The sequence below is a fragment of the Dromaius novaehollandiae genome, chromosome 14, assembly GCF_036370855.1.
Source record: "Dromaius novaehollandiae isolate bDroNov1 chromosome 14, bDroNov1.hap1, whole genome shotgun sequence".
In the NCBI taxonomy this organism is placed as follows: Eukaryota; Metazoa; Chordata; class Aves; order Casuariiformes; family Dromaiidae; genus Dromaius; species Dromaius novaehollandiae.
The window spans coordinates 4063299-4276241 of NC_088111.1; the positions used below are offsets into that span (position 1 = coordinate 4063299).

The window sequence follows — 212943 nt, forward strand, 5'->3', positions numbered from 1 at the left end:
CTTGGCAGCAACCAGAGCTAAGTCAGATCCATGTAACTGCTCCCTGCAGCCTGCCTGAGATGGTACCCTGCAGCGCATCACGCGTATTCATGCCCAAGTCCCCAGCAACCCCCGTTTTAAACCCAGTCAGCACAGGGATTTCTTTGCAACCACAGGAGTTGCAATAGGTTGCTGGGAGAGAGGGATGCCAAGGGAGGAAGGTTAAGCAGACATTGCGCTCCGAGGGAAAAGCAGGATCCAATTCAGCACTGCAGTTCCTGAAACAGTCTCATTAGATCCTGACTGAAGTGTGTGCAAGCAGTTTTGGCAAGGAGAAACAAAAGACCTGAGAGGAGTGAAAGAAAGGATAAACGAACAAAAGACAGGAAGCCTGCACAGGTTTTCAGTCCCTTAAGTTCACTATTTTAATTTTGTCTCTATTTTAGTGTCCAAGCACTTTTCATCATGAGGCACCTCTGGGAAAGGTAGGAAATGGGGGTGGGAGATTTACTACTACCGGTTTTCTCAATAGATCCCATTAAATAAAAAGAATGGAAGCAAGAAGAAATTCCCAAGGCGAGAAAAAATCCATCAGTAATTGACGGGCCCCTGGGGGGCTGCAGCGGAGATGTTGAGCTGAATTCAATTACAGTCCTGGTCAGAATCAGGCAGGAAGATGTGGCTTCTTTCACTGTGTCAATTAAAGAAGTGACTGGGAACGATAGACTTCTCTGCACAGCCTCTGACCCATGAGTCAAAATGTGCTTTCATCCGGTCCTGCCTGATGGCTCTGTGGCTCCCACTGGGAACATATGGGCTCGTGGATGGCGCAGGGACGCCAGAAGGCATTTTGCAGACTGGGTACTCTGTAAAACCAAGCCTTGTGCCCTCTACAGAAATTGCTGTGCTCCACAGGAAGGTGGCATCATTAACAGTAATTAATTTGCAGCCACAGTCCTTCTCCTTTGTGCTACCTGAGCACAGCCGAGCGCACTGCCTAGCTGCATTACTGATCACAGTGCAGCACAGTGCCTGCAGATTACTTGTGGGATTTGGGTACATAATTTCAGTCCCTGTTGAGCATTTCCCATAGGGAACTAGGAGATAGCTGGCCACATTCCCCTACAGCTATGTGGAAAGAGAAAGGGTGGAGAAGAAATTTTCATGTGGTATCTGGGGACTAAAAACGTAGCATCAAATCACACACACACACACACACACACACACACACACACACACACACACACACCCCTTCCTGGCTGATGGAAGCAGGTACAGCTCCGTTCACATCGGCTGGGCACTGCCCTGCTTGTGTCAGGAACTGAAACCTGCAAGGTCCAAGAGCAAAAAGCAGGTGACAGGGAATATCACATCCTTTACCCTTCTCTGTCCTCCACCTTAGGCTAGGTTTGGGCATCCCCGGTTTTCAGCCTTACATTATTTCCCTCGCAAGACCATTACACAGCTTAAGAGCTCCCAGACATGCAAAGCTACCCTGGCTAATCCACTTACCTTCTCTCCTCCTGCCCCTATAGTTCACCTACAGCACTAGGCAAAGAGGCATTGATAGAATACAGTAAACTAGCAGCAGTGTGCAGCGCAAACAACGCAAAACCAAAGCACATGGATGTGCCCACAAATGGGCAGAGAGGATCTGGTAGGTGATGGTTTAAATGCAAAAGAGTGTCAGGAGAGAGAGACGGGAGAAACCAGGGAACGGGGAGAATAGCAGCGAGGAAATTCCATGCTCAGCGTGGCAAGGCTCTGAGAGCAGGGCCAGGAGAAGAGACGGGGTCAGAGATGTCTGTGCTGAGCACTGACAAAGCAGCGTAGAGGTGTGAGCATGGCCATGTCGCCTGCTTCTGATTCCTGCTGCGTTCAGTGAGTCCCTTCTTTGTAGGGAACCAGAACACATCAAAGGAACCTCCACTCAGTCGCCACTTTCTCCTCCTACCTGGAACGACCTGCAAGTCCTCCCACTTTCAGCAAACAGCTCTGATCAAAAGCAGTAACAATACTATGTTCCATTTTACAGTTTAAAAGTATCTCTTTCTTCAGATTCCCCTTCAAGGACTGAAATAAACCTTTCTTCTACTAGCTCCTACTACTTTACTCCTCCTTTGAAAGCATTTCTGTTATTGAGCAGGCTCCCTTGCTGCACATACAGCTTATCTCTTCCCATGCTGGATCCATCATACCTGACCAGGTCACAGGACGCTAGGGGCTCTTTCAAAGCCTTCCAGTCACCCTTACACAGTCCCTCCAACAAAAATAGGGGAACTGAGCTAGACAGGTCTGATCCCTTCTGGCAGCACGGCCCAGAGCGCAGGACTTCCAGCAGTAAGAATGATATAGGCTGACCCCGAGCTCTCCGTGGACTAACTGAAACCAGGAGCACCTTAAAGGCAGCAAGAACAAAGAGGCCCTAAACATACATACACGTATATACGGCTCTTGAGTGCTCCTTGCTGGATGGTGCTAAGGTGGCATTGTCAGCACCCAGGGGAGGGGAGCTAATAGATGCTCAAGAGCTGGGATAAGTGATGGAATTATTGATCGCTAGTTGATGGATAATTGCTAATTGGTGGAAGAGGCTGAGCAGGGTGGTCCTTTGTTGGAAGAACTTCTCTGAGGCCTTGGAAGGAAGAAAGAAGCCAGGAACAAAGGATCTGTGCAGTGTCAGGCAGGGCCTGGAATGGGAGGAATTCCTATTTCTCATGTTCTTGGCTTATTTACAGAGATTCCCAAAACTCCTGTAAATGAACGGATGAGCAGGATGAGCAGTGCTTCATTCCTGGCCCCAGAGCACAGACCCAGCAACCAAGGCAGAGGTTCATTACAGTCAGCAAAACCCAGCAGGGTGTGGGAAAAGGAGCTTTTCTGCTGCGGCTCCAAACATTACCCCCAGTCCTACCTTCACAGTGACCCAAGCCAGACCCTCAGCTTGGGGAAGGCTGAGGCTGCAGGGAACACGACTCGAGCTCTGTGAATTCCTCCGACTCGTGTTGCCACTAAAATGGAAAGGGCAGGCTGTAGCCATAACACAGAGCTCTAGGAAAGAGGGGAGGGAAAATGCCATGCCCCTTTCTGCCTGGAAGCTTTTAGGCTCATGTCTGAATCGCTTCTCCTTCCAGTAGAGCATCTCCACATTTCCAGCATCTTTCCCCTGCTTTTCCTGCCTTATTCAGCTTCCTTGGCACTCTGGGGATATCAAGGCAGCTTGGACACAAATGGGAAGAAAAGCCCCATTTGAGACATTAGGAAACACTCTCCAGCCCCGGTTAACAGGCTTGTTCCTGAGGAGATGCTCTTGAGCTGAGCATACACCACGTGTTTGGGGGAATTGTCCAGAGGAATGAAAGGAGGGAGGAGAAAGAAAGAGGTATGTGCTCTACCCACTTGTCCTGACTAAACCCCGGGGGCTCTGTTTGCTTGGCCTCTCCATTAAAGTGAAATGAGCTTTTCAGCTCCGAGTCCGGGGGGGGGCACGGAGAGGGCTGGGATAAGTGAGGCCATTACCTCCTGCCTGAGACATTTCAGTTCTTTGGTCTTACAGGAATACCTTGTTCTTGGGCTCCTTCTTCTGCAAGTTTCTCTCTCTAGGAGCAATTCAATAAGGCCACAAAAATGGTTGCCAAAACCTAGACGTCCCGAGAGATTATGGAGAGCAGCAAACTTTCGATGAGCCCAGGCTGAAGCTGAGCAGGGCCCCGGGACCAGCAGAGAGAGGAAGGCAGCCTCACCAGCTCCTTCACTCGACCCTTCCCTCCGACGACCAGGAGCGACGGGGCAGAGAGCACAAACTCCCGCAAAGCCGCTCCGCCAGCCTGGGAACTAGAACGGCAGCGGCAGAAGCAGCAATTTCCCCTGTCAGGAGCAAGCGAGGGAGTGGGGAGCACTTAGCAGAGAGGTGTAAACGGAAATTTTATTTTACAAGGGCCCAGTCAGTCCTGCTTGTACCAAGTGACAGACCTGACAGGAGCATTTAACGACAAAACACAAACAGTGTCTGGCAGGTACAAAACAACAGCAGGGACTCAGCGATCCCTGCCCCACCAGGTATTTGGATGCTGAGAGACAGCTCCCAGGTAACACGTGGGGCTTTTTATTTGAAAACTGCTCCTTTTATTATTATCTTTCCTCCCACTGCAAAAGGCAAAGAGAAGAGAGACAGGGAGAGGGAGAGTTGTTTGACAAGCTGAAAACTTTTATGGGGAAAAAAATGAATAAGTGAGAAAAAAATGAATAAGTGGGGAAAAAAAGGGAATTAGAAGTACAAGTCACTTTGTAAGGAAAGAAAAACAAAGTCAAAAGGCTCAGGGCTGAGTCAGTGTGTTGCAGGGTTCGTGAGGGAGACTGTGTCTTTTGGAAATCAGTAATCCAAAGGGCTCTCTGTGTGTGCATAAAGTTATTGACTGACTGCATTATATCCACTTATCCCCCATTAAGCAGCAGGCTTCAGTGTGATCCCAAACAGCAAGGAATTAGAGTAACTCTATCCTGCATTGGTAGAAAGGTTTCCATCTCCGAGGAATCCAAAGTGCTTCAGCAGCCCTCCGGGGAATGCAGGACTGACATGCACACGCTCCTGGGGGGAGGCTGGCAGCGGGACAGTGCTGTGTACAGTGCTGATGGGGGAGGCGGGGGACCGGGGGGAAACCCACGTATTTATGTAAAAAGCTATACGATCTCTATTATGCAAGCAGAGCAGAAAAGGTTTGGCTTCCAAGGGCAGAGAATATAATCTGCCTATCTCAGAACAAGGAGCAATTCCCCTCCTGCTAAGCTTCCCCCAGCTCAAACAAATCACCTCTTCTCTTTCCTCTGCTTTCTTCTGCTGGCTGTTTCCCCACGTCCAAGAACCAGACAGCCGTTCTGCTCCGGAAGGGATAAGGGGCTACAGGTCCCGGTACAGTTACAGAACTTTTTCAATGGTAGAACTGACTTAGAAAGTTTTTGTTCCTTTCTGCCCCCACTTCAGTTTTCCACCCCCTCAGCTGTACTGATGCAACTGCTTATGGATCTGTGGGGAAATGAGACCACAGAAATGATCTGTTTTTTTTTTTTTTAAATCCTTCTTTGTTTTTTTAAGACACATTCACTTGCATCACTTCAGCAGTATAGGTTCATTGCAGCCCCCAGTCTTGGAGCAACACAAAGTTTGGTGAAAAGGTGGGAATAAGCACCCAGGGAGGAGAAGGAAAGGAAAGGGGGCCTCAGGATTCCCCCTCTGGCTCCCTGCTGACCTGAGGTGCTCTGCTACGGAGCCAGCCCTTCATGCATTACCCTGGTGACCTCGGCAGTCTCTGCCAAGCCAGCTCCATCCAGATGTCCCTGCAGCTGGCACAGGGGGACACTTACGCTCTCTTGTTTTAAAGATGCTTTGCTTTGTGTCCCTGGCTTCACTGCCACGCTCCAGCTGAATTCCAGTACTGCAAAGCCGCTTTGTAACAGCTGCCACTGAAACTGCTGTTTCTCATGGAGCTAAAAAATAACTGGGCAGCTCTACAGGAAGAGCAGGCTGCAGCTTTCTCCAGGGGAAACTGAGTCAGCTGAAGGTGTAGGGTTTTCAAGTTACCCCAAACCTCTAGGGCAGAACTGGGAAAAGAATTTGAAGGACCAGATGAAATCAATTAATTTAACTCCTGCTGTGACAGGAGCTCTGGAGGTCCCACAATATGCACACACTGTGCCTTAACTGCCTTTTCCCACAACATCCCAGGGATGCTTTGCTTCTGCTGCAACATACAGCAGTGATCCTTGACTACATTGCATCTGTCCTGCGCCCCTCCCCAATTCCTCCAGATGGGAGCTGGGGATGATAATGTTTGTTGACTTGAAAAGAGCTGGTGTCCCAACACCAACTAGTGAAACAAGGAACCGTCCTTGTCCCGAACTTCCCGAACCATCCAGGAACTTCCTTGGACACCCTTATGCACCCTCCATGCAGCAGATCTAAGAAGCACCTTCTTTATGGGCTTGACACAGAGTTTGACAAAACAAGCTGTGACAGGGGTGATCTTATTTATAGGAGGAACTCCTAATGCCTCTCATTCAAATGTCATGTTGGGGACAAAATAAAAAATGAAACAGAAATGACCCTTGAGTTTCTAACTCCAATAATGGAAATTTCAGCTGATGACCTGGACAGGATGGGCAGCCTTTGGCCAGTTTCCTCAAGGTCACCCTGAAGTTCACATCACAGTCCAACTTCCCTGCTTTGAATCTCCTTCCCTTCCCAGCTTGGCACTCCTGAAGCATTTCAAGTCTGGAACCCCTTTTTGGAGCACCTCAGAACTTCAACCCAGACTCAGCTCAGTCCGTTACGAGAGATTCGTGAGGTGATGAAGGACGGGTGCTACTGTCCCAGTGTTACCACTCAGAAGTTGCAGAAACGCTCTGCTAAAGGAACAGCCAACTAACCAGCTTTATTCCTCTGGCTGCCAGTTCCCCCATTCTCACCACAGACAGAGACCTGCAAAGGAGTCTTTTCTTTTTCCTGTGGGTTTTTCTAGCATCTCAAGGGATGGCTGGCCACTCATTCTAGAAGGTCTCACTTGGACACCACTGCTAGCTGTTTCAAAGACCCACCATCAACTCCTGCCTTGCAGGGCAGTAGCCAGGAACCACCACATGTGCCTTGTTGTGTGCTGAGCCGTGCCAGGAGACAGAACGTGTGCAAGGCATGCTGAGCTCCAGGCGGCTAGGATGAGTCAGAGCCAGTCGCCTTTTTCCCTGCGGTGCAATTGTACCAGGCCCTGACAGCATCAGCTGGCTTTTATCACCGCTCCACATCAGAGCTGTCAGTCCTGAAGACAATGGAAGGTGTGTGGAGGGGGAGGAATCGAGCATCTCTGAGCTCTGTTGGCTTTCCAGAATGATGCCAAAGTGGCGAGCAGAGTTTTTGATGAGCAGCCTGCTGCCGCAAGAGGATTAGCGAGGACGTCAGTGACTGTGGCAGCACTGAAATTAAAAAGCGATGCTTCTTGAGCTTCCTCCGCTACTGCTTTGCAGGGAAGAGCTTGATTGATGGCGATGAGAGCACTGGAGGGCACGTGGCCACTGGAAGCTTCACCCATGCTCACAGCCCCCACGCATGGAGAGCACCTGTCTTTAGGTCTACTGGTACCAGTGGGGTCTGCGAAGGGCTGGCACCACTCAGGATTCACACCACCTCCTCAGTGCAAACGCGTCGTCCCCTGAGCGTAACTTGGGGTGAGAGAGGCTCTTCTCAAACTCACATTTTGCTCTGACAGTGACAAAGAGAAGGAAAACAGACTTGATAAGTAAGGCCCAGAGGCATTTAGAGAATAAACAGAATCCCTCAAGTGAATGAAAAGATCAACTTTTGCCAGTTGAGCTCTGCCGAGGAGAGGGGAGGTGTCTGTGCTCGCTTCAGGCGTACCACGGAGTCTCCTGTCCGCCGGGCTGCCTGAGAAGATCACCCACATGGATTCTCCAACCGCCACTTCTGCGCCTTGTCCCGTGCTTCTCCCTCACGCTTGGTGGTAGCTTCCTGCGAACGCCCACAGAGCGATTCGTTCGCTTCCTTCACATCCCTCCCCGACTAGATGCTTATGGAAATGCTCTAGGCAGCTGGTGGGCAATGCCCAGGGTCTGTTTGCCAGTCAGCTCTGCCTTGTCTCATTGCTTCTCAGCAGACTTGCACCCGCCTGTTGTCTCTCCATTGCACTCAAGCAGTGACGTCCCTCCAGGGCAGAGATCACCTTTCTATTCTGTTGGTAAAGCACGTAATACAGGCACTCTGATGCATCCTAGATACTATGGTTATCCCCCATCACAGGAGGTAGGGAGCGTTATGTTGATTATTTTCCAGAGAGAGAAGTTAGGTTCAAGGCAGAATAAGTGATTTGACAAAGGTCTCAGGAAATCTGTGGATACTGTCAGAACAGGATCCATTTCTCCAGAATCTCAAGCCAACACCTGAAGCACAAGTCCATCCTTCCCCTCCATAAAGGAATTAAGACAAGTCTGTTTCCTTAAAGTGCATGGTGTTGAAGCATTATGTGAAATAAATTGGCTTGGTCTGTGCAGGGCTAGGCACAATGGATTTCTAAATTAAACCCTTCTAAATGGAAATGCTAAGACAGATGTGCGAAAAGATACCTACAGGCTGGAAAGCTTAATCAGAAATGAAAGTTGCTGAATGGGCGGCATAGAGTGATTTTTAGCAAGAATTGCACGGTGTTGCTCAACACCAGCAACAAAATGGTTGTTTCCTTAATGATTCCTTGCAAGCTGCACTGGCCACGTTCCAGAGGGATCCATGCACTACGTCACTGTCAGGATGTTCCTGTAGGCTGCTGCAGCGGCAGAAGCGGTCTGCTGTCCTAGGGCCCTGCACGGTCTCAGCCCATGACTTTCCAACCAGCCCCCATAGGTAAATGGTCTGTGACGGCTGAGTGGCATTTCACCTCAACAGTGCTTCTCTGGAAGTGACACACGGAGGAAAGAATATATTCAGCATCCGGACAAAAGCTACAAAATAAGCAGAAAGGGAGGAAGTTTAAAAATTAATCAGAGCTCAAAGTGCTGTGAAGTTTCTCCTCTTCCCTCCCTGTATGGACACGCAGCTATCACCAAAGATTAAAACTGATCGGCTGATCAGGTCAGGGCAGAGAAGATGTGGTAATAAAGCAGTTTTCCTGAAATCAGCACAGGCTAAGAAAAACCCTAATGCCCAGCATCTAGGGAAATGAACAGGTACAACATATTCATCATCTGCTGTGCTGGGACCAGGCTAGCTGAATGCAAACTCTCAGTACAGGACAGTCAGAATACAGACTTTGACTCCCTTTGATAAGGCTGTGTAAAGCCAAATCCCACCAGCTTTCAGAGCACGGTGTTAGACTCCCCTAGAAGGCCCCCCTAGCCCTTTCTAACTCATTCCTGTTCCCTTGCTATGAAAAGTTTGGTTGTCTTCTCCTTTTTCTGGCTGAATCTTTCCACAGCAGTTAGCTGCCATGGTGATAGAAGTTACAGAAATTAGTAAGAAGAAGAGTCATAATTAACAATTGACTGACAGTCCCATCTGACCTGAGACAGTAGCTGAAAGCTGCCTCCCACTTCAATCTGCTTGCCACAAAACAGCCAGGAACATACAGATTGGCAGCCAAGGTGGTTTGGCTATCTGGCTAAATTCTTCTAGTGGCTGTCCTCAGTTGATGTCACGCTCAGAGCATCAGTGAGGATGTGTCACCATTGCCCTCTTCTGGATCCACAACCAAGTCTGCTCCAAAGTTTGGGAGATGTCACCGTCTAGGGAGGGCAACACACAGTGACTCCAAGGGGACTGTTTCATAGGTCACCACTGGTACCTCAAGTAGGTGCTTTGCAGTTCTAATTCAAAGGGCTTCAAGTTCTTTCCTTTTCTCCTCCCAGCATGGTGACCACAGTGCAGTGCAAATTTACAGCAGATGGTGGATTCAGATGGATGGTAAATGCAGAAAAGCTTTACCACTAAATAGGAGGCTAATTCAAATAAATATGAGGCTGGTGGTTCAAAACCTCCTGGGAACAGGGTGGGTTCAGGTTCAAATGAAAGGAGCTGTGCGGTTAAGCTGGGGAACTCCTTGCCACAGGATGTTGCAAAGGCTAAAAACATATATGAACTTAGGAGGAGACTGCAAAAGTTTGTGGAAAAGAAATCCACTGAAGGTTACTAAATACACAGAACTTTTAAGCATTTATGTCAGTCATATTTCCAAACGAAATACATTTTTATGAAAGAAGATTCTTATAGTCCTTCCTAAGCACCGTCTTTTGGGCTATGTATAAGACAGGATACTAAATCAGATGGCCCTTTGCTGACCCAGTACAAGCACACTTCTGTTTTTATGAATATGGAAAGCACACAGATCTAACCAGGGGTCAGGTCCTCAGCTTCTGTCTCAAGGTTTTATTCAGCTTGAGTCAGGCAGAGACTTAATAATTGCTCAGCAACACACTTGGGGCCTGGCCCACCATGAAACTCTCGAGATCCAGTGCTTCTGTAATGTGCAAAATTATGCAAAAACTGCACTGTTTTAATGGAGGAGAAAATTAGCTAGACTCAGTGAAGTGCATTACTTATGGACTGAACAAGCCAAGTTTTCACACTCATCTGGAAAGTAGTTCTCCACTTTGTCTGTCTATTGAAGTACAAGCAATGGGGTAACATGAAACACCAAACCTGACTGACACCAGAAATTCAGGGGCTGCTGTGAGCATCAAAGGGCTGAAAGTGAGGAGGCAGAATCAGGGAACGGAGCCCCAGGAAACTGGTGAGGCGTCTCAGCAGCTTGACCCAGCTCCATAACTGACTACAGAGTCAAGAGCAGGTTGACGGCAGCTGTTAATCCATTCTAGCACAACCTAGCCTTCCTGCCAGCTTTGCCTGTTGTTCCTGACTGTTTGAATAATATATCTCCCAACCAGGAGGAAAATGGGAGCGTGCATCCCCCCTGGCATAGAGGAAAGGAAAGAGGGGTCGAATGGTGAGCCCCTGACAGTGAGGGAGAGGTAGAGAGAATGAAGGGTGAGAGAGGCAGGGGATGCATGAGTCCCTAGCACATGGAAGGAGAATGGGGGATGCTGCATGAATGGGGATCTGTGGGCATATGGTGAGAGGACCCATATATCCCTATGCCAACAATATAGAAGGAGAGGGCGGCACACAGACCACTTGGTTCAAGGGATGGATCAGAAAATGGTAGGGTGTCCCTGATATAGATGTGGTAGGCAGCGACTATCCAGAAAAGTGAAAATGGAAAGCAAAGTACCCCTAGGCCAATGCACTCAGCCCCAATACAAAGCCCTAAGTCTGCACAGTGGGCCAGAAGGGGCCAAACCCACAGCCAGAATATGTTAACATCATCTCTAGTGGGTCTCTACCAAATGAAGACCCCACTGTTGTACTGCAGAGCTCTAGAGAGGAATATGTGAGATGAAGCTGTTCTGCGTCTTGTTCCAGAGTGATGGGATACAGTACAAGTTGAACGTAACATACATAAATTACCTTCTTCAGGGTCTGCATGACAGAGTGCCTGACAGATAGATTGGAGACAGTGAGTCAGGATTCCTGGGCCCTGTTTAGGCCTTGGCACACGCAAATTCACACTGGGTGAAAGACATGCTCTGTTCCAGTTCCCTGCTCTCCAGCAAGTGTAACAGTCGTTGCCTGCCCTAGCAAAATAGCATTCTCCATTCATATTTGGGGAGCTTCCTGGAGAGCAGAAACCGTGCAAGTGCAGAGCATGAGCATCTCTTCAGCATGCTGCAAGAACATCCCAGCAACATTTAACCTCCCTTCAAATCCGGTGGCAGGTCACAGCGATTGGCGGGTCTCGCATGTGTGTGACTGTGAGTCACCGAGTATTACTGATCTTCATATTAATCTATTGTTGTAAATGACTTGGAGCTGCCTACAGACAATCCTTCAGAATATGGAACAATGGAGAACCTGCACATCTGAAGAAAGCCTCCTCTGCATGGCAACTTATTGCCATCGTAACCAGCATAAACAAGAGCAATTAAGACAATTTCAGAGCATCACCTCCTCCCTCTGGGGTCTTAATGAGAGCACGCTCAGAAGGGGGCTGAAGCAGAAGCGGGCAAGGGCTGGGAGTTAACTTGTGTGGGAAAAGAAGGGTAGGAGAGTTTAAGATTCAGAGGATTGCTTCCCCTCCACCCCATAGCATAATGCAAAGGGCAAGGGCGGGGAGAGATTCAAGCAGCTCTGTGGTAGATAGAGAAGCAGAGCATTTCTGCTGCCTCACCCTTACACCAAGTGTCAGGACCCTGCATTGCAAGGCAGAGGATTTTGCTGACATACTTAGGTAGCTAGAAGTAGCTAGAATACATGACTGCCATGGGTACCACTTCAGGAATATAACAGCATTTCGAGCCATAGCTCCTGGTGAAAAACACGATCAGACTGGATCGATGGCCCTTTAGTAGCAAGGTGTTATGGAAGAAGCTCTTCTAAAGTCGATGATTATTTATTCCAGAAAATAAGGACAAGCCTCAGCATGGTGCTGTTTGAGCAGCGTATGGGCTCTTTGCCCATGCTCCCTAAAGCTTTGCTATATGCTAGTGATCTACAAGCATTCAGATGACTGGAGTTCCTCCAGTCAGCTACTGAAAAGCTGCTTGTGGGTGGCTGTGTGGGGAGGAAAGAGGGGAGGTTGGGAAGCTTTCCTAAGAGGAAACTGCCAGGAGATGAGAGTGTACGTATTAGAGGGACTGACCTGTATAAATGCTCCAGAGAAGGAGAGGAGATGGCTCGTATCAGCTTGGCGATGACAGCTCTTCTTTTGGCAACCTGGCCCCTTGCAGCAGAGAGGAAACGGATGGAGCTATAGAGCAGAGCTCTTCTTAAGGTTTTCATATGATCTAATATTGCAAGAACAGTATGATTTTCAATTAAGTCTTCTCAGAATTAAGGCAGAAGTCAGAAACTAGGCTCCTGCATTGTCAAAGTGTATAAATAGCCTTGATGGAAGCATAACAGGAGCTCAGTTAGGTTTAACCCAGTACAGCAAATGATATATCACGGACTTATATTTTTTGAGGCCAGACAGGATCATTGGATCATCCATCTGGTCTGACAGCCTGTAAATAAAATAGCCAGAGGATTTCATCCAGCTATTCTTGCAACAAGCTCAATAACTTGTGTTTGACAAACATATGTGGAATGACAGCCACCCATGTCTTAGGTGGATCGCAAAACTCACCCCAGGGCCAAAATGGTTTCTTCCATTCTCTGCAGAGACAATCTTTTCCTTTTAACTTGAAATTTGCTGTCTCAGACTTGATTGTCCGCTTTAAAAAAAAAAGTGGCACATTAACTTGCAGAGAGAAGAGAGGAGCTAAATCTGAGACCTCTTATCTGAATCTTCTTGAGCGCTGAATAATTGGAATTGCTATCTGAACCATAAATGCTGTTTGGCTCATATGTTGCTAACCTCTTGTAGTCTACTCCTTTCTGCTTTTCTAGCACAGCAGAACTCTGGTTCTACGATCTCAGAGATACCTGAAATCTTACGATCTTCAGTGCAGAGAGATCCTGCAGAAACTTATCAGTCACCAGCAGATTAGTGCTTTGCAAAATGAGAAACACCCTTTCTGGGGTTAGGAGCTGTTCAGAAGCAAAGCTTCTGGCAGCCAAACCATGTGGACCAACTTTCCCTTAGCTAAGGCTTTTGGCAACCATAGTTCAAATCCTCTCAGCCAAAGGACTTCCTATCATCATATGGGTCTTTAGGAAGGATGTGTGAAATAGTCACATTGTTGTTAATAGCAAGTCAGGAGGTTGGGGCTATCTGCTGTGATTCTCCGTGTCTTGTGCCGGTTTTGTGTGTATCAGAGCAGATCAGTGTGCACAGCTGGGGTTCACCAGCAAAAGTATATTGAGTGCACAAAGGGGAATAACCATTAGTGGTTGCTGATGTTCAAGACAGGACAGCTTTCCCCAAGGATATCTTCTTTAAGTACTGCCTGGAGGGGAACTAGTGAGTACTCAGCAATTTTGAATATCAGGTTACATATTTAGGAACCTCATTTTAAATGCCTTCTAAAAAACAGCAAACAAGTCAGAGAACAGGCCAGAGAATAGAGAAAATGAGATGTGAACAGCTGAATCTGTTCTCTGCCTCACCAAGGAAGATGGAGCAAATCACCGTGACTCAAGTACTCCTTTGTAAAATGAGGCCAGAACAAGAGCAGGTACAGAACTTTCTGTAGCGCCTTGGTCTGTACCCACTGATGTGTGTGTCTTGGTGGGCTGGGTTGCACAGGAATTTTCAGTACAGAAAAAAGGCCTGTAGAGAGACATCAGTGTTAGTTAACCAGTGCTTTATAATGTTCTGATATCCGGAAGGGCAGAGCAGTATTGTTATTGTTAGGATGATGGTCACTGTCTCTGTCATTAAGAGGCAAGAAAAAATAAGAGGTGGTTATAATTATCATTTTGGACACCATTCTAATGGCATTATTCTCAATATGGGGTCGGGATTATAATGCAATAGCAAAGTAAATGTCATCTTACAATTCCTTTATTCGCTGCAGCACAAGTGTGAGCCATAAGATCCCTGCTATCTTCTTCCCTGACATCCAGCTGTGCATTTCCGAATATGGCAAGCTCCCTCTTTCTGAAGCCCATTGTGACATTAACAAAGGCAGCCAAGCTGTATTGTTAACATCCAAATGATGGAAGGGGATGTAGAACCCCCCCCTCCCCCCCCCCAGCATCTCTGGAGGTGAAAACAGTCAGTTTGCACCATTCCAGAGAGGAAGAGAAAAAATTACCAGACACAGATTTGTCACCGCCACTGTCTCCTGCTCTGAGCTGAAGTACTGTTGCCCGTTCTTTTGCTCGCTGCTCCATGCAAGGAAGAGAACCTGCCTCTGGAATCTGCTAACCTTTTCCTGCACTGAAAATCAAATGAACACACTCGGTTTGGGAAAGGCTTGTGCAGGGTTTCATTAAAAGCCATTGTTGACGTGACAAACCTTGTTGCTGACTTGGAGCCAAATCTTGAGGTCTCTGCCTGAAGGATCAGAAGGATTTGACCCCAGGACTGTTATTAGCCTTGACATCATCAGCTCCTGACATGGGATAGTTTTCCAGTGAACTTGCTTGAGAATGTTTAGAAATGTCAAGTGGCTGAGCCACGAGGACACAAGAACGAGAAGGTGTCAAATTCACCCAATTGAATGGGAGAATTTCAGTCCTCCCCTTTGCTCTCGTTGGCGATAGCAGTGCTGCTGACAACGTATGTCAGGGTTACACTGCGTTATCAGACCTACTCTCAGCCCAGGCATCCTTTGTCAGCACAGTCCAAGTGTGAGATCCCTGCTAAGTGAGAGCAACGGGCTCCCTACTTAGCCTCAGAGACCTGCGAGAGCACTTTTTCAGCACTATTTGCAGTGTGGTGGATGAAGCTTGTACCAAACCTGTTTAAGCAAGGGATGGACCCTGCGTCAGTTGGACAGGAGCCTGCAAATTCTCGTTGTGGTGTGATGGCACTTTGCCAAAAGACATCTGGTGTCACGTCACACTAACTGACAGCTTCCCTTTCGAGGGTGCGGAAAGAGAAGGCAGAGGAAACTAAAGAAGGCAAATAGCTATGTGCATCAATATACCGCTCCGATGTACAGCCATCGCCTCACATTTATTCTTACTTGACTGAGGTAAGAGTGTTTGAACTCCAGCTGATGGAAGACTGTGTGTTCAGGTTAAAACCTTCTACCAAAGTCTCCACATTTTGACCAGCTACTGCATTGTCTCTAGTGCCCAGTACTTGGGGAACACCTCAGCTCACCAGAGTTCAAGCCAATCTCCTCAACAACCTTTTCCATTCTCCACTGTCTTTGCTGTTTTCAAGATGCCATCTTTCCTTGGGTACATTCACAACCTGAGTTAAGCAGTAAATCTTTTTACTCCTATGCTTATGGACTCAAAATGCCATTCTAGCTGTTGACATCAGTCATGGTCTAACAAGATCTACAGTTCATGCCTCCAAAAAACTTACACCATGAGGATGCCATTATCTAGTGACACTCCTGTTGTTTCATGCAGCTAAAAATCAGTTCCACTAACAACAATGATAAGGGGTCAGAATAGTTCTGTATTGATCATATACCCACCTATCCATCTCACCATCTCGCCACAATATCCACAATCCTTGAGAGCTGAGCTTGCTAATGTGCTGCAAGAACTCCTTCAAAATGCTTTAAGATCCGTAAATTAATCATGGGGGATTCACCCTCCTTTTCATCAGGGAAAACAAAAGCTTGAAATGCAAGGGGAGGGCCAAAATCTACTGAGCCGATTGGCTGGAGGGTGCCTTCTCCCCCGCACGTCCCAGTTGGTAACATTTCCAAGTATTTTTGAGCAAGCTGAAAACAACCGTGTTGGAGGGGAAGAGAGGGCCTGCTAATACCCTATCGGTTTCACATTCTTAGGAGAGTTCCCAGCCCACCGATCTGCTGTCCTATATCAGGCAATAAGCCTTCAGCTGGAAACTTTACCCTGGCTCTACCTATTGTCCAATGTTTTCCTTCCTGCCAGATGATTGGAATCGCACCAGTTGTTAATTTTACACCTGCTGTTTGTGAATATCCCTGAGCGACCTTTCCAACAACAGCTAGCGGAGGGTATTTCTCGGTGGAGAGACGCACACACATGCACGCGGGAGCAGATAGAAAGGGAACAGGAAGGGGCCTCCCGATGAATGATGAGGGATTAAAATAGCTCTTGCTGGGGCCATTGTGGGATATTGGGCAGCAGGAATGATGAAGCGGATGTTTAAAACAGATTGAAGTGTTGATCTCAGCACAGAGGGCAAAACAGTGTTATCAGATCCTTTCCTCTTTCCAGCTCCCTCCTTGTGCCCAGCTCATTAAGGGATTTCACCCCTGGAGCTTCAAGGTTTAAAGGAACAGATGTACAAAAGAACGCATCTCCCTGAGATGCTGAACCAAGGTCTGGAAAGTCAGAAAACTTTTTCACTTGGGAATTAGAAAGAAACATCTGCCCCAAAGCCCCATTCATCTCTTCCTTACCCTGCTGTAACTGGTCTTAATGTCACCTCTGGAAGGCATTAGTCACCCAGAAGAGGGATGTATCAGCACAGCATGAACAGGAAAAGCCATTGGCCTCACAGTCCTGAATTCTAGTTGGTCTGAGGAAGTCACAGTGCTCAGATATCACTGTGACTAGCTTTAATACTAAGATTAAATTAAACAGATCTAGCCCACAGTAGAAGTGCTGCATTAAATGCACTCTGGTTACTAAAAATGATTTATGGGGCCAGGGATGGATCAGCAGAGAAACTGGCCATGGACCATAGCCATGTCATCTCAAGATTTCCTACAGCAAACAGATTCGAGCCTGGCCAGCATTCGGCTGTAGGAAGTGGAGTTAGCATATGCAGGAGCAAGAGATGGCACATTTCCCTTTGAGGGAATATTGCATGAATGTCTCAACACAGTGGTAGATTTCTGCTGAGTGGTAACAGATGCTTGGGGACAGGCAAGCCTGACCCTCATGGAGGAGAAATCGCTGATGTGAGTATCAACACGATTCTGTGTGCATGTTGCTCAGTCACAGGCCTCCATCCCTTCTGGTACAGCAGCGATCAGTGTGCCAAACAATCCCTCTCCTAGGAATCTCAGCTCACCTTTTTTTCCAGAGAACGACTCTGGCTCAAGAATAGACACTGTTCAGAGACTGTGCAAATCTTGCTGTTCACACAGTTCCGCTGCCCTCTAACCTGGCTGAGCACAACTCAAATCGAACAAGCCTTCTCAGGTCTGAACCCCAGGTGCAAAGCAAGCTGTAAGGGCCTGGGGCAGCAGCCCTCAACTCATGTCACTTGTTACAGTAACAGGATCCGGGGGTCTTGCATTGTTTTACATGCAACCTTGCAAGTGAAGCTTTAACTGCCTCTCTGTTAATTATCAGCTCCGTTGTAACTTCAGCAAAAGGGGAATTCTGGAACTTGGCCACTTGTCGACCTGAAGAACAACATTTTGACAACTTCAATTCCCAAGGTAGTTTTAACCCCAGAAATCACTGTTCACGTCTTCTCCTAACCAAGTGTGGAAGACAGAACTGTTTGCTCAGAAAGCTTGTCCACAAGTACCAGGTGAGCGATCTCAACAGAGGCTTGTAACACGCAGCTCCTCAGAAGAAAGGACGTCTCTAAACATTGTGCCACGGAGTTCTCGCAATTTCTACTCTTGCCACTTTCATGCCGGCAAGCCATTACTTGCTCTCAGCCAGAAACTCACTCAAGTGTGCAGGCAGCTGCAAACAGGACGATGCAGCACAGGCAGCACTGGAAGGAGTCTCTCTGTCGAGCTCCTCCAAACCTGAGTTACAAACCAGAGGAACAATAGTTATCCGAGAAAAATAGTATCTCAGCTAAGTGAAACCCATCTTTGAAGACCAGGGATGACAGATGAGCTTCTCTTTGCAGCCTCACAAACATGCAAACAGCCATCTGCATCTCTGCATTTGGTTCTGTCCTTGGCCAACTCAGTTTAGAAAAGGTTTTGTTTTTCTTGGGCTGTTTTTGTTTACAGCCGCTTGACCGAGGCAGAGAGTTCACCAGCAGCTGAACGCAACCCAGGCTCTCCCAAGCGTAAGTTCTCCAGTGAAACATCTGGTTACAAGGCAGGGTCAAATAGGCCTGAAATGGATAAGGGCCACAGAACTGCAGCCAGCTGGGAAAAGAACAGGCTTTTCTGGGTACATTTGAGCATTAGGCTGGGAAAAGGAAAAAGAAAAAAGAGAGAGAGAAAGAAATAGATATTGCAAAAAAGCCTGAGATCAGCAGGTTGGTTTTTTTATTGGTTAAAAGTCAAGACCACCCTAGTTGCCATATGAACTGCTGAGTCTTATTCAGCAGGAATTCTAGTTGTTCCAGATAGACAAAAGGTCTCTTCGAGTCCCTCATTTATACATATTTACTAGTGTGTATGAATTTCTCTATTTCACACCGTCCTGGAATTGCCTCAGATATGTATCTCAAGTAGGAGACCTTCTTCCCACTCTGTCCCTCTCTATAATTTTCTTCTCATTATTGCATTAGAGCTGGAAGGATAAAGAAAGACCTGAACTCCAACACACTGCAAACCTTGATCTTTTTCTTTTGATCAGAAATTCCTTAGGAGTGGGCCATCGTTTGTACAGCACCTAGTACCACTGGTGCCCAAGTCAACATCTGGTTGCAGTACTGACACAAATAATAACAACATTGTTCATGAATTGGTGGAGACCTGCTGAGAGCCAAAGAAATCATTCAGGAAGCCTAAAGAATGGATCCTTCCACACAGCCCAGGGAATGTTAATAGGCAATCTAAAATTTAGCATGTCCTTGTTTTTAAATAAGCCTCATTCCTCTGAGCAACCATGAGGAAAACCCCATGTGAACCTAATGACTAACCAAGCACACCTACTAAGAGACAGAGATCTTACCAAGGAGACACAGTGGGAACTGTTTGGTGAACGGGGATTGATTAATGGAGCAACAAAAATTAGCAGAAAATTCTAAATTCACATTATAATGTTTCTACTGCACAAGCTGACCAGCCCTAATAATACTGATTCCTAGTACACGACTTTCAGAGAGAAACAAGTGAAGAACAATTGCCTGAGCATGGAATCGAGCACTGTCTCTGAGCTCTGATACTTCTTTCTTCAGTGACCTTGACTAAATCTCTCAGCCTTTTTGTGCTTGAGCATCCTTCTCTAAAAGGATAAGGACAACAGCAGACACTCACCCACTTCATGGGGTAATGAATGATTCAGACAGCTCTCATCGACTTCTTCAAGTCCTATACACAATATCCGATGCGTCATGCAGCAGCTCACATCAGCCAGAAAGCTACTGTCTCTTAATGGGATGGAGTTCCAAGGGTGATAGACAGGGCAAAGGCTGTGGAAGGGCCTGGCCTCTGAAACCTTCTTCTCTGGCAGATCTGTCCAAGCTGGGACTCGTTTGCAGCAGGATCCACTTACTTGTGACAGGAGGCAAGGAGGGAGGTGGGAAGGCTTGCGCTGAGTGTGAGACTGCCATTGTGCCAGATCCCGCTGGAATCCAGATGTCGGGGCAGAAGCACATTTTGAGACACAGCACATCAGCTGCTGCCTTCAGGCACCAGAAATAAAGGACTCCAAATCCAAATTTGGAAGCCAACCAAAATACCAAAAGATTGTCGTGCTTCTCCTGTGCATAATCTAATGCCTAATTTGCATGCACTGCTTGTGTATCCTAATCCCAGCTTTCCAGGGGACGCTGTCCCATTCCGGATCCCATCAGCAGATGGACTACGTCTGCACAAATGAAAGCCACAGTTCCCCCCCTGCTCAGATTTCTTCCACCAAACTGTTGGATGCAGCTGTTACCCAGGCTTCTGCCTTATGCAGTCTTTGGTCTGGATGCACAAATTTTCTTTCACAAGCTTGTTCCCACTTCAGTTGCCCTTCAGGCTGCCTGGACATGAGCAAGCTCTGACCTGGAGTCACTGTGCTCCAACAAATACAATAAGCACTGCGGAGCACATAGTACTGGCTCACTTTTGTCTGTCTTGGAGCACGGGTACTGTACAAAACTCCACACATCTGGATTGGGACTTTACTCAGACATTACGTTTGGGAGTGCAAAGGCAGGCTCTTGTTCACTTAAATGCAGACTCCACTTTCAAGTACATCTTTGCAATCCTACTAAAAGCCAGCCATGTGAATTTGCAACTTTCTGCACCCCTCACCCTACAGGTAGGATTCAAAGAAAAGATTAGCTCTGACCTTCTGGTACCTTCAAATAGAATTGGAGGGGTAAAATGGAAACTGATCCCATGCTTTTTCCAGAAAGTCCTGGGGACAATCCCAGACACATATATTCCATCCCCTAAATAACAAGCAACTACAAGAACACACAGAGAATCACACGTTCATTCCTGAATTAGCTTCCCCCCAAACTGAGCCAGTGGTATTAAGAAAAGGTATATTTGCATGCCCTCAGGTTTAGATTTGCTAGGGCAAACCAAAGAGTTTAAAGATGGGTAAACCCAATTCAGAGCACCAAGTGTGCGCATTTTGGAATCCCTTGTAGAAACTGGGCTTGAAAAGCAACATAGTAAAATTCTGATTCATCCTCACCTCTTTCCTTTTCTTCTGTCTTTTCTCTCCCAACAGGGAGAGTCCCTCTAGCAAATCTCATCCTGTATCTTTCAGTTGTGAAAAAATAACCTTCCAGCTGCCCAAACCTATGCATCCGTGCATTAAGAGTGGGGTTTTGTCATAACATAAAGGGTCAGATTGTTTCCCTTTCCTTCTATTTACTTACTTTCTGATATAAGCATTCATGTCACACTCAACCTTTCCTGGGCAAGAGGACTTCTCTGCTTGTTAAAGTTGTACCAAAGCAACCAGCAAAGTTTGGCGAGGTTCTCCTCCCTGCTGCCAGGAGGGAGTGAACTGCACTGACTGAGAAACTCTCTGGGACTTGGGCATTTTTTTCCCTCTTCCTTTAAAGCATAAAAGTTTTGGCTACATTAGTAAAACTGATCATTTTCTCTCGCACTCCTTAACTTTATTTCTGTTACTTCTAGACTGCTTGAAACATCCTTTCCTATGCAACATTTACTGCACCAGCCTCCGAAGCCAAGCCTGCTGCCTCCCCGCGCCCAAGCAACACAGACGATCTTGTGCACGCGGATCCAGTATCGTCTCGGCAGCAGCAGTGAACCCATCCATGCCCCATTCTCTGCTCCCTCTGGTCCCAGGACGCGGCATCTGCCAGCACTGCATCTCCGCTGGGACAAGTCCCTGCCCCGCTCCCTGTGGCTCTCATTTAGGAGGCACCACCAACTGCTGCTGAGAACGGGGAGGTGCTGTGGGTGCACCTCCATCACCTGCCCACGCCAATGGTTTAAGGGTGCTGACTGAAAGCATCCGTTGTGGCTGGGCAGCTGTCCGAGCAAGTTAGTTGAATGCAAGCTCAGCTGCATTTCCATGGGTAGGATCACACTCCTGGATCGCAGTGCAGCCAGCCCTTATATTGCACTGGGCAAAATCCACAGCCGGGGAAACAGGCCTCACAAGCTTGTACCCTCTCTGGTTATTCACAGCAGGGATAAGTAAGGCTTCATCTATAATCACCTAAAAACATCACATGATTCATGCTCTCGCAGTACAACAGCTGAGCACGCTGCAGGATACACAGCAACATACACTGGTGATGCACCATTACACACTATCCCACTGCAAGCCCTGTTGAAATGCTGCCATCAAATTATTTCAGCTGATCAAAGTAGGAAAAAAAATAGAATATTAAAGCTCCAGATATCAAATTAATAAGAATAAAAGCATGTAGGTGAGAATTAAGAAGGCATTAACATTCTGACGGCATCTGCTGCCTAAATTAAACTACAGGAAAAAAAAAAAAAAAGATGAGTTCAGCTGACGCTCAGGATCAGGACAAATAGTTCTCAAATGGAAATTACAGTTTTGAAAATTACGCACCAAAAAAGGATCCAAATTAGGACATTTCTGATTTGTGAAGTTCTTTCTCCAGGTGGGGATCTCAGGCTTGGCTGGAGGGCTGGCAACATGATTTGGCAAGATGCTACTGTTGCTCAGTTACTACATCCCCCAGCAGGACCAAACTGGCCCACTGCCACATCTCCAGTCCCTGTGGGGCTCCATCCCCTTTTGGAGTGGGACCATGGGGATTTGGTGTGCGAAGTGTGTTTCATTCATGAAGACACCAACATGGAAAAGGAGGAGGAATTAGGCCTGGATTTTCAAAGAAGCTCAATGTTAAATTACGTGGATAACTGCATCCGTAATTTACATGAGCAGTTACTGTGACAACTAATACTGAACGTCATAAGTAGCCAGTTGAGCATGTAATGACCTGAGTTATATGCACCATCATGTCTCTTTGGCACACCAAATTAGGTGTGCATACACATTTTGCATGCCCCAATGGACTCCTACCTCAGCAAAGAGCCTTAATTTCACAGCACAAGCCTGATCTCAGCAGCCCAGCACAGCACAGACAGTTTATGCAATGCAAAAAGCTGGCACGAGCTCCGTGGCCCAGGTCGGAATGGATCCTCAGACAGCTAATTAATTTTTACTGCTCCTTTGTGAACTGTAAATTACCCTTCATTTCCTAGATTTCTGTCCCATTTTTTCCCTGCCTTTCTCTAGCAAAGCAGTAAAAAGGGAAAAGTGCCAATAATGGGCTCTGGTTGTGATAAAAGCAGCCACGATTCACTCGCACTTTGAACAATGCTCTGCTTATGACCAGAATACAAAGGCGAATGGGTTTCAAGAAACTGTCTGGAGATAATGACTTTTCCTGGAGATGGGAGGATCTGAGGAATACTTAAGAAAAAAAGGGGGCGGGGGCGAAGGTGTCTGTTTCTGCAGGACAAACACAACCAACTTCCTCTCTTGCATGGGCCTAAAAACAAGATAAATAATCTTCATTTAGAGACCAAGTTCATCAGTATTGTCTACACAAGCGCAAAGGGTAACTGCTTATAACACCGAACCACTAACGGCCTCCCGTTCTCCCTCAAGCAGGAAAGAAGAGCTGCTCTCCCAGGAAGAGTGACCTTCAGACCACACACACACTGCACAGTCTTTAGAGACCAGCCGCTGAGCAAATGGTGCCGGAACAAGGATGGGCAGCTTTTTTCACTACTGCTGTGACCCTGTTCAAAGACTAAAGCTGCTGACTTTCCTGTTGTATCCAGATAGCAACACCCTGCCAAGGGAAGATCTAACAGTACATACAAATCCACCGAGACATGGTTCCAGTGCATTTTCTTTGCTGACGCCACTGTCACCCAAACTTGTTACCTTTAGTCACACATCTATCAGAGGCAGAAGCAGCTCTAGGGTAAAAAATCATAACACACCTGAGATGAACTTTGCACAGGCTCTGCTAAAATTCAGCACAGCTTCTGTGTGGTGAGAATCACTTCACCCTCGTGTCAGGACACCAGTATTTGCACTAAATCTGCTGATAACAAAAAGGTTTCACTGGAATTTTCAGGTGGTTGCATCTACGAAATGCCCTTTGAAAGGCCATGGCTACAATGACATGAGGAAGATCTCTGGGTCCATGATGTTGGGATGCTGCAGGAATGAGAACATGGCATTGCTGGGGTGCCTTTATGGGGCCTTCAGCATATTAGATACCTCTGTTGCAAAACACCACATTCCTCAGCTCTGACGGAGCCTCTTTTATCTCAGCTGCAGATTCCTAAGTCAAAATCGCTGCCAGATGACTGTGCACAGTGAGTTAATGGCCACAAAACCAGAGTGTCTCTTGCCTCAAGTCATTTACCCAGCATCAATGACGTTATCATGTTCAGCCCATATTTACTACAGCTACAAACTGATTCAGAGAAACCTGGAGTACAGGATTAATCATTACTCTTGGGACGTTGAAAATGGATACCAGAACGGACTTCCAAATTAGGTATCTAAAAGTCCTGCATCTCCCAGGAGAGCCCCCTTACATCTCCGTACTCGTTCTAATGGAATCTATAGTATGTGAGCACGGCTTTGCCTCCCACAAGCCCTCCCTGCATAATTAGCCCCAGCTCAGATTGCTACTTTCTGTAATGGCTGGAGAACCGCTTTCTTCAGGCTACTGAGATGTAAAGAGGAAATGTTTCTTGCAAAATGCAAGTCAACCACAGCCAGTGGGTCTGGACCATGGTGGAGGGATACAGAAATGGCTTCTTCTTCTTTTTTTTTTTTTGCCTCAGAAATAGCACTCACTAAAAATAGCAGTTCCTCAGGAACAAGACTGCCTGAAAATAGCTGTTTCTCAGGAGCAGGGCTGGCTGCTTCTGAAAGAAGTAGCTATTAATGTATAATTGTCCCTGAGGCTGGTTTCTGAGAAAATGCTGTACATACAGAGGGCTGTAATGAGATATGTTCACAGGCAAGAAAACATAGGCACCCCTCTCGTCACAGGTCCTGTAAACTCCAGTAGTTCACAAGTGCAGTTGGTTCACTGATCTTAGGCACAATTAGATCCACAACAGCATTGGGAGGCATTTTCCCCCATGCTGGTTTAAGCAGTGCTAGGATTCTTTTATTATCTAGACCAGTAAATAGCAAAGCTGGGGAATGCTGCTGCCATCAGCTCTAACTAAACCTACATTGGTTCTTCTCCCAGGACTGGGAAAGCCTTACAAAGCTAAAGCAGGCTTTGAAACTTCAGCACTCTCCTTCCACAGCAGGTCCAGGAACTTTGTTGAATTGCAGGCTGTGCAATCCACCTCCAATTTCCTGCTCTACTCAGCACTTAAGCTGTTCTCATGTAGATGGTACGATGCAATAAAGCTTCTGAAGAATGGTCTTATATTTCTACCACCACGGTGTTGCCTTACAATGAGGAAACAGCAATCGCTTGTGAGATTGGTTGACTAGCTGGTCATTCCCTAGAATTTCTCACTCACCCCTTTTTTCTTGTCACAGGTTCAACAGTCTTTTCTTGTGTCTTCTTTTTTCTTTCCCAGCACAGCCACCCAATATCTGTACAGAGGCCATTCTCCTCCTCTTCTTCTCTAGAGGAAAACTCCAGCTGACCAAAAGTAATTGAGATTAGGACAAGTCCAGAGGAGGAGAATCTTGCAAAGCAGCAGCTTTAAAGAAACAGTAGCGCAGATGAAGTGCAATGCACTATGACTCTGATTGCAGCCATCATTTCAATCCAACAACACCAGGGCCAGAAACCATAGCACCCTCTGTTGAGAGCATCATTGGATCCCAAAGGCTAGGTAGGACTGGGCTGTGTCATTACTGGATGGAAATCTACAGACTGCCTCTTCCAGGCTGTGATATTAGTCTTTCCTTGTGTAGTATCTTCCCTCTCTATTCACTGGTGATCTGATGCTTTAGCCTGGTTGTAACAATAGAAGCAGCCGTCTGGAGGAAGAATAGGGCTGAAGTTCTGGCCACTGAGTAGCCCAAAGCAGTTTTTAGCTCAAGAAATTACTCTCTTTGTCCAAATTCCGAAACAAGAAATGGCACTCTGCTTGCAATTATTGCAGGCTGCAGTTTTCATTATGGAAAGTGCCTTTCCTTCTGTGGGTAGGTTTACATTGCAGCGTGCAGCAAAAACAGACACTCCCAGACTTGATTTTAGCCTAGTTTCCTTTGGAGGGAATACCAGTGAAGATGTAGCCAGGCTGATTTCACATACCCAGGGCTGTGGGAAATGTGTAAAACACAAATTCTATGCTGCCGAAACACTGATGCCCGACACGGCCGGGCAAAACTAGAGCAGGTGTACGTACAACTGCCACACATCCCTGACATCCGACCTCACAGTTAACGGATCTTTCCGTTCCTTATTGCTAATATGCTAATGTTGCTAATAACGGTGATGGTATATAATAAAAATAATACATAATGCTAAACTACATACATTAAGGGGAAGACATACAATATGCTTCTGTATATACATAGTCCTTGCCTGTTTATTTTGTTAGAGTTTTTAAATATGTCTTGGGACCCTCAAATCAAATAGCACACAAAAGACGGAGTGCTTGACATCATTTCTGTTTGATACCAGCAGGGTGTGGACCTTTTGCAGCTCAGATCGGTTTGATTAAAAAAGCATTTTGTTGCAGCCATCACGCAGTGCTCATTAAAAAGTACTCTACATCTGAATAGCATTTATCATCCAAGAATCTCACCATGTTTTACAAAATGTAATTAATTAAACTTTACAGCTCCCCTCGGAGAGGGATATGGAAAATAGAGTTGCCTTAATCCATCACTGAAATGCAGCAAACAATGAGTTAGAGGAAAGCAGCTGTTCAACAGCATGCAGCAGCTCTAGGACAAGAAGAGAAGCTCTCCAGGCAAAATTACCCCGGGAATGTAATACACACTCTGTGTTTGCCTGAATCGTATAGTTACTTTCACTATGGGTTAAATCCCAACTCTTGCAGAAAACTGTGCGATTTCTCTTTCCCCCAGGTTGATATCCGAGACACCTGGCAGCACAGCATGCCTTGTCTCCACGAGCAGTATACTACTCAATCCCTGGCGCTGCTAAAGACCAGGGGCAGCCGCAGCCCTGACCGGAACCGAGGGAGGCAGAAGATATAAAGCCACACGGCCACGAACTGCATCGCACAGTACTGGAATGCTGTGCAAGCTAGTGCTTAAAGGGGAGGGAGGGTAAAGTCCCCTTAATCCCTCGCCTACTTCCCTCTCCCCTCCCCACCAGCAAATCCACACCTGTTAAAGGTCACCCTGAGATGAAATACACTGGAGTGTTTCCTGCTCCAGCTCAGCTCCTCTGTCCCAGTGGCCGCGGTCCTGACTGGTTCATGCTGCAGAGCAGGAGAGGGAAGGGGGGTGCCCATGTGACCTGCCTGAATGTCAAAGTCGCACGGCTGAAATCCCACCCGACTCTTAGCTGATCTTTAGAGAGGAATCTCTTTCTCACCCTGGCTTTAAGCTCCTTTCTTGCTGAGCGTATAGGATGACACAGCCACTGGGCAAACCTGATTAAACAGATCTGCTATGCCACTTTCATTACCTTGCAAAAAGCTAGAATTTGATCTAGTGTGAGTTGGGGGGAGGGAGGGGGGCGAAGCATCCCTGACTCATGAGTGAAGTACCACAATGAAAACCCAGAGATACGTGTGGGGAGGGAGTGATGCAAAGAAACATGTGTGCATCCACGCTGCACCAAAGAGAAGCACTAAGAAAAGGGAGAACAGATGGAGGAGGAGGTATCTTACCAACTCACTCACCAACTAATTGAACACAACTGTGAATCCTGTAATGGTGATTGCATCTATTGATTGGAGAAAGATGCATGGTCTAATGCTCTGGGTGTGCAAGTGCTGAACTGGAAGGCTTGGGCTATACATGTAACAAGAGACAATTTGCTGCTGGGAGGTGAGTTGTGGCTCTCCCACTGCAACCCTATAAATCTCTTGATTTCTTAGTGTCTTCTAAGAGGACATTTACATCATTCACCAGTGAAAGAATAAGAATGAGCTCTAAATGAAACGCTAATGCTTCTTGTCTCCTAAACACTTATTTCAATTTGATGTCTTCCCACTATTGCAGGTTAAGTGGCTGCAGCCATCAGGAAGAAAGAGTAACTCTGGGATAAAAGCACTTCCTGAAGCACAATGGAGAGATGCACTGGGTTAAACTGGAAATCATCTGTGTTCTGAGAGCTGCAGAAAGCAACAGCAATGGGCATCTCCACAGGGTGGTAGAAGCGGTAACAACCCAGACTCACTGGTGCAACAGATCTTCTACCGAGATGCACGCTAGCAGAGTGAGAATAGCCACTGACTACTTCACCTGGGAAGGCCAGTTAGACAACATCCATGCAAGGCCATGCAAATGCTGAGTATTTTCATCAGATGTAAAGGTGGGAAGGGAGGAAAAAGAAGAAAGGTACAAGGATTGTGCTGGAGGAACTGACAGTGGATTCAAACATAGTAATAAACAAGGCAATTTTTTTAAGTCTCTGCTGCGCTATTTGGTTGGCCCCTAAATCCTCCCCGCAGAACATGAGGCCCACCTGTACAACCCTCCTGCTGAAGCACTCGCATTTAGCCAAACAGGCACATTGGTAAGATGGGAGTCATGGCACAAACCTTCCCTTGTGCTCATGAGTACAGATCTGCTTGTACACATGGAAGGTATGTTCTGCCCTGCCTCTCTGGATTGATGCCACCATGGTTTTCCCAGCAGTTACATGTCTTTCCTCTTCTTAGCAGGAATAAACTGGTTTTTACTGGCTCCTGGTTTTATTTTCATGTTTGTCGATGGGAAGCAGGCAGTCCCAGATACAGCTGTTGCTGCAGCAGATTTATCTTAGTGAAAATTCCTGCTTGGGTTTTGCAAATGTTTTAATTAACGTAAATTATTTTACTACATTTTACTACTGAGAGCATATAATTATCTCCCCACAGGTATATATTTAGCTAACCAGAAGGCTGATCACAGACCTACAAAATAAGGTACTTTTGCAACTGGCACTAGATACAAGCAGAGACCAGCAGCATGGGACCAAAGGCAAGAGGCTGAATTCCCCCTCCACTGTCCTGAACATCACTGCCCAAATTTTCCCATTTGAAATGATTATTACAACATTAATTTACACATCTTATCAGAGGAGTACAAAGATGCACGAATACTTCAGTGTTGTGAAGGAGAAAAGAACCACGTAGATGCTAAACTATTAATTACTGGTAAGCAATCTCCTTTGTAAAGTGTTTTGAGGTTGACTAAGGAAAATGGCTCTGTAATAACACAGAGCAAGCAATCCTATTACAGTCATAGGTTAATTCTCTCAACTGATTTTGCTGGGTCAATCCCTACATATTATTATCTATGTGAGGGAATTCACCATCTTCCTGAGGAAGTCTGACCATGGAAGAGATTCCAAACTCCACACCCCTTTCTGATCATATTCAACTCAGGACCTCTGGTTTCCACTGCAAACACATTTTTAGATGAGTAAGTTTGAGACCTATGCTGAGCAGCTGTACTGCTCTCACCACCTCAAACTGTTCACACAATTAAAAATAATAGATAGGATCAAGCTACCTGGGACTGCCCTACCTTTTCTCCAAATTACTGGATGATAAAACACGCATCTCTACACTGAGCTTCTGGAAGTGCTTGTATCCCAGGGTCACTCTCCTTGATCACTGCAACCTCTTAACCTGTGACAGAGGGAAGACATCAGATTGAAATAAGTGCTTAGGAGCCCAGAAGCTCCCCATGCCAAAACACGTTTCAGAATCTTATCGGTCCACTTGTATAGGTTCGATCCTTTATTAAAAGCACCGGCTGCTTCACCATCAGCTTCAGTGGGCACAGGATCGGATAAGTAAATCCTCATCTCTTGAACTTCTTGAAGGCCACTCTCTGCCACTTTACACACCCATGAATACTGTGTCTACTTTTTACTACAGCGTCACTGAGCACCAGTCCCAGGTGAGACCCTAAGTGTCCAAGGTGTGGCACATTGAATAAAAAAATGGTCTCAGCCTCTAAGATCTTACAGCCTGGGGGACGTTGTATTTGACTCTCTGCTTCTCCTTTTAAACAACCTCAGTGAAAAGCATTACTTAACTCTTCAGCTGCGTCTGAGTCTTTAGACTGGAAGCTACAATATTATGTGCTATGGTTCTTATTGGAATGAGGAAACGTCTTTCGTGTTTATTGACGTCTTTTGCAAAATACTCTGGGTATTTGAATGACGTACTCCCTATTATTTCCATGCCATTACTTATAAACTTCATAGCATTTTCTAGAGGGGTCCTCAGCAAGATGAAGACCTCAGGGCAACACTCCATTAGGCTTTTACTTTTATAGGTTGGGTTAAACCTTCTTCATACTGGTAGATATAACTATTTTCCTTTATTTAGGATAGCTGAAGGAGACATTAAGTCTGTATTTCCACCCAAAATGCAAGATTGCTCAAGTATCCAAAAGCTCTGAGGGGATGGTCTCAGTAGGGTATTAAGCAGAAAGAAGGTTGTGTGGATGGACAATACAGTTCAGGTGGAGGGGGAGAGAGAAAGGGAGCATATTTGAACAGGCAGGGAACGGAAGCTTCAAACAGCCTGAATAATCATTGATATAAAACCTGGACTGAATACAAGGAATAGAGGGATTTGGGGTCACACTGCTGCCTGGAACAGGTCGGGAGCTGTGAGCAAGTAAACTGGCTCTCAACTGCGTGATTTCTTCTCTGTTCAGGAAAAGAGGGCTGTGTGCATTCTTGTAAGTAAACAGAAATACATCAGAAATACCTTTCTTCATCACTCCTCCTCCAATCTGGATCAACCAACAAGACCTTGAATTTTGGCCAACAGCGGGGGTCAAAGAGAGGAAATGTGTGCTAGAGAACCTCCCACACATCTGTACCAGTTAACTCTTCCTGCTTGGTTGAGGATTAAGATGGCATAAGGACAACAGTAGTAGTCCCCTCTTACTCCGTACCAGCATGGGTCCACACCAAGGTCTAAGTCACTGCTGTCTGTAACTGCATTGGAGATGTATCCTTTTTACGAACTTCCACTCCTACTCGAACAACTCAGACTTCCCCAAACCCTGCTCTAAGCAGTTGGAGCAACTCTATGTGCTTTTCCACTCTGCAGGAAACTCCTTAAAATGAGGGACCTGCCACTGCCTTTTTTCCTGTAGGTAAATTAACCTGCCTTTCATGAACAATCCTGTTTAAAACAACAGGTTGCCTTGCAACCTAGGAAGCATGCTTTTATGCAAGTTTGAAGCATGCTTCTATGCACATACAGTAAAAAGGCCACAGAACAGTTCATCAGGGTACACTTCTGTAATAAAAAGACAGTTACTGGTAAAATGTGATAATAAAATAAAGAATAATTTAATAAAGGGAGTTTTAACTCATTTTAGAGGGAATAGACTCAGAACCATTTCTTTAAGTGAGCAGGCACACTGTATTTTCCTAATCCTAGTTTCTGCTAATAAGTAACAGGTAGTAATTTATTCCTTCTGCTTCTATCTTTATGTTAAGACAGAGCACCGTTCAATATAAATACATTGATTTCAGGAAAACAGAGGCTGAAGATACAAGCCAGGCATCTAGATCAGCCTCTGAGTAAGATGCATTACAGAGCAGCATAGTCTCTTGAGATGACAGAGGTCCCAGGCCTCAAGTCACTTAATACCAGGTAACACAAACCCTTTGTGGCAAGAATCCTGTAGTGGCAAGAGGAAAGCATGTGGAACAGGATTCGGTGATCTAAGAGAAGTAGAAACTACAGAGATGCAGTTCAGTGTTTATGTAGGAGCCCTGTGGGCCCCCTTCAGTGTCCTTAATTTAGTCTTCATCATCTGTGATCTGTTCTAACAGTCCTCTGAGGGATGGAGATTTAATATTGAGGAAATCTGGGGTCCTGGCTGACCTGTCAGAAGCAGTGGTGGATGGCTGCTCCCTGTTTACTGCTGTATCATTTTGCTTTTCAGATTCAGCACAATAAACAACAACATAACCTGACACTATTTTATGAACCTGAATGATACCATTTAAAACCTCTAGAGGTCAGGCTAATTTAGAGCATCTTTCCAGCGGGAACATTTTGCTAAGTGCGAGTGACATCTGCTGGAATCCTCTCCCCCTCAAACCACCCTCCCTCCCATCACGGCCAGCTCTGCAGGTGTTCATCTGCCCAGGGTGCCTCTCCTAGGTGCTGATCTGCATTAAAGCCCCTAGAAAGAGACGTGGGCAACACAAAATAAATCCAGGTGCCCCTTCCCTGTTGCAGGAGGCAGGAGTAGTCCGCATCCACACATCCTCGTACATTACCTCTTTTCCACTGCTGTGGTTAGGCAACTGTACTTCCAGGAGATACGGAGGCCTGGCTTCTCCTTCTGTCGGTGACATCCTTTGAGAGGAGCTTTGGTAAAACGTGGCACATCCCCACGTGGAAAAATCCTGCCTGGGCACTGAAATGGGACCACACAATACATTACTGCCCTACCACTTAACTCCCATGAAAAACGTCATCAGTGTCCTCCTCTAGCCTTCAAGCCACCTAAGAAGGCTGTAGGAGAGGGCAGTTTGTCCTGGTCCCCCCAAGGGGAGATCCAAAAGTCCCTAACTTCCTACATTACAATATATCTTAACATATTTAAATACCTGTTATAGTATATAACATTACTAATATACATTTACATACGAGTCGCAATGTTTTCAGGCTAAGCACACAGGAAAAGGTTCATTTTTGGGGACACCAGCAACCATCATCCAACATCAGCAACCCCCAGAACAATACTGAACGGAAGATGTAGACGCGTGAATTTTACCCTGCTGCCTTGCCCGCCTGCCCCGGGACCTTAGAGCACACCAGGCCCATGGCTTTGGGCGGTATCAGGCCTGTGTGCCCGGAGAAGGGGCAGAGCCCCCGAAGGGGCCTCCTCGAGCAGGACAGGGAGGGGAAACCCTGCAGGTGCGGAGACCCGAGCCCCAGTGGCACCCAGAGCCCCCCACTCAGGCCGCCACAGCGGCCAGACGGCAACCCACAGCCTGTGGCAGCCAAGGCAGTGCGTGCAGCCCTCGCAGGGGACAGAGCCCCGCCATGGGGAGGTGGGAAGGGGGCAGGGGGACAGCAAGGCCCGACCCCTCCCCAGCAGGCTCAGCCAGCAGGGGGACAGCAGGCGGGCCGACCCGCCCAATATGGCGCCGCGCCTGCCCCACGCCCGGCATCCGCGTGCCCGCCTGACCTTCCTCCCGTGAGCCTCGGCGGCGCGCTCCTTCCCGGCTTCCCCCGCGGCGGCGGCTAGCAGCAGCGGCAAGATGGCGCAGCCGCCGGGTGAGTGCGGCGGGCCGCCAAGGTGACCGCCGGGCCGCGCCGCGCCGCTCCCGCTGACCGCGCTCTGTCTCTCTCTGTGCCGCAGTTCCCCTCAAGGACACCAAGCTGATGGACGTGAAGCTGGGCCAGCTGACCTCCTGGCTGGCGATGAGGGACTTCACCCCCGGCGGCATCGCGGGGGCCGTGCGCAGAGGTGAGGGGCCCTGAGGGGCCGGGGCCGCTCCGCAGGGCGGCTGGGCTCGGCTCGCCCCCGCTGAGGCACGGTGGGCCCTGCTCGGGCACCGGGGTCCCTCTCACGGGGGTGGGCCGCCCCGCACGCCCTCCGCCTCACTTGTGCTGTCAAAGGCCTTCGGGGTGCAAGTCTGTGCTGCTGGACTGCCCCTCGGCCGTGAGCATCGCTTGTTATTGCTGCTTGTTTGCTCTGGCAGGCAGGATCCTGCAAGTACAAGGAGGGCTTAAGGGCAGTATTTGCCTCCCCAAAACACTGCCTCACGTAGCATCTTGTTCTCCCGTCTGTAAATTTGTTTGTCACATGGGCTTTATGCACCAGAGGTTTGTTTTCAGTATCCCTGCTTGTACAAAGAGGAAAGAAGTATCCTAGAAGTATTGTTAGGATGACCTTATTCCTGACTGACTTCTGCTGAACTTATCTGCTGAAAATCTTGAACTTTCCCAAGATCACAAGTAAATATAAAATGTAATCAATCCCTGAAGGTGATGAAAAAGGAAATACGACTTCTAGAAATCGCTTAGCAAAAGTTTTGACCAGTGCCCTTTGCTGTAGGTACAGATATAGCATTCAGGTAGACATACACACAAAACATCAAATGAAAATGCATGTATAATGTATATATTCTAGCATTAAAGAATTAGATAATGCCAAAGCAGCTTGAATGCATGAAAGTTATAGTAATACTGAGATTTGAGAGATAAATAGCTTTTGTTTGTTCTTAAGCTTACAGCTGATACTAACTTCAGAGTTCACCTTGCTTAACTAACTCGTGGGTTGCCTTCTGTCAAACTTGTTTCTTAAACTAATGAAATATCTGAAGGTCTCGGAGGCAGCTTCCTGATGTTCTGTGAAATGGGGATGCATTAAGTAGCAGTGCGCTTCTTTCTGACACAGAAAATTGTGCAGATCACCTGGCTGCTATGAAATAACTTTTCTCCTACACAGGTTATGACAGGTATTACAATAAATACATCAATGTGAGGAAAGGGGGCCTCGGTGGTATCACTATGGTGCTTGCTGGTTATGTTATCGTCAGCTACATCTGGAGCTATGACCACTTGAGTAAGTAAAAGCAGTATGGCTGACTGTGTATGGCTTGAATGTATATGAATGCTTGGAAGATTGCTTTGGGCAATAAAAACAATGAATCTGCTACTGCTTTTAGGAACAAGATGAAAGACTATGCTAATAATTGCCACTTGGATCTGAGACTCTGCCTACGGGCAGGTTAACTTTTTTTTTTTAGCTGTAGAGAACTTGAATATTTTTAGTAAGTTAAGAGATGGCCAGTATTTTCTTGGCGATGAAAAAAACATAAACTTTGCCTTTCTAACCTGGCAGGACTCAGAAACTGTGTGCTCAAATTTCTTACAAAGTGCTTCCTTTCCTGTAACTCAAGCATTTCTTTTTCTCTGTGACTTCAGCAAAATTAACTTGCTTTACTTTGAATGATACAGAGCATGACCGTCACAGGAAGTATCACTGAAACACGAATTTCAGAAAGTGAAGGTGCAGTTCTTGAACAGATTTGGCTGCTGGAACAGGTGTCCTGATGAAGACATCAGAACTATTCATATGAAAACCTGTACTGCTGTTATGACCAATAATAAAGTGTATGCACTTTACAATTTCTGAGCTGAGACTCCGGTAACTTTACTTGGTACTGTGTGGGTGAGTTTGTCTTCCCTGAATTTCCCCCCTCAAGGATAAGTTCAGAGATGGTTGGAAAAATTTTCACTACTTAGCTTGTGTTATAAACTGCAGAAGCTACTAAAATCCATTCATCTTTAACTATTTGATAAGAAGCAGTCCAATGCTGTCTTTACTTTTAATGTCCTAAATGTTACAGGTTGGACAACTGGCTGAGGGGATGCAATATTTTGATTTGAATGAAGAATACCTGAGCTTTAAGAGACTCAGTGGTGTGGTTATGTGCTTCTGATTCTCAGTCAGGTTGCCACCTGGAGACTGCATCTGTTTGGGCAGTTTTCCATCACAGAGCACTGCTTGAAGTGAGATCCCTGTTTGGCTTCAAGGAGGTATGCTACTCCCTCCTTCTGCCATTGGAACTAAAATGTTTCTTAGCATTATAGCCCATTTCTGTCAAAACTACAGCTGCTTCCATTACTGAGAGAAGCTGGAAAATTATGAGTGGGGATGTAAGTGTAAGCTTAAAAGGTCTTTAATATAGCAAGGGTGCATGAAATGAAAGGAAAATTTTGCTTACTGACTTAAATGTGGTGGTGGTAAGTTTAATAGATGTTACATGCACAGATGCCATTTAAAGGAGCATCTGTGGATTTGGCCTGTTACACCTGTGGATTTTAATAGATATTACATGCACAGATGCCATTTAAAGGAGCATCTGTGGATTTGGCCTGTTACACCTGTGGATTTTAATAGATATTACATGCACAGATGCTATTTAAAGGAGCATCTGTGGATTTGGCCTATTACAGCTTCAGCTGTAACAGGAAAGTTTTCAGTTTCAGAAAATATCCATTTAGGTAATGAAGATCTTATATTTCCCTGAACTACAGGGGGAAGGTGGCCAGACACTAAAGTGTGTTCTAGTTCCCTTTCTAGGTTCCTAGTTATATCCAGGCAATATATTTAATAGACCTTTAGGGGCACAACATGTGTGTTGAGAGTGTCTCATGGTCTCTTTTCCCACAGTCAGACTTGAAACTTCTATTTAACTGACTCTGAATATCCAGAGTGAAATAAGTGCAGTCATTCAAACCAACATAGGCTCTTCTCTTAATCTAGCCATGTGTTACCTTGTTCTTAAAAAAAGAAAAAAAACCAAAAAACAAATTTCACAGCCAACTTTTTGCAATAGTACATTTCAATAAAAACAAAGTATAAAGGCAGTCAGCAAATGAGAGATGGGTTAGAATCAATAAGGCTCACATTGTAGGTGCAATTTTTTTTAATTCACATTTTATCATTGGCCCTTTTGAATAGTCTTCTCAAAAAATTAATGGGTTTTGGCTTGCAGGAGTACACTCTCAGAAGGATGCTCCACCACTTTTAAAAGCAGCATTCCATAAGAATATACAGCTCCACTTCTTGGTATTCTCTAGGCTATAGAAATACCTGGTCAGTGCGAGCTGAATGACTGAGGGGAGACTGAAACAACTATCTTTTATTCCTACGCTTCAAACCATGTTCATTTCCCTACCTGCTTTTTCCAAATGGAAAAAGAGCATAAATAAGTTTTCCTACGGTCATTGCTCCTCATACTTTGGCTAACCATAGAGCCAATTTATTCTCCCCACTCCATCCTGATTGGTTCTCAGGCAGAAGATTAATTTCTAACCTTCAGTATAGTAAGAAGCACAGAAACTAAGCAATTGGACGAGAGGCTTACATCCCGGTGTATGTGAGGCGTTAAGTTAGCTACCAGGACAAGCTCACTGACTGCAACAGACTGGACCTAGGAACATGAGCTTGCTTTTTCAGAGCTACAGGACAGCCATATCACTGCTTCCTCACTGAAGGGAAGGCATTTCAAGTATTAGTTCTCCCAATCAGTCTTCCTGCTTCCACAGGGAGGGCTGAAAGGCTGCAGGTTCCCCAAAGAGCAGTGGTAGAAGGAAAACACTTTAAAGAAACACTGGAGTAAGACGTATTTACGTAGAATGCTGCAATGGTGAGGGGTTTGCATATCTATCCGCTTTTCAATCTGCCTTTCAGCAGGGCTCAATGAAAGTAGGCGGAGGCCAAAATCTATTTTAAAAAGGTTAAAACATAAAAAAGTTGTGGACAAATACAAAAATGTTGCTTAGCAGCAGCCAGCCTCTGACCAGTTCTTTCAGTAATGGCATTAAAAAAAACAACCTGATCAATAGTTCAAGAAATAGTACTAGGCGGAAACCTTTTCTCAGTGTTAATAGCTCCCTTGCACTCTCCTCTCTGCTCTTTCACTGTCCACTGAGAAAGGCCAGATGTCCTTTGGTGCATCTGTTGGCATAATGACCTTTTTCACCACACTAGAAAAGAGAAAGAGAGAAAGAGAGGTTATTACACAGCTAATAGCTTTCTCCTATAGCTGCTTTTAATAATGTAACCAGCAACTGTTCTAATTAGGAAGCTTTTCCATTTATGGAAGATGCAGTGTTCAGCAGGTGAAGTGAAACGTTGTCACAAGGGACATGACTTAGGCTATTTCCACTAGTTGGAACAAAAGCAGCTTCCGTGCTGGCATCAGCGTGATGCCACGTTACTATAACGTACTACCAAGGACAGAGCTCTCAGTACGTTACTACAAATAGAAAAGGGCTGCAACACACAACTCGAGACCCCAAGGAGAATTTCTACGTTTGAGGCTTCCAAGGCTACCTCATCTGAAATACACTGCAGCAGAGATGTATACAGGGCACTTTTCTGATCAGCTATCCTGGACTGGACATAGAAAAGTGCATCTGAACAAGAGATTCATGACTTTGCACCTTAGGGCTATTCAAACACAGCAAGAAATGTTGACATCTGATATTACTGCTTTCTCCAGATATGTAATTTACTTGCTTCCTTAAATCCTAGCTGTATAGTGCTCATTTACTGGACAGGAAGCAGAATAATGTAGCCTTGGGCAAAGATGAGACTTCTGAAAGCTCCAGTTGCAAAAAATAAAGAGATCCAGATACGCTGTGCTGCCTTATTTGCTGTAACATTTGGCTAGCTCCAATTATAGGAGTTTCTGCCCCGAGGAGGCCACTATCACCAAATGACTTCATTGGAGTGGGTTTACATTGCTGACATTCAGTAAAACTTCACTTTAGAACTGAATAAGCAGCTATTGAAGTTTTTCCGTGAAATTGATTCAGCTAATTAATATCCCAGTAGCTTTTAAACCACAGATTAACCAGCGAAACCCAAACAAGCACCTCAGGCACAAAGTTGGCACATACTATGATGTAGCTGTCAAAGCTGATGGGAAAGGGTTGGGTTTTCTTGAAAAATAAACAAGAGATGGAAACTCGACTGTGTCAAAGTTCTGCCTGTGCTCCCCACTGAGCAACCAAAGTGAACAGCTCGCTCCTTGGTTCGACAAGGGGCGTTATAGCTGAAATACTGACAGCCTTTGTATATTTGATTTCCATTACTTGCATGGACCTTCCACACTAACAGGGGAGAAGAAAATCTTTCCACAATCACGAAGTGTAATTAAATGAACTCACGAGCACAAAACTGATTTTAACTCTTACTTTGAAATGCAGTTTGACCATCTCCTTTAACTGACACTGTGGTAGGGCTTCCTGTTATTAGCAGACGAGCACAGTCCGTGATACAGCAGCCATAAGTGGGCCACAGCAAGCCCATGAGCTGGCGAACCAGAGACCCAGAGGCATCAAACCTCACTACTAATTCCCACAGCTCTATCCACTTGCCAAAATGCAGCATCTAATGAGCAGAGCACACATTTCATGAACGTGTTTCCACTGCGAAAAAACCCATGGCAGGACCGACACCACACATCACAATAGCCTGTGCCTTCACTTGTGAAGGGCAACCAGCAGCAGAACCGCAGCACAGTGTAGTCCGGGTGATGTGCACCTGATGTACACTCTGTACTTCTCAAATGAAACCCTCTCTGCTTCCCCTTCCCATCCCATCCCCATGAATTACCTTGTAACAGGTGACCTGCTCCAGCGGCCGGGGGCCTCTGTTCCCAGTGTTGTTGTTTTGCGACTGCATGACTCCAATGACTTGGGGTGTCCTCTGTTGGTTAGGAGAAAAGTTTTGACTTGTTAAGTGCATCATGGATGAAGACCTTTGTGGCGGTTATTGTGCTAAGAAGGGAAAAGAACACCCCACATATCGAATGATCAATTTTCCTCCAAATTTACGCGTGGGTGATCTGCCAGCTGGAGCACCAGAGAGAAGAAATCAAACATTGAGGCATACAAAGCCCAGCAGTCCTGCTTTTCACTGAAGAGCAGATTTAGAGAGTTGGTTTAGGCTGCTAAAATATCATTGCCATCACAGAGATGACATGCAGATTACAAAAACTGGCAGATAGCTGCACAACCACATACAATGTGCTTCTGTGTACGTGGGAGTGTTCTGTGACTAGATCTTTATGTAAGTTGGAGTAACCGTAGGACTTTTGCTCCTCACTATATTGTCACTCGGGGGTGCTTGCTGCCTAATTCTTGCATATTGCCCCCCTTCCAGGCAGCCCAAGGAAAGAACCACCACTGCAGGCCTCTGAGCTGGAGGAAGGTAGCAATGATTGAGGAAAAAGTTAACCAAGGTGCTGTAAGGGGAGAAACAGAACAAAGCAAAACACCATGGTCCCAGGATGAAGGCAGCAGCAACCTGTTGTGATCAGATGCTGAACGCTACAGGGCTGGGAGAAGGGGAGAGAAGGGACAGTGCTTTGAGGTTTACTGGAATTTTCCTCAAAGTTCTTTATGAGGAAAGAATATCATGCCCTGATACAAAATAAGTAAGCTTTTCTCTCATTTAATGGGTGTTTCTTCAAGGCTTTCCAGCAAGTCAGATCCAAGAGCCCAGGTGTCCTGTTTTGAGCATTAGACAACACACCTTTTAAAGCGCTGCGGGCAGTGCTTTGAGGGTGGGTATGTAGGAGAGGGAAGGGAATTGTGTACCTTTTGCTGTGCTTGCGTTGGCTGAGGCAGTGGTGGTTGCTCTGTGGTTCCCATAGGCAGTTCAAACCGAGGGCTGGTTTAGACAGACAGACAAGAAAATTGATTCTTGAACCATATGCCAACATTTTACCATCAGCTCAGCCAAGTAACTCCAGATAACAAAGCAAACATTCAGCTAATTAAATTTCACTCATAAGAAACAGACCTCCCTTCCCACTTCTCTTTGCATTCTGCTGCTCAGCATTACATAAACTAAAATGATAGTCCAGTAGGTTGCATCTCCCTCTAGCTGTGAAGTCTTCTGGATTATAAACCCACGTAACCCTACTGCACAGATGGTATCTGATCACCACCCCAGAGTCTGTTTGGTAACTCTCTGAGGAGCCCCTGCCCCATGTCCTCAAACTGGAAATATATTGTGCAACAAAGTAAACATCTGCCAACTTTCCAGAAGCACTAGGCAGCATTGGACCACCCTGATTTGCTATACAGAAAGTTATAGAGGAAACACAAGATTACAGGACAAGCCTGGAAACATACTCACTGCATGAATTTACAGGTAGGCCCCTCTGGACAGAATCCTACTAGGTAATTCACACAAATGACTCTTCGAGTGTGTCGGTGCCTGCAGAGGGGACCTGCAACACAAAGCTCAATAGTTCACATTTCATATATGTGTATCCCAGCACTCGCTAGCAGCAGGCACACAGGCAGGTCATGCAAAGGAAGAATACCATCACCCTACCCTTGCTTTATAGCCACAGAAGCAGCAACTGTGTGACATACATACCATGTTTACAGAAGCCTCTGTCATACCAGGGACAGTCTTTGATCTTAGACTCCGGGTCAATGTGCAAGAATGGACATTCTTTGTTACTGCATTCCCCTGTACCAAAGGCAAACACACTTCTCAGCAAATGGTGCAGGCACGAGATCAAATCACGCCCAAAACATTACCTGGATCATGTAGCTCCCACAAAGCTGCTACCAACATTTATAAGTTCAGGCACAGAAACCTTACTGCCTGCCTTGACCTAGATGATAAACACCACGCACTCACCCCAGGTGAGTAAAATTCTACCAGACTGGATTATTTATGTGTGCTTTTAAAACAATGCGGAAACTGAATTTGAAAGAGCAGTCATGATAACAAAAACCAAACATTTAGTGCACCAAAAGTGTGGAGAAACTACAAATTGCACACTAACCTCAATCCAAGGAAACCTACAAGACTGTAAGTTTCTGACAGCAAGTTGCCTCATTATGTCCAGATCTCCAGAGCTGGAAAGCAAGTGCATAAAAGTTTTGCACCCCCATACCCTCTGCTGCTCATCAACTCCCCAAAATAAAAGTCATGCAAAGACCACCTGCTTGGCCTACTCATCTCATACCCAAAACAGAACATTAGGTACAAAACCCAGTAAAGACTCGAACTTCCCCCCTCTTCCCCCAAGGGACAAGCTCTTGAGAGAGAAGACATCTACAACACATGAAGAATTTAGGGGGACAAAATAAGGTGAAGGGCTAAGCAGATCTGATAAATTACAATCTAACAGTATCAGCAGACACAGAAGAGCTGCAATGTTCTGAAGACGGATGAGACAGGGTGAGAAGGATGTACCAGGATCCTCTGCACCATCGGATTCCCACACTAGCAAGGAACGTCAAGCAGGAGCTACAATGCCTCTTACCAAATTTGGAGTAGAAGTAACACTCAGGCATCTTGGTCATGTCATACTCGTGCAGAAATTCGCACTGGTCTCCCTTTTTGCACAGTCCGCGTAGCCAGTGTTTACAAACAACTGTCTTTTCCCCACTGATGTGTCGGAAGGGGCACATGCCTCCTGCAGAGCAATGGGGTAAGGAGAAGGCAAAAAGAACATTTAAAATCTGCAGCACAAGAAGCTATGCATAGGGCAGTAGCAACACTGGATTCCCCTCTGCAAGAGCAGTTTTCAGAAGATTTCACTTTTTTTTTTTTTTTTTTAAAGAATTTATCCTTTAGTGGCAATGGTAGAACAGGGAGTTCTGGATAAGAGTCTTCTTTTACTCTCTAATGAGTGGAGCAATGCAGTCTCCAGCTCTTAATCCTGGCAGCCATAACCCACAGCTACTAACACAGGAATGTCCATGTCCAGAGCAAGCTCTGCTTGCAATCAGTTCAAACCTGTCTTTGCAAGTAGCCTTGCTTTTTCACCCCACACTTCTAAAAAACAACATTATTTCACAATTGTTGCAGCTAATTTAGTCTCAGTTATCCCATCTTTACAATATGGCATGAGCATTCTATACAGTGATCTGCTAGCAAATCTGGTTTCCCTTTTCCGCCCACCTGTAAGAGCATAACTGTATCGGGAATATTACTTGCCTTTTCCACAGGCCGCTTTTAAAAAAAATTCACAGACAGCAGCACCTGATTCTGTGGAGAGAACAGCCAAAGAAACATAATTAATTTTTCTGAGAATTTGGGGTAATTTTTTAAACATTTCCTTCCCCACAAAGACAACCTGGTTCTCAACATCAGAAGGGCTGTATTTTGGTTTGGGGGATCTACTTTCCAGTGCAAGTTCCTTGTTCTAGTCTGACCCTCAGAAATATCTGTAATCTTTTTGGTAAAACGCACACCAAGGGAATTTGCAGAAGCTTGATAGTGCCTATTTGGCCTTTTGGAGATTTAGGTTTTGTTGACCGGGCTTTCCCTGGGTGTCATTCAGTCAATCACATTGGTGAAACCTGCATTTACAGCCAGGGGAACTGAGGTCTTGTATTCTTTCGACCAGAAAAGACTGAGACAACCATTATATTATCCCTTGCTAATCCTGACCTACGCAGATCACAGTATTTAAGGGTGTTGAAATGCTAATTTAATAGTCTAGGCATAAAATTTTAGTAAGCTATGAGTCTCTCCAGACTACTTGTGTCACATTACTACACCACAGGAGAAAGTTTAGAGCCCAGGCCACAGACACACTTCAAGATGAGATCTCCCTGGTCCTTAAAATGCCTCATCCATGAGAAGGGAACAAAGAAACAGAAGTGCTGTGGAGGAAAGTCAGGTTTATTCATTTATTCAGGGTAACGCCTCAACCTTCACTTTCTAGCCAGGTTTAGCATTAACTATGGCTTCCACCAAGGAAGGAACAAAAAACCTCTGGGCTGAGACAAAAGCCTCCCAGGGGAGAGCAGAAGTTGGTTTGAGTTAATAAGAGCCGGGAAAGCAGCCAGGGCCCCCGGGAGCCCCTGCCCGGGGCTTCGAGTAAAGGCGGGCAGCCCCGGCCAGGCCCACCCCCAGGGCAGCCCGCACCGCGGGGCAGGGCAGGGCTGGAAGGGGACACCCGCAGGCCCGGGGCCCGCGCCGGGAGCGGCGGCCGCACGCACTGTCCATGCCGGGGAAGGGCAGCGGCTGCGCGCCCAGCTGCTGCTCCACAGCCAGCTCCAGGTCGAACTTGATGTGGTCCACGCTGGCGATGAGCTCCTGCATGATGGCGGGGGCGAGGGGCGGCAGCGGCGGGGACGGGCGGAGGGGCACGGCAGGCGCCCGGCGCGGCGTGTGGCGAACGGCGGCCACGGAATGCCGGAAGTCACCTCTGACCCCGCCTCCCGGCAGGCCGCGCGCTCGCCTCCGCCAATGGCGACGCGCCGCCACGCCCCTTCCGCCCGCGCAGGCGCCCTCCCGCGCGCCGCGAGCGGGGCGGCGGTCGCCTAGCGACGGCGGCGGGAGGGCCCGCCCCCTCCCTCCGGCGGTGACCGGCCGCCATGAGGCTGCTGCGGCTGGTGGCCCGCGGGCTGCTCTGGGCCCCCCGCGCCGCGCCGCGGGCAGCGCCCGGCCTGCTGCGGCCCCCGGGCCCGGGGCGGCCGCTGCCGCGGGGCCTGAGGCCGCTCGGCTCCTCTGCGGCGCTGCGCGGGGGGGACCCGGCGCAGCTCGGTGCCGGCGGCTCCGCTGACGCCGTCCACGATGCGGACGATGAGGACGCGGACGTGGATTTTGGGACGCTGTCTAGTAAATTTTCTTCCAGGAAGTATTATCACAAAACCACGCCACGCTTCCAGGATTTAAGGCTTCAAGAAGAGGGGGAGGAGGAGGAGGAGGCAGGAAGGAAACCTCGGCGAGGGCCCAAGAACACGCCGTACTGGTACTTCTTAAAATGCAAGGCCCTCATTAGAGAGGACAAGGTTTGTGCCCAGCTCCTTGGTTGCTTCTCAATAGCATTTGCTGATAGAGGCAGCACAGTTTTGTAGACTCGCCGGGTCAGGAGCTCAGAGATGCACTCTGATTCCGTTTGCAAAACCCGGATTATGGCGCTGGGCTTTCCTGTGCCCGTTTCCCCTCTGAAAATAAGAGTCGAGTTAACCGATCAGTTCTGAGGGTGAGCAGTTAGTTTCTCTACAATTTCACCCACTCCCCATCTCATTCTCCGTTCTGCTATCCCCTGGGGCAGTCCTGGGTTTGATATTTCTGTGCTGCGACTTCTCGCTCCAAACCCCTGCAGCGCTGTCCCGCATGTATTGTCCTGTGTGCTCACTCGGTTTCTTTACAGAAGAGAAGTAAAATAAGGAATGTGAGGAACGCTGTGTCCTGTAGGACTTCTGTCACAGTCTGTCTACAGTCAAGTATATTAACACCCATTATAACTGATCCTGTTGCTGCTTCATCATAGATTTCTCTCTTTCCTGCAGCTAGCAGAGGCTCTGGAGCTGTTTGAGGTGCAGATGCTGAAGGAAGAGCGCGTCCAGCCAGAAGAAAGCAACTACACAGTTCTAATGGGTGGCTGTGGCAGGGTTGGCTACGTGAAAAAGGCGTTCAAGCTCTACAATGATGTAGGTTAACCTTCCCTCCTCATTGAAACCTTCTGTAGGTTTTTAGCTAAAAGTGGTTTTAAGCATTTGCTCATGAGTCTCTGTCTCCAAAATGGTCAATTTTTACATTTTGTTAGCCTGAAAATCTTAAAAACCAAACTATGAAACTGTAGAACTCTTTTCCTAAAAAGCTAGTTCCATTTCTTTTTCGTCTTCCTTTAGATGAAAAAACGAGGCTTAATCCCCACTGATGCCACTTACACGGCCCTGTTCAATGCCTGCGCTGAATCACCATGGAAAGACTCAGGCCTGCAGAGTGCTCTCAAGTTACGGCAGCAACTAAAGAGCAAAAATCAAGAGCTGAACCTGATAACTTATCACGCGCTGCTGAAAGTCTGTGCCCTGTGTTCAGATCTCAGGATGTGCTTTGATGTACTGAAGGTAAATATGTGACTTTTCTGGTATTAAGTGTAGTCTACTCTATTTAAAACTCCTGGAAGTTGCCATATTGCATAGATTTCTGTGTTTCATTTTAAGCACAGATCATTTTAGACCAAGTAGTCATATTTTTGTGTTGATTTTTGTTTTTATACAACAAAATAGTGTTGGTACATATCAAACAGTTTAAGAAGATAAAAAGAGGCAGCTTGACCTCTCTAAACAGAGCTTGGCTTTAAAAGTCTATTCTGATCTGCCAACGATTTATTGAATAGAGTTTTTGTGGGGTTCACATCTACTGTGTCTGTCTGCTTCCCTTCTTTTGAGAACACATATACTGATAGCTAGCTACTTTTATGGCTCTTAAAGCAGGTCTTCTCGAAAAGGTCAGTCTGGGAGCATCCAGAATTGCTATTCCTGCCCCCAAATTTCCTGTAGTTCCCATAAGGGCGAAGCTAGGATCTATGCAGGTACTGTCAGGACTTATTTTTCTCCTGCAGCTATCATTCTACTCACAGTACCTGGAGTCCACCCTGTGCTTTGCTGCTCTGTCCCCAGAAGGCAGTAGCAGTACTTTGTGCTTCACAGCCAGCTGTGGCAGACTGTATGGGTAAGTGGGAAGTTTAATGCTCTCTCTCCTCTTTTAGGAAATTGTGCACAAGGGTCACGTTGTCACAGCCGAGACCTTCAGCTTCCTTCTTATGGGCTGCATAAAGGACAGTGAAAACGGCTTCCGCTATGCCTTGCAGGTCTGTCTTCATGTACTCCGGGGGAGGGAAAAACATGACATTGCTTTTGTATTGCAACTTGTCACTTGAACCTGCAGAAAGCAGCAGGACACTCAGAGCTGATGAAAACAGGAGGAACTCAGCTCCTCCCAAGACAAGTTCTGTAAACTAGACTTCTGTCAGGATATCTCATAGTGCAAACATTTGTAAACTGTCCTGGGTGATCTCGTAGGACTGTACTAGCTCTAGATGGCTATTCAAAGACTAATGACATCTCATCTCCTTGTGCTGTAAACTTATTCCCTTTCTGCAGGTGGATATGATTAACAGTGGGCACTGTAGATATGCTTACACCCAGCTAGAAATGCTCCTGTTATTTAATATCACGTGTATCTTATGTTCATCTCCCTCTCTTCAGGTTTGGAAACAAATGACTAGACTTGGAATAAAGGCTGATAGCCACATTTACAACTTGATGCTCCGTGCTGCAAGAGACTGTGGAATAGGTGATCCAGTTTTGGCTTCTCAAGTACTGCTAGGACCCACTGAAGAGAAGTCACCTCAGCTAAGGCTTGCACCCGGGAGGCAGAAACAAAAGGCGAGAAGTCAGAGGAAGAAGGGAACGGAGAGTGCAGCTGCTGTCCAGCTGGACGTGGAAGCCATGGAAAGGCAACTGTTTCAGGAGAACTCTGTGCAGCCTGAACAACCGATCAAGCAACAAAAGAAAGATGTGAATTGGGCTGAAACAGAACCAATGCTGGCTGGTCTTGCCAGTGCTAACATCGCTCACAGTGGGACTGGAGCATTGATGAGGACAGACCAAGCTGAGATAGAGCAGGAACAAGCAAGCCTAAGCCAGAAGCTGCATTTCTGCAACCTGCCCAACTTACTGGATTCCGAGATGCCTGATGCGGCCGTGGTTTCCTTGGGGACAGTAGCCACCCCATCTGATAGACTGGCTTTGATTGGGGATGTGGAGGGCTTCTTGAATAAAATGAAAGAGGACAATGCAGAACCCAACATTAAAACTTTTACGTTACTGGCTGAGCTGGTGAAACCCCAAAGTCCATCAGAATCCTCTCTGTTGGCAGTCCTTGATGAGCATAAAGTGAAAGTAGATGTGACCTTCTTTAACACTTTAATAAGAAAGAAAAGTAAACAGGGAGACCTTGAAGGAGCAAAGGTGAGGAAAAACCCCAAATTGGTCCTATTGCCACCTCCTTGTCTCGGGCCTCCAGTGTTACCTGCATTTTACTATGAGACCCATTTCTCTATCCACAAGAAAAACTGGGAATCTTACTGTTTTCCACAAACCAGTCCTCAGGTTACTTTCTGAGTATTTATGGATTCTGTTTTGGCACTTCCAGCTCTGTCTGGAAAGTTACAGTGAGACTTTTTGGAAACTGATGTCAGCGCTTGCCTCTTGCAGGGCCTGCTGCCAGCTCTAGCGAAGAGGGGAATATCGCCTAACCTCCAGACATTTTGTAACTTGGCAATCGCTTGCCACCGAGAGAAGGATGGACTGCAGTTACTCTCAGATTTGAAGGTAAAAGACCTGCTTAGGTTCAAACTGCAGGAAGGCAAAGCAAGTGAAGTGTTAAGCTTGTAAAAAGACCTGCTGAGCTTTCTGTGGTCAGTGCTTTATGTTCTCAATACCAAGAACATGCAACTCTAGAGTAAAGCTCAGCCAGTCTGTCCCATGCCTGCACTGGAACAGTTGAGGGGCTGTGGGAAGGGGAGTACTGACGCTGCAGAAGCTGTTACATGGATCCCAAGAGCGGGAGCTGTGCTCCTTGTGTAAGAGGCATCTGTATGCGTCCTTCACTCTAGCAGTCCTGCACTAGCCAGCAAACAAGCTTAACTGGAGCGTTTTTGTGGTTTTCAGAGGTCTGGAGTGACTCCCAACAAATATATCTACAGCACCCTTATCGCTGCTGCCGTGAGGCGGCTGGACTACAGCTACCTCACCGAGATCCTGCGAGACATGAGGAACAACCAAGTACCCCCCAATGAAGTTATCATAAGCCAGCTGGAGTTCGCAGCACAGTACCCGCCTAATTTTGACAGGGTAGGTAGCCATGACTGGTCACAGTATGAAGGCATCAGTGTTTATCAAAACTGAACAGTGTAGCTGATAGACACAAAGCACGTACTGCTGACTAGCAAGGGGAGGCATACCAAAGGACACCTAAGACTACAAAGGAGCTTTTTTTCCTTGGGGTTTGTGTGATCTGGCTGACAGTTACTTGATAGCTCCTTCTTTAGTAGAAGTCTATAGCTATTGCACATTTAAATAAGCTCTCTTCTAATAAAAACTTGTGGTGTTGTGTTTCTATTTGCAGTATAAGTCAAAGAACACATACCTGGAAAAAATTGATGGCTTCCGTGGCTACTACTATCGGTGGTTAAAAGTAATGGCAGGAGAGCAGACTCCCCACCCCTGGCAAAAATACAGAACAGCTAAACGTTCAGAAAATGAAAATAAGGAAGAGGACGTGCAGGTGCAGGACCAGCAAGGACAGAAGTTGCAGTGAGCAGGATACTGTGTATGATAGCTGAAGTCCTGCATCTTCCATGCGCTGGAAGAACTTGGACTTTCTCCTTACACAGCCTTCTAGTAAAGCAGCTTTGTATTTCCATGAATCTGAGTTCTTGTCATAACTAGTAAATAAAGTACTTCTCCTTTGTGGTAAGGAGAAGCAGGTACATTTTCGGTGAATTTCCTTGAACTGCAGAGGATTAGATAGGCTGTAGTTTTAACAAACCCTGTGCTAAACAAGCAAACTGAGGCTTAACTGGGCTCTCAACAGTGGCTTAGCTCACTGCTAGTTTTATCTCTTCCTCCTGTTTTACATGCAGCTGGGCGTTTAAGAAGTGACCTCTAAGTCTATAGAGATTGCTGGCATTCTTACACTGATCCATACTAATTCCAGGTTGAAAACCTTTGCAGAGAGTTCTAGTGAAATTTAGCTTTCTTCTACTGCGCAGCATTGGTAGGGAGGTTGGGTCAGACTGGAGTTTTGAGAACTCTTCCCTCTCTTTTCCATACACCCTTTTAACTTCAGTTACTTGGGGGTGGGGGAAAGGAATAAGAGTTGGGTTTTAAAATATATATATATATTTTTAGAACACTTTGCAAGAAACAGAGCCACCAAACAAAAAAAGAAAAATCAGCCTTGGTGATAATGCAACAGGAAAACAGGGGCATAGAAATGTTTTGCCAGCACCATGCTCTCAGGAAGGCAGAGTTTATTTTAAAATCAAAGACCTACACAGAAAGCTACTCCAAAACAATAGCCATTGTATACATATGTATATGATCCAGGTGAATACGAAAGATCCAATCACATAGAAGGTAGTTCTAACTGCACGAATAGTCCACAGTGTAGGACGATACCTCTCAAAGCTGAAAAAGGAGTCCTGTGTCCTTCACCCGGAACAGCCTCTGCATCCGCAGTGAGTGCATTCAATGATTCTCCCCTGGAAGAGAAACATGACAGAGATGTTTAAGACAAGCTGTGGTGAGTGCACGGTCCAGCAGGCTTCAGCCTTGAAGCAGAGAGGCTGCTGCCTCCTGAATGCATAGGTGCAGGCAGGGTTTTCTATAGTTTTGTTCTCTGTTGTTTTCCGTAAACACTTTAAATGACTGCATACCAAACTTGATAATAGCCGTAAAAGCAACTAGATATTAACTGTACTAGCAAAACATAGAATGTATTAGAACTAGAAGTTTCCTGAAAGCATTGCCTCCTCTGCTGTCTCTGACCAGGGTAAGTTAGAATTGCAAAGGTCCAGACAGAAGTACAGGAGAAAAATGAAAACTCACCACTTCCAACTTGCTTTTTGGGACCCTACAGATGCAGTTGGTTCCAAAGTTGGTATCTCGCGTCTGGATACACCGCAGACAGCAAAGGTTCTCATAACCCTGTTTCTTCCACTTTGCAATCAGGTTTTTGTCAGCATATCCTTCCTTGATGCAATATTCGTAGAGCTCTGCAGAAGAGCAGGCAGCATCACAGACAGCTCCCAGTAATCGATACAAGGATGTACTGGATGTACCAACTAGCAGTTAAAGCTAGTCAGATGCCAGCCTCCTCTCCATCTTCCCTCCCCAGAAACTTAATCCTTCCCATCAACACCACGGTGCAGGTGTGTCCGCAGGCAGACATCTTACTCTGCTGTAGTTTCCCGACCCAGGATAAAGTACTTCTGTTTCTCACCTCTGCTGATAGCTTTTCTTTTATAGAAGAGATCAAAAATGTAACGTGTTTTCTGGTGATGAATTCTGAAGATAGGCCAAAGGGATTCCACTTTCCTCTTCCCTTCATGAGGCTCAGTCTCCGCTGGGAGGGAACACAAACGTCAGAGTTCAGCTAACTTTCCCAGACCATCTGGCTGCAAACTGATTTCTTTAGTCACTTTACAACAAACTGTTCCAAGAAAACCCGTAACTTTAAAACATTACAGAGATACAGAAATAGGAAAAGATACAAATTGAAGGAACCTGACCCAATACAGATCCTTTAGGAAACAGAGACAGAAATAGAAAGGCAGGGGTGATGACATGCCCCATGCTGGCATGGAAAATGACTCCATGGCTGCCCACGCTCATCAGACCAGAGCGACAGCTCAGACCAGAACTACAAGTCCCTCCGCGCACACCCGCGAGCTCCAGCCGGGGCTCAGAGCAGAGTGCCCTAAAATGGCGGGATGTCAAATCTCAGCTTGGAGCACTGCTCTGTCTCAAGCTTACACAACCAGAGAAGAGTGATCAGTTCTGACCCAAATCCCATCTTCCCGTATACCCTCTACACCAGAAGCGAGAATCTACTGTCACTACAGAACTCAAACACTCTACATGTGCAGCGTCATTGCTGGGCAGAGGTATGAAAAGGCCCATTTACACTTGCAGGGTGCAGCTGTGCTTCCTGAAGCAGTTAGGGATTAGCTGGTTTCAGGGACCCATCCCTGAGAACATCCAGCCTTGCCGCTTACCTTCTCTCATCTTCTGATCCAGCTCATCCAGCGTCGGCTCAATCAGTTCCCAGCCATCCGGGGGAGGCTTCCTGCTTCTCTTCACTTTGGGCATTGCCTCTCAAATGAGGAGGTTGAAAGATGAGGCAATGGGAGACGGGGTTTACCAGCACTCAAACGTGTGGGTGCCTCAAAGTCCTGAGTGCCACTAGAAGAAAACAAGGAAAAAGAGTTGTTAGAGGTATTTCTCCTAGCACTTTTGTGCCCCCTTTCCATTTTCTGTTTCAATGATAAAAATGATCTCCAACAAGCCTATGAAAGAGGCAAAAACTACCCCCCTGCGGCCCCCGGGAGCAGCACACCCTGCGGCGACTACTGCGGCAGCCCCACCACATTAGAGCACTTTTCCCCTCATCAAGTAAACAGGCAGCGGTTCCCCCTTCCCCGCTACATCGCCCCAAAACAGCCATTTCTCCCAGCCAAGTTGCTTCAGCTGAAACCAGGAAGGAAGGAAAGACGCCCGGCCCGGCCCCCCCACTGTCCCCCCGCGGCCCTCGGGACTCCGCCGAGCGGCCCGGGCGCGATGGCGGCGAAGAGGATGAGCCCGGCCGCGCACGGAGCCCCCAGCGGGGAGCGGGAGCGGCGCGAGACCCCGCTACGGCCTCGGAGGCGCCTCACCGGTGGGAGAAGCAGCCGCCGCTTCCGCCTCGCTGTCGCGCCTCTCTGACGTCACCCCGCGGGGCCTTCCCCACACCGGCCGCCCTCCCGCCAGGCGCCGCGTACCATCCCGCTGAGGCGGCCGCCGCGATGCCTGAAGAAAACCCTCCCCGTTGCTCCCCCTCCACCCCGGCGGGGACAGGGCCGGGAGCGCCGCCCGCCGGGAGTGGAAGCAGCCCCGTTCCCTCCGGCCGCGACTGGCCCTGGCGGGGCGGCGCGGCGCGCGGGGCAGGCGGCGCCGAGGGCAGCCCCGCCGCGGGGGCCTCCCGGGCGGGGGTGACTGGGCGGTGCGAAGGGCCGCGCGCCGCGTGCGGGGGTGGGGCGGCTTCCGCTTCCGGGTCAGCACTCGGGGCCGGGCGGGGGGCCTCGCTGCAGCTGCCGGAGCCGCCATCGCCGCCGCGATGCCGAAAGGAGGTGAGGGCCGGGCCGCGGCGGCGGGGAGAGGGCCAAGGGGGGTGCGGGTCCTGCGCGCCCCCCAGTAGGCGGGACGGGCCCCGGGGGGAGGCCTCTCCCCCGGCTGCGAAGGGGGAGGGCGGGTCTCCCCCCGCACCGGCCGAGGGGGGGTCTCGTCCCCCTCCAAACCCGGCCGTGGAGGGGGGCGGGAGAAGGGGCTTGTTCCCCCCCCCCCCCAAGCTATAGAGGGGTTTGGGGGCGGGTTGCTCCACACACCCCCCAGTCGTGGAGGGGCTCGGGGATGGGGGGGGTCTCGTACCCCCTTCCCCCCCAGCCGGCCGCGGCGGGGCTGAGGAGGAGGCCTCATTTCCCCCCACCCCGCACACACTCGACTACGGAGGGGCTGGGGTTGGGGGCTCATCCCACTTACCTCCCGCACACACTCGCCGTGGGGGGGTTGGGGGGGGGATCTTTGCCCCACCCACACCCCTGCCGCAGTGAAGAGCTGCCAGATTCTGTTCACTTTTTCTGGAGTTGGGGGTCCCTTTTGGAGCCCCCCCCATCAAGTGCCCAGGGGGAGCAGCAGCCCCCGGGGGTGTCCGGGCCGCCCGTGGGAGCTGGAGGGGCCTCGTGTGCTTTCCTCGAGGCTGGAAGCTGCAGCCGGGTCCCCGGGGCAGGGCTTGGGCCTGCGCGGGTCCCAGGGAGGGGAGTTCACGGCCATACTGGGCAGAGGCTGAGGGTCCCGGCCGAGGCCTGTGCCAGCAGCGTGTGCTGGCTGCGGGCTCTCCTGCCCTGGCAAGCTAGTGGTGGGGGCCATTGGGGCGGGATACAGGGAGCGGGAGCTGTGTGGAGAGGGTCTGGCCATAAAGGGCAATGTGGGGGCTGCGAGGATGCTTTTTGGTTTGGGGGGGTCCAAATGCAGCTGGGTTTTTCATGGCTCCAGCAGCTCCGCATCCGACTATTAGGGAGCGGGTACCAACTTGCTTGCGTGATTAAGGAGCAGTAATGAGAGAATGACAGACCGTCAGGTCTGAGCTGGATCCACCCAGAACCTTCTCCAGATGCACCATCTGCATAATTGGCTCTTGTGTGAGCGTTTATGAAATCCTAGTCATATACATTAATGTAAACCAGTCCTCGTTATTCATGTTCTCTGTAGTTTTCTGCAGTTTATTTCATTAGCATTTCCCAAGCTTTAACATTATAGTTTGTTTCCCTGTTTAATATTATAGTCCGTTTCCCAGTTTGTTCTATGCCCATTCATTAATGTTGGTAAAGAGATCTGAAGCTTTCCTTTTTTTTCCTTTTTCTTTTGTGTGGGAAGGCAAATAACTATGATGGGTTATAGCTTTGGTTAACGTATTTAGATGCCTTATAACTCAGGTTTTCCTGCTCTGTATTTCACTGTGAGATTTAAAATGTTTCTTTCAAACCTTTTACTTCTGGGGAAAAGAGGAGTCTTTACCCCCCTCCTCCCGCTCCAGTGAACAGCAGTTTTTATACTGTTAGCAGAAGAGATTCTTTTGCTCTTATTGCCTAATATAAAATGGGGGTTTTAACTAGCTAGTAATCAATTTTGTTACATTATTATTTCTGATTATATGCTTTTTTTTTCCTGAATAGTCTCAAAAAGAACAAGTGATTCCCTCAATATTTTTCCATTCTTTTTGATTTAAATTCCTTAACTATGTTGCTGGAAACTGAAGACAAATGTATCTGAAAGCACATCTACCTTAGGCACCCCATGTCTTTACCGCATTTGAAATCTACAGATGTTTAAGAGCTCTGCAAAGGAGGATAAGAATCATTATCCTTATTTTACAGATGGGGAAACTGAGGCACAGAGTGAAGGGTCTTGCCTGACGTGATGCAGTAGGTCAGTGGTAGATTAGGACCGATGCCACCTTGTCTGACCTGCAGCGTCAGCTCCCTGTCAAGAGCAGAGGTCCCTTCCCTGCGCCGTGCCGAGCTCCCCGCAGGACAGCACACGGTAGCTGGGTCCCTTCTGGCTGCCGAGCTGGTGGCACTGCTGGTTCAGTCACAGAGGTCTTGCTTCTTCTCATCTGTAGGCAGGCCTGATTGTAACGAGGATAGCTCCAAGATTGATTCCCTCTTCATTTTGTTGCTTTTCAAGCACTTTTCCCTTGAATTGTTTTTCCCCAGTGCAGGGGTATTTGCTGTAATAAGCTAGGCTCAGCAAAAGCCTTAAAATGTATCTGCTAGGCAAGAGAGTTGCCTGGCATCGGCTAATCTTGTAGCACAGCACTGCTTTAGTTTATTTAGGTTTCCTTGGTGCTACGTACTGTGTCAAAGATATTACTGTTCCTTCTGGAGTGATGTCATTTGCCAGGCAGCGAGGTGATGTCTCTCGCACTAGAGTGCTTCCCTGGCAAATCTGCTCTTAGAGTCTGTTGGTATTGCCGTGTGAGATGGTTGGGAACATGCAAACAGAAAAAGCAACACAAATGTTGGGGTGTGACAAAGGTCTAGGGTGTGCTTATGCTTTGAGTGGCAATGAGCTTCCAAACTGAATTTAGAGAGAAGAATCTGGTCTCTGCACTTCTGCGTTTCGTGACAAGGAAGCATCTCGGGGGTCTCCGTAAAGCCCGTGGGCAGGAGGGACCCAGCAGGCCCTGGAAAGGTGCCTCTGCGCAGCGACCTGCTGCGGTAACGTGCTGCTCTTTTCTGTGCTGACCTGATAGTGTTTGTGTGTTGGTTGCTAGCTCCTTTAGTAGCAGCTGAGGAATCTCTGTCCACAGACTGGGCTGACTCTCTTTCTTTTCAAGCTTTTCATTCTCTCTGCTCACACCCCAAAGTGTCTTGAGGACTCTGCTTTAAAACTGCCTTCCTGAAGGATTCGGGAAAAGAGAATATAAAAGGCCTGGAAAGAGGAAAGAGATCCTTTAGAGCTACTGGGTCTTTTGGAGAGTTCCCAGTGTCCTGCCATACCTTTCTGTCCTTTTCCCCACCATAGCAGGGTTTTTGAGAGAATTTGTTCCGTGGTCTCTAAAAAGCTCAGCTTTAATCAAGCCACGGCAAATTAGACTTGTCTCTGCTGAACCAGGAGAGCTGATTAGAAAACACTGAATTTCTAAAGCTCACAGACCACAAAGGGTGTCTGCACTGATGCTCCCCGTCTCTCCAAGTCCAACAAATGCAGCCAGGCGTGTCTGTGACTTGGTGGTACAGTCGTGGTGGATCTCTCCTATGCATCCTGCTAAGTCCTGAGGAAGGAGGGAGAATCTCCTCAGTCCTGTTCTCCTGTATGGCCCCCTCTACCGTCAGGTTTCTGTTGTCCTTGCTGGTGAAACAGGGAGAGTGAGAGAGCACAAGGATTTCCTGCTGCTCCCAGTGGACTTCCAAAGCCTACTGCAGCAGCAGAGAGCTCCCTTGCCTGAGCTGTTTGGTTTTTGCCAGTGTTGTGCACAAGTTGTACCTTGAGCTGTCTAGCTCAAGGCTCTTTATATAGCTTGCTTTGCCAGCGGTTCTTTGAGCTGTAAGAAGGTAAATGGAGCAGTCAGTTGGAGGAAGTGATAATGGCTCCAGCAAATTCGTATTAATAACAGAATTTTGATCTTGGATCCGATCTTAGCCAGGCAATCCAGCCAGCCAGTCGGACCTCTTCCTGGTTTCTAGAGCTTGTTTTTATTTTTCCTTATAAAGCAGTAAAATGTGGAGGCTCCCTTTAATAGTTCTCCAGCTCATTATAATTCCCAATGCTTTTGTCCAACTAGCTTCCTATTTTCCTTTGGCACAGCCTTAGATTAGGGGAGGGGTTAAGGAAGCCAGCTTCTCGGAGACAGTTGGTTGTAACCACTGCTGCCACAGGAACATGTTGTGATTCCTACTGTGTAGGAAATGCAGAGAGCAGCTGTGGGATTGAGAATTGCCTGCCAGCCCGGGAAGTGAATCAGGGAGGCCACAAGCGTAGGCCTGGAGGGACAAGGGAGGGTAGCATCACCGGGAGCTGAGCGCGCGCTTGGAAGCTTGTTGCCTGATAAACGGTGCGACAGCTCTGCCGTGGTTCGGGGATAGAGGTACCCTCTGGGCAGCGCCTCTGTGGCTCGCTCCCAGTAGGACAAACCTGCGTTTGCTGATGTGGTTTGGAAAACTCCGTACATCTGATAGGTTGCACTCTTCTGGCATCTCCAAAACAGCCCAAGTGGAAAGAAGGAATTGATTCCCTGGATATATTTCTATGGATTAGTAATGCTAGTTCTCTGTGTAACTTATCCAAAGTTCTTGGAACATTTTGCTGAGGCTGGTAGATTGATGTTTCTCTTTTCTTTGGTTTTATCAGAAGAGATATTTTGACTTGTGCTGTGAGCACCCAAAGTCCAGACAGAGTTCTAGGGAAGGAGCCAGGTTTTTCTGAACTTTATCACTAAACCAGATATTTTTTTTTGTACAGGTAGAAAAGGAGGCCACAAAGGCCGAGCAAGACAGTACACAAGCCCTGAAGAGATCGATGCACAGCTCCAAGCAGAAAAACAAAAGGCAAGGGTATGTGTTTGCCTCGGTTATGTGTTTATTGTTATAAACCCTGACTTGTACAGCTTGCTTAATTTGCAGTTCAAGAGAAATGGCAGCTTAATCAAGTGTTACAGACCATTCTGTCAGTGATCACAATATGAATTTTGAATACCTGTGTCCAGGGAGACTGCAAGGTGTGATCCAGTCCAGCTGCTCACGCAGAAGTGGGGCCAAGTAGATCATCTTGTTAGCAATTGGAAGTTTAAGCGATAATGAACATGATTCCACAGCAGCTCTAGACAACTTTTTCCCCCCACAGTTCATCATTCTAATCGCCAGTGTAAGCTAATTTTCTATCCCTGCTTCACAGTTTGGCTGTGGAGAAAAAGGGGTCACATCTTCACATCTACGTGTGTACTGAAGTCCTTATATTTGCTCTCTTCCTGTTCTAGTCTTAACAGACAAAACTCCTTTGACTTATTCCTGTACGCCTAATTCTCTTGTTTACGTAGGACTTGTAGGGAGAGATAATAGAATTTTCTGGCAAGAGTCCTTTGTGTGTGTGTTTCTGTGCCCCGACAGGCTTGTGCCCCTGCCGTCTACAACTACCTTACTGTTATTATCAAAGGCATGGCTGCTTTTTGCAGTTCTTGCTCTCTCATATTCCCAGATTATCACAGCTCTTACATGCTCACTGCTATTTATCTGTGACTTTCTGAAAGTGCTGCCTAAGCCTGAATACAGTGTTCCAGCTGAAACCTCACAGCATTGACTACAGCAGGATAATTATACCCCATATAGGAAATACTGATGAATACCTCCCAGAATAAGATTACTCTTTCATGCAGTTACAAGCCATGTTGTTGACTCCTTTTTTTTATGTTTTGACCAGCTGTAACCCAAGACGATTGTGCGGTTTGCTGCTTAGCCAGATATTCCAACTTTATGTCGGATTTCTCCTTCCAAAGTGTAACTTCTTGGTTTGTGTTCTGATTCCATCTTGTTGGTTTCATGCCACCTTTCCAGTTTCTGAAACCACTTACGGTTCTGATCCTGTTTTCCAAAATGATTCCAACTCCTGCCAGTGCGATGTCATTCACAAATTTTGAGTGTTCTTTGCTTCCAAGCTGTTAATGAAAATACCAGCTGGAAATGGACCTGAACAAGTCTCTGCAGGACGCCACTTGAAATGCCCAGCTTGCTTCACCTAAATCCAGAGAACTGTTCTTTGAGAAGGATTTCTTTTTTTCTTTTGTCATCACCCATATCACATAGTGATGGCTGCATCTAACCTTATTTAATCAAGGAAAACGTAAAAAAGCCTTAATCAAATTATTCTTCCTACTGCCCCAGTTCATCCACTTTGCCAGTTGCTCTGGTGAGGGATATTTGGTCATGGCAAAACAAGCTGTTCACACCCATGTTGGTTCTTCTAATCTTATCTTCTAATGACTTACAAATTAATTTCTAGGCTCTGTCTGGTAAAAGCTGTGCTAGAAAGGCTGTAATTTCTTGGATAAAGTATTCTGGGTGATGGTTGGCAATTTGCTTTTCTCTAGGTTTTTTTATCTAGATCTAGGACTGGATCCAGCTCTTTATAACATCTGTGTAGTTTGCACCAACGTTTCTGAGATACTGTGCACTGGAAACCTGGGCCAGAATGTCTCCTGGAGATCTTTCATTTGGAGAAAGTAAAGTGACAATTTTGTCTTTTACGATAATTTTCCTGGCCTGTTACATAGAGAGAACAGCAGAGTTGTTTAGAGGAGATCTGCAGGGGCGGGTGGGCTGAGAATGAGATCTTGTTCTTTAATGGCCAGGTACCCTTGGTTTTGTAAGGGACATCAGGAACACTGAGGCTCTGAACTGTATCTCTTCCCTCCAAATTAAGAGTCACTGAAAGAGTTGGAGTTTTTATTGACACACATTTTCTCCAACTTCTTGTGATTTTGTAGGAAGAAGAGGAGCAAGAGGAAGGGGGTGAAGGAGCAACAGGGGACCCCAAAAAAGAGAAGAAATCTTTAGATTCAGATGAGAGTGATGAAGATGATGAGGATTATCAGGTACCACAACTTTGTGCATTCGCGTCAACTTGGGATGGGAGAGAGATGCAAACGCTTGATACAGAGCTCTCTCTGAGAGCTTCCAACAGTAAAGTTTTTATGGACGAGCTATTTTTTTAGAAGCCAGAAGAAGCTTGCTTGATTGCATGTTATCCTCAGAGTATCTCTCTGGTAATTTATGCATTTCTGTAAGTGAAATGCAAAGACAAGAAAACTTCTGAAAAGAATGAAAATGCCTGGTAATATAAATCTTGATTCATAAGTGGTTTTGCTGTCTGGTAATGAAGACATCTTGAATTCCACTTTTGGGGTGCAATGCAATGTGTTTGATGAGTTCCCTCTGATACAACAGTTTTGGGTGTTAGAGAGCTTATTAACCTTCCGCTTGTTTTTGAACCTTAGCAAAAGCGCAAAGGAGTGGAAGGGTTGATAGACATAGAGAATCCCAATCGTGTAATTCAGACAACCAAAAAAGTAACTCAGCTGGACCTGGATGGACCTAAGGAACTCTCACGGCGAGAGCGGTGAGTCTTTCCTGCTGCCATGGGGGGAGCTGGCATGTTCCTGGAATTTCATCATCACTGGTTGCAGCAGCTTAGCCTGGGGACATGTTTCCCTGCTGTGTACATGCTGGTGTTTCAGGGAAGCCCTTTATGTGCAGTCCCCTCTAAAGCTGATACTAAGCAGCAGAATAATTGTCAGGACCCACTTTGTTTCAAAATATTCTTCCCTACAAACCTAATAAAAGCTGGCTGTCCTCTGGGATTAGCTGTGGTCATCCTGGAGTTAGGCAGTTTGGCTGGAGTTGGGAGAGTAATGTTTGCTGAGAGGCAGTTGTAGACCATTCCTTTTCTGAAGTTTTATGCCAGACACAGAATATTACTAAAAAACATTACGCAAAGGTCACATTGGGATCCTCTTTAATCTTGCTGCCGAAGGTGCCCTGGTGATAGGTAGCAATTTTGCAGATTCCTGGAGTCCTGGTGAAGCTTTATCTGAGCAGATGAATAAGATGAGAAGCAAAGTGTAATCTTCTAGTTTCATTAATCAATGGAGAGTTTAAGAGTGAAAGATTTAAGCTTGCTTATTTAGTATAGATTGCTTCAGCAGAAGTACAGCTGTGAGGATAAGGCTGGGGAAAGCATGTCCTGGTGCTGTGTAATCTGGGACTAAATTGTCTGACCTCATTGTGTATCAGCATTCTTATTTACCAGAACAGAGACAAAAATAGTCCCTCTCATCATCCCCATCCAAACCCTGCAATAGATATAACCTGTGCGTAGAAACTGGTGACAGGGATCCCAGTCTTTGTAGGCAATCCATCTCTGTACTCAACTTCCTTCCCACTCAGAAAGTCTCCCTTAGTCTGTTTGTACCTGCTTGCTCACTTGGATACCATGATGACTGGGGTGTTTCACTCAAACAGAGAAGAAATAGAGAAGCAGAAGGCAAAAGAGAGATACATGAAAATGCACCTAGCTGGTAAAACAGAACAAGCGAAGGCAGATCTCGCCCGACTAGCCATCATTCGGAAGCAAAGGGAAGAAGCTGCCAGAAAGAAAGAAGAGGAAAGAAAAGGTAGGACACTAATTAATCACATCCTCTTACTTCTCTTTTGCAATGGCTGTACTGCCATGAGGCACGATTTCTGATACGGTATGTAGTAATCTCTTGCCTCTTGGGACTGTGTGGTGTTGCTGCGTGTCATTACAAGTCCTCTCTCCAAAACTAGGTTCAGCTGTTTCATTCTTGCAAAGGTATTGCTTTGTAAAGCTCTAGGACATCTGAACAGGGAGAAGCCAAATAAAGAAGAGAATTGCTTTTGATAGTCATACTGTTCTCATCCTTGCAGGCAGTGCTAGCTCTGGTTTGGGGGTTTAGTCAGTTCCTTGTGCTTGGCTGGGTGTGGTTAATCCCGTTTGCATGCTGGGGACCCAAACTGCACAGGGAATTTTCCTGTGCTTCTCTGCTTCCTGGGCTTCCTCTTAGTTCAGCTCTGGTAGGTGTGAACCAGAATGAGTAAGTGTTCTCACTGGCTTCCACAGACAAATTTGGGCAGCAGCATCAGGATAATTTGTGGCAGCCTGAAAGGAGGCCCAGGACAGAAGGGATCTTGGTGTGGTGACTGCTCCTTTCAGCCCTGGAGGAGTTCTACCAGGGATTGGCTGGGGAGGGTCAGATTTTTTCCCTGTTACCTCACTGTACGTGGCCAACAGGATTTCAGTCTCGGGGCTGTCAGGCCAACACCAGTCCCTGATGTGCACCGTGAAATGATGACACCTCTTTCTTTTCCTCCTCCAGCAAAAGACGAAGCGGCTATGGCAGGTAAAAGACTGCAGTCACTATCCCTTAACAAGTAAGCACAGGACATGCAAGAGGAGGAAACACCAGGGAACTGTGCCTGGTGCCTGCCAGGAACTCTGTTGTGTTGCATACCATAGATGCCACATAGGATGTACTGCGGCATCGAAGTCACCTTCACCTCCAAGAGACACTGACGATGTGTTTGTCTTCATCCTGGCACAGATTTTCCATTTTGGGGTTAGGGGCAGCTGCTATCTTCGGTGCAGAACTGTGCTGAACAGCAATTCTCTGTAACAGTTTGGAAACCTGAATGTTTTTGCTGTTTTTAGGATAAGAACTCATAGACAGGGAGCAGGGCGGGAGGGAGCCGTGCGGGAGGGGAGATGCTTCAAATATTAGATTGCAAGAAACTAGATTGTGGGGTCATTGTGGGGTGGGGCTTGGGGTGGGGAACTTTGACTTGCTAGTGAAAGCCCAAAGGGCAATATATCTGAGGAAACCTTTTGGGCAAATGGCCCGTAAAGTTGAGCTGCAGAGTGTTGCAGTATAATCTGGGAGCCTGACTTCATGGACATCTGGAGTGCTGTTCCTTCCCGCTTTCATCCCTCTTTTCTTGCAGCCAATCTTCCCCTTTCCCTCCTCTTCATTTTTTCTTCTCCTGATTAGGGATAGTGCCAGTTTTTAACCACATCATCCTTTGTTTAAAGGAAAAAAAGAACCATTAATTGTACCAGACCCAGATGGAAGAAAAAAAAATACTCGATAAGGTTAAAAAAAACAAAACTTGTATATTTGGCTGATTAAAATGTAAATTATCGTAACTGCTTTGTCCTTGTCTCCTGCCTGTGTTAAATGAACGTGAGTGTAAAGGCTGCTGCTGAGACTTAAGATGCAGCTGCAGTCTTGTGTTGTGGTGACTTCTGTCTGCTGCTTTGCTGGTTCTTCTGTGCTGCTTGTGGTGGTGGATTTGGCTCGAGGTTTGGAGCTCCATCAGCAGATGCAGCCTGAAGGCAAGAAGCTTTTCCTGCTCATCTCTGATGGAAGTCTTTAACAATCTGGTTACCACAGTCGCAGGCATTTATCTTCAGGCTGCTTTCTAACCTCTTCACTGTGTCAGAAGGCCTGGCACCGAACTGTCACCTGACAGTCACCCTCTTTCACAGGGAAGGGCTGCTGGAGCCGGAGGCACCCTAATCCGGTAAGCGGTGCAGGGAGCCCTGCTGCTTCTGTGCTGGGGGCACCAGCACCTTCCATCAGTTATTTTAGGCTGTAGAAGTGAGCAGCATGAAGGGAGCTGAGAAGGGAGCTCTCTAGGAGTCACTAGCAGAGGTTTCAATCACAAAGGTGCTTTGTGGAGATGCAGGGTGACAATGCTGTGATTTACTCTGTGTAAACGTGCCATTTGCACCTGGCTTTGAGGACTCAGGGTGTGGTGGGGGACGTGCTGCTGGGGAACATCACTGTGGGATGTCTGCTCAAACCCCAGCGGGACCCTTGTCTTGGTGCAGGTGCCTGGGTCACCTCTGCATGTGGTGAAGACACAACCCCCCCCGGGCTGTTCCCCCAGCTTGGGCTGTAGTTGCACTAAAGCAGTGATTTGGGGCAGGATATGTTTTCAGGGAGCTCTGCGAGATGGAGATGAACGATACCAGCAGAGATGCCCTTGCTGTTGGGTGCAAGAGGGAGGAACAGATATGGTGAGGACAGAGGATTGGTTATAAACATTTGGAGAGAGCCTCGTAGCGAAGAGGAGGCAGATGGAGCAAGGTGGTGGGAGGTAATGGGTTAGTGCCTGGGACTGAGCAGGGCAGGAGTCACAAATGAAGAGAGAGATGATGCAGGTGGGAAAGTGGGATGGGTCACATGTAGAAATGGGTGCAAAAAGAAAATCTATTCCCGTCAAACCAGTCCCCTGCTCGTGTCTGGACCAGAACTTGAATGTCACCATCCCTCTGCTGCCAGCGAGAACTCCTCTCCTAAGGCCAGTGGTGGAAGTGACTCATCTAGGTACGGTCTGGTCTGCTTTGAGGGATGCCGGCAGGAACAGCATAACCTGAGCTGCCATGGGGAGCTCTGATCCCAGGAGGAGTAACCAGGTTGCACAGGACAGATTCTTTTTTTTTTTTTTCTTTTTGGTGGTAAATGCAGGATTTCCCTTGCAGAAACACTTGGTTTAACGCAGGGCCACATTCTCGCTGGCTGGACAAGGCCAGCGGTGTGTTATGTGCCCGGACGCTCCCAGCCAGGTCCTGATTCTTCTGTCTAAGGCTCTCTTACCTACCACTTCACTGCTCTTTTATGTCCTGTGTGTAATGTGTGACCCTGCCTGTTTATCACATGCAATTAAAACCTGCTGTGAAACAGAAGCATTTATCCACTTTCTTAGCTTCTTCCAAGGCCGTGATGTGCTTACGCACTTGCTCACATTAAGTTATTCAGAAAAGAAAAAAATACTGCATTTACATGGGGAAAAATCCCTATTTTATTTTTGATTTCTTTAAGCAACGTATGACCAGCATCAGGTGGGATGGTAACAAAAATAGTTAAAAAATATTTTTTTGCCTTTGTGTTGGCATTGCCTCTGGTGCCAGGTGCTGCCCCTGGACGCCCTGCGCTGACTGCAGCAGGGGCGGCACGCTGGCGGGTGGCAAAGCCGGCTTCGAGCAGCGCAGGGTCTCGCAGGAGAAAGCAAGCAGGATCGGCCTGGGAGAGGGAGGCTGGCAGTGCTGGGACGCCCTTCCCGAGCTGCCTCCTTCACTTGATCTTGAGATCCTTCAGCGCGGACTCCAGGCTCTGGGGGAAGAGGAGGGGTGGGTCTGGAGCAGCTTTTTGCTCTCCGAGGCGAGTGGAGCAAAGGCGGTGGTGGTTGCGGGAGAGCTAGAAGGGCTGGGTGGGATGGAGGAAGCCCTGCCCTGGGGCGGCTGGCGCTGGCACCGGAGCCACCCTGTCCCTCGGAGAGGAGAGCCCAACCTCTGCTTGCTTTGGCTCATTTTTCAAGCCACGTGGGCAAGGCTGGAGCCAGGAGAGGGTGCTCCATCCCTGCGCAAGCGTTTGCCCTCGGCCTGGCTGGCTCCAGACCCGGCTCTGACAGCCCCGGGGTGTCTCCAGCACCCGCCGCCGGGTTATCCGAGATCCCAGCTGGGACAGACCGGCTCCAAAGCTGGGCTGGGCTGCAGGGGAAGGATGGCTCTGACGGGGAGCGCTCCCCGAGCCGGCTGCACGCAGCAGCCACACAACTGCACTTAGAGCTCCGAGGCTCCGACACTGGGCGCTCTCCGGATCCGTGCGGGCCGGGACCCAGCCGGGACCACCTTACCTTGACATCCCAGATGCTCATGCCGCCGTCCATCCCTGTGGTGCAGAACTGCGAGCACTTGGCCTTCCCCCCCGCCAGCACCGAGATCTGGCTGCGGGGCGCAAAGAGGTGGAGGGGAGTCAGCGCCGGCCCGTCCCCCGCCCCGGGGGGCTGCCCCATCCGCACTGCGTCCGCGGGCGGGATCGGGGCCGGATCCCTCCATCCGCCACCCACCCGTCCGGGGGTGCCCGAGGGCTGTCCCAGGGAGCAAGAGGCTGCTCCGGGGCCGGCGTCCCCCAAAAGCCCCCGGGGCACCCGGCGCCCACCTGATGCTGTTCTTGTGCAGCGTGTCCGGAGCGGCATTGGCCGTGTCCGAGCTGGCTTTCTTGTCCAGGTTCTGGAAGCGCTCGCGGGCGGTGAGGCCGCGCTGGGAGCTCTGCTTGGGGACGTCCAGCTTCCCCCCGAAGACCAGCGCGCCCTGGCTCTCCTCGTAGGTGAAGAGCATCGGGTAGCAGTCGTGGCCCTGCGGGAACGGGCAGCCCGGCTCAGCGCCCGCTGCCGGGTGCAGCTCGTCCCCCCCCGCCGCCGCGTCCCCCGCCCGCACTCACCGCGGCCACCAGGCTGTTTTCGGTGATGAAGGTGACGGCCAGGAGGGGAAGGGTCTCCGTGCACAGGGAGGCGACGCTGCGAGGGATGCCAAGCGGTGAGTCGTCAGCCTCGCCGCGCTGAGACCGGCTCAGCTCGTGACACGGATGGGAGCAGCCAGCCCTCGTGCAAGGGCAGGGGCAGCGCGGCCCAGGAGAGGACTCGCCTCTCCCCCCCCACCAAGCCCGGACGGCCCCGTCCCCGGCCGGCTTGGGGGTCGGACCCCAGCACCCGCCCCGGCTGCGCGCCCGCGCCCGGCCCTGCTTACGCCATCCTCCTGTTGGCGTCGGCGAGGCAGACGGTGCTGTCGTGGCTCACCCAGGCCACGCGGGCGCCGCTGGCCGAGAAGCAGATGCTGTGCACCCAGCCGCAGCTGCTGCTCGACTCGAACATCAGCTCCCCGAAGGGCATCTTGGAGCCCCACGGCGTGGGGCTGGGCCGCTCCTCCACCTCCTTGATGTAAGCCGAGAAGATCCTGGCGGGGGAGAGCCCAGCCGTGTGCCGCGGCCGCCGGAGCCGGGCCGCCCCGCTTTCCCCGCGGCCCCGCTTTCCCCGCGGCCCCGCTCGCCCCGGCCCTCACCGGCACTTGAAGTCGCAGGAGCCGGCGGCCAGCAGCACGTTGTTGGGGTGCCAGTCGAGGCTGAGCACCGTCGAGCGGATCGGCTTCTTGATGTGCTTGCAGACCCACCTGCGGCACGGCGGCGTCAGCGGGGAGCGGGGTCCCCAGCGCCCACGGAGCCCCCAGGGCGCAGGGATGATGTGCCGCAGCCCCAGCAGCCCAGGGATGTGACACAGCCCTCCATCTCCCCTCCATCTCCTCATGTCTCCTCTCCATCTCCCCCTCCATCTTCCCCAACTCCTCATGTCTCCCCTCCATCTTCACCTCCATCTCCCGCCACCTCCCCACCTCCTCCTCTGCCTTCCCTTCCATCTCCCCCGCCTTCTCATCCACCTCTTCCTCCATGTCCCCCATCTCCTCATCCATCTCCTCTCCCTCCCCTCCATCTCCCAACTCTTCCCTCATGTCTCACCTCCATCTCCTCTCCATCTCATCTCCCTTCTGTCTCCTCCTCCATCTCCCCATCCACCTCCTCTCTCTCCTTCCCATGTCTCCCCCCGCGTCCCCTCCTCCACCCCTCCTCTCGGCCTCCCCTTCCCGGCCGCGGGGGCCGTGGCAGCCCCTCACCAGTCGTTCTCCTGCTCAAAGTAGCAGATGGAGATGAGGCGGGAGCCGCTGCCCACGGCGAACTTGTTCTCCTTGGGGGACCACTTGACGCAGCGGGCGGCCCGGTTGATGCGCAGGATGACCAGGGTGGGCTTCCAGACGTTGCCCTTCAGCGTCCAGACGTAGGCGTTGCGGTCGGTCCCGCACGTCACCAGCCGGTTGCTCTCGGGGGCCCAGTCGATGCCTGCAGGGACGAGCGGGATGCTGGGGCCGGAGGGTGGTTGCTCACCCATCGCACCCCGGGGGGGGGGGGCTTGAATGGGGGACCGGGGCCGCGAGGGTGGGAACCGCCTGCTCCCTCTGGCCGCTGCAAAACCCTGGCTCCGGCCACCGCCAGGGCCACGTCCCCACCACCGCGTCCTTCGCCGGGGCTCACCGGTCACCTGCCCGTTGTGCTCCTTCAGCTCGTGGGCTTTGCTCCACTTGGCGCCGTCCCTGCGGTAGATGTGCACCTCGTGGTTGTTGGGGCACAGGGCGATCTCTGCGGGGGGGGGAGCAGCGGGGCTCAGCGCCAGCGCCCGCCCGCCCAGCCCGCCCGGCGCCGGCCCCCGGAGAAAGCCCTCCTTGTTCTCGCCCCGCTCCTCCGCGCTGCCGCCGGGAAATGCCAGCGGCGGTGAATCACCCGGCGCGGTGCTTCCGCCCGTCCCTGTCCCCATCCCGGGCTGCATCCCTGCAAGCGCGGCGGGGGGATGCGGCCCCCCCGGGCCGTACTCACGGGTCCGGTCCTTGTTCCAGGCGTGGCAGCTGATGGGCTCCAGCAGGAAGCTGTGGTAGGCCATGGCTGCGCCGCTGCGGACGGGACCAGAGCGGCCGTCAGCACACGCTGCCCTGGGTTGCGCCGCGTGGGACCCCCCCAGCCAGCCCCATCCTGGCAGCCCACCTCGTCCTCACCAGTGCACCCAGTTAGCCCAGTTCGCCAGCCTGAGCGGGGCTGCCGCCTCCCTCTCGCCCAGCGCTCAGCCCCCGGGGAGCAAAACCCGGCCGCGCCGTGGCTGAGCCCCAGCTGGGATCAGTCCCACGTCACGGCCCGCTCCATCCCGCTTTCCCCGGAGCGGCTTTCCCGGGGGATGCCCGGGCTCCGAGGTGGCCCAGCTCAGGGTGAAGCCGGAGGAGCCGCTTCCCGCGGTGCCGCCACTCGGGCGCGGGAATCGCCGCTTGGCCATTCCCACCCGGCCCCGGGCGCAGATCCCTGCGGATAGGGCTTGGCAGGAGCCGGCAGCATCCAGCGAGGCGGAGGAAGCCGGAGGCGCCTGGATAAGGGGACGCGGGACGGCCCCCGGGGGCTCTCCGAGCGTGGCCCTGCCGGCCGCGGTGCACGGTGAGGGGCGACAGCTCCCGGAGAGCCCCGCGCTCTTCCCGGCAGCGGGTTCCTCCCGGTAGCCACCGGCCCGAGGAGAAACACTGCAAACCCTCGGCAAGGAGCCGGCCGAGCCCACGCCGGGGCTCGCACCCCGGAGCCCCTCGGCTCCCGCAGCATCCTGGCCCGAGCACGCTGCCGCGGCGCATCCCGGCTTGGCGTGGCACGACACACGGGGGGACCCGGGCCACCGGCACCGCCTTCCCCGGCGCCTCTGCCGCCAGCGAGGGGCCGCGGCGGTGACTAATCCCTTCCGCTAGCTGAGCTCAGCGCTGCCGCCGCTGCCAGCACACGGCTGTCCCGGAGCCACCACCGCAGCCGGCCCCGGCCGTGCCGCTTCGCACCGGCCCCTCTCCATCACCCCCGGCCCGGGGAGCGGGCGGGAGCAGGCGCCCCGGAGCGAGGTGCGGACGTGCGGCCGGGCATTAGTCACGCAGCTTGGCGCCGGGGTGTTTTGGGAGCCGACAGGATGTTGCCCGTTTTCTTTGGCAGCTCCAAACGTTGCAGGGAAAGGGAAAAAGCCTCCCCGAGCGGCTTGCTGCCCCCCCGGGCTGGCGAAAGGAAAACCGCGGAGCTCCGTCGCCTGCATTTTGCATGCACAAAAACCCGACGGGCAGCACAAATCCTGCGCTGGAGCAGTAGCGGCTGAAACCGCTCCAGGGAGGAGGGACGGGAGGCGAAGCGGGGGGCCGGGTGTCTAGTTCATAGCGAAACGCTCTGCAAGGAAACCACTTTTTTTTTCTTTTTTGGATGCTTTGGATGCTTAAAGGCCTGGAAAGCTGCCTGGGTCCCTTCCTCCTCGGAGGGGCTTATTTTGCCCCCTGGGGAGAGCACGCCTCGTCCAAACGCCTGCGGCGAAGGGTTGCTGAGCGCTCAGCCCGGGAGCGGGCACATCCTCCCAGCGCGGCGGAAACGTCGCTCAGTAGGACGCACGGGGGGGGGGGGGGGGGTTCAGCCAAGTAACGCTCCCTCCCTGCGACAGTTTGCATTGCATTTCCATGGCTTCTGGTTTCATAATGTCATTAATTCCCTGCCAAAGCCCATAGGAAGGATAGACTCTGTGCTGTGGGAAGGAGCAGGAAAGCGGTTCTCGGAGCAAGGCGGTGCAGCCCCTTTCTGCACGGGACCGGGCCGAGGCTGCACGCCGCCCTCCCGCTCGCGGCGGGGAAAAGGGCGTTTTACAGCCCGGGCTGGCCGAGCAGGGCTGGACGCGGCCCCGCTCTCTCTCCCCCAGCTGCCTCAAGGCCCCGAGCAATTCGGAAACTTCCTTGGAGGCGATAATAAAACCTTGGCACCAGCCGAGCGCTTTGCGCCTCCTCCTAATCTCGCGGAGGAAGCTGCTCGCGGGGGGAGCCGCGCTTTCGGGGCGGCTGCAGCGTGCTGGCTCAGCGCAGCCCCGCTGAGTGGGACGGGGACCCGCCACCCGGCCCCAGCCCTCCCGGGCCCCTTTTGCCGCCCGGTCCCGTCCTGTCCCGGTTATCCCAGCACCGAAGCCCTGGTGCTGGGTGGCCCTGGGGGATCCCGGCACGCACCGAGGTGCCACTTGGCCTCCCGCTGCAGCAGCCCCGGGGCCGTGCAGGAGATGCTCGTCCTGCATCCGCGCCCCAGGGGTGCAGGGAGGCACCGACCCTCCTCTTCCTCGCATGGGGCCGATGCCGGGGCAGGGGGAGGCCAGCCTGGCTGGGAGGGCCGTCCGCCCGTGGATCGGATCGGATCCCACCAAGGATCCCTCCCTCCCAGGGAGGCAACCCAAACCCGCTGGCAGAGCTGGGGAGAAACGTCCCGAGCAGGCGACAACGCGGAGCCCCCGGGTACCGCCTGGATCAGCGAGGGGAGCCGCCCCGAGGCAGCCCCATCCCGCAGCCCCCGGCGGGGGGGTTCGCCCCCCTGCTCCAACAAAGTTTGGTTTTTCTTTTTGTTTTTTTTATAGTGAGTTTTCCGCCGGGGAGGTGACCCGTCGCGGGGCCCCAGCGGGACGGCGGCAGCGGCACCCCCGGGCCGCGGCCCCCCGGCACTCACCTGGCAGCGCGGGGCTGGTTCGCGGACTCTGGGCAGTCGACACGAACGGCAGCCCGGGCGGCGGCGGCGGCGAGGAGGCAGCAGCGGCGAGCTGGCCCTCGGAGGCAGCCCGACTTCCCTTTTCCTCTCCGAGAAATGCAACCACTTCCTTACGTGGGCGTTGGGGGAGCGCAGAGCCGCGCCGGCGGCCGCCCTGCCCCTGCCTGGCTCGCCGACGGCCTCGGCGCAGCGGACGAGCCCCCCTCCGCTCCGGCGTGCCCCCCGCGCCGGGCCCGCCGAGGCCCGCGTGTCCCCCCGGCGCTGGCGGAGCTCCGAGCCCACCCGAGGCGGGATGCGCATCGGCATCGGCACCGGGGAACCTCGCGACTCGGCAGGACCCGGCGCCCTGGGCCGGCTCCCCTGCTCCGTCCGCATCCCCTGCTCCGTCCGCATCCCCCTACCCCACCCGCGTGATGCCCTCCGCTGTTTTTTTAACTCCTGCTTCAGAGCAACCTGCTTTTTATCCCTTTCCTCGCCCCTAACTCCCAGGAGCTCAATGCCTTGCTAGCCTTAAGCGCTGGGAAGGAGAGGGGAGGATGGGGGACATCCAGGCACACGGGATGCCCTCGCCCCTCGGGAGCCACCCTCCGAGACCATCCCATCGCCCAAGCGCGGCAGCAGCGCCCGAGCTCAGTGTCAGGCTCTTGCACTAGGTCAGGCCCTGCTGGGGTTTCCCAGCTGCAGGGACCTCCTATTTCTTAAGCTCCAGAATTAATTCCCAGGTTACGAGTTCAGCTGTGGAGAAAGGCTCTGAGGTGCGGCACCGAGCAGGTGGCTCATCTTTCCTTTGCCCCTGAAGCCCACGAGCCAGCTTTCCTTCCACACGCGTTGCCGTGAGCCCATGCAGCACTGATGGGACCGGCTCGCCCAGGCCAGGCTGCCCCGGCACCCCAGGGCTGCCGATGGCCCCAGGCAGTTGTAGGTCTTTGCAGCTCTGGCCAGGTAAAGTAGGTAATGTCCATCTCAGGAGTGGCGAAAAGCCCCAATCTCTGGCACCAGCTTGCCCAGAACAGCGTCTGGCCTCTCTGCGAGCATCCCTGCTACCCAAACACAGCACAAGCGACGTGGCTCCCGCAACCGCTCAGACACAGCTGGGACTGAAGTTTTCCCCTCTGCCTGCTCCCCTTCTTTCCTCCTCTTTTGGCTGCTGGCTGCTCTGCCTCTGCTCCCGACCGGGACGGTTCGGCTTTCCCTGCGTCCCACCGCTGCCTGCTGTAACATCACTGCAAAGCTCTGGCCAGAGACCAGCAAGTGACGCCCGTGCGGGACGAGAGGCCGCAGCCCTGACGACCATTCATCTGCCTGTCGTCTCACGTTAGATCTTGGCACCGCTTCCAGGCAGGGATGCAAATGAACAACAGGTCAGTTTAACTTCTGCGGGGGGAATCCCTGTGTCTTATTAAGTAAAGGGAGCGAAGAATATCACCCCCCAGCACTGCCTGCAAAGCGGTTTCTTATCTGCTATTGCATTTCCTCATTGCTTCTGGTCTTGAGGCTGCTCCTGCTGCGGCTCTTCTCCGAACGTGTGCTAGCGAGCACAGCGTGCAGCACCGCAAAAGATGCACCGTCCGAGAGCAGCGAGGCTCCCTCCAAAGCAGGATGATGCCCGACAGCCCACAGGAGAACAAGCCAGTGCTGCTGAGGACAGGGAGGGAGTATCCACCCTGCTCCATCTCTTGCTAGATCTGACTTAAGTTTTGGCTAAACCATTTCACCTCTTTTGCGTCAGTTCCCTTAAGTGCAGAGATCCTCCTGCACCCATTGCAGCATGTCCTGTAAAGCTCAAGGCCTTTAGGAAAGGCAGTAGAGGAGCTACCCCACTGCACGGACACTGGAGACATGAGAATGACTTTTTGCTGCGGTATTTTTCGGAGCTGGGGAGAGGAGACAAAAAAAAGTAGCAGCAGTTCTGCAGCTTCTTTTCATGGGGAGTTTTTTTAGGCAGCTCCTGTGAACAGTCTCTGGCATCCCTGCTTGTGCAGAGCCCCATTTCTTGCCCCTAACAGTCTGTTAACTGGCACGTAACGTACAGCATATGCAGCCAGCAGCCATCCTGTAATTAAGACAGCAACCATGAGCTTTATTGTGAATATTACTTTCAAGGGCACCATTAACCCAACCACACACAACCAGCACATGTTAGCAAGCTTAGTGGTGCAGCTAGCTAAAATCTGCTAGTGAGTCCTCACCCACGCTGGGCAGAAAAAACGCCCTCTGACAGCATTAAAGATGGGGGAGGAGATCAAGGAAATGGTACAGGCAAAACAAAGCACCTACCTTCAAAATGGCTTACAAAAACTGGAGGAAAGATGGCAGCAGAAAGACCTTCCAGATCAGAGAAACGGCCTGCGAATCCAGAAACCTGCCATCTCTGCCAGGTGGTGCACGAGGAGCCGAGCACTTCCCCATCCGCTTCATGTTGGGCAGTTTTAAATTGAATCATGCTTCGAGTGATGATTGTTTATGTTCCCCTTGCTCAGTTCTTCTCCAGTGTAAATATCCCCCATTTGTTTCTGATCTCAAACTTCTAGCATAAACATTTCTCTCTGAGGTAGTAAGCCGGGGCAGTGCTATCAAATGTCAGTTTGTTGGCTTTTTGGAGCAAAAAGGTTCATTTTACCTTCTCTAGATCTTTAACACAGAAAAAGGGAAAAACTTAAAGACTCATTTTCTCCACTCTCTCATTAGATGAATTTTTCCATGCTTCTGTATTATTTGGGCCATAAATTTTAGAACACAGCTTTTTTAATAGATTTTTTGGAAATAAAGCACCATGCTTTCAAAGCAACTTCAGAAACAAAATCATTACTCTCTGTGAGACATAAGCATCTAATAGTATGCCTGCATAGACGGACAAAGACAAATCCAAGCTCTTCTGTCCATCCTCCAAGCTGGCTGACAGAGTCACTTTGAGCCAGAAGACATTTAACTATATTAGCGTTGCATTGCATCCTAGCTAATAAACCCATCCTCATCACAGAAGTTACCATACACAGCAGATCACGAGACTAGAAGATGAGTAAGAGGTTAAACAGTCATTTTATGTTTAGAAGGGAGGGGAAATTGCAAAACCACGCTTGACTGCCAGGGGAAGAAAGGTGGGAGACAAAATAAAACCAGAAGGAACTGAAAAACAGTCAATTCTCTGCATGCAACAAACATTTCACCTGAAAATGATCCTTCTCCGTGATGGACACAGTTCACTCACAGAAATACGACAGAAACTGTCCGCTCTGTGGGCTTGCCTTCCACCCTCCCTTTTCAATCATCCAGAGCTGAGACACAAGCAATGTATGAAGAAACATTCTGGTTCCAGAGGAAGTGGTAAATTTAGTCACCGCTTTTTTTTAAGACACTTCTGCATTTTCAGAAATGAAATGAAAAGGTCTCAAGCTTTGTGAAGCAATAGCCTGAACCAGATAATCCTCTCCAGAGCACAGCCTGGATCAAGCCTCAAGGCAGCAATACACAGTTATCTTAATGGGACCATCTGAATAAAATAAGTTATGTGTAAGTGCCTCAGTGAGTTACCAAGGCTCAGAAGTAAACTTCAAAAGATACAGTCACTTGGGGACAAAGGATCTGTACAGAGGCTATTGTGTGCTGTTCATACCAGTAAATGTACTTAATTTCTTCCCAGTCCTTATAAACAGCAAGTTTTATATGCAGAGTACTCAGTTCTAATATGACATGCAGGCCTGTGTGGCCGCATGGGCTTAAGATGTGATTTGTTTCTAATTTATCCTCCTAAGATTTGGCTCAGCAGATTTTTGCCTCACTTTCTGCACGCACTCTTCCATTCTGTATCCTAGGCACTGCACATCGAGAAGTCTTTGTACAAATCATAAAAGGTAATTACAAATAATTCTGGTCATTTGCCTTCAGAGAACTATGACCCACCAAACTGAATGAAAAAGACATTTGGGTTAATTTGCTATTATTACTAGATTACTGGATTCAATGCCAGGCAGATAGAATTAGGAGTCAGTAGGACAAAAATCATGCATCATCCAAAATTACCACATTCTCCAAGGGAGTAATTCCCCTAAAGAACTCTAGCTGGTTCATCTTCATTTGTGAACTGTTAAGAAACTTCCAGTTAAGATGAACTCTTCCCCTTTTGAGGCCAGAAAAATCACTTCAGGGTTTTTCACCCTCTTTACCTGATTTTCTTTCCATAATATTCCTTTTTCAATCAGTTAATGAGAACCGAAACACAAAAGAATCAGTTTTTCTTTTTTTATTATTATTATTATTATTATTTCTAGCAGACAATTTACATAAAATTCCCCTTTTAAGTTAGTGATTCATAACTTCCTGCAATAAACTACTTAAGGAGCAGCTTTGGTAAAGAATGGAATGAAACAACCAACCAAAAAAAAAAAAAAAAAGAACAATCACAGCTGATTTTGAAACCAACACAATTCACCAAATTTAGATTCAAAAGAAAATCTGCCAAGCTGTATTTTCTCAGTGTTTCCAAATATTCCGCCTTCCTTCTCCCTTTTCGAGTCTGTGCAGATGTGGGAGCTGCATTCTGTCAAGCAGTTTGTCCTGCTAGATCACGGAAATCCATCTTTACATGATTCGTAGACCTTGAATAGAGGACTCTAAGGTCTTGAAAGAGAGAAAATCTTAATCACAAACTGCTACAGTATCCTATGTTAAACAATTCTCTGTAAAGGCTGACACTAAAAGAGGTGCAAAACAAAGAGGGTGGTTGAGATTAGAGGTGTATCCAAGGGCCAGAGACCACTATGATTATTCCTTCTAAACTCCTGCATATATAGGCCAATGACTTCCCTCCCTTTCCCCCAGAAACTGCACTAAAGCAATTTATAATCTCAGTTTCTTACTTAGCCTCTGTCCCTGCTTAGCTTTCAGGCATTACTAGAATACAGACAAATTCTTTTCCTAAAAGCCTGTATACAGCTGTAAGCAAAAGCTTGGGCAGGTGAGCAGAGACCTCTGTTGGACAGTCCCAACAAAGCAAGCCCTTGGCTGCTTGCCTGAATCCCATTTAGGATTTTCAATATAGTGCTTACTGTATTTCCTAATTGTTTTAGGTAAATTCTTACTATTTCAATAAATTCATAGAGTACATGACCCTGTCCTTCAGGAAGACAGTGAGTCCAAAGGGACAGCAACAAGAAGAGACAGCAGGTCTTGCTGCACCAATGATCATTCTAGCCTGACGGTGACTAAAGTAGAGGTCGGAAGAGGAAAGAATTAGCAGGATTCCTACAAGAACATAAGTGATCCAATTAAAAAATTAAGTCTGGATTATGACCATCTGCTAAGCAAAGTATATCTGCATTTATGCTAAATCTTAGATCTGTCTTCCTTATGGAGTTTGTTAATGGCCTTGAATATCCCAGTCCACATTTCCTAGTGCTAATACACCTTGCATTAGGGCTGAGCCCCAGCAGCTGATGCAAGAGATTAACAGAAACACCACCACATACAGTTCACGTAAACATGGCAGTAAAAGCATACCTTGAAATCCCAGATGGTCATTGCTCCATCAATGCCAGTGGTGCAGAATTTACGACAATCTCGTTTGTCTATCTCATAAATAGACACTTGGCTGAAAACAGAGAGTGATAGCTATGAGACAGACACCCATTCCAGAGAGCCAGAAAGCAGGGAAATTTGGGTAGAATTCAACTCCCACTCTCCCAAAGACAGACATAAGTATAGCATATCTTATGCTTTATTTTTTTGGTACAATGCTTCAGAACAGTAAGCAAAGAAAAGGATGCCGAAAGCTCTTTTAGCACGTGGTGGTTGTAGTCTAAACATTTCCTTGGATAAAAGCAGATTACTCCAGAAATGCTAACATCTTCTGGGCTCATGCACTTCTTTCAAATGCATTGATTCGATTAATCTGAGTCACTCCTTTTGATATATATATAGATATATAGATGAAAATAACATCTGAAATGGGAAGCTGGTACATGTTCTTGTTTCAGGTGAAGTCTGATGACTGGATTTTGTCATGTTATCAATCTCTTATGAACTATCTATATGTTTGATAAGATAGGCCGTGTGCAAGTTACTGACCACATTAAACACAAGCAGAGATTGCATGCACGCAATGTTAATGATTAATTTTACTAGCTTCCATGCAAAGCCCAGAAATTGATAGCTGCCATGGCAAACTCAAGCTCCTTCCCCTCATTTTGACTGCTGAGACACTCACGTTATACTGTTTTGGTGCAGTGTCTCCAACGTAGTGTTACGATCTTCTGTAGTGGCTCTTTTATCCATGTTTCGGAAGCGTTCCATGGCGGAAATATTGCGCTGGATGCTCTGTTTTGGAATGTCTAGTTTGGAAATGAAGGTCAGCAAGCCACGGTCATCACAGTTAAAGAGCATCGGGCAGCAATCATGACCCTGCAACCGGACATCATGAAAGTATGTCAAGAAACATAACCACCTAATTACGAGGAGAGTTTCTTTCTAATACCTTTAATTGCAGAAATGCAAAGGCTGACACTACTGAAGAGGTTTCTACTACTAACTTCGCAATGTATGCTCTTTCGCCCTCTCCAAAATACTGTAACACTCTACAAGGAGAAAATAAAAGACACTTACAGCTGCCACCATGCTGTTCTCAGAGACAAATGACACACTCAGGAGTGGGAGGAACTCTGTTTTCAGCTGCGAAACCCTGAACACAAGAACATTTGTTAAAGGACTTCATTGAAACCTCTCATCTTTGGCTCCAACAGAACATAAAAGAGACTGTTCCCAGACATGGATTATTGGAAAAGAAGTCAGTGTAGCTCAGCTGTTGTCCTGAAGTGACACCAGAAGGTTGTAATTTGGAATAAAGGAAGTTTTAACCTAATGACAGTGTCCTGAAAGTTCTATATCAAACATGAAATTTTCCAGGTGAAATGCTGAAATCATCTAGCATTCTGTGTGCAAACAATAGCAAAAGTTTAAAAAGAATATTGAAACAGAAAGGGCTCAAATTCATGAAGCTATTCATTTCATTTCTAATATAAAAACACTTGAAGTTTTAGCACTTAATGTCATCTCCTTGGGAGGAAAAAACCTGCATGTTAAATAAGTTAACTTTTGTGATTTTATAATAAATAAGAATTAATTAAAAGGCTAAAATTTTTCTAGGATTTCTAGATCATTTTATGCTTAATGATATCCCTGGCCAGCTATTTATACAACTTTTGCCATCAGAGCCATAATTCAAAATTAAGCACAGCAATGTCTGCATGAACAGCAGGAGATCTCTGCTGTTAAAATGTATGTGGAATCTCTTCCTTCTTGGTTAGAAAGTCATGGAGACTGAAAAGTTATTAGGATCAAGATGAAGAGCAGAAGGATGAATGGTTAATGAAATGCTTTGTTGAATTTGAAGGGGTAGGTTAAAACCTTGCAACAACAGTGTCTTAAGGCCAAAGGACAGAATTGAGATTTCATGAAATGAACAACTTATTTTCCAGATCCCTGGCAGGGACAGAGTCTTGATAGTTATGGAGCGGACATGTTTCTCCAAGTCTCTTGGATCCATTTACTGGCTCCCTGGCCACCAGAGCACAATACATTTTTTACTTTCAAAGCAAATGACTACTTTCATAGAACACGTTCTTGTAAGAAATTTTTATTATATAATCTAAAATTCTCAAACAGCTAATAACTAACAAAAAGAGCATACTCACATCATATTTTTTGAGGCATCAGCAACTGACACTGTACTATCATGACTGACCCAGGCTAGGCGGTTACCGCTGGCAGAAAAACTGACACTATGCACCCATCCGCCGCTTCCAGCACCCCCAAATTCTGACATCAGCTGCCCAAAAGGCATTTTGGAGCCCCATGGTGTACTGGCTGGTTTTTCATCGACTTCCTTAATGTAAGCAGAAAAAACCCTGCAAATAAAAGATTTCAGCATGAACACAGACAGAAAAAATTCCTGGGAGTTGCACATTTCACATTGGAAGCAACTAGATACATCCTAATTCTACCAAAATAAACCACTACAGTATTTTTGAACAGCAAGCCACTACTGGCTGGGAAGCTTTGGTATACAGGGAGAAAGCAATAGTACAAAGGGTGTAATGAATATGGGTTTCTCATAAATGTCATATTCTGTTTCTCTCTCCTTTCTTCCAGAAGGTGGCATAAAAACATGTATTGTACTTGCATTTTCCATTGCACTAAGACCTCTCTTTCATCCTTCCACAGCGCTAATGACTCTCAGAGTCAATTCTTCAGTTAGAGAAAAACCAAGACTTATGATATATAATTAGCAGCTAATACGAACACCTACAAAATTACTCATGTTTTAAGAACATTCACCTTTTAGTAGGTTTTCAAGAAAGAAAATTGATGTTCAAATGCCAAAGAGGCTCTATGCCACCTTATTCTGGCTCATTACTGAAAGAATGCCTCAAAAATCTGAAATACCACAATGTTTTTACAGCTTTTTTTCCCAGCACTACAATTTTCGAGGTATGTTTAAATAGAAAGCCTCCCCCTTTCATCAAATTCTTTCTGCATGATTCAGACATGCCACAATATGGTGTTCTTGACTGTTACCATGGAAGTTACTGGGACGTCACAAACATAGGATAAGAGTCCATTGAACAGGAGAAGCAAGTGAGCGACACCATACTACTACCAGAAAAAAGATTTCAGTATAAAAGAAAAGCAGTGATCGGACATTCATGATTACAGTAAAACACAAAGAATTATTTTATAGTGAGTTTAAGGAAATATTACTCCCCCTGCTTTTTCTAAATCCTTTACGTGTGCCGCACGCTCTTCAAAAAGATACCTATATTGTTTATTCCAATAAAGCTGACCATTTGGAACAAGAAAGGTTCTATTGCAGCTATATTAGGTACAGATTTTCAGAGAATTAAGTATGAATTTATAGTCGGCCATATCAGTTTAATTATAATCTAATGATAATCCTTCAACAAACTTAATCATCTGAAATGAAGGTTCTCTTAACGTGTGGAAATAGGATGAGACATTTAAAGCAACAGCCTTTGACACAAAGCAGAAGAAATCAGTTCCTAAGTAGTGAGAGACCTAGAAGATAACTGTTGGTGTATATACATATATAAAAAAAGTATTTTCACTTACTAAAGCCTCCCTCTATTTTAAAACCAAAACCATCTCAGCACGAAGGTCCCAGCCTTCAAAGAACATTGGAAAATGACTTTTATCCCCACAGCAACATTGTCCCAGCAAGAATATAAAATTCACACCAATGTGGTGCTCTTAGATATACACATACATACATAGATATATTTTTTTTTCTAAAGACAAATGTAAGAGCAGCTCATCAAGGCCAGCCACCAGAAAACTCTGCTGAATACCTATCCACTTGGAGTCTCTTCTGCCCTCCATTCCTTTCCCAAAATGTCTCCCACTTAGTTGCTTATTAGTTGGCAGTGGCTTTGGCTGATCCATTTCATAATTTTCTTCAGAACCATCTATCAGAACAGATGCATACTTCAGGCCCAGATATCTTTATTGTCTTTAATATGCAACTGAACATTCCCTAGACCTGGAATTCTAGAGCTCTTTGTTCCTCTTTAGCAAAGAGAAGATTCTTTCACAGGTTTGGGGAAGCAATATAATCATAAAAACAGTACCCATCTCCCTTAATTTTCCTTTCTTCCTTTAATGTTTCTGTATGGAGATTTCTATGCTAAAAGAGGCAAGATTAGTAAATGATTCATCCTAAAGTATAGTTTTAAACAAGAGCAGGAAATTTCCCAAATGTTTTACCAAAATCCATTTTTTAACACACCGTTTTCAGAGAAATGAGATGCAGGTCAGAATGAGTTTTCTGATGGGAAACACAAGACAAAGCAAGTCTTCTAGAAAACATCTGGAGGAAATTGATTCAACCACATCTTGACTTTCTTAAAACAAACAAACAAACAAACAGAAACCTCAAAAACACAAAAAGAAAATGATTCAAATCCGACTTCTCAATCAAAAGAAGAAAAAAGAGATAATCAGGGATCCAATGCACACAACAAGCAATGGAAAAACTCTAAGACAAAAGAGCTGAAAATCTGAAGTAACAGATACATATGCCAGCTGACCTAAGGCCAGAGTCCTGAGATGCTTTATGAAAAAAATTCCACATGTGAAAAGCAGTTGCTTCTGGAAGATGAATGAGTACTTTTTACACCACAGTTTTGGGATAGGAAGTGAATATGTAGTTTATCTAATTAGAAATGGAGATAAGGCACAGAATGGAGACAACTCTCCTCTTCTTGTCCAGTTTTAGTTTTACATCTCTTCTTAGATATAAAGGTATCAAAGGATCAAGACTTTAAATGCATGTGTTTCATTCTGAAATAAGGAATAAAATAGTTGGTCCCACCTTCCCCTCCCACTTCTGCTTAGTCATTTTTAGTACACATTTTGAAGCTTAAAATTGCCCTATTACATAAGGGAAAATTCTGCTTTAAAAAAGCATCTTTCATTATTATTCAAGGTACAAGTGATTAAGTAAAATATGAATAAAAGTCAACCACTCTGCAGACAGCTCCTCATGCAGACCTCATTGCAGTGACCCCAACTGCTCAACACAGAGCAACTCGCAGGACCTATCCTTTATGCTGTAATTTCATAATCAGCTTGACAGAATACCTGTCCGTCTCACAGGCCAATCTGCTTATGCCAGCCTTTTTCTTGGTGTTCTTAAAAAAAGGAAAAAAAACAACACAGCACAATATTTTGTTGTGCTGAGTTTCAGGTGGATCAATTCCCTGACCTTGCTTATCAAATAGCTGCAGGAATGTTAAGACTAGCACAGGCGAAGGGGAGAAAACAAGTGGCTCAGCGAAGGAAGAAGGTGAGATATCTTCTGGAAGTGTCGCGTTATTCTGACTTCGGAACTATGGCATTATGATTTTGCTTTTTAAATTCAAACTAACTAGCAGTGTGCTTTTCTACAAGATAGCACTTATTAGTTTAATTTTGGCCTAAGCAGATCTGAGCACTTAGCACATGTATAATAGTACTCAGTGCATTCTTAGTAAAGAAACCTATGATTTTATTAAATTCACATGGATTCCTCAGCAGAGAAATGTTAGTAGTCCAAAGTCTGCATGTAGTGGCACCAAAGGCAAAGTCTCTTAAGCTGGGTATTTTATTTTAGTAACAGCATTAGTATGTGATGAGCTGTCTTCTATTCTGATGGTACATGCATGATTAATACACTTGTGCTACTGACTAATTTGAACCACTAACCCAAATTTATTTACAGATGCTTTATTTTCTCTCACCTGCACTTGAAGTCACAGGATCCAGCAGCCAGCAAAACATTGTTGGGGTGCCAGTCCAGGCTAAGGACAGTAGAACGAATGGGCTTTTTAATGTGCTTGCTCACCCACCTAAATAAAAGAGAAATAAAATGTATATAAAAACATTTCACCAGAGTCCCTCAAACCATGAAATGTGTCCTAGAAAGAAAAATCACCCCTAGTCAATGACCAAACACGTCAGTTTTGCCAGAAAACTCACATTATGCCCAACTCTTTCATATACTTAAGGCTGTTTAAAGTAATTTGGAAAGACTGCAGATTCCCATCTATAGTCTAAAATTTTAAATGCTATAAACAAACTCATGGTAAATATATATCTGTACCTCTTCATTTGAATCCTATCCCCCTTCCAGCCAATTTTTATAATATATCAGACTGAACTCCTTAACATGAATTTGGCCTGGTTCCTTACATCCTACAAACAGGAGCTCATCTTTGACCATGATATGGAGCAAAGAAGCACTGCTTTCTTAGACCACTGAGTACATTTCCTCTCCAGCTCCCTCCACTGAATTTCACAGTGATCTCTGTTACTCACCGACTATTCTAGCCTTTACATTGATTATGCAATCTTCAACATATGGGGGTTTGATTCTTCTGCAGACAAGTGAGGCGGGGAAAACGTTAACAACAATATTAGAAAGCAAAAAGTTCAGGACAATCTTTAGAATGAATTTTACAGATGGTTTCATTGTTTGCCATCTTCACATGGAAGACTACATACAGAATGGTGGGCAGAGAAACCTGTGTTTTTATGCATGTTTATGAAACCCCAAATGATTGATACTTAACATATTGATTTAATTAACAGATGACATGGTAAAAGCATCTCCAATGACAATTCCATTAAAATCAAAAGTACTAAGTTTAGATTCTAAAGAGAAAAAATGTTAATGGTAGAAATATTTCTAATAGTCCTGCCTGAAATCTATAAACTGTGAGGAGAATGTATGACAGAATATGGAGCAGGTGGATAACAAGCTTCAACATCTGCTAAATGGACCACCCTGAAGATAAGTGACAGACTTGAATTCTTTAAGGACAAGAAATGGTGCAAAATAATTGATATGGAAGAAAGACTGGAGTCACAGTTTCTTCATTCAACTGGGGGAAAGGAAACATTCGTCTTTTTTCAGCTATACACTTGTGGCAGAGAAATTAATGCTCTGCAGAATTTCAGCACTTTTAGAAGAGCAAAGTGTGTTTATGGTAGCCAACTAGAACACATCCATGCTGCCATGTACAACCTGAAAACAGACCGAGTCCAAGGCCCTTTAGGTGCTACACCAGAGTACAGAACTAAAACAATGAATCTTTTCCCAAGGATGAAGGAAGTCCATGATAGAATTGATGAGCCCTCTCAATTTCCTGAAGACTTCAGGAAGTAGTAAAATAGTAAACTAGGTACCACCACTAAACCTCAGGCTTTTGCTTTTCCAAGCAAACCTTAAAGATATAAATGGAAATCAAATTTAAACAGCTCACCAATCATTTTCAGATTCAAAGTAGCACACAGATATAAGTCGAGCTCCACTTCCTACAGCAAATTTATTCTCCAAGGGAGACCATTTCACAAAGGTGGCTGCACGATTAATTCTCAGGATCACGAGGGTTGGCTTCCACACGCCGTCTTTCTGACTCCAGACATAGGCATTACGGTCCGCACCACAAGTTACAATGCGATCGCTTTTGGGAGCCCAGTCAATACCTGCAATTTAAACCTTATATTAACAATCTTTTCCCTTCATACTGTTTGCCCTACAATCAGCCAAAATTACAGACAATCTTCACAGCCTTCTACCACAGAGATAGTTAACGCTACATTAGTATTCCCTTTGGTCACTTATTCTCCAGGCTCTATTTTAAGTTGTCATGGATATTAGTTTCTCTCTCTAGCTTTTATCAAAATTACAGATCCCAAATTTCCAGATTCCACACAGGATTTGTCTGCGAAGAAAGACAGCTCTGAAAGTTGACCAACAGGTGGAGCTCTGCAGACTGGCTAAGATCCCTCTGCCAGCACTCTCCTTCCAGTCACCGACTTCTGCTAGAGGCCCCTCTTTCAGTAGCTAAAACCCAGCAATTCTAGAATTAGGCACAAATCTCTAACATAGTTGTTTATTTGCGGCCAGACCACAGTCATGGTCTAAAAGTTTAGATAATACTGTTTTTTCTGGTTAGAATTTATCAGTCTTTTTGTACTGATAGAACCCTTGCATGTATTCCATGACTGTTAAGGCTATGCCACACACACACAAAAAAAGTTTACCAAGCAAAAACAACAAATGTAAAGGATCACTGTAAGACACTCTTTGATAAACCTGTCATCACTTCTTTCCTCTCCTATGCAATGAAAATATTTTCAACTGGAAAGGTTCATGGGAGTGTTATTTTTTATCTTTTCTTTAACATCCTCCTTTGCAGTGTGCAATCCTTAATTCTCCTGCCCCAAATTATATTTCAACTGTTTGCCATAACTGTATTCCCTTAAGCACATAAGTGTAAAAAAGGACAAAATACACAGAAAGAATTTGTACCAATTTGTATCATACTGTTCGTGTACAGTCTACTTCAAAATGGGTTTATGCTTAAAAAGTCCAATTTTCAGGAACTTGGTAGTCTGAAAACATAGTTACGCGAGTCATTCTAGCACTGCTTTGGAAAGAGGGCATCCTGCCTCTTTTGACCTCTCTTTCCCATCGCCTCCCTTGCACCAGCAGCAGTGCTGCTCTGACCTCATGGTGAACCAGTTCAGCTTTTCAACTTAGCAGAAAACTAACCCAGCAAAAAGAGTGAATAATGTTCTGCAGTTAGTGAATTGAAGCAGCTTGCCACAGGTCTCAGAATCGAGGCACGGGAAGGCAGGACAAAGGACCTTATCCCTTGTGACTGGAAGCTAGAGGGGCAGCAGCAGAATCACTCCTGTTGGAGGCAGTTAGTGGTTTGATCAGTCTGTCTCTGGAGTCTAATCACAGCCTAAGTCTTCTTTTGAAGATGAACAAAAGCATTTAGTATTCCAAAGGTATATGCTACACAGGGAAGCAGAGATGTGTCTTTTCCCAAGCCATGAATATTTGGCTTCTCTCTAACGCCAACAGGTACAAGAAAAGTGTAGAGATAAGCCTTTGGGGAATGGCATGTCATTCGTAAATTCAATCCAAGTGACTCTTTACAAAAGAGCACAAACAGTTGCACTCACTGACAGTAAGAACCAGATAAATTGCATAAAGTTCCTGCAAACTCCCATTGGGCAGATGCTTCTGCCCGTTAGTGAGTTGAAAACAGAAAAAAGGATATTGCTGGTTTGGGAAAGTGCTTATATTAATTACTTCCATTTCTTTAGAGAATAAAGCCCTTATAAAAATATCACCAAGAAAAAAATAACAACTTAAAAGACTACCACAGGACAATTCCACTTTAAATACAATACGTTGTAACTCATCCTCGTAGCTCTTATATTTTCATTCTGGATCTATAGATATTCTGGGTCTGCAGTAAAATATACTCATTTGCTGTAAGTCAATGACTGACCATTTCAAGACTCACGTAAGTGGAATTTTACCCTAGAATTACGCTTTCCTTGAAAAACAAATTTCCAGCCACTAGGGTTGGAAAAAGTGTTAAAACATGAAGTATAACCAACACAGTCTCCTCCTGAACCTGAAGAAGACTGGAAGAGTAGATGTATCAGAACTGAAGAGCAATATTTGTTTAGACAGTGTATTAATGTCAAAGCTTAAAGATTACTATTTAAATATGGAAGCGGTTTATACACTCACTATTCTAAAAAGTCTACTAAAAGTGCCATCATTGCGCTATCAAGCCGCTAAACATCACGACCTCTAACACCTCCTTACTGACTTCTATGATGTATAATCTCAGCAGCAGTACAGATTTCTGAAAATACAAACCTAAAGAACAGCATAAAACTGCAGGTCAAATTAGCAACAAAGGATACTATATTAGATGTGAATTAAAAAGTTCAATTTAAAAAGGAGGTTAACTTTCTGTACGATTTCTATTTTGCCACAAAATTAAAACACATATATAGAAGTTGTTACCTCTTCAATAGAATTTTAGTACAGATTTTTTGCTTACTTCCTTTTCACTTAGCAAAGTCAAGTCAGTTCTTAAGGCTTTCCTCATGCATCTGTGTTTGAAAGGTAACCCCTATTCTTTCTGCTCGCTGAGGACGCTACACAAGTATTCTTCTGTGTCAGCACAGAGGAAGGGAGGGACTGCTTGTCTCAGCAGCTGTGGCAACTTTAAACACTTACTGACTATAGCGAAGAGGAAAGAGACGCACCGATACAAAGTTGGTGAAATTAAGTGCTTATACAGTCCTTAAAAGAAGTTATTTTCGCTATCAGAAACCAATACAACAGTTGTACACTTGATGAGGTATTAATACTAGCATTTGAATTAGAGCAGCATGTATCACCAGCAGAGCTTGTGGCACAATTGGATTCCTTGAGAAGACTGAAAATTGATTCTTATTATGTTATTACGGATGAAAAATAAATAAAAGATGATCAAAGAAAGGCTCAAAGATTCTTTTTTTTTTCTTCCTAACATTTGTTGCACAGTCCAGGAAAATGCTGCAAAGCTCTCCATAAACGAGAATGCCAACCTATTAGAAAGTCTATTTACTCGACACTTGCAGATTTCCTGTTCAGATACTCAGGCTGGGGAAAGAAGGGGGCTGACAGGGTTAAAGAATGTCCTTAGCCGTGTCTGGCACAATACATTCTTCCTTTACCTGTAATGTGTCCGTTGTGTTCCTTTAACTCATGGGCTTTTACCCACTGGTTCCCACTCTTCTTATAGATGTGGACTTCATGATTATTAGGGCTAATAGCAATCTCTGGAGGGAGACAACAAACAATAGTAAGAAGGCTTTCTAATACCAAATGCTTTATTGGGAAAGACTTTCCAAAATATAACCTCTATTCTCAAATTTCCAAGCATTACATGCGTTTTGTAAACCAGAGCACAACATCCCAGGATAATGTCAAATAATTACTGCCATAACATGGTTATGAGTACAGTCAGCAGAAGGACAATATATTTTGAATATAAAATCCAAGCTTTAGCAGAGAACTAGGCTATTTAAAAAAAGAGTTGGCTTTCGGGCAGGGAAGAAAGAAAAAAAAAAGGTAAAAAGAGTAAGAGCAGGAAAAACCTTCTGGAACACTAGTAAGACTACATTCACTCATGGGCCAGAGTTCCAGTAACGGATTTAGAAAGCTGCAGATTTAGACGATCTTGGATTATAAATGGAATACTTAGCATGCAGCACTATATACTTGACCACACCTTCTTTAAACATGATCCAGAACATTACGAGATCATGGACTGATAGCAAATAGCAAACAAAACAACAAACGAAGAAAGAAATTAAAACTAATCCATTACTTACGAGTACGATCTCTGTTCCATGCATGGCAGGTGATTGGCTCTAGTAAAAACTGATGTAGAGACATTCCGAATTAAGAGTTATTCCTATGTTTTAAAAATTGAAAAAGCTGAAAGATGTAAAAGTGAAAACAAAACACTTTAAAATCAGATGTATTAAAAAAAAAAATCAGTCTTCAACATTTGCCAAGGTTGTTTGAGTCCAGTATTACACCTTATATACAGAAGATGACAACTCACTCAGTAACTACATAAAAGTGCTAAAAAGCTGCCTTTGCCATATGCCCTGCTAACTTTAGTAGGCAGATTAATTTTAACTGTTCTGCTTATTATAGCTAATTGCAATTACCCTAAAAGCTACTATTGCTTCTTACTATATCCTCAGAGGTGAGAGTCAGGCTCTTGTCAAGTCTAACAAACCTAATAATATACTGTGAAATTAGAATACTTAAAAAAAAATCCACCTAGGTGCATATCTCAGTGAATTGACTCAAATCCCTGACATGTATTAAGGCTCACAGGCAGCACTACAATAAAATCTTTCTTTTTTTAATATGTTAGGAGAGTAAATTGACATGTCCAGAACATTAATACACAACTATAATCTGCTGACATATTATTTGATAAAACCATTTACATGTATCCTAGGGAAAAATTACTAAAATTAGTAATTAATTAATTATTAATTTCTTCAAATTAATATAGGCACTTAACTGCTCTATAGTTATGTTTTCTTCCCCAAGAGATTCAAACACTAAGAGAACAAGCTAAATTAGTCTAGTTTGTAAATTTTTTAATTTGTTAAAAAAAAAAAGCTAGATACCCATTTTTTTTCTTTAACTTATAACCACATCAAAAGAGACAGCCCTGAACATCTGCAACTGGAGATGCACTGGCCAGCAATTACAAAGCAGTTTAAAATCTCATATCATATTCTACGTCCCATATGAATCAATGGCAGCATAAATGGATGGAAGATAATATCATAACAGCTCAAGGTCACCTGTAATAATTAAAATGTGAACAGTTCAATACATATAACTTAGATTTGCCAATTCCTTCCTCTTTCCATATATTCCACTAAACTTCATAGCAATTTATTCTTGGCTGATGGATCAAAGTCTTTTTACCTCTACATATACATCTAAAAAGAAAAATCTCTGTGATGTCATTCCAAGACATCCACACCCATTATAGCCCGAAATTACAACATACCCAAGTATGGCCATGTTAGCAGAGGGTGGAGACTTCAGGGCAAGGTAGGAATTTGGAGGCAAACAGGAAATGAATGGCAATCCAATAGAAACTCGGGAGTGAATGAAAGATGAGTAAGTTCTTACTGAGTTTAGCAATTACTATCACACCACTACTATAACAAATAAACTGAAAGTGCTGAATCCTGAAGTAGAGATGATACAGCACCTCACCAATGCAAATAGGTGGAAAGACATTCTTCTTTTTTTCTGAAGAAGTCAAGCATTGCTGTTTTAAACTTAAAGAAATATGACTTACAATTGCATTGGAAGTATACTTCAATTACAACTTTCAGCTATATGAGCTTTAAGTCCAGTTCATAATTTTAACTGACATGAATTTCACAGTTCTTCTAACAAGCATATTCTGCAGACCAAACTAAGCTATTAAATATATGCGGTACTAAGCAAAATAATTAATTATTTTTAATTACTGTGAGAATGTTGACATAATCTGAGTTACCTTTGACCTTGGACAGCCATGATTTGAGATTCCATGTGTTAATGTAAGCAAAACATGTCTGCAAATTGCTTTTTCCACGATCTTGCTTTAGTACTTGCCAACATGCAGTAGCAGCACATTTCCATATACAGCAAAAGTTGAAGAGCTGTTCTACCAACAAGGAATGCTCAGCCTTTTCTACTCTTTCCGAAATAAAAACGTAAAAACATCCAATCCCCCCCTCCCCAAGGAACACAGCTATTTCAAAACACTTTCTAATACAGCCCTGGTATTTACTACACAGATAGTCACTATGTATAAATGATACAGTCCCATCCTAATAATATCTAGTACACGGTTTTTTACTTACTAACCTACTGGCAGTTCCAAAAACTTGTATCTAGACAAGAGATATGATCCATCCTTGCTCACTGACAGTTTCTCAAGCACAGTAACCTGTATCAAGCAACAGTTTCCTGTTTTGGTTTGGTAACAAACTCATAAAAAACAATAATGAGATGATAACCTCAAAAAGCACTACTATTTCTCTTGTCTGATCTTGCAGTATTATTTTCTTCAGGAAGATAAATCTTAATGAACTCTTCCAGCCATATTTATTCCTTATCAATACGCAGACAAAAATTAAACTTGCACTTCACTACAGAAAATACAACTGGCTCTGAGTCTTGATATAACTCCTATGAAGTAAAATCCTCAGTGCCCTACTGCAGCCAGTCTCAGAATCTCACATAGGAAAAAGGTACTCTTAACCTAACTTTGTTAGTGAGGTACTTAGTGTAGCTATTCCTAATCTTTTTTCCAAATACAGACTAACTGTCCTTGAGTTTTAGTGCAAAAATATGGAAATCTTGTATGCTCGTACAGCACAAGCTTCTCGGGCATGTAGGCTGAAAGGATCGCGGTTGCGAAGGACAGGACTCAGCTGCTGTCATTCCTCAATGGGGTAAAAAATATGTGGTCTAAGGCTATCCCTGGCCAAGCAACCAGCCAGGATCCGGATTTGGAATCTGGGACGGCACGTGCGTGCGCCTGAGAGGGAGAGATAACTTTTCAATCCTTGCCTATTTCCAGCTGCCTTTACATCATGTCCAAACATCTGGAAGAGAAGCGCCCGCAATGAAGGGCTGCCTCCCGCGGCTGTCATCCCCCTCCAAATCGCGCCGCGCCGCCCTCCCGCGGGGGCCTCCTCGGGGGCGAGCCTCCCGGCACGGGCGCCGCGGGGCCGGCCGGCTCGGCACACCGCAGGTGCGCGGCCGAGCCGCGGCGGGGGACGCGCGCGGGGAGCCGGGCGCTCCCCGGTGGCCCGGCGGCTGCCTGCGCGGCCCCATCCGCGGCCCGGGCCGCGCCGTCCCCTCAGGGCAGCGCACGGGGCCGCCGCCCCGGCGCCACAACCCCCCCTCAAAGCGGGGGGGGGGGGGTGTGAGCGCGCCCCTCCCCCCCGGGCAGGCCCGCGCTGAGGTGAATCCCCCCCGCTCCGCCATCCCCGCGGCACCGGCAGGCCCCCGTCCCCCTCCGCGGTGGCAGGCCGCCGCGGACAGCCGCCCCCGGCGCGGGGCTCACCTGAGGCGGCGGGAGCGGAGCGGGACTCGCGGACTCTGGTCAGTCAACGCGACTCCGCTCCGAGCGGCGGGAGAGGGAGCGGCCGGCGGCGGAGGCCGACGTGGGGGGGGAGGGGGGGGCCCGGCACTGACAAGGGAGCCAGGAAACGCGCTCTGCGCCTGCGCGTCGCCCGCCGGCCGCCCCGCGGGCTGCGCCTGCGCCGCCGCCGCGCTGCAGGGGCGGGGGGAGCCGGGGCGAGCCGGGAGGCCGCTCTGCGCCTGCGCGAAGCGGGGGCCTCGCCCCGCCGGGCGCGCGCGGCACACAAAGGCGGCCGTTGGGGAGGGGGAGGAGGGCGCATGCGCCGCGGGGAGCGCGCAGGCGCGGGGCGGCGGTGGGGCAGCGTGGGCGTTTGAGGGCCCGGGGAAAAAGTGTTAAATCCCCCTCGGAGAGGGCCGTTCTGTCTCTTCTGGGGCGTTTTGGCCTTGTGAGGTGGAGGAGGCCGCGTTCCCCTCCGCTGGAGGGGGCGAGAGCCCCGGCGTCTCCCGGCCTGGGGCGCTCGGGGCCGTGTGGAGACGCCGAGGCCGCTGCGGTTTGCGTGGGCAGCGCGGCCTGCTGCGGCCCGGGCTGCCTGGAGCCCCGTGGGCAGCGCGGCGGGCTGCGTGGGCCTGTCAGGGTGTGGGCAGAGCCCTGTAGCTGAGGGGAGGAGGCAGGGGGAGAAAGCCAGGATCGTTTTTTTGTCTTCAGATGAGGTTGAGATATGGAAAAGTAGAGAGCTGCTACTTCCCTGCATTTCTGCCTCTCGGAGACCAAAGAACTGGGGCGGGGGAACCCTTCAGTGCAGGGGTTAATAGCCCATTCCTGGCTTGTTCAGAAGATCTAGGACCTTCCCTCCTGTCTGGCTGGAATATAGAAAGAAATGTGTTGCAGTTCTTTGCCCTACTCCTAATTCCCTGGAGGAGCTGCCTGCCATTTGGGGTCTGATGATTTGGTTTCTGTAAGACTTGACTTACAAACCTCATTGTCTGTGAGGTGTGGAATATGGAGAGAGGAATGACTCTGAGATATACTGAGGGGCAAGTACGGTACTAAGTTTAATTTCTAGTCCTAGGAAAATTAAAGAGTTTATAAGCATCTAGAAGGAAATGAGAAGGTGAATGCTAGCTAGCATGGCTCTGTCAAGAATGAATTGAGCCAATCTAATTTCCTTTTCTGGCAGTGTAACAGGGCTTGCAGATAAGGGAAAAGCGGTACATGTCATATCTTGATTTTTTTTTAATTATTTTTTTTCAGTAGGGCTTGTGACACTGGCTTGCAGGGTAGTCTAATAATAAACTGTGAAGCTGGTCTAGATGGTATCGTTCTAAGGGAGTTGCAAAACTCGTTGAGAAAAATATACTTGATGTCCCGTCTACAGGGAACTGCTGGGCCTGTTGCTCACCAGTGATGAAATGGAGAGTGTAATTGCTGCATTTGAACATGAGATCAAGTCTAAGGGCAGCATAAACACAAGGTCATAGAACTAGAATTCAGAATAGCAGCTCTATGAAAAAATAGGATGCAGTTCAATAACAGGTGCACAGTTGTACACCAGCATGATCGGCTTCAGAATTACAGGACAGGAGCAACTGGGCAGCTGGCTGTCCTGCAAGAAAGGATGGAGCGGCTGTACTGGTTCATAACCTGAATAGGTATCAATAGTGTTTTGCTGTTGCAGAAAAGGCAAAGACTTATGATTTTCTTAATCCATACGGCCCTGCTATGGTAAAGCATACAAAGAAATTCTTCAGCTCTACTGAGCTATATAAAATCTTTGCTAGAAGAGTATGTCCAGTCCTGGTCTCCACACAAGAAAATAATGGATCATTTGGAAAAAAAGGTGAAAAATATGAGTCTTTAAACCTGTGACTTTTACTGAGGCTGTTGAAACAAGACTGGGGAAAAATGCGGTAAGTCTCCAAATACATAAAAGGCTGCTGCCATGAGGAAAGGAACAATTTGTTCTCTTTTGTCCACTGGGGGTAGAGCAAGAAGTCATAAGCTAAAATAACAGCAAGGGAGATCTGGGTTACGGTGAAAGAGTTTTTCAACAATTTGAGCTAGCTAAGTGCTATGGGGAACTGACTTGGTGAGGTGTGGGCTCTTAGCAGAGGTTTTTGAGAACAGATTTGAAAAACAGTTGTCAGGAATGGCATAAATGCAATATACGATCTTGCTTTTGGGTAGGAGGCTAGATTAGATGGTCTTGTGAACCGGTGTCACTATGGTTCTGTAACTCTGAGATATGTAATTATTGCGACTCTTACTGGCTTAACAACAAAACTAGATCAGATGCACAGATTAACGCTATGCAACTAGGCCAAGTAAAATTACATAACAGGAATGAAATTATGTTTAAGTATGGTTTTAGGTTTACAAAATGATTTTCACCAGATGAGGTGAAGGTATCTAAATGAGGAACTCTGCAGGAGCTCAGGGCTTTTAAACAGTAAATGTTACGGTCTTTTCTCCAGCAAAGGTTTTCAGAGAGTTTTCCACCTTTGTTCTTGCTGTATTGCTGATGCGATTGTGCTGTGCTAATCCAGAAAGGATGCCAATGTTTTTGTTACTAAGGCCTCACAAGCTAGATTGAACTGAGCTCAGTAAAAGTAGTTTAGGTACAGTCTGACAGTGAGATATTTATGGAGAAAGAAATTGAACTGGGACATCCTTAGCAGTTGGCATTTTTTTTAAATAGGAAATGCATGTAGTTGAGTAACAGCTAGTCAAAATGAGGTCTTTGGATTCAAAGCAGGCTATTGTAGGTAAAAACAGGTGTTTGCAAATGAAAATATTTGCCTTGAGAGGTGTTCTAGATGTTTATTGTTAGCTCCAGTATAATATACAGAAAATACAGCACTCCCAACCACAGAGAGAATCATTACATGCCTCATGTTTAAAAGGGATAGGCAACAAATGTCTTTCTTTCCTAAGTGCGTTTCCTGACAGCTTCTCTTGAATAGCTATCTAGATTATAATAGTTCATCAGAACCTGTTTTCATCTATAATCTTGAAATATAAAGAGCATTGCCTTAAGGTCAGATAAAATCACTACTGATTTAAGTAATTGCAGATTTGGGGTTTCTAAGCAGGGCAAGTCAATTTATGTCATTGTCCTGCTTTTTGGCTACTTAATACAGAGTCCTGTTAGGCAAGTCCTGTTTTAACTTTGTGGAATGTGTGAAATAGCCATAATACAGAATGCGAAAGAAGGAAGAATGCTTCCATGTTTGCATTTTGACCAAAATTTTACTGTACAGTCTCTTTTGCGTAGTGGCTTTCTAGGTAGCGAAAAGCTTGATACTGACTGCTTTTACCCCCTGCCAGATAAGATCTGCAGTGAAGTAGGTAAGAGCCTGCTTTCTCAGGCCAGGAGGCCCCGAGGCTCAGGCTACGAATGATCACCTTTGGAGCAAAGTCTGAAGAGTGTGACATTTGGCAGCATCTGTCCTGCTGGTACCCTGCTTTTCAAAGGTTGTGTGCCTAAATGCATTTGTTCCAGTTGTCCAAGCAGGGCTTGGTGAACAACAGCAGGGTGATAGTGGGGTTTGGAAGACAGCAATTTTACTCTAGCTCCTACAGAAAATGATCTCCACTGGAAAAGTGGAGAAAATGGCAGCAGTACTTATCACCATTTTAGACTGTGACAGCAAAATTGTGCCTTGATAATGTTAACCCTGGCTGGCTCAAGGCACTGAACGGGGAAGAGGGAATGGGAAGGAGACTTCTTATGCGGTAGCATTACAAGTGAGCACTCTGACACAGTAAAAGGGGTAGCGTCACAAAGCAGCAACTTCAAGTTTTTCTATACAGTAAGGTTATTAAGAATAAGTATTAGAAATAATTCTTCTCATTGATAGTCTTTTCCCTGACATGAAAAATGCAGAATCCATGTTGGCACACATCCTATTCAAGTAATACTAGATGTGCCTTCTATCATTGCAAGTATACTCAAGAAGTATATTTGCAGGCTTTCAGGTCTGACACACAGGTAGCTGTCCTCTGTGCAGATTGTTGCAGGATTTTTGTCTTTCTTCCAGTCTCTTTCCCATGTAGATGTCTTCTTGATATCCTAGACTGTTGTTTCCATCACTACCTTAGTGATTTTTTTAATAGGCAGCTCTTGGTAAGATGTGTGGTACTATGGGGGGGGGGGGGGGTTAGGGGGGCACTGAAGCTGTACTACAGTAGCATCTTATTTAACTTTCAAAACTGTGCTAGAAAGAAGACAGAATTACTCTAATGTCCAGACAAATACCCATCAAAATGTTTCAAACCTCTCTTTTTTGAAGGAATCACTTTTATAAGCAGTGATGTGCAGCCCCTTCTTTTTCCACCAGCGGAGGAAGAAGAGGGAACAGGAACTGGGTACTTCTTGCTTTGTGTAGGTTGAGTCCCTGTCTTCCCTGCTAGAATGCTGGGATGCATGGAAGTGTCCTGGAGTACTGTGCCAGGGTTCCCCAGATGGGCTCTTCCTGAGAGAAATCCTTGCAGTGCAATTTTGGGGCCCTTGAGAAAAGATCGACTCCTTAATCAGTCTCCCTTCTGGAAGAAGGAGGAAGCATCCTGTCCCTTTCTTTTCTCCTTTCTGTTCTACCAGTACTGAAAACACATCTGTGCTGACCACAGCCATTCAGAACTGATCTCCCTGCATAAGCACACTTAGGGAATATGTTACATTTTATAGGGAACTACATGAGTCACCTAGTACTGTACTGAGAACACACCTATGATTTCCTCATCTCTGTCTCACACCCTTTTCTGCTCTGATAATTCAAGGCAGGTGAATTCAAGCCTGTGAGCTCCAGCTTACAGACAGTGGCACCTATTCCTCAGCAGCTGACATGGAGGAGGGGGGTTTAGACACTTGAATGACCTCTGCAGAGGTGAACCTTGTGCTTGCTGAGACATGATGCCTCGTGAGCAGTTTTCGAGCTGATTCAGCCATCCCAGCCCTCTCCTCTGCATCATCCGGTTCATGCATCATCTTCCTGTACTTGGCCAGGCTTTGGGTAGGCTGCTCTTCCTGTACAGAAAAGATTTGATTTTAAAAAGAGAAGTCTTTGCACTTAAAAAAGTTGTGGAACGTGTCTGACCTGTGCTCCTTCAACATAATGACGGCAAGGTAAAGAGTAAAGTCATGACCCTGGAGAACAATGGATAATAGAAAACTTTTTATGTGCGCATATGTGAATACACAATTTTTAGAGACGGTCTGAGGACAGGAAATAGCTGCAAAGAAGGGAGAGGGGAAGAATCCTCTGTAGAGAATGATGTACATTTTTAGGTGACTATCTCAATATGTGCATGGATGTCTTCAGTTGTTTAAACACATTGCTCTGGCTATGCCTAGCGATGCTACAAGTATAAACTGCATGTGTACTTCCTGCAGTATGTGTTCTGGAGAGACAAAGTGCCTAAGTGCTGCCTGTATACAAGGTGCGACTGTGTGATTAAATGGTGAGTTAGAGCAGGAGATACATACAGCCTCTTCCTTCTGCCTCTTGCAAATTTTCAGTTTGTTCTGCAGCTTCTCCACCAGTTGCTTCATGCACTGGTGGTTGGTTTTGTGGTTCTGTTTTGCCTGGAAGACCAGCTCTTTTAGGTATCACTCATTCTTGAGCAGACTTTTCAGTCTCCACGTGGTGTTTCTATGCAGAGCCTAGCCCTGTTTCCAGTTCTTTAATTGGAAAAGGACCAGTAGGATAAATGATTGCAGAAGCATTTTTAAGTGTGGATTTGGAAATATGAAGATCAGAAGAAGAAATAGGGAGGTGGTGTCTATCCCAGGAATTTGAATATATTCTAGAGCTTTGTTGTAGCGGGTTCAAAAATAAACAGCAGGTCGTGCTATTGAAGGCGGTACACCTTGCAAGTTCTTCTTCATGGCTGTAGACGAGTTGTGAATAGCTGTGGCTTGCTACTGCTGTACTCTAGCTCCATAGAGATTCTGATTGGTTAATTTGTGCGTGGTGCAAAGAAGTGCTGAACTTCTCTTGCGCTCCAGTGGGCTGAGAGTGTCCAACATATATCTTCTCTGCCTAGACTCGTTTTCCTTAAATTAGTGCACGCCCTCTGGGACACACTGATTGTTAAATGAAAGTGTTCCTTTTCAGATATTTGTGCTGAATGGAAGCTCAAGGGCAGGAAAGTTTCATAGCTGCTCTGTTGAAATGATCTTTTTAATGCACTTGGACACATTTGTTACCCTGGTCTCAAGTTTCATGATGGTGATTTTCCTCCTTTCAGGACTAACTACTCAGCCTCTTCCATCTTTACTTTCAGGTCTTGTGTGATTTCATAATTCTTCTTGATCCTTTCCAGGTGTATGCTGTGATCCAGCTCCTGACACAGTTCTGCCATGTGAGAAGCCTAGGAGGAGGGTAAGAAGCAGACTGTCAGCACAGCTGTTTATGCAGAGCATTGGAAGCTAGGGTATGTAGACCTGATATCTGTATGTTGGCTTCTGAAAAATTTTGCTGGATCTGTAATTTTCTGTATGTCACAGGCTGCCTTTCTAAAGAAAACAACCACTATCCATTGAAATCAATGGAAATAATCCTAGCTGACTTCAACAGACTTTGGGTTAGAACATAAACTGGGTGGTGGTGTGCTTGCTTTATACTACTGGACTGGTCTAAGGTGTTACGCCCATTTATTATTAGATCAGTAGTTTTGGTTCTAATGACACTTTCTGCTTAGAGACGCTTCAGGCTTTGTCATTTCTACCCTTTGATAGGAAGAAGGTAGATTAGAGTGTGTTGTAGATGGAAGGTGAAGATACGGTCTGAACGTGTAGTAGCTGAAAGCACAAAGGAGGCATAAGGCTCAGCCTCACTTCGTGAAGAAATGCTGTGCATTAAATCCGCAGCTAGCTATGATATTTCTGAAGTGCCAGTTGTCAGCATAGTGCCAATGGAGCAATCTGCTCAGTGCTGGCAACTTTTCTCCCCTCTGTGCCAATTATGAATGCCATTGACTAGCTAGAGAGGGAAGCCGGCCTACTCTTTGTTGGAGGCCTGTTAGGTGTGATGAGTGGAGTTGTGTAATAAGTGAAAGAAGGGATAAAGAGAGAAGAAATGGAGGTATTCCTTAGGGTGCCATCTGTGATGTAGATTACTAGGGAGGCAGAAAGGAAGTGGATTTCTTCTTTTGCAGATTAATTTTGCCAGACTGGTGCAATCAGTGAGCTAACATGCATTCTGCTTTTCAGGTTCATAAAAAGCAAGTGCTAACATATATTAACAGTGCACTTTCAAATCAGCACTAGAGAGAAATAATGGAATATATACCTTAAGGTTTCCAGCTATGAACATAAAGGGCAGAAGGGTGGAGAGGTGACTTATATCAGCCACAGCTTTCTTTGTACTCTGATCAGCTACTTGGTACTTGCTGATGATTTCCTCATGCTCGTTAGTAATGCATTGAGGGTTAGACTCCAGCTTTCGTTTAATAACTGCCAGACTTTGATTCTAGAGGGCAAAAAGAAGTCTTAGAGACCCAGCATGTCCTATCTGCTCAGCTCTGGGGCTTCCATTTGGTCAGCAAAAGGATGATTTGTTCATCACAGCTTTCTCCAGAGGTTACTTTTCTCTGTAAAGCAGTGTGCTGTTAAACCAGGCGGGATTCATCCACTCTGTATCTTCATTAGCTTACACTGGGACCTATGTATTTGCTTTCATGTGCTTTCCATTTCATGTGCTTTTCATTTCTTTTCATGTATTGCTGAAATGCTAATGCGTCTTTGAGGCAGAAATAGGTCCCATTGTTTATGAGGTCCTTGAGTCTGAGTCTGTTTCGCTGGTTTTCTGTGTATATGGATTTGAATTTATATATCAATATTATTCACAGTTATGCTGCAGTAGCAACAGCTGGCCTCAGACTTGATTGAAACTGTATCTGATTGCAATCTCAACAAACAAACATAGTCCCTGTTCTAGAGTTTACAATATGTATGTGTCTTTTTATCTCATGGAAAACATGAGCCCCACAGCTCATTTAGTGCTTACCGATATGAATCGTTGGAGGACTTTCGTTGTTGCTGTTGTTAGAGGACTTTTTTGTTGTTGCTGTAAAAATAAAAAAACCCTTACTCTAAAGAAGAACTACAATGGCTTTAATAAAAAACCTACTTTCTAGCAATCCCGGGTACTCTTCAGGAAAACAGTGTCAAGTGTATGTGGCATTGTGCTACAGAATGCTGTACAAGTTCTGTGCCATATAGGTTTTGTAAAACAAATAAGTTTAAAGACAAAATCTGGTATGGAGGTAGCAGTTCACCTGCCAAAAACGTATCCTTTCATCATCAGTCAGTTGTGAGTAAATATATTGGTTGCATTTTTTATTCATCTGAATAAAACCTACATTTATAACTCAATTTTTATAACTGATGTCCCATAATCACAGCTGAGAAATGCTTCCCATATTATCAGTCCTTTCCAGAAGTCTGTGTTTTATGCTTTTCTCATTGCAAACCTCAGCACATGTAGTCTATCCTTTATGGAAAAGAACTGCAGAATGTAATGGTGAATGTTAAACTGCCTTCTTAAATATAACCACGAAATGAAATGACAGGTACATTATTTCATACGGAAGGATGCTTAAAATTTCACTAAAATGATCTCATTCTCAGCTGCATTCTATGGAAGAAATCCCAGCACCATGGAAACAACTAGCAAAACTATAGCTTCAATGGAGGCAGAATTTTACACTGCTCCTTTTAAAGTGTTTTTTTCAGAGGTGCTCAGCACTGTCTTAACTCTTCTCCCACTGAACTTGCTGAAAGTCTTGTCATAGGCTTCTCTAGGAGCAGTGCTGGGCCTACCATCAATATGGTATTTCTGAAGACAGAGCTTTCTGTTCCATAGAGTTGTCCTGAGGACTGCTGCTGTATTTATCCATTGTTGACTAAATCCTGCACTACTTACGCAGAGTGAAGAATTGATATTAGGCTACATACACTCTTGACAAGGCAGCTGTTGCATAAATAGCTCTGCTTTGTCTGTACCTGGTCTTTGAGGTCATTATTCTTCTCTGTGACTTCTACCAGCTCTTGATTCAGTAGTTTGCAAAAGTGCTCGCTGCCCTCCAGGCCAGTGTGCGCTCCTTCCAGTTCTGTCTGCAGCAGGCTGAAGCGGGGTTCCTGCAGGTGGTTGTGCTCCCGCAGCTCCTTGTGCTGGTGAGCAGCCTCATCCGTTTGTACCTGAAGGTCTTGAAAGAAAGATCAACATAAATAATGAATTGAGAGGAAGCTGAAAGATGTAGGATGTCTCTGCAAAGCTTTCTCTAAGGGGATGTCAGATTTAAAAAAACAAAAGAAACAACCCAAAAACAGTGCTTGATCCTAGGATCACGTATACCTGTTTTACATCACTGTAACTATAGTGACTTTAAGAGAATTATTCTTGAATGAAACTGGTGCAACCAAGGTTTGAGTGTGTCTGTATATAGAGAGAGAGGCACAGACAGTAAGTCTCTCTGTCTCTCCCCCCGCCCCTTTCAGTTACTAAAATTAGATTCTTGGTAGTAGTTGTCTCTTTGTTGGAACACAGTGATATTAGACTTTTAGTTATTTACTTATACAATTTTATTTTTGATTTGAAGAGGTGAAGGAAGCTGGTTAGTTTTAGTTCTTGGTTAGTTTCTAGTGCATTTCATCACTGCACCATTCAGTCAGCAAGTGTAGCAGGAAAATTTCTCTTAAAAGCAAACTTCTGTTAATTTAACTGCATGTGTGTAGTTCTTTGGATATTTAGTTTGGCAAAAGCTGATAGTAGTGCTTGTCTGTAAGGTTTGTTAGAACTACTGCAAATTTAAATTGGTGTAAGTGGGAGAACTAGGGCTTTTGAACAAATTCAGAGTTTGTATTCAAGGTGTCTCTCCAAGCAAGAGTATACAGTCTAGTGCTTTGTTGCTTAAGCTGTACAATAGAACTCATATGCTTTTCCATTTAGGGACCTGCTTCCACTCTTTCCAGTTTAACTTGATCTGCTGTTACAGTTTTTTTCAGTGTCTTAACAAGCTCACTGTTGTTCCTGTTGGCCTGATCCATTTAGATTTTCATTTTGTTCAGCTCAGTTTCCATCCTCTTGAGCCTGAGAGCTTCAGCATGCCCCTTCGCTTCAGTCTCCAGACTCACCTGCAGAGACTCAATTGCACACTGGTGATTCTTTCTGCAGAGTCCAGTGAAGCATATGTTGCAGCATTCTGTTATGCTGAGTCTGATCCAGCCTTTATATCAAATTGTTGCCTACCAAATAATAAAAACACAGTAACTTTGAAACCTGCTTAAAAATGGGGTATCAAGACTTTGCACTATGCTGTTCTTGAACACCTTTATTTAGCACGTAGGCTGGAGGGAGCTCTCAGGAGGTAGTCTTAAAAATCCTACTGTCTGAAGTCTTGATCATCTCTTGCTAAACCCGTCCCACTAAATGTGTGACCAGACTGCACTTAATTTTCAATAATGGAGACTCCATGAGCCCCATACAATCTGTTCCAAGGAGTAACACTCCTTATGATTAGAAAACTTTCCTAATATCTAACTTGAACTTCCTTGCTTTGGTCTTAGCCTATGACTTCATGTCATACCATCAGTGTACCTGGTTGCTTCAAATTCTTCTTCCTTCTCATGGATTCTTCTGTCAATATCAGTTTTAACCTGAGCCAGTTCTGAGTGTGAATCAGTTTGCTTTCCTCAACCTGCAAGGGAATGTACAGCAGGTGGAGGAAAAAATGCCCTCTGTGGGGTTATAGGTAAAGAATCCATGTGCCAGCATGTGGGCAGCAGGCCTGTGTGCAGCTGTCACATCTGTAACATTGGCACCTCCAGGGAAGACTCTGCTTCCTCCAGTGCCGCCTGCAGTTCATCCTTCTCAAGCTCCAGTTTCTTCTTTATCTTCTGCAGCTCGCATACTCTTCTCTCCCTCTCCCAGCTAGTCGATTAGATCCTTAATTTCCCCTAGGAAAGAAAAAATACATTTCATGTGATAGGTTTATTCCAGGACTGTGAACTTTACTAAGTTCACCAGACAGATTCTTTGAACGGAAATGGCATAAAATGGTTCCAGTCACTATGCATCAACTGCCCTTTGCATTCATTGCTAAATATTACCCTGGATTTTTGAATGAGCCCTACTAGCTGCATGTGTTCATGGAGGTGGAAGAATGAAGCCTGTTAACCCAAGAAAAATACTTTCCAGACCTTATCCAGTCTTCCCTCTGCCCCCTTTGAAATGGTCGCTTTTTCAAAATGAAAGCAGGATGCCACATCATCTTGGTATAATAGAATGAGGCTCTTTGCCAGCTGATGTAGTCCGGAGCAAAGGGTTGGGGAAATAGCCCAGAAAACACTGGGTCTGTGCCAGGCAGTCCATCGCTGTTTTCTGTGGGCTCCAAAGGCAGAAGATTGTAGCATCTTCTCAATATTTACAGTGTCATCTTCCAGCCTCCTGTAAGGGATCAGTTTCTGTGTTTTACAGAATGAAAGAGAACTGTCAAAAAGTCAGCAGGTGGTCTCCCCCTATAGCCAGTGGGGGATGAGGTGATGGTAAGAGGGAGACCCTGAACAGAGATTTAATTGACTTGCTCTGAACTGACTCACGGAGATGCCTGAATCTTCCCACTGAGGATAAAGGGAACCTCACCTTCACAGGGTAAAGCTGTCTGTTGTAAAGGGTCCCTTAGGTGAGTTACTCAGGATTGGAGAGAGGGCTGGTAGCCAGAGTTAGGACTGGAACTTGTGTCTTACTTAATGTTGTCTAATGCTGTAACTAGTCATTATTCCCTTTTGCAGAGCTCTAGTGATGGTATGTGGCCCACCCTGGAGTGACAGCCTTCTAGTAAAGCAGTGACTATAGCCAGGCTGCTATTGCGGTCTTGCTTTGAGGGTTCAGAAAGATCCTTCCCCCTGAGCATTCTCCCTAGAGTCAGTTCCCTGGAAGCAGTGTGCTGATGTTAATTACAGTCTTGAGTAATCCACTGGGTTGTGCGTGTGTGTGGGTGCAGATTCTATCCTAATAGCAGAATTTAGCCTGTGACTTTTTAAGCCCATCAAATGTATGTTCACAGAGAATAAAAGCACTGCTGAGAATAAGAAAAGTAGAGTTCATGGTGGAAAACACAAGAGGTTGTTTGGTAGAAATCAAGGGGCTTACAATTTACAGAAGTTTTTTGTATCAAACCAGTGCTTACCCTGAAGGGTCTTCCTCTCTTTCTCAACAGATTCCAGGTGCTCCAAGGCTTCTTCATAGGCAGTCTTAAGCTTGAAATTTTCAGTTATATACGTGAGGCATTCCTTCTGGGAACTATCCACTTCCACCTGCAGCTCTCCCCATTTTTGTTGCTATTCTGCCAGCATCTGATCAAAGGCTCTCGGCTTCTTGTCCGGGGCAGCACAAACACCGTTGGCCTGGAAAGATAAAGCCAAGCATTCACTGGATGCAAGTTTTCTTTACACTTCACTTCTCTGTGTGTCCTGCCAACTACTCACAGTTAAATTGGCAGCCACTCTAATGACTGGCAGAGTTTCTCTTGGTCATTCTGAGTGGATGATTAAAATGTTTACGAGGCTTTCTTTCCTCACCATTAGGAATTTAATAAGATCACCCAGTTCCCATCAGTGTGATAGTCTCCCTTCCTCCTGCAGTTATAATGATGCTGCTGTGGAACAAATGTTTTCCTCTTCAGACATTCCTTGTGCAGATGTGCAGTTAGTAATTGTCTGGGTTGATTAGTGCGACTTTCTATTTCAAAGACTACTCAGTTACAAACAAGATGTTATTCAAGACTATTTTAGACTGTGTTTAACTGTTTGTCTGTTTGTCAACTGTTTGTTGAAAGATATGTTTTTCTTTCCTAGGAGCTTTTAATCACAAATATTCTATGTATCCTTATGATTTGCACATGTGTTCAGATACCATGGCGACAAGTACACCATAGGAACCATAGAATAAAGAACAGCTTCATTAAGGCGAGTGATAGCAAAACAGATTTTCAGCCCAGTAATGCAATGCTATATGTGGGATTGTCGGCTCTTGAGACCTGTTCTAAAGCCCACTGCAGTTATTGGCAGATACCCAAGGACTTCAGTGGATTTGGAGCAGCCTTTGTGCTTATTTTAAGTAACATTTTGATTTAAATGTCCCACAGTTGCACTACTTCTCATGCTTTTACACCAATGCTAGCAAGAGTAGAAATGCTAATTTAATGAAGGAGCGTCCGTTGCTAGTGTTTTAACTACATGTTGTTTAGAACTGCTTCAAGTGTGGTGGTTAATAAACAGTGGCCAACCCACTGGTACTGCAACACTGAAAAGTTCAAAGCAGGATATCATTATCCTTAAAAAGAAGATGAATACCTTGCCTTGCAATAAAGAAGGGCTTTTGCTTCAACTGTACTCTCGTTTCTGGAAGTCAGCTAATGAGTTTACGAGAAGTGTGCTGTGTGCTCCTAGGAATTATCTGTGGCTCTCATCTGTGTTTTCTCTTGGTATGATGAATCTTAGCCCTGTTTCTAATGGTGATGCAGATTACTGTGGTGTTTGGCAGAGAGATCTTAAAATATTAAGAAACGGGACGAATCCAAAGCCAACCTGAGTTAACAGGAAGATTCCCAGGGCTTCCAGAACCAGGTCGTAGATCTTGCTGGTTTGTTCAGGCTTGTGCTGGAAGCACTGTTTAATGACTGGATGTCTTACCTTTTCCAGGTCAAGAGTGAGGTCCCCCACTTCTGTCTGAAGCTTCTACTTAGTTTTCTCTGTGCTGGCTACCCAGGCTCGGGCCGATTCGGCTGTCTCCTCTGCTTCTTGGAGCCTTGCAGCCAACTTTCTCCTGAGGGAAGGAGGACAGAAATGTCCTGGGAAGTGAGCCGCTCATGGAATGAGGGGGCAGTAGGAGCCAGCAGCTCTCACCTTCTCAGGCACCATCACTGTTTTCACCAGTGATCCTGGAAGCAATTTCAGAAAAGGGGCTATAAAACCATTGCTAGTATGTAGGTGGCTCTTCCCCTCCACTGGTGGGTATGGCATACTGCAGCTAAGCCCTTTGTTGCTGGATTGTTACCTGGTGTTAGACTCTCTTCCACCTTGCATTTGGGTATCTCAGGGACTAGGATAGTGTCTAACAGCAAAGTAGCCTCCCTTCTGAATATCCTTGGGATTCAGTGCAAAGTCCCGCAGAGATACAGCAGACTTATTCCATTTGTCTCAGCTTGTTCCAGATGCACAGTGAAATCCTCCAGATGTCTTAACTTTTGTTGTTAATGTGTGAAAGGATTCTTAAGTTAGCTGTATTAGACTGCTACCAAGATTGGCTCAACTTCTAGCATGTAGTACCAGATTGTAAGGACTTTAACCTGATTTAGTGCTTGCTTTATTCCAAGGAAATTCTAGTGGCTTTTCTAGGGCTGCTGGAGGAGTAAAATTTTCCTTAGGGTAAAGGAGCTCTATCCAAATCCAGGCATTTATCAGAAAGGGTCAGTATTTGTCTGTTGTCAGTGTACAAGTGTTAGGTCTCAGTAGGCCCTATTTATTATTGCAGGTATCATTTTCTTCTTCTTGGCTGGAGCACTTGTACTTCCCCTCTGTCTTCCAAATTGAGTCCTAACAGATCACATCTATAAGCTGTGACTCAGCAGCCAAACTAAATAACAAGACTGCCGGAAGTCCCATCCCTGCATCCTTGGAAGTTGAATGCTCACTTGGTTCCTTCCAGCTCTTCAGTTCTTTGAATGGTATCAGTCTTGTATTTAGTCCCCCACACTGTGACTTCAGTATTGAGTTTAAAGACCAGGTGCTGCAGTTTTACTCCCCTGCTCTTCTTCAAGCTGCTCTTTCATGAGGTCCAAGTCATGCTTTGTGTTGGCTGGGCTCACTACAGCAGCACTACGGGACTAGAAATAGCCGTTACTATACACTCATCCTGTTGGAAGTATGAATACACTGACTTAACCCCCCCGAGCTGAAGTGCTCCACTTGAGCAGCTCAGTTCTGGACCAGCTAGAAACATCCCAGGCTTCAAAATATCTTCCTGGTCAGGAGCCAAGTTTCTGCTCTCAGTACCTGGCTGTTATTGTAGTGCAGTGAATTGAATTGAACGTGTACAACTGAAAACAGAATTTGGCTTGTCATCATCACTGTTTTCTCTGAAATAACATTTTGAAAGAGTTATGACCATAAACCCATTTGGTGATTGTTCTGAACAGAGAGCGAATTCTTGCCAGACTTCAGATGGACAGATACAGCACCAGAATTGTTCTTTGGAGATATGGAAAATGTTTCCAAGACAGACATGTCAGACAGAAACCTAAAATACTGATAAGTTTGGAGCCAAAGTTACTTAATCAGTGTAAAGAAATGTGAATAAACTGTAGTATGATCCACTGAACAGACATTAGACTGAGACTCAGGTATGTGTTCTGCTCTTATCTCTGCTGCTGACTCATGGGACACTATCTTACTTTCATATCCATCCGTACAAGGCTAATAACCCCTTCCCCTTCCCCCCCCCCCGCCCCCGAGATCAGCTGGTAAAAAGCCCAGAAATTAATTGGATGACTGCAGTTTTCCTTCGTGAGAGCTAACATAGTAAAAGATTTGTTACTCTAAAGCGAGCAGTGTGTAAAGCAGCTGGTAGTGCATCTCCCCTGATAGCAGCAACTTCTGTAGGTAGTCGGTTGTCCCCAGTACCTTTGACTCTTCATCCAGCTGCCTCTCAAAGTCATCCACTTCAGACGTGAGAGAAGTCTTTGTGTGGACGGTCTGGTTAAGCCTGCTCTGAGCTTCCTTGTGCTCCCAGCTCAGCTTGCTGTTTCCAGCTGTGGGAAAAGTGCAGGAGAGGAACTAATTCAACCTTACTGGAGAGAAAGAGAAGCAAAGGCTAGAAGGATTCAGCAGATTTGCTAAGGAGATGGGGCAGGGCTGCCAAAGCTAGATGAAAGGTAGGGGAAGAAGAGGATCAAAGGGATGTAGCATTGCACAAAGCTGTCAACAGATGGAAAGGAATTTACCTTGGAGCTGAGTCCTAATGGCATTAATTTCTGCTTGGCTCTTCTCTATCTCAGCCAGCCTGGCTTTGGCTTCAGACAAGTTATCTGCCAGCCTGCAAACATGAGCATCTGAGTTCAGCTGTAAGAGGGAAGTCAGTCATATGATGCTGAGTAAGGCTTGAAGGGCCAAAATATCATCCCTCCCTTGCAAACTCAGTTTACTCCCATTGGTTGTAATTATAATGGGATGACTGTAATAGGCTAAGGGAGTGCAAATTGTCATGATCTTTTGTGAGTGGGATGCTCTCTCCATCAGCTGGGGCTGCAGTGTTCAGCACCAGCCTGCAAATGACTGCTTTCTGATATCAGCTCGTAATACAGAGGGTTGAATTATGCCTTGCATTGATGGCTGCACCCATGGCTGCATTGGTGGCTAGTTGAGGGAGTCCCTGGTGGCCTCCTCTTGGATTTTTGGGGAACTCCATGCTTGCGCTAGGGTCATCAATCTCTGCTTTGGTGACCTGTTTGTCCTTCCCCACTTTGGCCTTCACTCTCTGTAGATTCTCCATGTGCTTTGCCATTTATGCCATAGTGTCTGTGTGCTTCTTGTGGAGGGTAAAGGCTGTGGCCTCACCCTGTAGGGCTGCCTCTAGCTCACAGTGCAGCTTTAGCAGCTCAGCTTGCCGGTTGCGATTCTGTTTAATCTGAGAAGGGGCCAAATATGTGCTGTCAGCTGGGATCTGGCAGCCCTAGAGTCTTAGTAAGGCCCTCAGGGGGATGTTTTATATGAAAGGCTTCTGGAAGCCTTTTATTTAGCTTTAATAGTCTCTTTATTTGGGACAAACACCATCTTTGGTATTAATCCATTAGAGGGTCAATAGCTGGTGTCTTCCAGAAAGATTAACCTTCTGTAGGCCTCCCTGCTAAAGCTCAGAGTTGTTCTTTGGACTGCAGGCCATATATTTCCCTCATAAAACAATAGAAAATACACCTAATGCTTCTCCTTCCTCTTTTCACTATGTGCTTCTGAATTGGCAAATTTCTAGTGAATATCTGGTCATCTTTCACTTCAAGTCTAGAGGAATGACAAAGATCACAGTGCATTTCCCCTTCCAGGGTCTGCTGTGTGAGGGGAAGGTTGGGTTAGGTGTGCAGAGACTAGAGGAGATACTGGAAAAGCATCTTTAGAGAGTCCCAGTTACATTTCTTTCTCTGAGGAAAGAAACAAGATGTTGAGATGCTAATGCCTGGCAAGTTGTCTGACCTGGGTAGTTGTTGCGCCACTGGCATCTTCCAGGTGATCAGCGAGATCCTCAAGGTCATGGGACAGATAATTTTCTTTTTTTCTCCACCTAGTGGGAAAGAGGGAAAGCAATCCTTACTCCATGTCAACCTGCCTATGAATAGACTTAGAAGGATAACCATTTTGGAAACAGTTGTAGAAAGAATGAGGCATAATGTGAAGCAAGAGAGGGAGCAGGAATTTCCAAATGCTGTGCGTGGTATTAACCAGCATGGCTGCTTTTTGTGTCACTGGACAAGTTCCTCTACCTCACTTTTCCGATCTGTGCAAGGGGTCTAACAGCATTGACCTATCTCCTAACATGTTTGAGAATTAATTAGCTAGCATTTCTAAAGAGAATTGAAATGGAAATGTTGAGTATTGATGCTGTCAATTGATGCTGTCAATTTGTATTAGTCATTAGAATGCATACAGAGTATTCTATTAAGATATAATCTTTCTGGGACTAAACTATCTTCAGGCTTTTCCGTTGTTACTGGATCTGATTATACATTTAACAGTCACATCCTGGCAATTTACCTAATGCTTATTAGAGTAGATCCATCCATCACTACAGAGCTGTAAAAAGCAGATGGAGTGACTTGATAACAGAAGCACAAGACAGAGGAATGCCCATTTTCTCCAAAGTGCCATACTCTTGGCCTTTAGAGGACTGCCCTATCAGTAACGGGCCTCTTCAGAGGTTTCCCTAAAAGGAGTAGCTTGTGCCATTTACAACAGTGAGTTCATGTAGGCTAAAACTAGAGTTTAAGATTGTTGCCTGTCATCACTCCTTCCTGAGGAATTTTGTTTTTTAATTAGTAGCTTACTGGCTTTTAGGAGATGTTTTCAGAGGTGTAGTCACCCCTCTGAGTTATTTACTTCTTGGAAAGATACAGTTACTTTTGCTCTCACAGCATGCTTAGCTTCCTGCTCTTCTTCCAGCTCTTCAGTATGGACCTGCAGGGCACACGCAAGCACAGCACTGTATGTGAGATTTGAGAGAAGTTTTTTCAAACACAAAGACAAATCCAAAATTTCTTCATTTCCTTCTTTGTAGTTCTGTCAGCTCTACTAGATTTTTTTTCTCTGGGAGAGATCTACAGCTGGGAGTATTAAGTCAATAAACCTGGAAAGACCTGACCAGGTTTCTGAGTAGACAAATGGTGTCATCTGCAGCATGGTTAGCTTCACGTATCATGTCAGAATTTGGTCTTCAGGAATGTAGCCAGGCTGATTTGGTTACTTGAGGGAAATAGAAGCTTGCTCATAGCAATGACTGCAATCTAGGTTTGCGGGTCATTTTTTTCGTTGAAATACTGAGATTTTAGTTAAATATTTGGGCACTGAAATATGTTGGATGAAAGAAATATTTGAATTAAGAATGGCACTGCTGTGCTTCCTGTGAACTGTAGTAATGTTTTTGGTTTTATTCACCATCTGCCCTTGCATGGCAAGAGGAAGAGTGCCTTGCAGGAGCCTTTGGCAGTAACGTGAATGGAAAGATCTATCACCCATCTTTTCTGGCAGCCTCCCAGCAAAACCGGAGGTCCTTGCAGCAGATCACCTTTCCCCTGGCCATGCCAGTATGACAGGGCATGGGCCGTGAGCGAAGACAATTTCACAGACTTCAAAGAAAGTGGAGTTTAGAGTGAGTAGTTAGCACAAAAGACAGAAGCTGGGGCTCAGAGCTGCCTGAACCATTGATTCACTGAAAGCTAAAAAGACAAATGTTTCCAAACCAAGAGGTTTCAGAAGCTTGTAGAGAAGAAGTCAGGAGCTGCTGGGGGAAAAAAAAATCAACATCTACCTGGGGAAAATAGACAAACTGTCTCAGCTGAATCTGTTTCTTAAGGGTTTAAAGGTTAATAGGCTCCAGACTCGATTTTAACAGGACAGAAAGGTCCATATTGGTGTTTTAGGCTAACTCAGTCTTCTCAAAAAGAAGGCTGCACAAGCAGGCTGCTGTGGGGTAAGAAAAGGTATGATGTTAAAGTACATGAGCTAAGTTTCATAATCATTTCTACCTGGTAGTGAACAGGTTAACCTTTGCTGAAAGTGGGGTGAACAGCCTTGCATTTACAGCCAGCTCAGAGCTTATCTACAGGCAATTATCACAAAGCAGCAGTGAATCCACAGTCTGGCTCACCCTGCTATAACTCACTGAAATGGCTATCCCAAAAGAAAAAAGAGTTGAGATGTGTGCTAGTCACCAGGCTATGAGTGTGGATGTGTGGATGATTTCCCCTGTGCATATTGTTATATCTATGGTGGGAGGCCCAGGAGACAGGATATAAAGGAAGCGCATTAGAGACAGAGTAATCAAAGCTCACCTTTCAGTTTTCTCTGTAATGTGGAGTTCAGAGATTGTTCATCTTCCGTCTTGGAACTGATAGAATTGATTTCCATATCTCTCCTGAATGGCAAGTTGCAAGAAGCTCTTTATGGACCTTGTGGGAGGACTATCACATGCTAGACAATACTTCTCATAAGGATTTTCCAGACTAGAACTTTGAAAAAACAGAGTCAATATTGTCTAGGAGCAGAAATGGGCTCTAGGAAGGCAGTGTCCAGGTCTCTGTCTCCTTAGTGGAACAGGCAGGGCAGTTGAGTCCGTTTTTTCCTTTGTCAAAACTGTCCCCTACCCCGTCATTAACTTGTTTGCAAGTAAAGGCACAAGTACCACAGGAAGTCAGGAGACTTCTCTTTGCACCTCTGAGAGGACTACCACCAGCACTTGTGTCCACACTTAAGCTTCCCAGCAGCCTTGCTCTGAAGCATGAAGGTCTTGTGCTTCCCATGGGACATTGTGTTAGGATTTGCATCAGCAAAACTTGCAGGTATTTATTAATGATTATATGCATTGTCTTAACTACTTAGCTCTTTAACTAGCAAAATTGGTGGTTTGGATAATAGGTAGTTGTAAATTTGTGTTCTCAGAGTTAATTTCTAAGGGGAGGTTTGTCAGAGAAATGCTGGCAGACCCATCACTAGAATAGTCAATAGTGATACTAAAATAAAGTTCTAATTTGTGATAATATTTTGCATTTCTAAAACAGTTTCTATCTGAGGATCATAAGGCCTTACATAAATATGAATCATTTAAGCCTCACAACTTCCCAGTGATTACACACAGTTGATATGTGGGTGAGTGTGGAAGATGAATTACAAATATCAGACAATGAGTCAGAGAAAGACTTAGAAACAGCATCCTGGATTTCTGATTCTGCTCCTTGCCTGAAGGACTGAACTGCACTTCTGCTTGTCATTAGGTTAATAGTGAAGAGATCAGGGTATGACTGTGGATTTTCCTAGTGACTTTATGATAAGTGTAACTAATGCTGTCGGAGGTATGATGTAGCACAACTGCACTCAGTAGGATCCTGCACCCTGTTTCTGTTTCGTTTAACACTTCTTTACAATCTCTTCCAAGTGCAGTTTGGCTCATTCCATCTCATCGTTTTCAGTTGCCATTTTGATGTGGCCCTCTGCTTTACAATGAGCCTCCTCTGCCTTGCCATGGATCATCTTTTCCTGTTTCGATTGTTCTCCAGCTAGCTGAAAAAAGGGGAATCAGTGTGAAAAAGAACTTCGTAACTCACATATAGGTGGTGTATATCAGAAGGGTCTGAGATGTCAAAAACACAGCCCTCACAGGGTGATCTACATAATATTCTGTAACAGCTGAACCTCACCTCATGTACTTGAGTGGTAAGTTTGCTGTTGTTCCTGGTCAAGTGATTCCTCAGCTTGCAGATCATCTAGTGTTTTCTAGGAAGGGAGACACCAAGATTAGTTTCTCATCCAACTCTGTGCATTAGCTACCACTGCTCTGACAGTGAACAGAAAATCCAAAAGTAGATTTATCTAAAGTGCTTCCTGCAAGCAGTGTGAGATTTGCTTATGAGCACTACTTCTTACAGAAGAATCTCACTCACCCTCAGCAATTCACATAGCTGTTTTGGGCAGTGGCACGAATTGGCAATGCTTCCCTCTGCTGCCAGGAGTTAATACCTAGAAAAACACAGTTCCCTTCCGGTCTGTGCAGCAACTGTGGTCTCTCGGTATCTAAGCAAACAGATGATGTTTTTCCTTTTCCTAGAGTGGGAGAATGAGAATGGGGAAGAATAATGAGAAATGGAGCAATTATTTCTATCTGATGAAGTTCCTCCAAAGTTCTTCCTTTTGGAGTTTAGTGATCCAGTCATCCTGAGCAGAAACATCTGTAGTCAGAGTTCAAACTCTGTGGTCTAATGCCTACAGATGGGAAGGGGAACGTCATGCAGATTTCATGAATCTCGCAAGCCGTTAGCAGCATCAGGATAAAATGTCACTGGAAACTTGTATTTCTTTAGAAAGAATCTGAGCTTTAGTTAATAACTTCTGAGACATACGAAGCATCTGTGGTTTAACATCCTGTGGATGTTAACACTGACTTTGGAAGAAGCAGCAGCCACATGGCTGCTGTGGTACAGATTTAAAACTTCTCCAGTTGCATTAAATAAAAATGAGTTTAGGTGCAGAAGAGGGAGAATTATTTTCCAAAGCTAGATGGAAAGGAGTTACATGGCAACGGATGGGGACACTTTATAAGTAGAGCTATTACTAGCATTGCCATGTAAAAGTGGGTATAATTAATAATAATTATATTTATAATATTATATTATTATTAATTAATAATATATAATATATAATAAAATATATATAATTAAAATAATATTATAATAATTATAATTAATAATAAAGGAGATGCAGATGTGTCTATGTAGAGGGATCCCTAGAAAATACTGTGAAATTACTATTACTAAGGGGTAGAAGGGTGAAGTGTAAAATCCATCCCAGGTTATATGAGATACTGAAAGACAATATCAAACACTGGGGAGATCAGCTGACTGAATCAGAGCCTCCCAAAGTGTGCCCAGGCTGGAGAAGCTGTAATAGTTGTCAGGGCTTGTTTCCCTGGAGAATAAGGAAGAAAAAAAAAAAATCTGTCATGGTCTGTACTGGCTTCTCCTTCTTGCTTTTAGCCAAGGCTGTCTCCAGCCCTTCCAGGTCATGTTTCAAATCATTGCGCTCATCTTCCAGCATCTGTCTTTTGGCACACAGGCTGGCAGCTGTCCCCTCCTCCTCTTCTGGACATGCCTTCATATCCAAGATCTAGCTCTCTAGGTTCTTCTTCAGTTTCATTGTTTGGGTCAGGAGCTTCCTAGCATCCAGCAAGTTTTCTTGTTCCTAACAAAGGGATGGAAATTCAGTGTTCATCCTGTGATAGACTGCTGTAACTCCTGCCTATTATGGCCTCTTATAACTTCCATTTACAAGAAATGCAAGATTTTGCCTGTTCTACAGAGACATTGAAGATTTCTTTAATTCTCCTGAAGTTACAGTTGGTCTATATATCCATGACTCAGGACATAGCTTCTTAAAGTTAGGCATCAGAAAAAAAAAAAGTTTGTGTATACACAGATCCCTAAATAAGAGTTCACATTTTAAAAAGCTGACATCCTGATTTGCTGTAGACTGTGCTGAGCATCGGTGGTTGAGCCACTTGCGACATCAGCTCCTTTGCTTTAGCTGTGAGGCTTCCCTGTCTCCTTTGTGTTCCAGGGGCTTTGCTTTATAAAGTCTGGTTGTCTGTGAAGCTCATGCATCATCCCCATATGCTCTTTATTTGTTCCATATTCTGTAAATGAGGCTCTTATGAATCATTTGAGAAAGCTGATGCCCTGCCTGAAGGGAAGACTAAGCATTTAAACATCTCCTATTGATAATTCAGCTTGCGGTTGGATGGTGAGGTCATTTTTCTCCTGACTGAGGGAGGCTGTCTTCTCCTTCAGTTCTTTGACATGTTCTGTGAGCTCTTGAATTTCTGACATGGTGCTTCTCAGCTCCTCTTCCTTCAGTTTCATCTCCTCCCTCTGTCAGGCCACATTCAGTAGAGGCTTCACCTGAAAGGTAAGGAATTCAAACAGTGGTGTTCCCAAAATGAGTCTTTTCTATGATGATATCCCCCAAAGCCCTGAGGTGGTCTCTTGATTATCAGGTCCCTGTATTTTTCTCATATTAGTAAGTGGCCTGGTGTTTCCTGCGATGCCTGTTTAGTGCAGGGGGTTTCATATTTATAGTGTGAGAGCTCCTCAAAAAGGTTGTTACGGTGCACAGTAGCAGTTCTGAGTCCCTGCAGAGAAATCAGGAGTGCATTCCAGATTCGGAACTAGTATAAATACAGAATGAGTCATACGATGGTCTAGATATATACTAGTCCAACTGGGACTAGAACCCTTTGAAAGCTCTTTAATTCTAAAGATATGGAAAATCATTTGGTTTGCACAGGAGTTGGGAAGCTGTATCCGCAGGTCAGGTAAAAAGGCCAATTTTGTTTCACCTACAAGTGGAAAATTGGCTTTAACATTGATTTTGGTCACATAAGCTTGAGTATCTTGGTCACCACTTTCTTTCCTCTCTCACCAATAAAACCAACTGAATTGTCCATCTTGGGATTAAGTGAAGAGAGTCTGAGCTGGAACTGCTGCTTAATGCTGACATAGTGGTCCTGCTTAAGAGAAGTGAACCAAGAACTTTGTTTTGGTGTTAATGAATAGTGAAACATTGTAGTCCCATGTTCAGAACCTCATCACTTCTCTCTTTGATCTTTTTGGAGGTGGCAAGTCCAGGTCTTGAATTTCCAGCAGTCTGTCTTTCCGCTCCCTGGAGGTAGCAGGCTTAGATTCAGAATTCAAGGCTTTCTCCATTTACTAACTTTTTCAGCATTGATTTGGAAAGAAATCATTCAGGTCCCTTGCCCTATTAGTAATTAACAAGAAAGTCACTGGCTTTCATGTTTTCTTTACTTAAGTCAACACAACCATTCTTTTTTTCCCTGGCTCTTATCTTCCCTACCCAGACATCTCAAGGTTTCCAGTGCCTGTAATTGCCACTGCTTAATTCTGCAGAACCTTGGGACAGTATCAAAGTATTTTCTTCAACTTAGCCTCAATACCAGCCCTGGAAACAGAGCTGCAGAAACTTGCGGATATTCCTCTGAATTGACATCAGGCCTAACCTGTAATGAACAGAACATGTGTGGCCTAGAAACAGCTTTCAGTTTCCAGGCAGTGTATCTAGAGGAACTCAAAATGTTAACCCTCAATGATATGCAGCAGGATTTTGGAATCAGTATCTAGGGTAGGCCCGGATGCCTCAGGATTCTTTGGCATGCAAGATTGAGTCATAGCAGTTTGCTGATGCAGGAAAAAGAATGGCATAATTGAATTTGTTTACAAAAATGCTACTGTTGATGTAGAAAATGAAGTTTTAATGCATGAGCCGCAACAAATGTTGTTCATCAGCTAGAAACTAATTGAAAGAGCAGTTCTTGCCTCCTTTCTTTCCTCTCTTTCATCCTGCAGCCAGGGATGCCTTAGAAGCAGTGACAGAAACAGCGCGCAGGCCAAAACCAAAATTTCGTGACTCATAAACATATGTATCATACAGTTGAGTTCCAGGGGTGTCATTACATCACCATGTGAGTTAGGGTTTCTGGACAGGGATAAGGCTCACTACAGATCTATTAAGATTCTCCAGCTGTTGGCCTTTGAAGTGGACACGCAGGGCATAACAGAGCTACCCAGCCCTCTAGCTGCGATGTGGTTCCACTGCATGGATCCCTGCAGAAAAGATAGGAAAGCTTTAGTGCTTTGTTGTGTGCTGGAGCAGAGAACTTGAAGTCTGAGTTTCATTTCATGGTGCTTGCTGGTAAATGAAAGACATCAGTGTTGGTTTCTAATGCTGCCTTGGATTCACAGAATAGTTCCTGGTTTGTTCCCCAAGGATGCCTTCTTTCCAGCATCTTTTTGTACTCAGTCCTCATCAGGAAACCATGAGCACGGCACTGCAGTATGGTCATGATCTCTGCCAGATGGCCATCTCTCATGTGTATGAGTTTGGCCAGGATCCCAACATGGAAAAACACAGATTCAGCAATAAAAAATAATAGTAATTTTGTTGTTGTTGGCCCTATAAAGTAAGATCAGGGCCTGTATCTGGCCCACTTTAACCTCCATCCATGAGTTGAAATTTAAGGATGGACTAGGCTGGAGGAATGATGAGTATTGTGTATTTGTTATAAAAGTTAGGAAATGCAGATTTTAGATTTCTGCAAAGAGCAAAATACTTCCCTCTTTTGTGTGGCTGTTACAGTGGATACTTTCATTATGACAAAAACACATGTAAAATTTATGATATATGCTGCTGATATTAGACAGCTGCAACAGTCTCTATTTTCCTTTCCAGTCTTAAATTGGATAAATGATCAGTTAGTAGGATTTTTGCCTGACTAAGGGATAGTAAAGAGCAAGTGAGATTTATCACATAGCTTAAGGTGCACATCGTTTGCATTATATTAACTGTACTGTCTGATTAAAAGTCAGTATGGGAAGCATCTGTAAGAGAACATTATATGCATGAGGAAGTGGGTTGCTGTAGAAACTCTAACTCTGCAGCTATATCTACACCAAAGGCATACTGAGTCATAACTGCCATCAGTTTTATTTAGCTCGATTTGGTAGGAGTAAACACTACTGTGTGTATCCAATTTTGTACTCATTCTCCCCAGGTCAATAAAGCCAAGTAGCAACTCTCATGCCTTCTTATTGTCCACAAACCCTTGAGGGATTAGGCTGGGATTCAGGATCTGGTATCTAAAATGAGAAAGACAGGTCTAATGATATAAGAGCTTCAGTTAGCAGCAGTGCAGAAAGGCTAATCGCTGCTTAACATCTTCTCTGGTCCAGTTTCCTAGCCCCACGGACATGGCACTGGAATACTGGTGGTAAGGAAGCTTGTGGACGTTTCTACCCATCTTGGCAAAATGAACATTCTTGGAAGGTCATGCGGAAGTGTTAGACGTGGACATTCATATCCATTCCCCATCTGATTTGTCACAGGCAAGATCACTGCAGAGGATGTATATGCCTGTCCTCTGAAAGTGGAAGACATGTATGAAAGGAGAATTCACCTCTGCTTAGATTCAGGGTATTGAAGGTCTGTTAGGAAAACCCTTCCTGCAGGTGCGGATGCCTTCCAGTGCTCTGTTACAGGCCAATTAGAGTAAGATGAGGTGAGCATCCACCACCCCTAAAAACAGCTAAAGAGCACAAGTCATCCCTGTAACCCAGGCTGCTCTTGCTTGCACAATGCTGGGAATGGATACGCTGGTGATAGACCAAGGCCTTGCACTCTGAAAACAGGCATGAGTGCTGGGGAGAAAATACCTTTCCTTTTCCTATTGCATGTGGGAAAACCTGATCTTTGTCTCTGCAACTGCGAGTACCTAAAGTCACTGTTAGGTTCATGCGGACAACGGTTGTTCAGTAATAGTTGTGGAATTCCAACAATGTGAGTAACCACCTATTCACAGCAGTCCGTTTGCTGTTGACTGCTTTCCATTTCTTGCGCTTACAGTTTATTATATATCACAGGTGAAAACTTAGGTGGCTCTTCCCCTTTGCAACTCACTGTTCTCATGGTTGATCCAGCAAGAATAGGTTGCAGCAGACAATGCAGCCTAGTAAATAATGATGCAAATATGTCTAGTCAAAGGTCCTGTATTTCCTAATTCTTTTTGCTTCTATCAAGGAATGAAAGGTTTATTAGACAGCCTGTCTCTAGCCCTAGCTTTTGGATACATCTCAGACTGGCATTCCCTTGAAAGGCTGCAGCGTAGTCTGTGAAGTGATGACCCAGGTCCTTTTCATTTCTGAATAAAGATTTGCTGTTCAGCCAGCCACAGCTTGTGCTGAAGGCTGTGTGTGCTGTGCGAAAGCTATGTGGCTTTGCCTGAGCATTGCTCTGCAATGCTACAGATGCACCAGGCTGCTTGAATTCTTTTGGAACAATGCAGTGGGATGAAGTGCAGGGATGTGCTGTGCAAGATGGTCATCATCTTGTTCAGCTGTTCCTCGAACAAGGCAAGGAGAAATGGGGGGGGGAATCAAAAAAAACAAAAACCAAACAGGAGCTACCAAGGCTGGAGAGAGAAAGCCTCCTATATTGTGAATTCATTTGCATTTCACAGCTAACAAAAATTAAAAACCATAAGAAGTTAGGAAGTGAGCCTGGTTCTACTCAGCCCAGATGAACAAGCTTTCAAGCGTGGAAGTAACCATGGGCATTGTCTGAACCCTGGATATTCATCTGTAAAAGGCAACTGGAACAATTTCACGTAAATGATGTTTTGTGATTCTAGCTTATTGTGTTATATAACTATTTTCCTTCAGGTGTTACCATCATACAAAGAGTTATCAATGAAAAGGCTGGCTCTCCACCATTAAGACTAGAGGAATAACTCCATGAACTGATAACAACAATTGGCTGGTATTTGCTGGGTGGACCAGCTCCTAAAGACAGAAGCATGTTACAGAGGACAGCTAGCACACACTAACTTCATCTAAATTTATGTAAAGTCCTGTATGGCTGTCAGCAGTCGAGCGGGTGAAACGGCAGCACGGTGCGTAGTAGAAGCAAACAAGGATGTCTGAAAAGACTGGATTTAACTTGACCATAGCTGTATCAGCTGGAGTTTGGCTTTGAATCCCGTAAGAACAGTAACACAGGACTTTCCCCATAGTATATCTCCCCATCTCATTTGTGACTTTCAATCCAAAACATTCACAGGCTTCTTTAGATGTTTATGTCCTGCTTCTAGCACTTTTGTGACAGCTAGTAGAAGTACAGTGTCACCAGCCTCAAAGTTATACCATATCCTGTGAGTGCTGGGCTGCATCTCTGTAGACCGGGATATAGTTCCCTGCTCTGGCATATCGTCCATCTGTGACCCTGGGCAAGTCTCTTTGAGGGGTTTCAGCTGCCTAAGCATAGTGACATTTTAGATGCCTTCATGTACCACCAGCCACTGCTCCAGAGGGACACAGATCTCCTCCAAGTCCTGTGTCATATCTTTTTGCCCTTTGTGGATGCATGGGCATTTAAAATTACACTACTGACACTAGATGCCAAAGTTTCTGTAGCTGAATGCCACCCTTCTCGCTTTCAGTTCTGCGCTGATAAAATCAGGGTAACAGCATTACCCAACGTTGGACAGGGCTGAAGATAAATGAGGGAGATTGGGAGCTGCTGCTGGAATACAAAAGCATTGGTGGTGGTTTAAATATAGAGGGATGGATGATTGCTTACCCCGTAGAAGCTGGAGATGGTTGTGAAAGAAGACCCTCTTTTCTGCTTCTTGCTGCCACCAGCTAAAATCAATATTATTGCACAGAATACGAGAGAGATGCTCTTGAAGAGGAGTCAGACTAAAGTAGTATACTGTAGCTCACAATACAAATCCATCTTAACTAAAGTTAGTGGTTCAGTGATCTCTGGATAAACTACTAACCCAATAAAAACACACATTATTTAATCTGCATTCTGCCCCTGTTTAGAGGTTGTTCTTTTATCATTTTCTAGTCTAAATAAATCTTCAAAGCAGAAATGAACCTAGTTCTTAGAAGAGAAGCTGCATTTGTAACAATATGTTGGCTTATACATTTGTTTGCAACCTGGCTCAGTCTCGTCTCTGTGGCACTGGTGCCGTGTCCCAGTTTAGCATAGGATGAGGTGAAGTGGCACGTGCAGGAAGTAGAAATAAGATCTGACCCATTCTGTTTGATAGCTTGAAATCTTAACAACAATTTCCCGGACTGTTTCCCGTTCACCTTTTAACTACAGAGCCCTGGGCTGGGCTCATGACAGTCCTAATAGGCAGCAAGTTTTTCTGGTTGATAGAAACCTGACATTTGCCTGGGCAGCAGAAGGCCACTGACTGCCAGGAGGGGATTATATAGCTTGTCATTAAGCCATCACTGCACTCATGCTTTCATCTGTGCAAGCATGTTTCTGCAGCAGTGCTTGGTAATGCCTTCACAGAGCAAAGTGAACACTGTGTAACGTCTGCCTCTCTTAGTGCTGGAGGGGCACAGTTTTCAAGGACAGAGCTAGATTGTCTTTCAGTGTGGAAGGGAAATATGCAAAGGCAGACATGGTGTGTTACCTGGGTGAAGCGAGTGTTGCAATGACAGGCTTAATCCTTTCCACGAAAGAATGATGGGGAAGCACTGGGGGACTAGAACCGATGGCATTTGCTTGCTGACATATTGCACTGACAGTGCTGATTGTACCATATAATGTTCACCCTACCTGCAGCTGCCTTCTCTTTAAAGAAGACACAGAGCAGGGGTGTGCTGGATTTCTGGAACAGGACCACCACTGTTTCATTAAGGGGATCCCTGTTCTTCTCCAGCCACCCTATGATATCGTTCCCCTCCCGGAAAGGGGCAGGGGAGAAAATACATGATTGCTCTACGTACAGTGAGAGAATAGCCCAGTAGCATGGCATGAGAAAGCAGCTTTCTCATTGTTAAACAGTGATCCCTGGGTAGAGAGAAGGAGAGATCCTTTGTGGGTATAAGGAAAGGATGCAAGTTAATGCTGACATGGGAACAGCATTAATGTACTCACTGAAATCTTGGGACTCATGCGGGGCCCTTACTGTGGAAAGTATGTGTGCCCTGAATAAAGGATGGCAAAGGAAAGGATGTTGCAAAGAGATTATATATTTATCTTTTAGGCTCTTAGTCTGATATAACTGACAGAGGCGACAATGTGGCCTATAGACTGGAATGACCAAGCAAAATCAGAATATAGCTTGGCACAGTCAAATGTCACTTTTAGGAACCTGCTTGGTATCAAAGAAAGGAAATAGTTGCAAAGTATAAAAAAGATAGAGCAAAGGGCCTATGATTCATGCTCCGATCATGTTTTGTCAGTGCATCTGTGCAGTGGAGTATATGAATAACTGGTGGAGTTTGATGATATACTTAAATACTCTTTCTGCTGCTAAGCATTAGCATGGCTGCTTGACAGCACAGCAGAGAGGCAAGTCACATACACCAGGAAAGACTAGACAGGCTGCAGCAAACTGCAGGACTCTGGCTCTTCCAGCAACATGTAAGCAATAGAAGCAAAAATGAATTTAATCCTTTGGCTGATGTGCCTTTTGGGTGGCTTTCCTATGGTGTTGTGTTCCTAGAAACAAGTCCTGGCTTGAGTTTTTTGGGGTTTTGTTCCTTTTCAGAATATCTATAAGGATTATATTTTTAATCAAGGCTAGTGGCAACATGTTGAAGAGTCATGAAGCTGCTTGGCTATTCTTTGAATATTAAAATGCCCAACTGTTGTGTCACTGGTCAGACATCTGCACAATCAGCACTTTCAATTAATTGTTACTGGAAAGGATTTCTGAGATGCACATTTCTGTGCAGCAGGGCCAAACTTTGGCTGCAGTACTTCCTTAAGGCAACAGAGCCACATTAATTTGAACCAGCAAAATACTTTTCCCTATGCTGCTGTACGTTAAAACCTTTGGAAGTTTTACATGATCCATGTGCGCAGAGAGCTTGGCCTCTGCATCTTGGCCTCATATCTGACCTCGGTAAGTGCACATTCAAGCTTACTCAGGGATATGGGCATCGTGTTGGAAACAGCATTGGTCTGTACGTAATGTGCTGGTGTAATGCATCAGCTTGAAGTGAGTTTCTGCCCTTTTGCCACTTTGGGGCTTGAGGAAGTTAGGTGATTTGCCCATGTGGTTGTCACAGAGGGCAGACTGGGGAACACACACTGCTCTTCCAGGGCAGAGAAAATGCCCATGGACTAATGGAAGGGGAAAAAATGTCCCAAGGTGGAAGGAGAGCACAAGAATACATTACAGTCTTGGCAAAGAGCTGAGACTGTCTCCAATTTTCCTGAGCTACCCTTGCCACTGATACTGGAATTATTATCTGGTCACCCATCTGCATGGAGCTGGGTATTGAGGAGTCTTTTATTCTGTACTCCTCTTCTCCAGGATGAGGGAAGTTACCTTTTCCAGGAGCTCAATGCAACCTGTAGATCTAGGCCAAAGTCAAAGAACTACCGTTCAGTGCTGTCTCTCTTACATTCCTCCTGCTCTAGCATGAACATGTGCTTGAAGAACTGCTGCAGTTCTCACTGGTGAAGTTCATACACATCTGCTCAAAGCTGTTGAACTGCAGAGAAGAGCAGGCTGGTTGTATAAGGCATCTGCTGACCTGCCTTTGAGATATGTCCCTCAGCTCTACACAGAAAAACTCAGCTGCTGATAAGAAGCAATTTAAGAACTTTTAGCGATCCTCATGTAAATTAGAGTAGTTTTACTAAATAGCTCCCATCACTTCAGCAGTTACGGTAGATGACCTCTGTGGTGTAAACGAGATCAGAATTCAATCTGTGGTGAATATGTTCATCTTTCTGTGACAGTACGTGTTGTAGTTTGGTGACTGGTCCCAGTGAACAATAAAGGAATATGCTGGTCAAATCTCTAGTCCTGGCACTACAGTGTTGAAAGAGGGAAAGGCCGTAAAGAAATGATTTTGTAGGAAGGAGGGGCCTACTGCAGAGAGGTTTCTCTGTGTACTTCAAAGTTCTCAAAGCCAGCGATGTCCAGCACACCAATAAAGAACTGCCTTTGAATTTTGGTGTCCAAAGTCTTGTTGATTCTCACCACCAGCCACTTGTAAATCTTATCATAAATGGCTTTGCCCAGGGCACCAATGGAGTTGTTACACTGGTCCATATTCTGGCCTCTCTGCACAAGCTCATTGCCTACTTTCACCTGGGGCCTGGTGATGCCCTTTTGGAGCTCTCTGGAGTTAAGACCCAAGAAGTGAGCAACTTTGTCAACCACTATTGCAGGGAAGAAAAGCACCATATTAGTCTGAGTGGAAGCAAGAACATAGCTTGTTGCTCCCTTCCTCTTACTGCATACTCAGGAATGTGGTTGCAGGCTCTGCTTTCTGGGATGAACAAGCTCTTCATCCCTGCTGGGAGCCCACTGGGAAGGACAGAAAGGAAGCGGGTCTCAGCACACTTCACACAAGTATCATCCAGCAGAGCTTACTGGAGCACAGGTGATAATATACATCTCAAACAAGGTGTTGCAGTGATTGCTCTGGGTCTAGGCCCCCATATGCTCCAGGAGGTAAATGTGCCTGTCTGCTCCACCATAGCTCCAAAAACACCTGCAAAGCAGGGCTGTTCAGCAAAGAAGGATCAAGTCCTTAGCTGCAGCTCAACCATCTGGCTAGGCCTGCTGCCCTGTGGCAGCTGTGAATGCCAGCTCTGGTTCTTGATAGCACATCTGTTCATTTAAAAATATTCAGTGTGTTGTTTAAGGTCATTTTAGATCCCCTGGAAACACGATCTGGTTTTAGCAGCTTTTCCAGTATTAACAAACTGGCTGAGGTCTCAACATGCTGCCTTTGTGCTGGTTTACTTTCACCAAGTTAGAGTTCACCTACCCCTCCAAGGTGTCTGTCTGCCTGCTGCTCTCTTGGCTTTTGCTTAACCTGCATGTTGCCAAAATGCATGATACCCCCAGTCAGCTTGTAAATGATGATCTTCTCTTCTGGACTGAAGCCTAAGGCATCAAAGGCCACCTGGCAGAAGGGATGCAGACCCACACAAGAGAATTCCTAATCTACACTATAAACTGGAAGCCAGCCCATAATGCTGAACACTTAAAATAATTTTCCAACTCATTGAAACCTGACCAGTCAGGTCCCTTCAGACTAACATGGCACAGAGCAGCTTAAAGTTGCTGTAAACCAGTACTCTGCTGTGCTTTCATGTAGTGATTTATACTAGCTAAGGACCTTGTGCTTTGACAGCAATTGTTCTAAATGTCTTTGTGATATCATGGGAAAAGTGCAACATATCATCTATGATCATCAGCTCATTCCACTCTTCACCCGCCTTTCTAAAATCTGCAGGATATGAGCAACAAAGATCCCCTTATAGCAATTGTCCCCTGTCTCAGATACAGAGGAAGTCTGGCACTGCTGGCAACATCATGCTTTGCTCTACCTGTTTGCCCGGGGAAGGGAGAGCACATGACTCAGAGCTTGCTGGAGAATTTTGCAGACAATGAGTTACTCCTGAGCCATGAGTACCCACTGACCCACAGACCCACTGTCTTCATGGCTTGAATATCATAGGTGCTTTGTACAAAAGGCTTGTTTGCAATGTGCAAATCCTGGAAGCTGTAAAATACCATCAGCTGCTAGAAAGGGCACTGTAAGTTCAGCAGCTGGAAGCCGTTTGATCTCTGTAGCTCAAGTCCTGCTTATATTAATAGTTTCAGGAGCCAGCAGATACTCCCAATAAGCTCTTTTCAGTAACAGATACTCTTCAAAATGATATTAAAAAGGAAAATGTGTGTCAAAAACAGACAAAAGGTCAGTCTTGCCCTTATACAAGCTGCTGCTTGAGATTACATATGTATGTGAGATGAGCAGGTTTTAACCCGTGGTCTCTGCCACAGCTTTCAGATCTGTCAGTTTTAAGGCTTCAAACAACCACGTTTGAAGTCCTGTAAACCCCAGGCCATTGAATGTTAACCAGAAACTCCTACATCAAGTTCATTTTCTCTGGAGCGGGCCTTTTACGTTCAGGTTCCAACTCGCAGAGAATGGAACAAATCCTTAGGTTATCCCTAGCTGTTCTTCCAGGAAGTCATTTATCCTCAGGGTGAAGAAGCTGAACTTTATTTCCGGGGAAACTTGGGCTAGGGACAGCATCCTGTTTGCCATATTTTCAGTTTCACTGATGTTTCTCCAGACTTAGATCAGTGAGAAGCAGCTCTTCCCCATCATCCATGTTGTCTACTGTATCCACACCTTGACACACGCACTGGTAGTGATTAGGATTGGGCAAAAGAAGCAAAGTTTCTGCAACGAGAAACAGAGCAAGAGGTGGTTACAGTGATTGCCATCAGTACAATCAAGAAGTAACATGAGCTTTGTGACTGGAGACTGCGAGTTCTTTTAGGTTTCAATTTCTGAGCATCTCATTTGAGTAGATCACTTAAGGAAAAGTCTTTTGCAAGATGAGTTTCTCAGGCTACCAAGGAGATTTTGACATAGCAGCCCTGTCAAAGTAAGTGGGATTGAACACCCAAACCTTTTCAACAATATTGAAAAACTTGTCCTGGATGTCTTTCCTGTGCTGAGGAGATGTAAGCAATTGACAGGTAGCAACTCAACACTTCAGTTTGAAAATGATTATTCTTACCTTAATGGCAGCCCTGCCAGATCAGGTGAGACCTCACCATACATTGATCAAGATAAAGGAAGACAGCTTTCTTCTCTCACTCTGGGCTGCCTAGGGAAAAATCCCTTGCTATCCTTCTTCTTGGATAATTAGTAACCCCCACCCCCACTTCAGAGAACCTTCTTTAATCCCTAGTCAAGCATGGTTCTATCAAGTAGATTTCTTACTCTGGAAGCAGAGGACGTAGCAGGGAAGCGTGATTTAAAGGGAGACCATGCCAGTGCATTGTCTGTAAGACTGACCTGTGAAACATCTGCTTATATTGTCCTTTTATTTTTTTCCTAAGAAGAGCTCTGGAAAAGATTTTTTGTATACTTTAATCTCTCTGTCCATGCCTTCTGTCAGGCACTAACAGCAATTTGACTTCTGGTCTCCACAAAGACCATCCTCCTCCGGACCTCACTGTACCGATTCATTCAGCTGTACCAAATCACCAGACTTACCTAACAGTCCTAGCTAGCCATTTTCCACCTTGCCTCCCAGCTGAAGTCTTCTGTCCAGATAGATCTGATGGTGAAAGGGATCAAGTGAGTTCTTCAGACAAAGCTGAGTTGGCTCAAACCACCTTTACTTTCGGAGCACTGACACAATCCCTTCTGCCGGCAGAGCTCCAGGGTGAGTGCAGAAGTTCCTTGAACCAATGCTGCTGCTTGCAGAGTAAAGGTCTGCCCATGGCCTGCTCTCCAGGCCAGACTGGAAGAAGCTGTAACTTGCCAATAAACAACTTGAACCCTTGACCCTTCTTGTCCGGAGAGGCAAATTCAACATGTGGTCTCTGGGTATGATGCAGATTTGGGACAAGTAGAAAGGAGGAGGGATACAGACAATCCCACATTAAAGAATAACCAGTCCATATGTTTCCTCTCTCCTTTTTCTGCATGATAAAGGGCTTTACTCAGAAAACATGATGGGGTCTTTTTACCCTGAGAGCTGGGATTTGTGGTTCTCAATTTAGTCTTGGATGCACGTGTGCAAACAAAGAACAATGCACCTTCCCTGGAAAGCTATTTTTAGGGTCTTGATTGCAAGACAATTATACTGTTGTTCTGATGAACGTGAGTAATGGTTGCAGTATAATTGTAGAATGAAAAATATAGCTTTTGGGGGAGGCATTGTGCCTTTATGTGTTCACACAGAGACTCATAGGCAGCTAAAGAAAGAAGAAATAAATTTGTCATCATCTAAAGCATGTAACTTCACCACAGAAGTAGGGCCAGATTCTGGTGTCATTTACAGCCATGCAGATCCCACAAATTAACAGAATGAATTTCAGATTTGCACATGTCTGACCTAATCAGAACAGGGTCCATTCAACACAAGAGAAAGTCCAAAGCAAAATGAACATAAGGTATTATTTGGTTACTTGCAGCTCAGCCAGCTTGCTTGTGCTACCAAAGTGAATTTGGATAAATTTGCCCAAAATGAGAAAATAAAAGATAGTCTGTTAATCAAGATTGCAATATCTGTAGGAAAACAGAAAGGAGCTGAGAGGTTGTAAGCGTTCATCAGGGACAGACAGCAGTGCCTGTAGGGGCAAATTTGCAAGTCAGTGAGAGGAAATTTAATCTTTTCAAAGATCAGATCTATAAAAAACCTCTTTCTTCTTGGATTCTGTATTAGAGCTTAAAGAAATCCTCCTTTCTTTACAGCATATGGCAGAAGTATGTAGTGCACAGAAATAGAGGAATGAGACCTCAGCGGAAAACCCTAATGTTTTCTATTTTCACTGTCAATCTCAAATTTCAGCAATTAAAAAATAATCTGCAGAAAAATGAAAGCATTTTGAATCTTTGCAGAACCAACAATTGAAAAGGCTTTGGTTTGAGGTTGATCAAAACTTTATTTTTTTCTCTTGATGTGTAAAAACATGATATCACAACAAAATCCACAGAAATCTTATTTCTAGGAGATGGGAACCAATAATGCTTCATGTGAAATGTTAGAAAATACAAACTGACTGTAATTCTTGAGTGAGCATTTGAAAATATATTTTTTAATTTATTCTGAAAGGGAACGCCTTTGTGTGACCTAGCAGTGACCTAGCAGTGTAATCCAGGGAAGGTCTGGTACTTAAAAAGTGGGAGGAATTGTTGTTCCTCGTAGTTTTAGCATTACCAAATGTCTCCAGAACAGGATTAGCTGAGATAATTTGATCTTCCAGGGATCCTACAGAAGAAAGAAAAAAAGGATAAAAATCATCAGGATGCTAAACAGAAGATTTTAGACTGTGAGCACAACTACTCCTCACCCATCCAAAATAACCCAGTAAATACATTTTCTGCCCACCAGCTCCCACAGGAAGTTGAATTACTGTTGCAAGCAGCTCCGCAGGCTGTGCTCCTCTGTTCATCCTGAATCCCTTACCTTCTCATCCACAGCCTGTTTGCCAGTGCTGCTCATATTGGCAAAGTACTGAATGACCTTTTTTGTGTTCTCAGTCTTGCCGGCACCAGGTTCCCCAATAGGCAAAGTGAACATGGAAGACAAACAGTGTTAGTGTAAAAAAGAAATGGGCAGATTGTACAGCAATAAAGGGGAAGACTCAGGAGAGAAGTAATACCATTTCTGTGCTCTGTGTCAGACAGGCAGGAATGGTTGGAAGGGGGTCTGACATGCTCTAGACCTGCCACTAGACACCTTTCCCACCCCAGACCTAATTCTGCTGCCCCTCCATAGGTTTGTGAGTACGGAAAAAAAGAAAAAATCAAGACTCACAAGGTTACTTATGTAATCAGCATAGACTAGTTCTCACGGTCTGTGGGAAAAACAAAACTAAAAAGGCTCTTCAGAACCCCTTGGCTAAGAGGAGCCAACCCTTCTGTGCAGCCTGAAGTCATCTCCTTCCAAATGCCCCCTACATCTTCCTTGGCTTCTCAGTCCATGTGGGAAAACTCAATGCTATGAATCTTGGTCAGTGGCAAGATCATCTTCAAGACTTGCCCCTTCCTTTTCAGATTCAGCCTCACTGGAGACTCTCCTCTGAGGTCCAGCCTTGTGCATTTGGGGCAGGGCATGCAGATTTTGAGTCTGGTTAATCTCCCCAATTCCTAGAAGCACCACCAAATGTCAAGCATGAGGCAGCTTTCAGTGCTTAGTAGTTCACTCTTTCTGAAGAGGATTTTGGGGAGGTGCCAGGATTCAGAGATCCACAGGAGAACGGCTTCAGCCAGGGGAACATTGGGATCCGAAGGGACAAAGCTAGGGAAAAAGAGTGAGGTTTGTTGCTTGCAGGAAGAATAAGATTATTGCAAGGATAGAGGGCAGCATAAGACAGGCTAGGGACATGAGTAGTGTAAGGACAGCCTGCAGGGGAGAAGTTGTGGAGGAGGAAACAGGCACAGAGATACAAGCTGGGACATGACAATCCAGAGCCCCGATGGTGAGGAAGCTGGAAGGAGAAATAGGAAGCCACTGAAAGAATCCAACAAGGCTAGAATAACAGGATTTTTGCTGCAAGGCCAAATGTAGCTGCTGTTTATGTCTCTGAATTCTGAGTTATCTTACTGACCCCCCACAGCAGAGTAAAGCAGGAGAGGAGAGGAGAGTTTGCTCTTATGAGTCACCTGTAAGTATGTCATGGTAGGTGTTGTCAGAGATGGAGAACGGGTGAGGGGGCAGGCTCAGCCCGCTTCTTGCCTTTGTACATCTGAGCTCCCCTGGTCCCGTAGATTGGCAGCCCCTTGTAGGGGTTGATTGTCAGGCAGAACAAACCAGAGTAGGTCTGTCAGGAGACAAAGGGAAAAGAGACCCCAGATCCGAGGGAAACCGCTCTGCTCAGCCTTGGAAGCTGCAGTGCCCCTGCACGCTGAAGCAGCTGTTAGCACAAAGGGCTGCTTTCCTGTTTGCTACTAAAGAACGTACTCTTTTGTTACCAGGAGAAAAGAGACCAGATCTCCCTCCCTGATTATTGATGCTTATGTCTCTTATTATTTGGACAACATGCCCATCACAATGTTTTACCCAGATAAAACACTTTTCACTATGTTTTATTTTTGCAGGTGGCAGGAAATAAGCTGCAGGGAAATCCCACCTGGCTGAGGATCCCTCAGGCTGCTCTACAGCACTGTTCTCTCAAGGATCTCCATGCTTTCTGCAAATACCATGATTATTCCTCCCACTGATATTTATTTTGGTTTCCAGACCACCTGCGAGCCCCCAGAGCTCTGTGTGAGGGTAAATTCACAGCAGCCGCAGATCAGTATCACCCTCTGTTTTATGAATGGAGAAAAAAAAATGCAGGGAGTTCATTTGAAGACAAGGCAGAGCGAAACAGAGCACTCAGATGTTCAGGTGCTTTGCCATTTGCTTTAAACAAATGAGAGACAGGCAAAGAAAAGAGGCTTGGACGTGAGCTGTCACTGAAAGATTTAAGTCATACTTGTGCTCCCCACAATTTACAGCAGCAGTTCAATAGGAGCCTGCAACAGAAGAATCAAGCGCTGTCAAGTCAGGGACAGAAGGAAAGTCAACATCCCAAACCTGGGTAGTTATTAATAGTGGCCAGCAAGTGAGAGATGAACTGGGGAGAAATAGCAAGGGAGAATGTTCCCCCTTTCCCTTCAGGCTTCCGCCTTGTCCAGGGCTGGGCCATGAGGAGCCTGCATATGATTGAGGGAGGGGGCTTCTCTCCTGCCTTTTTTTCCTGAAAACTTGTTAGGGAAACTGTTCAATAACAAAACTGTAAGACCCTAATTCCAGTGAGGGTAGTTCTTAGATGGGAGGTGGTAGTGGGATTTCTGGAGTGCTGAGGGTGTTGGTGGTTTTCTGTGGTTCCCAGAGGAGTCCATGGAGCAGCTATAAGTAAGAGTGACCACAGAGCTTCTCCATCACTCCCTGGGGTCACAGCAGCCTTCGCAGAGGTGCCTTTTGTGCAGCACGGGCACAAAACCCTCTTAGCCTGAAAGGCTACAGTGATGCACAAAATAGCACAAATACAGGCACAGCTGCAAAAGGGGTTCAGAAGAACCTGAGAGGGAGGACCTGGTTCATCAGCTCCATTCGTCAGCCATCAAGAACCACGAGAGTCTTCCAAGAGTCCATGGCATACCCACTTCACATGCCCTTGAGTGTTTTGCACCCCTGTCACAACCTGAGACTATTAGGAGACCAAAAACTGTGGCAAAGCCATTCCACAGGAGGGAGCAGGGGAGTTCAAGGACATGACTCATGTCCCAAGGCTCTGCATTTCTGGGGGCCTGTTCCATGTTGGGAGCAGACTATATCCCACACTTCAGGCAGTCTTCCTTTCCCTGCCCACACATCAGAACTATCTTTAATGTTGTCAAGGCAACAGTCAGACTGCTGATGGTGAATAGTCTTTGTCAGTGTCCGGCAAACCAAAGATGTGCCTCCTGGGGACCTAGGATACCTGCTCAGCTCGTTGTTCTGTGCAGAGGCAAAGCTGCTGTCATCGTTACTATTATTCTAGCTACTTAGATTAAAGGGAACACAGGCTGTGCTGCAGCTTTGTTTCACTGTGCAGACACACTGCCCAGGCTAAGGGCTTCCCTCTATTCCACCACTGCGGCCTCAGTGACGACAGCCCCAAGCAGTGCTCCGCGCCAGCCTTGTGAGTCACGCTGTCTGCACAGGCGTTGGAGGAGTCAGTCTGGGATAAGCAGGAGAAGCCCCTGGAGTGAGCAGGTGACTCTGCCAGCATGGTCTGTTTTTAGAGGGTACTGCTTGGACTGAAGTCAGAACAGCTTGGCTATTGGAGAGGATCCTGGTGTTGGCCCCCCTGGTGATTTCATTTTCCCCCCATCCACCTGAAGATCTTGGTGGTCTAAAGACATGTGCCTGGAAGGACTCCAAGGCAGCAGTGCTGCACCTTTGGACAGTGGTTTCAGGGCTAAACAAGGTCCTGGTGTAACACTATCAGTTGTAATCTGCTACTCCAGGATGAGTTTCACCCATAAATCAGGAAGGAGAAAGGTTCCTCCATGCATCTCCCCTCCTGATCAGGCAAAAACAAAGAACTATAATAGCTCAGCAATCATTTCCCCTTTCAATCTATACTGTTAAAACTGGCCTTGCTGGTTTTCGATACTTGGATTTGCAACATGGGATGTGATGCTGCTGCTCCTTTCCACAGAAAGCTCAGGACTTCACTGTGTCTGTCACCTCCCTGAAATACATGGACTAGCATGGTCTCTAAAGTGGATCAATAAAATGTTAAACCAAACACCCACAGATGATAGATGCATGTGACTAAAAATAGTTCATGCTTGCATCCAACAGATTTTATTGGATGCAGGCCTCAAACTCTTCTGCAAACTTAAATTCATTATGGCTCACCATCCCTTTACAGCTGGGTAAACTGAGGCACAGCACAATTACAACTTAAATCTTGAGTGGTGTCCACTGGTTGTGGGTGCTCCTCCAGTCTTTGGCAGATGAATTACCTACAAAAAGCCTATTTTGTTCAGGCCTTTCAGTCTGAGGTTAGTAGGAGTGACTGTTGCTTAGCTTCCCTGAAGGCAGCCCTGAATTGTCTTGTTTAGGTCCCTAGAGGTTTTAAAAGCTTAGGTGTAAATGTTGTCCCAGAAGGCAAGAAAGTGTTAAGGCCATCCCAACAGTAGGGGGTGAGTTAAAATTCTGCAATGTCATTGCCCAAAGATCACATGGAATTTAACAAATACATAGTTAAAATACCTGCTGGCAGAGTACTTTTCTCTCTCTGGCTCTGCTTTCAATTTCTGCCCTATAGAGGTGTATGATCCTTCTCGCTCTCTACCCCCCACCTCTTCCCAGCAGTCAAACACAGCAAGTACCTACCAGAGACGATACTGGAAGACGTGTTTACAGGGGCTGGCCAGGCTCTTATAGCTGTGGAAAGGGCCTGAGCCAGCACTTAACCTTTTAAAAAAGATGACACATTTCTGATCCATAAGTTCAGCTGGGAGCCTGACTGACCAAAGCTTTGGTCCCTCAGGAGAGATCAGTTAGTGCTTTGTTTCTTGGGGATTTCTCCTGCTCTTTCCTTATAGGATGTTTTATGAGCTTCGCTGCTGGAGTATAGGGACGAGAGGCTGAAATAGAAAGATTGTCTGTTGAAGGTTTCTTTCAGAGTCCCATCTTTGGCCATGACCTTCTGGCCAGGTGGACTGACAGATTTCATCAGTGAGAAGAGCTGATCTTTGGCAGACAGATGTCACACTGAACCCTTGGCCAAACCATGCACATTGGTGACCTGAGTGGCTTTTGATGGAGCTAAAGTTTCATTTTAAAATCATTTCTATGCACCATATTTATGATGAAAATCTTCTGGGTGTTTGTTCTGAGTAGACAGGATGAAGGCCGTTGTCTAGTCACAGTCTTAAGTGTTCAGTTGCTCAGTTGACAACTAATGACAACTACTTCTGTATCAGCTTTAGGTATTTCTCTGTAATGTTTGCCTCTACCAGAGCATCTGGAATGTGGTTACTCTGCAAGCATTGCCGTCATGAGCATGTTGGGTGAATATGTTTGGGATAGAGTTTCCAAGCAGGAAGATTCATAGAAACAGCCCCTTTGAGGTGAAAATTAGAGCATTCATGTTACACCCACCTTGAATTTGTAACTGACTATTCACCCTGAAAACCTTATTCTAAGAACGCAGCATGTCCCGTCAGGAGCAGAATAATACCACAAAAACCATGGCCAGCTTGAATTTTGAATATTGAGGCTTGTGATTAACTTCTCAGGAATGCATCCAGAACAAGTCGTATTTGCTGGCCTTTTTTAGGTAATTATTTCAAACCATGAATGCATGAGTGAAGATCATAAACAGTCCTGAGACAGACATCTTACAGAAGGACATAAAATGCATCATATGAATAATGGATTCTGACCTGTTCACCCAAGTATAATATACATAAATGTCCATTTTGCCCACTCAGGAGATATGGGCTGCAAAGGGAGCAATCAGATCTCTCCATGGAGTGATCCAGGTCAAAATGGCAAACCTTAAATAGATACCAGCTTACTCAGCCCAGCAACAGATCAGCAACAGCTAGAACTCAAGCAAATTGCTTCTTAAGTAACTAGGATGCCTCTCATGATTTTAATAAAAAGTCATTGCAGTTTCCATAGCACAGGCTATGATGTATCCTGTATCATCCCTGACCACACTGTTCTCTAGTCTTGTCCAGCACGTCAGCACACTGCATAAATCCCACTGTGACAGTCTGTGTTGGGCTGTGGCTGGTTCATCCAGCCACATCCCATTAGAGCGATTATATTATCTGGTAAAGATGTTTTTGAAGATCTGCTTAGAAAATGAAGGAGACATATTCTGACATGGTATTTCTGGGTGGCGCGGCACTTCACGGTTAGCTCTGCAGAGTGCTGTTAGAAAGCAGCATCCTGAAAGGCCTGAGCAGTGGATCACGGGGAGGGAGTTGTCCGCTGAGCAGGGTGTCTGCCTTCGATGTGGGCTCCATTTCTTGCTGTGACATAGGTTTCCTCGTCGTCTTAAAGTGAGAATAAAAGTCCAAGCTTCCTGCCTGAAGGGTGGGGAATGGTTTTCAGATGAGGGGCAAATTTGTGTGCGTAATACAGGCCATGTGGAAGAAAGGTTCTGGTCTCTTTCTCCTAGGGCTGCCAGGATTGCCAGGCTGAACACAGTGGCCTAGGTGTCCATAACAGCATTCCCAGTCATAAAGAAGGAGGTTATAAATGTACAGAGGGCAGGGAGAGGAAGAGGCGGTAGAAAAGGGCTTTTAACTGCTCGCTTTACAGCCTCAGCCTTTGCACTGCTGTGACAGCCTTGAAATAACAAGGAACTCCCTTTCAGATGCTGTCTTTCAGGGTTGCATTTAAGTAACAGCAGCAAACTGATCTCTGGTCATTAGGGGAGGAATGGTATCTGGATCTGCTGAAGGATCACCGGGTTATATAAAGATCAGTCCAGGAGACTAAGATGTTTGTGCATTTATTAGTCATTTAAAAAATAATGCTGGTTCTTTGATGAAAGCTGTATCCTCATTCTCAGCTGTTGTCTGTTGCCTGCTTGGGGAGTATCAGTGTAGAGCTGGAGAGGTATTGCCTACTTGGAGAGAATCCTGTGAGGGCTGGAGGGGTATTGGCTGCACAGAGACACATCCAGTTGCTAACCAAACAAGGACAGATTGCTCCTCATGAGGCACAGAGGGTCTGATGGGGAAGATGCCAAGTACTTTCAAATCCCACTAGGTGTTCAGTGAGTCATTGGTTCTGCAGAAGATGGTCTGTGCGGTTGCATGATCAAAAACTCTACAGGGAAGTGCACACATGAGAAAGCAAAGTTAAAGTCCTTTCTGTTGTTGTCTAACTTCTCAGTGCTCGGCTTTCCAAATATAGGACTTTTTAATGTGACAAATTATGTGAACAAAACAAACAACCAGTGTCTTTTTTTGGGGAGGGGGGGATAAAAAGGGGAAAGAAAATCTCCAGCATGTGGCATCAAGATGACCCCACACAGACTGTTGAGAAGATTGGGAGTTTTTAATCCACAGCACAGGCTTTGGACACTTGAACTCATGGAGCAACATATAGCACTAATGAGTTACTCTGCCCTAGGTGGACCAGCTGTACAGAGGACTAAGCCAACTTTTCCACCAGGATTTAACTGTGTCTGCCAACTGCAAAGGAGTATTAACATTCAGAAAACAGGTCTCTCCATGGATCTGGCAGAGATGGTGCACTAATGGTTAGCAAACCTTCTGTCTGTTCCCTCCTGTCTGTCTTACCTTAGTTCTCCAAATGTATCTGACACAGAGGTCAGGGACAGACAAAACCCTCAGACCCAAGCGTAAACCTGAGCAGATCTATCAGCTAGTCCCTTCCCTAGCCCCAACCTTTGGCCGCAGGACTCTATCTAGTTCTAGCCAAGGGCTACCAATGACCAAATTCTTAACCAGAGACCATCAGGAGCCACAACCTTGTCTTGGACAAGGACCCTCTCCCAGCCCCAGGTAGTGGGACGATGCCAGCCACAACAAGAGCACTTGGATTCCACTAGGATGGAATTACAAAAGGGCCCCAAATTCCAGCTCTAGCCTAGGACTGCCACCTGGGTAAGTCCCTTCCAGCGCAGGCTTGGAGCTTCTTTCTGTCCTATCTTTAACTGGCCCGCTATCTATAGCCCTAGATAGGGACACCAATAAAACCACAACCATAAACCTGGCCAGGACCTGTGAGTCAATCCCAACCTCACAGAGTTGAGGTTGAGTAGCACAGAGGGCTACTTGGCCTGAGTTTTGAAGATGGTGGATCCAGACTGTGAACCCAACTCACCTCAGCTGATTTTGGATCATGGCTGCTGCCATTTGGCACCGTGTGCTGCCTTGGATTACAAAGGGCTGTACATGGGCAGTCAGCAGCTTCATTGGTAGGACTGCAGAGCCTTCCCCATATACATTTGGAAGATCACCTGCTTGAGTACTCCATGCATGCTGCGGATCGCCCCTGTTCAATTAAGTCTGCCCGTAACATTCAGGAGCAGAAAAGACAAGGCAGTGGGGGATGAGGAAGCTCTGAGATTCCTCCTCCCCTTGTTTCCCTTTTTCCTAGGGAGTTGTGAACCGCTGTCTGGGAAAATGGGATAAAGGAGGAGGAACACACAGACTACCTGCCTGCTCAGAGGGAATTTGAGTATATATTTTTATGTATCTAATCCCCTAATGCAAGTTGCCCCAGTTAAAGCAAATCTGCTTGGAGGATCACACCAGCTGCAGTCCGTGTGAGCGTTCTTCCAGCAAGCAGCAAGATGGTGTTGCCTGGGGACTGCACTGGTGCAGAGAGCAGCTCCAGTCAGCTTGTCCGGGGAAGCTGTTTGCACCGTTCACATGAGGGATCCCTCCCAAACCTAGAGAGACATCAGTGTGGTGAAGTGGCAGAAAACATACAGCACAGTGAGATGTAATTACTGGGGGGCCCTGGAAGTTCATTACCAACCAGTGTGTATATATGTGTTACTGTGTCCAGTTCTGGGCTCCCCAGTAAGAGAGAGACATGGCACTACTGGAGGGAGTCCAGCGTAGGGCTACGAAGATGATCAGGGGACTGGAGCATCTCTCTCATGAGCAAAGGCTGAGAGAGCTGGGGCTGTTAAGCCTGGAGAAGAGAAGACTGAGGGGGATCTTATCAATGCATACAAATATCTGAAGGGAGGATGTCAAGAGGATGGGGCCAGACTCTTCTCAGTGGTGCCCAGCAACAGGACCAGAGGCAACGGGCACAAACTGAAACGTGGGAAGTTCCATCTGAATATGAGGAAAAACTTCTTTCCTGTGCGGGTGACAGAGCACTGGAGCAGGTTGCCCAGAGAGGTGGTGGAGCAGATGATCTCCAGAGGTCCCTTCCAACCTCAGCCATTCTGTGATCCTGTGTGATGTGGAACAGTTGAAACAGAGACTAGTATCACCCCTGGGCTTAGCAAAAATCATCTTCAACTCCTAGGATCAGGTAAAATATGCATATTGAATGTCTTCTTATCATCTCCTAAGTACAACTTTCAAACCAAGGCCCCTAAATACACATTTTAAACAAAGACACTAATTTCTGTTGAAGTGCTGTCCTCAGCAATGATAATCAGAGACGTCTGAGGAAGGTGAGTAGCCAGACGTCTGAGGAAGGTGAGTAGCCGGCACCCAGCATGCCTGGCAGTCCTCAGTAATACGTCCCTGGGGCAGTTTCCTCTTCCCCCTGCCCAGTCCTTGCTGGGGTGGCAGCAGGCACTGTCCCAGCCTGCAATGTGAAGCAGGTCAGACTTTCACTGTAACCGTCCATCACCCTTGCCAGATTGCTGGCAAATCAGTGCAATTGCCCCGCAGGCAGGTCAGCACAACAGCCACCTCCGGGAGCTTCACCCCGCTGCCAGCGCCCATCCCATGGCAGCAGTAACTCTGCTGGGCCCCACCAGCCTGCCGCCGTTCAGTGCCCAAATCCCTGGGCACGGCATCCGCCTGCTCCTCGGAGGAGAAAGCCGCCCCTGGAATTGCACCGTGCAGTCAGGAGAAGAGAAAATTTCATCTCTCGGTCTAAGTTGCACACAGACGCCCTGACAGCAAAGTGGCGTCCGGGGGCTCAAACCCCTGTGATTTATGTGAGTTTCCTGATCTTTTCCTGGGGTTTCTCTTCCCTACGTGATTTACAGCAGGCTCCATGCCTTTAGAGAATGCCTTAGCCTTTCTCCTGCCGGGCACCGTGGAGGACAGTGATGCGTGATTTATAGAAAATCAGGTGTTTTTTCAGTAGCTCCAAGGACGCGCCATCCCGCTGTTGTGTCTCACCCCCAAATTCACCTTAGCTCTGTCTGCTTCATTTCCTCCAGTTACAGACTCGGGGACTAAAGCAATTTTCATTGCTGGGCCTCATTAGGGAAAAAAACGTCTTTAAGATTTTTGGATGTAGGTGATTATAATTTCTGCAGCTGAATAAATCAGTGTCCCATAACCGACAGAGGATAATGGATTTAATAAATAGCTATGATTAAGTCTGATGTTATTTTTAAATAATTTCAAAAACCGTTACTCTAATCCCTCCGTGGCTGGCAGAAAGGATGCTGCTTAGAAGTTAAAATTAGTTCCTTAATGTTCAGTCTGGTGTGGAGTTACAGGCCCTCCAGGGCCGTGCTCGTTCTCCGAGGCATCCACTTACGCTCGCTGGCTAATGGGCATTAACAGCTGCTTTTGCCAAGTGTTGAAGGACCCCCACAACTCACGCTCAAGCGCTGCCGCTGTTCTCGTTTCTGGGGCTCAATTAGCTTGTCAGGAGCTCCCATGGCCTCCAGCGTGCCCAACTGATGGGATAATCAGTCGGTGTTACGCTCCACAGTTTTATCCACTTTACAAGCAAGAGGCTCCAAAATGGCTTTCACGAGCTGTCTCTCTTCCAGCACAGCAATTCCCTTGTCTTTAATACCCGGGCGATCCACAGCTCTGCCATGCCTCTTTATCAATAAATATAGATCTCTTTTGTATAATATCAATGTGACTTCCTAACACTTACATTTCTGAGTGAATGATCCCATTCTTAGCAGGAAAAAGACACTTAAGAACACTTTGCCTTGAACAAAACCACACAAAGAGACGAGTCTTCTGGTCCATGTAACTTCATACAAGTATTAGATGTGAATTGTGTATTTTCTCAACCATACGAAAAATCCTAGCGAACTTGAGCTAGGATTGCAGGAATGGAGATGTCCCAAAGTGCAGTGAGTAACCACGAGAGCTGGTATTGATCAAACCCATTTTAACCTGCCACATACCCAGGTGTTTGGGAGAAAATTAAGACTGTCAAGATAGGATTCCCGTTTCTTGGTGACATCCCATCACAGAGCCCTGCTATATTCCTGTAATAAAAACTGGCTGCAGGGGAAAGGCGCTGGGCTGGGGTGCGGTTTGCCCTGACCTGCTGTATCCGCAGGCAATGCAGGGTGTGATCCTGCTCTCCCACCACCCTCCGTGACACCTCAGCTCTAGCAGTGCGAGGCCACAGGATAAGCTGTTTTGACTGAAATGGTGGAAAATCATGCTTCTTTCTTTTCTTGTGATGGGTTGGGTTCCCTTTGAAAGCTGTCTGAACTGACACATCCCACAGCTCGCCGGCTGCAGCCAAGAGCGCGTGTGTGTGTAGGGGGGAGTGCACCTCTGGAGGGAGAGGAAAGCAGGATCACTTCGGGGGCAGCTACACTGAATTAGGGGTAACAGCAAGCTCGAGCCTTGGAAGATCCAGCTGCAGTGCTTAGCTTTGCCACTGGCTCAGCAATAAGACAGCGATAACAATAAATCCCTTCTCCCACCTTCCGCATGTCCTGATTAGATGGACTGCAACGGACAGGGGCTGTCTCTTATTGCTTGTTTGGTGCCTGACACGATGAGCTCTGATCTGGACTCAGATCCGTGGCTGCTGCAGTAACAACGGGATTGAAATGAACCTAGTGGCGGGCGGTGGGGGGGTCACCAGCTGCGTGACGCCTGCATCCCCGGGAGGAATCGGCACAAGCTGCGAGGTTAGCACTGCCTCCCTCCGGGATTGAGTACCACGGAGGATACATCCCAAAGGAAAAAGGAGGAAGCTGGATTTCCAGGCTCTGTCTTTGCCACACTTAGGAATTGCCCTGGGCAGGTGGGACATGGCGTGGGAATATCTTGAGAGGCACGTGGATTTGCCAGGCCCAGTCGAGAAGCAGCCTAGGTGTATTCGCACGGTGGCCCACGACCACCAATCGTCCCCTGGTGTGAACGGGGCTCTGCGGTGGGCAGAGCGGGGCTGGGTCAGGCAGCCCACAAGGATATTTCTGCATCAGGCACCCTCGTGCTTCAGTCCCAGGCTTAACGTAGTGAGGAAACGAGCCTGTTTGCGCTCAACAGCGTATTGACGGTCCCAGCAGTGATTCGCATGGGAAAGGGGAGTGGGATCAAGCATCTTGTTTCACCTCGGTTTGCACCAGCCTGAAGCACAACTGCAGCTGCCCCAGCAACAACCTGCTCTGAGCATCTGGTTGCTCCGCGACACAGACCGCTGGCGCGTCTCTTGGCTCGGGTCCCTGCCAGCCTCACCGTACCAGGGAAACCATGGCACTCGGCGATTTCCTCTGCGCTGGGGCATCTGCGTCAGGCTCCCCCCACGCACAGCTGGGCACAGGGCTTCTAAAGGCTCTGCTGTGAAGCGCTCGTGTAGCACCAGTGCAGCAGGGCTGGACTCAGTCTTGGTCGACATTCCTTGGTATTGCTGTAACTAACAAGTAAAATTAATTAGTTGATGTTAGCTTAATGGACTACATTAGAGTTGAGTGAGAAAATATGCTGTTTGAGAGCAGACGTTCACAGAATTGGCAAGAATCCCTACCTTTGCTTTCTCCCTGCCAGGTGAGGTTTCCTTTTGCAGAAGGACTGCTCCGAATAGCTGCTGTAGCTGTACAACCTCGTGCGATGGAGCCAGGGCCATGCCTGCATCATCTAACCCCGCTGCCGAGAAACGGCACGTTGACACCTTTCCTGACCAGTCCCTTTCCCTGCACACAGTGGCAGTAAGCTTATTAAAGAGACATGACAAAACAGAGGAGGGAAAAACAGCGCTTTTATCTCAAGGCTTAAAACTGATGTTTTCAAATCTGCCACCAGTCACAGTCTAACTAATCCACAGTGTCATGGTGGGAGCGCTTGACCAAGGGTTACACGGCGAGAAAGAGCAGCAACAAAAAACCCCTCTAAACTGGAGCTGCAGCTTTTCGTACCTGTCAAGATGTGGATTTTCAGCCTGAGCACACAAGGCTGAGCTCAGGGGACACTGTCATGTAGATTTAGGGTTTTATCTCCTTTCCTCTCCATTAGCTGTGATACCCTCTTCCTATGCTGAAAACTGAAACATTTTTTCCTCCAGCGCTTGTCCCCTTTCCCATTCGGCAAATATCGATCTGCCCGTGTCCTCAGCACGGGTTGAGATCAGGTTGCTCATCCTGCGCCTGCTCGTGGGTCGAGCGCTCGGCAGTGCCGCTTCTCCTGCCATCGGTGATGGAAGCAGCGTACGGGAGGGGGGTGTTAATCAATTTGCACGTGTTTTCTCTCCGTGTTCTCTCTCTCCGTGTGCTGGCGGTGACAGAGCCCTGAACACGATGGGTCTGATCGCACCTGGCGGGTGGAGGGGAAATAGAAAAGGGCAGAAAGAGAAAGAGCAGCCCAGGATAACAATAAACTTCTCGCGGCCTTGTTACAGGTTCGTACCCTGCAGCACCGTGAGCGAGGAAGCGCTCAAGGCAAAAGGACGACGGCTCTGCCCCCGCCGCGCAGCCTGCTCGGCACTGCCCTGCGCGAGAGGCTGCCCTCGCTCATCTCGCAGGGCGGTTTTAAGCCAATTTAATTAAACTGCTTGGAAAGGTTGCAGGGGCCCATCTACTTCAGCTTGAACCAGGCCTGTTTTGATTTAGCTTTGGCTGATTAGGAATTAACTGAAACAAGCCACTCAGAAAACAAAATTAGAGGGTGCCCAATAACTTTTGCACCAGATTAAGTTGAATTAAAAAGCAATTGAAATGTAATTCTGTTTCAAGCAGCCAAGAGACAAGAGAATGCAACCAGTGGCACCTGAAACTTAAAAATACAGTGTTTAGGAATAGCACGACTAGCTTTTTAATGTTCACAAACAACAGATATACCTGAAGATCTTCTCTCAAACCCCCCTCTCCCCAAATCACCTTCCACACAAAGCTTTGTACAATTTGTTTCAATTACCTTGAAAGGGAGAATTGGCATGACCCTGCTGGGCTTTGAATCTATGATTTAAAGCAGCCTGGGTACTGTACAGTATATTTTCACAATTATTTCCATGCTGGAAATAGCAGCACAGTGAAATAGTTGTTCCCTGTAACTCATATAATTTATTTTAAAATAGCTCTCACGATGCACAGTTAGCAGGATGTAAAGACCCACATCGTGCGCCCAGGGAAGTTAGGTGCGAAGGGTGCAAACCTCGGTCTGCCGACCCCAGCGCTCGCATCCGACTCCCAGGAACCACCTCATCTCCCCTCCCCACGGCGAGCCCCGGACACCCCCTCCGAATTCCCGCGCCTCCTGTCCCCCCCCCCCCAGAAAAAGTGGTAAGTAATGCAGATTAGGTTTTAATTATATATTTTAATAGCTGCTTTCCCTGCCCATTTAGCAAATACTGCTCCTCCTGGGGGGGCTGGCTGCAAAAAGGGCCAAAGGAGGCAAATGTAGACGTAGGGAAGAAGCATGGGGTGGGTGAGAGCAGGGCAGCTCAGGAGGGAGAGCACTGCTGCTCCTTGTTAGGGAGCATCCAGGTGCTGCCATGAAAAGCTGGTAATTGAGGGAGAGGCTGGCCTGGGAGCGGCCAATCGGGGGGAGCTGGTGGCTCTGGGGGGGAGATAAAAGAGCCAGATGGGGACTGATGGGCATGGAGAGGGGGTTGAGGTGAGTGGCTTCTTCCTGGGGGTTAGGGGTGGGCTGTGGTTGTTGGCCCCTGCTGTGAGGAGAGGGTTGTGGGGCTGTTCCTCAAGCACAGCTGGTAGCTCGGGTCTGTGCTGGGTCTCCTGCTTGTCCAGCACTTGTATGGCCTGGTAGGTTGCGGTGCCTCTCTGCTAAGATGGGTTGGAAGAAGCTACCTGAAAAGAGGCATTTCAGGGTGTTATGGTGATCTGTTGCAATTTCTCCTGTTGGTGGAAAAGCCATTAAAGAGGAAGGGAAGCTTAAGCGTTCCTTGTGGCTTTAGTGTAGCAACATAAGATAACAGACCTGAGTCAAGGGGTAGCTTGTCCTGGCTTTGCTGTGAGTCAGTGAAGTGACCTTGGTGCCTGGCTGCTGTGTTGGGGTAAGTAGCTAATGCTACTGGTATCCCTGCTTGGGTCCTTGTGCAGCTGTACCAGGAGATGGAGGGAGGGAGGGTGGAGAAAAGGCCTAGCTTTAGGAAGGTGAAATAAGGAGAGCTCTGGGAGGCTGAGCTGGAATGCAGGTGCATGCAGTAACCCTGGGGAGCAGGTAATGATGCATCACCTGTGTGTGATCAGATGCTGAGTATGTTTAGGGGTAGCCTTGTTTTAGGAGGCACGTGGTGGTGGTATCTCCTGGCTGATCTGAGAACACCACCACTTCTGTTGGGTGATAAGTTTGATATCCCCACACACAAGCTGTTTGAAGGCCAGTGTTGGTCTCACTTGTGTGTGTGCATGTGGCCCCCTGACCCTTTCCTGCTAGGATGGGTTTACAAGTTTCTTGTCTGATCATCCTTAATAGTAACTGGGTTTGTGATGGCTGAGGATTGATTGCTCTGCTGAACTCCAGCACTCCATGCTACTGTATTTGGCTCCATAAACTTTCCAACTGGGGGGACTCTCTGGGGGAAGTCGTAGCTTCTGTATAGGAAGCTAAGCTGGGATGGATGAGAAGGTAAAACTAGTATGCAGTTATGGTGTATCCTTAAATCAGACTTTAAGCTGTTACTTTCAAAGGCAGAAGGCCTTGCTGTCCCTGCTGGACTTAGACTCTGTCTAAACAGACTTAAAAACATCATGATACAGAACTGCAGGAAAGTGGTGTTACTGTAACCATGAGAAGTGATATGTTCTGGTTCCTCAAATGGGCCTGCTTGTGTAGTTATAGTGATAATCATGATTTTAATAGCCTAGTGTTAGTGATAGCTTGTGCTTGTGTGTAGTGTCAAATTTGGTAGCTCAGGTTGCAGTGCATGAAGAGCTTAACTCTGTTTGGGGCTTTTAGCTTTCCTCCTTGCTGCTGGAGAGTAAGGTGTAGGTTGTGGGGGGAGGGAGGCAGTTCTGAAGGTTTGCAGGCCCTGTAGATCAAGGTGGATGTTGCTGGTATGGTTGTGACCCAACACTACTGTCCTGACCCCCAAAAGCAGGTGGAGGCTTTCAGCTGGCAACTTGATCAAATCTGTCAAGATGCCAGTTGTGACTGAGCAAGGTGAGCGGATGAGGAAGTTCAAGAACAGAGGCAAGGATGCAGCTGTAAGTATGGACTTCTCGTCAATCCGTGCACAGCCTCTGTACAAAGGCAGCAGTGACTGAGGGCTCTTCCTTTCTTGGTGGGAGCTGACACTAAGGTTTCTGAACGGCAATATGGCATTCTTCCCCAAACCTAGCTGTACAGGATAGCAAAGGTGGGAGAGGGGACAGAACCCTTCTGCCAGAAGAGATATTTGGACTTAATTTTCTAGATGTGGTATGGTGCAGGGTGGAGTTTGCATAGTCTGTCTGGGCTGGGGAGGGAGTAGTGGCGCAGGCAGGTGGGAGATGAGTGGCAAGCAGCAGCTCAAAACTGAGCCTGTGAATATGCTGGGGGACAGGAAGAGAAGGTCCTGCCACAACCTGCAAGGGTGCTGAATGGCAATTAATACTGCAGGAAGGGGGCTGGTACTGGATATCAGACTCTGGGATCTATCAGCTTGCTGTCTCAGCAAGTACAGAAGTTAAGGGTTTACCTTTCAGGTTCAGCAGTTCAACTCTTTAACAGAGCCACTGGTTGCAAGTTCATCTGGCACCCAGTATCCTTGGGAGGCAGTTAAGTGAGACAGCCCTGCTCTGTTCTGTCTCCTGCATAACCCTCCAGGCCATAGCGAAGAAGTACCTGGGAGCAGATGCTGGCTCTGTGCCCCTCATGAAGGGGATTTGGGCAGAGCATTAGGGAGCTGAGCATGGAGCAGGAGATGAGCTGCCCAGTGAAGCTGGGTGGTGCAGGTGCTCAAAACAGGTGGTGCCCCTCTCCTCTCCTAGGCACTGAGGAGGCAGAGAGTGGAGGTGAATATAGAGCTTCGAAAGGCCAAGAAGGATGAACAAATCCTGAAACGCAGAAGTATTTCCATCACTTCCATGGAGGAGAGCCTTTCTCCAGGGCAGGAGAAGAAGAATGCAGTAAGTGCTGGGGGTTCTGCACCTGGACAGGACTAGGCAGCTGTGCACAGCCTGTATAGTTTCTCATCTAGTATTTCTTCAACATTTGGTCCACTTATCAAGTCTTGCTCAAATGACTTGGGTTAAGTAGCTGGTGCCATTCCTGATCAATGTGCCCAGTGCTGGGGACTGCATTTCAGACTGCCTGTCCCTCTTTCTGGGCTATTCTGCATGGAAACTATCTCATGTGGCTTCCCTTGATGACAGGTAGAACTGGACCTCCAGCCACTTGGGAGCTGGCAAACCTCCAGTCTGGCTCCATGTGCAGGGAGGGGTAATTAGCATGCTAGTAGGCTTATTACAGTGTGGTGGAGACTTTCTTTCCATGCTTGATTATAAGGATTAGTTGCTTCTAAGGCTTTTGTGGGTTCTCTTCCTCTGCCTCATCTCAAAAGTCTTGCATAAAGAATAGACATTGCTTAAAGCAGTGACTGACTAGGGTCTAGACAGCTGATTGACTGCAGAGATTAAACTGGAGGGAGTCTTGGCTCTCCTTCTGACTCTGAATCATTCTCCATGACACAGATTATTCAGCTGTCCTTGGAGGAAATAGTTGAAGCTGTGAATGGGAGCAATACTGAGCTACAGCTGCAGGCTACACAGGCAACCAGGTATGCTGCCAAACTGCTCTGCTGTGCACTTGGAGAGATGTGGCTGATACAGTGCTGACTGTGGTGGGCCCTGTAGAAGAAAATGCCTTCTGCCTATTTGAAGAGCTATTTGAAGAGCTATCTGAAGACATGGCGAACTGCACATGGAGAGAGTCCTGGGCTGGTAACCCAAACTGCCCTGAGGAACCTTAGCAGAGGCCCGAACCCCTGCAGCCTGCCCTGTGTGGTCTTGCTCAGGTCTGGCTTCAGCTGCGGTCCTGGGCAATGCCCATGGGAAGCAGGAACTGGTGAAGTGTGAGGCTAAATGTGACCAAGGGGTTGGCTGTAGCCCCTGGTTTTACCACCCTGACTGCTGTGTGGACAGGGCAGAGACTGCTAGCTTCAGCTGATAGATGAGATGTTGAGAGAGGAATGGAAATGCTGGAGGCTTGATCAGAACAAGGGCTAGAGAGCCCAGCTCTATAAAGGGACACAACTGGGCAGGGATGTCCCCAGCTGGGTGGGAGCAGGAGGGACTGAAGGCTAGTGCCCTCAGCCCAGGCTGCAGCAGTGATCTCCCTCTCCTGAGGGCTCAGGAGAGGCTGCTATTGCTGTTGTTGCTTCCTGAGTAAATCCAGTGCTTCCTTGGCTGTCTCTTGCTGCTGGAGCAGGGATTTGTGTGTGCAGGGGATCAGTGCTGTTTCTAAAGGCTGTGAAGACATCTGCTCTTGGCAGTTGGAGCCATAGCCTCTTGCCCTAGAGAACAGATCAAAAGTGCCTGCTGTAGCGGATGTTAGCTGAGGGTTGGCCAATGCAAACCCTTCCTAAAGGGGGCAAGTCACGACTAGCTTGCTAATCCACCATACAGAACAGAGCTGGCTTTCTGCCTGTTCAAAGTCTGCATGTGCCTGGCAGCATACCAAACTTACACCAGCACAAGATATCCAGTGGCAGCACTAGAGCAGCTCTAAGCCACTGATTTACACCTCTGCACTACCCTCTGCCAGCACAAGCATTTGTGGCTGTGGAACAAACCAGGCTGGGAAGCAGATCTGGCTGAAAGCATTTCTTTTTCTGGCTTGCTTTGACTAGATCAATGCCCTGATCCCATCTATCTGGCAGGCACACATGCTTCTGTGCCCGTGTGAGGCAGGAAATAGCAGAGAGCAGCAGCAGGGAGCTGGTGATTCTGGAACTTCAGCTGTAGCAGGAAAAGCAGTTGTGAAACTGCCATTTTAAATGGGACCTCTGATCTGGGCAAGGCTGGCCAGTACCCCTGAACTGAGAAACAGCAGAAGCAGGCTGTAGCAGAGAATAAGTTGCATGTAACTTGCTTATTCAGTCTTATGAAAATAACTCCTGCAAGAGAAGGTGTATAGAATAATGTTCTCTTGGTTCCAAAAAGACGTGTTTAAGTAGTGCACTCTAACAGACAGCCTGCTGTTTCCTCAGCATCTTAGATTTTTTTCTTCTGCAGAGGATTTGCTGATATAAGATCTTGATCTAAGATCTCTTGTAGCTGCTGCTTTCCTTGCAGCCTAGGACCTTATGCCTAGCTGCAGGATTATGGTCTATTCTGTGCCACTGAATGGGCTGTGTGTCTGTTCCAGGAGAATGCTGTCCAGACAGAGGGACCCACCTCTCAATCAGATCATTGAATCCGGGATTATCCCCAGACTGGTTGAGTTCCTAACCCGTGCTGACAATGCTCCTCTGCAGTTCGAAGCGGCCTGGGCGCTGACTAACATAGCATCTGGCACCTCAGACCACACCAGAGCAGTGGTGGAAGCAGGTGCTATCCCAGCCTTTGTGTCCCTCCTGTCCTCCCCGCACATGCATATCAGCGAGCAGTCTGTGTGGGCACTGGGCAATATAGCAGGTAGGCAGGGGTCTCTGGGCCTGGGCTTGTGGGCATGGAAAGGGTTATTGCCTAGCCCATTGCTGGGGGGGGGCTAAATATTGATACTCCTCAAGATAAGAGGATGGGGAGAACCACCAGACTTGTCTCCAAGCTGCTGCCACTCTTGAAACCCTTCAGTCCATTCATGTGGCCTGGCAGCCTTTGAGACCCTGTGCTGGCCCTGCAAGAGGATCTTGGCCAAAGTCAAAAGCAAGACACCATCCTGCTGGGATGATCTGAGCCACTGTTGTCATTAGCTGTTCAGTGGTTCTTCTGGATGCTCTGAGCCCTTTGCAGGGAAAACAGCATTGGTCATGTCTGTTTTGGTTATTCTGACACTGGCACAAACTGGCCATGAAGTCTCTACCCAGTAAATTTTTCCCACTTGATAGTGCTTTAAATAGTGTGGCTGGTAAGTGAGCCTCAGTCCCCCAGTGCTGGCCTGTGGCTGCAGGTGTTGTTTCTGTTTGATGTTGACTGTCTTGTGACTTGGGTAGATGCAATAATGACCCTCTTCCCTCTATACAGGTGATGGTCCTCTGTACAGAGATGCCCTTATCACTTGCAATGTGATTCCTCCCTTGCTGGCTCTGGTGTCACCTGTAACTCCAGTAAATAACCTCTATTTTCTTAACACTTATTAATCACTTGGGTAATGGATGAATGGGGATGGCCTATCATCTGACTGTTACAAGTAGCAAGCTGTTTGTACAGGGGAATGAGACCCTGTCCTAAACTGCTTTAGAGGACTGTCTCTTTGAAGTAAACCCAAAGCATGGGGATACCAGACAGGCAAGCTAGTCTTCAGATCAGTGTGATGACTTCTAGCCTTAGCTTTCCCATGCAGGTTACTCCTAACTTAAAGTGGTCGAACATAAAACTGGTGCAACAAACTTCCATATGGAAGGGCTGAACTTGCTCTCCAAGCTTCCTACTGCTGCTCTTTGGGTAGCTTATAAACAGCTTGCTTTGTGTCCTATCTCTGACCTTCTGCAATGGTGTCAGCTCACACTTTTCTGTCTCTGGGGGAGCTGGACATCTTCAGAGAAGCATAAGATGGATGGAGATTAACAGTAGTGCTGATGTTACAGGTGTCCCATCTGTGGGTGTGGTGGAAGCTGTATGCTTTCTGTAGGCATAACTAGGGCCTTTCAGGGTAGTGTTAGTAAATACCTTCTAGGCCTTCTATGAGTTTATATTGAAGATGCTAACTCGTGGCTGCTCTGTTTCTGGCCTGACTCACCCTTGTCTCTTAGGGACCCCTGTGAAAAATGACAAACATCAACTTGAGCATACAGCCTGGTAGCTGCAATGCTTTGAAACTAGCTGCCACTGTTGTCTCAGAGCATCTGTGGCTCCTTCTTACTAGGATAAACTGTCTGAATGATGCTCTTAATCAAATCCCTGAGGAACCCTGTTCTAGAACAATTATCTAATAATTAATAATGCTAATACTAAACTAACATTCTTGATCTTGTCCAAGGAGTAGTCTGTCATTTGTCCCAAGGGCCTGCCAATTAAGCTGTTTGGCACCTTTGCTCATAGTAGTTTGTCATGCCACCAGACCTGAAGTTTCTGGAATTTAATATTGGGGGCAGGTAGGGAATTGTCTTAGTCAACCTGTTTCATCTCTTCTCCAAATAAGTCAACTGTCTCAGCCCTTTATTACAGAAGGCTTCTCCTGGCTACTTGAGCATAAGTATACTGGCTACTTGATAATGTCTGAGTTGTAGGGACCAGAAGCAAGGCGCTACCTCTTCAGCACTCATTGGGCCAGTGAGTTTGTGAGCTGTGGAAGATCTTATGAGACTCCCTTGTATTTCAGGTTGGGTTCCTGAGGAACATCACATGGACACTGTCAAATCTCTGTAGGAACAAGAATCCCTACCCTCCCCTGGATGCAGTGAAAAAGATGCTGCCAGTCCTCATCTGCCTCATGCAACATGAAGACAAGGACGTAATTTCTGACTCCTGCTGGGCTGTGTCCTATCTGACCGATGGGTCCAACGATCGCATCCAAATTGTGGTTGACACAGGGATTCTCCCGAGGCTGGTGGAACTTATGGCCAACCCAGAGTTGATTGTTATGGTAGGAAATGCAATTGGCAGTGTCTAGAATCTGGTCCCTTCATGTAGGAAACGCCTACTTCCTAGAGCAGCAAGTATATCTGAGGAAGGAAAAGGCATGTCTCCTTGCTGTCTGTGGCTAGTATGGTCTGCTGTCTTGACCAGTAAGTGAACTAGAACTGCAGTTCAAGTTAATATTCTGTTCCAGCTTGCTGTGGCTGGCAGACTGGGTAGAGAAGGTAAAGCTGCTTAGAGTAAAATGGGAGGACAGTAGGTCAGTAAATGCAACAGTAATCATCCACTAGGCTTTCCTTATTTGAAGGATCAAGCACTTGGGGATCTTGTTAGACTTTCTGGAGGTTATCCCCTGAGCTAAGGACTCTCATCTGCTCTGATCTGTCTAGACTCCAGCCCTCCGTGCCATTGGGAACATAGTCACAGGGACTGATGAACAGACCCAGGCAGCTATTGATGCTGGTGTCTTGGCTGTCCTGCCCTATCTCTTGCGCCATGCAAAGCCAACTATACAGAAGGAAGCAGCGTGGACTCTCAGCAACATTGCGGCAGGGTCTTGCCAGCAAATCCAGCAACTCATTACTTGTGGATTATTGCCACCTCTGGTAGAGCTGCTAGATAAGGTAAGGGGTGGGGTGGGGTATTGTACATACAATTGCAGAAGCCATGTTAAGATTCAACCCATGATGCTTCATTTGTGAGGCACTCTGAGGTGGCTTTTGGGAACATGGTGTCCCAAATAGTTGCCAAAAGGCCTGGAACAGCCTGAACACTTAGACTTGCTAGTATGAAAGCATGGCTCTGAGCTGCTCTTAACAATTGTCAGGTGCCTACCTAGCACCCAAAGCATTTGGAAAAGTGGGCCAGTCCAAGCTGAATACAAAGGAAAACAGCTAGTCCTCATCTGACATCTCATACTCATGGTGCTCCCAAGCTTTAGCATCCCTCTCACCGTTGCTCTTTCAGGGAGACTTCAAAGCTCAGAAGGAGGCTGTGTGGGCTGTGGCTAACCTGACAACGGGAGGCACTGTGGAGCAGGTGGTGGAACTTGTCCAGTCTGGGGTGCTCAAACCTCTGCTCGACCTACTCTCTGCCAAAGACAGCAAAACTATCCTGGTCATCCTAGATACCATTGCAAATCTCTTCCTGGTAAGATCTTGCTTCCAGCAGTTCTTGTAGTACATCTTGCATCTCATCCCCAAAGGAGCAGAGTGAGTGTTCAGCTCACACCACGTGGCTGGAACAGCTCCTTCTAGAACACTACTGATCTTGCAAGAGTAACAGTTTGACTTAGTGTTGTCTGACTTGTTCTTGCTCCCTCTTTGGAGCTTAATGTTGCCAAACTCCTAGGACAGCCTAATGTGTTCCTTCCATTAACCTACTATGACTTTAGTCTATCTCTAGAAAGTACAAACATGATGTGCTAATCCCCAAGCTGTACAGAAGGGAAGGTCTTGCAGAAATCCAGCTGTAGAGAAATCAGGTGGTCCCAGATCTGTACATAACTGCTGAGCTCCCTGGCAGTTAAGTCTACTCACCTGAGAGCTTGTTTTCTCTAGTGCTATGGCACCTGTGAAATGGCTTTTTGCAAATGAAATACTTGGTGGCAGGTCACCTGCTGCTGCTTCTCAGTGTGTGGATGTAACTGAGGAGATTTTAGCTGGCTTGTTTAGGTAGCAGTCAAGCCACAACATGGTAGTCCTAGCAGAGACAGTATGTCATCTGTACAGTAGTGGTAGATCCTTGATCTCTGCTATAACCCAAAATGTGTAAGGACAGTAAAAGCAGGGACTCTAGTTGCTTGCCTCTGTTAGGTCAGGGCTTACAGTAACGACTCAGATCAGTTGCAGACTTGGCTATCTTTGCCCCTTGATTGCCTAATGTCACAGGCAGCTGAGAAGCTGGGAGAGACAGAAAGGCTGTGTCTTCTAGTAGAAGAGCTTGATGGTCTGGAGAAAATTGAAGCCTTGCAAGCCCATGACAACAACATGGTCTACCGAGCTGCACTGAGTATCATAGAGAAATACTTTGCTGGTGAGGTATGTGACTCTTGCTCTCCTTAGCTGGAAAACAGGAATTATCGCACACTGGAATGTAGCAGAGATCTTAAGGATGCTGAAATAGGTCCTTGGTAATAGACCTCTGTATCAACAGAGTAGGTTCTTGCAGCTCATTCCAGATGCTTTTAAAGGTCTGTAAAAGCCCTCATTTGAGTTGTCAGCTGACTAGTTGCACAACAGAAATGGATGCATTGATAGCATCTTGCTGCTGGAATTTAAACTGGCATCAGCTGGATTTGCTGGAACTGCTGATATGAATATCAAATAGAGAAGCCTCCTCCTTTGGAGCTGAGCTGCTTGTCACTATGAATGGAAGCCTCCTACTCAGCTGGTAATCCAAAAGCAACCTGAGCACAGTTACTTGACCCTTCCCATGTTAATGAACTCTTGGAAAAAGTATATGGCATCAGCTGCCTGTTGGAAGCAAATCCTGTAGCTGTCATGTAGATGTCATGCTTGGACCTAGCCTCCCAGATGGGGAAACACCAGGGGAGAAGTTTAGTGGCTCTGTCAGATCTGAGTGAGACTTGGATTTGAACTGCAGCAGCAGGGAGAAAATGTCCATGTTGGTTCTCTGGCTAGAACCAGGGTCTGTGGGATGCCCCTGCTAGAGAGGGTGTGGAGAACTGCTGAGCAGACAGGTATCCACCTAAAGGGCTGGGTGCTCAGAGGAATATCTCTTCAAAGCAGTCTTTGCTTGTTGCTGTTACAAGCTGACTACTGAATTTGGGTGAATTCTGCTGTCCAGCTACAGCTTTCCCTATCCACAGGCACAGATGCCAGAGGTATTGCCTACTTGCCTCTGAGCTGCAGGGGCAACATGCTTTGTAAAGAGCAGGAGTACTTGATCTAGTTAGTCCCCAGGGGCCCTGTTAGAGTGAAGAGCTGATCTGTTCTGCTGCGCTAACAAGCTAGTTCTTTAAACAAGGATAAAACAGTAAGCTGCTGCTGGGTGGGGGGAAGCTTAGGCTCATAAAACTGCAGAACCTTTAACTGATGGTCACCTAACCTTCTCCTAGGAGAATCCAGACTTGCAGCCTGGGACTGACCAAGATGGGCAACTCTATGACTTTTCAGTGAAGAAGCAAGACTTCAACTTCTGAAGACGAAGCACTACACAGTCCTGAGCTGCTGGGTGGAGGTGGCTGGTAGGAGCTTGGGTCTCCAGGCCAAGAGGAGCAAAGATGCTGAGTCTTTTTACTTTTGAAATCTATCAATAAATAACACTATTGCGTTTGTACTTCTTGCTTTTGATTTTTTTCAAACAAGCTGGTGTTCTAAATACTAGAGATTTTTTTTTTTCCCATGATGCCTGAAGCCCTGCAGAAGTATATCATGTGTATGTCTTCTGGGTGAAGAGCATGGGCAGGAACTTTCTGCTAACTGCCTGGTTTGGATTAAGTGGCTAAAGAGCAGGCTGTTACCATCAAATTAAGCTATCTTGGAGCTTGTGCTGAAGCTCTATGCTTGGAGGGTCTGAAATATAGCTTTGAAAAAGCTATCCAAGAGCTGCTTCAGTCTTCTGCTTGAGGTAAAAACACCTCTCCTGAGGTGAAAACACCTAGCATGAGGAAGAAATAAGCCAGGAGAACCTGGATCACTGTCCATGTAGTGGTTCCTGCTTATAGCTGGGCCTTGATGGAGGAGCTGCTGAGTGAAACAGAGGCCTCATGGCAGCAGGGATATGTCAGAGGCTGCTATGGGAAGGGGAGCTAATTTGCCTCCCACTTCAGCTTCACAGATGCTGTCCACTAATTTGGAGTCCATTGATCTGACTCTGCCTAAAGCTGTCCATTAAGACCTGAAATTCAGGTCTTAATTAAGCATTGCTACCTCTTGCTGAGAGAAGCCTTCTGTCTGACCCCCCACCCCTGAAACTGCAGTCTCATGACTGTGGGCTGAGCAGTGGGTGAGGGGAGCCTGAAGAGCTTCCATGTGGCTCCAGAGTCCAGCCTAGGGCTGGAGCCAAACTGCAGGTTGTGAGTCTGCACCAAGCTCTGCTGCCTCCAGCCCTGCAGCTAGGGCTAGAGGGGACTTGAGTGAGCTCTGCTAACATGGACATGCAGCACAGTGCTTGTGCAGCAGTGTGAAACAGGCTACAGGACCTGGCTGCTCAAGTACTGCTTGTTCCTCGTAGCTGCTGCTGGGTTGTGGAGGGCAAAGCTTCAAGCACTGGGGCTTGTCCCCTGCCAGGGCTTTGCTCCATGCTGAACAGCATTGCTCTGCCCTGTGTTTAGGGGCAACGTGATGCTTGGGGGAGGATTTGGGGTGGTGGTTTGAAACCCACTACAGCAGAGAGAGACATTCCTTAGTGCCTTCAGCTTCCCCTGCGTGGTTCAGGGCTCTGCTTCCTTGGATGCAGAGTGGGAGGTGATGTGACATGACCTAATGTGAAAAGGAAAAACCTTTCTTTAGCCTGAATTTGTTCTTTGTGGGTGTTAAGTTGTTCTTCTCCGGTCCCCCTAGGAAAAAGGGAGTTGCACAGTGAAGCCTGGTTGTGCTCCCTGCCCTGTAGAGAGGCATGCAGCCCTGACCATGTGTGCCAGCGCTGGTACCACCTATTTAATATTTAAATGCTGGAGCTGCTGAATTGCAAAGTGATTCCTGGTTTTTTATTTCTTGGATCCAAAACCATATACTTAAAACTGTGATAAAGCAATGTCTGAACATGTAACCAGAACAATTGCCTGTGAAAATCCTTTGTGCCGATGGGTTAATGCAAAGGGCTTGGGCTCAGCGGCGTGCACCTTCTTGCAGCGTGTTGCTGACGAGGCTGATGCCGCATCTGGAAATGCTCGTATTTCACCAGGTAGAAAGAATCTGAGGCAGGTGCTTCCTCAGTGTAAATGGAGATGTCGACCGGAGCTGGGCTCCGCATGGCTGCTCTGACTTTGGACCACGCTCCAGCGCGGGGCTTTGCCCTGCGTTTCAGATCGTCCGTGCTGGGCCTGGTGCCTGGGTGGGGAAAGGGAAGGTGAAGCAGGAGGACTTTCTCCTAAGGGTGCTCGGGCAGCAGGGCTGCCATTCGCTGACACTCTGCTGACTTGAAGCAAGCTAAAAAGAGAAAGGGCAGAGCCATCCGTCTCTTTTTCTGGCTTACCCGTGTGTGCCACTGAAAGTCGGAGGTGGACAGCATTGTGCAGAGCCCCAAAAGCAACACTGCTTGTTTTCACCATCCAGCGCTTAAGCTGCAATCAAACGCTGCCCCCAGAGCCCAGAGTACGATGGAGAGAAAAACATGACCCGTCCTTAAGAGCGTGGGTGCGTGCACACGTCCTCCACGGCCGCCGGCCTCGCCGAGGGCTGCGGCACCAGCAGCGGATGAGGCGTGCGGGGAGGCAGCGGGGCGTCCACTGATGCTGCTGCACAAATGCGGCTTTGGAGAAGGGGACGGTGCCTGTCCGAGCACAGGTGCCTGCTCGGTTGTGCATGCCTGCTCGGTTGTGCGTGCCCGCTCGGTTGTGCGTGCCCGCTCGGTTGTGCGTGCCGGGCTCGGGGACTCGGGGTTAGCTGGGGAGCTGTTTCGTGGTGGCTCAGCTAACGAGGGAAAGTAGTAGTTTTTCTAATTAAAGCACCCCGTGTCTTAGCCCCGGAGGAGTATGGTGGTGGCTGTCGGTCCCGGCTCTCTGCAGCTCTGCAGAGGCAGTGCTGGTGCCCGCGGTGGCTTGTTTGCTCTGAATTAGGACTTTATTAAATAAAGGGCAATGTAAAGGGGGCCGGGGTTCCTCTGAAGTACCTTTATTCCTAATTATTCGTTTCCTGCTGCCACAGGAACACCCACAACCTCCACAGGACCATGTAAATTAGTTACCGGGCTCTGACGTTGTAAGACTCGATTGCGGGGGGTTTCTGCGGCTGTCCCAGGGGATGCAGCCCGGGGACAGAGGATGGGAGGGGATGGGACCGAGCCCTGCTTAACGCAGCTGGGCATGGGGAAAGGCTGGGGAGGTGGATTTTAGGGAAGAAGGTGAACGGCGGAAAGCCCTGCTTTGGCTTCTAGGTTTTTGCAGTTGCTGCTCAGCCGTGGGCTGTCGGAGGCATTTACGGAGCGGGGTTTCTTCCTCCTCTTCGCCTCGGAGGAATCGCTAGTGAGAGCGATTCCCAGCTGCCCTGCCGCTGAGCTCAGCTAAGACACCGCAGACTCTGAGCAAACAGACTGCAGCAGTCACAGCTCAGTCCCCTCCGAGCGACAATCTGGAGCCGAAAACAAACAGCAGGGAAAGTCTGCCACGGGGAGCCGAGAGGCTGGAGACCAGCTCGGCCGGCTGCAAACCGAGCGGCGGGGTGCCATGGGGGTAGGCAGAAACGGCTTCGCCGCGCTCCTCCACCCTGAGCACGCTGGAAAAGCGCGAGCCGCCGGGCCTCGGCCCGTTCGCAGATGCTTTTGCAGCGCTGGACGCGCAGCAGGGTCACCGGGGAGGACCCAAGGGCCCGACACCACCTATTCAGCAGCGCCGGGAAAGGGCGGGCAGAGCCAAGAAATAAAAGCTGTGGTTTAAAATTGGAGATGGTCTCTGCTCAGCACAACAGCGGCACCTTCGAAATCCAGAGTTAATGTGTTTGCAGGTCGGGATAATGAACTCAGCCACGGCCCCTCCACTCCCTTTCTGCTTCCAAAATCTCCCTGCCTCCGCCCTTGCTTCTGTTTTTTGCCGAAAAGCGGGGACGACGAGCGAAGGGGCCTCGCCAGCCCTGCCACTTTCATCTGGCAGCAGCAAGCAACAGTCTCAGCGCCAACAGAGGCAGGAGCGAGGCAGAGCCCAGCACACATCGTCCCCGCTCCCGCTTCCAGTTCAATAAATCAGCCGGATCGGGGAACTAGGTCATTGCTCTGCCTGCAGGAAAGAGAGCTAACATTTGCTATACAGTAGTATTTACCACTTCGGTCTGGCCATGCATAGTCGCGCCGAGCCCGGCACCTGCTCCACGCAGTAGCACGTGTCGGAGCAAACAGGACGACCTGGGCCTCGCCGGCTCGGTGTAGGACAGGGCTGGCCGCAGGTTTGGTGCAGGGAGCTGCGGGATGCTCTGTCTGCGGGAGCAGTCAGGGATCCTTTCAGGATTTTTCTTTCGGCAGTGATTTAATTTTCGGCTGGCAGCAGAGGCGAGCGGGTTTGCTCTGTGTACACGCGTCCTGCAGTGCAAACAGAAGTTGGTTTATCATATTATTATTATTGTTATTATTCTTTTTTTGTCAGTTTGTAAATCGAGAGGCTGCGACTGGGCCACGCACAAACGGGAGCGGGAGGTGGCAGGGCAGAGCCGCGAGCACCAGCCCCGGGGTTGGCGGCCAGCGGGGAGCCGTGAGAAGCGCTGTGCTCCGGGGCTTGGGGGGCTGCTCCGCGGGCAGCGCTGCCGGATGCCCCCCATGTGCCGGCCGTGCCAGGCGCCTCGGGGCCACTTCGGCTGGGGACCGCGGGAGCCGGGTGGCCCTGGGGCGCTGAGCCGGTGTGGCCCCCCCGGACCCGCACGCGTTCACGGCAGCCTCCTTGAATCCTGGCATGTGCCACCCCCACAAGGCCCCGGCACCCTGCCAGGCTGCCCCGTCCCCCCGCTCACCCGAGTCCACCCACAGTTTCCTCCCATTCCCCCCCCGAGCCCCCCCCCATTCACCCCATGCACCTCCCGGGCCACCCCCATGCACCCTCCATGTCACCATGTCACCCCTATGCCATCCCCATGTCACCTCCATGCACCCCCATGTCACCCTCCATGCACCCCCGTGTCACCATGTCACCTCCATGCCATCCCCATGGCCCCCCCATCCCATCCCCATGCCATCCTCCATGTCACCCCATCCACCCCAAGGCCACCCTCTATGCACCATGTCACCTCCATGCACCCCCATGTCCCCCCCCCATGCCATCCTCTGTATCACTCCCATGCCACCCTCCATGTCACTCTCCATGTCACCCCCATGCTATCCCATGTCACTCCCATGCCACCCTCCATGTCACCCCCATCCACTATGTCACTCCATGCCACCCTCCATGCCACCCCCATGCTGTCCCATGTCACTCCCATCCACTAGGTCACCCCATGCCACCCTCCATGCCACCCCCATGCTGTCCTCACGTCACCCTCATGTTACCTCCATGCACTTCCATGCGCCCCCATGCCACCCTCCATGCACCTCCATGTCACCTCATGCCTTCCCCATGCCATCCTCTGTGTCACCCCCATGCCACCCTCCGTGTCACCCCCACGCCACCCTCCATGTCACCATGTCACCCCCATGCACCCCCACATCACCCCCACACCCCCTATGCCACCCTCCATGCCACCCTCCATGTCACTCCCATGTCACCATGTCACTCCCCGTGTCACCCCCCAGCCCCCCCGCCCTCCCCGCGTCACCACTGCCCCCCCCGCCGCCCCCTCCACGCTCCCCTCCGCCCTGTCACCCCCAGCCACCCTCCATTGTTACCCCCCTGCCGCCCCCCCCGCGACCCCGCCGCCAGGAGCCGCTGCCGCCCCCCGCCCCCCGCGCGGCCGCCGCCGGCCCGCGACCTCCCCGCCGCGGCGCCCTCACCAGCATGGCGGCGGCGGCGCGCTGCGTGCTGACGTGCGCCGCCCCCTCCCGCGGGCGGCGGGGCGGGGGCGGTGCCAGCGCGCTCTCCGCGGCCGGGCCGGGCCGGGCGGCGGGGCTGAGGCGGGCGGCGGGTCCGGCCGGCGGCGCAGCAGCAGCAGCAGCGGCGGCGGCGGCGGCGGCAGCAGCAGCGGCAGCGCGGCGCAGCGAGGGGAGGCCGGCGGCGGGCCCGCATGGGGGTGCCCGGGGCCGGCGGCTGAGCCCCGCGCCGCGATGTCGAACCCCGGCACCCGCCGGAACGGCTCCAGCATCAAGATCCGCCTCACAGGTAACGGCGCGCCGCCGCCGCCGCGCGGCCTCCCCCCCCCCCCCCCCAACCCCGCGGCGCCGCCGCCGCCGCCTCGCGCGCCCCGGCCTGGCCGCGCTGCCGCCGCCCCCTCCCGCCGCGGCCTGGCGGCGGGGCCGGGCGCCGCGAGGGGGCGAGGCCGGGCGGGCGCGCTGCTCCCGCCGCTACCGGCGCTAACTTTCCCCGGGCCGCCGGGGCCGCCTCCCCGCACACGCACATCACCCCCATATACAACATACATTTTATATATATACATATATATATATATATCTTGTTGTTGTTGTTGCCGCCGGCGGGGCGTCAGGTGCGCAGCCCGGAGCACGCAGCGGCGGCGGGAGGCTCCCGGCGAGGGCGGCGCGGCCCGGCCCGGCCGCCGCCTCCTGCCCCGGCGGTGCGGGGTGCTCGGTCCCGCCGCGGGGCCCTTCCGCTTCCCCCCGCGCCGCCGAGCCCTCCGCGGAGCAAACGCGCTTTAACCGCTGCCAGGGCCGCGCTCCGCTTTTCCTCCTTTTTTTTTTTTTTCTCCTTTTCTCCCTCTTTTCATTCACAAAATCGCTCGTTCAACTCCTGAAGTTGCTCCCTGCGCAGGAGGCGACGGGGCAGAGAAGCAGCGGTGAGTCCGGCCTTCGCTCCCCAGGTCTGCGCGAGGGCACGAGCCGGCTCACCCTGCGCCCGCCAAGCTCCGGATTAAACCTTCTGGAAGGCTGACGGCGAGGCCGCTTCCTTGCCGGGAAAAGGCGCCGTTTCCCAGGACTGCTGCGTGCGGTATCGATAAATACGGCCCGGTCTGGGCTCCCCAGGGCAACAGGTGCGGACGGGAAAATCCCGTAGGAAGATCCCGTAGGAACCGCGGCGCCACGCTGGGTCGTTAACGCCGGTCTGCGCGGCGCAAGGTTGCCAAATACTGATAAAATGGCACTCGTTAAGTTGCGGTTACGAGGTTAGCTTGCTTCTGGCGTAAAACACAATCAGTCAGAAATAACTCGGAAAATCCTGCTTTTCTTTTAATCAGTTGGTGCTGCGCTACTTTTGCTTTAGGAGACTGAAGTTTGTGGAGAGAACGTAAACCTGACCGTCTTTCTTTTGGGTGTGAAAAGGTTAAAAAGGTGTTTAGGGTGGATGCTCGAGCTGATATGACAGTTTCGTGCTGCTGTATGTTAAATGTCAAAACAGTCATTAATATAACTTATTTTTATGCACCTCAATAAATAAAAATGTTGCAAGATCGGTAACTTGTGCTGTGCCTGTAGCCCTCCTTCTGAACACGAGGGTATTCTTTAAATAACACACAAAAGCTGTTGGGTTTGATTTTTTTTAAAGAATGACTGCATCAAAATGCTCTTTTACTTTTAGCTTGCGCTGTTCCTCTCTCTTACTTGAGAACATCTTGGATGTTTTTTGGAATATAGTGAAGGTTTAGTTTGTTGAATAACTGGGTGGCTTTTTTTGCTCATATCTCCCCCCCCCCCCCAACTATATTGAAGAAATCTCCAGCTTGCTCAATCATATCTTCTGTTTTTATAAGCATGCAACCTGGGTGGCGCGCCAAAAATTGCTGTATTTAATCAGAAAATAAATTGCTTTGGGAGAGGTTTAGCTCTGGAATCGCGAGGAAGTGGTGTGCTCCTGGCTTCCCTGCACACCAGCTTCTCAGCTTACCTGTTTGAATAGCTGTAGCTAGCGTGGCTTTTGTTTTGTGATCTGTTTTGGTATTGGGAGATTTGAGCTGAATTAAATCAAGGCACAGCACATCTGTTGTGGTTTACTACCTGCATTGTGTTTCCTGCAATTATAAGCCATTTCTGTTTTCCAGTGCTGCAAATAGCTGTGTGAATGCCACTTGGGTTGACGACGCTTGTGAGGGTCACTTTGTAAACAAGAAGTGAACGGTGATAGCATCTTTCATGCTTTTTTAAAGACAAACTTTTTTCTTGTATGTTAGGAAGGTGTTTGTATTAGCACCACACTGGGATTGTTTTATGTGAATATGTATAAAAGTTCTGGCTCCTCCGACGTTTATCAGAAGTGATCTTCCAGCTTATGCAGGATGGTGTCAGTCCTATCCCGACACAAATCATAATGAAGGAAAATAGCAAATAATGCATCCTGTTTAAAAATGAGAAAACCCAGCAACAGCAAGTAAATTGGATGACGTGTTAAAATGACTTTATCTTCTACGGACCTCAAACCTGGTAGTCTCTCTTCATATCTGAGTTTCCCCAAAAGCCTGTGCAAAGTTTCTTGTATTTCCGTTGGAGCTTTCACCATGCTAGAGATGTGGGAGCCAAAGATATTTATGGCCTTGTGTCTTGGAGCAATTCTAGACAGCGTAAAGTAAAATTTAGTGTTAAGTCTGTGGTCTCTTTGTGTCTGTACTATCACCAGGGTAGCGTAACAGTGACTGGCTTGTCAAAAAAGGGATGGAAATAATAAAAAGATACTTCTGCAGTGCTTGAAAAGTCCACTGAGGATGTTCTGGGTTGGGGAGGAACGCAATCCAAAGACCAAGGGACCTTTGCAGAGTGTTTCCTCCCTCCTCCTTTTTGCTTTTTCTTTTCCTTTTAACTGATGCGCTTTTGTCTAAAACCTTTTGTTTGCTGCTGCAGTCCCTGTCCCCTGGGGAAGTTCCAAAGGGTTTATCAACTCCACGGCTTGCATCCTTCTTGCTCATGCTGTTATATCACCCAGAAGTACGTGTGAAAACTGCAGTCTCATTGTGCTGGATACCAGAGATGCTCCTGTTCCAGGTAGATCGCAGATTAGCTGGCAGATTGAGTTGGAAAGATAATGAAGAGGTGGACAAAACATGCAATGCTTTTTAGTTTTTTTTACCAAAAAGGCTGCAGAGTTGTATTCTGACTTTATCAGTGCTGTTTTTTTTTTTCCTGCGCTGTCTTAGCTGAGGTATTAAAAGTTGTCTGGCTTCTAAATTCTGGGGAATTTAGAAGAGATCTGGAAGGAAAAGGCGCTAGTTTTAACTTTATGGATTGCTTCATGGATGGAGCGGGAGGGGAGGAGGATTTCATGTATAAGGGTCAGAATGCATGGTGGCTATTTTGAGGGCTGGTCGCAAAGCCAGTTTCTTTAACAGAAAAGCAGCAGTTGGTATAAATGGGTATAATAGGAGACTACAAATAACTGTCTCTAAGTGTCTGACTTAGCTGCAACTCGGAGTGCTGGAGAGTCTGAAAATGTGTTCCTCATTAGCAGGCCAGGTCTGAGAAGCTGCTGGGCTGCTGTTTGCCATTGTTTCAGTTGCATCAGTGCGGCTTTCCGTGGGGCTTCCTTGTAAACTGGGTCACTGAAAAAATGCGTGCTTAAAAGAAATGTTTCCAAAAGTAAGTGTCTTGATTTTTTTTTCTTTTTTTTTTTCTTTTAACCCCTAGCAATGAAATCGTTCAGTTCGCAGCCCAGCTCTTGTAGAGTCAGGGCTTAGCTGTCTGAAGCTGGGCCTGTGGATGCCTCCTCCGAGTTTGGGACGGCGGAGGCGGAGAGGTTCGAGGGGAGACCTCGCCAGGGTCAGGACAGCGGGCGGAGGCAGTGGTTGCAAGGACACCATTTTTACAGAGTAGGTGTCACAGTAGAGGTTGTGGTAGGAGGACCTAAGTGAGAGTCATCACAGTCGTGATGGGAAGGAAAATTCGGTGTTAGTAGCATTATGGAGGAACGAGCAAGCCGATATGGAATTTGGCAGTTTATATGAAATAGGTGGAAGAGCTGGAGGGGATTTCTGCAGGAAAGGCTATGGCGCTGGGTAGTGCCACAGAAAGGGAAAGTGGAAGCGGGGGTACGGATAAGCGTCCTAAATGCTGCTCTCGCTTTATTGCAGTTAGCACAGCTTAGGGAAGTCTCATCTGCAAAGCGTGAATGGTTTGTGTCTTTTAAATGAGCGGTGCTCAGTCATTTTGCAGCTGTTCATTCACAGAATTTAAGGAAACATTAAAGAATACGGTGACTTCAAGTACAGAGTACAATACTACATCACTTCAAAAGCAATACACTTAGGGTTGTTAAAAGGGCAAATTTTACAAATGTGTCACATGTTAGTCTGTTTTGCTTTCCTTTCATGACTAATGTAGTATCGATCGATGCAGCAAAGTTAACTGGCTGATCAATAGCAACGCTAATATTGGTGACCTAGACAGTTTTATGTCCTATTTTCAGACACAGTGAGCGTCTGTGTGGGGATCTCTATAGCAGAAGTAAAAATACTTCATAGACTGTCTGTAGTTTTATGTTCTTACATTAGAAAGACCGCTGGTTGCAGACCGGCATCGCTCTGATGCTAGTGCTGATACAGGAGAAGGATGAAGGGTGGCATGCGCTAGCATGGGGAATTTAAAATTGGGCTGGTTTTGTATAGCGGAGGGGATGGTGGGAAACAGCAGCTTAGCAGCTTCAACTTTTGCGTGGTAAGTTGGGAGTATGTTGAAATCTATGTCTAGCTATTTTCGCGTTGGAAGAATTTTCTTTATTTCCCGTCCTCTGGGAGCGAGCTGCTGGCGCTTTTGTGGTCGGCGCTCTGGCCTGGCCCTCGACTCGAAGCTTCGCCGCAGGTTTCCTGTGCGGAGTTGAGCAAGTCGCCTCGGCTCCCTGTGCCTCTCTTGCCCGTTGGTGTTACGAAGCACTTGCGATTTTGTGAAGGTAAATTCGTGGCTGTTCAGAGGCCCTTTGATAGGGATGGCGAGAGGCTTGGGGCATATAACTAGGGCGACTTAAAAAACAAAATGAAAGTCTTGCTTTCATGGGAGAAGCTAGAGTGCAACCTTTCGAGCCGGCCAGCTGGCATCTTTTTGCTGCCAGAGTGGGAATCCAAAGAGCAGCCTTTTCCTCTGGGCAGGCTGGTGGGGAGCGAGCCTCCTTTCTTGCTTCTCCCAGCAAGGCAAAACCATGCCAGCACCATTGTCCTGGTGGAAGTAAATTCACTCTCCAAAAGGAGTTTGCTTGAATATTCCCCTCAGGCAGGGAAAGTAGAAACAATAACTACTTTATTCCTAACTTGAAACTTTCCTTTCTCAGCCTGAATGTCTTGGTATAAAGCAATGTAGTTTGGGATGTGACTGTGCAATTATTTAATGATTACTTCTTTTTTAATTCTGTATTACCCACCAGTTTAATAACCGCTTTCTCATCTATTTCTCTACACATTTTTATCCTGTTTATAAATTTCGTAGTATCTTACTTTCTCTTTGTGCTGGGAAGTTAGACATCAATTCAGTGGTAATGTGACAGTGTTTTCTCTTTCCTAGTGCAGAAGTCAGTTTTAGGTTGTGATGTTACGTATCCGGGCAGTCGACCTCTTCCTGACAGCAGCTAAGAAACTGCTGAAACTGCCACTGCAGATAAATAAAACGAGACCAGCAAATTTGTTTTCTGTGGTCTGCTGAAGGTAGGTTTGGTGTGTCGCGGAGTGGAGGAGTGCCGTCCTTTCTGCACGCAACGCTAGTGTTTATGGTTGCAGTGTGTGTTTTGGCGGTGGTTCTGGCTTGCTGCCCAACTTTAAGCAAGTCCAGTTGACATGCTTCGAGGTGGATTAATCTGGTTAGATTACTTGCTACTATTTATGGTTCTAGAGTTAAATACTTGCTTGCCTGCCTTGTTGGTCTGGGCTGGGATGGCTGAGGTAGCGTGATAGGGCAGATTGGTTTGGAAAGGATAAGGTTAAACCAACGTCGTAGCATACTTGCGACCTTTAGGCATGTATGCATTGGAGCAATTTGTTTAAAACTTGAGGGAGGAGAGTATTAAAAAAACTAGCTAGGAAAGACTGCTCTGCTTCCCTTCCCCCCCAGCCCCCCAGTAGGGATGAGCCTTTCCTGGTATGTTTTTCTACAGCAATTCCTCTGGAAATGGTCAAAACATTGCTGTGAAAAGGACCAAGTTCTGGAATGCCATTGAAAGCTTTTATCTGTATTAGTGCTTTGATTATTCGCATTTAGGAACTGACAGCTTCATAATGATGGTCTATTTTCCCAGAGTGGAAAAAGCTTGTGCTACTGCCATTTTACTGAAAATTGCTTGTTCCTTTCATACCAGCGGTTCAGAACTGGGATGTTTTGTTGGAGTTTTTTCCTGCTGTTTTTTTGCCATTGAGATCTTAAATTTGGAATTGCTTGTTGACAACCACCGTGTTATTTTTCCTGTTGCAGATCCGTTTGGGCTTTAGGGTGTGCGGCTGTGTCAAGGTCTCAAGTTTAGTCCTTGATGCTCTTGCTAACACGCGGATGCCTCCTCCTCTGTTAATCCACTGCAGTGCTGTCCTCAGCGTTGACTTCAAGTGGTTTTACCCTGATATCATCCAGTCTTCTTTAGGGTATATATGGGAAAGCCTGAAGTTAGACATGGAGTTAGTCAATACTGAACGCTTGTGTTGCTGCTGGTACTGAGGAAGCTGCATCGCTGGAAGATCATGATGGTTCAGGTGCTCACAAACGAGTTCCTGCAGATACGTCTGCAATAATTTAAGACGTGATTTCTTTGCTGGTCTGACCCCCATTGCCAGAAAATTGTCACCCACCTCGAGAAAATAGGCAGAAGAAAACCTGAGCTCATACTTTAGCTGCTTCAGTGTACATTCGGCTTCTCAGTGTGAATCTGTCGTAACAATTTAAGCGAAGACGCCGGACTTTGAAGAGCTGAGGTATGAGCACGTGCTGCCTTCTGTTAGGGGGAGCCGACTTCAGGCAGAGAAACAGAAAAGATGAAGAGTAGTAATTTCTTAGGCCACAAAGCAAGCTTTACTAGAGCTTATTTATATCAAATATATATCGATTTATAAAAGATCTATCTAAGCAGTAATGTAACAGAAGAAACTCGCATGTGTGTTTGCTAAAGAGTCAGTAGTTCAGTAACAGGTTAAGATGCTACAATGTTTCTAAACTTTGTTTCACATCTGTTTGAATGGAAATTTAGTAATTTCTGAGGGCAGAGCACTGGGAATGTTTTTCTGTTCCCCTTCTCTGCCGTGCTTGTGAAAGTCTTAAAATGCGAAAAGGGGAGTGGAAGGCAAAACAGGGTGAACGCTTTTGTTTCGGGTGTTGTCCTTATGGAGTGGCAGCTACCTTGAGAATGTTTGGGGGTGTAGGAGCAGGGCGATAAATCTGGCGGTACTCTGGCTGAATTGGCAGAATGCGCTTGCACGCTGTTTTCGGAAGAATCTCTCCGCAGGGCTGTAATAGCTTGATGCCTACCTCTTCAGCAAGTCATTTTTGTCAAGTTAAAGGCCAAAATTCAGACTGGCTTGTTGTCAAGGACACTAAGCACAGCAGGCAAAAATCCCCAAGGCTACCCAATTCGCAGCGTGGATGATAAAGCTGGCCGAGCGTGGTTTACTCTCTTCCCCTCCCCCTCCCCGAGAAACCCTCGTGCCTTTTTTTGAGGCATATTGCCGCTATTATGCACGCCAACAGAATGCAACAGCGAGTATTTAAATGGAAGGTTTGTTCCTCTGTTTGTGGGCAAAACAATCCGTTATTGTTTCGGCGTAATGGGAAAATAATGCACAATCCCGGCCGTGCCTGCGCGGCGGCGCGCGCTGCTCCGTCGCTCCCAGCTGCGGTCACCTCCGCTGCGTCGGAGAGCCCGGTGCCGGCAGCGCGAGCCCTCCGCCTCGGCGCCCGTGCCCGAGGCCCTTCCAGAGGGTTACGCTTGCAGGCCTAACTCTCGCCTTTATGACCTTAAGAAATGGTGAAAAATCCTGTGGAATCGGGCGTAATACCTTTCTATTTTATACATTAGTTCCCGATTCTCGTTTAAGAATAAACTGTAAAGCACAACGCTAAGCCACGGTATTAACTTTAAGTGTTAATGACCATTAAAACGCTCAAGGAATATTATGTGTGTCCCTGAATTTCCTCGCTCATGTTCAATTTTAGCCATAGGTTTTTTTTTTTTTGAATGGTAGATGTTTCTTTCCCGATTGATTGCAAAGAAGCCCAGCTGAAGAAAAGGCAATTTGTTTCTCTTTCTTTCATTAGAAACCTGGTGTTATCAAATCTCTCTCTAGCAGTAATTTTTGCTTTTACTGGTAACCAGTAGTAGGTAAAGAAAAACTTTGGATAGCATACAATCTTTTTTTTCCCCCTCAAGTTGATGAGGACTCTCTCTCTACATTTTAATATTTGGTGTAAAATTGCATTTTTTGTATGAGTGAATTAGGAGGAATAACACTTTCTTTGACCTTTTCATTTACCTGCATTTCAGTCTTCCCTAAAAATCTGCTTATTTCCTCTAATCATTAGACTAAAATAAAATGCATATGTTCTAATCAATTTAAAGTTTCCATCTCTTGTTAACTTCACGAAATAGCAAATTAAATCTGCATGTGTTAATAGCATAGATTTATTTTCCTTAAACTTCATAACTTCCAGGGCATTATGTTAAAAGCTCTACGTTACATTTTTCTCCTTAAAATAAAAGTAAAAACTCATTTAAGATGAATGGCCTTTTATTTATTTTGAACTCCAGGCAACTGTTAACATCAAATTGAACTCTGTTTTTTGCATGGTCCTGGTTTTTCTTTCTGAAAGCCTGGATGTGGTCTTTCTTGCTCCCCCAGTGCAGACTGGACATTGCAGCAGAAAATTCAGTTTCTGTGGTTGATATTGTAATAGCTACACAGGGCATATGACCCCCCCAAAGTTGCTTGCAAAGGAAATGTGTTTTGCAATGCGTACACTTCACTTTAGTGAATAGCAAAAGCGAGGAAGGTCCAGATTGCATGTGAAAACCAAATGGAGATAGGGGTTGGGCTGTTGCTTTGCATCAGTTATCTGAGCACGGAAGCGCAGAGTTTGGGAAAGCAGGGAATTTCAGTTTGATTCAGATCCGCAAGGATTGTTGTACTTTCAGCAGAAGTTTTCTTCTTTATTATTGCAGCTGAGCTTTTTTTTAAACTTGTGTAGACATTTTTATAAGCATGTGCTTTTAGATTTTAAAAGCAGGGGTGTAATATTTTACAAGTGCAAGTCTGATCAATGGATATCTCCTTGCTGAGCAAGGCTTCCTGGCTATTTTTAGCCTTAATGGAGAGAGAATGCCTTAGATTTGAAAAACCTTAGTTCTGAATTGTGTCGGTGAATGTAAGCTAATGATATGACGTTGGCCTTGCAAAGAGTAATTTGGTGAATTTTCTGAGTTCTCAAAATTGTATTTACTTAAGCATTATTAGATTGTATTAGGAAATCCAAGCAATATCTTTTGTATCTCTTTCTTAAGAACGGCTGCAGACAAGTAGCTGTCAAGCTAAGTATTACGAGGGGCATGTTGACCTTTTGTGTATCTGTAAACATCCTGTTAAAGCAATAGATCAGAAAGAACAGGGGAAAAAATGGTGTTTAAAAAAAAAAAAGCCAAAAATGTTGGGGCTTCTGTCTTTCTCAGAGAATTCTCTGAATCTTATTTTTCCTCTCCTGGCTATTTCTTCTGTGAACTGTTTTTAAGCCATGACCTGCTGATGCATTTAACCCACTCTTGAGATTGTTTTCAGTCAAAGAGTGACAATACTTCTGTTGGGAGTCCCCTTTTTGTAGATGAGTGCTCAGAAACCCACGTGATGTGGTTAAGTAAAATTACTGAGCTAGTAGTGAAACTCAGGTGGAAATCTCTGCCCCGCACTGTTTCTCAGAGATCCCCTGATTCACTGTAATATTAAATTTGCTGATGCGAATAGGTTGTACACAGGTTGTAGGAATAACTGGCTGTTTGCAAGACTGAATTGTATGTATTGTACAATAATTGTTTATCTAAAATATAATCTATATGTACAGCTAATGTCATAATATGAGCACCTGCATCTTGTATTCCTCCTTTCCAAGAGTTTTAGGAAAGACTGTTTTGCTAAAAGACTTTAGTCAAGGTGCGTTTGTTAGATGCATCCGTTACAGCACAAGAAACCAGCTCAGGTGCGAGAGCCACTTGGCCAGACAGACATACACGTGCAACCTTTTAAATCTATTTAGGGTAATGTAATCAGTCCCAATAATCACGCTGTCAGCAGCTTTTTTTAGTAGTGCTTTTTCCTGGTCTCATATAGGATGCAGGCACACGAAAGAAGCATGTAGATGGGTGCCTTTTCATGTTGTTTTCTATAGCATAAAATTAAAAACCTTCTCGGAGTCGGAAAGGTCTGTGTCTGGTAACGGGATAAATAACACTTTCATATAACCCTAACAGCTTGGCTTGGGCTTGTCGAGTCGCAAGTGATTTTTTTTGTTCAATCACAAAAGTAATTTGACTTGTCAACAAATAATGTTTTCATAAACTTCAATGGCAATTAGCAGACCGCCCATCACACAGAGTTTAGGAAATCTTGCTTGGGAAAATGCGTTCTTAGTGGCCTGCAATTCGAGGCATTTCCTTTGCAGGATGCTTATCGAGCCGGCGTGCGCTGCTTCCCAGTGGAACTGCAGCACGTACCAGGGCTATTTTTGATCGGAGAAGGAAATAAAGCCCAACTGGGAAGTAGCACCGCTTTATCTTTATCATCATTGCCTTTGGATGCAAATCCTGCAAGCATGCGGCGAGAATGCAGCCGGCGTGAGGCGGGAAGGCATCGGATTCATCTGTGATGTCGGGATGACGCTGGGAATGGAAACGCGGTTGGAATCGTTGTTGCAGGACTGATGAGTAAATGCACCAGAAGCCTTTGGATCAATGGCCTTTGCTTTGGTATCCTGTATATCGAGTAAAACCAAAATGTCCTGCTCGCTTCTGTGATGCTCAGTACCGAGGCAGCTGTGTCCCTCGAGCAGCTGCCGGCTGTTCGGGCAGTCGTGCTCCCAGACACCTCCGCCGAGCACTTTTTTAGTGATAGCTGCAATCGAAGGGCTGTGCAGCGCAGCCGTGCAGTGGTCCCTGCCGCGGCCACGAGCCGCCTCCGAGGGCGGCGGAATTAAGATGTTAAAAGCCTGGGAAAAGAGATTCAGCAAGTATTTTGCTGGGGTTTTGTCTAGATCGGAAGGCTGCTGTTAGTCGGGTTTCTGGGCTTTTGGTGGTTTCACCAATCGGCGGTGAAATCTGGCACGCTGAGCCTGTGCGCAGGTTTTGGACGACAGTGCTGCCTTAGTCCACTGTTAGGCTGGTGAATGAGCTTAGGGGATGGGTTTAAGCTCGTTTCTGAGAGAACCAGGCTAAAAAAGAATGATCACACCTTTTATTCTCCTCTAAATAATTTTGGGGTCTTTGTCTGATTTCAGTCAAATTTGAGAAAGGCGGAGATGGTGAGGATATCAAGTCTACAGGTTTCGCAAAGGTCAGTGTTAGTTAATCCCGTGCCGCTGCCACGGTGGGCGGTGGAAGTCGGTGCCCTGGCCCTCCCGGCACGCAGCCGGCTCCAGCCCGGTGCGGGGAGCTGGTGAGGGGGAGAGGAGCCCTGCCCTAGGAAGGGGGGAGACATTTGTGCATTAAGTGCAGCACAAATCAATAGGCAAATCAAGCTTCATTAATTAAATTTCTAATTGACCAATTGCAGTGAAAGGTTTTGCTTTTTTTTTTCCATGTCTGTGCTTAACAGCGTCCTCTGAGGCAAGCATCCAGATGTCTTTATCAAGCACCTTTAATAACAATTTATATGCTTTTGTTTTGACTTAGGGTTTTTGTCTTGCTTTTTAACCTAAACGAGACTGTGCGCTAATTCCTTGCACAAAGATTCGTCTGCGCCCTGCGAGCACGTCGCTTCCAGCCGCAGGCAGCGCCTCGGCCTCCCACTGGCACCTCTTAATTAAAAGAGCAGCGCTATCACTTCACATTAATGCCACATAGCTTGTTTGAGTAAGAGTGAAATGTTGTTTATAGGTGTTTCTCTTATGAAAATTGTTTAGTGAATTTTGCCCTCTTTTGGTTCTGTTGGCTAGTTTGTTGTTATGCTGGGACGGTACCAGGTTCCTGGGTGTGCGAGTTGCTAATGGCATGGGTGTAAGTAAAAGGCTTGGGTTTAATGCCTTGACTGCTTGATAAATAACAATTACTTTAAAAAAGAAAAAGATTCCCACAAACAAAGCATTATCCTGTCTTCACAAATGCACTCCCTGGGCTGAAAACGTAGGGAAGAAATGGATCTTTCTGGGAGCGTCGATGTCACAAACTGCAAAGTGGTGTTTTTTGTAATCCTGCTCGGTGAAATTGTTAGGGCTCCGTTATGCTGAATTACTGTGAGAGCAAGTAATGTATCCAGTGAAAGCTAGCCTAGTGAGAGTTTTCCTCGTACAGCGTTTTGTTTTATCTAGAATATTAGCACTGCTAACCATCCGTGTGAAATGTAATGTACTGAATCTATTTAGTCGATTTAAAATGGAAAGCGAACTTCTTAGGCTTCGACTGAACAGACTGTTCCCATGTGTTGGGGTTTCTCTTTTCAAGTATTAAATTTTAGACTTTGGATGTGTTTATATAGTGGTTTCATATAAAGAGCGTTTCCTTTAGGAGAACCTTCTTCATGCTTTATTGGTGCAGGATCCAGCAACCTGGAGTTGTCACTTGCATTGAGTAATATGTCTGGATATGAAAGACATATATGAAGGTAGTATAGCAGGAGGCATGGCATCTTTTCATTCGAGCTCTGTTTTACTTATATAACACCTTCCTTTGAAGTATCTCAGAGCAATAGTGGGATTATAATTTATTGATGTAATGGACAGTGACATTTTGTACAAGGGAAACTGCAAACACTGTTGCAGCCAACATGATGAAAGTATAAATGTTGAGAAAATTGTGACTAACATCCCGGTCAGAATACCGCACTCAAATATTTTCATCGGGATCCCAACCTTTGTGGCTGCAGATTCACTTGGGGTTAGAAAGGGGTATTTCCGTTATTGTATAGCTTGCAGATTGTTCTTAGGAAATTGCTGGTTTGTTCCTGTAAGTCACTGTTAAGCCACCGGTGAGAAACTGACTTTGCAAAGCAAGCATTTATTTTATAATTTAAAAAAAATCTTTGCTAGGATGTTACATGTACACTGCACATTATTTGTTTTCATTCTAATCTCTCTTTATTTTGCTCTCTTTAGCTAGCCTGTAATTAAAACATTTCTAGCATCTTTTGGCTGGAGGTTTAGTCAAGGATGTTTGTCGTCCTGCTTTTAAGAGGGTGGTTTCAGCCTTTTGCGGCCGTTCCAACGTAAAGGTCCTTTAGCGGCTGGTACAGCGGCAGTGAGGGCTGTTACTGCTTATGGTCCAAAGGCTTCGTGATGTCCCCTTGTTGTCATGTCCTACCATGCTTAATCTGAAAACACATGTAAAATGTTTAACATAGCTAGATGGTACAAGATAAGGGTTGGAGCCGCTCTCTATCTGTGATGTTAGTTATGCTTGAGCTCACTGAAGTCACAGGTTGGTTGTTAGCGGAATAATACGGATAGATGTTTTATGGATACAAAGGAAGCGGTCTGTGTCAATAAGGTAATGCTCATAGGCAATAGACTTCCCTCCCCACCTCGCTGCTAAACGGAAGGATATTTGCCATTGCCGATCAGTCGAGGGCGAGTGAGAAGGGAAAACCATAGGTTTGCTCTCACCAGCCTGTTTGTTTTGTCGTTCATCCCTGGTGACTGTCGGTAGTGCTGGGCTGAATAAACAGAGACTATTGATCAAATTTGAAGTCATTAACTTGGCAATTTAAATAGATGCTGTCCTATATAATTAGAACAAGGGAGTAACACATAGGCTGATACGGCTTTATTTGGAATAAAAGCCTTCTTTTCATGAAATCTTGTTTGGTGCTATTCAGCTCTCGTAGTTTTGTGCCTCTAGTAGGTCACACGAGAATTAGACATTTTGTTTAAAATACCTAAAGGGAAGAAGCCAGCTTTGCTTGGGGACGTGCGCCGTGCTGACATTGGTGTCACGTGGATCTGCTGCACTTTGGAAGCGGTGCTTGGAAGACGGGGTTGCTAACGTGTCGCGCGAGGTTACTGGTTAACCACGTCCAGGCAGACCATCTCTTGGGGGGCGAACGGCAGTATTCGGGGAAGGATAACATTTGGTATCACCTTCCCTCGCCAAAATGATTAGCATTTCTTCCAGCTCTGAGCCAGGGGGAGTTTGTGCATTTTGCTACTTTGCTGAGAAGCAAATGCCTGTTAGGTCTCGATCTCTATACTCAAACACAACAGGTGATTAATTATTTTAAAAGTGCAAAGTTTCTTTTTAACGTCTGCTTTAGTGCATACCTCTGCTGGCCTCCTAGGTTATTTCAGTGTTTTAGATGCTGTTTAGTGTGGCTGTAAGATGCACAGTTTATTTTCCCGTATCCGCGTTGGACCCCGTGGATCTCTGTTGCGGGTGGATGGTGATGTAGCACGAACGTAGCCATAATCTCGTTAATCCGAGCCCAGCACGCGCCTGCAGACAGTGTCGGGCTCCTGGTCCCCCCACAGCTCATCCCTCGGGCGTTTGCAGGACCCACGGTGCTTTTAGGGGATTTACCACTTGTGTGACTAACGAGTGATAAAAATCTGGCTTCGGAGAGCTATTAATATCTCTGTAATTCCAGCCGTCTTTGGAACAAGCCCCGTTTTGAGCCTGTTCTCCTGCTTTCCCCTGTGCCGCGGCGCCGTGCCCGGGGCCCGGCTCGGACCCCCCAGCTCGACGAGCGTGAGGTCCGTGTCGCTGCGCTCCTTCCAGTGCCGCTGCCCTTTAGCGCTTCGGGACAAATGATACCGTGTTCGGTGCTTCCTCTGTTTTTTCATTTGTAGACAAGAAGAACTGAAGTAGAGAGCTCTGAAGAAATGGTATAAACACATACGGAAAGAAAAAAGCCGTTTGTAACGTCCCGGGCACATGCCGAAAGAGATTACAGCAGACTGATTAATTAGGAAACAAATAACTGAAGGTTTCAGAGTTAGCATTTTTTCAGGAGTTAAAGACGATATTCCGAAACAGCTGAGGTACTTTATTCAAAATCAGAAGCGATGCCAAGAAGCTCATTTGAGTGAACAAAATTTTTATTTCCTCTTCATGGATTTAAACTTTGCACCTTTATTTCAGCTTTCACGCTTGAGTTGGTGAAGTCGTTTTTCTGTTTCTGTAGCTAAGTGCTTAAATTATCCTTCTGAACCACTTTTGAGGTTTTGAACAGGACGTTTAGAGGTGTCTTGTTTTTTCAGAGTTTTTGCACATGTCACCTTGGTTGTCTGGGACCAAACAGATTGACTATGAAGTGTTAATGGATAAAATAGAGGGGTGGGTGTGTTTGCCTGATGTCGGTGTGCAGGGAGCGGCGGGCAGCGTGTGCTCCTGCGGCTCCGGCCAGGATGCCGTCCTCGCTGCGGCTGCCGAAAGGACGATCCCCTCCGGGACCAAAAGCGGTTCGGCTGTGCCCCGCGGATAACCAAACTGCGTTCAGCCGCGGTGGAAGGGACGCGGAGAAAAGAGGGGATGGTGCTTTATGTGAAAGCCCGCTTCGTTCTCGATGTATACAGCGTCAACTGTGTGTAATGAATGAAACTGCTCACCTCCCTTTCAGTATAGAGTTCCTACAGCAAGCATCCAAATACCACTTTGAGCAACTCTGGCTTTTTTTTTTTCTCAGTAGTAACTTTATTTGTCTGAGTATTTTTACTGAAATAGGAAGTCTGTATTTCTTTTATCTCTACTGTCTGTTCGGTATCAAGAGGGGCTGAAACCCGGCAAAAGAACTGAGGTTAAAACTGTTCACTAAATATCGCATGTGCAACAACGGGTAACATGGAAACCTGCAAAAAGAGAAGTCAGTAGGATGTCTTAATTCCATCTAGCTTGGGTAAATATTATGGTTTTTCCCTGCAAGCCGCTAAGAGCATTCATCTCTTGATACTAAGGTCCGAGCTAGCATCGAAACTTCCACTTATTATGGCCACGAGGCTGTGCCACTCCTACGCAACGCTGTCTTGATCGCGATGTTACCCGCAGGTTGATAACGACGGGCCACGGACCAAAGGGAAGAAAGCGGTACCCTTGAAGAAGCTCCGGCAGGGTCTGCTTTTTGCCGTCCATGCGCTAAGTAGCCCAGGACAAAACAAACTCATTGCTCTAGGCTTTTCTCTGCTGTTACCTCTTCGTTGAATGTTGACTTTAACATCCTAATTTTAAATCTGAGCTGAGTGTTGGTCTGTTCGGAAAGCACTGTGCAGCCTCATCTGTTTGTTATCACGCTTACCACGGAAAGTTAGGAACAACAGATTTGCAAATAAGGAAGGCGCAAGCTGCAGGAGCATGAAAAAATTTCTTTGGCAGTGAGGCCCATAGCTTTGAAAAGCTTTATATGACAAGACTTGAGACTCTTTACGTTTCTATCCAAACATGCCAAAAAGCACTCGACATACTTCAGTTAAAATATGAACATGGAAAACAAGTATATGCTCTAGAAACTAGGGGAAGTTTGTGGGACATTTATTACTTGAGGTATGTACTTTTAAAGCATTGATATGGTACGGATGCCTTGATTAAGAAGAATGCTTTTCGTTGCAAAACTAAATTTGGGGGCGTTGACTGTGCCTCTTGAAAAGTCATCCAGCATCTGTTGGGATTTGTTGCGGTAACAGTTATTGAAGTTCTATTAATGCTAGGAGGGTACTTGATGAGTGTTATTCTCTGCAGTCGATTTCCAGTAACTGCTTGTTACGGGGTTGTCTAATTATTAAAGAAATACAAAATGAGTCTTAGTTTTAGAAAAACAGCTCAAGGCCAGCGAGTGCACTGTTTTTCCTGAGGTTTGTTGTTTTTTTATATGCCTAATATTTTACAGGCTAAATTCCTTTTTGTGTGGAATTTTTCTATTGGAAATTTAATGTTTTAGAAGGCATGAAGAAATGTGAGTTCTCGGATGTTGTGGCCATAAGGGTTTGTTTTATTTGTGTTTCTAAAAACTACTATGGCAAAATGTGTTGTTTCTTATTTCTTAATACACTTTACAAGATTTTTTTTTCATTTTGGCAGTGTTTAATTTCAACATCAGCAGCATCCTAGATCACCTAAGCACTTCTCTTGCCAGCTTGCTTTTCTTGGTTCACTGTACAGCTTTCGTTCAGCATTGGGTTGAACAGTCCTACTCTGACCAGAGTCAAACCTGTGTATTTAGTTTTAAGGCAGTTTTCCATGTGAATTGTTTAGCTAAAATTCTCCTACTGATACATTTAAACCCTCACGGGATTAACTAATAGTTTACATAGTTTACAAGTTACACATGACTTAACGCCATTCATTTTTGAAATAACAATGTTCTTGCTTTTTGAGCTCTCGCAACCTACTTAATTTTCATGCCCATAAATTTAACTTTGTACCTTTTTTAATTGCAGTAAGATATTAAAAAAGCTAAATATTGGTTCTATCTGGAAAAGCAAGTCTCAGTTTTTAAATTGACATTAAGAATGTGTTAAATTGCATTCTTTTTTCCTCCTTCAGAATAGTGTTTCACATTGGGGTTTTTTGAATACTGACACTACCTTTATATGAAGGACTGTAAATATCAACCACTCTTTGGAGATGCAAAACATACATTTTAGGATGCGTACTTCTTTGGGCAAAAATTTTTAGAGCTTTTAGTATTTGACAGCATTTTAGTATTTCTGTCAACATGTGGCTTTGCTGCATGCAGTCAAACTCTGTCAAGACTTTCAGTACTGAGGTTTCTGCTTTCATGCGCTTTACATGTTCTGTAGTGGAAGGTTGGATATTTTTTTTCCTGCTTTCTGTGAAACAGGAAAATATTTTGCGGGAGGCCAACGCGCGCGTGAAGAGGGCCAGAGATGAGCTGGGGTTAGAAAGCGCGGTTGTCCAGCGCGTTCGCCGTCTGACAGCCGACCGCTGCTTCGGCCGCTGTCGCTCCTTCAAGGATGTTCTGCTCCCTGGACAAGGTCCCAGGGCTGGGTCTGTTTTAACTGGGCTGGCCGGGCCGTAGGGTAGGCGTCCGCAAATGCGTTGCTCCTTGCTTTTGGTGCTTTGGATTTTATACTTGTTGTTAAAGCAGTAGAGGGCGGCTGCGCGGGCTTTCACGGCGGACTTAAATGAATGTCCTCTTGTAAGGACTCTCCAAGTTCATCAGCTGGGTGGTGGTTTGTGGAAAACCAGCTGCTGTTGGTACATAAATGTGCTCTTGTAGCTCGAGTCTTGCAAACTGGTTATAAAAAACATGCTTGTCGTAGCGGGATGGCTAGCCCCTTTGTGAAACAGAGCACAGAAATACCTGGGAAGGAGAAGAAATGAAATTTGTATGTTTTGTAGTGAGCATAAGGTTTTTTGGAAAACCTTTCATGTAGTGAGTTAGTAACCAAATGGTCAGCTGCACGCAAGATTCCCTGTAAGGTTCCTTTTCATAAGGAAAATAAGGTGTTTAACACTTATATGTATAACTTATGATTAAAATTTTAAATTAAATTAAATTAAAAGCTGACTTAGCAGAAGGCTGTTCTGCGCGGAGGCTCTCAGTAGAGAAGCGTGAAGCATTTTAAGCCTAACTTCTGCCTAAGTAATAGTGAAAGTGAGCATAGTTGTGTGTCCGCATCTAGAGCACTGGGGATTTTTTTTTAACATTTGATTAGTAATTCACTGTTTTTCTTCCAGCACTTTCCAGAGAAACAAATCTGTGTGGCTGAAGACTTTACAGTATTTCTGGGAAACACCTTTTGTTTCCAGGAAGCCCGGGAGCGTGGTAGAAGCACGAGGGTAGAGCCGGGTTTTTGAGTTTGATGCCCAGCTGTACCTGTGTGCAACGTGAGCTTGAGTGCATATAGTCCTGTCATATACTAACGTTTGTATAGATTTGAAAAAGGTGCTTTGAAAACTCCAAGTGCTAAAAGTGCAAAATATTTTTGGCAATCTTAGTAAAATTCAGTTTGGAATCTGAGTTATGAGTGCATGTGGGTGGAGGAACATGTTTTTCATGCTTTAGGAATTTTTTTCCAGATGCTTTTTCAGTGCTTGGGTAACTTTAACAGCTAAGTATTAAGACTTCAACATGGATTTATTCCTCAGTTTTAACGTAATTTAAAGAAAATTGTGCTACATAGTTTTGTGGCATGTTTTTAACTTTACAGCGATGATCTCACACGGCGCCTGTCGGGGTCTGTTTCAAAATGTGAGCACAAGTATGTGCAAACCATTCAGAGAAACCTATCTTGATAAACACTGTTTGCTCGAAAATACGAATTATTGGATGCAAGTGTGTATAGTCTTATGGTTGAAGATACAAAATATGTAAGGGAAGAAATCCAGAATTGCGTTGATCCCGGTAACTCCAACTTGCCCAATAACATGTGGAGTAAATGCGAAACGCTGTTTTGTATTTGTGGTAGGAATTTTGTTTAGCTGTCAGCTATGAGATTGAATTTGCACTGAGAACAGAGTATTATCCTCTGTGGCTTTAACACATTTTGAGCTCTCTCCAGATATTTGTATTTCTTATCAGATAGCGTATACAGAAGCTGACCAGGATAGCTGAAGGTTGAGGGTATACTGTGTTCTCAGAGAGCTGGGAGGTGATTTGGGGATGCTTTCTTCCAAAGCAAAAACTTGAGGGGATTTGGTAAAGCTCTTTCTACAAAATGATTTATTCCATTTGGTCGTGGTTCTGGCAGGTGTGGTGGTAGGGGTGGAAAACTGAGTTTTAAGAACCATACAGTGGAGGTATATGACTTTGCATTCTGTTAATGTGTTTTCTCTGGTAAAGTTGTGCAATAGCTGCAGCTTTTCTTGCGAGTGGCTGTCTTTGAGAATAGGCTGCCATAAAACACAGAGCCTGTTAGCTAACTTAGCTCTTGAATTGCTGTTTTCGAAGCAAACGGTTGTCCTTCGATAGCGTTGGGAGATAGTCTGCAAAGAAGAAGGTACAAGAAAGTGAGGCAGGGCATATCAAGGGTGTTTCCTTGGTGGCAGCAAAGGCTTCGCCAGGTCTTGTCTCACTTGTGCCCCAGCATCTCTTGTATTTATTACACCTGAGAAGGCAATATAGGGCCAAGAAGAACAGTATGGTGAAGCGATGAAGCTGTTAACGAAAGGTTTTCCCTTAAGAAAAATGTTCCCGGAACTGCAGTTTGAGTAAGAGGTAGGAGTTTAACATAGCAGGGATTTGCCCCGTCGTACCTGGGGCGAATAACCTCCCGAGGCAGCTTCTGCTTTCGGGCCGAGGCTGAGCTGAGGGCATGGCCATGCAGCTCAGCGGTGGCAGAGGTGCTTGGGTTTTCCAGCCAGCTGGGAAACGGAGATTGTGTAGAGAGTGCGAGGAGGTTCTTGGCCTGGGTTAGAGGAATGCATAGCAAAGCCGTAAGAAAACTGATGTAAGAGGTAGGGCTGAATGAAAACATTTAATCTGGGAGGTTGCCTTCATATTAGGCATTTGTTATGGGTGAGTAGAGGGAGAAGAAGATTGAGAGACGCTAGTGTGAAGGGTAATTGGGTGTGCTGCTTTCCCCTTGGCTGCCTTTCTCTCACTCCATACATCAGCAGTAATTCAACTTCCTATTGATCTCCCTATTAATCCCTACAAACTTCTTCAGCTACCTCCATAACTCTCCAAGTTTTCTATCTCAGTCAGTTCATTCTAAAATTTGCTTTACTTGTCTTCTGTGGCATGTAGTCCCAGTTAACTGGCAATTTAATGAGTCCTTTTCCTCCAATAGTCCAGTACTGAGGTTTTTTTGATGGCTTACCTTAATACAGGCTAAATCAGCCCTTGCTTGTATGCATAAATAAACTGAGAAGACATATTGTTGGTCAGTGCCCAAGCAGATTTTTCAATCTGAGTAATTTTTAGGCATCCTGGAGATGAAAATGTTCTCTTTTGTCAACTTGATGTTAGTCTGCACTATGAGAACTCTCTCTTAGGCATGAGGTTTTTATGCTTAGGTAGGACTGCATTTTTATTCTTGGCCAAGTAGATACTTTAATGACATGTTAATGGACTAATAAAAATGACTTTTTCTGGGTGTGTGGTTTTTGAAGATCTCTTCAAAGTTGTCTAGTGTTTGCAACTGGCTGCATGAAGCCAAGTCCCAACCCACGAGGAAAGCATGCCTTGAAAAGAGGCTTTGATTTTCCCCGCAGCCTACACAAAAGGGCCACAAAAAGGCTCCATGTATCAAATCCAGCAACATTTTGAGAATCGAGTTTTTTTTTTTTTTTTTTTTTAATGAAGTATTGCTTTAATCTTGTAGTCAAGTTTGGTTTTAGCCTGAGTTCAGGAAGAGTCTCCAAATGTCAGGGTATGATGTATGCTGCCCCTGAAGGATGGAGGGGTCGGGGATTTTTGTTGGCTCACGTGTCGGGTTGCCAATCTCGTTGGCACTGCGATACTAAGCTTATTAACGGACACTCAGATGTACATGTCTATGCACATTTATAAAATTAGTTGCATACAACTAGATTGGTTTATTTGGTAAATTTAATGTAAGATTTTAGTTATGTCTGTCTTTTTTTGCAAACGCTAAGCGCTGCAGTGGTTCAGACTTGGTTGCTGAAAAGTCAAAGCCATCAGCGGATTTATACATTTCAAAGCCTGAAGCAGACAGAGAAAGACCAAAACTATTCTTAAAACAAACAAAAAAAGGTCTAGAATAGAAACCTTGTTTTTTGTGGTGACAATTTAAACTTCAATTTGTGAATAAAATGGTGTATTTTAGTACAGAGATGTGGTTAGCTGTAGAGAGACTGTGTTTTTACACGCTTGGTGCTTTTAGCCGTCTCTCCTTTTCCATTAAACTCTTTCTCTTGTACCCTATCAAACATACATGATTGTCAGCCTTAAGAAAACAAAACACTTAAAGCCTTCATGGGTTGCCTAGTAGTAGAAATAAAAACAGAGGTTTATCTGCGCTGAAGTCTCATGTAAGGCTGTGTGCGCAGAATAGGAGCGATACGCCGGATCGCTCTTAAAGGCTGCTCAGGATGAGTGGCTCATGGTATTCAGAATATTTGCTGCAAAAAATACACTGGACTGTTTGGCTGAGAAGCGATTTCCCGGAACAGATTCAGCAGAGTTTTTCACTGAGGGCCACAGGACGCTGGGACTTAGGAGCAGCACGTAGTAGACAGCTGATGTTCGCGTGTTTGGTTTTTGGAGGGTGTTTTACACTCGAAGCACGCTATTTTGCTGTGCAGCCCTCTGAAAACTGTTTTCAAAACGGTGAAATTTTTGCTTTGAAGAACAGCTGCTAAAGCGGTGTGTATAGGTGGCTGTTGTCACGTGCTGGAGGCAGAACCAGCCCCCTTCATACCGAGGTTGCTGGGTTCGCAGGTCGAGCAGGCTTCAAAGCGCCGTCAGAGATGTTTCTGTAACTGGGACACGTCAAATTTGAGCTGCTTTGCAGCCTTTTCTTTTGAATGGTGCGCGTGAACTTCAGTTTCGTTATGCCAATTACGTTTTATCAAGATCTTTATTCTCCTCCTAAGGAAACTTTCTTTGTTGTCACTTACTTTTTGCTTTTATCTTCAAACAAACAAACCTGCGATGTTTTTAATGCTTATGATAAATTTATGGTACCTATCGCTATGATTAAAGATGGTCTGCACAGATGTAAATATTAAGTGAAGTCCTTTCTACGTCATCAGCCTGCTGGCTTGTGTTTACTTTCTGTCAGAAAGGTAAAACAAATATATCCTGGAATCTAGTGGCATATTTGTACAAGCACAATGATTAACTTGGAATAGCAGCAAGAAAGGCCAAGGATGGCGGAGAGGTGTATTTGCTAGCATCTTTCCGTGCAACCTTCCCCCTTCCAAAGGGAGATGTGGATATACTGCTGTTTTCTTTTCCTCAAAACTGAGTGCTAAGCTGAATGCCGTTAGCTCAGATCCTGTCCACATGTAGAAGTCCTTAATTTGGGCAAGGAGACACTTACTTGGCTTGGAGTGTATAGCAAAGTGTGGATGAGCGCAGTTCCAGCTGCAGACTTGTCTGCTCCGTCACCTTGGTACCGGCTGCTATCCCGTTCCTGCTGGATGTTTTCCATTGCCTACCTGTATTTCCTTCTCTATCCCAAACACGACTAGCTAGTTTTTACATGGTACAGTTTGGAAAACGTTTGTGGTGGCTTAGCGCTGTGCCGCAGGGTGGGATACGTTTCAGGTGAACGCGTACGGTGCTGATGGGGAGACAGCAGTTTGAGGACCATCTTGCGGATTGGCAGCTGTCCTTCGAGTGTGGACAGTTGAGGAGGAGGAACCTGCCCACAAGGGCTTTGATTTGCAACCTGCCTCCATTTCCCTGGGGGTGTTTGAAATGGATCCTCATCCCGACTGCCTTCCTCTGCCTCCTTTCAGTAAAATTTTGGCCTTGCTGCAGAGATAGCTCTCTTGCTGCTGAAGCAGCAGGTTTCGGATGCGATTTGCAGCCCAGGTTGTTGAGACGTCGGTGCCGGTCAGTGCTCTCCATAATTTGCCCGCCCGTAGCTTGCTCGGGCAGCGGCTGCGGAGCCGCGGCAGATGATTCATTTCTGCTTTGGGAGCCGCGTGGACAACTAGGGTCTGGCACGGGATCCGCTCGACTAACTCCACTTACATCTGCAGTGAAGACGTCCCCAGGGCGAATACTGACGTTGTCCAGGGCTTTGTTACACTTTCACACTAGTGCTTCACCCAGCTGGCTAATTTGGCCTTTGCAATTATCTCAATAATGTCAGGTACTTAAAAAAACATTCCCATCCCTTTATAAATATTATAATCTGGGTGTAAAGGCGTTGCTTCAGCTTTGTTTGGGATGGAATGCAACTGCCATATTTAAAAAAAAAAAAAGAAAAAAAAAAAGAAAAACGTCGTCAGTGCTGCACAGCAATTCACAGCGGAGCATAAACAAATACTCGCTCAAGCTGGAACAGGTCGGCTGTCTCTCAGAAGGCAGAATATAAATGGCCAAGACAGGAGAATTAGCAGCTTTTGCAGCTTTGCAACAAATGCAGTGAGATTTCTTCTGCTGACAAGCCATAAACCTTACTAAAAAAAAAAAAAAAAAAAAGAAAAAAGAAAAAAAACACGAAACCCCAGACCAGACAAAGACGGCTTTGTGCAAGGCGCTAGCGTCTCCGTTGCGGGCTCGCGGATGAGCTTACGTCCCGTCCCCCTATGCTCCGGGGAAGCCACCTCCGATGTAGGGCGGACGTTAATAACTTTTTAAGCCCTTGTAGCTAAATATAGCAGAGTTCAGGGTTTTCGGGCCTGCGGTAGCAGCTAGCAATCCTGCGAAGTTCTGTTGGAGGCAATGCATTAAGAAGACAATCTGGCGTAAGCCCAGCTTTGCAGAGCAGGGAGGGGCCGTCTGCTCCGTCACCGGCAGAGTTTCCTGTCCAAGTCTCCCATTGCTGACCTTTCTCACCTGTTTCTTTACCAGAATTTAGAAATCCACGGTTTTTAAGTGATAGGGTACTTAAAAATATTTTTGCTTCAGCAGGTTTAATATGCAAGTCGTGGAGCGAAGGCAGTGGTCCATCTCGAGCAGCCCGATCCTAACGCTTGCTCCAGAAAGGTTTCTCTTGGCTATTGGCTGTTGTGTCAATATTTTTCTTACTAGAAAGAATAATAATTTTTGCAACCTAAAATTGAGGGTTTCACGGGCTGCAACTGGAAAATTGGCAGCCGTACTCCTCTACGGTAGACCGAAAGCCGTTGGCAAAGGGAAAAGAATTAAATGAAGAAAATAATTCTTCAGTAATTGCTTTAGAAACTTAGGCTTCTAGTGAGCTCTAGAAAGCACACCTGAAATGTAGAATAAATGTAATAATTATAAAGCCACACTATATGCAGATAGTTAGCATTTGGGTGGAATACTTTTCCAACTCCATAATGTATTGTTAGAATTGGAGATGGGAAGTGGCATGAGTTATTTTGATTTTTTTTAAAAAAGAAAAGCTCTACTGCTTACAGGAACCTTAAAACTCATTTTGGCTAGTATTAGGACACGCAAGTTCTAATTTTACCTATATTTACTCTGTGTTTTCCTGGTAATTTTTTCCTTTAAAGCACTCGCAGCAGTAAGTGGAAAATTAAACTTTGCTCTGTCATGCCTCCGTGTAAGAGTGGGCAGTGATTTTGTAATCCTGTTTTATTTCAAATGCAATTGCCGTGGTCCTGCAGATTTTTCATTTTCGGTCAGTCGTTAGAATGGTGCAAGAGAAGCTTTCTCTGATTATGCAGTTTGCCAGCGAAAGAAATGAGTACTTCTTAATCCGGTCTAAAAATAGCTTCCCGTTGCAGCTGCTTTAATTATTACTAAAACAAAGGATTTAAAAGTATTTTTTTCCCCCAAACATCTGGGTGAAACAACAGCCCGCTTTGGTCTGTTTGCTTGCCGTGGGAGGGAAGCTGGTCTTTATTCTGCTAGCTATTTTAGGAGGTGGGAGGGTTGCGGCAGAGTCGAGAGGCAGAATTCTAGTCGATGTCTAAAAATGAGGGGTTTTCCCCCGTGTTTCTGCTCCCACTTCTTCACTTGCCCTAATCCGGAGTCAGTGCCCGTGTGTAAACACCCCTAGAGCCAAAGTGGAGTCTGCTAGGGGCCAGGCGAGACAGAGATGAGGGGTGCACGACACATGAAATGCCCATTCGGGTATTTTTTTGAACATTCATTCTCATGCTGAGAGATCAGAGCTTGGTGGAAAAAAAGACTACCTCGAAAATAGGTATTTCTTTTATAGTTATATTCCTGTCTTGGATGCCAGCTTTAGATAACTTAGAGCTCTAATATTTTCATTTTTGGCTCCGCGGTTATTTTTCCTGGCCTGTTTTAAGAGTTTAGTGGATGATGAACAACTTGGATTGCTGAGATTGTTCTGAGCAGCCTTTATTTACAAGCTGCAAGCCTGATTTTGCTTTTCATAGACTTAATAGAAACGGAGATTGATGCGAGTTTCCTGATCTAATTTTTACTTAAACTACTGTGCTGTTTAGTAGGATTGGAGAGGGGGGAAATGATGTCTTGTTTGTTGCCCTTCCAAAAGAAAAAAAAATCTCAATGAGAGTGTGTTTTTTGCTGTATACTTGTTTCCTCCAGAATTAAATCTTTTCATTCTTACAGCAAAAAGCTTTTGTATTTGAAAGCTGCTTACGGCTGGTGTAGTGTGCACCTCTAACATTTTGTTTTATGACTTATCACATATCTTTTTTACGCAAAGATTGAACCTAGTGGCAGGCTGCACTATATTGAACTGGGCTTAAAGCAGAGGGCATGCTCCTGCAGCGTTCTTGGTGCAGAATCTGTTTAGTCCATGGTCTAAAATGGTTCGGAAACAGCAACAAAATTCTGATTTAGCATGTGTGTAAGCATACCATATGGAAAATTGGGAGGGTTCATGAAAAGGGATGTTCATTCAGTCTTACATCCATTGTAGCGAGAGAGCAAAAGCAGCGGAGGAATTTGGCTCTTTATGTAAAGGCATATTCCAATCACAGATAAAGAAAACAATGCTGACATTTAATATTTGTTTCTTTTTCTGAAATAAGATCGAGTATTATCGTAACTGTTGTGATTGCTGGGAAGGATTCTTTTTTTTAATGCTCTAAGATTTGTTTATCTGATTTTGTTTTGCAGTATTATGTGCCAAGAATCTTGCAAAGAAAGATTTCTTCAGTAAGTATCCCCTAATTGTTATAGCTTTCTGCTCTTGATTAATCAGATTTATTTGTAAATTCTGTATTACGGTCATTGCTCATTTATGCGTTTCATCTGTTCAGTGGTTCCATGCTTCAATAACATTGCATCACCGTATGAGTTTGCATTTCCCTGAATTGCGTTTGGGTAGCAGAGATGTTAGGGCAGGGAAGACCAAGGGACTCCTGAATTGTGGTTGCGATCTGGCTGCCGAGGCTGCAGGCAGGTTGCTGCTTGCAATTCTTTGTGTAGGTGATGGGCAGCATCTGTCTCGCAGGCGCCTGTGTTTGTAAAGCATGCCAAGGGCGCGAGTGGAGTGTCCCAGTGCTGCAGCCTCAATGCTGTGTCAAGGACTGATTAGAAATGCCTGGTTACCAGTGTGCGTAAGCGCTTAAATGTGCGTACTTTACCACTCCTTACGCTTTGCTTTCTAGAAACTTTTGCTATTGACCGCAGATACAAATCTGTACGACAGAAGTATGTTACCCTGTATTTAGGAGCTCGTTTCTGTATTTTGGTTTTACTAAAATGGTTTTAGGATAATAGCAACTTTCCTTTCTTTGGAGGAAATCTCCCCCCTCAAAGCAAACAAACAACCCTCCCCAGAAGCTCACAATAGCATTAACCTGGAAGAAAGAAAAAAAAAAAGTACCATGTTTTCCTTTCCTTTTCCCTTCCACAGGACTTCCTGACCCATTTGCGAAAATAGTTGTTGATGGGTCAGGCCAGTGCCATTCAACTGACACTGTGAAGAACACGTTGGACCCCAAATGGAACCAGCATTATGATCTGTGAGTTGTGCATTAGATTGTAAATAGAAATATTGCAGAGGTTTAGCTAGCAAATGAAATGCTGAGGCTGGCAAAATCACGTTTCCTGAAAAGGCTTGGTTTTTGCAGTAACAAAAAAAATCCTTCATGTGAACGGGTGCCTCTCTTGTTCTTAGGTGTTTGAATTTAGAAGCGACACTTTGTATGTTAGGTGCAACTGCTTACAGTAACCTTTACTGCAGCAGCACAGTCAAGCAGCTACGAAATATTGTCCTTGGATTGATTTATTTTCTTCAAAATATTAGAAACAAATTTTTAAAAAGTTTTAGCTCATGTACCACATAACTTTTAATGAGGCTGTCTGTAGTTGGTTAGTGCTGCAGCAATATCTATGTAACATGCTGTGTGTAGCACTGTAATTCATTAATAACAGCAATTCAGGCTTAAGCACTTCTGTATTTCAAAAGAAAAAAAAAGCAACATAACCAATGTACTAAAATGCATCAGAATTTTTACCCAGTAAAGCCTAAATACTGTGGAGTAAAAGAGCTAATTTTTTCTAACATTGCTCTTCTAATATGTGTTCTCCTAGATATGTTGGGAAAACCGATTCCATAACCATCAGCGTATGGAACCATAAAAAAATCCACAAGAAACAGGGAGCTGGCTTCCTGGGGTGTGTCCGACTCCTCTCCAATGCTATCAGCAGGCTAAAAGATACTGGATGTAAGAGCAACTCCTGCCTGACGCAGTCAGCAAGCATCTGTAGTGCCTTGCATTCGAGTGGTGAAGAGTATTCTTCCCTCCCTTCTAATGTTTTCTCGGTATTTCCAATTCTCATTTGCAGACCAGCGTTTGGATCTATGCAAACTAAATCCCACAGATACTGATGCTGTACGAGGCCAAATAGTGGGTAAGAATATTCTCGGTGAAACATTCATCATCTTAAAGTGTATGCACCGTACGGACAAACGCTGTATTAAAAATGAAACCTTCTCTAGGCAGTTCTTGCTTCCATGCCTTTTTGTGTTGTTTCTTCTGACTTTAAAGGAATGTCCTGTTCATGTAATGAGACTAAATTACATTGCCTGAAAATTTTCGTTGTGCTCCTGCATAGGAGTTTGTTTTCTCTCAGCTGATAATGGGAAACAATATTAGAAAGAAGGAATGAATTTGGCAAGGTTTTTAATGCAGCTCTGGAAGGGTGAATGTTACTCCTGTAAAGCCAATGCTGTGTAGGCCAAGGTGAGAGGCAAACAACGTTAACTGGGAAAGGACACCGGGAGGCATTTTGCAAATTGCTGTTTTACTCTTGAATGTATTTTTATTCTTTTATTTTTTCCACTCTTGAACTTTGACTCGTCCAACCTATCTGCAAACTCCAGCAAGGTTTTGCACTTTTGGCAATGCTTGTATTATGCCTGATTTACCTCATTGAAAAAAATCTTTTCAATGGAGACCCGTACGCATGTGTTTGGCAAAACCCAAATTCTCACCGCAATGGTGGCATCTAGTGGTGAGTAATTTTAGGCTTACTTTTCTGGAGCTGCATGAAAAAGAGATGTAGAATCCTGGCATATATGGTAATTCCCAAAATAGACTCTGCTGAAGTTTTGAGATGGTGATGCCTGTACTTTCTCTTCTCCCAAGTTTTAAGTGAAAAATGCTCTATGGCTATAGAAGGGGTTTGATAAATGATGTGCTGTCACGCATAGCTTATAGCGTTGCTTAATATTTTATCTTATATGATCATTGGTGGGCTTTTGTTTGTTTTTAAGGCATGATCGTTCTTTTCATATTAACTTTGGTTTGTTTTTTCTTTCAGTCAGTTTACAGACACGGGACAGAATAGGCACAGGAGGTTCTGTAGTAGACTGCCGAGGGCTTTTGGAGAATGAAGGGTAAGGACTGCTTTCTTTGCACTTAATTAGAAAAAAGGCTTATATGTGGGAACAATATAATGAACACAATAGAAATATTTAACATCAATGTGACTAGTATATCTCGTCTGGGAATATGTAACAGGTAGTATGGTTATGGCTGGATGCTTACTTGAAGAAAGTGTATGTATAACTTAAACTAGGTAGGACGATATTTTTTTATACCAGTGTTCTAGTATAGTTAAGAAATTTGAGGTAGAAAAGTGTATAGCATATACAAGTGTATAGCATATAAAAGTATAAGAAAGTGGCATATCTTACGTTAAAAGCTGCAGTACTTGAAGTGATGGGGAGAGAGAGAAAACTGGTCACTTCTGCATTCACTTCTCTGTGATGGAAACTCTTGAAGTTTCCCTGTTTTCAGAACGGTTTATGAAGACTCTGGACCGGGAAGGCCGCTGAGCTGTTTTATGGAGGAGCCGGCACCGTACACGGACACTACGGGGGCCGCGGGCGGAGGGAACTGTCGCTTTGTGGAATCCCCCAGCCAAGATCAGAGGCTCCAGGCGCAGCGCCTTCGCACGCCCGAAGTCAGAGGCCTCGTACAGACACCTCAGAACAGGCCGCATGGCCACCAGTCGCCTGACCTACCGGAAGGCTATGGTGAGAATTTCCTAGCACTGCAAAATTTTTCCAAAGGCTTCAAAGAAAAAAATCTCTCTTTTTAATACATAGATGTGGTTTACTTGTTAGAACATGCAGCATTGATGTACATCTAATGGTGTGCTGTTTGGAAAAGGAGCTAAGCAGTGCAGATGTAAGTTTGAGACTGGCTAATTAGCAGTTGGCTACTCCAGGATGCGCTGAGAGGTTGATGGTAAATTAAACATGAGTTTGTGCTATGATGCTGTTATAGAAAATTCACTGCTAATCTTGGCTGTGTATCCAGGGAAAGCGAATGTAAAGAGCTCTTTAAACTAGAGCAGTAATGCTATTTTTTCCTTCCCCCTTGGCATGTCGTGTAGGTTTGAGCCCACATTTGAGGAAAGATCAGGAAAATAAAAAAGCAACAAAGAAGCCAGTAGTAGAGGACAAGATTAGGGAGGATAAGATTAAGAAAAAATTAAATCTTGGAAAAGACCATGACACAACTAGGAGTAAAGAAATCAAGTTCTGGCTTTTGGGTTGTTTCAAAATCTAAAAATAGAAATACAGATTAAAACATATTGAAATACAAATTAAAACATATTGGTACATAGATTTGTGAGTTTCAAAAAGAATTTTAATATGTATAGTCAAGTTTATGAAGGACATAAGTGTTTAAGGACAAAGTAGCCCACACTGCAAGAGATCAGATGGGATAGCTCAAGTATTTTCTCCTAGCTCTGACAGAAAAATAGTATGCTAGTGGGTTTAAATAAACTGTTTGTTCATTTTTTTTCAGATTTGTAATTTAGAATATCTTTCTTCCCTTTCTGTAGAACAAAGGACAACGGTACAGGGACAGGTTTATTTTTTGCACACACAGACTGGAGTTAGCACATGGCATGACCCCAGGATACCAAGGTATGTATTTATAGTTACAGAGTCAGTTATCCTTTTTTATGTATTGCAGTAAGCTGAATCTTTAAAAGCAAAAATCAATGAAAGGGCTTGTCTGAATGTAAAGGAAGAGATACCAGCAATGGAGTAGTTTTGGATCTCTTTACTTAGCTTTTCACCAAACATTAAGGATTACTCTTGCTTGAAAGAAAAAAATATCTGCTAGTGAATCATACGAAACAAAACAAAAAAATATGTAGCCCTTCAGGAATTCCCATTTGACAAATTCCTCATAAAATGTTGATGTGACTTTGTTTTTGATAAAGTTAAGCTTTCTGAATCTGACTTAAAATATTTGTGTGTGAGAACAGTTTGGACTGCAAACTGGAGGAAAAGGTGACTACTTCCTTAAAGCCGTTGTTTCCTGAGTATTGAACTGGTAACTTCTGCTTTAAAGGTGCCCACTGCTTTAAAGGTGCCCACTTCTGAAGCAGAAATTACTTGTCATCTTAAAACTGGAATGGTATTGTGGGTTTTGTTTTCTTCTGTTTAATGCTTTAGACCAATGATTTGCAGTTAGAAAAATTTGAATCCTCCACATGGTTTATGTAGTAAAGCCTCTTTAAAACTTAACCTGCAGTTAATCCGGTTCTTTGTGACTAAGGTCTGGCTGCTTTTCTTGAGGAGGCCTGAATCTGCGCTGTTGCTCTGGGCCACCTGCACACCAGATCCAGGAGTGAAACACAAAGTTTGTAACTCTCCAGCTTCTGCTCTGGCTGTGTGTAATTGACCAGCGGGATACAGGATACTAGAAAAATGATGAAGTAGTGTAGGATAGACTGTTGACGTAGCCGCAGTATATGCAAGGATATCAAAGATAAGATTTGTAGAGAGAGTGGATAGCTGGTGCTAGATTATCTGATGTGGTTGGAAGAAGAAATGACGGTGCTTGTTCTTTGGGTCACTTGTGTCACCTGGTGTGCCCAAAGCCCTGTCTCTTCTTCCAGTGATGCCAGTTGGCCTAATGAAAAGTATTGACTCTTCTCTCTACAAATCTTAAAGTTTAGAGCCAAGCTTTCAGGATCAGCAACGTTAAGTGCACAGCACTTAGAGTCACAGGTAGCACTGTCTTGTTTTAGTTAAAGGTGGTTTTCTTCACCATCAGTTTGCAGGAGGATAATCAGTGCAAAAACCTAACCTTGGCATTTAGCACAGATGTAGGTTAAAACTTGATGTAATCAGATGTCTAAAGTACTTTCAGATGCACAGCTGATTGAAACAAATGGTTACAATCATAATCTTCTTTTAAGCAGCCTAACAAAGGCTTGTCTGTCTCCCTGCGTACCCCCTGCTAGCTTGTGCTGATTCCAACACTAATGAAGCTTTTGGTGTGGAAAAAGTGTTTTCTACCTTTTTTAAAGCCTCTGTTGACTGCTTTATATATGTTGAGTGGTTTGATTTAGGTTTAAAAAAAAAATCTGTAGAGTAGTGTCTTCAACCTGGATAACAGATGAATCCATGCCAGCTGTCTAGAGAAAATTTTGCTTAACACCACCACCTTTTCTGCCTAAACAATAATCTTCATGGGACCCCCTCCTTTTCTTGCCAATCTTGGTGTCTTTCCTGTATTTAGCACCTGAGACCTCAAGCATTTGATATTCTCTAGGTTTAAATACATCCTATGAAACACTACCTGAAAGTAAGTGTCTACCTTTAACAGCACTTGTAAAGAATGATTCTTAAAATTATCTAGCATGAAAGGGTTGAATGTGTCAAACCTTACTCTAAATGATTTATCAGTCAAAAAGCTAGGATTCTAATCTTACTAATTAAAGAGGTGGGTTTTTTGTTTTCTGGGTTTTTTGGTCTTTTTTACACAATCTTACTGTTTGGTCATCTTGGCTGCTTATGTCTTAGGTACATAGACAGTGGTTGATGCAGAGGCCTTTGTTTCTTAACTGTTCAGTTTTCTGCATGGAGATCACATTGGTGCTAAAGGGAATTTTTCTGTGAAGTCTTTGCTATGAAAAAATCTCTTTTCCTCCTTTTACAGCCACAAGGCATATTGAAGTTACTTTTGAGGCGTATGGCCTTAATGTTTTCAAAGACAAAGTGTTTTGTGGTTTTATCATCTTCTTATCCATGTGCAGTGCATACATAGGGAGTTGTACTGCTTAGATTGAGGATTCTAAAAAGATAGCATAAAAATAGTTATTCTGTCCTTCCTCCTAAGCCTTTCATAGCCTAGAATCACAGAGCACCAAGCTCACTCCCCCCATCCCCTGAATAAGTTGGTTTTATCTCAACTTCAAGAGCGCCTTAACCTTTTATTTGCTTTTCTCCTTAGAGACCTTAACAGTGTGAATTGTGATGAACTAGGACCTTTGCCTCCAGGTTGGGAAGTTAGAAGTACAGTTTCAGGAAGAATATATTTTGTAGATCATAACAACAGAACCACACAATTCACAGATCCAAGACTACATCACATCATGAAGTAAGAATCTTGCATGATAAATAATTCATCACAAATGTGGATTCTTAAACTGTTTATTTTTGTCTAATTTTAAGTGCAGTCTGGGAGTTGTGAGGGACTGAAAAAACCTGAGTCATAAGGATCTGGGGGAACAGATAGAAGCAGATGGATTCCTGTGTGAGTCTAGTCAGGCTCTGAGCCTCAGTTCTCAGTGCTGGTTGCAGCTGACCCAACGCAGTCTCTTCAAAAATGTCTTCACTGTGCTTTGCAGTGCCCTGGGTTAGGGAAGGGCTTGCTTGCATCAGCACAGCACAGGTCTTAAGTTGTCTCCACAAAATTTCTCTGAGCTGTGCTGGATCTAATATGCTGCTCTGGAGCCCAGATGCGGGGGTACGGGGTAGGGGCTCTGCCAGATGGTTCGATGCATGCCTCTTGGCTTAGCAGTTCAGCTTGGTGATAGCTCTGCTAGACCTGAACTGGCTTCATGCTCCCTTGTGCTCCAGACAAGAGGAACGTAAAGCCAGCTGGAGTCTGGTGTCCTGGTGCTGTGCACAGCCAGCTTGGTTCAGCGGGATTTAAGAAGTTCAAGCTCTGCATTGTGCAGAGGCAGCTGAACGTTACAGACCTGAGCCTGGAAACAGCCTGGCAGCGCTCGTCGCGCCTGAGCTCAGAGTCTTGGCTGGATCTGAGTAGTCTCTGCTTGGTGCCAGCTGGGGAATCTCTGGATCTAACAAATAATTGATCCGCAATCCAAATACAGCACAGACAGAGAAGGATAAATGAATGTATGAAGCTGCAACTATGTGGGACAAGTATACCTTTCTCTCTTGATAGCTGTAGAGACAATACTTTGTCATGAATCCTCTGCCTTATTTTGCATGGAGCTGAAATAAAATTCATAGTGGTTGTTGATTACATTTATAAAGCTGTTGTTCCATTAGAGAACTATTTTCATGTTATACTCCTGAAAGTTGTCTCCACACTGGAGAAATACCACAAAGTTTTCGATTACTGCTCAGTCAGCATTCAGTGATCACGTTCTGCAATAACTGAGAGTGCCTTCCGACTGTGTATTGCCACGTAAAAGCTGAGCTGGGAATCGCTGAGACTCTTGGCTTTTATAAATATCTGTATTCCTTCCATCTCTGACTGAAAGGTAATGATGTTACAGAAGTTACCCAGCTTAATTCTGTATTTCACCCCAAGTGCTCTGGAAGGAGCTTATGCAATTCTTTCCATCTCTGTTTTACACCTGTCTTATTTTGTGATTGGAATAAATATTTTAATTTAATTCATTTTCCTTCAAAGCCATCAATGCCAGCTAAAAGAGCCCAGCCAGCAGCCTCTACCAGCTCCGAATGAGGGGTCGCTAGAAGACGGCGAGGAGTTGCCTGCACAGAGATACGAAAGAGACTTGGTACAAAAACTGAAAGTTCTTAGACATGAACTCTCTCTTCAGCAGCCACAAGCTGGTCACTGCCGCATTGAAGTATCCAGAGAGGAGATATTTGAGGTATTTGATTGGCATAAGACTAGTAATAGCAGCTTTTGTCCCTTGTGAGTTAAGTAAAACTGACCTCTGGTTGTAGCACCTATTAATATAGGTGGGTTTTTTTTACTCTCAAAAGCATAGGTCAGGTAGGTCAAAAACTATTGCCCAAAAAGGCTTTTCAAACATAGTTTAGAGAATAGTTAAGAGTAAGGAAAAAGTTAATTTCTCTGGATTCAGATACTGAATACAGAATGCTGTGGGACTAAAACCAATTTTTTGCCAGTGTGAATCTTTATTTTCTAAAGCTCCTGTGCCTTAAACGAGGACAGCTGGATTGCATAAACATTTCATGGTTTTGTTGATAAGTTTGAACGTTCTTTTTCATTTAGAAAGGGCAACATATGAGAATTTAGATAGAAGGGCATCTGGTTGCTTGATATAACCACTTCTGCATGTAAAGGTAACTGTAACTGGGAATTCTGCTATTCTTGGAATGGATTACTTTAAGCACCTTTGTGTAGCAAAATGGAATTAAAGTAGCACCTCATGTTACAGAGGTGTCATTGGAACTTGATTTAGATTAGCACTTTATTAATATAGTTAATATTTTTGTAGTTCAGTAGCTACGTATTATACTAGTGCTTCTTGCTAGACTTAATGGGAAGCAAATAGTGTCTAATCTGTAACAATATGCATATGTAGGAATCCTACCGTCAGATAATGAAGATGAGGCCAAAAGACTTGAAAAAGAGGCTTATGGTAAAATTTCGAGGAGAGGAGGGCCTGGATTATGGAGGAGTAGCAAGGTGAGATCCTGGTTTGTGTGTCTGGCACTGTTTAACTGTAAAATTGCCCTTAAAGTGGCCTGTGGCTTATGTCATTTGTGATCTGGTTTATAGAGAGGGGTCTTGGGTTCAGTCTTCATTTCCTAGTAGATTGGAAAGTGGAGGGATGTGACTTAAAAGGTGTCTCTCAGCCCTCCTGGTGTCAAAAGCTCATGCCAAATGTTTTGGTATACCTTGGGTTTGGGAATGTTACTGGAATTACCGTTGCTCTGTATTCAGCACCATTCTGTGCTCAGGGAGCGCAGAAGGCTTGTTTAGGATATGCTATTGATCTTGTTGCAGAAAATGCTGAACCCAGCAACAGGATCCTGTTTCATAGCTGAAAGTGTGAGCAGCTCAAACTGTGAGGTCTTCTGAGAAGCATATAGACTCTGAAGTAAAAACTAAATCCCAGTGGAAGTTTTATTAAATTCGCCTGTCTGATTTCCTGCAAAAGGATTGCAAGATGATAAAGATTCCTTTTTGTTTTCTGAGCCACATTCAGAAGATCTGTGATCTGTTGGAGCAGGAGTGGAGATGAACTAATCCTAAACAAAGTTTAAAATTTTGAAGACTTGTCTCCCTCTTAAAAATAGTGATGATAATCACCTAGAAGTTGCATAAGATCCAAAGAAAGTGCTAGAGTTGACTGCAACATCGATCATTACCAGAACACTCCTCTTTGCAGTGGCTTAGGTGCACCTTGTAAATTCACTGGGTGATTTCTCAAATCCACAAAAGCTGCATTACCAGGCTAGACGTCTTTCCGTAACCCATCACTGGACAAAGGAAAGAAGCTGAAACATTTTGAGCTGCCTTACCCAGGGCAACCTGGAGTGTCTCCGCTGTTAACATCCTTACTGCCCTGATGGCTTTCCTAATTGCCCATCTGTTGCAACAGGTTGTTTAAAATCAGCACAGCTCCACTTAAAGGCATTCAAGTTCATAGTTCTCAGAATATTTTGCATCTTGCATTGGATGCCCTTTACAAACTTCAGTAATAAAGGGGTATTTCTAATAGTAAGATAGGAGGTCAAAAATAGCTTCAGTTCCATTCCTGTCTGTGGATATTACTGAGGTAAGAGAATGTACCTCACTGCTGCTAATGGGTTTGGTCTCTCGGTCCTTTTTGGCTTCCTTAGATGTAGAGATTCTCTAGTCACTGAACATTCACAGAAAAACATCTTTTTTTTAAAGACCTCCAGTGTTTGAACTAGTTTTAAACAATGGGGGGTTTTTTGTTTGTTTTAATAATCCTTTATAGTATAAAGGTTGCAGAGGAGCAGATCTCTTGGACTCTAAGTATCTGAACTCTCTACAAAAGTCAAGGTTTTTTGGAAAGGGTCTTGTTCATGCTCAATTTATTTTTCATTAAGCATGTCTCTGATAGTGTTCAAGGAACAGGTATGGCTTGCAAATTGAGGCAATACAAGATTATTTGATTTGCAATGGGAAATTCATAATCATTTCTGACTATTTTGATGGTTCACAATAATTGTGTTGTCTGAAACATCAGTGAAAGTTTCATTCTCCTAAAATACCACTTTTTTGGCAGAGAATGGTTGTATTTACTGTGCCATGAAATGTTGAATCCCTATTATGGACTCTTCCAGTACTCTACAGATAATATTTACATGCTGCAAATCAATCCAGACTCTTCTATCAATCCTGTAAGTATTAACTTCTGAGCAGTGTACCTACCTTAACAGAGGTCCCATGCAGTCCTTTTTGCTACAGCTGTTCTGCCATGACAGGAGTGTAAACAGACATTGAAGTGGAATAAGAACATGTTAATGAGTCTTCTATTGCTATAATATGGAGCAGAGGCTCTGTAAGATGAGGGGATAAATTGGGGGAATCTTGACCATAGCACTTAAACTGATTTTTGAAAATGGAGGCATATAAGCAACGTTAAAGGCATACGATTGAAAGAAGCACATGGCCTGCTTCTCCTAGAGTAAATTACAGAAAACATTTTGAGTGGTTAAACAAAGACTACACTACTTACTTGTTTGGAATTGACCTATCTTCTTGGATTGTCTGGGTTTTATGGGGTTTTTCCTTTCCTGAGTTTGACCCCTTGGAAGGTCTAGAGGATTCGCATCCAATTTATTAGCTAGGTAATGCAGAGATATTTGTTTGAGGTGTTTAATGATTAAATGCTCCTGTTCTCGGTTATGCTACGAGGAGAAATTGTGGCTCCTCCTGCCCAGAGGGTTGTAGATACAGCCACAAGATGTCAGTGTCGGAGTGTCTCTTCACTGCGCGGTTCTCTCTCCTCTCTCCCTGCAGGACCATTTGTCTTATTTCCATTTTGTTGGTCGGATAATGGGTTTGGCTGTGTTCCATGGACACTATATCAACGGGGGGTTCACGGTTCCCTTTTACAAACAGCTTCTGGGGAAACCCATTCAGCTCTCTGATCTGGAATCAGTTGACCCAGAATTACACAAAAGTTTAGTCTGGATTTTGTAAGTACTGTTTTATCAATTGCCTAGCTGTAGAGAAGGTGGGGTAGAGTATGCTGGCAGTAGTGAGATAGTGCTGTAAAGAAAACATTTGCAAAAATCTTGCAATGAGGGAGATCTACACAAAATCCCCGAACTACTGTTTCCATGTTAAAAAGTCCAAGGTACCTGAGGAAAAGTTCTCCTACAAACAGAGCTCTGTTAGCCCTCTTTGCAGTAAAGTAGATACTAAATCATTAAGCTTTACGTGGGTATGGTAGACTATTCCACTCTCAAAATCCAAACTCAGGACGAAGTTCTGAGGAAGTATGGCCTCATTCAAAGAGAAGATGATGTGGTCAGGCACCAACTTTGATTAAAATGGCAATGAATAGAATTAATCTGGGCTTCTGTAAATCTATACTACTCAGAATGAAATCTGACATTTGGTATGTTTGGAAGTTTTCGGGATTGGTTTGCATTATCATCAATGATCTTTTTCCTAAATGCAGTTTTAATTTTTGTGTTTAATGTTACTGATGCTGCTGAAGTTTACCAAGTGATGAATTTACACTGATACCTGGCAGCAAATCGGTTGATTGCTATATGTGTGTGTGTATAGGGTTTAATTACTTCTTTATTATCAGTGCGTACTACCAGGGTTAGAAAAAAAAACCTGAAGATGACCTGTGTTTGGTCGGGCTCTTCAGAATGCTATACAGCTATACAGAAAATGGTGGTTGTAGCATCATTCTTTTAGTGGCTGTGAGAATTGCAGATGGATAGTTACTAAGTTTATCCCAAAGACTAACTCTCTTTAAGCATTCAAATAACAAACTGTCTGGACGACCATTGATACTAATCAAAATGTCAAAAATACTAGGTTTATCTCCTGTCTTTTTATTGCCAGAGAGAATGATATCACCCCAGTTTTGGATCATACTTTCTGTGTGGAACACAATGCTTTTGGGCGGATTTTACAGCATGAACTCAAACCAAATGGCAGGAATATTCCAGTGACAGAAGAGAACAAGAAAGAATATGTCAGGTATTGCAGAGTGGAAAAAATATTCTGCAAATGTAGTGGAAAGAAGGTAGTGAACAGATTAATATTTTTAATATAGTGAAACTAATGAAGTCTGTATTTCAGAAGGAAATACCTGACTCATGAATTACATGACTGTTCTCATACAACAGACTGCTGTAAGACCTGGGGAGAGTGTTTTAAGTTGTGAATTTTTCTTTGTTTATCCGCTGATGGTGCAGGAATTAACTGTTGATGAAAAAGGAACTAGTAAGCACTTCTTATAAACTAGAATGTATATATTATACTTAGCTCTTCTGTAAAATGAGTGTTTTCCAGCTCTGATATAAAAAAGCCCAGACCCATCTACCTTATTACCCTTACCTACTTTTTTTTTTTCCTCCCCAGGTTGTATGTAAACTGGCGATTTATGAGAGGAATAGAGGCACAGTTCCTGGCTCTGCAGAAGGGTTTTAATGAACTTATTCCTCAACATCTCCTCAAGCCTTTTGACCAGAAGGAACTTGAGGTATATACTTCATTCATTTAGAATATTATTTTGTAATCTGCATGACTGACAATCAAGAGCTGATCAAGATAAATCAACAACCCACGTCATTACGATTTCTGTACCAAAGTAGTTAGGCGTTTAGAATCATGGCCAACAGTGGCTTCCTTTTAAGTGTTTTGCAACCTGCTTTCATCTGGAAAAGAGGTTGAAGTAGTATGTCCAGTCTGTGTCAGAGCCTCTAACAAGCGACATCAGAAAACAGATGCAAACTGCTCTGTAGTTTTCCACAATGGTACAACAAATCAAGAGTGTTTTGGGATAAACTAAGTAGGATTTGGCGGTAGCTGGTATGGGCACCTCCGGAGAAAGCCTGCGTGGGGGAAATGCCGCTGTGCGTAGCTCAGTAGAGAGCTCTCTGCCTTCCCAGTCTGAGCTGTGCCCTTACAAAGATACAGTACATATAGATTTGTATATGTACAAAGCTATGCTTTTCAGGTAAGACAGATTTAAAAAGCAGGTCTTGCAGGGACTTTTGACTCTAGTTTCTTGTGAAAATTTACCTTCTGGTAAGTGTACTCCTGTGCCCAAGTTTCATTTCAGTTTAACTGGAGAGAGTTACTCCCTGAGCTAAACTATTTTGCAGCATTACTGTGTATCAAAAAGGAGGTTCAAGTGTGTAAAGAATGTTACACTTTGTTAAAGAGTTGGATTTATGTTTTTATAGCAGCAAACCTGATAGGACTTTGAATGTTAAAACTTCTTCTAACCTTTAACAGCTAATCATAGGCGGCCTGGATAAGATAGACCTGAATGACTGGAAGTCAAACACACGTCTAAAGCACTGCATGGCAGATAGCAATATTGTAAAGTGGTTCTGGCAAGCGGTGGAAACGTTTGATGAGGAAAGAAGGGCCAGGCTGTTGCAGTTTGTGACGGGGTCGACACGTGTCCCACTTCAAGGTTTCAAGGCTTTACAAGGTGACTGATGAGGAGGCCGAGTTAATCCACAGTGGAAGAAAGCGATAAAAATTGTGTGGTATTTACTAGGCCCTAGTAGAATATCAGCGTGTTACTGGATAACCCAATTGCTTAGAATTTTTGATTCCAAGAGCAGCTTTACATTTGTCAGCAGCTCTCCTGATGAGGAACACTTTAGCTCATATCACTCTATGAGATGGCAAGTCTGTCATCACATAGCACTTTGGCTGGTGTCGATATTAGCATATCGGTCTCTCATGATGGTGTGGACTGACGTTAAAATCATTGCATGCAAGAACACACATGATTAGAGAGCTGACCGAACAACTTTCTTGCACATGAAAATTGTACTCCCTTCATTGTTTGGCAGCAAACTTTTAGACTCTATAACAAGTTCCCCAAAACTGTGATTTTGCCATCAGAAAAGGTGGCAGTGTCTGAGGCTGTTTTGATTCTCCTGATGTTGTTCTGTCTGTTGGCTGAAAGTCAGCTCAATCTTGCAGATTAGAATAAATAGTTCTGTTTTACAAGGGAGGCTGCTTTGTACTGAAGTCTTTTCATTTTTGAAGGGGTAGCTTAGTTAATATAAAACTTAGATGTTTTCTGAACTACTAGTCTGCAAGTCCTCTGTCGTCAACAGCCCCCCGCTTCTGTCATCCCTTCGTCAGCTCCAAAGCTGATACACAGATTTAGCCTGTGGCACACTTGTGTTTGCATCTGGAACTGTAATTTTCTCTTGCGTTTTTATAAGTAACAAATTCTGTGTGCGTGAATGATGTTTTGCTGGAGTGCATTAACTAGAATGTCTGTCTGTAAGGTTCTACAGGCGCTGCAGGACCCAGACTGTTTACCATCCATTTAATAGATGCAAACACAGACAACCTTCCAAAAGCCCACACTTGGTAAGATGAAAACATTCTGCATGTCAGTGCTTGCTTTCCCTTTTGTCTTGATTTAAAGTACACTCAGCTCTGTTTGGTCCTGGCTATGGATTAACTGGGTTATGTGCACAGGTGAATCCAAGTGGGCTCTGCTAGCTTGGAGATATCTGTGCTCTGCTCGTAGCAGTGTAATTGACTTTTCTTATAGCTTGATTTATGCCTTCTGTATTCTCTGTGGTTTTGGTCTATCCCAAGGTTGATTATTCTGGATAGTGAGAAGTTTGCAGGATGTTTGTTTCCACATGTTCCAGCCCAAAGCATTGACCGATAAATGACTTCTAGCAATGTGTATCCCTTTTCTTTGAGTGAAGTGCATAAAAACATCATCATACTGTTGCATGCAGTTGCATTTCAGATCTAAAATTTAGGAAAAGTGTGCTATTGGTAGAGCGTAAGCACAGAATTGAGCTCTTGTGTAGACGACACACTATCAGGGACAGGAAACCATTTCAGGAGAGACACGAATTTTCTGTAGGCAGAGAAGGCAGGAGGGCTCTGATTTATTTGCAAGTCTTCTGCATCTGCCCCGCCTCCTCCCCTTGAACTCCCCAAACACAGCCCTAGTAAGTTGTGCATTCCAGCTGCAGAAATGTGGCTGTTTTATCTTGTCTCCTTTGGCCGCAAAAGTGGCCGATGCTTTTTTGCCAATGATTTTACAAATTTTATCTGTACGTAGCTGATGTAAGTATTTCTTTCCAGAAATGTTTTAGACTCATGTGCTGCAATATGCTGTTATTTTGCCTCTAGCTTTAACCGGATTGACATTCCGCCTTATGAGTCATACGAGAAGCTTTACGAGAAGCTGTTGACAGCTGTGGAAGAGACATGTGGGTTTGCTGTGGAGTGAAAAAGCAACCAAAGGAAACAGATACTAGCTCATGGACCACCAAATCAAAAGCTAGAAGAAGCTTGCTGTGAACTTCCTGCTAAGCTGTCTGAAGCATTGGAACTCTAGACAACTTAGAGACGGGGTTGTTTCCCTTCCGTTGTTGGTGGATGAGGGTGGGGGTAGGGGCTTTTGTTGGTGGTTTCCAACTGTCTTTTCTCCCCTTTGTTACAATAACCCCTTCCCCTTTCTTCCATCCCCCATAAAATGAAATGCAGCCAAGTTCAGCATTTGGCTTTGGTTACACAGGATATTCTGCTAGATTTGTAACACATATTGTGATAGGGTCAGTGACCTGTGGGTTTTTTGTTTTTTTTGTTTGTTTTTTTTTTTAATAGGAGAATCAAAGTGTAGTTGAGAATGAGCTTGATTTGTGGAGGACCTGCAATGGTGTAGGCATACCTGGTTGGTGTGTCTTAAATCAAGCTTGAGGCCTCGTAGAGTCCAGCGAGCGCTGAGTGTCTGACTGGCACTAGAATTTGCATTGCACATTTTAAACACCTGTTTAAAAAGTAAATTTCTAGCAGAAAATAACTCCATATGAACATTTAACTGAAAGGCAAAGAAAACGACGTTCTGCCTTAGCAGGAAGCTCCCAGTGAAAACTGTGGCTCACCTTGAGAAAAGTGAAGGAATCTGGGACAGCTTAAATGGTATTGTATGATTTCTTTTTGGTTGTCCTGGTTGAACTCTAACTGTTTTGCACATGACAACAATATTTCCTCCTGCAGATTTACTTTCCATGATTTGCGCAGATTTAAGTACCTTGCAGAGAGAAGTCTTTTAAGGAGGAGACAAAGGACAAAATTAATTCAATCCCAAAGCTGTGATTTCTGTGCCACTGTTTTATCTGAGATGTTTGTGTGACTTGAAATTTGAAGACTCACATGGAAATTGCTAAAAACTAAGTTAACAGAACAGAATTCTGTTCTGAAGTTTTTGGCCTTGGGAAAGGTTTATTTGGAGGATAATGTAAAAGGGTAACTATATAGTGAGTACATTTTAAATGTTATGTAAAGCTATTGGAAGGATTTATGACTTCAGTTCTGTAGGGATGAAGATTTCTCCGGAGAGCCATATAAGGCTATTTTTTCAAATATCTGAAACTAATATTAAAAGGTTTGTTCTCTAACACATCGCTAAAATGACTTCCCAGGGGAAACAAAAGCAAATCAAATACCTGAATCACTAACATTTTTTCCAGTTTGCACACTATGATGAGACAGTATTTTAATAAATAACATGACTTCAGAAAGACCCAGTTATCTATCAAACGTGTCTAAACTTAAGTGAAGCAGACTTGCTTGTATAGGATGTTTTTTCTTTGGCAAGCCTGATTTTTTTTAGAGAGACTCATTACTGAAACATTTAACAGATGTTATGTTTATGGAATAGTGCATTGAAATTCAGCTGTGGGTAAGAGATTGTTCTTAGAAGATGTCTACTGGAATACTTCTATTTTGTCTTTTTTTAATTGAATTTGATAATAGCTTTAAACTGTGATAGGACAGAAAGTTAGATACTTGTCGAAATCCTGGCATCTTTCTCTTTTTGTTTTTCCATTGACCATGATTCTTGTGATTTGATGTTGGGAGTGAGGATTGCATTGGAGGTGTAAAATTGTACCATATTGTGAGATTTGCACAGGGTGGCTAAAGATGCTCATACTGCAAGACGATGTAGGAGAGACACATTTAGACCCATGTTCTGTAGGAATCTTCTGGCACTTGGGGACCAGTTTCTGCAGTACTGTTTATTGGGATGGAAAGGAAACTGTGTGACTTTGCTGCAGTAAAGAGAGAAAATGCAACTGTCTGCAGATGACCATCGGTGCAGTCTTGGGCTGAGGAGCAGAATTCCTATGGCCCTGGCTTTTCAAAGCGGCTGCGAAGTCATCCCTGTTCGTAGAGTGCACCTAATTCTTTCAGTATGTTTGAATGTGCAATAGACCAGTCAGATAGGAAAAATCCAAAATGGATTTTCACCCAGAAGTTTTTCATGCAGTCTCATGTGGAATTTTTGCTAAAGGGGTTTAGAAAACAAATACTGAAACCCACCACTAACAAAAATCCTATCACACGAGCTCCACATGCAGCGCAACTGGCTCTGTAAAAACCAAGCGAGGTAAAGGTAAAGAAAGGCCCTTGATTCTGAGATCTGTAGGTCAAGTAGCTTTATGTCAATGACACAGTTGACATAAGATAGTTCCTAATGTCTTTGCTAGGTCAGTGTTTTATTGAATGCACAAAATAAGAATAGGCAAGGATTGTTGTTTTGAAAAGTCCGTATGTTTTTTTTGCTGTATTTAAAAGCCCTTTTCAAGGTACCTCCTCCATGCTGACAGTAACGAGAATAGGGCACTGTCTTTTTAATTACTTTAGTTCTCTTTTAAATGGCTTCACCACTTCTCCCATCGTGTTGTCTTTGCAATTTTGTGCCACTTCAGTGCTGATGAAGACATATTTTATATTGTTCTGTACACGCGTTTGAGGCAGGCCTTAAAGCTGGTTGGATGGATGGAGAAAATAAAGAAGCGAGGTAGTATGGGTTTTAAGTGATAATTTGTTCTTCTTATGACTGGTTTCAAGGCCAGAGAAGGATAAAATGCAAACAAGCATTTGCGAGGCTTGAGGCACTGATTCTCCGAGGTCTCGGGGGCTGTTCCGGTAACCTCAGCTCTCTGAACTTGCAAGTGTGTTCGTTCCCATTTGGTCTGCCAGCATTTGAACTGGTCAATATTTCTCAAGCTTGCCCAAAGAATAACATGGAAAAGTCTGGTTCTCGTTTTGTCATTACGTGTTCCACCTTGCACGCGGATGCTTCTCGGCTCAGACCTGGAGGAAATGCAAGGTACCATGCGTCTCTTGTTCTAAAGGCAAACCTAGAAACTGCTCCGGCGGCACAGACCTCCAGTACTTGCCCTGGTACTGCTCATCAGCCTATACTATATGCTCAGGGATGTAGGAGACCACCACTCTGCTTGTGTTTTAAATCGGGAAGAAATGAGACTGTTTTGAGTGTTAGTGTTAACTTGGGCATTATGTTAGAGAAGACCCTGTTTCAAAAAGGCTGCTTGAAGCTCCAGACGGTGAAATCGAAGTTTGCTCAGCGGTGTGTGTACTTGGTTCAAGTCAAGGTGGTTATGAAATCCAGCAGATTTTGTAAATCAGAGATCCGGCCGCCGTGCCCTCCGTAGCCAGTGCCCAGGTTCAGGGCCGTGTGGCACAGCAAGTTCCCAGAAACACAGTATGGATCTGTTTTTAATTTGTTAATTTTTGTTCCTCAACCACTTTATAATGTATTTTTTTAATTTATTATTTTGTAATGTCATGTTTAAGTATTGCTGCTATCCTTGTTATTCTTCCCACTGTTTTTATTGCAGATTTATTTTGTGAAAGTTGTACACTAATGTTTCATTTTATGTCTAAATCAAAGTATTTAAAGAAATACTAGTTCTATTTAATGTGGTTATGGAACCAGCTGGAATAAACAGTGATTGTATAGTAGGCTGGACCCAGGAGGTCATGTTCATTTTTGTTACATATGCAATAAACTCACAACTTTAAACTCTTGGTATCCACCATTTCGTTTGTTAAACCGAAAATCTTTGTGGAAGCCCTGGGAACACTGCAGTGCTCATAACTAGAGAGCGTGATAGCACTGCGCTGTGCTTGCCTAGGGGAGGTGGGGACGGGGTGAAAACAACAAAAAGGTATTGATGTCCTTAAAAATTCTGTAGCATTACGAAATACCGAGTAAAGTTTTTTAAAAAACCCACTAGTTTGACAGAGCCAGAGTTCAGTGTAATGAAGCCCTAGCAGCGTTAGCAGCGACCGGTCTCCGATTATCGGGCACAAGCATTTTTGCACTGAATCGTCTTGTCTTGTTCCAGGTTCGGGCGCCTGAGCAGTGGGGACGTCGGGGCAGAGCTCGGGCAAGCTGCGGAAAAGCTTGGAAATGCAGCTGGTTGGACTGTGATTTATATATATTGCCCAGATGAAACTCCTCCTTTCCGGGTAGAAGGCTTTCATTGCATTCATTCTCTAGCAGAGTATTTATCGCTTTAACCTGTTTCCCTTCTACCTTATTGTTTTTCCCATTTTTTGCCAAAAATCTCAGTTTTCAGGAAAACCTGATATCCCCCATCAATGATTGTTGGAGAAAGAGGAAAGCAGTTTCATCAGCATTAATCTATTTCTCTAATTAGTGGTGTTTTGCAAGTGGAGAAGGAGGGGCAGCGAGTCCCTCTGCCGTCAGTGCTGGCAGTTGGCAGTGGTCGCTGAGCCTGGCGTGGCGGTGTGCGCTGCGGCATCCGCTCCCTGAAGCCAAAAGCTGCCCTTTCCTTCCTCTGCGTGTTGTGTTACAGAAGGGGAATCGTTCAATGACCCTTTTTTTCCTCCGAGTAACTTCACCATATGGTCAAGTGCACTGACACGCGATGAGGAAACGCCTGCAGAGCGCGAGGTTCGCCCGTCCCCTCGGTGCAGCTTGCAGGAGGGATCTGACAACTTTGGCTTGGCGGTTTGGGGCAAGAAATGGTGCTAGTCCCTCATTGTCCTACCAAACACTTGTGCCACTTTGCGTTTTCTTTAATAAATATTCGGGGAAGTGTTGCTGATCTCTGCTGTTCTGGCACGCAGACCTCGCTGAGGGAGGAGAGGACTCCTGCGACGTGCCGCAGCGCGTTCGGCTCGTCACGGAGGGGTCGCTGGCGGAAAGCGACAGGACTTTTGCGCTCTGAAGCATTTCGAGAGACAATAGAAAATGGATATTTCCGTTAAGAAAGCTTATGGAGCTTAAGTAATTTACTGTCTCTTACACAGAAGTTTGGCAGGTCAATCAAATTCCTCAGGTTAAGTTTTCCAGGCTCTGCCTCTCTCTACAGGACTTACAAAAACAGACCTGTGAAAAGCAGCACTGCTCTAGCAGTGACAATGTTGATCCCCCCGCTCTTTACGGTGGTGGTGTGCGGGCCGGGCGCTCGGGCTGCCCGCGGGGACGGGGAGCCCTGGGAGGAGCAGCCAGGCTCGGGCACCGGCAGGTTAACCGCAGGGCCAGATGGCTTCTTGCACCGGCGGCTTGGCTGCAGGGAGGGAGGCTGGGAGGGAGGGCGAAGCAGACGCTTCGTGGCACTGAGTCTGCCCGTTCCCGTCCCGACCCGGGAGCAGCGGGCACGGGGGGGCTGCGGAGAGGGCGGGGGGGAAGGACGAGGGAGCCCCTGGCAGCGAGCCTCAATGCTCTTGGCTTTAAATCAACATCTGGGAGAGAAATCTTCTGGGTGAGGCGATGAGTGGGGAAAGGTGAGGACGGCGGGGAGCGGTGCCAGGCGAGCCTGGCCGCCGCCGCACAGACAGCCCCAGCGGGGAGCGCGGCGGGACGCGGAGTCTCCGGTGCAGCTCGCGCTGGGAGACCCGAGTGTGATGTGAGTTGGGTGCTGATTAAATGAGCTAGATGAGAAGCGACTCTTTGGGGGCCTCAAACCTCAAAGACGCTAGAAGAGGGAGAGGAGGAGCTACGGTTGGACGGCAGAGGCTGCAAAGTGTCTGCCATGGCACCAGGGGACCAAGGGTGGGTGTCAGGAGCAGCTTAGGTGGCTCCTCCAGCCAGAGCAGAGGGCAGGTCCGAGGCAGCAGGGATGGGCTTTCCCATCCTGGGGAAAGCCTTGGCCTGGGGGCCTTCCACTGCAGCTACTCTGCTCATCAGGGCTTTTTCCATCAGAATTTATTTGCACGCATGCATTTATTTCCAGCGGCGAGGGTCCTCGGCCCACACCGTGCACAAGCGCTGGGGCAGGAGCCGCACGGCGAGGCTGGGGGAGCGCGCTGGTGTTTCCCCTGCGGACAGGGCTCCTTTGGGGAAATGCTGCGGTCGACCTGCTCTGGCTGGTGGTCTTTTGCCCTCTAGGCTGGGGATTTGCTGCTGTGGCTTTTCGCTGGTGACGGGCTCCGCGGGCGGTTTGCAGAGCTGGAGAGAGCACCGCCGTCCTGGCCGGGGCGGTTCGAGGGAACTGCTTAAAACAACCACACCCCGACCTAGAAAAGAGCAAAGCCACCTCTAATTAAAGTTAAGTTTATTTTACAGAGGTTGCAGCAGCTCCTGGCCCCCTCCTCGCCCTCCCCCCAGCTGATGGGGGCCTTGCACAGCTGGACAGAGAGCCCCGCCGTCCCCCACGTCTGCTCCCCTGTGACCACCTCATCTCTCTGCCAGCCAACCACGACAGGAGGGAAAAACCCTCTCCATAAGCCGCCCGGGGAGGATGATCCTCCAAAGCATCCGCGGTGCGTTAAGAGGGAGGGCGGCCGGCTGCCGAGCGCCCGCGGCCGTGGCGGGGCATCACCTCCTGCCCAGACCAGGGGCTTCGCTCACTGCGTCGTTTTTATCCATTATTGCAAATGAGCCGGGCAGCTCTGCGGGACCAACCCCGCTGCCCGCCCGCCCGCGAGCCCGACCGGCCCGAGGGGGGAGAAACGAGCAGCATCTGCGTTTCCAATTCAGCTCCTCCGGATTTAAAAGCTCGCCCTCGTCTTTCCTTTATTTCATTTTTTTCGAGGACGGGAGCTGCCAAGGATTAAGTGATCCTTCAAACCTCTGGCGGGTGCCGGCACGCTCCGCGGGCCCCGCGCCCCCCCAGGCCGGGCCAGACCAGGCCGCAGGCCTCGCGCCAGCCCGCCGGAGCGGCTTGGCTCCGAGAGGAGCCGGGGCTGCGATCGCCATCATCCCCTCCCGACGCGGGCGCCTGCCGCCGGGGCGGGCAGCGGGGGCGGCCCGGCCTCACCGTCCCTCACGGCGAGCGGGCGGCCCGGCCCGGCGATGGCGGCGGCAGTGGCGGCGGCGTTGTCGGGGCGGCGTCGCCGGGCCGGGGCGGCGGGGAGGCCGCGGGCGCTGGCCTGCCGGCTCCGCAGGTACTCGCGGTAGTTGTGGGAGAGCAGGGTGTAGAGGAAGGGGTTGATGCAGCTGTTGCTGTAGGCCAGGCAGGTCACCAGGAAATTGATGTAGACAACTGTGCGGCTGGCGAGGCGCCCCGGCTCCGCGCGGTAGATGCTGAACAGCTGCCACAGCCAGAAGGGTACGAAACAAGCCCAGTAAGCGAGCACGATGCTGAAGATCATGTAGAGGACTTTCTGCTTGGGACATCTGCTCGTGTCCTTGGTGCTGGAAAGAGCCGCCTGGGACTTCCAGTAGGCCCGAGCCAGCTTGACGTACAGGCAGCAGATGATGAGGCCCGGGGCGAGGATGCAGGTGTGGAAGAGGACGGTGAGATACACGCGGTAGGTCTCCATCCGCCACGTGGGGTGGCACATGCGCTTGGTGACCCCGTTGCGGTGGCTGGTGCGGAGGTCGATGAGGATCATGGTCGGCAGGGAGAGGAGGAAGGACACCAGCCACACCAGGCAGGTGAGGGTCCGCCGGCAGTCCCGCGACCTCCCCAGGGTGTCCAAGGGCCTGACGACGGCGAGGTACCTCTCGGTGCTCATGATGGTGAGGATGAAGATGCTGGCGTGCATGGTGAGGAGGTCGAGGCTGAAGAGGATCCTGCAGCCCAGGTCTCCGAAGTACCAGTCCCTCATGAAGTACGTACAGACCACGAAGGGGATGGTGGATAAGTACAGGAGATCGGCCAGGGCTAAGTTGACGATATAAACGTACATGGAGCCGGTGAACCTCGTGGAGACGTTCATGACCACCAGCGTGTAGATGTTTCCCACCACGCCGACCAGGCACATCGTGGCCAGGATGCAGCCGAGGAAGGAGGTGACCAAGAGGTCGCTGGCGTTGCCCAGGGCTTCCAGGGTGGCGTTGGCCGGAGCGCTGGCGTTCCCGGGCTGGCAGGGCACGGCGACGCAGGGGCTCGGCTCCATCCTCAGCCCCCCCGGCGCTGCGAGCCGCTTTCGGGCCGCGAGGCGACGCTGCGGCCGTCACGCGGTGCGGGAGGACCCGGCACGGCGACGCGCATCGGGGTCCCGCTCAGCGCCGCAGCATCGTCCCCCTTCCCCAAAGCAGCCCTCGCTCCCGGCTTTCGAGCAACCCCCGCTTTTAGCCTCCCGTGACCTCATGGGGCAGAAGCCCCTCCAGCGGAGGCTGCTCCTTGCCAAAAGCAGCCCGAGGCTCCCGCAGGTGGTTCAGCTCCGGTGCCGCGCTGGAGCTGTCGCCGGCGAGGAGACGGGGAAGGCGATGGAGGCGCTGGAAGAAATCCCTGGGCGCAGCTGCCTCCCCGCACCGGGTCCCTCCCGGCACCGTTGCCTCCCGGACGCTCCCGGGACGCCGGGGCGGCACTCCGGCTGGCGGCGAGGGAGCTGCGACGTCCCGCTCCCCTCCCGCCCGCCCGGACTTTCGCTCCGTGGGAAAGCGCAGCTGGCGAGAGCGGCTGCTCCGCGGCCGGTGCGGGAAGCGGAGTCCCCGGCTGGCGCAGCGGAGGCGGGCGGCGGGACGGGACCGGGCAGCTCCGCCAGCTCCGGGGCGAGGGAGGGGACTGGGGCGCCGGCGGCCCCGCGGAGGTGGGATTTGTGCCTCCTGCCCACGCGGAGGGGGAGAGCCCGGGACGCCCGCCCGCAGCCGGCAGCCGCTGCCCCGCGGAGCTGCTCCCGGCCTCCTCCCCGGGATTTCGGCAGCGGCTGCCGCTTCCCCTCCGCTCTCCCTTCACCGCAGGCGGCTCTGGGCTTGGGGAGGAGGGAGAGGGGGGACGTGGTTCCCTGCCTGAGCAGCGCTTGCTCGTGGTTTCTGCCCGGCTGGGTTTTGGCCCCCCGCCCGGAGGAGGTGAAGGCGCGGGGAGGCAAAGCGAGCGGAGGCGCGGGACGAGGCCGGCGTGGCCCCGGCCTCACGCCAGCCGGGCTGGGGAGAGCCGAAACAAGAGCGGGGGAACACCGAAATCCCGCTCGCATTCTCCCTGCAGCGGTTTTTCACCTCGGCACCTGCACCCCTGGCAGCAGCATGCCATGCCAGGGTGCATCCGTGCCGGGACGGATACGGGACCTCTGGAGCGGCTGCAGGGACCTTCTTCTCGCTGCAGCCTCCTCGTGGTCCCTCTCGCTCCCCATCCCGCCACGGCCAGCCCAGCAGCGGGTTATTAACCGCTGAGCCCCTGCAAAGCCCCGGTAATCTTCTCCTCGTGTTGTAATCGAGCAGCTTAGATCAGGCCTAAGTCGCTGTGTGGGGGTAGCCGCACGGGGCCAGGGATGCCGGCACGCGCGTGGGCAGCGGATGCTCGGCCACGCAGTCACCCACCCCGCGCCGTCCGCCAGCGCAGGGGCATCGGCTGCCCCGGAAAAGCGAAGACGGCGGCAACGGGAGCGGATCAACGGCAGCTGTGGTGCATTACGGCAGTGCCTGGCGCAGGGTCCCGCGGGATTTTCCCCTTTGCACTGCATCCCTCAGTGTCCGGGCCAGCAGCTCGTCGTGTGAAGCGCAGGCAGCACCTTCCCAGGGTGTCCTGGGTGTCCTGGAGAGGAGGAACAGGAGGAAGAAACGGGAGTGAAAACAAAAACAAAATGCCTTCAAACAGAGCAGAGATGAAACGATTGGGGCCACCAGAAAAATGTGACGGGTTTCCCCAGACTCCCTTTAAAACTCCCGCGGGACTCGCTAACAGACGGGGTTTTCTAGCACTTCTGAGCATCCTCGTGGCTTTGCAGGGTGGCAGGAACATAACTCTCTCTTCTTTTCACCCTGGTTCAGGAATGTGGAAGGGCAGCGGTTCGGCGGGTTTCCTCAGGGGGAAAGGGAGGAGGGAAGGTCGGGAGGAAGTTTCCAGGAGGAAGGAGGTGACGATGTTGCAGCCAGGCTCGGCAGGGCTTGGCGGCTGCTCGGGCGGCTCCTGGGGAGAGCCGGGCGCAGGTCCGACGGGGGCATCGGGCTGGCGGGTGGCTCCGGGGAGGGCGCTTGGGGCCTCCCTTCTTTAACCCAGCTGGGGTCTTGAGTGGGGGAACCCAGTGAGGTTCCTGGTCCAGAAACTCCTGGAAATGGGATTCTTGGTGTCACAGGAGGGGTCCTTGGTTACTCCATCGGGGGATCCAGGTTCGGATCCCGCAGGGTTGGTGCTCAAGCAGAACAGCCCCCCGCCCCGGCACAAGGCAGGAACTGGCACGAAGGATCTTGAACTGCAGCTGCCTGGAGGGGCGATGGTACGAGGCGGGAGAGGTGGTCCCCAGAGGGGTTCTAGATTGGAGCAGGCCTTGGAAGAGCCTCTAGAGGTGTTCTAGATCGGGGGGTGAGGGTCTGCGGCCGGGGGGGGGGGTGGTCTCGATCGGGGAATTCCAGGACATTTGGAGGAAGGTTCTAAAGCAGGGACGATCCTGGAAGGACTCTTGGTGGCGGGGTGGGGATGGGTAGACATGGATTTCCTGGAACAGCTCAAGAGCAAAGAAGCTCTAGACTCAAGGTTCTAGAGTGGCAGGATTCCCAGAAAGGTTCTAGAGTGTCAAAGTCCTTGGAAAGGTTCCAGATCGGGACCCTGGTCTAGAACCACTCTAGACTGTAGACCCTGGAACTGTTCTAGAGTGACAAGCCCAGAACCACTCTAGTGTGTCACTCCTAGAACCGTTCTAGGTCAGGAAGCCTAGCACTGTGTTGAGAACAGTTCTAGGTAGGCACATTCTAGATCTGGGTGGGCATGTCTTGAAAAGGTTCTGGATCAGGATCCTGGAAATGTTCCTGGTTTGGGAATTCCTAGAAAGGTTCTAGAGCAGTGAAAAGGGTGAAGGGTTCCAGAGCTGGTAAATCCTGGAAAGGTTCCAGGGCAACAAGTCTAGAACTGCTCTAGATCATAGAACCTAGAGCCATTCTAAGTCAAGTCTAGAACCATTCTAGATGGGAGCCTAGAACCATTTTGGGTCTGCAGACCTAGAACCGTTCTAGATCAGGGACCCTAGAAAAACCTTCTAGGTCTGGGGATTCCTGTAAGTGTTCTGGCTCTGGGGAATCCTGGAAATACACTAGAGCAGAGAGGATCCAGGAATTGGCTAGACATGTTCTAGATGCAGGAGTTCCTGAGAAAATTTTCTAGATCTGGGTTTTCCTAGAGAGGTTCTTGGTCTGGGGACACTAGTGCACGCCAGGAATTCCTAGACAGGCTCTAGAGTGAAGCCACCCTCGGAGGGTTCTAGATCTGGGAAGTGCCTAGAAAAGTTCTAGATCCACCAGGAATCCCCGGACAGGTGGTGGGGGACAGGCCACTTGACAGGGCCCTGCAGCCCCCTGCGACATGGCCCCATCCTCCCCTCGCCCTTGCTCAGATCAGGGCCACCCCGGGCCGCCAGCCAGCACCGAGTGCAGCCTTGTGCTGCTTCGGCACTAACTCGAGGCACCTGCAGACACGGCACAGGTGTTTGGCGGAGTGCCACGGGCTGGTGCTGGCCCGCCGGGCAGGGAAGGAGGAGCCATATCCCACCCCTGCAACAACCAGACCCCGATTTCAGGCATTTAATGTGTTTTCTGTTTGCCAGAAACAGCTGGTGTTGCCAGAACTGCATCCAGACCCGGGAAGCCCGGCTCTGGCAGCAGGCAAGAGGCTTTGCCGTGTGCTTCGCTGCAGGGTCAGGCCGAGCCGGGCCGGGAGGATGAGGGGGTCCCACGCCAGCACAGCCGAAGCCCCACGGCCGTGGCGCCGGTGCTGCAGCCTGGGCGCACGGGGCTGGGGCTCGCCAGCCGGCTCCGTCCTCGGTGCTGCCTTCTGCCATCTTCTCCGCTTCATCATCCCAGCTCTGAAACAGCCCGTGGGTGCCTGCGCGGAGGTGAACGGGCTCAGCGTATCTGCAATTCCCACCTGCGCTGCACTGGGACGACATGTCCAGCGATGCAATTCCCACCTGCATTGCAAAAGGATGACACAGCCAGTGACGCAATTCCCACCTGAGTTGCACCAGGACAACACCTCCAGCGATGCAATTCCCGCCCGCGTTGCACCGGGCCGACGTGTCCGGTGACACTGACCCTGCAGCCTAATTTCGTGGTTACCAAGCCGGTGCGGCGCATGATGCCAGCCCCAAGGGCACGGTGCCGGCCCGTCAGGTCGGTGATGCCTCCCCAGCACCAACTTGCAGCATGAACCGGGACTAACGGCACCGCTCGGCGCCAGGCATGGCTTTGGCATCTCTTCTCGTCCTTTAGCAGCTCTTCTTGTCATTTTGCATCTTTTCTTGTCCCTTCTTGTTTATTCTCCTCCCTTTCTGTCTCTTCTCCTCCTTTTGCATCTTTTTTTGTCCTTTGGTCCCTTCTTGTCCCTTTGCATCTCTTCCTGTCCCCCTGTGTCTCTTCTCATCCTTTTGCATCTTTTCTCATCCTTTTGTGTCTTTTCTCATCCTTTTGCATCTCTTCTCATCCCTTCATGCATCTTCTCGTCCCTTTGTGTCTTTTTTGTCCTTGTGTGCCTCTCCTTGTCCTTTTGTGCCCCTTCTCATCCCTTTACATCTCTTCTCATCTTTCTGCATCTCTTCTCACCCCTTTTTCATCTTTTCTTGTCCTTTTGTGCCTCTTCTTGTCTTTTTGCATCTCTCCTCATCCCTTTGCATATATTATTGTCATTTTGCATCTTTTCCTGTCCTTTTTTGTCTCTTCTCACCCCTTCATGCATCTTATCATCCCTTTGTGTCTCTTCTCATCCTTTTGTGTCTCTTCTCATCCCTTTGCATCTCTCCTTGTCCCTCTGCCTCTCTTCTTGTCTCCTGGGGCCCCTTTGTGCCAGGGCCACTCCGGGGGTGCCGCTCCCCTCTGCCGTGTCCCAGAGCTGCTGGCAGAGCCGTCCCGTGACCGATGGGTTTCCCCGCTCCGGCAGCCCTGGCCGGTGGCCCTGGGCAGTGACGGGGCAACGCCAGGGACAGAGGCAATGGCAGGAGCGTGGCTGGGCGGGGGGGAGCCGAGGGACCTGCACCGACCTGTTTCGACTCGTAACAAATGTCTCTTTGAAGCAGGACCTGCGATTTTTTGTCATTTGGGGCTTTTTAATTATTTTTTTGCTATTTTTTGTTATTTACATGTAGGGCCCATTGCCTGGCAGAGCGCGGCCTCCCGCAGCAGAGGGGAATCCAGGTCGTGACTAGTAATTCCCGTTTAATGGATAAGGTGTGCGAATACGTTCCCGCACCTCTCCGCATCGCGCTCCGCGCCGGGCGCACGTGGCAGGGCTGCGGCTCAGCTCGGGCTGCGCGCGAGGCTCCGCTTCGGAACGCCGTACGCCGTCGCTGGGCTCCGCGCCTTGGCACGCTCCCTTTCCGCAAGCGGCCTTCGGAGAAGACGGATTGCCTGCGGCTGGCAGCACCGACAGCGAACCTTCTCTGGCTCAGAAGCGGGACGCGTTGCAAAACGAGTAAATAGTGATTAGTGCCGGCGCGGAGCTGAAGCAGATAAGGACGCCCCACCGTAGTGGGTGCTTGCACGCTTTTATTCCAGGAAACCAATTTCCCGCAATCTCGTGCCTCGATGCAGCCATTCGGACATGGATGGTACAAGCACGAGGCATTGCAGCGGGGATCTGCGTCTTGTTTAAAATCCTCATTATTTAATCGAAACCGCGGCTGCCTTAGAGGAGAGCCAGAAGGCGTGAGCCCTTCCCGGTGCACTAGCAACACGCAGGCTCCTTAAAACATCTGGGGTATGTGACTTATTTTTCCAGGCCTCAAAAATTCCATGAAACACTGTAAGAAAAATTAGCACAAGGCAATTTTATTGCGTTACTTTTATTAGAGCCCAGTTGGTGGCGGCTTTTTACTGATGGGAGTTTCGCAGCGATTGCCTAATGCGCAACATGTTGTTTTGTTTATGTGCAAATAGGATTAATTGCTCGTATATAGCAGGGTTGTCGGCCGAAGTTTATTTTTGCTACGGGCCACGGGGAAAATGGTTCTTTTTGTCTCCTAACGTGAATCAGCTAATTTGTGTTGGTCCGAGTGTGAGAGCTACTTTGGTGGTGAGAGCAGCACAAATAGCCGGGGGCCGCAAGCTCGGCCGCGCCGGCGGACGGGGGGGTTATACCGAGCTGTCGGGCTCCGGGTTTGCGCCGCGTGGAAATGCCCCTCGTGCCATTTGCAAAAACCCTTTTGAGCCGCAGCTCTCCGGGCGCCTGCGGACGGCTCGGTTTAATCAGGCCTCTG

General features: G+C 46.6%; 10 protein-coding genes and 2 long non-coding RNA genes across 37 annotated transcripts; 4 read left to right on the forward strand and 8 right to left on the reverse strand.

The window, feature by feature from the left end:
* Window positions 1-5065: 5065 nt before the first annotated feature.
* Window positions 5066-25263, reverse strand: LOC135329920 (uncharacterized). The gene is made up of 3 exons (XR_010391568.1): window positions 24979-25263; window positions 12228-12372; window positions 5066-8478 (listed from the first exon to the last, which is right to left on the reverse strand). It is a non-coding gene; the product is annotated as an uncharacterized LOC135329920 (long non-coding RNA).
* Window positions 25264-32757: 7494 nt separating this feature from the next.
* On the forward strand, window positions 32758-48385 carry PTCD1 (pentatricopeptide repeat domain 1). The gene is made up of 12 exons (XM_026095184.2): window positions 32758-32865; window positions 32951-33058; window positions 34043-34159; window positions 34555-34580; window positions 43462-43887; window positions 44392-44532; window positions 44734-44952; window positions 45597-45698; window positions 46096-46860; window positions 47107-47223; window positions 47563-47745; window positions 48020-48385. Exons 1-12 carry the CDS (start codon window positions 32850-32852, stop codon window positions 48209-48211), a joined length of 2412 nt encoding a protein of 803 aa, XP_025950969.2. The 5' UTR covers window positions 32758-32849; the 3' UTR covers window positions 48212-48385.
* Window positions 35915-43335, reverse strand: CPSF4 (cleavage and polyadenylation specific factor 4). The gene is made up of 8 exons (XM_026095194.2): window positions 43093-43335; window positions 42083-42133; window positions 41406-41558; window positions 40505-40600; window positions 40259-40352; window positions 39715-39787; window positions 38729-38821; window positions 35915-37092 (listed from the first exon to the last, which is right to left on the reverse strand). Exons 1-8 carry the CDS (start codon window positions 43193-43195, stop codon window positions 37024-37026), a joined length of 732 nt encoding a protein of 243 aa, XP_025950979.1. The 5' UTR covers window positions 43196-43335; the 3' UTR covers window positions 35915-37023.
* Window positions 48386-48909: 524 nt separating the features above from the next.
* Window positions 48910-51482, reverse strand: BUD31 (BUD31 homolog). The gene is made up of 5 exons (XM_026095197.2): window positions 51330-51482; window positions 50673-50859; window positions 49898-50020; window positions 49504-49670; window positions 48910-49157 (listed from the first exon to the last, which is right to left on the reverse strand). Exons 2-5 carry the CDS (start codon window positions 50764-50766, stop codon window positions 49107-49109), a joined length of 435 nt encoding a protein of 144 aa, XP_025950982.1. The 5' UTR covers window positions 50767-50859; window positions 51330-51482; the 3' UTR covers window positions 48910-49106.
* A 150-nt stretch (window positions 51483-51632) lies between these two features.
* PDAP1 (PDGFA associated protein 1) lies at window positions 51633-61422 on the forward strand. Its single transcript, XM_026095196.2, has 6 exons — window positions 51633-51782; window positions 56173-56264; window positions 58190-58297; window positions 58700-58821; window positions 59724-59875; window positions 60599-61422. The coding sequence occupies exons 1-6, from the start codon at window positions 51770-51772 to the stop codon at window positions 60655-60657; spliced, it is 546 nt and encodes a 181-aa protein (XP_025950981.1). The 5' UTR covers window positions 51633-51769; the 3' UTR covers window positions 60658-61422.
* A 1637-nt stretch (window positions 61423-63059) lies between these two features.
* Window positions 63060-69383, reverse strand: ARPC1B (actin related protein 2/3 complex subunit 1B). 2 transcript variants are annotated; one of them, XM_026095190.2, is made up of 10 exons: window positions 69143-69383; window positions 66482-66555; window positions 66143-66247; window positions 65728-65950; window positions 65122-65229; window positions 64810-65016; window positions 64505-64580; window positions 64223-64419; window positions 63918-64008; window positions 63060-63394 (listed from the first exon to the last, which is right to left on the reverse strand). In XM_026095190.2, exons 2-10 carry the CDS (start codon window positions 66543-66545, stop codon window positions 63356-63358), a joined length of 1110 nt encoding a protein of 369 aa, XP_025950975.1. In that variant the 5' UTR covers window positions 66546-66555; window positions 69143-69383; the 3' UTR covers window positions 63060-63355. The 2 variants fall into 2 exon arrangements, with proteins under 2 accessions (XP_025950975.1, XP_064376203.1); XM_064520133.1 differs by lacking the exon at window positions 69143-69383 and adding an exon at window positions 67176-67314.
* A 4023-nt stretch (window positions 69384-73406) lies between these two features.
* Window positions 73407-89372, reverse strand: ARPC1A (actin related protein 2/3 complex subunit 1A). Of its 5 annotated transcripts, XM_064520135.1 has the most exons (11): window positions 89197-89368; window positions 87637-87781; window positions 85925-86030; window positions 85265-85369; window positions 81991-82213; window positions 80467-80574; window positions 76867-77079; window positions 75779-75854; window positions 75384-75577; window positions 74678-74768; window positions 73407-73798 (listed from the first exon to the last, which is right to left on the reverse strand). In XM_064520135.1, the coding sequence occupies exons 3-11, from the start codon at window positions 85986-85988 to the stop codon at window positions 73760-73762; spliced, it is 1113 nt and encodes a 370-aa protein (XP_064376205.1). In that variant the 5' UTR covers window positions 85989-86030; window positions 87637-87781; window positions 89197-89368; the 3' UTR covers window positions 73407-73759. The 5 variants fall into 5 exon arrangements, with proteins under 5 accessions (XP_064376205.1, XP_064376207.1, XP_064376206.1 ...); XM_064520137.1 differs by lacking the exon at window positions 87637-87781 and having other exon boundaries at window positions 73407-73872; window positions 89197-89372; XM_064520136.1 differs by lacking the exon at window positions 87637-87781 and having other exon boundaries at window positions 85925-86007; window positions 89197-89369.
* Window positions 89373-89527: 155 nt separating this feature from the next.
* Window positions 89528-150917, forward strand: KPNA7 (karyopherin subunit alpha 7). 15 transcript variants are annotated; one of them, XM_064520120.1, is made up of 13 exons: window positions 89528-91121; window positions 95536-95646; window positions 127660-140219; window positions 141995-142103; window positions 142869-143006; window positions 143571-143656; window positions 145246-145514; window positions 146064-146146; window positions 147361-147624; window positions 148007-148240; window positions 148584-148766; window positions 149507-149656; window positions 150697-150917. In XM_064520120.1, the coding sequence occupies exons 4-13, from the start codon at window positions 142038-142040 to the stop codon at window positions 150778-150780; spliced, it is 1557 nt and encodes a 518-aa protein (XP_064376190.1). In that variant the 5' UTR covers window positions 89528-91121; window positions 95536-95646; window positions 127660-140219; window positions 141995-142037; the 3' UTR covers window positions 150781-150917. The 15 variants fall into 15 exon arrangements, with proteins under 15 accessions (XP_064376190.1, XP_064376198.1, XP_064376195.1 ...); XM_064520123.1 differs by lacking the exon at window positions 89528-91121 and having other exon boundaries at window positions 95543-95646; window positions 127660-138653; window positions 139340-140219; XM_064520122.1 differs by lacking the exon at window positions 89528-91121 and having other exon boundaries at window positions 95543-95646; window positions 127660-135085; window positions 135191-140219.
* On the reverse strand, window positions 95452-105776 carry LOC112980356 (putative uncharacterized protein MYH16). Its single transcript, XM_064519939.1, is given in 9 exon segments — window positions 95452-95583; window positions 97221-97280; window positions 98219-100121; window positions 100123-100171; window positions 101404-101620; window positions 102908-103040; window positions 104811-105024; window positions 105217-105334; window positions 105597-105776. Coding segments are annotated over 7 exon segments (1017 nt in total). The 3' UTR covers window positions 95452-95583; window positions 97221-97280; window positions 98219-100015.
* A 1350-nt stretch (window positions 150918-152267) lies between the features above and the next one.
* On the reverse strand, window positions 152268-156359 carry LOC112980353 (uncharacterized). Of its 3 annotated transcripts, none has more exons than XR_010391570.1 (2): window positions 156210-156359; window positions 152268-154811 (listed from the first exon to the last, which is right to left on the reverse strand). It is a non-coding gene; the product is annotated as an uncharacterized LOC112980353 (long non-coding RNA). The 3 variants fall into 3 exon arrangements; XR_010391571.1 differs by having other exon boundaries at window positions 156188-156216; XR_010391569.1 differs by lacking the exon at window positions 156210-156359 and adding an exon at window positions 154911-155253.
* Window positions 156360-156401: 42 nt separating this feature from the next.
* Window positions 156402-202429, forward strand: SMURF1 (SMAD specific E3 ubiquitin protein ligase 1). 5 transcript variants are annotated; one of them, XM_064520141.1, is made up of 18 exons: window positions 156402-156534; window positions 183035-183073; window positions 183777-183885; window positions 184457-184590; window positions 184712-184777; window positions 185690-185765; window positions 186154-186407; window positions 187226-187310; window positions 189634-189780; window positions 191068-191272; window positions 191954-192057; window positions 193631-193745; window positions 194368-194546; window positions 195433-195570; window positions 195955-196075; window positions 196834-197035; window positions 197853-197937; window positions 198724-202429. In XM_064520141.1, the coding sequence occupies exons 1-18, from the start codon at window positions 156480-156482 to the stop codon at window positions 198821-198823; spliced, it is 2214 nt and encodes a 737-aa protein (XP_064376211.1). In that variant the 5' UTR covers window positions 156402-156479; the 3' UTR covers window positions 198824-202429. The 5 variants fall into 5 exon arrangements, with proteins under 5 accessions (XP_064376211.1, XP_064376213.1, XP_064376214.1 ...); XM_064520143.1 differs by having other exon boundaries at window positions 197862-197937; XM_064520144.1 differs by having other exon boundaries at window positions 186169-186407.
* A 2551-nt stretch (window positions 202430-204980) lies between these two features.
* Window positions 204981-207527, reverse strand: LOC112980403 (urotensin-2 receptor-like). Its single transcript, XM_064520146.1, has one exon. It carries the CDS (start codon window positions 206719-206721, stop codon window positions 205576-205578), a length of 1146 nt encoding a protein of 381 aa, XP_064376216.1. The 5' UTR covers window positions 206722-207527; the 3' UTR covers window positions 204981-205575.
* Between the last annotated feature and the right edge of the window lie 5416 nt (window positions 207528-212943).

Excerpts from the sequence above, each read along its gene's own strand:
- PTCD1 (XM_026095184.2), top strand. Across the intron at positions 47,224-47,562 it reads AGTTACTCTCAGATTTGAAG|AGGTCTGGAGTGACTCCCAA; the intron begins GTAAAAGACCTG and ends TGTGGTTTTCAG. Across the intron at positions 47,746-48,019 it reads ACCCGCCTAATTTTGACAGG|TATAAGTCAAAGAACACATA; the intron begins GTAGGTAGCCAT and ends TTCTATTTGCAG.
- ARPC1B (XM_064520133.1), bottom strand. The coding sequence starts at position 67,243 with ATGCTGCGGGAGCCGAGGGGCTCCGGGGTGCGAGCCCCGGCGTGGGCT. Across the intron at positions 66,248-66,481 it reads CTGGAACAAGGACCGGACCC|AGATCGCCCTGTGCCCCAAC; the intron begins GTGAGTACGGCC and ends CCCCCCCCGCAG. Across the intron at positions 63,395-63,917 it reads TGAGCATCTGGGATGTCAAG|AGCCTGGAGTCCGCGCTGAA; the intron begins GTAAGGTGGTCC and ends CTCTTCCCCCAG.
- ARPC1A (XM_064520136.1), bottom strand. The coding sequence starts at position 85,988 with ATGTCTCTACATCAGTTTTTACTAGAGCCAATCACCTGCCATGCATGG. Across the intron at positions 80,575-81,990 it reads TTTGAATCTGAAAATGATTG|GTGGGTGAGCAAGCACATTA; the intron begins GTGAGCTGTTTA and ends TCTTTTATTTAG. Across the intron at positions 75,578-75,778 it reads AGAACAGCATGGTGGCAGCT|GGTCATGATTGCTGCCCGAT; the intron begins GTAAGTGTCTTT and ends GTCCGGTTGCAG.
- LOC112980403 (XM_064520146.1), bottom strand. The coding sequence starts at position 206,721 with ATGGAGCCGAGCCCCTGCGTCGCCGTGCCCTGCCAGCCCGGGAACGCC.
- KPNA7 (XM_064520120.1), top strand. The coding sequence starts at position 142,038 with ATGCCAGTTGTGACTGAGCAAGGTGAGCGGATGAGGAAGTTCAAGAAC. Across the intron at positions 142,104-142,868 it reads ACAGAGGCAAGGATGCAGCT|GCACTGAGGAGGCAGAGAGT; the intron begins GTAAGTATGGAC and ends CTCCTCTCCTAG. Across the intron at positions 143,007-143,570 it reads GGCAGGAGAAGAAGAATGCA|ATTATTCAGCTGTCCTTGGA; the intron begins GTAAGTGCTGGG and ends TCCATGACACAG.
- SMURF1 (XM_064520141.1), top strand. The coding sequence starts at position 156,480 with ATGTCGAACCCCGGCACCCGCCGGAACGGCTCCAGCATCAAGATCCGC. Across the intron at positions 191,273-191,953 it reads CCAGAGAGGAGATATTTGAG|GAATCCTACCGTCAGATAAT; the intron begins GTATTTGATTGG and ends ATGCATATGTAG. Across the intron at positions 196,076-196,833 it reads TTGACCAGAAGGAACTTGAG|CTAATCATAGGCGGCCTGGA; the intron begins GTATATACTTCA and ends AACCTTTAACAG.
- CPSF4 (XM_026095194.2), bottom strand. The coding sequence starts at position 43,195 with ATGCAGGAGCTCATCGCCAGCGTGGACCACATCAAGTTCGACCTGGAG. Across the intron at positions 40,353-40,504 it reads CAGAGGCTTCTGTAAACATG|GTCCCCTCTGCAGGCACCGA; the intron begins GTATGTATGTCA and ends TTTGTGTTGCAG. Across the intron at positions 39,788-40,258 it reads CCTACCTGTAAATTCATGCA|CCCTCGGTTTGAACTGCCTA; the intron begins GTGAGTATGTTT and ends TGTCTAAACCAG.
- BUD31 (XM_026095197.2), bottom strand. The coding sequence starts at position 50,766 with ATGCCCAAAGTGAAGAGAAGCAGGAAGCCTCCCCCGGATGGCTGGGAA. Across the intron at positions 49,671-49,897 it reads AAGAAAAGCTATCAGCAGAG|AGCTCTACGAATATTGCATC; the intron begins GTGAGAAACAGA and ends GCTCTTCTGCAG. Across the intron at positions 49,158-49,503 it reads CAAAAAGCAAGTTGGAAGTG|GGGAGAATCATTGAATGCAC; the intron begins GTGAGTTTTCAT and ends TTTCTCTTCCAG.
- PDAP1 (XM_026095196.2), top strand. Across the intron at positions 58,822-59,723 it reads GAACTCTCACGGCGAGAGCG|AGAAGAAATAGAGAAGCAGA; the intron begins GTGAGTCTTTCC and ends TCACTCAAACAG. Across the intron at positions 59,876-60,598 it reads GAAAGAAGAGGAAAGAAAAG|CAAAAGACGAAGCGGCTATG; the intron begins GTAGGACACTAA and ends TTCCTCCTCCAG.